General features: G+C 37.9%; 3 protein-coding genes, 4 long non-coding RNA genes and 1 pseudogene across 7 annotated transcripts; 6 read left to right on the top strand and 2 right to left on the bottom strand.

The window, feature by feature from the left end:
* The first annotated feature begins 14,604 nt into the window (after nt 1–14,604).
* LOC147571283 (EF-hand calcium-binding domain-containing protein 13-like) lies at nt 14,605–150,617 on the top strand. The gene is given in 28 exon segments (XM_086696454.1): nt 14,605–14,699; nt 15,493–15,575; nt 18,142–18,285; nt 26,777–26,826; nt 26,828–26,852; nt 32,083–32,226; nt 38,877–38,948; nt 45,936–46,430; nt 48,463–48,501; nt 48,740–48,838; nt 50,076–50,147; nt 55,789–55,932; nt 59,623–59,697; nt 78,443–78,586; nt 80,669–80,740; nt 88,636–88,779; nt 90,573–90,644; nt 94,130–94,273; nt 108,422–108,562; nt 114,719–114,744; nt 119,749–119,821; nt 126,195–126,338; nt 127,241–127,312; nt 129,921–130,064; nt 132,791–132,853; nt 134,923–134,976; nt 138,509–138,613; nt 150,374–150,617. Coding segments are annotated over 28 exon segments (3,078 nt in total). The 3' UTR covers nt 150,517–150,617.
* On the bottom strand, nt 61,871–61,997 carry LOC147571287 (U4 spliceosomal RNA; annotated as a pseudogene).
* Nucleotides 98,069–104,982, top strand: LOC147571286 (uncharacterized). The gene is made up of 3 exons (XR_015247532.1): nt 98,069–98,243; nt 104,436–104,579; nt 104,913–104,982. It is a non-coding gene; the product is annotated as an uncharacterized LOC147571286 (long non-coding RNA).
* Nucleotides 98,184–118,683, bottom strand: LOC147571284 (uncharacterized). The gene is made up of 2 exons (XR_015247534.1): nt 118,639–118,683; nt 98,184–98,491 (listed from the first exon to the last, which is right to left on the bottom strand). It is a non-coding gene; the product is annotated as an uncharacterized LOC147571284 (long non-coding RNA).
* Nucleotides 112,528–114,233, top strand: LOC147571285 (uncharacterized). Its single transcript, XR_015247531.1, has 3 exons — nt 112,528–112,618; nt 113,508–113,651; nt 114,100–114,233. It is a non-coding gene; the product is annotated as an uncharacterized LOC147571285 (long non-coding RNA).
* A 480-nt stretch (nt 150,618–151,097) lies between the features above and the next one.
* LOC147571282 (uncharacterized) lies at nt 151,098–185,235 on the top strand. The gene is made up of 16 exons (XM_086696453.1): nt 151,098–151,203; nt 151,787–151,897; nt 152,278–152,319; nt 162,923–163,027; nt 166,174–166,227; nt 167,479–167,583; nt 168,100–168,153; nt 169,290–169,391; nt 172,498–172,551; nt 175,177–175,281; nt 175,830–175,883; nt 179,952–180,056; nt 181,821–181,874; nt 182,480–182,584; nt 183,401–183,454; nt 184,978–185,235. The coding sequence occupies exons 1-16, from the start codon at nt 151,098–151,100 to the stop codon at nt 185,004–185,006; spliced, it is 1,239 nt and encodes a 412-aa protein (XP_086552579.1). The 3' UTR covers nt 185,007–185,235.
* Nucleotides 185,236–190,231: 4,996 nt separating this feature from the next.
* LOC147571281 (uncharacterized) lies at nt 190,232–194,757 on the top strand. Its single transcript, XR_015247533.1, has 2 exons — nt 190,232–190,555; nt 194,703–194,757. It is a non-coding gene; the product is annotated as an uncharacterized LOC147571281 (long non-coding RNA).
* Nucleotides 194,758–195,781: 1,024 nt separating this feature from the next.
* On the top strand, nt 195,782–237,133 carry LOC147571280 (uncharacterized). The gene is made up of 25 exons (XM_086696452.1): nt 195,782–195,842; nt 196,896–197,000; nt 206,101–206,154; nt 215,746–215,850; nt 216,544–216,597; nt 217,361–217,465; nt 218,066–218,119; nt 218,783–218,887; nt 219,460–219,513; nt 219,859–219,963; nt 221,401–221,454; nt 222,035–222,139; nt 222,953–223,006; nt 224,124–224,225; nt 224,905–224,958; nt 226,104–226,208; nt 229,334–229,387; nt 230,041–230,145; nt 230,322–230,375; nt 230,645–230,746; nt 231,264–231,317; nt 232,006–232,110; nt 232,886–232,939; nt 233,965–234,389; nt 237,083–237,133. The coding sequence occupies exons 1-25, from the start codon at nt 195,782–195,784 to the stop codon at nt 237,131–237,133; spliced, it is 2,280 nt and encodes a 759-aa protein (XP_086552578.1).
* Nucleotides 237,134–241,710: the final 4,577 nt, after the last annotated feature.

Raw genomic sequence — 241,710 nt, 5'->3', positions numbered from 1 at the left:
GTCTCTAGCCTTCTTCCCTGTGATTCAGGGGATGTTCTTATCCATTGGCCGGTATTGTGTCAAACAAAAAACAAACCCGGACTTAGTAAGGAGAGACTTTATTTGAAAGGATTATTCCAAGGGAGGAAAGGGACTATTTATTGAAATAGGAGAGGGAAGGCTGTGACCATAAGATCCTCAAGGAGCTCAAGGGCCAGGCAAAAATGGCTTTTCTTTCATGGAGAGGAGTCAACAAGGCTAGGAACTGGATTTGGGGAAGTGGGATGAAAGAGTGGCATGATGAGATAAACAGATCAGAGAATATTGTAGGGGCCTGGAGGAAGGAGGAAAGCTTAACCACAGTTTGGCTAATAATCCTTCTGTTCTAATTAATCAGTGGGGTTAAAACAGTTTAGCTAATCATTCGTAGAACAAAGAAAAGGAATTTTGAAGGTATTTGGCCTCGTCATAGGTAAACAAGGGGGGCATCTGTGAGTTTTATCTAAAGCTTATGGGGGGGGGGGAAGGGTGATTCCTTGCAGCAAGCCATTTTCCAGAACACAAAGGGGTAAAGGGATTCCTTTAATCTTCACTGTTTTCCAGGAGCACAAGGCTCAGGAAAAATTCAACATTGTCAACTCAGAGTCTTAACCTTTTAAATTTATGCTTTCAATGGATCTGGTGCTACCATATGACATGTACCTACACTGTAATCCGAAAGAAATTAAAAAAAAATTTTTTAACGTTTATTTATTTATTTTGAGAGAGAGCACATGTGCGCTAGAGAGAATATGAGTGGGAGAGGGGCAGAGAAAAGTAGAGAGAGGATCCCAAGCAGGCTCTGTGCTGTCAGCAGACAGTGTGGTGTGAGGCTGGATCTCACAAACTGTGAGATCATGACCTGAGCTGAAATCAAAAGTTAGGGGCACCTGGGCAGCTCAGTCGGTTAAGCATCCATCTTTGGTTCAGATCATGATCTCATGGTTCTTGGGTTCAAGCCCCACAACGGGCTATGTGCTGACAGCTCAGAGTCTGGAGCCTGCTTTGGATTCTGTGTCTTCCTCTCTCTCTGCCATTCTCCCACTCATCTGTGTCTCATTTTCTCTCAAAAATAAATAAACATTAAAAAAATTAAAAACAAAAGTCAGATGTTTAACCAACTGAGCCACTCAGGTGCCCCCCAATCCCCGAAAAAAAAAACAAAAAAAAAAAAAAAACAAAAAAAAAAACAATTTCAAGGCTTCTTGCTAAGTACCAAGATGTGTGATATGTCTACTAACCTGTTCCACTTTTTTATACCTAATACTTAGTTGATTGTATCCTCATGAGCTGATTTGGAAGAGCTGATTCTTAAAAGTTAAAAGAATTAACAGTATTAATATATCATACCAGTTTGTCTTAGGCTGTGTAGTTTATACTTCACAGACGGTTCACCTTTAACCACAGAATTTCAGAGATTATTTTCTTCCTTTTCTGTATCATCAAAGTTTCTGTTCACTCTTTGACTGCTTCTGTTCATCTGGTCTTTGATAACAGGTTTTTGTGCCTCTCTGTCTGTTTAGATCTTCCTCCTTTTATTTTCCTGGTTTCTGTTTTGAGTCATTTTTCTCAACATCTCTAGGAAACTTTTCATCATCCCTAATAAATATTAGGGCAGCAAATCAGATTGCCTTTTTGAAGCAGGTTGTTAAAGGTGTGCCTCTGTTGTAAGATGAATGTATGCAGACCCTAAAAGTCACTGAAATAGTTCCCTTAATTTACATTTTGTGTAGAAATAGAGATTCTCTAAACCCCCTTAGTGATCTGCTTTATACATTGCCTTTTGTAATTTGTTCAGGGGTTAAAAACTAATGTACCTTTGATCAGCTAGATGCAGTCCAGTTGTTTTAAGCAAGCAGCCATGTGTTTTTTTTTTTTTTAAGTTTATTTATTTTTGAGAGAGAGAGAGAGAAAGTGAGGATGAACAGTGGAGGGGCAGAGAGAGAGAAAGAGAGAGAGAATCCCAAGCAGGCTCTGCGCTGTCAGCAAGGAGCCCGATGCAGGGCTCGAATTCGTGAACTGTGAGATCATGTCCTAAGCTGAAACCAAGAGCTGGATGCTTAACCCACTGAGCTACCCAGATGACCTGCAAACAGCCACATTTCAAAAGAGTATATTTCTCACTTCGTTCCTCTTTTTCTAAACATGTTCGTTGCTCCTAGGCTCTAGTTCCTTTTTTGGAGGGGGAGGTGTCTGTTTAGAAGCAATATAGCTGCTTTATTTTTTTTCTCGATAGACTTTTATTTTTTAGAGCAGTTTTAGATTCACAGCAAAGTTGAGTGGGGAGTTCCCATATACTCCCTGCCTCTATACATGTGCAGCCTCCTCCACTATCAACATCCTACACCACCGTGGTACATTTGTTACAATCAATAAACCTACACGGACATATCTTTATCACCCAAAGTCCATACTTTACATTGGGGTTGATTCAGTATTGTGCATTCTGTGAGTTTGGACAAACGTATAGTGACATGTAGCCATTATTATAGTATATAGAATAGTTTCACTGCCCTACATATCTTCTGTGCTCTGCTTATTCGTTTTTCCCCTCCACCACTGACTACCGCTGGTCTCTGTAGTCTTCATAGGTTAACCTATTCAGAATGTCGTATAGTTGGAATCATATAGTATGTAGCCTTTGCAGATGGGCTTATTTTACTTAGCGATACGTATTTAAGTTTCCTCCGTGTCTTTTCATGGCTTGATAGTTCCTTTCTTTTTAGTGCCAGATAGTATTCCATTTTCTAGACGTACCACAGTTCCTGTACTGAATCTACTGCCATTCATCTGCTGAAGGGCACTGTTTTTTCCCCAAGTTTTGGCAATTCAGAAGAAAGCTGTTTTAAGCATCTGTGTGCAGGTTTTTGTGTGGATATATGTTTTCTACTCCTTTGGTAAATACCAATAAGGTGTAATTGCTGCCAAATATGGTATAAGTATGTTTAGTACTGTCTTTCAAAGTGGTTGTACCATTTTGCATTCCCACCAGCAATGAATAAGAGTTCCTCTTGCTCCACATCCTTGCCAGCATTTGGTTTTGTCAGTAGTTTGGATTTGGCCACTTGAACAGATGTGTAGTGGTATCTTGATGTTTTAATTTGCACTTTCCTATTGACATGATGTTGAGCAAATGATCTTTTCCTTTGCTTGTTTGCCATCTGCACGTCTTCTTTGGTAAGATGTCTGTTAAGATCTTTTGCCCACTTTTAAGTTGGGTTGTGCTTTTTCTTATTGTTAAGTGTTCTTTGTACATATATATATATTTTTTTAATTTTTTTTTTCAACGTTTATTTATTTTTGGGACAGAGAGAAACAGAGCATGAACGGGGGAGGGGCAGAGAGAGAGAGGGAGACACAGAATCGGAAACAGGCTCCAGGCTCTGAGCCATCAGCCCAGAGCCCGACGCGGGGCTTGAACTCACGGACCGCGAGATCGTGACCTGGCTGAAGTCGGACGCTTAACCGACTGCGCCACCCAGGCGCCCCAATGTCTTTTTTGACAAAATAATGTATTTAAGTCTATAATGTGAAGATTTGATATATGTTTACATTGTGAAATGATTACCACCTTTTACTCATTTCACATATTTACCTTATTTACTTAACTATGTTGGTGAGAACACTTAGGTTCTACTCTCTTAGCAAATTTCCATTGTGCAATGTAGTGTTATCAACTATAGCCATAATGTTATACACTAGGCCTACAGACCTTATTTATCTTTTAACTGAAAGTTTCTACCCTTTACCAGCCTCTCCCTTTTCTTATTTCCCCCACCTCCATCCCCGGAAACCACCCTTCTACTCTCTGTTTCTATGAATTTGGCTTTTTTAGAGTCCACATATATATAAGATCATCCAGTATTTGCCTTTCTATGTCTGACCTATTTTTACTTCACATGATGCCCTCAAGGTCCATCCATGTTGCATGGCTGGGTAGCATTCCTGTGTGTGTGTGTGTGTGTGTGTGTGTGTGTGTGTGTGTGTGTGATGACACATCTTTAGCCATTTATCTGTTGATTGACATTTATATTGTTTCCATACCTTGGCTGTTGTGAATAATGCTGTGATGAATCTAGGAGTGCAGATATCTCTTTGAGAGTGTTTTCATTGCCTTCAGATATATAGCCAGAAATGGAATTGCAGTATCATATTGTAGTTATATTTTTAATTTTTTGAGGAAGCTCCACATTATTTTCCATAGCGGCTGCACCAATTTACATGCCCACCAGCAGTGCACAAGTGTTTCCTTTCCTCCACATTCTTGCCAATACTTGTTTCTTGTCTCCTTGAAAACAGCTATTCTAACAGGTGTGAGATGATACGTCATTATGGTTTTGATTTGCATTTCCCTGATGATGAGCGATTGTGAGCCATTTCATGTACCTGTCGGCCATTTGTATGTCTTTTTTTGGAAAAATGTCTATTCAAGTCCTTTTAAAATTGGATTATTTATGTTATTGAGTTGTATGAATTCCTTGTATATTTGAATATTAACTCATCAGATATATGGTTTGCAAATATTTTCTCCCATTGTATAGATTCCCTTTTCATTTTGCTGATGGTTTCCTTTGCTGTCCAGAAACTTTTTAGTTTGATGTAGTCCCGCTTGTTAATTTTGCTTTTGTTGCCTTTGCTTTTTGTGTCAAATCCAAAACATTATTGTCCAGTGTCGAAGAGCTTACTATGTTCTACAAGTGTTACTATTTCCTTTTCAAAATTGCTTTAGCTCTTTGAGGTCTCTTGTGATTCTATACAAATTTTAGGATTATTTATTCTACTTCTGTGCGAAAAATGCCAGTGGAATTTGGACAGGAATTGCATTTAATATATAAATCACTTTGGGTAGTATAAGACATTTAAAAAATATTAATTCTTCCAGTCCACAAACACAAAACATCCTGCCATTTATTTGTGTCTTCTTCAGTGTTTTTCATTAACGTTTTATGGTTTTCGGTGTACTCATCTTTCACCTCCTTGGTTAAATCTGTTTCTAAGTATTTTGTTTTTTGATGCTATTGTAAATGGGATTGTTTTCTTAATTTATCTTTCTGATAGTTTCTTGTTAGTGTATAGAAATACAACTGATTTTTGTCTATTGATTTTGTAATCTGTTTGACTTGGGTACAGATCAGAGGTTCCCATGATCCCTACTCAGGTTTAATTAATTGCTAGAGCATCTCACAGAACTCAGGGAAACATTTATGTTCAGCAGTTTATTAAAGGACATGACTGAGTATACAGAAGAATAGTCCCATGAAGATATTCATTGGGTGAGGTTTGGGAGGGTCCCAAGCACAGGAGCTTCTGTCCCCATGGGGTTGGGGTGTGTCACCCTCCTAGTCTGTGGATGTGTTCACCAACCTAGAAGTTCTCCAGAGAGGGGAAGGGGACTGGAAATGGAATTAATAATTGATCCTACCTACATGAATAAGCCTCCATAAAAATCTCAATAGTATAGGCCTGTTCAGAGACCTTCCAGGTTGGTAAACACCTCCACATACCAGGAGGCTGATGTCCTCCCAAATCCCTGGGGACAGAAGCTCCTGTGCTAAGATCCTGCCAGACATTGCCCTATGTATCCCTTCATCTGGCTATTCACCTGTATCTTTTATCATATTTAAAAAAGTAAACTGGTAAACATATGTAACTATTTTTCTAAGTTCTGTGAGCTCTTGTAGCAAATTAATCAAATCCAAGGAGAGTCTTTTGGGAGCCTCTCATTTATAGGCGATGAGTCCGAAGCACAGGTCACAATCTGGAGTTGTGATTGGCATAAGTGGGGTGGGAGCAGCCTTGTGGGACAGATCCCTTAACCTGTGGAATCTGACAGTATATCCAAGTAGATAGTGTTAGAATTGAGGTAAATTGTAGGACCCAGTTGGTGCCACACCCAGTTGGTGTGGCAGAGAATTGCTTGGTGGTGGGGAAGAATACCTCACACACCTGGTGTCAGAAGTGTTGTGAGTGTGGTAGTCGTGGAGGAGTAAAGGAGAAACACAGAAGAAGAATGGGTTTTTCCCTATCACATTTGGGGTATCACATGTGGGGTGTCACATTTACTGTTTTGCCTATGTTGAACCATCCTTGAATTCCAGAAATAAATCCCACTAGATCATGGTCTATGATCCTCTTAATGTACAATTGAAATATTAGTATATTGTACTAATACTGTACAATATTAGTATTGTACTAATTAGTATTAGTATTGTATTGTACTAATATTGTACTAATATAATGTACTATTGAAATATTGTGTTGAGAATTTTTGCATCTATGTTTATCAGGGATATTGGACGGCAGATTTCTTTTCTTGTAGTGTCCTTGTCTGGTTTTGTTACCTGTAATGTTGGCCTCATAAAACAAGTTTGGAAGTGTTCCCTCCTGTTCAGTTTTTGGGAAGAGTTTGAGAAGGATTGGTGTTAATTCTTAAATGTTTAGTAGAAATCACCAGTGAAGCCATCTTGGACTTTGTGGGGAGGTCTTTGATTACTGATTCAATCTCCTTACTAATAATTGGTCTGTTCCCATTTTCTATGTCTTCATGATTCAGGCTTGTATGTTTCTAGAAATTTATAAATTTCTTTTAGGTTATCTAATTTGTTGGCATATAATTGTTCATAGTAATTTCTTATGAGCTTTAGTATTTCTGTTATCAGTTGAATGTCTCCTCTTTATTTCTGATTTTGAGACTTTTCTTTTTTTCTTAGTCTAGTAAGATTTGTCAGTTTTGGTTATTTTTTCAAAAGACAAACTTAGCTTCTTTTATCTTTTCTATTGTCTTTTTAGTCTATATTTCTGAGCTTGGTTATTTCCTTCTATTAACTTTGGGCTTAGTTCCTTTTTTCCTTCCAGTTCCTTGAGGTATAAAATTAAGTTGTTTATTCGAGATCTTTCTTTTTTCTTTTTTTTAAGTTTTATTTTTTAACGTTTATTCATTTTTGAGACACAGAGACAGAGTGTGAGTGGGGGAGGGGCAGAGAGAGAGGGTGACACAGAATCCAAAGCAGGCTCCAGGCTCTGTGCTATCAGCTGTCATGTGAGATCATGACCTGAGCCGATCGGACTCTCAACCAACTGAGCCACCCAGGTGCCCCTCTTTTTTCTTGATGTAGGTGTTTATCTCTATAAACATTTTTCTTAGAACAGCTTTTGCTGCATCCAGTCAGTTTTGGTATATTGTGTTTTCATTTACTTTGTCTCCAGGTATTTTTTATTTCCCTTTTGATTTTCTCTTTGACCAATTGGTTGTTCAGGAACATAGTGTTTAATCGCTACATATGTGATTTTTTTCAGGTTTTTTTCTTGTAATTGATTTCTTGTTTTATACCTTTGTGGTCACAGAAGATGTTTGATATGATTTCAGTCTTCTTAAGATTTTAAAGACGTGTTTTGTGGCCTAACAAATTATCTATCCTGGAGAATGTTGCCTGTGTGCTTGAGAGAATGTATATGCTGCTGCTGTTGGATAGAATGCTCTCTATATGTCTGTTAGGTCCATTTGGTTTCCAGTATAGTTGAAGTTCAGTGTTCTCCTTCATTTTTCTCTAGTTAGTCTATCTACTGTTGAAAGTGGGGTATTTAAGTGTCCCTTACTATTGCTGCATTGCTGTCTATTTCTCCCGTCAGATCTGTTAGTATTTGTTTTATATGTTTAGATGCTCTAATATTGGATACATAAACACTGCAGTTGCTATATCCTCTTGATTAATTCACCCCTTTATCATTATGTAATGATTCTTGTTTGTCTCTTGTTATAATTTTTGGCTTAAGAACATACATTGAGGGGCACATGAGTGGCTCAGTCGGTTGAGCGTCCGACTACAGCTCAGGTCATTATCTCACGGTTTGTGAATTGGAGCTCCTCATGGGGTTCTGTGCTGACAGCTCAGATTCAGATTCTGTGTCTCCCTCTCTCTCTCTGCCCCTCCCTCAATCATGCTCTCTCTCTCTCTCTCAAAAATAAACATTAAAAAAAAAACACGTATTGAGGGGTGCCTGGGTGGCTCAGTTGGTTAAGTGACTGACGTTCGCTCAGGCCGTGATCCCATGGTTCATGGGTTTGAGCCCCGTGTTGCTCTCTGTGCTGACAGCTCAGAGCCTGGAGCCTGCGTTGGATTCAGTGTCTCCCTCTGTCTCTGCCCCTCCCCCGCTCACTCTCTGTGTCTCTCTCTCTCTCTCAAAAATAAACAAACATTAAAAAAAACAAAAAACAAAAAAATATTTATTGAAATTTATTTTGTCTAATATGAATATAGCTAGATTTGCCCTCTTTTGGTTTCCATTTTCATGGAATATCTTTTTCCATCCCTTCACTTTCAGTCTATAAGTGTCCTTAAAGCTGCAGGGAGTCTCTAGGAGGCAGCAGATATTTGGGTCTTTTTTTTTTTTTTTTTTTTTTTCTTTTAATCTATTCAGCCACTCTGTCTTTTGATTGGAGAATTTAGTCCATTTACATTGAAGGTGATTATTGATAGGTATGGATTTACTATTGCCATTTTGTTGCTTGTTTTCTGGCTTGGTTGCTTGTTTTCTTTGTTCCTTTCTTCCTCTTACTCTCTCCCTTTGTGATTTGATGATTTTCCCTAGTGATATACTTAAAATTATATTTTTTAACTTTTAAGTAATCTTTACAACCAATGTGGGGCTCAAACTTACAACCTCGAGATCAAGAGTCACATGTTCCACTGACTGAGCCAGCCAGGTGCCCTTCTAGTGATATACTTTGATTCCTTTCTTTTTATCTTTTGTATATTTACTGTAGGTTTTTGCTTTGTGGTTACCATAAGGCTTATATAAAACATCTTATAAGCCTATTTTAAACTGGTAACAACTTAACTTCAAATGTATACAAAAGTTCAGCATTTTTACACCTCACTCTCATTTTGTTTTTGATGTCACCACTTACGTCTTTTTATATTTGTGTATCCATTAACAGATTATTGTTGTTATAGTTGTTTTAATACATTTATCTTTTAACCTATATGTGAGTTATATGTGATTTACCTTCCACCATTACAAGATGTCAGTATTCCGAATTTAACTATATGTTTACCTCTACCAGTGAGATTTACACTTTCATTTGTTTTCATGTTACTAATTAGCATCCTTTCATTTTAGCTTGAAGAACTCCCTTTAACATTTCTTTTTTCTTTTTTAATGTTTATTTATTATTTTTGAGAGAGAGAGAGAGAGAGAGAGAGAGAGAGAGAGAGACAGACAGTGTGAGCAAGGGAAGGGCAGAGAGAGAGGGAGACACAGAATCTAAAACAGGCTCCAGGCTCTGAGCTTTGAGCACAGAACCTGACGTGGGGCTCGAATTCACGAGCTATGCGATCGTGACCTGAGCTGAAGGTGGACGTTCAACCGACTGAGCCATCCCGGCACCCCCACTTTAACATTTCTTATAAGGTCAGTCTATCTAGTGTGATGAACTCCTTTAGCCTTTTTTTTTTTTTTTTTTTTTTTTTTTTTGTCTGGGAAACTATCTGTCTTTCAGTTCTGTAGGACAGCTTTGGGGGGTAGAGTACTCTTGGTTGGCAGGTTTTTGTTTTTGGTATTTTTTGCCCCCAGGATTTTAAATATACCATACCACTGCCTTCTGGCCTGCAAGGTTGCTGCTGACAAATCTGGTGATAATCTCATGGAGAATCCCACTATTCCTTTATGTTCAGTGACAAAAGGCAAAATAATTATTTCTAGAACATCGCAATAAAACTTGTCACCTAGGAAGGAATGGGAGATGGTGGAAGTGTTCCTTTACATTCTTTCATTAGCACTGTAAAACTAGGTTACCTGGGAGACACAATGCCCTAGAAGAATAGGGTACAGAACAAATGTTTTCACTTATTCATTATTTATAGTAAGTCATCCCAATTCTGTAAAATGTTTGAGGCAGCTCATAACATAAACACACTTATACTTTAGAAAAATAATAAAGGATTTGAAAAATCATGTAGTAATGTGGAAATCATAATTGTTCCAGAAATATGAAGATCTCAATGGAGATATATGGGTAGAGGATGGGTGATATAAAGTAGCAGTAGATTCTAGATTATGACTCACTTGTGTGTTATAAAATCAACTTAGGAGGTCACTAACTGGTATTTTGTTTAAAAAGAAATTCGAATAGTATTGAAGACACTAGAGTGTTTTTCACATAATAAGTATTACTTTGCGAACTTACTTCAGTTCTCTCTCTTTGTATACGTGTACTACATCTCAATAGAAATGTATTTTATACTCTGGGTCATAATCAAAAGAGTTAAAGTCATTCCCTGTGTGAGTGGAGGACTGCAGAGGAGACTAATAATAGGGCAGATTCAGGGGGGCTAAGAGCAAGGTAATGGCGCTCCGAGGGCAGGAATTCATGGGATTGGACTTAAAGGGATAGAGAGTCAAAAGGGCAAGGTACCTGCTAAGGAAGGGCAGTGAGGTAGGTGCATGATAAAAATTACCTCTATATCACAATTTTGCTTGGGGCCAAATTCATCTGAAGATGTTATAGATTCAATCCATTCATTGTCCTTCGTATTACTTAAGTAGCCCTTGTATAGCAGGTTACTCTAAAAAGAAGGAGCCACTTCTGCTAAAGAGCTTTTAGTTTTGCTTTTAGTTCCTTTATAAGGAAGAATAAGGTATTTCTTATAAAATACTGAGTTATAGACCAATTGATGGGAGTTCTGAATAGGAACAAGCCTGTGGTTGTTTGCATAGCGACTATCAAATTTATCTACACGTTAAAATCACCTGGCTATCTTTTTTAAGTTTTAATTTGAATTCCAGTTAACATATAGTATAATATTGGTTTTAGGTGTACAATTTAGTGGTTCAACCCTTAATCTGTTGAAGTTAATCTGATCAAGTCTTTAAAATTCTACAACCATGGTGATATAATTAGCAAAATCCAGACTGTGGAAAATCTATAGGACAAATTGCCTGGCAATAGTGATAATGAGGATGATAAAAGACATGGAAAAAGAGCCTATAGGTAAAAAAGAGATCTAAATAAGACACATCAATCAACAAACTGTAATGGTGACCTTCCTGAATCCTGATGCAGCGTGTTAATAAATTTTGACATTTACGAAACAATTGGAAATTTGAACACTGATCATGTTTGATGATACTAAGAAATTATTGTTAACTTTTAGGGTGTCATAATTGTGTTTTAAGTGTGTTTTTTTTTAAAAGAAAAAACACCTTGGGGCACCTGGGTGGCTTAGTCAGTTAAGCGTCTGACTTCTGCTCAGGTCATGATCTCGCAGTTTGTGAGTTCGAGCCCTGCGTTGGGAGCCTGGGGCCTGCTTCGGATTCTGTCTCTCTTTCTCTCTCTCTCTCTCTCTCTCTGCCCCTCCTCTGCTTGTGCTCTGCCTCTCTCAAAAATAAACATTAAAAATTTTTTTTCAAAAATAAAAGAAAAAACACCTTGTAGAAATTAATATTAAAATTTTCACTCATGAAATAATATGATGTTGGAATTTGCTTCAAAATAATAAGAAACGGGAGTAGGGATATAGCTGAAATAGGATTGGCTATTATTGAAGCTGGGTGATGGGTACATGGGAAGCTTGTCACATTATTCTTTTTAACGTCTATTTATTTTTGAGAGCCAGAGACAGAGCATGAGTGGGGGAGGGACAGAGAGAGAGGGAGACACAGAATCTGAAGCAGGCTCCAGACCCTGAGCTGTCAGCACAGAGTCCAATGCGGGGCTCCAGCCCATGAACCATGAGATCATGATCTGAACCAAAGTCAGACACTTAACCGACTGAGCCACCCAGTCGCCCCAATCATCGCATTAGTCTGTCTACTTTTGTATATGCTTGAGATTTTCTATAGATAAGAGATGAAAAAAAGAAAAAGTAAGAAAAAAAGCAACTCAGGAATTATTCCAATTTTCTGTGCAATTTAGGTATGAAACATCAATATTCCTCTGTGGAGAAGAGAAATCCTCCGATTTTTCAGGAGAGAAAAAGTTCAGAAGAAAGAAAAGTTTACAAGTACAGTTGCATACTGAAAGAACTGAGGTACTTATGATCTGAAAATATTTTACTTTTGAGCGTTGTTTTTAGCTTTCAAACATTCCATCACATTTTAGTCCAAGTATTGAAATGTCACATCAATCAAAATCATTTTTTTTTTTTTTTGAGAGAAGAGAGAGAGTGCGAGCAGGGGAAAGGGGCAGAGGGGCAGAGGAAAAGGGAGAGAGAGAATCCTAAGCAGGCTCCACACCCAGCATAGAGCCTGACATGGACTTGATCTCATGACCATGAGATCATGACCTTAACTGAAATTCGTGCAGACACTTAACCTACTGAGCCACCTAGGTACCCCTGAAATGTCACAATCTTAAATATTTCTTCTTTCTCTTCCTTCCCCTGTTCCTCCTCTTTTTCTTCTTTTTCTTCTTCCTCCTCCTCCTCCTCCTCCTTTTTTTTTTTTTTTTTTTTACAAAAAATGTAACAAGGAACCCATTCAGAAGAATATGACATTTTCCCCTTCCTTCTCCATTAGATCTTTATTTTTATTACTTTGCTCTCTGTTAACACTTCTGCTGTTGTAACAGTGACCCTGAGCATTCCTTGGCTGTGGCAGCATAACTTTAATCTTGGCCCCCATCTTGCTCTGTATATGGTCTTCTCCCCTGTGTTTATATCTCAAGTCTCCTTCCATTTTTATAAACACTTCATTGTATATCTCATCTTGAGATCCTTAACTTTGTTCCCTCTCCACAGACCTTTTATCCAAATAAAGTCACATATACAGGTTCCAAGGAGTAGGATATGGACATATCTTTTTGGGGCCACCATTCAGCCTGCCTCATTCACTATATGATGTACTTAGATATACTGTCTATCTCATCTGGGTAATTTCTCCCATCTGCTTTCTAGTTTATCTTTCTCCAGCTGAATCTAATCTCTAGTTTAAACTGTCTATTGAGAATTTAATTTCAGTGCCTATATTTTTTACCTCTAGAAACTTTATTTGGTTCTTCTTTTTTTTCAATTAAAAAAAATTTTTTTAACGTTTATTTATTTTTGAGACAGAGCAAGACAGAGCACGAACGGGGGAGGGTCAGAGAGAGAGGGAGGCACAGAATCTGAAACAGGATCCAGGCTCTGAGTTGTCAGCACAGGGCCCGATGCGGGGCTGGAACTCACGGACCGCGAGATCATGACCTGAGCCGAAGTCGGACGCTCAGCCGACCGAGCCACCCAGGCGCCCCTGGTTCTTCTTTCTAAAAAGAATTTTTTTTAACATTTATTTATTTTTGAGAGACAGAGAGAGACAGAGCATGAGCAGGGGAGAGGCAGAGAGAGAGGGAGACACAGAATCTGAAGCAGGCTCCAGGCTCTGAGCTTTGAGCACAGAGCCTGACGCGGGGCTTGAACTCACAAACCGCCAGATCATGACCCGAGCCGAAGTCAGACGCTCAACCGACTGAGCCACCCTGGCACCCCCATTTGGTTCTTCTTATAATCTGCCTTATGTCATGTTTTTTGGTCATGTTCTTTAGTTGTTTCAAGACTGATACCTGATAAAGATAATATAAAGTCCCTGGGGGATCTAAGTCTTCTGTTTATTGCTTTGTCTGCTTCTTACTCATTAACTTATGTCCTTGGGTACTTTGTACTTTTTGTTTATTTTCTCATATATTGTTGATCTAAATCTGTGGGAATCTCACGTGAGTCTGGATCTAGAGTATTCTCCTCCAAGAGAATTTGAATTCTCTTCTGCACTGCACTTCAGAGATGTGATGAACATGGGACAACTTTAAATGACTTTTTTGGTTTCTGTGCTCCTACCCCACATATTTAGTGTAGATCTGAGTTCTGTACTCATGTGTGGGTAGATCTATCACCATAACTAATCCAGAGGAGTACTCTTTCTTCTCTCTCTCTCTCTCTCTCTTTTTTTCCAGCCTGGAGCTGAGACAAAGACAGATTTTACTCTGCATACTTCTGTGCTTCAAAGGGGGCCTAGACTCCATGTAAACAAGGTTCTAGACTCCACGTAAAATTGAAGACACCCATTATTACAGTCCTCGTTTTCTAAAGTGATGCTTTTCTGTCTACCCAGCTACTTGCCACTTTTGAATCATGCTTATGCATACATGTTAAGTGGATAATTTTCTCAATCATGAGGATGATTTAAAGCATGAGTACCTGTGTTATTTGAAGAACTGTGTTGATTCTCCACATTATTTTGCTCATATAGTCAAAGCCCATATATGTAGCCTAGAATCTGGTGGTCTTCTCTTCACTATACCATAGATTTGTCCTGCTTTGTGAAATCCACTATTTTAAATTGACACGACATTAATTAGATGATTTAGTTGCATACTTAGAAAGACATGACTCTGCAAAAAAAATTCCATAGTTTATTTAAAATTTTAGTGTATGTAAACTCTAATTCCATTACAAAAAGCAATTTTACATCAGTGAGGAACCCAGATATGATTAGCTGTCTTTTTAAGAGGTTTATTTTCCAGTAATGCTGGCTTACCAGTGTGATCTCAGGCACCCACATTCCTGCATTTGGCTCTAGATTGCCTCTTCCTCAGTGAAGCTGTTGAAGGAGAAGATGACTAAGAAAGAAAGGTCTTCACTCAAGTTTCCGAATCAGTACAGTGTTCACAAGGCTTTATCACCCCTTTGTACATCTTCCTCAGTTATTCGGTATTTAAATCATTGTTTTTTTCCCTTAAATGTTGCATTAAGATTTGGGTTTTTCTTTCCAGAATCATCTATCATTTCCACATAAAGTATGCAAAATAGTTTGTGCAAACTAAGACTATGCTCTAGGGAGGGTGGCGTAGAGCTAACTAAGATCACTGTATGTGGAATTCACAAACTTAACGTTGAGTCCTTATCGACCTCCCTTGCTAGCTTAGGCTCTTGTACAATTCACTTTCTATCTCTGGGCCTCAGTCTCCACATCTGTACAAGAATCTTGTACTAGACGGACCCTTGAGATTCCTTCTAACACTAACATTCTATGATTTGAGTTATTTACGTGTTAGGGGATTAGATAAGTCATCTTTTCAAAAAATTTTTACTGACAGGTTGTGGCATCTGGGATTCTTTGCTATTTAAAGATACTCTTGTTTTTCCTTACTATAATAACTTTCTATAAAATTTGCTGTGACTTGAATTAAGAGTAGCAAAAATTGGACGACAGCCAAAGGATAGTGAATCATGGGCACTACTTACTGACCAGGGTAAATTCTGCTCCATAGAGAGATGTCTAAAAGAAGCAAGGTGGGAATTCTGGGATGAAGAGTATATAATTCACTGTCACTTGGATGGTCTTTCAATAAAGGTTTTTATGGAGTAAGAGACTGGAGAATCTCAAACTGTTGATAGGCTTGCTAGTATTTTAATGGAAAAATGGCATAAATACTTTGTGTGTGTGGTGTTTTGTTTTGTTTCGTTTTTGTGCTGCTTTCTAATGTGGCTGTTTCTTTGACAGGGAAAGGGAAATGCTTTCTAGCCTCTGCAAGACATCATGTAATGAAGTACCTCAAGGACACTGACACTCACAAGAATTAAGCGGTAATAATGGATTCTAGAACTTCGTGAATAAATTCCCTGATTGTGTACATTTTAGAAATTGTTTCCGTGATTAGTGTCGCTTTCTTTACTCCTAATGGCATATGGTATCAACTAATATTACATGATGTGACAAATGCTGTAGTCTGTGAGTAAGCATGAGCAAACTAGGTAAAATAAGTATTCATAAATATCTTTTTTTAGAAATATCTTCTGTCATATTGATAGGCAAAATGTAACATATGTGCTTATTTTAGTTAAAATATTTCGGGAAAAAAGTCTGACTATTACATCCAACGAATATATTAGTAAGCACTAGAGTCACTGATTTTACTAGGATTTAGTTCTTGGTACATAGTACCCTTCGCTTCTTTTTTTTCCCCCTTCGCTTCTTGACACTGAACTCTCCCGTATCTTGGGCCTCTTCTTTATATTTATGGAGTCATTTAGCACATTTTTCCTTTCTGATCATCATATTAGGCATCTTTTTATTTATTTTTTTTTTTTCATAAGTAATCTCTGTGCTCAACGTGGGCCTTAAACTCACAACCCTGAGATCAGAAGTTGCGTGTTCTACTAACTGAGCCAGCCAGGTGCCCCTATGTTAGGCATCTTTTCTTTTTCTTTAAATTTTTAATGTTTATTTATGTTTGAGAGAGAGAGAGAGAGACAGACAGAACGTGAGCAGGGGAGGGGCAGAGAGTGAGGGAGACACAGAATCGTAAGCAGGCCCCAGGCTCTGAGCTGTCAGCACACAGCCCAATGTGGGGCTTGAACTCACGAACCACGAGATTATCACCTGAGCTGCAGTCGGATGCTTAATCAACTGACTCACCCACGTGCCCCAGACATCTTTTATCCTCCAGTTTTATTGGGATATAATTAAGATGTAGCACTGTGTAAGTTTAAGGTGTATAGCATAATGACTTGACTTACATATATTGTCAGATGATTACCACAGTAAGTTTAATTAATATCCATCATCTCATATAGATACAGAAAAAAAGGAAAAAAAGTTTTCCTCATGAGGAGAACTGTTAGGATTGTAAACAACATCCATAGCCTTCCCTATTTTCTCATTGGAGAATATTCCCTTTCATGTCACTAATCCCTTCACTCTTAATTTTCTTCCATTGAATTTTCTTCTGCTTCCTCAGGGACTGTGTCAGTATTATACTGTATGTTTTTCAAAGAAGCTTCTTTTTTTTTTTTTTTAATTTTTTTTTTTTCAACGTTTATTTATTTTTGGGACAGAGAGAGACAGAGCATGAACGGGGGAGGGGCAGAGAGAGAGGGAGACACAGAATCGGAAACAGGCTCCAGGCTCTGAGCCATCAGCCCAGAGCCCGACGCCGGGCTCGAACTCACGGACCGCGAGATCGTGACCTGGCTGAAGTCGGACGCTTAACCGACTGCGCCACCCAGGCGCCCCCAAAGAAGCTTCTTGAAAGAGTTGGTTTCCTTAATTATTTATTTACTTCCCATTTCACTGAAACCTGGTTTCCACCCCTAATACTCTACTAAAACTCCTGTTATTAAAGCCATCGTGGGGCGCCTGGGTGGCTCAGTCGGCTAAGCGTCCAACTTCGGCCCAGGTCATGATTTTGCAGTTCATGGGTTCGAGCCTCACATAGGTTGTACTGACAGCTCAGAGCCTGGAGCCTGCTTCAGATTCTCTGTCTCCAGCTCTCTCTCTGCCCCTCCCCAGCTTGCACTCTGTTTTTCTCTCTCTCTCAAGAATAGATAAACATTAAAAACAAAAACAAAAACATTGTTACCAATATGTTAGTCTTTCTCTGGTATTTAGCACTGTCATCTAGCACCTCTTTTTCTGAAAACTAAGGGTAGTACCCACTGAACTAAATTCAGTTTAATTCAACAGACATTTTTTGAGGATCTGTTCTGAAGTAGACACTGGCACTTGAAGAATGAAAAACCTTGCCCCCTAGAGCCTGATAGTTGAGTGAGGGATATTGACATGCAAGCAATCACAATACCAATGGCTTTGTCTGAGATATGTACCGAGTGATAATGGGAGCATGGAAGAAGGATTTAAACATTCCCAGGGAAAATTGTGACTGCCTTTGCTATGTGAGCTTTGCATGACTTTTCTCAGTTTCTGAGAGTTGTTTAGGAAACCTGTAGACTTGGAGGTCATTTACTCTAGACATACCTAAATAAATCATGAGATTGATTTAAAAAATTTTTTTTCTCAACGTTTATTTATTTTTGGGACAGAGAGAGACAGAGCATGAATGGGGGAGGGGCAGAGAGAGAGGGAGACACAGAATCGGAAACAGGCTCCAGGCTCCGAGCCATCAGCCCAGAGCCTGACGCGGGGCTCGAACTCCCGGACCGCGAGATCGTGACCTGGCTGAAGTCGGACGCTTAACCGACTGCGCCACCCAGGCGCCCCTTGAGATTGATTTTAAAGCAAAGAATTAGAACACAAAGACTTGCTCCTCTTTCTTCCTTTACTGATCATTGTTTTTTCATTGGGAGAGAGTGTAGCGGGGATGACGATAATTATTCGTTTGAATTAATTAACCGTTTTGTCGTGTGTATTTAGCACTTCAGAAGGCCTGTAAAAGTTTTAGCAAAATTCAAAGTGGTAAAATTTATGTGAATGATCTGCCAACGATCCATCACACCTTGAAGATTTTTATAAGTGCTTCGGAAATGCAAAAGGCACTAAAGACTGTTGCTATTGATGGTAAGTTTTGTGTTTTCATTATTAGTTTAAGGTTTGCAAACATGGATGTAAGTTATATGTTGGTCAGATTAATTACAAATCATAGGAAAGCTAAGCTTTATAATATGTCCTAAAAACGTTTTTTGCACCTTTACGATAATATTAAAAAATTGGGCCTCCAGTATAATTGGATTGATTGATTACCAGATTTGATTATGACATACTTTCATCAACATCTGATATTTTTAGACTTTTAATTTTTGCTACTTGCATACGATAGGGAAGATTTCTTAAGGCAAAGTGTTTGAGTATAAAAGACCAGATTAATATATTTAACTATGTTAAAATTAAGAACTTTTATTTATCAAAAGACACTTTAAAGTAAAAAGACAAGTTATGAACTTGGAAATATTTGCAATTCACAGAAGTGACAAAGGATTAGTTTTCAGAATGTGTAAAGAACTCATAGAAATTAGTAACAAACAATGGAATGGAAAAGTGAGTAAGACTCACGGATAAGAATATCACATACAAGAAAATATATGTAGCCAATAATCATATAAAAATATTTTCCATCCTCAGTAGTCAAAAAAATGCAAATCAAAATCCTAATAATTTTATTTTAAAACATCTGGAAAAGTAATTGTTCTTTTGTTGTCAGTGTCCAATACTTTAATCAAAGAGGTAAATAATAGAGAACTGATTACATTTACAGATCATTCCAAGCTTATTAAGGAGGAGAGATAAGTTTAGAATAAAAATGGTATAGGTAAGTTGAAGGATTGGTCAGAAATAAAATAAACTTAATACACACAATGGCACAGTAATACTCTGAGGTTAAAAGCATCAAGCTACTCAAATAAAAGATGTGGATTGGTTATTATAAAAAATTTGTAGATGGAGAATACTAGGAGTCAAATGGACCACCAATAGAATGTTACTTAGCAACCTAACAGGAATTGACAAGTTGCAATGGTGTCATTCGTCTATCTATCCGAGTCACCCCAACATTTTTTGAGTGCCTACTGTACACAACTTTCAGAGGGTATAAAAATAAAATAATAAATATAAATCTAACTTTTAGAAAGACTAAAAAGCAACTCTATTTTTTCTGACATGTTTATTTACCCATATGTTAATTCTCTTGACATATAATTTTTTGGGGATTTATTATTAAAATAATTATTCAAAGTGGAAATAACTTTATTCTCTGAAAGCATAGGAGAATAGAAAGGAGAAAATAAAACTTATGTGTAATCCCACTACCCAGAGCTGAACTTTGGTATTTTTACATATATTTTTCTAGGATTTTTCTAAGCATGTGTGTGCGTGTGTGTGTGTAACTGTGGTATATACATACGCATAAACACATAATTGGAAAATATATATGTTGACTCACATGCATACAATTTTGTTACCTTTTTCTATTAACTTTATATGTTAGGCAACCTTCCATGTAAACAAATATAGATCCACACTGCCTTTTTAAATATTTAATTTTTTTTTTTAACATTTATTCATTTTTGAGAGAGAGAGAGAGAGACAGAGCATGAGTGGGGGAGGGGCAGAGAGAGTGGGAGACACAGAAGCAGAAGCAGGCTCCAGGCTCTGAGCTGTCAGCACAGAGCCCGGCGTGGGGCTCGAACTCACAAACCGGGAGATCATGACCTGAGCCGAGGTTGGACGCTTAACCGACTGAGCCACCCAGGCACCCCAACACTGCCTTTTTAAATGGCTGTGCGCCGGGGTCCAGCCCCAGCAGGTCCAGGGGTTCCCGAAGGATGCACGGCGTCGGCGAAAATAACAAATGGACACGGACAACAACAGTGTGTTAGACTGGCCGCTTTATTGCGGCAAACGTGGCATTATATTTGTTAGCAATTTCCTTGTAGCGTGCGTCATCTATGTTTCTTGGCTTTACCTATTTCTAAAAATGTTCCTTTGTGTAATCACCCATTAAGGGACAACATGGTTATTTTCTTGTAACGTTACAAGAAATTGATTAATTTCTTCATATTATTTTCATTATGTATCTACGTTTATTTATAGTCTATAAAGCGTTTGCTTTGCTATTTTCATGAAAGGTCATCTATCTCTCAACACCTCAAGTGGAACATTTACAGGGACATGACTTCTTAATTGTTTCTTTGAACCATTTGCGTATAAGGAACAAAAGTTATTCGCTTTGGTCTGGGGTGCCGGGAGGGAGCCAAGAGGGCCCTGGGAACCCACGCCTTCTGCGCTCCCAGGGAGACAATGTATACCTAGGAACTAATGAACCCTTCTGTACCGTAACCCACCAGGTCCAGTTATCATCTGGAATGCCTCCTGGGGGCCAAGTGGGCCTAGGGGTTGGAGTAATTTGTATCCATAGATACATTCCTTTGTTGCCAGGGTGGGGATTTCAAATCCATTTGTCCCCCTCCCTGGCTGGGAAATATATGGGGCTATCCTTCCTTTAGGTAGAGGAGTCTTTACAGGGGGTGGCAAGGGCTGGATGTAGGCCCGCATAATTTCCCTGCGGAATCTTCTTTCTTTCCCCCGTGGTCCTTTTCCCAGGGGGCCTGTCATGGGCAATTCCCCAACCGACAAATCCCCAGTATACTTTCATTGGTAGGGGGGCTGCCCTGACCAATGCTAAGGCCAAATTACATAAAAGCAGGGGTACAAGAAGCTTCACTGTCGGTGGGCCACCATGCAGTCCCGATCCATCCATCACCCGGGCCCTGCCATCAGGCTGGTTGGAGAGCTTGGCTTTTGGCAGCTGTGAATTATTCTGTGGAACAGGTCAAAGCACAAAAACCAATTGTTTTGAAAAATAAGCTATATAACAAATAATCTAAATAAATATGTTATTTCTAATATTTTTGCTGTTATAAGCAGGGTTTTTTCTCTTTATCTCATCAGACAAAAGATAGGTCACTAAAATTGAAATTGCTAGGTCAAAGGATGTGAACATTTTAAGGCTTTTAAGTAATACTGTTATTATAAATCTTTAGAACTTTAGATTTCAAGACTTCAGATGTAGTTTCTTCCAGTTACCTGGATTTACAGTTGGGGAAACTGAGGGACAGAAAGATAAAAGTCTACTCCAAAGCCATACAACCTATTTTATTTTATTTTATTTGTTTTTATTTTATTTTAATTCTAGTTAGTTAGCATACAGTGTTGTATTAGTTTCAGGTGTACAATATAGTGATTCAGCAATTCCCTATATTACGCAGTGCTCATCAAGATAAGTATCCTTTTCATCCCCTTCACCTATTTCATCCATCCCCTCATCCACTTTCCCTCTGGTAACCCCCAGTTTGTTCTCTATAGTTAAGAGTATGTTTGTTGGTTTGTCCTGTTCCCCACCCCCGCCCCCCACCACTTTGTTCATTTGTTTTGTTTCATAAATTCTACATGTGAGTAAAATCATATGGTATTTGTGTTTCTCTGACTGGCTTATTTCACTCAGCATTATACTCCCTAGCTCCATCCATGTTTTTGCAAATGGCAAGATCTAATTCTTTTTATGGCTGAATAATATTCCTCTGTGTGTGTGTGTGTGTGTGTGTGTGTGTATCACATCTTCATTCATCTGTCGATGGACATTTGGACTGCTCCCATAATTTGGCTATTTTAAATAATGCTGCAATAAACCTAGGGATGCCTATATACCTATGAATTAATGTTTATTCTTTGGGTAAATTCCCAGAGGTACAATTACTGGATCATATGGTAGTTTTAATTTTTTGAGGAATCTCCATACTGTATTCCACAGTGGCTACACCAGTTTGCATTCCCACCAACAATGCACAAGGGTTCCTTTTTTTTTTCTACATCATTGCCAACACTTGTTTTTCCTTGTGTTTTTAAATTTAGCCATTTTGATAGGTGTGAGGTGATATCTCATTGTGGTTTTGATTTGCATTTCCCTGATGATGAGTGATGTTGAACACCTTTTCATGTGTCTGTTGGCCATATGTAGGTCTTCTTTGAAGAAATGTCTGTTCCTGTCTTCTGCCCATTTAAAATGGATTATTTGTTTTTCTGGTGTTGAATTATATAAGTTCTTTATATATTTTGGATACTAACCCTTTATTGGGTATGTCATTTGCAAACATCTTACCCCATTCAGTAGGTTATTGTTTAGTTTTATTGCTTGTTTCCTTTGCTGTACCAAAGCTTTTTATTCTGTGGTAATCCCAGTAGTTTATTTTTACTTTTGTTTCCCTTGCCTCAGGAGATGTATCTAAAAAGATGTTGCTATAGCTGATGTCAGAGAAATTACTGCCTCTGCTCTCTGTTAGGATTTTTATGGTTTTAGGTCTAACATTTAAATTCTTAATCCATTTTGAACTTTTGTGTATAGTGTAAGAAAGTGGTCCAGTTTCATTCTGTTGCATGTTGCTGTCCAGTTTTCCCAACACCGTTTGTTGAAGGGACTCTCTTTTCCAAATGCATATTCTTGTCTCCTTTGTTGAAGATTAATTGGCCATTTAACTGTATGTTTACTTCTGTGTTTTCTATTCTGTTCCATTGACCTATGTGTCTATTTTTGTGCCAGTACCACACTGTTTTGATTACTACTGCTTTGTAATATAACTCGAAATCTGGAATTATGATACCTCCAGCTTTCTTTTTATTTTTGAAGGTTGTTTTGGCTATTTGGAGTCATTTCTGTTTCCATACAGATTTTAGGATTGTTAGTTCTAGTTCTGTGAAATGCTGTTGGTATTTTGATAGGGATTGCATTACATTTGTAGATTGCTTTGGGTAGTATGGATATTTTAACAATATTCTTCTAATTCGTGAGCCCGGAATGTCTTTCCATTTGTTTGTGTTATCTTCACATTCTTTCATCAATGCTTTATAGTTTTCTGAGTACAGATCTTTCACCTCCTTGCTTAAGTTTATTCTTGGTATTTTATTCTTTTTGGTGCCATTGTACATGGGATTGTTTTCTTAATTTCTCTTTCTGCTGCTTCATTATTAGTGTCCATACAAACAATTTTAGATAACATATGTTAGTTTAAATTTGTATTCCTTAATTTTTACATTGAAAAAAGTGTAGACCTATATTGAATATCTTGGTAAAAATTGCAAATACAAGAAAAAGTTTAATAACTGAATATAAAGGTTTTTTTTGTTTTAAGTTAGTATTTTTAGCTTAAAGAAGTTTACAAATTACAAAATGGAAATTATCTCTTCACCTCAGTCTTTCACTACAATTCTTCATAGTACACACTGTTAATAATTTGGTAGGTAGTCTTCCTGGATATTTGTTATATACCTTTTAATTGGTCTCATATTGATTAGTGGTGAAGTTACCTCTAAAATTTTTGCTATTACAAATAATGCTATAAAGAGCATCCTTGTTCATCAATTCTTGCACATTTGTGTAAATATTTTTATAGGATAGATTTCTAGAAATGAAGAAGCTGGGTCATAGGATATGCATATACCTATAGGAACATGGTTTATGTCAAGTCATGTTATCTTGTCCAGCTTTAATGAGATATAATTGACAAATACAAATTGCATATATTTAAAGTGTACAACGTAATGATTTGATATACATATACATTGTGAAATGATTACCAGCTATCAAGTAAATAACATCTCCATCACCTCACATAGTTACCTTTTTTGTGTGTGATGAGAACACTACTCTCTTAGGATATACTCTCTCAGCAAATTTCAAAGATACAATATAGTATTATTAACTATAGTCACCATGCTGTACATCAGATTCCCAGAACTTGTTCATCTTATACCTAAAGTTTGTATCCTTTGACAAACATCTGCCCATTCCCTCCACCCTCCAGAATATGTCATATACATAGAGGTTACATTTTCTTTATTCATCTGTTGGTGAGCATTTAGGCTGTTTCCATTTCTTGGCTATTGGGCATAATGCTGCAATGTTTGAAGTGCACATAGCTCTTTGAGATAGTGCTTTTATTTCCTTTGGGTATCTATCCAAAAGTGAGCTTGCTGGATGATATGATAGTTCTGTTTTTAATTTTTAGACAAAACCTCCGTACTGTTTTTGGAATTGGCTATTTCAATGGATTTTAAATTATCTGCGTATTTTATAGTTTTATTGAGGTATATACTTGACATATTTAAAGTCTACAATTTGAAAATTTCTACATATGTATATACTTGTGAAAACTCAATCCCATTATACCCCTTGGTAAGCCCCCATTCTCTTTCCACAACCCCCCCTCACTACTTCCCAAGCAAACACTAACCTGCTTCTGTCACTACAGATTGTTTGTATTTTCTAGAACTTTATATAAATGATATCATGCAGTAAGTACTCATTTTTTTTAGTTTGATTTCTTTCACTCAGCGTAATTATACTGAGATTCATCTATGCTTTGGTACATATCAGGTTTATTTCTTTTTATTGCTAAGCAGCGTTCTCTCTTATGGATGTACCATGATTTGTTCATCCATTCCTTAATTGATGATGTTTGGATTGTTTCTGGTTTTTGGCTATTACAAATAAAGCTGGTGTAAACATTCATTTATGTGTCTTTGTGTAGTCATATACTTTCATTTATCTTGGGTAAATACCTGATGGTAGGATAACTGGGTCATATGGTAGGTATATTTGAATTTTTTAGAAACTGCTAAACTGTGCTTGCAAAGCAGCTGAATTATTTTACATTGTTATGAACAATTTATGACAGTTTCAGATGCTCCTCATCCTTGTCAATCCTGGAATTGGTGAGCCTTTAAAAATTGTCATTCTAATAGATGTGTGGTGTTTTCTCATTGTGGTTTTAATTTGCATTTCCTGAATGATCAAATGATTTTGAATATATCTTCATGTGCTTTTTTGCTACCTGTATATCTTATGCCCATTGAAAATGTGTTTGTGTTCCTACTATTGCGTTTTGAATGTATATATTCTGAATACGAGTCCTTTACTGGATATGTGAGAGAGAGCACAGGCAAGGGAGGAACAGAGAGGAAAGAGAGAATCCCAAGCAGGCTCTGCCCTGTCAGCACAGAGCCCTATGCGGGGCTTGAACTCACCAACTGTGAGATCATGACCTGAGCCCAAATCAAGAGTCGGAATTTAACCAGCTGAGCCACCCAGGCACCCCAATTTTTGAAGAATATCTTTCAACTTAAGTTCATACTTCTGAAGAAGTCTAGTCTACAACTATTTCTTGTATGGATTGTGCTCTTGATGTTTTATCTATAAGGTTTTTGTTTAAACCTAAGTCACATAGAAGTCAGAAAACAAATCAAAATAATTGATTGAAATTTGCACAGATGTTTCATTGTTTCTTTGAAGGAAAGGAGAAACCACTCTCAAGTTATGACACTGAAAAAGAAATTTCGAGGTAGACAACTTGACAAATTTTCCAATCCAGAAAGTGTTTCTGTGGTTTAGCAATGAGAACAACTAAGCCTTGTCAATTTCTCTGACAGTAGAAACCTGCAGACCACCAGAAGCACTGAAATGTTCTTTTATAAGTTACTTTGTTCAGATTACATTAATTTAAAATGTAAATTTATAATAAGTTTCTTCCAAACACAGATAAACCCTTTCCAAATTGGCCTCATTTACTATATGAAGAGGAAAATGACGTTAGAGTTATTTAACTTGAAGAATCTTGAAAAATTCAGATGTTCCTTGACGCAGATCTATGCTTGTCTAGAAAATGAGACAGAAGAATCCTGATTCTGTGTTTTGTCACACTTTGTAAATCTGGATTTTCAGCTCTAGTTGCTCATCAGAGATGACCTGTGCATTATCATGCAGAAAAAAAAGCTCCATAATTTCAACTTCTCATTCAAACCAAGCAATAATTTCTTACTGAAATTTTCATTTGTACAATTTAGATTTCTTTCTTTCTTTTAATAAATAGGCATTACTTTTTGCATGATAAATGAGAGGATTTTTTGGGTGAAGACTTTAATATTGTGCAATATTTTGTGCATTTGTTCAATGCATTTTGTGTGTGTGTGTGTGTGTGTGTGTGTGTGTGTGTGTGTGTGTGTGTAATGAGAGAGAGAGAGAGAGAGGAAAGGAGGAGAGGAGAGAAGGAGATGGAATGATTTGAGGCAAAGCTTTCATTAGAGTCTCATCTGGATCTGTAATCTCCCCTAAAACCACTGGTATAGAGGGTCTTAGCTAGAACACAATGAAATCAGTCCTATTCTTTTCAGGTAAAACCATTATATATGTAAAATTGACAAGTTGCATGACTTTTTTGCATCTAATGACAAGTATAAAAATTAGAGCTTTGAGTAAAGAATATTGCAGTATCTTAAATTCTAGTCTATATCATTTTGATTATTGCTGGGCACTATTTACTACATAATTAAAATGTGTAATTATGTTTTATGATAGGTTTTCTTTTTACAGTCTATATTTAATGTTAGTGCTCCTCTAGACTATCAGTTAATTCTACTCACATTTTTAGTTTGCATTTTTATCTTATATTCTTAATGAGTTTGCTAATGCAGGTTTTTTCCTTCTGTTTCTGAACCATTATTATAGTTAATGGAATGCTGGATTTTTCAGATTTCCTTAAGACTGTGAATGATGTTTTGTTATTTGGTCTCCCAGGATCCAGGTAAAAAAACGATTCTTCAAAATTGCAGAAAAGAATGATTTTGATTGTCACTGATTTTAGGGTGGGATGGTTATATGGATTTATGTTTTTTTCAGATCTCTCACATAGTGTTTTCCCCTGTAGCCTAGGTTGAGAAAAATTCGACACGAGTTATTTCATAAAAGGCACTAAAAACCTGTCCACAGTATCCTAATTTTCTATCCATAATCTCCACTTTTTCCTGCATGCAACGGCTAGATTTTCTTAACACACGATTTTTGTCATATCATTCTCCTGCCCAAAAATGTAGATGCTTTTTCCTGTGATGAAATGAATGTGGTCCAAACCCTTATGCTTGACCTCCTCACCCCCTTATAATTTTTCTTGCCACTTTCCTCTTGGTAGAATCTTTTCCAGGCAAGAACCCCGTGCTCCAGTTAGAGACACAAATGTCTATACATGCCAATTTCATTCTTGTTTCCAGGCCTTTCTTTGTTCATGTGGTTTTTTTCTTTTTTCCCTTTGAAATCTCATATCTGCTTTCTTCTCCAATGTGAATAGTACTTTCTTTGCTCTCTTTGGAATCTGCTTGTATTTCTCCCTAAAAGTTTCAGACACTGATGGATCTCCTAACAACGTTTAGTTTACACTCCTGTAAATAGCAAAGAAAGTGATTGGAAGAAATATTCCTGTTACTGATAGAAACAGTGCTTCCAATATTCTGAAATCTCTAGGGTTTGTGACCTAATTTTAACAGTTCTTTGTGTTAGAACAAATCAAAACAGAAACCAGTTCCTTGGTTTTGCCATTAGGCAAGATCAAATTCCTATAATCTGTCCTTGGGGTTATATATTTCTGTCAACCAGCCTGTACTTTCTTGGAATCAAGGATATATGAATGTGATAATCTTCATATACCTGGATAAGAAGCAAGAGGCAAGAAAACTCTTTAATGTTTATTCATTAATGTAGTGAATGTTATTTAATACATTACCGTATGCATCAATTAGCAATATAGATGTGATGCTTGGCTTGCTTTCCCTCTTTGAATTTCTTCCTACTTGGCATTTTGATGAACTCCTATAGCACTGGGTTTCCTCTTTGTCTACTTGGTTTTCAGCTTATAGCTTTTTCTTGACTATAGATTTGTAAGTGTGTTTGGGTACCTAAGTACGGCCTGCTTGTCGAGCCCCAGTTGAGCTATCATGTATTCCTTTGTTTTTGAAGTTCTGGTTTTCTATTTTGACCTATTTTTTATTTATGGTCCAGTGTTCTGAGACCAACCAAGAAGTGCCAAATTTCTTTTCTTCCTCTTAAAACAGTATGCCTAATTCTCAAATACACTATTTTTAGTAAAATATCCAAGCAATATAATAGTATATAAATGTAAAATACCCTCTTTAATCCTTCCTATCTTAAAGTTAATGTTGACTTTAGCATCTTTTATTATATGCACTTATGAATGTATATAAATATTTACATATTACATATTTTGTAAGAGAAAATGAGTTATCAGTTACTAGGCAGAAGAGAACTAGAGTACCTGGGTCTTATAGAGGCAAGTGAAAAGATCAAGCATACAGGTAGAAATCAAGAGACCCTAAGAAAATAAAAGGGGAAAATATGATCATCTTATACTTTAAGAGAAAGGGATCATGCTATGTACTTTGTTGTCTAGCATGATTTTTTTTTTTTTAACTGAGTAATATGTCTTGGAAAATTTTCCCCGTGCCAGTAAGTGTAGGTCAGCCTTTTACTTAAAAAAAAATTGTTTTTAAGTTTATTTTTATTTATTTTGAGAGAGAGAGATACAGAGCAAGTGAGGGAAGGGCAGAAAGTAAGGGAGACAGAATCCCAAGCAGGCTCCATGCTGTCAGTGCAGAGCCTGATGTGGGGCTTGATCTTAGCATCCATGAGGTCATGACCTGAGCCAAAATAAGGGGTCGGGTGCTTAACCAACTGAGCCACCGAAGTGCTCGATCCTTTTATTTTTTAATAGCTGCATGGTGTCTGAAAAATGTAGATATACTATAATTTATTTAATCCTTTATTGATTCTAATTATCTTCCTAGTATAGACACTTTCACAATGAATATCTTTTCTTATATTTCATACATATTTATTTTCACATTATAGTTTATACATGTATGCTTGTGTCCTTAAGTGCCTTTTAAGGCAAAATTAGTTGCCAATTATTAGGTAGAGGAGAACCAGAGGGACCCTATGTGTGCATTGGGGCATGCCTTCAACACTCAAACAGATAGTTTTCAACTCTTCCTTAGCCTTCATTTTCTGCGTGTGTATATCCTCAACGTAAGCCAGACCTGAGAGTTCAGAACCTACTCTGGTTTTCCTGGGTACAGACCTGTTTATGTGTGCAGCCATCTAGATGCTCAGGAATATGTTGGAACTTTTCAAAGACATCTCATTTCCCAGATTTTCCTTTTAAGCTTGTTTGCTAGCCTATTATTTGCCCCAATTGTTTTTTTTTTTTTTTTAATGGCATGAATCTACATTTATTGACTTGTAAATAGGTCCATGGCATATTTTTAGTGAAAAGGCAGTATACTATATGTACTGTCTTAATTGAGTGAAATGTTCACAATCGTTGATGAACGTAAAGAGACATAGAAAGGTATCCAAGTAGGATATGAATCAAAATCCATCATTTTTTGCATGCCCTGGATGGGAAATTTGTGTTGCTTTTATCTTTCTTCTTTGTACAGTTGTGGGTTTATTTGATTTTTAAAAATCATTGTGTCGGGGCCCCTGGGTGGCTTAGTCAGTGGAGTATCTAACTCTTGATTTTGGCTCAGGTCACAATCCCAGGGTTGTGGGATCAAGCCCCAAGTCAAGCTCCACATTGAGCATGGAGCCTGCTTGGGATTCTCTCTCTCTCTCTCTCTCTCTCTCCCTCCCTCCCTCCCTCCGTCCCTCCCTCCCTCTGCCCCTCTCCCCTGTTCTTTCTCTCTCTCCAAAAAAAAAACTTTTTTTTTAATCTTAAAAAATATTAGTATGTCATTGGAAGAGCAGCAATAGCATTTAAGAGCCAGGCTCCTGAATCTGACTGGTTTTGGTTCATTTGTCTCAAGTTTTTACTTAAACTAATTAGTTAGTATATAGTATAATACTGGTTTCAGGAGTGGAATTTAGTGCTTCATCATTTACATGTAACATCCAGTGCTTGCTCCAACTATTACCCACCACTTCAGACAGTTATAATGTTAACTAATTGCCTCTGATTGTGTTTGAGGAGTACTTCCAGGGAAAAGGCTCTTTGCCTTGGGCAAGCTTTGAGTCCCGTCAAATAAGGCAGCTTGGCAAGTAGGGTCTTCCAGGGAGCCACAAGGCAGGTCTAATAATGAGAGTTCTTAGAGAATGGGGCTTTGAAGAAGTTCCAAACTCATTCTTCTCCATTGGCTGTCAGGCTGCTGTTTTTCATCATGAGGGTAGGCTCTTAGTTTTCAAGGCTCCTGGGAAGCTGGGATGGTAAGATGGGAATAATGGCAAGCTAAAATGCCACAAAGCTCACGATTACTGAGGTTCAGCCGTTTTTCTGAAAGAAAACACTCTTTGGATGACTCTAAGCCTTTGATTTATAGCCAGAGTTTTGAAAAAAGTTGATTCTGACAGTTTGCGTCCATGTTCTCACAGCTTTTATGGAGGAGAGGATTCTCAGAGGTCCTTCCTCTGCTACTTTTGCTCGCCTGGTCAATAACAACTGGTTGGTTGGATGAGTGAATAATGCCCAGTTCTTCCTCCATGACTGTGCAAATCTAAGAACTTGTGGATCAGTAGGCTCGTTATATCCTGAATTCCGAGAAAATGTAGTCTGACAAAAAGTGATTTGCTCTCTGAAGTGGATTATGGGAATTGTGTTTCCTTATCAAATTAAGGGGTGCGGTAGTCTGAGGATCACTTAAATTTAGCATTAGGACGCAGGTATCAATCTGTTTAGATTTTAAGGAGGACATCTGTTTAGGGAAAATTCTCTCATTAATATGAATATTTTCATTTAGCTGTGTTCTTTCCAATTCATTTTAAAAAAATCATTTATTTAGGGGCGCCTGGGTGGCGCAGTCGGTTAAGCGTCCGACTTCAGCCAGGTCACGATCTCGTGGTCCGTGAGTTGGAGCCCCGCGTCAGGCTCTGGGCTGATGGCTCAGAGCCTGGAGCCTGTTTCCGATTCTGTGTCTCCCTCTCTCTCTGCCCCTCCCCCGTTCATGCTCTGTCTCCCTCTGTCCCAAAAATAAATAAACGTTGAAAAAAAAAAAATAAAAAAATAAAAAATAAAAAAAAATTATTTATTTAAAGTCAAATTAGTTAACATACAGTGTAGTATTGGTTTCAGGAGTAGAACCCACTGATTCATCACTTACATAGAATACCCAGTGCTCATCCCAACAAGTGCCCTCCTTAATACCCCTCCCCCATTTAGCCCATCCCCCTACCCACCTCCCCTCCAGCAACCCTCAGTTTGTTCTCTGTATTTAAGAGTCTCTTATTGTTTTTATCTTATTTTTCCTTTCCTTCCCCTATGTTCATCTGTTGTGTTTTTTAAATTCCATATATGAGTGAAAACCTATTTGTCTTCTTCTAACTGACTTATTTCACTTACACAATACACTCTTGTTCTATCCATATTGTTGCAAATCTTTCCAATTCATTTTTGATGTTAAGGACTGTTAGCATAAGAAAATGAAGTTTCTATGGAGAAATAGAAGACCTTTAAATAGTGGTTAAACCATTGCTAAACTCTTTGTAATATAAAAAAATCTGAAGAGAAATTTTGCATCTGTTCTGTTCTTTCTTTTACACTATTTTTTCTAAATTACATTTTAAAACAATTAATGATGCCCTCAAATTTTAGATTAAGCTGCCTTGCTATTATAGATTATACCACTGATAGATATGAAATTATTTTAGTTACAAGGCTTAACTAAGCGGTGAATATAGTATAATGAGATAATCCAGAGCTTTTAGCACAATGTTTGGCATATAAATAGCATTCAATAAATAGCACCTATCTTTGCTAATATTATATCAGTAGTGATAATAGCAAAAATTACATTTTATATTAGGAATGTGGTCAGAATTGGGCAAATGCCTACTTGCAGGTACATTTTTAGAAAACCCTATGCCTATGGAAAGGTATTGTACCCTGGTAGGCTATTGACACAAAATCAGCCCCTCCAAGAAAAGCTGTTGATTCTCATGATAAAATAACTTCTTTGTTTATTATATTTTTGCAGCATTCCAGAATGCCTTGAAGATTTTCTGTAGGATAAAAAGTGGTCGAGTTGCGACTGATGAACTGGCTGCTGTTTTGGATAGCATGGATATTCCTGTAATTCCTGAAACTTTTCAGGAAGTGATAAAACATGCTAGTATAGACAGTGAGTTATTTGAATTACTATGTAAATATATCTTTCTTGGATATCAGTGTTCTGATTCATCCTTCATCTCTCCTTCTTGATTCTTACCTCTTGCCACCTATCAACATTGCTTACTGGTGTCTGTGGTAAGAGATAGTCTAGAAAAATTAAATGAGAAATTTCTAAAATTATTAGATTTTGGTATGTTTGATAAAAATGTAAGAAAAAAATGTATTTATTTTCTTTTCAAACGTTCCTCTCTTTTCCATTTCTTGTTTGTGGAGAGATGGTTTCTTTAATGTCAAGGGCATTGGCTTCACAAATTAGGAGACCTAAATTTCTTGAATTTTTAACTTTATTAGATAGCTTTGATTACACAATCTTCTCATGCTATTCAGTTACTCTTTGCAAAATGTAGATTTTTAAAAAAACATTATGGAGATATTTAGCAGATGTTTTGTATTATATGTTTATATGTCACCAGGGGGTGTCTGATAATAATGGATTGATAAACGATTGATTCATTGATTATCCATGTATTTAATGAGTCAGATAGTCATTTAATATCTACTGTGCTTGGAACTATGCAAGGTGATACAGAGATGAATAGAACACATTTCTTTTTCCAAAGGAGTTCCCATTCTAGTGTGGAAAGAGTCAAATAAAATGAAAATGATAATGTTGTATAGCAAATACTGTTATAGAATGTAGTTAGGCTGCAAATGTATACTGGAAACACCAGGGAAAGATCATCAGAGGATGTGATGTCTGAGCTAAATCTTGAAGGATCAATAGGGGTTAGTTGGTTGAAGGTGGTAATGAAGGTGGTAATGAAAGACATTTTAGACTGAGGGAACAGTTTGTGTAAATATGGCAGGAACATTATCAGACATGGCATCCTTTTCCATGGGCTTCCACAGGTTTTTGTCATTTGTCAGTGGTGGCTTTTAGGGGGTCTTTGGTGGCTGGGATGTACTGTGAAGATAGAACCAGGCTGCATGAATTTTAGTAGGTAGTCATTTATGGTGAGTTCTGGGTTGATAGACATAAGTGGAGGGATGTTCTGGAGCATAAAGATGCCCATAAAATAGGGATTTTAAAGCTTAATCTCAAGTCATATTATTAAATAGCCTTTAGGGCATGCTCTACCAGAAGCAACAGAAATTACATATGAAACCACTGTGGCTTTTTTTTTTTTTTTTTTTTTTTTGGCTTATGGAATTCTGGTCTGGATTTCCAGGCTTTGTACTTGGGGAGCTAAACTGAAAAATTATGCTGATATCATAGATTGTTGTAGGAATTAAATAGAACCTATTGGCACTAGAATAGTCTCAAGAAATAGGAAGCAGAAACCTGGGAATTATCCTTGGCAACTCTGTTTTCTCTGTTCTCCTCATGCAACCGTTGTGAATTACTATTATTTTAAACTTCTAGATATCTCTTAAATCTCTCTATTTTCCACCATTACCTTAGTCCGAGTTACCATAATTTTTCCTTAGGACCATCACTGTTCATCCTAACAAGTCCACCCACATCCAGTCTTTTTTTTTTTTTAATGTTTATTTATTTTTGAGAGGGACAGAGACAGAATGCGAGTGGGTTAGGGGCAGAGAGAGAGGGAGAATCCGAAGCAGGCTCCAGGCTCTGAGCTGTCAGCACAGAGCCCAACGGGGGGCTCGAACTCACGAGCTGTGAGATCATGACCTGAGCCGAAGTCAGACGCTCAACCGACTGAGCCACCCAGGTGCCCCCACCCACACCCAGTCTTATCCCCCTTAACACTATGGACAGAATGATCTTTTCAAAACACACATCTGTGGGGTGCCTGGGTGGCTCAGTCAGTTAAGTGTCCGACTTTGGCTCAAGTTATGATCTCAGGCTTGTGGTTTCAAGCCCCATGTTGGGCTCTGTGTTGACAGTTCGGAGCCTGGAGCCTGCTTCGGATTCTGTCTCCCTCTCTCTCTCTGCCCCTCCTCCCCTCTCAAAAATAAATAAACATAATAAAAAAAATAAAAAACCCCCACACATCTGATCATGTTACCTCCTTGCATAAACTCTAATAATACTTCTTGGGATGAAGAGCCCTTTAAGGTCACGTACAAGGACTTGCAATGTCTGGCCTTTACCTTAGATCTCCAGCTTCATCTCAGACCACATTCTGCTTTGCTTACTGTGCCTTCTTAGAGTTTCAGTGATATACCAGGCTTCCTCCTGCCATAGCCTTTACATATAGTCTTTTCTTTTCCTGGAGCATTCTTCCCCTCCTAGTGAATTACTACTTATACTTTGGATCTAAACTCAACTCTATTCTTTAAGGATGCTTCCATGACTTTTCTGACTAGGTCAAGTTCTCATACACTCTCACAGCACTAATCACAGTTGCAACTTTTATTTCTTATATTTTTTAAAAAGTTTTTCAATGTTTATTTTTGAGAGAGAGAAATAGAGTGTGAGTGAGGGAGGGGCAGGGAGAGAGAGGAAGACACAGAATCTGAAGCAGGGTCCAGGCTCTGAGCTGTCAGCACAGAGCCCAATGCGGGGCTCGAACTCACAAACCACGAGATCACGACCTGAGCCAAAATCAGATGCCCAACCGACTGAGCCACCCAGGTACCCCTATTTCTTATTGTTTTGTGAAGATCTGTATCTCAGATAAGACGAAATACCAAGAAAGCAGATATCATGTGTACTTTTGCTCAATATTGTATCCTCAGTACTCCATACAGTGCTTATGGCACATATTAACTGCTCAACAAATATATGTTGAATGAATTAATAAGTCTCACCCTTCACTCCATCTCCTCCAACCAGAGAGAATAAGATTTTTTCATTTTGTCATTTTTAATAACCTGGCTGTGACTTAAGGTAAAATTCCTCATTGGGGAGGTCCTTGTCTTTTGACTAGGAAAATCATTTTAACAGGTATGTTTGATTATGAGAGCTAAAGCCTATTGGGAGATACCTAGTTTGAGCAAAAAGGTAAGGTAAAGTACTCTATATAAGAAAACGACAGGAACTTAGAATACAACAGTGGCTAATCGGCAGCTGGAAGAGGAACACTGAGGGAACCTGAGAGTGGATGGGGTTCTAGCAATCAATAGAGAGTGGCTGTAGAACTCTAGGACAATACTATGTAGTGCTTGCTGTGCTATAAAGAAATCCCTGACTCTCATTAATTTCAAGTTATCTAGTAAGAGTTGGTTATATACAATAGCCTTGTGTTAGTCATATGGTGGGTCTATTTTCTTTTTCAAGGAAAAAGGTCTGTAGGTTCTGTGTTAGGTAGGCTTGGGGTGGAGAGAAGATAGCACCTATAGGATGTGATAATGTGAGAGAGATCAGGAGTCCACGGGAATAGAAAACAAAACGAAAATCAACTGCCAGCGTATAAAGCACTCAGGAATCTTCAAATTTTGGAGGGAGTATTGATTGCTGTTCATATAATGTATGGTGTGGGGTCGGGGCTATTTTACTTAAACATTAAAGGAAAGGACACCCTCAGAATGCCAAAAGTTTTGGGTTACCCCGGTAGTGGATATGGATTCTTCTGTGACAGAATTTTGAAGTAAGGAGTGATATAAGTCAGTTATCCCACTAGTGGAAGCCGTAGCACCCTGGTATAGGTACTGTTTTAACATCTTGTTTTTGTATTTGGTTTGGTTTTTTGGAGCAATACTGATACCATGGAGAATATCTTCATGAGTATGCATGATGAAGAGGAATGCCGCTGGAATTTGCAAGGAAGTCCAACAAGCATTTGCTTCATTAAGATCTGGCAAGAGGAATATGGAAAATCACTGTGTGACAGTTCTGGTAGTTTGGTTTCTGAGATAGGATATTGGTGCAGTAGTTTTTTCTCTCGTGGTATTTACCGATCTAGTAATTGAACTGGGTGAAAAGTAGTAACTAGCACGATTTTTGATGAGAAGGTCTTTGATATTGTGGAGCTATTGTGGAGATTATGGAAATGTGTTAATAGTCATTTTACACCTTCAAAGTAATGTTGCCCTGAATATGACTTTGATGATGAGGATAATTTTTTTTCACATTAGATAGTTACATTTTCCAGGTTGAATGGAAAGGAAAGTTCCAATATGAGCTTCCTCCAGAAGGACAAATGTAAGAGTGGGAAGCTGTTTTGAACTTCTCTTATGAAGTAAATGCTACCTGTAACTATACTGATTGTCTCAGTCTCAACCAGGAATTATTCATTGAGGTTTTGATAAGCTAGGTAGGGGTCAAAATAGTAATTTCAGATTCTGTAATGCTTATTTGGCCACCAGAGACTATATAGATGGATAGTATTTGTCTTAGAGGTGTGTGAGAAATGTTTGTCATTGCATAGAAGAAGGAATAAATTTGAGCGAGAGCTAGTAAATCTGTAAATGGTTGGCTACTGCATGCTCACTGCAATGTTGGACCTCTTTCCAGAAAGGGGAGTTCTTTAAGTAGAGACCAGATATAAACAATACAGCCTTCTCCATTGGATTAATTTATGGATGATCCAACAGAATACTTTTCACTGATCAAATTCAGGAGTTTGAGGGCTGAAGCCTTGAATGATTTTAGGACTTATGCTTTGATCTAAGAACTTGGGATATGGACTCTACAGAAGTTCCAGAAGTTCACTGGGGTGTTAGAACCACAACCAAGAACAGAATGAGAATAAGTACCAAGAAAATAAAAAAACAGAATGTAAGAGTGGCGCCTGGGTGGCTCAGTCAGTTAAGCGTCCAACTTCGGCTCAGGTCATGATCTCGTGGCTCATGAGTTCAAGCCCCATGTCAGGTTCTGTGCTGACAGCTCAGAGCCTGGAACCTGCTTCAGATTCTGTGTCTCCCTCTCTCTCTGCCCCAACCCACTTGCATTCTGTCTCTGTCTCTCTCAAAAATAAAGAAACATTAAAAATTAAAACAAAACAAAACAAAACAAAACAAAACAAAAACCCAGAATGTAAGAAGCAGTTCTAATCAGAAGACAACTTAACATCAATTGGGCTAGCACTTCTTTGGTTGGTCAAATACTTACTTGCTTTGCAGTGATTTAAAGTCCTGGACCTGACATAGCTTACCAATTTTTAAAGAAGCAGAATGAAGCAATCTTACCCAACACCGAAACCATAGTGTATATAATAATTCTTGGACTCAAAAGGCACTTTAAAAACTGGCATCTTCTTTTCAGGGTCTTTGCTTATGCTTATAACTGAATAGTTGATTTTTTAGGCATAGGCTGAAGAACGAACCTAGTATTTTTTTTTTTAATTTTTTTTTTCAACGTTTTATTTATTTTTGGGACAGAGAGAGACAGAGCATGAACGGGCGAGGGGCAGAGAGAGAGGGAGACACAGAATCGGAAACAGGCTCCAGGCTCTGAGCCATCAGCCCAGAGCCCGACGCGGGGCTCGAACTCACGGACCGCGAGATCGCGACCTGGTTGAAGTCGGACGCTTAACCGACTGCGCCACCCAGGCGCCCCCCTAGTATTTTTATAAGTAGGTAAGTCAACACCTGGTCTTTCTCACTCACCTTGGATGTCAAGCGAAGCCAGACATTTGGAGGCAAGAACTATTGGGTGTCCAATTGGAACAACATTATTTGAGGTCACTGTCTCTGACCCCATTCTCTGTCATACACTGTCCAAGAAGGAAAATGGTTTGAGACAGAGGCAAGGGCAGGAATGGTAGGAAGTTATAATTATGGGAGTGCTGTACATGTGTAAGACGCCAAGTAAATGGTTTACTGCTATCCACAATGTAGACATTGCATGATTCTTTACAGCCTTTAGTATATTTATTCATTCAAAAATATTTTTTTAATTTAATTTTTTATTTTTTTAAATTTACGTCCAAATTAGTTAGTATGTAGCGCAAGGATGACTTCCGGAGTAGATTCCTTAGTGCCCCTTACCCATTTAGCCCACCGTCTCTCCCACAACCCCTCCAGTAACCCTCAATTTGTTCTCCATGTTTACAAGTCTCTTATGTTTTGTCCCCCTCCCTGTTTTATCAAAAATAATTTTTAAAAAATAATTTTTTTAAAGTCTGTTTATTTATTTTGAGAGAGAGACAGTGCAAGTGGGAGAGGGGCAGAGAGAGAAGGAAAGAGAGAATCCCAAGCAGGCTCTGCACTGTCAGTGCAGAGCCCAACGTGGGGCTCGAACCCATGAACTCTGAGATCATGACCTGAGCCCCAATCAAGAGTCAAACACTCAACTGACTGAGCCACTCAGGTGCCCCTCAAAAAAATTAGTTTTTAAGTGCTAGGAAGTATATAATTTGCTAGGCATTGGGGAAACAAATGACATCCTGTACTCTTGAAGAGCTCACAATCCAGTGAGAAAGACAAAAGAGCTAAAACTTGAAATTCTACCTATAGTAAATTCTCAAAACACTATTTATTAAATGAATGAAATATTAACCTGATTACCTAGCTGTGGAGCTTAAAATGTGACTAATTTCTTTTGATGGGAAACTCTTTTATTAAGGGAAAAAGACAATAATGGTCTTTTATGTTTCAGTGTGTACTGAGCTATTAACAATTCTAGATATTATTCACAACCTCTGTTCCTACTTTCACACATCTCTGTGTTGTTTTTGTATTAGAATGGGATGGAAACTAGATTTGTGTTCAAAAAAGAAATAACAGTACTTGAACTTACTCTTTCTATTACAGGTAACCACATGGTGGATATTAGAGATATTCTATTTATTTTGGATGAACTACAGCACCAGTATGAAGATTTTTGTAAGTGAGCTCTCGTTGCTACAGCAAGTATTATTTATAAATAAGTTGCCTTTAAATTAAATCCTAATTTGTAGGTTTTATCATATGGACTCTGAAAGCCTTCTCTGACCCCATGACTCTAACTCTTTAAAATTTTTTTTTTAATGTTTTATTTATTTTTTGAGAGCAAGAGAGACAGAGCGTGAGCGGGGGAGGGGCAGAAAGAGAGGGGGAGACACAGAATCCAAAACAGGCTCCAGGCTCTGAGCTGCCAGCACAGAGCCCGACGCGGGGCTCGAACTCACACACTGCGAGATCACGACCTGAGCTGAAGTTGGACGCTTAACCGACTGACCCACCCGTGTGCACCCCCCCCCCATAGATAACTCTAAACTCTAACTCTTTAGATAAAAGTTTAAATCCTAAACATACCTAATCAGTATTGATTATGTAACTACCATAATTTTCTTTTATCTTTCCCTTAATATTTTGCAACATGAAGTCAACTTTAAAACAAAATAATAACACTAAGAAAAAAAAACGTAATTTGCAACTTGTGGGTCATTCTGACATCCTGACATTGACAGTTAAAAATTTTTAATATAGGGGTGCCTGAGTGGCTCAGTCAGTTAAATGTCCAAATTCGGCTCAGGTCATGATCTCATGGTCCGTGAGCTCAAGCCCCTCATCAGGCTCTGTGCTGACTGCTCAGAGCCTGGAGGCTGAGGCAGATTCTGTGTCTCCCTTTCTCTCTCTGACCCTCCCCTGCTTGTGCTTTGTCTGTCTCAAAAATAAATAAACATTAAAACATTTTTTAAAAATTGTTTTTAGTATATTATTCAGTATCATTCATGATTAGTTTTGTTTTTCTTCATTAAGTACGTTTTTAAAAATCTCTTCCTGTTGCACATGGTGTCACTCCCTTTTCTTTCTCTGTCCGGACATCGTTTGGTCAAGATTATCTATGTGTATAATTTTAAGCTCAATTTGGCTCAGTTGGTTGAGCGTCTGACTTCAGCTCAGGTCGTGATCTCACGGTTCGTGAGATCCTCAGCTGCTTCGGATTCTGTGTCTCCCTCTCTCTCTCTTCCTCCCCTGCTCACAGTCTGTCTCTGCCTCTCTCAAAAATAAATAAAGATTTCAAAAGATTAAAAAAAAAGAATTATATAGTTCTAATAAACTTGCTACAAATAGAGCAGCCTCTTGCCTGATCCTTTCCTCAGTTTCTCCAGAGGCAAACATTTTAGCTGATTACCTGATATTTGTTTTCATGACTGTAAATAACATGTTTGTATTGCTTCTTGTTGATTTTTTTAAATTTTGGGTAGACCTAGTAAACTCCCTAATATGAAAAATAAGGATTTAGCTCTGTTTCATTTTCCCTGTCCCCACCACATCCACTTCCCATACCTATCCATCCTCCTAATATAGTCATAGGGTAATTGAGTAAGTTTTAATTCTGTATTTATGTGAATATATTTATGTACACACTATTCACTGCTGAGCCACATGTAAGTATCTTGTGGCTACTTTCTCTTTCTGTACAATTTTTCCCTCTTTGAGTTGTCTTACTTACTTATTTGCTTGGTTTAAAAAAAAAGTATATATATTACTGATTGAAGCTTAAACTCTGCCAACTGTCTAAATATCCTCTTCGTAAGTTTGTCTGCACAAGGTATTCTAGTAGTTTTGTCTTCTTGAAGAAATCTTCTTTAGAGTATTTTGATGTTCTTCAGTATGAATTTGTTGCCCTCTACATTTTGTGTGCAACTGCCATCTTGAGATCTTTCTTCATTAACATGCTGGAGACTTTTCACTTCTCTCCTCCTATGACAGATTCTGTCTTCGTATTTTATGGATGGTTTGGGTACAGAATTCTAGATTGTAAATAATTTTCTATGTTTTCTAGTTTTCAGTATTGCCATTGAAGTGCAAAATTTTCTGACTCTTGACTTTGACACTGATTTTTTTTTTTTTCAAGCATATAGGATATTTTCTAGTCTTCTGAAAGTCTCCTGGAAAGAAGTTTCTTTGTAACGATTGTGCTGAATACAGCGTCCTTTGATTCTGGAAAATTAAAATAATTTGTTGATGATTTCCTTTCCTCTATTTTTTCTGTCTCTGTGGAAATCTTGATATTTGGATATGTGACATAATGGGATGATTCCTTTTTTTTTTTTTTTAACCTTTTTCTCTTATCTCTTTGTTATGCTTTATTTATTTATTATTTATTTATTTATATTTATTACACGAGTGGGAGTGGAAGAGGGGCAAAGGGAGAGGGAGAGGGAGTCTTAAGCAGGCTCCACACCCAGCGCAGAACCCAACATAGGGCTCAGTCTCACGACTGTGAGATCATGACCTGGGCTGAAATCAAGAGTCGGATGCTTAACTGACTGAGCCACCCAGGTGGCTTCTGAGAGAGTTCCTTAAATTTATCTTCCAATGCTTCTATTTCGTTTTTCATTTGTACTTTTAAATTTCCAATAATTTCTTTCCCCTCTGTTATTGTATTATAATAGCCTCCTCTTATTTCATGGGCATTTCTATTGTTCCACAAACAATATCTTCTGTTGCAACTACGAACTTCTGTTGCAGTGCTTTCGAGATTTCCTTTTTCATTCATATTCTGTCTCCTCCAAGGTATTTTTTTCTGTTTGTTTTTCATTGTAGAACTGTTCCTCAAATGTCTGGTGATCTTTGGTTGTCTACTCATATTTGAGAATGGTGAACTCAAAAGCTATTTGGAAGCTCTGAGACTGAGGGCAAAACTAGCTGATTATGAGCTGTAGGATAGTGATTCTTAACCAGAGATGATTTGGAGATTTCCCCCACCCCCCACCCTGAACTTCCCCTTCCCCCAGGAACATTTGGAAACATTTGGAGACATTTTTGGTCATCACAATCTGTGTTACTGGCATCAAGTGATGAGAGGCCAGGGATGCTTCTGAGTATCCTACAATACACAGGACAGCTCTCTCAATAAAGAAGTATCTGTCTCTGGGGCGCCTGGGTGGCGCAGTCGGTTAAGCGTCCGACTTCAGCCAGGTCACGATCTTGCCGTCCGTGAGTTCGAGCCCCGCGTCGGGCTCTGGGCTGATGGCTCAGAGCCTGGAGCCTGTTTCCGATTCTGTGTCTCCCTCTCTCTCTGCCCCTCGCCCGTTCATGCTCTGTCTCTCTCTGTCCCAAAAATAAATAAACGTTGAAAAAAAATTAAAAAAAAAAAAGAAAAAAAAAGAAGTATCTGTCTCAAAATGCCAGTACTGCTGAGATTGAGAAACCCTGCTATCATCGGCTGGTCTGGCTGGGCTATTTGCCTGGAAACCCCTTAATATGACTGTCTTTAGGGTATATTTCCTTTTGAGATGGTCAGAGTGTTCAAAGAAACTTTGAATATCCTTCCCGGAGGTATAGCCTTGCTTCATAGAATTCCAGGTGTTAAATAAGACGAAAGACTGAAGTTCCCATTATTCAGTGTAAGCCTCCCTCCGAGTTTTGCAGGTAACACTCCTACCCTCTATTGTGTTTAGTATTCCATAATCCAGAGACCTTGTGTTTAACCCTTTCTGATGAATTGTCACTTTCCTGCTGGAGTAGGAGAAGATCAATAACTGGCTGTGCCCAGTGGATAAAAGTGAATATCTGGCCGTGTGAAGAGACCCTAGGTATCAAATTACTACTTAAAGGGATTTTAACCAGTTCTTTCTTTTTAGCTTCACTCTTACCCTCACTTTTAGACGTACCTAAATGCTACTAATTTATGAACTTTTGGAGTTTTTGTGTTATGAATTGGGTTGCTTCTTGGCTTTCCCCATTCTGCCTTATGGTTCAGCCTTTTCAGGTCTACTAAGTTCATCCGCTTTCCAGATTCCAAAATTTAATTGTAGTAGTTTCTTTTCCTCTTCTTTTTGTTATTATGGATTTGTGATGGTTTAAAAATTCCTTTAGTTTATTTTTGAGAGAGAGAGAGAGAGAGAGAGAGAGAGAGCGAGCCGGGGAGGGCAGAGAGAGGGGAAGACACAGAATCCAAAGCAGGCTCCAGGCTTCAAGCTGTTAGTACAGAGCCTGATGTGGGGCTCCAACTCACAAACCGCGAGATCATGGCCTGAGCTGAAGTTGGACACCTAACTGACTGGACCACCGAGGCATCCCCAAAATTCCTTAGTTTAAATGGAGTGTTTTGGGGCGCCTGGGTGGCGCAGTCGGTTAAGCGTCCGACTTCAGCCAGGTCACGATCTCGCGGTCTGTGAGTTCGAGCCCCGCGTCAGGCTCTGGGCTGATGGCTCAGAGCCTGGAGCCTGTTTCCGATTCTGTGTCTCCCTCTCTCTCTGCCCCTCCCCCATTCATGCTCTGTCTCTCTCTGTCCCAAAAATAAATAAACGTTGAAAAAAAAAAAATTTAAATGGAGTGTTTGAAGGCTGTTCAATTTGCTATTTTTACCTGAACGTTTCAAAGTTTATTTTGAGGGGCACCTGGGTGGCTCAGTCGGCTAAGCGTCCGACTTCGGCTCAGGTCATCATCTCACGGTCTGTGAGTTCGAGCCCCGCATCGGGCTCTGTGCTGACCTCTCGGAGCCTGGAGCCTGTTTCGGATTCTGTGTCTCCCTCTCTCTCTGACCCTCCCCTGTTCATGCTCTGTCTCTCTCTGTCTCAAAAATAAATAAACGTTAAAAAAAATTAAAAAAAAAAAAAAAACAAAGTTTATTTTGAATTCTAATTTTGTCTTTGATGTAGAAGTTTTTTCATTAATTTTTCTTTTCTGACATAGATATTCCTAATAATCACATACCCACTCCCATGCATAATAATTCATGTTATTCATTCTTCTGTATCTTTGCTGATTTTTTTAAAATTTTTTTTTTTTTTAACGTTTATTTATTTTTTGGGACAGAGAGAGACAGAGCATGAACGGGGGAGGGGCAGAGAGTGAGGGAGACACAGAATCAGAAACAGGCTCCAGGCTCCGAGCCATCAGCCCAGAGCCCGACGCGGGGCTCGAACTCACGGACCGCGAGATCGTGACCTGGCTGAAGTCGGACGCTTAACCGACTGCGCCACCCAGGCGCCCCTCTTTGCTGATTTTTTTTACTAGTTCTGTTATAGAGAAAGGAACATTGTCTCCAAATATAATTGTAGATTTGTCTATTTCTCCGTTCAGTTTTGTCAGGTTTTGGTTCATGCATTTTGAAGCTCTGTTGCTAGGTGAATTCACATTTAGAATAGTTCTATCTTCTTGGTGAGCTGATTCTTTTATCATTATGCAATATGTATGTGATCACTGGTAATTTTCTTTTCTCTCAAGTTTACTTTTTCTGATTCTAATATAACTCCAGTTTTCTTTTGATTAGTGCTTAGATGGTAAGTATTTTCCATCCTTTTACTTTTAACCTTCTTATATCACCAGTCTTGAAGTGTTTTGTAAACCACACAGAGTTGGGTGATGTTTTTTGTATTTATTTGTATAATTCCTATATTTTAATTGGAGTGTTTAAATCATATGTAATGTAATTACTTATACATTCAGACCAGGTATACCATATTATTATTTGTTTTCTATTTTTTCCTCTGTTTTTCAACCATTTTATCCCTTCTTTTTTGGGGAGCATTTTTTTAGTATGTGAATTTATTCCATATGTATTTTCACTATATCTCTGTATTTTTCCAGTGGTTGTTTTAAGGATTATAGTATACATACTTAACCTTTTCTAGTATACTAAAATAAATATTTTACCACTTCAAGTGGAATATAGAAGTTTTACCATTATATAGACCTTTTTACCCTCCCTCCGTTAAGCTGTAATTTTATTATGTATTACCACTATACACACTGAAAGCTTCGGACAATGTTTTATAAGTTTTGCCTTCAATGATCAAACATATTTTAAACTTCTAAGAGGAGAATAATAGTCTATCATAAAATCAAGTATTATAACATTTGAAATACTTTAAAATGTGTTATTCAAATGTAAGGTACTATTCTGAGCCGTCAGATGAATTTTATAAAGGAAGCCCCAGTGGGACATTGTATTAATATCTTTCTGAAGAGGTTATTTTATATATAAACTATTTTTTCCCACAAGTACTGAGAATCTTTAGGAGAGTAAATATTTGTATTCTGATGTTAAATTAAAAACAATTTTTTTAATGTTTATTTTTGAGAGAGAGGGAGACAGAACGTGAGTGGGGGAGGGGCAGAGAGTGAGGGAGACAGATTCTGAAGCAGGCTCCAGGCTCTGAGATGTCAGCACAGAGCCCAATGTGGGGCTCAAACCCATGAGCAGTGAGATCATGACCCGAGCCGAAGTGGGATGCCCAACGAACTGAGCCACCCAGGTGCCCCTGTATTCTGATTTTATAAGTAAAAATTTCCCCACTCCAACTTCCTTATACTTCAGTATGCTCATAACTAAGGGATTTGTAGCTGTATTGGCATATTTAGCCTATAATCTTTCAAAATTGGCAGAGTGGGGAATGAGAACTACAAACTTCAGTAGGCTATCACTTTTGATTTGGTGTAACTTCAAATAGCTTTGGATAAAAGAATTTAAATATATTAAACCAGAAGATTATATTTAAAAATTTTTTTTCAACGTTTATTTATTTTGGGGGGGACAGAGAGAGACAGAGCATGAATGGGGGAGGGGCAGAGAGAGAGGGAGACACAGAATCGGAAACAGGCTCCAGGCTCCGAGCCATCAGCCCAGAGCCTGACGCGGAGCTCGAACTCCCGGACCGCGAGATCGTGACCTGGCTGAAGTCGGACGCTTAACCGACTGCGCCACCCAGGCGCCCCCAGAAGATTATATTTAACCTAGTTAATATTTCAGTCTTAGTTATCAGCTCTGTTAGTTTTTCAACATATTAACCTTATTTAACTTTTTAAACTGTGTTTATTTAAGCAATTGATAATTTCTTGAATAGTTTTCATGAGGACTTAGTTGTTACTTTTTAAAAACTATTACAAATGGTACAGGTAAATAGAATAATTAAATATGTTTCTCTTGCTTAGCAGTTATGGAATCATCAGCCTTGGATGAGTCTACTTCAAACAGAAAGTTATCAAATATATCAGAATGTTATCCACAGTATAGGATGAAAAGCAGTTTCTCTTCCAGACTACGTGAACCATCATTATTCCCAAAGTTAAATAGAAAACACCTCCAATATCATAAAGTTATGGAGGATAATGATTACCTTGAATTTAAAAGATCAAAAAATCCTTTGCAAAGAAAAAAAATCCTAAATGGGGTTGATAGCAGTGATATAGGATTCTGGGAACCATATTCAAAGGATGGCATAAACTTTAAGAAAAGTTCAGAGAAGATTGAAATTCATGACTCAAAGTCTACGTCACATAGCTTGAAGAGCATCACAAGCCTCAAAAAGTCTCTGGATAAAAGTGATCATTTTAGTACCCCCAAACTTCAGAAGCCAGCTGTGAGAAGGCATTCCAGCCTCCTAAAACAGGTTTCGTCGAAAGAAAAGATTGCAGTGAATGCTCTGGGTCAGTATCATATATGTAAGTCAAAATATAGGTCCTGGAGTTCTTGAGTCATCACAGAAACAAGCTGAATTAACCATTGATTAGACCGTTGTTTGCATTTCATTTGTCAATACTAATGAGTAATCACCACTTCTGGTATATAGACCAGTGTATGTAACACTGTGGTTTTAAGTTGTGCCTTTTCAGATGGTTGTGTTCCCTTTTTCAGATGCCTAACTTTGACCAAGAAGTTTATTCAGAGATTAATCCAACTCACTCAAGTTCCCTAGAAATAGAGGGCCTGTTTTCTTTTGGAAATGCTTGTTTTATAATTTTTAAGCTAAATATGTAAGGAGTCTATGTGAAATTTTTGTTCAGGTTCCATCATTTAAATATATGATATCCATATCCAATATGATATGATAATGCTTCAGATATCATCTCTTTTGGACATGGGAATATGAGGAAAGATAAAATAACTACTATTTTACAGTTTGGTTCCCCAGGGCGTTATGGTCTTTCTCCAAGATGAGCAAGGTTTTCCAACCAATGTATAGTTTCCTCCTTCCGTGGTACCTCTATCACAGAAGTCCTGTGTGTGGAACTTAATTAAATACTCCTTCCTATAGTCCTTGGCTGAAGTTACTTAAGTTGTTTATTTTCTTGAAAGAGACTTATCTTTTTATTGCATTTAATATTGAAGGCAATTGTTAAAATGAGTGCTTAGTGAAATACTAGTGGTTCTTACACAGTAATACATATTTTAAACAACTCAGTTGAACAGAAAATGTGCTCTTTTAAGGAGGCACAACAATGTTCTTTCTGATTCCTTTACCGATACGCTACTATTACTCTGTGCCTCATTCCTAATTCTGAGTTCTTTATATTCCAGTAAGATGAAAACCCTTGTTAAAGGAACAGTGGAGTAGTAGGCATTTAGCCCTTGGGTAGAAGAAGCCTGTGGAAGAAAGCGCTTATCTATCTTGCTGGTGTCGCCAACCTTTGCCATACTTAATATTCTTTGTAAAGAGAAGTGTGAAATCGTTTATCTGGTATAACTTCTCAAGATAAATTGATGGTAATTGAACATTTCTGAAATGTGACTGTCATTGGATATACATTTTAAAAACATTTTTAACTTTTCATTGTTATGATAATTTTTAAATCATAAGAATTACACAAAGGGAAAGACGTTTCTATATACTCTTCATCTCGTTTTCCCAGGTGTTAAGATCTTGTATAATCACAGTACAGTGAACTAAATCAGGAAATTGACACTGATACAATATTATTTATATTCTGAAGATCTTATTCAAGTTTTTTCAATTGGTCCATAAATGTATTTTTCCTGGTTCAAGGTCTCATCTAGGATCACACATTACATTCAGTTGTCACGTGTCCCTTAGTCTCCTCTGACCTAGGATAATTTCATGACCATGACACTTTCGAAGAGTATTGACTAGTTAATTTGTAAAATGTCCCTCATTTTGGGTTTTCCTTATATTTCTTCGTAAGTTCAGGCTATGCATTTTTGGTGGGAATTACAGAGAAGTGATACTATGCCTATCTCAGTGCATGATATGAGGGGACTCACGATGGCCATGTGTATCTCCTGCGAAGATTGTATGATTTTGAAGATTGTGAACTGAAAACATGGTAGCCTAAAATGATGGGAAGGGGAAGAACTCTCATTGTTTGCTTGGAATCCTGGAATTTAAACTAAACACTTTGTTGTTGTGATCTCTTGAACTCGTTCATTATATTTTAATCAGAACCAAGCAGCATTGGCTGGGTCACTGGAACAGGCTGTTCCTCCAAACAAGTAGTTTATAAACATTTATAGAACTTCAAGATTGTTTTCTGTTTGAGCTATATGGGAAATATTTAGGTATAATGTAAGACACAACAGAAATACGAAGAAAAAAGCAGTCATATGAGGTAATAATAATTAGATAAAACTTGTTTTCTAATTGCTAAAGACTTTGGGTGCTAATTATTGCTTAAGACACATAAATTCTGTGGCTGAATAGTTTTCTACATTTTGTATATTTAGAAAACATCTGTGAAGCTATCAATAAACTCCAAGAAAATTGCATTGCTACAGAAGAACTTCAGTCAGGGGCGCCTGGGTGGCGCAGTCGGTTGAGCGTCCGACTTCAGCCAGGTCACGATCTCGCGGTCCGTGAGTTCGAGCCCCGCGTCGGGCTCTGGGCTGATGGCTCAGAGCCTGGAGCCTGTTTCCGATTCTGTGTCTCCCTCTCTCTCTGCCCCTCCCCCGTTCATGCTCTGTCTCTCTCTGTCCCAAAAATAAATAAACGTTGAAAAAAAAAATTTAAAAAAAGAAGAACTTCAGTCCATTTTGCCTTCAATGGGAGTTACTTTATCAGACAAAGAGTTCAAGGAGATTGTGGCAAAGACTGCTCAAAATGGTGAGACTGATAATACCAAACTTTTTGAAAAAATTAGATACTTTTATGGGATAGTATTAAATGATGGAGTAAGTTCTCAACTAGGAATGGAACAGAATGGGCCATGCTAAAGAAGATTCTAAAAGAACAGATATAAAAATGGAAAGTGGAAAAAAAATTCCTGGAAAATCTGCCCTAATGGATTGGTTTGGAGGGACTAGTCCTTTTATAGCTCAGAATTGTTATGTAACACTCTATCACTATCCCTAGCTATGCCTTCCCGTATGGGACAGGTACTGGAAAGGCTGACCCAGTTGTGGGGAGGTTCAGGCAATAAGAGCACAAAATCCAAGGGGTACAAAAATCTCTGAGCAAATAGCCTAAGCATCCAAGAAGAAATAACTGGAGATTCCAAAATGGTAAGGAAGTGCTACAACTAGGAATTTAGGGCTAATGATACTTAACCAATCAAGGCAGATGATTAGCATCTAGATGTTAAATAGCATATCCCAGTCACCAGCCTAAGTTCAAGGCAGATTTTAAGTTTCCAGGAAGAGCTTTTGTATTGGAGAAGTTGTTTTATCATTAAGTAAGAACCATCCACAACAGAAGTTCAGCTGAGGAGAGGGCAGAGGCAACATTTTGGGGAAAGACTGACTTGGGAATATATTAGAAATGAATTCTTAGAACCTGAGCAAAATTTCTTAGCTAAGGCAAATGGGAAAGAAGATTAAAAAAAAAAAAAAAAATCTAAGGTGTAGGTAGGTGCTACTAAAATTATTGAGCCCTTTCATGTTGCTTATCAGGATTGGTAGGATCACTGTGGAGGGTGTATATCTAAAAATAGGTAGTTAATTGGATCAGCTGATAGTAATGGGGACACTTGGGTCTGTCAGGATTGGTCAGTATTGTCAAGGTGTCTTAATGGATAGCATTTTGACTGGGTTTTCATGATGGTATGAAATAGACTCCTTAAGTTTCTCATGGTCCATCTATATGGTCACCTTTCCTTTTTCCTATATCTATCAAAAATTGAGGACCTAGCTCAGTCCATTGCACTTTATAATAGGTGTTTAAAAATTATTGAGTAATTATCAAAATGAAACGAACTGACCTAATTCAGAGACAGGATATGAAAGGAGAAATAGAATTACGATGAAGTGAAGAAGTAGTTTTTTTTCATAGTTGTATGAAACTATGAATTTACCTTTTATGCAAAAATATAAAGAATGCATGATCTAAAGTCTTTATTTTACAGGAAATGGAATGGTGAAGTTAGATGACTTTATGAGCGCTCTCTCCAAGGAGCAAAGTCTCCCTGAATGTGATGGTAGGTAGGAAATTTATTTTAAAATGATTTGGAGGAAAGAAGTGGTTAGGTTGAAAAGAGGTTCAACTGAACCGAGTTTGCTTTTTGGGTAGGTACTTAATAGTTCTGAAATTCTCAGGCAAGCCATGAAAACTTGATGTATTAGGGTAGTGATAGCTAACTTGCTTCCCTCACAGAATTGTTAGATGGATTTTAAAAACTGTAAAGTACTACACAAATGTAGAGTAAGGTAATGAGGAATTCCAATAGGGGATTAGCCCCATTTTTAGCAATGGATGGGTGATTTGATTTTTAATTTTTTTATAAGGAACTTGTTTGAATGAAATACTGGTTGTGTTTCCCTTGTTTTAGAACATTTCTAAAAAAAATTGTATTAAGCTATAATTTACATACATAAAACTCACTCACGCACTAATTTTCATGAAATGTATAGAGTCATACAATCAACACCACAATCAGTTTGTTAAAAATTTTTGCTTGCAATGATTTTGGGTTTTTATGCAAATAATTAAATATTTTTCAGCAAGATTAACATGAGAAATGAAAGATACTAAGCCTTGGTGTTTTTATTTCCTTTTGTTTATTCATATGCTGAAAAGGAAAGATAAGCTTTTTGTGTCTTCCCAAAGGATTTCTCAGATAGAGAAAAATTAATCCAAAGGAAGAGATTTTTTCTCTCATACTTACATGAAGTCTCATGTTAAAAACTACATTATTGTGGCGCCTAGGTGGCTCAGTCAGTTAAGTGTCCGACTCTTGGTTTCGGCTCCGGTCATGATCTCACAGTTTGTGAGTTCAAGCCCTGTGTTGGACTTCTTGTGGACAACACAGGGCCTGCTTGGGATTCTCTCTTTCTCTCTCCGCCCCTACCCTGTGTGCTCTCTCTCTCTCAAAATAAATAAACTTAAAAAAAAAGCTACATTATAATTTGTCATGAATTGCTTAAGTGGTGTTCTTAAAGACACTATTAGCAAATTTCTTGAGTGCTTTACCTTGTAATCATTCATTCACGAACTCAGTCACCGTTTCATTGCTGTTTTGTGAAGTAGTGTCTTGGTTGTAGCCGACTCCTCCCTCCCATTTCCCCCATTATACTGTTTTTAAAATTTATTTTATTTTAACGTTTTATTTATTTAAATAATCTCTACACCCCACATGGGGCTCAGACTCACAACCCCAAGATCAATTGTCTCATGCTCTTTGGACTGAGCCAGCCAGGTGCCCCTAAAATTTATTTTTAATGGTGGTATCTGACACGTAACATAAAATTTGCCATCTTAACCATTTGTAACTGTACAGTTCAAGAACATTAGGGTTAAGTATATTCACACGGCTGTACAACGAATCTCTAGAACTTTTTCACCTTGCAACACTGAAACTCTATACCCAGTGAACAACAACTACCCATCTGTGCCTCTCCAGCTTCTGACGACCATCATTCTACTTCCTGTTTCTGTGAATTTGCCTACTCCAGATACTTGACTGGAATCATATAGTATTTGTCTTTATGAATGAATGGCTTATTTCACTTATCATAATGCCCTCAGGATTCATCCATGTTGTAGCACGTGTCAGATTTTTCTTTCCTTTTCGTGCTAATATCACATTGCATGTATATGCCACATTCTGTTTGTCCATTCACCCGTTAATAGACACCCTCTTGGCAATTGTGAGTAGTGCTGCTGTGAATGTGGGTATGCAAATACCTCTTTGAGCCCCTGCTTTCAATTCTTTGGGATATATAATCAGAAGTGGACACAATCCAGGTCTGTAACATTTCCTTCACTCCTAAAATTCTCTTGTGCCCATTTACCGTTAATCTCTACCTCCATTCCCAGGCGACCACTGATTTGCTTTCTGTTTCCATAAAGTTGCCTTTTTTTTTTTTTTTTTTAACATTTAATATAAATGAAATCATAAAACATGTGGTCTTTTGTGCCTGACTTCACTTTTTTGAGGCTAATTCATGTTGTCGTATGTATCAGTGGTTTGTTCCTTTGTATGGTTAAATAAGTCCATATTACATTTTATAGGTATGTTCCCTTTTGTTGATGGTTCACCAGCTTATGACATTTGCTTATTTGCAGTTTGGGACTGGTATGCATAATGTTGAAATTAACATTTGCATTGCAGTCTTTCTGTGGACATGTTTCCATGTCTTTTGGGTAGATTCCTAGGAGAATAATTGCTAGTGTGTATGGTAAATTTATGTTTTACTTTTAAAGAAATTACCAAACTGTTTTCCAAAGTGGCTCTACCATTTTCATTCTCACCAGCAATGTGTAAGGATTCTGGTTTCTTCCTATCCGCCACATGTAGGTATTATCTTTTTGTTTATAATCATTATAATAATTGTGTAGCGGAATTTCATTATGGTTCTAATTTTGCATTTCCCTAATGACTGATAATGTCAAATTTATTTGCACATGCTTCCCAGCTGTTCATATATCTTTGGTGAAATAGATATTCAAATCTTTGGCCCGCATTTAGAATTCCATTTTGATTCATCTATAGTGTTTCGGAGTATATCTCTCTGTATACCTTTTAAAGTTGTTGCTTCAGGTATATATACATAACTTATCACACTCTATTGGTGTCATCATTTTGCCAGTTCAAGTGAAATACAGAAGCCTTATCTCCATATACATCCCTCCCTCCTTCCTTTATGATATAATTATCTTAAATATTTCCTTACATATATTTAAAACCACATCAGGTGGTATTACTTTTACTTCAACCATCAGACTTGATTAAAAAATTCAAGAGAAGGAAAGCCTACTATATTTACCCATATTTTGACTTACCATTTTCTTTTTTCCTTCTTGATATTCCAGAGTTTTTTTTGTTTTATCCTTTGTTTTCTGTTTAAGAACTTCCTTTATCCATTCTTAGGTCTACTGACAACCAATTCTTTTAGTTTCCTCTCATCTGAGAACATCTTGATTTCCTCTTCCTTCCTCAAGAATAGTTTTTCTGAATATGGGATTTTACGTTGATAGTTCTTTACGTTCAGCACTTGAAAAATATTGTGTCACTTATTTCTGGCTTCCATGGTTTCTGCTGGAAATCCTGTCATTCAAATTGGTTTTCTTTCCCTAAAGTGTTTTTCTTAGGCTGCTTTCAAAATGTTCCCTTGTCTTTAGTTTTCAGAAGTTTAATTATGATGGATCTTGACATGGATTTCTTTGGATTTATCCTGTTTGAGGTCCACTTTTGTCTTGGATCTGTAGGTTAATGTCTCTTGATAAAAATTTGGGAAGTGTGCAGGCATTATTTCTTTGAGTGCCTTTTTAAGTCTCTTTCTCTTCTTCTGGGACTCTGATGGACACAAATGTTAGATCATTTTTATATTCCTACAGGTCTCTGGAACTGTTCGTTTTTTCTTCAGTTTATTTTCTCAGTGTTGTTCATCGGATGATTTCAGTTGCTGTCAATTCATTGATTCTTACCTTTCTCTCCTCCTTTCAGCTGTTGAGTCCATCCACTGAACTTTTAATTTCAGTCATCATATTTTTTAGTCATTAAATTTCCATTTGGACTTTCTGTGTTGGTGTTTGTGCAAGAGAAAAAGCAGGCAGCTGTCCCAGTCCTCACATACTGTCCCTATACAGGAGAAGACCCCCACCCATCGGCCCAGCCTGATAGGCCCTAGGCCTCTACCACCTTTTTCCTTCCCCAGGCTCTAGGACTGACGAGATAAGCTGATGGTTCTTTGGGACGCCCTGAAAAAGTTGACGTGCTGGATAAACTCTTTACCTCTCCAGGAGGAAACTAAGAGCTGGGAATTTTAATCTCATCCTGTGCTGAACAGAGGGGAGGATCACTGCCTTCTACCAGCCCAAGCCATCGCTTTATTCTACCCCAAATACTAGACTGTGCTAGACCCATCAGAGCTCCAAGGCTGGCAAAACAGAAGCCAATCTTCTGGGGAGGCATTTTGGAAAAGCTGAATTTCTGGATATGTGGACCAAACTCTTCTTCCCCTTGGGTGAAGCTGGGAGCTAGAGTCTTTTTTTTTTTTGGATCATATGGTGCTGCATTGGAGGCAGCACTTGTGGGAGGGTGTCCCAAATGTCTGTACCAGCTTCAGTACGTCTTGTTTTGCATTCTCCTGGGATACAAGAGCCTGTCAGTTAGTTTCTAATTTATCACAAAAGGAATTTATTTTTTAATTTCTGCTGAATCAGTGTGTTTGTGGGGAGAAGAAGGGTCCAGGGCGTCCTACTTAACCATCTTACTGACATCACTCACAAGCTGTTTACTTTAAAAAAAAAAAAAATTTAATGTTTATTTCTATTTGAGAGAGAGAGACAGAGAACGAGAGTGGGAGAGGGGCAGAGAGAGACGGAGACAGAATCTGAAGGTTTCAGGCTCTGCGCTGTCAGCACAGTGCTCAACACAGAGCTTAAACCCATGAGTCATGAGATCGTGACCTGAGCTGATGTCAGGTGCCCAACCAACTGAGCCACCCAGGTGCCCCATCAGCTATTTACTTTTAAGTGAGAATTTTTTTCTTCTAAAAAGTCCTTTCACAAGATAGTATCATATATCTTGTTCTACATATTTATACATAAAAATTACCTTTTTAAGAATCATTTTAAGAATCATCTAATTCAGACATCATTTTGATCATTTCTTTGTTTAGTAATCCATAATGACGTCCAGTGACTGCCTAAAGTCGATTAACTCCTGATAATGGCTTTAATGCCCTCCACTGCCCAGCTTCCTCGCTTTACCTATCCTGATCTTCTATTAGAGAAAATCTATTTGAGTTTAGTTTGTTCCAAAATTGACACAAAAACACACCCGCATGCATACCTGTCGACCCCCTTAATAATTCTATGTGTTTGTAAGTTATTTTAAGAAAATTTTATTGCGTAGGCACCTGGGTGGCTCAGTTGATTGAGGGTCCACTTTGGCTCAGGTCATGATCTCGCCGTTCCTGAGTTTGAGCCCCATGTCTGGCTCTGTGTTGACAGCCTGGAGCCTGCTTCAGATTCTGTGTCTCCCTCTCTCTCTGCCCCTCCCCGACTCATGCTGTGCCTTTCTCTCTCTCTCAAAAATAAACATTAAAGCTTTCATTGCAGTAAAAATTTGTTTAAATTTAATGGAGGGAATACTGCCCAAATTTGTGAAGCATATATTCCAAAGTATCATAAAAAGACATGTGGGATAGTTATTTCCAAGTGATAATATTTATGTATACAGAAGATAAAAGATTAACCAGGGACTGAGCCATGTATTGCTACAAAACCTTACCCCAATTCATTATTCAGGACTGAAAGTTTTCTACTTATTTCTGTATCTGCTACCGAGAAACAGACTACTAAGAAAGTTTAAATTGTTAGAAAATTAAATGGGGAAATTGTATAATATTTTTGTTCCTATGCACTTAAATTGCAATTAAATTGGCACTTCCTTCGATACAGAGATGATAGCAAAGTAGAATATATTTTTGGCTCTCATTTTGTACTTTGTTGGTTTTCAGTATTAAAGATCTGGTAATTCTTTTCACATATAACATTTCTGAAGTTATTTTCTATGCTTGTTTATTTAGTGTTAGAACTAAAATTCATCTTACTATTGGTGTTTTCTTTTTGACTTATATTTAATACTCATTAGCATACTGCTTTATTTTCAGTGTTGACTGATGTCATTAAAGCCATTGATAAAATTAAAGATGAAAATATTGATTATGAGGATATGAATACTTGTCTTCAGCATTTTGGAGGTTACCTTTCTAAGCCAGAATTTGAGAAGATCGCAGAGTTGACTGAAGCTGACAGTAAGTGAAAACTGGGTTGACACATGTGAAAAGATGGTCACTTTGCGATTTTTTTTCCCTCAGAATAATGACTTTATTTTTTTGATTAGAAAAAAGTCCATTAAAATGAAGTCAATACAGAAAAATGCTCAAAAGTACAACAAAACATACAAAATCCCATGATCCAGAAATATCCAGTATTAACAGTCTTTCCAGACACTTTTTTCCTACAGGCAAAAGTACAAACAAAAAGAAAGTAGAGTTTATGGTTTTGCTTTCTGACAAGGAAGAGGTCAGGACAAAAGTCGTTAAATGGGACAAACGACTCTTTATTATGCCAAAGCCTATAATTCATAAGGAAGGTACTAGTTTTGAGTATCTATACCCTTATAACTTAGCAGCATCTTTTCTAAAGAGAAAGGGTGGTTGTGAGATAGACAAGTGTGTGGGGCTATAGATGAAATAAGAATGGCCATGAAGAGTATGTGAAGAGTACAGGAAGAGTATGTGAACTTTTATTACAATATATTTCTTCTTTTGCGTGTATTAACATTTTTCCATAATGAAAAGCAAAAAAGGAATAGAACAAATGTAAGTTATGTGCCTTACGTGAGAAAATGATAAGACTTTGTTAAAAGACATTATAGAATACCTAAATAAATTGGAATATATCCCATATTAATGGACTCAGAGACCCCCAAGTCTGCCAATTCTCATAATTAGTTTACTTATCTAAAGCAATTCTAATAAAACCCTGACTTTTTGATGAATTAATTCTAATATTGGTATGCATAAACAAAGATCAAGAGTAGCTAAAACACTCTTGAGGAAGAAAAACGTGGATAGGGTGTGTGAGTGGTGTTGGAGGGATCTTGCTACCCTGGATATTAAGACTCATTATAAAGTTACAGTAAGTAAAACAGTGTGAAAATGGCACAGGGATAGAGAAATTGATAGGACAGGATAAGTAACTTCCAAATATATCTACACACATATAAGGAAACATATATAATGAGGTGGCAGATTACTGGGGGGGAGGGGAAGCACCAGTTAATAAATGGTGCTGGAATAATTAATTATTCAAATGTAAAAAATAGAATTGGATCCCTACCTATGTATCATATTCAGTAATGCTTTCCAGATACGAACACTAAAATTCTCGTTAGAGAAAGAAGAAAAATTTTCTGACTTGGAGTTACAAGGAATTATTTTTAAGATACAAAATCACTAACCAGAAAAGATTTATACATTTGACTACATTAAAAATAAGAACTTCTCTTTATTAAAAGGTAATACAAACAGAATGAAAATACAAGCCACAAATGGAGCAAAGATTATTATTAAAAAAAATTTTTTTAATGTTTATTTATTTTTGAGAGAGAGAGAGGTGCAGAGTATGAGTGGGGGAGGAGCAGAGAGAGAGGGAGACAGAATCTGAAGCAGGCTCCAGGCTCCCAGCTGTCAGCACAGAGTCCTAAGCGGGGCTTGAACTCATGAATTGCGAGATCATGACCTGAGCCAAAGTTGGATGCTTAGCCGACTGGGCCACCCAGGCATTCCAGAGTAAAGATTATCTGTAACACTCATAACAGCGAAAGATCATTGTGGAGAATAAATAGGAAACCCCTATAAATTAACAACCCAAGAGAAAAATGGCCAAATTACAAGAACAGCCATTGCCAGATGAAGCAACGTAAGTTGCTAATAATCATATGAAGTCTTTTTATACATCATAGTAATCAGGGAAATGCAGAATTTAGGTCACAATGAAATACCTTTTGATGCTGACCAAATTGGCAAAAATTAAGGTCTGTTAATTTAATTGTTGGTAAATAAGGCAAAAGTGGTAAAAGAACTTTGAAAAACATTATGTAGTATTCTGTAAGGTTTTCATACTTCATGGCTTAGAAAATCCATTTTTTAGTGATACATCCCAGAAAATCTCTGCACTGATGTGCAAGGAGACATGTTAAAAATGCTCATAGCAGCTCTGATCTTAATAGAAGAAGGAAGGAAGGAAGGAAGGAAGGAAGGAAGGAAGGAAGGAAGGAAGGAAGGAAGGAAGGAAGGAAGGAAAAGGAAGGAAGGAAGGAAGGAAGGAAGGAAGGAAAAGGAAGGAAGGAAGGAAAGAATGAACAAAAAGAAACAACATGATCGGTGATAGAATGTATAAATAAATTGTGGTATTTACCACTGATGCATGATGAAATACTGATAATGTGTACATTAGTGAAAATGAACTATAGCAATATACTATATGGATGGTTCTTGGAAATATAATATTGAATGAAAAAAGCAAGTCTAGATTGCTATAGTGTGATAATTTTTATAGAGCTGTAAAACAAAATTAAGGAATATTTTGTTTATCCTGTGTAAAATTATATGTAAAAAAACAAGACCTTGGTTAATTTTAAAAAATTCAGCAATGTTCTCTCTGTAAAGAAGCAGTAGAATAGAATGGGGGAAGCACAGAAGCAGATGCAGTGGTGTTAATAATGTTCTTCAACTGTGAGGGAGAGGAAGGGGGAAAAACGTTACGGAGAGGGAGTGAGGCAAACCATAAGGGACTCTTAAATACTGAGAACAAACTGAGGGTTGATGGGGGTGGGGGAGAGGGGAAAGTGGCTGATGGGCATTGAGGAGGGCACTTGTTGGGATGAGTACTGGGTGTTGTATGGAAACCAATTTGACAATAAACTATATTAAAAAAATAATAAAAATAAAAAGTAATTTTGTCCTTAAAACAATAATGTTCTTCAAATGGGAGGCGGGTTCAGTGGTTCAGCTAAAACATTTGTGTATCAAATAGACATTATCAAAAATAGGGAATCTATTGCTTTAGAAAGTTATATGTTCCTGTTAGTGGATGTAAATCTTCATTAACTCTAACATTCCCCTAGGATTTTTCAAAGTCTCATTTTTTTCAAGTCTTTAAATATTTGGTTAAGAATACAAAGTAATTTGGTGCTCCTTAAAGTAAACTTCTCAAAGATTCTTTATCTTGGAAATAGGCAATAGGCTGTGCCTTATCTTTTATAGATTAGAATTGGAATTTGATGTTTTTAGTGGGATAAACAAAGGAGTAGTGTTATCAAAAGCTCATCCTATTTATATAAAACCTGTATATGCGGCCTTAGAAAATTCTTAGACATCTTTATCCATTCTAATATTGGGATATTATATATAATCAAGGAAAGACATTTTCTAAGTATAGAATGACTATTAAAACGTTTAATAGTTTCAAAAGTATACTGGAATAAAGATAACAATGTGAATGGTAGCCTGAGGTGGGAGAAACCAGAGGTCAAGAAAACTCACTTCTAATCTCTGATCTCGTATTTCCTTTTGTGACCTGGGGAAAAAAAATCATGATATCATGTCTAAGTATTTTTTAAAATGTATAAAACAATACACTAATCCTTTACCGACATATCTTTGAGTTGTTGTCAGGCCAAGACAAGATAATGTAAGTTAAAATTACAAATGTTGTGCGCTTGTAACTAGAAGGATTTTGATTAACTTTCCTGGCATTTTTCAGTTTTACTTTCTCCTTGTGTGTTGAATTGCTTTTTCCTCTTAGAACCGTATATTTTGAGTGGTATTAGCTGATGGCTATAATCATGTTATCTCCCTATAATTTATTTTACATAATTCAATAGTTGTCATAATTAACATTTGAAGATATTGAAGAAAATATTCTTTTCTCCTTAGAAACGAAAAAAGTGAATTTTAAAGGTTTCATTGATACAATGATGACCAATACGGAACGCTTCTCTGAAAAATTATGTAAGAACATCACATTTTGTGCTTTCATTTACTTTTTCAAGTTTATTTATTTATTTTGAGAGACAGAGAAAGAGCAGGGGCAGGGCAGAGAGAGAGAAAGGGAGAGAGAGAGAATCCCAAGAAGACTCCACACTGTCAGTACAGAGCCCAGTGCACAGCTCGATCTCACAAACCATGAGATCGTGACCTGAGCGGAACTCAAGAGTTGGACACACTTACCCGACTGAGCCACCCACCCCAACATATGTTGTGCTTTTAGTGGACCAACTGGTGTGACAAACTTTAGAAGAGTGTAGTAGACTAAAAGAGGCAGTCATCCTGTAGGTCGTCAGCCAAACAGATGCCTGGCTTACTGCTGATGTTTGGTTTCAATCTTCTCTGTTCATGATTTCTAAATCTCGAGCACTTCCACGTGCAAATGAATTGAAAGTTTTTACGAGCTTACTGTTTATCCTCACACTTACTGTAAAGAGCTAGAACCGTGTATATAAAATTCCTTTTTGGAAGATGTAAAATGTCTTCCCAATTTGGGGAAGTGATGCCATCTAGTGACTAGCGCTGGGTACTCACATGCAAAATTTCCTCTTTCATTTGTTTATATATTTTTTTCCATCTTCCAATTTATTCAGTAATATTTACTGAGCCATTGTTATATATGCTTTCTGTTAAGCTGATGAGCTGTTAAGATGAGAAAGACAGTCTTGGCCACTCAGAAGCTCACTGTAAAGAAATATAAGGTCCTATATGTATATTTTAAATGGAGTGAAGTTAGTTTAGAAATTGAAGCTAAAAGTAGCATTTTGTTATTTTGTGCTTAGCTATTGGGTAATAGTGCATTTTAAGTAACAGTTATTTTACCTTACACTAGAAATCAATTTAATTTGCTTTCTATACAAGGTGGAACATAATAGATTAATTGGATGAAGAGATTATTTGCATGGTTAGTCACTTCATTTATCCTAGGAATTTTAGTTTCATGGAAATAAAAAGTTTTTGTTTTTGTTTTTAAACATTTTTATTATTTTTGAGAGACAGAGAGAGAGAGAGCACGAGCCGGGGAGGGGCAGAAAGAGACAGAAACACAGAATCTAAGCAGACTCTAGGCTCCGAGCTGTCAGCACAGAGCCCGACGTGGGGCTCGAACTCACAAACAGCGAGGTCATGACCCAAGCCGAAGTAGGATGCTTAACCAACTGATCCACCCAGGCACTCTGAGTTAAAAAGTTTTATTAGCACAGAGTTGTATAGTATATTATCTTACTCGTATCTAGAGTTAAATTTCCTTTCTTGTTGTTAAATATTGCACATTTATATTCACTGCTTTCCTTTTTTCTTCATCTGGCTGCTCATTTCTTCACCAGACAGCTTATTGGTTCTGTATACCTCATTGGGACCTTCCATCCATTTATCCCTCAACTTCGTCCTTACCCACCAGTCTCCCTGTTTTCACTTTTCTTCCTTATCCACTTGAAAATCTCTGGTCTGTGTACCTCGAATACCCTAAAGTCTTCAGTACCCTAAAGTGCCCTTTGGTTGCACCTGTCTGACAAAACTCCCAACCCTGGCTTCTCCTCGTGGCTGACATCATTTCTAGAGAAAATCATATAGCTCAGCAGATTGAACACTTTGAAATCTTGACCATCAGTGTCTGGTGGCCCTCAGCACTACCTAGGAATTATGTGATTCCCACCCTCTCCCAGTTAGTTTATTCTTTTACTCTCTGAAATAACTAATTAACAATCTCCATTCTCTCAAACTTCCATTCCTACTCCAACCTTAGCCCTTCTCACATTTAGCAGATAACTTAGCCTTTATAAGGAAAATAGAAGCCTGTCACTATTTTGAGGACGTTAAGGTATTTCCCAATATTTTCTCCTAAAAGTTCTTAAGTTTTTCTTTTTCATAGTTAAGTCTTTAATTCACCTGAAATTGATTTTTATGTTTAGAGTGAAATTGGGATCCAATTTAGTTTTTTTCCATAAAGATATTAGCTGGTGACCGTTTTATATTAATTCTTTGAGATTTACGTATTGTATAAATTGATTTGGAACCTGACACTCACACATGATGGCCTTGGGATTTAGGTTATCATTGGAGATTTTATTCCTTCTATCCATACCTCTGGCAGAGAACAGCCTTTCTTCTTGAATTCCTAAAAAGGTGACTAAAGTGTTTTTATTAATAATTTTCAGATGGAAAGATTTTCCGGGGCCCTGTCTTTTTTGGGAAAAGTTTTCAATTAGCAATAATCGCGCCTCGGATAAACCTCATTGGCTATGATACTGCCACTGTGCAAAGCTGGGCCCTGTCTTTTGTTTGTTTGTTTGTTTGTTTTGTATTAAGATTTTTTTTAATGTTTGTTTATTTTTGAGAGAGCAAGGGACAAAGTGCGAGCAGCGGATAGGCAGAGAGAGAGGGAGACACACAATCCGAAAGAGGCTCCAGGTTCTGAGCTGTCAGCACAGAGCCCAATGGGGGACTCGAACTCACAAACTGAGAGATCGTGACCTGAGTTGAAGTCGACGCTTAACTGACTGAGCCACCCAGGCCCTGGTTTTAAGTAGGCATCTCAATTATAATTCTAGACTTGTCTGTACCAAGTAATAACAATAATACTTATTATCTTACTCACATTTATTGAGGGTTTACTGTGTGCCAGTACTGTTTTAAATGTTTTATTTATTAACTCATTTAATTCTCACATCAACTCTATTATTTTTATTTTATGGATGGGAAAACCACGGCACAGAGGTTAAAGAAGTCACATAGCTAGTATGTGGTAGAATTAAGATTAGAACTCGGGTAGAGTGGTGCCTGGTTGGTTCAGTCAGTTGAGTGTCCGACTCTTGATTTTAGCTCAGGTCGTGACCGCAGCGTTGTGAGATGGAGCCCCACATCAGGCTCTGTGCTGGGCATGGATCCTGCTTAAGATTCTATCTTGAGAGGCCCTGTGTCAGCTTGGCAGAGTGGTGCCACCCCAGAACCGGGTGTGTGGAGTGGGATCCTTTAAGATGTTGGGGTTTGAATCCCAGCTGAGCGCCTGGGAGGTGCAGGAGACTGTGGAGCGGGACAAACTGACCAGCTCGTGCCTGTGCTGTGCTGTGAGGGCTGCCTGAACAGGGTGGTTTGGTCTAGGGAGGAGAAACTGCCATGATGCCATTTTCCTCCAATCACCAACATGGTGGGGCTTCAGGGAACAGGACAGCAGGCCCCCAGGGGAGGTTGGACTGCTTACACCAAACCCTGCCTCACCATGCCTGGCAGCTGCATATCTGCTGGAGGGAGAATTGCCACTTACCCAACCAGAGGGTCCCTCCTCCAGACCAGCACAACCGCTGGCTCCAGGGCACCTTCGGACAACGGTCCGGCAGTTTCTCATTTTCTGATTTGATTTTTGGTGATACCTATTTTCTTTTCTTGTCTTTTCTCCTCCTTCTTCTTCCTTCCCTTCTCTATTCTGGTTGTTAAGTTGTGTAAGCAGGCATTTTTAATCTATGCATTTTACACCTCTTCTGTATCTCTTCCTCTAGATTAAGCCGTATAGTTTCTCTGATTCTCTGTCCGCTCAATTTTTTTCCTCTTTCCCTGCCCCTGTCATTTCCCTCTTTCTATGGGATAAGGCTTCTTCCACCCCCTCCCCTTTTTAGTTTTTTCCAGGGTTACTTCAATGAACAAATCGAAGCACGCCTGGTGGAAGGTCCACACCACCAGTGCGAGTAGGGGTATAAAGCAACCAGAGTCACAACAACAGAGAGCATGCGACACACTCCAAAAACACCTCCTGAAGGGTCAGGCCCTGGATAGTATATGACCCCTTTTTAACACAGTAGTACTCACAGGGGCAGGACACATAACAAACTATTAAAACACGTAAAAGACAGAAAACTAGACAAAATGACTAGACAGAAGAATTCTCAAAAATTCTAGGAAGAAATGACAGCCAGAAAAATTGCTCAAAACAGATATAAACAATATATCTAAACAAGAATTTGGAATAATCGTCATAAGACTAGGAGCTGGGCTTGAAAAAAACTATAGAAGACAGCAGAGAATCTATTGCTGCAGAGATCAAGGACACAAGAGATAGTCATGATGAATTAAAAAATGCAGTAAATGAGATGCAAAATAAACTAGATGCAGAGACAGCAAGGATGAAGGAGCAGAGGGAAGAATAAGTGAAATAGAAGATAACATTATGGAAAATGATGAAGCTTAAAAAAGAGAGAGAGAGGAAAATATTAGACCATGAGGGGAGAATTAGAGACCTAAGTGATTCAATGAGATATAATAATATCTGTATCATAGGAGTTCCAGAAGGAGAAGAAAGAGAAAGGGGCAGAAGGTTTATTTCACCAAATTATAGTTGAGAGCTTCCCTAATCTGGGGAAGGAAGCAGACATCCAAGTCCAGGAGGCACAGAGAAATCCCTTCAGAATTAACAGAAACAGGTCAGCCCCAAGGCATATCATAGTGAAATTGGCAAAATACAAAGATAAAGAGAGAATTCTGAAAGCAGCTAGGGACAAATGGGCCTTAACCTACAAGGGCAGACACATAAGGGTAGTAGCAGACCTGTCCACTGAAACTTGGCAGGCCACAAGGGAGTAGCTGGAAATATTCAATGTGCTGAATAGGAAAAATATGCAGCCAGGAATCCTTTATCCATCAAGGCTGTCATTCAGAACGAAAGGAGAGATCAAGGCTTTTCCAGACAAACAAAAACTGAAGGAATTCATGACCACTAAACCAACCCTGCAGGCACTCTGTGAGTGGAATGCTGCAAAGACTACAAAGGCCCAGAGACATTGCCACAATCATGAAACCTACAGATAACACAATGACACTAAATCCATATCTTTCAGTCATAACTCTGAATGTAAATGGGCTAAATGCCTCACTCAAAAGGCATAGGGTATCAAAACGGATAAAAAACCAAGTTCCATCTATATGCTGTCTACAAGAGACTCATTTTAGACCTGAGGACACCTGAAAATTGGAAGTGAGGGGATGGAGAACCATATATCATGCTACTGGAAGTCAAAAGAGAGCTGGAATAGCCATACTTCTATCAGACAAACTAGATTTTAAAGTAAAGACGGTAGCAAATGATAAAGAAGGGCATTATTGTCATAATTAAGGGGTCTATCCATCAAGAAGAGATAACAATCGTAAATGTTTATGCCCCCAACTTGGTAGAACCCAAATTTATAAATTAATCACAAACATAAGCAATCTCACTGATAATAATACGGTAATTGTAGATGACTTTATTTTTTTTCAATATATGAAATTTATTGTCAACTTGGTTTCCATACAACACCCAGTGCTCATCCCAAAAGGTGCCCTCCTCAGTACCCATCACCCACCCTCCCCTCCCTCCCACCCCCCACCAACCCTCAGTTTGGTCTCAGTTTTTAAGAGTCTCTTAGGCTTTGGCTCTCTCCCACTCTAACCTCTTTTTTTTTTTTTTTTTTTTTTCTCCTTCCCCTCCCCCATGGGTTTCTGTTAAGTTTCTTAGGATCCACGTAAGAGTGAAACCATATGGTATCTGTCTTTCTCTGTATGGCTTATTTCACTCAGCATCACACTCTCCAGTTCCATCCACGTTGCTACAAAAGGCCATATTTCATTTTTTCTCATTGTCACGTAGTATTCCATTGTGTATATAAACCACAATTTCTTTATCCATTCATCAGTTGATGGACATTTAGGCTCTTTCCATCACTTGGCTATTGTTGAGAGTGCTGCTATAAACATTGGGGTACAAGTGCCCCTATGCATCAGTACTCCTGTATCCCTTGGGTAAATTCCTAGCAGGTGCTATTGCTGGGTCATAGGGTAGGTCTATTTTTAATTTTTTGAGGAACATCCACACTGTTTTCCAGAGTGGCTGCACCAGTTTGCATTCCCACCAGCAGTGCAAGAGGGTTCCCGTTTCCCCACATCCTCTCCAGCATCTATAGTTTCCTGATTTGTTCATTTTGGCCACTCTGACTGGCGTGAGGTGATATCTGAGTGTGGTTTTGATTTGTATTTCCCTGATGAGGAGTGACGTTGAGCATCTTTGCATGTGCCTGTTGGCCACCCGGATGTCTTCTTTAGAGAAGTGTCTATTCATGTTTTCTGCCCATTTCTTCACTGGGTTATTTGTTTTTCGGGTGTGGAGTTTGGTGACCTCTTTATAGATTTTGGATACTAGCCCTTTGTCCAAATGATATGTCATTTGCAAATATATTTTCCCATTCTGTTGGTTGCCTTTTAGTTTTGTTGGTTGTTTCCTATGCTGTGCAGAAGCTTTTTGTCTTCATAAGGTCCCAGTAGTTCATTTTTGCTTTTAATTCCCTTGCCTTTGGGGATGTGTCGAGTAAGAGATTGCTACGACTGAGGTCAGAGAGGTCTTTTCCTGCTTTCTCCTCTAGGGTTTTGATGGTTTCCTGTCTCCCATTCAGGTCCTTTATCCATTTTGAGTTTATTTTTGTGAATGGTGTGAGAAAGTGGTCTAGTTTCATTCTTCTGCATGTTGCTGTCCAGTTCTCCCAGCACCATTTGTTAAAGAGACTGTCTTTTTTCCATTGGATGTTCTTTCCTGCTTTGTCAAAGATGAGTTGGCCATACGTTTGTGGGTCTAGTTCTGGGGTTTCTATTCTATTCCATTGGTCTATGTGTCTGTTTTTGTGCCAATACCATGCTGTCTTGATGATTATAGCTTTGTAGTAGAGGTTAAAGTCTGGGATTGTGATGCCTCCTGCTTTGGTCTTCTTCTTCAAAATTACTTTGGCTATTCGGGGCCTTTTGTGGTTCCATATGAATTTTAGGATTGCTTGTTCTAGTTTTGAGAAGAATGCTGGTGCAATTTTGATTGGGATTGCATTGAATGTGTAGATAGCTTTGGGTAGTATTGACATTTTGACAATATTTATTCTTCCAATCCATGAGCACGGGATGTTTTTCCATTTCTTTATATCTTCTTCAATTTCCTTCATAAGCTTTCTATAATTTTCAGCTTACAGATCTTTTACATCTTTAGTTAGATTTAGCCCTAGGTATTTTATGCTTCTTGGTGCCATTGTGAATGGGATCAGTTTCTTTATTTGTCTTTCTGTTGCTTCATTATTAGTATATAAGAATGCAACTGATTTCTGTACATTGATTTTGTATCCTGCAACTTTGCTGAATTCATGTATCAGTTCTAGCAGACTTTTGGTGGAGTCTATCGGATTTTCCATGTATAATAACATGTCTTCTGCAAAAAGTAAAAGCTTAACTTCATCTTTGCCAATTTTGATGCCTTTGATTTCCTTTTGTTGTCTGATTGCTGATGCTAGAACTTCCAACACTGTGTTAAACAACAGCGGTGAGAGTGGGCATCCCTGTCGTGTTCCTGATCTCAGGGAAAAAGCTCTCAGTTTTTCCCCATTGAGGATGATGTTAGCTGTGGGCTTGTCATAAATAGCTTTGATGATGTTTAAGTATGTTCCTTCTATCCCAACTTTCTCGAGGGTTTTTATTAGGAAAGGATGCTGAATTTTGTCAAATGCCTTTTCTGCATCAATTGACAGGATCATATGGTTGTTATCTTTTCTTTTATTAATGTGATGTATCACATTGATTGATTTGCAAATGTTGAACCAGCCCTGCAGCCAGGAATGAATCCCACTTGATCATGGAGAATAATTCTTTGTAGAAGCTGTTGAATTCAATTTGCTAGTATCTTATTGAGAATTTTTGCATCCATATTCATCAGGGATATTGGCCTATAGTTCTCTTTTATTACTGGGTCTCTGTCTGGTTTAGGAATCAAAGTAATACTGGCTTCATAGAATGAGTCTGGAAGTTTTCCTTCCCTTTCTATTTTTTGGAATAGCTTGAGAAGGATAGGTATTATCTCTGCTTTAAACGTCTGGTAGAACTCCCCTGGGAAGCCATCTGGTCCTGGACTCTTATTTGTTGGGAGATTTTTGATAACTGATTCAATGTCGTCGCTGGTTATGGGTCTGTTCAAGCTTTCTATTTCCTCCTGATTGAGTTTTGGAAGTGTGTGGGTGTTTAGGAATTTGTCCATTTCTTCCAGGTTGTCCAGTTTGTTGGCATATAATTTTTCATAGTATTCCCTGATAATTGCTTGTATCTCTGAGGGATTGGTTGTAATAATTCCATTTTCATTCATGATTTTATCAGTTTGGGTCCTCTCCCTTTTCTTTTTGAGAAGCCTGGCTAGAAGTTTCTCAATTTTGTTTATTTTTTCAAAAAACCAACTCTTGGTTCATTGATCTGCTCTACAGTTTTTTAGATTCTGTATTGTTTATTTCTGCTCTGATCTTTATTATTTCTCTTCTTCTTCTGGGTTTAGGCTGTCATTGCTGTTCTGCTTCTATTTCCTTTAGGTGTGCTGTTAGATTTTGTATTTGGGATTTTTCTTAATTCTTGAGATAGGCCTGGATTCCAATGTATTTTCCTCTCAGGACTGCCTTCGCTGCATCCCAAAGCGTTTGGATTGTTGTATTTTCATTTTCGCTTGTTTCCATATATTTTTTAATTTCTTCTCTAATTGCCTGGTTGACCCACGCATTCTTTAGTAGGGTGTTCTTTAACCTCCATGCTTTTGGAGGTTTTCCAGACTTTTTCCTGTGGTTGATTTCAAGCTTCATAGCATTGTGGTCTGAAAGTATGCATGGTATGATCTCAATTCTTGTATACTTATGAAGGGCTGTTTTGTGACCCAGTATGTGATCTATCTTGGAGAATGTTCCATGTGCACTCGAGAAGAAAGTATATTCTGTTGCTTTGGGATGCAGAGCTCTAAATATATCGGTCAAGTCCATCTGATCCAATGTATCATTCAGGGCCCTTGTTTCTTTATTGACCGTGTGTCTAGATGATCTGTCCATTTCTGTAAGTGGGGTGTTAAAGTCCCCTGCAACTACCACATTCTTATCAATAAGGTTGCTTATGTTTGTGAGTAATTGTTGTATATATTTGGGGGTTCCCGTATTTGGCGCATAGACATTTATAATTATTAGCTCTTCCTGATGGATAGACCCTGTAATTATTATATCATGCCCTTCTTCATCTCTTGTTACAGCCTTTATTTTTTTATTTATTTTTTTTTTAATTTTTTTTTTTCAACGTTTATTTATTTTTGGGACAGAGAGAGACAGAGCATGAACGGGGGAGGAGCAGAGAGAGAGGGAGACACAGAATCGGAAACAGGCTCCAGGCTCTGAGCCGTCAGCCCAGAGCCCGACGCGGGGCTCGAACTCCCGGACCGCGAGATCGTGACCTGGCTGAAGTCGGACGCTTAACCGACTGCGCCACCCAGGCGCCCCTCTTGTTACAGCCTTTAATTTATTTTTTTTGTTTTTTTTTTTTTGTTTTTTTTTTTTAATTTTTTTTTTTCAACGTTTTTTTTATTTATTTTTGGGACAGAGAGAGACAGAGCATGAACGGGGGAGGGGCAGAGAGAGAGGGAGACACAGAATCGGAAACAGGCTCCAGGCTCTGAGCCATCAGCCCAGAGCCCGACGCGGGGCTCGAACCCACGGACCGCGAGATCGTGACCTGGCTGAAGTCGGACGCTTAACCGACTGCGCCACCCAGGCGCCCCCAGCCTTTAATTTAAAGTCTAGTTTGTCTGATATAAGTATGGCTATTCCAGCTTTCTTTTGACTTCCAGTGGCATGATAAATACTTCTCCATCCCCTCACTCTCAATCTGAAGGTGTCCTCAGGTCTCAAATGAGTCTCTTGTAGAAAGCAAATAGATGGGTCTTGCTTTTTTATCCATTCTGATACCCTATGTCTTTTGGCGCATTTAGTCCATTTACATTCAGTCTTATTATAGAAAGATATGGGTTTAGAGTCATTGTGATGTCTGTAGGTTTCATGCTTGTAGCGATGTCTCTGGTACTTTGTCTCACAGGATCCCCCTTAGGATCTCTTGTAGGGGTGGTTTAGTGGTGACGAATTCCTTCAGTTTTTGTTTGTTTGGGAAGACCTTTATCTCTCCTTCTATTCTAAATGACAGACTTGCTGGATAAAGGATTCTCGGCTGCATATTTTTTCTGTTCATCACATTGAAGATCTCCTGCCATTCCTTTCTGGCCTGCCAAGTTTCAGAAGAGAGATCGGTCACGAGTCTTATAGGTCTCCCTCTATATGTTAGAGCACGTTTATCCCTCGCTGCTTTCAGAATTTTCTCTTTATCCTTGTATTTTGCCAGTTTCACGATGATATGTCATGTAGAAGATCGATTCAAGTTACGTCTGAAGGGACTTCTCTGTGCCTCTTGGATTTCAATGCCCTTTTCCTTCCCCAGATCAGGGAAGTTCTCAGCTATGATTTCTTCAAGTACACCTTCAGCACCTTTCCCTCTCTCTTCCTCCTCTGGAATACCAATTATGCGTAGATTATTTCTCTTTAGTGCATCACTTAGTTCTCTAGTTTTCTCCTCATACTCCTGGATTTTTTTTATCTTTTTCTCAGCTCTCTCTTTTTCCATAATTTTATCTTCTAGTGCACCTATTCTCTCCTCTGCCTCTTCAATCCGAGCCGTGGTTGTTTCCCTTTTATTTTGCAGCTTATTTATAGCATTTTTTAGCTCCTCCTGGCTGTTCCTTAGTCCCTTGATCTCTGTAGCAATAGATTCTCTGCTGTCCTCTATACTGTTTTCAAGCCCAGCAATTAATTTTATGACTATTATTGTATATTCACTTTCTGTTATATTGTTTAAATCCTTTTTGATCAGTTCATTAGCTGTTGTTATTTCCTGGAGATTCTTTTGAGGGGAATTCTTCCGTTTGGTCATTTTGGACAGTCCCTGGAGTGGTGCGGGACTGCAGGGCACTTCCCCTGTGCTGTCTCGAATAACTTGCGTTGGTGGGTGGGGCCGCAGTCAGACCTGATGTCTGCCCCCAGCCCACTGCTGGGGCCACAGTCAGACTGGTGTGTACCTTCTCTTCCCCTCTCCTAGGGGCAGGATTCACTGTGGGGTGGCGTGGCCCGTCTGGGCTACTTGCACACTGCCAGGCTTATGGTGCTGGGGATCTGGCGTATTAGCTGCGGTGGATCGGCAAGGTGCACAGGGGCAGGAGGGGCAGGCTTCGCTCGCTTATCCTTCTGTGATCAGCTTTGGGAGGGGCCCTGCGGCACCGGGAGGGAGTCAGATCCGCCTCCGGTGGGATGGATCTGCAGTAGCACAACGTTGGATGTTTGCGCAGTGCAAGCAAGTTCCCTGGCAGGAACTGGTTCCCTTTGGGATTTTGGCTGGGGGATGGGCAAGGGAGATGGCACTGGCGAGCGCCTTTGTTCCCCACCAAGCTGAGCTTTGTTGTCCGGGGCTCAACAACTCTCGCTCCCATTGTCCTCCAGCCTTCCCGCTCTCTGAGCAGAGCTGTTAACTTAACTTATAACCTTCCAGATGTTAAGTCCTGCTTGCCGTCCGAACACACTCCGTCCGGCCCCTCTGCTTTTGCAAGCCAGACTCGGGGCCTCTGCTTGGCCGACAGGCTGCCCCTCTGCCCCGACTCCCTCCCGCCAGTCTGTAGCATGCACCGCCTCTCCACCCTTCCTACCCTCTTCTGTGGTTCTCTCGTCTACGCTTGGCTCTGGAGAATCCGTTCTGCTAGTCTTCTGGCAGTTTTCTGGGTTATTTAGGCAGGTGTAGGTGGAATCTAAGTGATCAGCAGGATGCGGTGAGCCCAGCGTCCTCCTACGCCACCATCTTCCCTGTAGAGGACTTTCATACTCCACTTACAGTAATGGAGAGATGACCTAGGCAGAAAATTAATAAAGAAACAACGGTCTTGAATGATACACTGGACCAGATGGACTTGACAAATATATTCAGAACTTTTTATCCAAAGCAGCAGAATACACATTCTTCTCGAGTGCACATGGAACATTCTCCAAAATAGATCACATACTGGGTCACAAAGCAACCCTAAATAAATATAAAAGGATTGAGATCATACCATGCATATTTTCAGATCACAATGCTATGAAACTTGAAATCAACCACAAGACAAAATTTGGAAAGCCTCCTAATGCATGGAGGTTAAAGAACATCCTACTAAAGAATCAGTGGGTCAATTAGGCAGTTAAAGAAGAAATTTAAAAATATACGGAAGCAAATGAAAATGAAAATATAACATTCCCAACCCTTTGGGATGCAGCAAAGGCAGTCCTAAGAGGAAAATACACTGCAATCCAGGCCTATCTCAAGAAACAAGAAAAATCCCAAATACAGAATCTACCCTCACACCTAAAGGAACTAGAAGCAGAGCAGCAAAGAAACCCCAAAGCCAGCAGAAGAAGAGAAATAACAAAGATTAGAGCAGAACTAAACAATAGGGAATCCAAAAAAAAAACCCCAAAAAACAAAAAACACAGTAGAACAGATCAATTAATCTAAGAGGTGGCTTTTGGAAACAATACACAAAATTGATAAAACCCTAGCCAGACTTCTCAAAAAGAAAAGAGAGAGAACCCAAATAGATAAAATCACCGATGAAAGAGGAGAGATCACAACCAACACCACAGAAATACAATTATTAGAGAATACTGTGAAAAATTATATGCCAACAAACTGGACAATCTGTAAGAAATTGGACAAATTCCTAGACACCCACACACTACCAAAACTCAAACTGGAAGAAATAGAAAATTTGAACAGACCCACAACCAGTGAAGAAATTGAATCAGTTATCAAAAATATCCCAACAAATGAGTCCCAACAAATGGGCCAGATGGCTACCCAAGGGACTTCTACCAGACATTTAAAGCAGAGTTAGTACCTATTCTTCTCAAGCTGTTCCAAACAATAGAAATGGAAGGAAGGCTTCTGGACTAATTCTATGTAGCCAGCATTACCTTGATTCCCAAACCAGACAGAGACCCCACTAAAAAGGAGAATTACAGGCCAATATCCCCGATGAACATGGATGCAAAAATTCTCAACAAGATACTAGCAAATTGAATTCAACAGTATATTAAAAGAATTATTAACCATGATCAAGTGGGATTCATTCCTGGGCTGCAGGACTGGTTCAGTATTCGCAAATCAATCAATGTGGTATATCACATCGATAGAAGAAAGGATGAGAACAATATGATCCTGTCAGTAGGTGCAGAAAAAGCATCTGACAAAATACAGCATCATTGTGTAAAAACCCTCCAGAAAGTTGGGATAGAAGGAACATATCCTAACATCATCAAATCTACATATGAAAAGCCCAAGCTAATATCATCCTCAATGGGGAAAAACTGAGAGTTTACCCCCTGAGATCAGGAATACAACAGGGATGTCTACTCTCACCACTGTTGTTTAATATAGTGTGGGAAGTCCTAGCCTCAGCAATCAGACAACAAAAGGAAATAAAAGGCATCCAAATTGGCAAAGAAGTCAAACTTTCATTTTTTGCAGATGACATGATACTCTACATGGAAAACTCAAAAGACTCCACCAAAAAACTTCTAGAACTGATACATGAATTCAGCAAAGTTGCAGGATATAAAACCTATGTACAGAAATTGGTTGCATTTCTATACAGCAAGAATGAAGCAATAGTAAGAGAAATCAAAGAATCGATCCCATTTACAATTGTATCAAGAACCATAAAATACCTAGGAATAAGTTTAACCAAAGAGGTAAAAGATCTGTATGCTGAAAACTGTAGAAAACTTATGAAAGAAATTGAAGAAGACACAAAGAATGGAAAGGCATTCCAGGCTCATGGATTGGAAGAAAAAATATTGTTAAAATGTGGATAGTACCCAAAGCAATCTACACATTCAGTGTAATCCCACTCAAAATTGCACCAGCATTCTTCTCAGAGCTAGAACAAACAATCTTTCAATTTGTAGGGAACCACACAAGACCCCGAATAGCCAAAGTAATGTTGAACAGGAAAACCAAAGTAGGAAGCATCACAATCCCAGACTTCAGCCTCTACTACAAAGCTGTAATCATCAAGACAGTATGGTATTGGCACAAAAATAGGCACATAGACCAGTGGAATAGAATACAGAACCCAGAACTGGACCCACAAATGTATGGCCAACTAATCTTTGATGAAGCAGGGAAGAGTATCCAAGGAAAAAAAGAAAGTCTCTTTAGCAAATGGTGCTGGAAGAACTGTACAGTAACATGCAGAAGAAGGAAACTGGACCACTCTCTCACACCATACACAAAAATAAACTCACAGTGGACGAAGGGCCTAAATGTGAGACAGGAAACCATCAAAACCCTAGAGGGGAAAACAGTCAACAACCTCTTTGACCTCAGCCACAGCAACTTCTTACTTGATACGTCTCTGAAGGCAAGGGAGATAAAAGCAAAAATGAACTATTGGGACCTCATCAAGATAAAAAGTTTCTGCACAGCAAAGGAAACAATCAACAAAACTAAAAGGTAACTGATCGAATGGAAGAAGATATTTACAAATGACATGTCAGATAAAGGGCTAGTATCCAAAGTCTATAAAGAACTTACCAAGCTCAACACCCAACAAACAAACCAGTGAAGAAACGGACAGATGACGTGAGCAGACGCTTTTCCAAAGAAGACATCCAGATGGCCAGCAGACACATGAAAAGATGCTCAACATCGCTCATCATTAGGGAAATACAAATCAAAACCACACTGAGATACCACCTCACACAGGTCAGAGTGGCTAAAATTAACAACTCAGGAAACAACAGATGTTGGTGAGGATGTGGAGAAATGGGAGCCCTCTTGCACTTTTGGTGGGAGTGCAAACTGGTGCAGCCTCTCTGGAAAACAGTGTAGAGGTTCCTCAAGAAATTAAAAATAGGATTACCCTACAACCCAGCAATAGCACTACTAGGAATTTATCCAAAGGATACAGGAGTGCTGATTCATAGGGGCACATGTACCCCAATGTTTATAATAGCACTATCAACAATAGCCACATTATGGAAAGAGCCAATGTCCATCCACTGATGAATGGATAAAAAAGATGTGATACACACACACACACACACACACACACACACACACACAGACACATACCAGAATACTACCGGCAATGAGAAAGAATGAAATCTTGCCATTTGCAACAACATGGATGGAACTGGAGGGTATTATGTTAAGTGAAATAAGTCAGAGCAAGAGAGATATCATGTTTTCACTCATATGTAGAATTTGAGAAACTTAACCGAAGACCATGAGGGAAGGGAAGAGGAAAAAATAGTTTCAAACAAAGAGGGAGGAAGGCAAACCATAAGAGACTTCTGAATACAGAGAACAGACTGAGGATTGATGGGGAGACTGTGGGGGAGGGGAAAATGGGTGATGGGCATTGAGGAGGGTACTTGTTGGGATGAGTACTGGGTGTTGTATGTAAGCGATGAATCATGGAAATCTACTCTTAAAGCCAAGAGCACACTGTATGTTAGCTAACTTGACAATAAGTTATATTTTTAAAAAAAAGCATTCTGTCTCTCTCTCTCTCTCTCTGCCCCTCTCCCATATGCACACACTCTATCTCTCAAAAAAAAAAAGGCAACTCATGGGGCGCCTCGGTGGCTCAGTCAGTTAAGCATCTGACTGTTGATCTCGGCTCAGGTCATGATTTCACAGTTTGTGAGCTCAAGCCCTGCATCAGGCTCCATGCAATGGTGAGAAGCCTGCTTGGGATTCCCTCTCTCTGCCCCTTCCACATGCTCTCTCTCTCTCTCTCTCACTCAAAATAAATGAATTAATTACAAAAAAAAAAAAAGCAACTCAGAGCTTATGTTCTCTACTTATGCGTTATACCATCTGACTGCCATGGCGTCAGCTCAGGCACACACACGATAATTCTTCCTCACTTCTGGCATCTGGTGATTTCCGTTTCTATTGAGCTTAGCATTCAGTTGTTTAGGCTGAAAAGTTAGGAGTCATTCTTGGTCTTTTTTTTTCCTTATGGCCCTAGCTCCACCACTTCCACTTCTCTGATTCAGTTCATCACCAAATATTATTTTTATTGATATTTTAACTCAGTATAGAGTGTGTTTTGCATTGGAAATTGAAGGGGAATCTGGCTATCGTCATTCTATATTGCCAGTTCTCTCCTTATAGGGGGCACCTGGGTGGCTCAGTCGGCTAAGCGTTCGACTTTGCCTCAGGTCATGATCATGCTGTTCATGAGCCCTGTGTCAGGCTCTGTGCTGTTTGAGCCGTTTGAGCCCTGTGTCAGGCTCTGTGCTGACAGCTCAGAGCCTGGAACCTGCTTCAGATTCTGTGTCTCCCTCTTTCTCTCTGTCCCTCACCAGCTCATGCTCTGTCTCTCTCTCTCTCTCTCTCAAAAATAAACATTCAAAAATAAAAAATAAAAACACTCATTCATGGGGTGCTTTGGTGGCTCTGTTGGTTGAGCATCCAACTCTCGATTTTGGCTCGGGTCATGGTCTCACAGTTTTGTGGGTTCAAGCCCTATGTTGGCCTCTGTGCTGACTGACAGCATGGAGCCTGCTTGGGATTCTCTCTCTCTCACTGTCTCTCTGTCCCTTCCCTGCTCTCATTCTCTCTGTCTCTCTCAAAATAGAAATAAAATAAACTTAAAAAACCCCACTCATTCAGGTTTTTGACCTTGACATTCCACCTTAGCTTTTTACAAAAGTTAAATCTCACTTTGTTAACTCCATTTGCCAATTTTCTGTTTTCATCTTGTTTACCTCTAGTAGTTTTTTTTAACTCAAGTATAATTAACATACAGTATTACATTAGTTTCAGGTGTGCAGCATAATGATTCAACCATTATTATTTTTTTTTTATTAAAAAAATTTTTTTTCAACGTTTATTTATTTTTGGGACAGAGAGAGACAGAGCATGAACGGGGGAGGGGCAGAGAGAGAGGGAGACACAGAATCGGAAACAGGCTCCAGGCTCTGAGCCATCAGCCCAGAGCCCGACGCGGGGCTCGAACTCACGGACCGCGAGATCGTGACCTGGCTGAAGTCGGGCGCTTAACCGACTGCGCCACCCAGGCGCCCCATACCATTATTATTTTTAATTTAATATGTTTATTCTTCAAAATTCTTCTCCTTATGTTTTCTGTGACATTGTCATCTCATTTTTTCCCCACCTTATTGGCTTTTCCTCTTTTTTCTTTAAAATTGAGATATAATTGGCATATAACATTGTGTGAATTTAAGGTGTACAAAGTGTTGATTTGATACACTTATATATTGCAATACGATGACCACCATAGTGTTAACTAACAGCATCATCACATCACATAATGATCATTTCTATTTTTGTGGTGAGAACACCAAGATTTATTCTCTTAGCAACATTCAAGTATATAATATAGTATTGCTAACTATAATCACAATGCTGTGCCTTAGAAGCCCAGAACTTATTCATCTTCTAATTGTAAATTAGTACCCTTGACCAGCCTCTTCCCAATTTCCTGGTAACCACCATTCTACTCTGTTTCTGAGTTCTGCTTTCTCAGCTGTGAGACCTTATAGTATTTGTCTTTCTCTGATTTATCTGACCAAGCATAGTGCTTGTCACTCTTTTGTCCCTAATGTCAGGATTTCCTTCTTTCTCATAACTGAATAATATTCCATTGTAGACCTAGCTCTTTTTTGGTCTTGTTTGCTGGCTCCTTCTTTTCTGACTGGCTTTCATATTAGCATGATCCCAGGATCCATTCTGAGTCCCATTCTCTAAGCCTCTTCCCGAATCATCTTATTGCTTTAAATAATATTGCTGTTCTTTTGACTCCCCATGTATCTCATACTTAATATGTATAAAAAAGAATTCTTGCTGTCCATCGATCTTATTCTTTCCCTAGGCTCTCTTACCTCAGTTTTCGACACCACTGTCCACTCAGCTTCTAAGTTCTAAACCTAGGAGTTCTTCATGGCCCCAGCTTCTCATTCAATTCATCACTACATACTCTCAGTCTTGGGGCACCTGGCTGGTGCAGTTGATAAAGCGAGTGACTTTTAATCTCTGGGTTGTAAGTTTGAGCCCCACAATCAGGTGTAGAGATTGCTTAAAAATAAAATCTTAAACAAACTTAAAAAAAAATTTTTTAAATACTTTCAGTTTTATTCTCCAAACACATCCTATGTTTGTCCACTTCCGTTCTCATCACTGTTACCCTTGCTGAAGCCACTGTCATCTTTTTCTCTGAACTAGCTTCCTAACTGCTTGATCTTCCAGAGAGTCTATTCTCTATACAGTAGTAGAGTGATCTTTTTACACATTGGTAATGAGATAATTTCACTCCCTGCCCCTTAAACCTTCCGAAGGTTTTCCATTGGAATTAAAAACAAAACAAAAACAAAACAAAAAACCCCACAAAATTTCTTTCCATGGGCTGCAGTAGTAGATTGAAGAGAAAGTAAGATCCAGGGAACAATGTTCGGGGGAGATGTAGAGCAAAAGCTATTTTGGTTTCATGGTTTAATTCATGGTTTAATCAGTTGGAGTTGTTTATGAACTCAGACTTCTGTAAATCTGTAAGTCAATGAAAACGACTCTTTATATTGGTTATTCAGCAGAGGGTCACTATAAGTTCTTGAAATATTTCAGAATCCTCAAAGAAACACTAATTTTGGTGTTAAATATTTTATTGTGTTTTAATGTTTGAAAATTGGCAATCATTTATAACATATTTGTTATTCTTCTTAGCCATAAAAACCTTAGTTCCTGACTGTTCCAGGTAATAGTTTAACTGTATTAACTTCTTGGACAAGGGTGTTGTAAAACTTGTGTGTGATCTACCTTTCAGTATTGCCTGATGCTATTGAAAACCTCCATAATCTCAGCAAAGGGAAGATGAATATTTCTCACCTGTGGACCACTCTGTCTAACTTGAATAGTAACTTGAAAAAAAATGAATTCCTAGCTGCACTGAAACTAACAACAGTGGATGGTAAGTATTCCAATATTACAATTAAAAGATATATAAGACTGTCGGTCTGCCTTTTGTCAATCTTTTTTTTCCCTTGTATCTTGTACTTGGTTGATATGCCAATATATACACTTAGAACATATAAAGAAACCTCAGATTGTTTGGTTGTCCAACAGAAAAAATGTTAATATCTAATTTATTGTTACTCTAAATTGATCACATATGCATTGACTACCTTCAAGTTGTGTAACATGCAACCGGAAAATGGCATGTCCCCGTGAACACAGAGGGGACTGTTAGGAAATGTGAAGAGATCTATTCCCGTTTTTTTTTGATTTTTTTTTTTTTCAACGTTTATTTATTTTTGGGACAGAGAGAGACAGAGCATGAACGGGGGAGGGGCAGAGAGAGAGGGAGACACAGAATCAGAAACAGGCTCCAGGCTCCGAGCCATCAGCCCAGAGCCTGACGCGGGGCTCGAACTCACGGACCGTGAGATCGTGACCTGGCTGAAGTCGGACGCTTAACCGACTGCGCCACCCAGGCGCCCCAGTTTCCCGTTTTTTTATTAACATGACTTCAGATATCCATACTGTAAAATAGACTTCGTGGTGGCCACCACCACTACTAAGTTAGCAAGTAAAAAAAGATTCAAACAAAACAAAAATGAGTTTACAAAGTAAAACAAAGACCGTGGACTATAATTTTTCTTAAAAAAATTTTTTTAGGGGCGCCTGGGTGGCGCAGTCGGTTAAGCGTCCGACTTCAGCCAGGTCACGATCTCGCGGTCCGGGAGTTCGAGCCCCGCGTCAGGCTCTGGGCTGATGGCTCGGAGCCTGGAGCCTGTTTCCGATTCTGTGTCTCCCTCTCTCTCTGCCCCTCCCCCGTTCATGCTCTGTCTCTCTCTGTCCCAAAAATAAATAAAAACGTTGAAAAAAAAATTAAAAAAAAAATTTTTTTTTAGCATTTATTTCTGAGAGAGAGAGAGACAGAGAGAGACAGAGCAGGAGCGGGGGGAGGGGCAGAGAGAGAGGGAAACACAGAATGAGAAGCAGGTTCCAGGGTCTGGGCTGTCAGCACAGAGCCCGTTGCGGGCCTCAAACTCATGAACCATGAGATCTTGGCCTGAGCCGAAGTCGGACGCTTAACCAACTGAGCCACCCAGGCGCCTCTACAGTTTTTCAAATAAGACTATCATTTGCTGCTGATGTTCTGCATGTAGGAGACAGGTAGTACACAACCACAGGTGAACATTTCCACTCCTTCGTATTTTTCATACCTTGAAGTTACAAATGTACTATTATACTCTTTTATGTGAAATGTTTATGCAAAACTAGCCTAGTAACAAGAGCATGCTGTCTATGGTCTTTGTCAAAGAACTGTCTTTCCCTGTGAGGATTACCTACCCCTTTTTCTTCATTAAGCTCCTGTTTAAGTGAGACTGGTAATTTTGGACTTTAAGTGTGTTGGTTGTTTTGTTTATTAACATATTTGAGATGAGGAGGGTTGATGAAAATATGATACTACCTGATAATAGCGATTTTTTTCCCTCTCTTTTACTGAGACCTTTTATTGGACCTTCAGTACAACGTGATTTAATTCTTATTTTAATGCAGTGGTTTGCAAAGTTTTGAACCTTGTTATTTTTGGTTTTGTATTTATATGTGGTGCTGGTAAAGCAGTAGAATCCTTTTCTTCTAAATGAAATCTTACAGAGTCCCTCAATATATAAATCATAAAAGTTGAGTTTCTCTGAATAAAGTGGGGGAAATGACCAAGTGAACTGCTTAAGTATTTCAACAGAGCTTTAGAAACGTGAGAAAGAACGTAAGCATTCCTGACCTAGGATCCTCTTTTTGACCATGGTGTATGTTAAAAAAGGAAAAAGATGGGGGGGCGGGTGTGCCTGAATGGCTCAATCAGTTAAGCGTCCAACTCTTGATTTCAGCTCAGGTCATGATCTCACAGTCGTGGACTCGAGCCCCTTGTCTGGCTCTGTGCTGACAGGATGGAGCCTGCTTGGGATTCTCTCTCTCCCTCTCTCTCTTCCCCTCCCCCCCCCCAAAATAAATAAATAAACTTAAAAAAATGTTTTTCTTGCAGAAGATGATGAAGTACAGATAGAAGAATTTGGACAAGTGGTAAAGGATATTCGTGATGCCTCCGTGTTAAAAGGTAACTAGTAAATTATTTGTGACTGTTCAATTTACATTTATTGAATGGATGTCTTTGTGTTTTGTTTTTTAGAATTTCTAGTTCTGTTAATTTCTGCTTACGATGTTGGCATTGATCTGTTTTAAGGCAGGCAAAACTTGATTTTGATTAAAAGTTGGCAGCATCCATGATGAAAGAAAAAAGCCTTTTTCTGGGATGGGGCCTGTGTAAACCTATTTTAAATCCCTTTTTTTGTTGTTATTTGTGTGTGTGTGTGTGTGTGTGTGTGTGTGTGTGTGTGTGTGTGTGTGTTTTGTTCTGGACTTTATGTAAAGTCAGATACTAGCTTTACAGTTTTTCAGATATGAAAATTTTCTGTACCATTTTTAGCCTCAGACTTAGGACTCTACGCTATGTAAAGGCTTATATATTATAGAATTTCTCAGAAATCTTCTACCTTTTCCTTTAGTAGACATTCCTCATGTTCCTTTCTTTGGATTTTGTTAACATACAACAGTGACCATGTGCATTTTGGTACCATGGGTATTTCCTACCACTTCCATTTTTGCTTAAAAGTTAAAATCATAGACCTAAAACCAATGGAGATCATACTCAGGGAGTTTGTGTACTTTTCTATTGGGAAAATAAGTTTAAAACTTAATTATCACTGGTAATTTATTTGAATGACATTCAAATGACTATTTGGTCAATGAGCGCTGTCAGGAGAAGAATAACAACATAGGTATATGTTTAGGAAAACGGAAGCGGAGTCATTTCTGGGTGTAAAGAAGTAGATAGATACTTTTCAGATTTTTAAATTTTTTTTTTCAACGTTTATTTATTTTTGGGACAGAGAGAGACAGAGCATGAACGGGGGAGGGGCAGAGAGAGAGGGAGACCCAGAATCGGAAACAGGCTCCAGGCTCTGAGCCATCAGCCCAGAGCCCGACGCGGGGCTCGAACTCACGGACCGCGAGATCGTGACCTGGCTGAAGTCGGACGCTCAACCGACTGCGCCACCCAGGCGCCCCTACATGTTTATTTAAAAACCACATTAGGGGTGCCTGGGTGGCTCAGTCGGTTGAGCGTCCAACTTTGGCTCAGGTCATGATCTCGCGGTCTGTGAGTTCGAGCCCTGCGTCCGGCTCTGTGCTGACAGCTCAGAGCCTGGAGCCTGCTTCAGATTCTGGGTCTCCCTCTCTCTCTGCCCCTCCCCCACTCATGCTCTGTCTCTCTCTGTCTCAGAAATAAACATTAAAAAAAAAATTTTTTAAAAACCACATTAGTGGGTTTCAGGGACAGGCTAATCGTAATGTACACTGATCCTACTGTTTGTCTTGGAAATCCTTATGACTTTTTGAAGCAGCCCATTCCGTAATTTTTGGACAGCTGTAGAACGAGTCAATTGTTTCACATATTTGATGGAAATCCTGCCTTATAATTCCATTCCCAAACTTAACATTTGGACTCTTCCCCCTGTCAGTAGCCCTCCAGGGATGGGAGGAGAGCTCTTATATTTTCTTTCTTTTACGTTGAATCGTCTTTTCTCTGGACTCAGATTTCCCTTCAACCATTCCTCACATGGCCTATTTTTGAAACTTCTTACCAATGACTAATGACTAACTCATGGAACAACATAATATATTAAATTATACTTTCACATAAATTAGCTAATTTTAAAGGAATTTATTATATATTTCTCTTAATGAATTCTGAAAGATTATTTTTTTAGACATGTACTTTAGAAATGTGAAGAGGTTTTTGTTTGTTTGTTTGTTTTAAGGGGGGGGGGTGGTCAGTCATGGATTTCCTAGTTCAGATGTTTGATATTATCATGCTAAACATAATAGGCTTTGCTGATTCTCTAAATTGGGTAAAGTGAGCTGACAGGAGCAAGGGGTGTAGGGAAAGAAAGTAGAAAGGGAAGGATTGGAGTTTGGGAGCAGTTGTGACGAATGGAGGGTATTTTTTATGAAATGGTGAGCTCGTTAATAGAATGACTAGAGAAACTTTGGCATACTTTTTTGTTCATAAAGGAATAGCCCACGCAGAACCCGGAGTTTTAACAAAATAATCTTAAGAATAAAGATAAGGGACTATAGAAAACTATAGTGGAGAATGGATTGCTCTACCTTTTTAAATGGCCACATGTGGGTAGTGGCTGCCATTTTGGACAGTGCAAAACTGGAAGAATCCATCAGTTTTACTGTTATGTTCCAAAAATTTAGATCCGTGGACTGAATTACATGTTGCATGTATATTCTCTGTGTTTGTAGCATTGAATGACATCATCGGTACATTGGAATGTATGGAGGAAAGTGATCAGTCTGGCAAGGACAACTATGCAGATGTACTTGGAAACACCAATAGAATTTATTTCACTGATAATAGTTTTCAAGAAATGCTGGATGATTCCTTGCTCGACGGTGAGTTGATTGAGCAGATAACCAGTAACTTGTAATAAAAATTTCTTCTAAAATTTTATCCAAGGTTTTAAAATATTTTACCAAATACTTAATTAATTAAATCTTAATACTTAGTTCCTAAATCCTACTGTAAATGTATTGAAATGCAATTTACTACAGATCAGATTTAGAGATCTATCTTATATTCTATATTCACGGAGGTTTAGTTATTACAATATCAAATTCCTGGATGATCTCTTGGACTGCATTGTAAACTTGGTCTGAAAGTATTTATATATATTGTCATATGGCTTTAAAATGTTTCTTTCGGGGCGCCTGGGTGGCGCAGTCGTTTAAGCGTCCGACTTCAGCCAGGTCACGATCTCGCGGTCCGGGAGTTCGAGCCCCGCGTCGGGCTCTGGGCTGATGGCTCAGAGCCTGGAGCCTGTTTCCGATTCTGTGTCTCCCTCTCTCTCTGCCCCTCCCCCGTTCATGCTCTGTCTCTCTCTGTCCCAAAAATAAATAAACGTTGAAAAAAAAAATTAAAAAAAAAATAAATAAAATGTTTCTTTCTAGAGTAATTTTATTTCAAAGTTAATCCCTTTCCTTTTATGAATTTTAGAGAGGTCCTAATAGTTGTCTAGCTTTCTTTTTCTTTTAGGTGAAAGGCTCTTTGAAAAATACAAGTTATTGTTGAACAATTAAACCGTTGGTCTATATAACATTCTGTGTAAGTGTTGATCTGGCTATTTGCTCTATTTACAAAGAATTTACCTGATCCATCCATATTCTTATCTGGGATATACCCAGATGGATTTTATCAATACTTGGAAAGCCATCTCCTGCCTTTAAATTTAACTTCAGCTAAAAAATGAGATCAGATCTGTGTCTCAGGGAAAAACTGGCAATATGCAAAGACAGTTTAGATTGTCAAAACTGATGGGGGAGGAGTGCTGGGATCTGGTGAGTAGAGGTGAGGGATGCTGCTAACCACCCTATAATGTAGAGGACAGCACTCCCCCACATAATTAGCTGGCCCCAAATGTAATTTTGCTCAGGTTGAGAAATTCTGTTTTAGAGTTATCTTGTAAAATTGCCAAACCTACTATTTTGAAAGTACTTTTTAATAGGTTAGTTATATTTTTTTTAATCCTGCTTAGATCACATTTTAAAAACTAATGTAAATATAATGTATCTTGATTCTAACCCCCTTTTGCTTCAAGGTAATACCTGTACTAGTTGTGAGTTATTCTAAACTGCTCTCTAACTGCAATGTGGTCCATCTATGCAAATGGACATATTTTGTTTCTATCACTTGTCCCTCAAATAGATCTCTGTATCAATTTGCATTTTTGTAGAAAATGTATAGGATGAAGGGTATCACTGCACCTTGTCCTTAGGAAAAGCTCCAGAATTACATAGATAGATAGATAGATAGATAGATAGATAGATAGATAGACAGACAGACAGACAGACAGACAGACAGACAGGCAGGACTAAAGAAGGACAATTCAGACTAATAATTAAACATGTTATTGAATATATGAGCCTGGGGATTAAGCTGTTCTCTTAGGGATAAAGGAAGCATTTGTAACATTAGAATCTCAGCCACATTTAAGAAGCTTGGTGGAGCTTGACGAATCCATGGAGTCTAAGAAGTAAGAGGAAGATGAGTAGAGAACGTTATTCTGGAAGCTAGTGGAGGATTTTGAGAAGAAGGGAATGGTCAATGCTAAATGTTATTGAGAAATGAAGTATGTAATTTATCCATTGGTTTTCTTCCAAACTGGGTAAAATCATTATGCTGTTCCTTATGGCCTAATCTCTCTATTTAAATTTGCAGACTTTAGGAAAGAGGCTTTGTCTTCAAATCTGAAACTACCAACAGCAGATGGTAAGGACTTTATATATGTATACAAGAAAGCATTCCCTATGAAAGAGTTATTTTTTAGGATCATTGCCAGGTGCCAATGGATTCCTAGTCCATTCGTCCCACTCCAGCCAGAGTAATTGTTTTTTTTCAAAAAAGTAATCTGATTGTGTGATGTCCCCCTATTTTCAACTCTTTAAACATTTTCCATTGTTGTTAAAGATCAAAATCCTGCATGTCCTAGCTCTCTGGTATAATTTTGTACCATTACCCTTGCTTTCTGCATTTTCTTTCATTTCCTTCGAAATCCAACTACAAAGCTTTTGCGTATTTTGTTCCCTGGAATAGGTTTCCCTGACACTCTTTGCCTAGTTAATGTTTACTCATCTTTCAAATGAGTGATGGGGTGCCTGGGTGACTCAGTTGGTTAAGTGTCTCACTTTGGCTCAGGTCATGATGTCGTAGTCTGTGAGTTTGAGCTCTGTGCTGAGCTTCGTGCTGACAGCTCAGAGCATGGAGCCTGCTTCAGATTCTGTGTCTCCTTCTCTGTCTCAAAAATAGACATTAAAAAAAAAAATTGAATGAATGTCAATTTCCTCTAGGGAGCCTGTCATTATCTGGTAGTCGAGGTCAGCTTCTTTTATTATAAGCTTTCATTAAACTATGTCTTTTTCATAGCATTTACTTCATACTATAAATACCCATTAATATTTTTTTAAATGACACTAGAAATGCTCAATATATTTTAGCTTATAAAGTGACAAAAGTAGGAGCATCTGACTGGTTCAGTTGGTAGAACATGCAACTCTTGACCTCAGGGTCATGAGTTCAAGCCCCATGTTGGGTGTAGAGCTTACTTAGGAAAAAAAGTAGCAAAAATATTAGAGAACTTTGAATTATCTTAATTCATTAAGACCAAAATAATATAATTTCTCATTAAATTTTTTTATTTGAGTACGGTGGACACACAATGTTATATTCGTTTCAGGTGTAGTGATTATACATTTTGCTATGCTCACCACAAACATAGCCATTTGTCACCATACAACAATATTACAGTATCACTGACTATATTCCCTTTCCTGTGCCTTTTATTCCCATGACATAGTCATTACATTCCTGGAAACCCGTATCTCCTACTCCCCTTTACCCATTTTACCCATTATCCCCCCTTCTCTCTGGCCACCATCAGTTTGTTCCTGTATTTTTAGGTCTGATTTTGCTTTTCTTTTTTTTTTATTTGTTTTTTAGATTCCACCTATGAGTGCAATCATATGGTGTTTGTCTTTCTCAGTCTGACATATTTCACTTAGTATAATACCCTCTAGGTCCATCCATGTTGTTGCAAATGGCAAAAAAACAATCTCATTCTTTTCCATGGTTGTGTCAAATTCCATAATATACCACCTCTTTATTCATTCACCTATTGATAGATAGTTGAGATACTTCCATATCATGGCTATTGTAAATAATGCTGCAATAAACATATAGGGGTGCATATACCTTTTTGAATTAGTGTTTTTGTTCTCTTTGGGTAAATACCCAGTAGTGGAATTGTTGGGTCAAATAGTATTTCTGTTTTTACTTTTTGAGGAACCTCCATACTGTTTCCACATCAGCCGTACCAATTTACATTCCACCAACATTGCACAAGGGCTGCTTTTTCTCCACGTCCTCGCCAGCACTTGTTACTTCTTATGTTTTTGATTTTAGTCATTCTGACATGTGTAAGGTGATATCTCATTGTTGTTGTGATTTGCATTTCCCTGAGATTGGTGATGAATATCTTTTCGTGTGTCTGTTGGCCATCTGTATGTCTTCTTCAGAAAAAGGTCTATTTAGGTCTTCTGCCCATGTTAAAATCTGGTTGTTTTCTAGTCATATTTTTGATTATTTGGTTAATGATTCTTTTTCTTACGTGCCTGGAAGCATCATTGGGCCAAGAACCATGTTTCCATTTTGCCAGAAGTCCTAGCATTGTTTCTCCAGATCCTAGCACAATTTTGGCTTTCAGAAGCCCCTTATTAATAGCTAATTTAATAGCTAATATTATATGATATTTACTGTGCTAGGCATTGTTTCAAATCTTTTATATTATTGACTTATATAATTGTGAATATTTATGGAATTAAAGAATGACAATAAATCTGTCTTCTTATCTCATTAGCCTCATCTCTCATCACTTCTGCATTTGTATTTATTCTGTAGCCATATTACTTATTATAATTTAAATTGGTTCCATATCTTCCATGTGCTTTTGGTTCCATATATTTGCATGTGCTGTTTCCTTTCTGTATATTTTCTGTCAAACAAATTCACATTTTCCCCCCAAACTCAGCTCAAACATCACTCCTCAACCCATAAGACTTTTCAGAGTTATAGGTTAGGTGAACTGTCTCAGTGCTTTATATCTGAGTGCTCAGTGCTCATATCTGGCACACATTTTTCTCATAGTACCAACTATATAATGTATTATAATTTTATTTATAGACAAGACAAATTCTAAAGTCCCTGTCTTCAAGGAATTTAAAGGAAACTCTTTAAGAGGGCTGAAATTTTCATTGTTGGTTTTAGTAGCTATAAAATAAATGTTAGTAAAAATGAATATAGGTCTAAAATGGTATTATGGTATTCTTTCCAACTGAAGGTTTAGATCTGTTAGTATAATGCAACGATTTTCGGACTATGGAAACATACACGACAACTTCATTTTGGGGTTGAGAGAGAAATGGGGTGAGAAATGGTATTGACAAAAAATTGAAACTCCCAGTAATGATCATGTTTTATATTTTAAATTGGTGTGGTATCAACAGGACTACATTTGGTTGCATGGGTTGTGCTTGCACAGAGATGCCTGGTTGAAAGGGTACAAGTAGAGACTGAAATGCATTCTACATTCCACTGTGCTCTCCAGGCTGGGACCACCAATGCTAGATTGCAGCTACCTAGAGGAAGGTATGCCTCTTTGTAATTGATACATAGAGAGGGGTGCCTTTTTTCAATTCACACAAAAGCACAATATAGACTGGTAGTGGCCCTGGAGATCAAGAGCTTTAATCTCAAATTTTAGCTTTTTTTTTTTTTTTTTTTTTGGTTTATTTCATCAGTTGATAGAAGTCTTTAGATCTACATGTACAGGACGTTACTATTATTTAAGAAAGGGTCACAGCTTATTCAGTATTTAATGGATGAATGGATTCAGATAACCCATCAAATTCTGCATATAATTTTTTGGTTTAATTTTTCTTTTCTTAAATGTTTAGTTTTAAGAGAGAGAGAGAGAGAGAACAAGTGGAAGAGGGGCAGAGAGAGAGACACAGAATCTGAAGCAGGCTCTAGGCTCTGAGTTTTTAGCCCAGAGCCCAATGCGGGGCTTAAACCCAGGAACCATGCGATCATGACCTGAGCTGAAGTTGGATGGCTAACCGACTGAGCCACCTAGGCGCCCTTAATTTTTTTAAATGCTGCTTGAAATAAATAGGTTGTCAGTTACAAGTAGAAAATACTTTGCTTTTTTTCTGCAGAGATTTTAGTTAAATATATATACTTAAATTGAGAGTTCACCTATAGTGGACTCTGGACAAACTATTTTGCATTTTTTAAAATAATAGTATCTTATATATATTTATTTATCTTTGTAGCATTTAAAGAAGCTGCTTGTATCTTGACAAGTGTTGATAATGGCAAGATTGGCATACGTAACTTGGAGCATGCCCTGAAAAGTTTGAATGTTAATTTAGCTGCGGAGGACGGCAGTGAAGCCCTTAAATATTGTGACATCAGTGGTGAGCATTTTTTTGGCTTGAGATTCTGCTCATTTTTCCCTGTTTATAGGAACCAGTTTTAGAGTGTTTTATATGGAGGTAAAATGCTAAAGGCAGTCGCGATGAGGCTTAGGTTGATATAAATTAGAGCCAAAATAGTCTGCTAATTTATTTACTGACCATATCTATCTGTTCATACTCTACATATGCTAATTTAGATAATTAGCATTCATTTCTTGTAAGCATGGGTGGGAAAATACCATTATGTAATAAAACAAAGACATGACATCAGCAGCTTCATTTTGATCTGCAGTCTTTCTTCAGAGGAGACCCACTTTCACCTTTTATTTTGCTTGTCCCATTCTGCTTTTTTAACCAAAGGAAATACCCAAAGTTTCATTACATCTCAGAAGAATAATTATTTAGTCTTGATCATTGTTTCCAAGTGGTCACATATTTATCTTTGTTTTCCATCTTTGACTTCATGTATTGTGTACTTGATCTCCTTTCCTATTTACATCCACTCTTAAGTGTCAAATCGTGTGGGAATACTTCTAGAAGCTGGTGAGTTTTACCAGTTTTAGGTGGCTTTTTATTTGGGGTTTATCTTAACCAGCTTGTTTTTTCTATGGGAATCCCATGAGCATGTCTTAGGTTTAAGAGTACCTCCCCAGCATTGTTTGGTTATTGCTTTTGCCATAGATTATTATTGACCTCAATCAATTTTTATGTTTTGACCTGGGGTTTTTCATATCATGGGAGTGGTATAAATTTAGGCCCTAAGCCCACATGAGATGCAGGAGATTTTTCACAGGTGATCTTTTTTACCCACTGCCTCTCAAAATTGGGAAGATTTAGGTCACCTTGGTGTTTACATGGGCCAGTGAATATAATATTTTAATCTCCCTTTCACTGGATTGAAATTCTTTAAGCATCCCAGTTTCATTTGGTATCTAAATTCAAACTCTCTGTGTAGCAGGACCCAAGTTTTCTTTTATGAATATGCATGAACATTTAAATCAAGCACCTTGCTGCTTTTGGATCTAATATGTATCCCCAAATAGCTGTAGGCTTAGTATTCACTTGGTTTTCCCCTCTGGATCTCTGTGCCCACTTAACGTTTTATTATTTCCTTTTCATACAACTTGATAATGCATTTATAGAATAAAATATTTCATACAGCATCTTTAGGAATTTGTAATCGTTCCTGTGCTACCCAGCTTGCCATTTTGTTATAAGTTAAAGTCTTTTCAATGTAGTTATAGCCCTATATTTTCTGCTGTGGTTACATTACTGCATTTTATTTCCTGTGTGTGTGTGTGTGTGTGTGTGTGTGTGTGTGTGTGTGTCCCAATAGTTAACATTGTCACCTCTGGCCTTAGACTGCCTTAGTTCAAATACAGCCTCGAGCACTTTCTGGCTCTTGTGACCTAGACAAGTTATTTAATTTCTCTTTGCTTTCATCTTTTAAGGATAGGCATATCAAGCATGTTATAGAATTCTTGTGCATATTTTAGTTAATAAATGTGAAGCATCATAAAAGGATACTTAGTATATATACATAAGGAACTCAAAGTTATTTTAAGTTCTTACTTTTGAGTAAGAAGTCAAAAAAAGTGAACTATTAATATCATTAACTGATCAATGGGTGTGGTTCCTGAAAGTATGAAAAATTACATTGAAATAGTTTCAGCCATTTGAGAGAGAAATGAGGTAGAATGAGATTTTAGGTATTGTTAGTCAGAGCCTTTATTTTGTGTACCGATTGAGTATCAGGGTTTTAATGACAATATGCTTGATTTTGATATTTCCAGATGATAATGAGGTGAATTTAAAAGATTTCTTTGAAAGAATTAAAGGAAGTCCACCTTTCAAAGAGTCCATAGGTAAGTGAATACTTCCAGTTTAAAGAAGTGACTGTAAAATAAAGATAATGAAATCACATTTAAAAAAAATCACTAAATGGATTTCAAGTGTTTAATTTGTAGTGTCTATAGTTTCAAAAAGGATTTCAAGCAGCTTATGTGATATAAAAAAAAAACAAGTGAAAATGGGGCAAAGTTAGTTATAAAGGAGGGAAAAGAAATAAAACAGCGTTGAAGAAGATACACAGTAAATACCTTTGCTGTTAATATAAAGTCCTTCCTCAAGAGGAGATAAATTTTTCTTCACTCAAGGGGTTCTGGATCTATGAATTAAATCAGGTGTGGAAATTGGGTGAGGGACCACTACTACCCTCTGTGCTGTCTCAAGTCAGGCCTTTGGAGTTTTCAGGTTTACCCAAATGGACTGGCCATTGATTTCACTTATAGAAATCTTAGCTTCATCTAGCTAGTTTCTTTAAATGCTTGGGCCATTAATCCCTGTATCATTCTTACTACCATGTCATTTCTGTGGCCTAACCACATCGTTTTGCCCCTGCTGCATAAAGACAAGTGCTTGGTCTTTGTCCCCAAAGTTCCTCTCGTGCTCCTTGGAATTAGGGAAACCATTTCAACACCAGCATCTTTCCCTAAACCCCCATGTCTACAGAGAACACCTACCGAAGAACCCTCCACAAATGCAGACACCCCTGCCAACAATGGATTTCTAAATGCCTTGGGGAAACAAATGTCTTTTTTTCTTCACGTTTGAATATCTCTAAAATTAGAACACCTTTATAATCAATGGCATTATTTATCAAATGTACATTTTTACTGAGATATAAATCACATACCATAAAATCTCATCCTTTTAAGGTGTTCAATTCAGTGGTTTTTGGTATATCCACAAAGTTGTGCAACCTTCACACTCTAATTCTGGGACATTTTCATCACGTCAAAAAAAACCCCTGTACCCTGTAGTGCTTATTTCCCCGCTCTCCCCAGCCACTGACAACCACTAGTCTGCTTTCTATCTGTGTTGATTTTTGAACATCATATAACTAGAATCGTTATTCTAGTTATTCATATAACTAGAATACGTGGCTTTTTGTGTCTGGCTTCTTTCATTTGGCATACTGGTTTTTTTTTTTTTGTTTTTTTTTTTTAATTTTTAATGTTTATTTTTGAGAGAGAGAGAGAGCGGGGGAGGGACAGAGAGAGAGGGAGACACAGAATCCGAAGCAGGCTCCACGCTCTGAGCTGTCAGCACAATGTGGGGCTCGAACCCACGAAACCATGAGATCATGACCTGAGCTGAAGTCGGCCGCTCAACCGACTGAGCCACCCAGGCGCCCCAGCATACTGTTTTTAAGGTTCACCTGTATCATAACATAAATGAGTACTTTATTCCTTTTCGTGGTAGAATAATATTCTGTGGTTATACCACATTTTCTTTGGCCAGTTATCAGTTCATAGACATTCGGGTTGTTTCCCTTTTTTGGCCACTAAGAATAATGCTGCTATGAACATGTGTACATTTTTTTGAGTACAGGTTTTTGTGTGGACGTACATTTACATGTCTCTCAGGTACCTACCTGGGAATGGAACTGCTGGGTCACGTGGTAACTTTACATTCAACTTGAGGAGCTGCTGGAACGTTTTCCAAAGCAGCTGCCCCATTTTACATTCCCAACAGCATTGTACATTTCTTTAAATCCTTGTCAGTACTTGTTACATTGTCCGTCTTTTTTATTCTAGCCTAGTCTCACAAGTATCTCACCGTGGTTTTGTTTTGCATTTCCCTGATGGCTAATAACTTTGAACATCTTTACATGTGTTTACTGGCCATTTAGAGATATGTATCCCTTGCTTATCTTAAAATCGGGTTATTTGTCAAGTTGCTAGGGTTCTTATATCCTGGATACTGTAGCTTTATCAGATAGATGATTTGCAAATCTTTTCTCCAATTTTATGGGTCTTTTCTCTTTCTTGGTGGTGTCCTTTGAAGCACAAACGTTTTTAAATTGGGTGAAATCCAGTTTATATTTTCTTTTGTCACTTCTTTTGATATCATGTCTAAACATAATCCAAGATCATTAAGATTTATACTAATGTTTTCTTCTAAGAATTTTATAGTTTTAGCCTTTTAATTTCAATCTTTGATTCATTTTGAGTTAATGTCTGTATGTGGTGTGAGATGGGAGTCCACTCTAATTCTTTTGCATGCAGATAGCCAGTTACCCCAGCATCGTTTGTTGACAAGATCATTCTTTTCCCCCTTAAATAAATGGTTTTGCCATCCTTGTAAAAAATCAATTGATCAGAAATGTATGGATTTATTTCTAGACTTCCAGTTCCATTCCACTGATTTTTATTTATTCTTATGCCACATGGTCTTAATCACTATAGCTTTGTAGTAAAGTAATAACCTAAACAGTAATTTTCAACCAGAGCAGGGCATCAAATTTACCGATAAAGCTTGAGTTACCTGGTTCTACTTCTGACTATGATGGAGTAGCTTATGTGAAACCAACCCTCCTGCTGAGAACAACTAGTAAAATGTGGACTAAATTAAACAGCATCAACAACCACAACTGTTTGAAGGCATTGGAAAGTGACCAAGGCTGTCAACATTTGTGGGGCTATAAGATAAATATAAAGAGCACGACTTACAGAAACAGCACCTTCTTCTTCTTATTTTGTCTCTGTAACATAACTTTAAGTGAAATAAGGCAATAAAGTTTTGATGTAAACTTCTTTGTAATGCTTCACAATTATTTCAGGGTCCACATATGAAGTATTATGTAGCTGTAGGCATAATGGTTGACCAGTTACATATGTCTACCTGAAAGGCACAGTAGTTAAGAGCATGGGCTTTGGAAATATCGTGCCTGGATTTGAATCCTGGCCCTGTCACTTAATACCAGTATATTCTTCAGTAAATCACTTAATCTCACAAACCTCGGGGCGCCTGGGTGTCTCAGTCGGTTAAGCGCCCAACTTCAGCTCAGGTCATGATTTCGCGGTTAGTGAGTTTGAGCCCCACGTTGGAGTCTCTGCTGACAGCTCAGAACCCGGAGCCTGCTTCAGATTCTGCATCTTTGTCTCTCTCTGACCCTTCCCTGCTCATGGTCTGTCTGTCTGTCTCTCTGTCTGTCTGTCTGTCTGTCTCTCTCTCTCTCTCAAAAATAAATAAACATTAAAAAAAATTTTTTAACTCTCACTAACCTCAATTCCTTCATCTGAAAAATGGGGATAATAATGCCTATCTTGGAATTATTACAGGTAATAATAGACTTAAATAGGTAAAGTAGAAGTACTCAGAAGAGTCTCCAGCACTTAGTGTTCAGTAACTGCTAGCTATTATAATACACAATGGTTTTTAAAACTACTAGTAATTTCATGTAAACTTCTTTTATGCAACTCAAGCCCATTAAGTGAAAGTGAACAGTGTACTCTTATTTCTGCTGTTGAAGCATGTTTTTGCTCTTTTTTTTTTTTTTTCTCAGTTACACGGCTACTCTTCGTTACTGTTCAAATTCTCCAGAATGATCTGATTGATGTCTCTGACCTCAAGGCATTATTGATGAACAATGACTTTCATGCAGCTAATGTTTTACTTGATGAAGTATTAAGACATGGACCTGAACACGGTTAGTAGTCTGAATGCATCTAGTTGTAAAGGCCATCATCTACCAGTGGGGATGGGAGATGTATGGATGGGGTATACAGCAATGGAGGGCACCCTGGGGCGGGGGGGCTGCAGTGAGATGACTGGTGAGCACCGGTGCCACCATAGTGTGCCAAGCCTGAGCTCTGTGAGACTGAACAGATGGGGGAGTCTGGGCCTACTTTATCCCTGTGGGTGGTGGTACTTGGGAGATGAGGTCACTTTGCGAACTGACTGGCGCGGGCAGTATTCAGTCAGAATGCCATGCACAGAGTACAACAGAGTCCGTGAGGCCCTTTGCCACGTGTTAACCCTTTGGAAGGGAAACTATGGAAACTATGCTGATATCCAGGAATACCTCAGGGGGTGTTGCCTGTGGCATTGGCTCAGGGAAGCAGATGTTTATAAATGTAGAAAATAACTGCGTTATTTTAATGACTGGTATTGTTGAATATCATTTTTGCTACGTTTTCAAAAGAGTTGGGGAATATTCTTTACTTTCCTATTCTCTGTAAGAGATTTTTTTCTTCCTCAAATGTTAAGCAGAACTCACAGGTGAAGCCTTATGGGCCTAGAGTTTTATTTATGGAAAAATTCTGGATTATTGATTTAATTTCTTAAATTGTATGGTATTACCAAGAAAATATTCTATTTTCCTGTCAGTTTTGGCAGGCTGTGTCTTTATAGGAATTTGTCCATTTCATCTGACTTTTCAAATGTATTGGATAAAGTTGTCCTTGACATCTGCTTCTTATCTTTTTTGATTTCTGCTTCATCTGTAATGATACCTTCATTTTCATCCTCGATATTAGTGACTTAGAGCTTTTTTTTTCCCCCACTCCACCTCCACAGAGTTTTTCTTTTCCTTTTTGTAAAATTGAGATATAATGGGCATATGATAACATTATGTAAGTTTAGGGTGTCCAATGTGCTGATTTGATACATTTATATATTGCAATATAATTATCACTGTAATGTTATCTAACACCTCTATCACATCACGTAATTATCACGATTTCTTTTTTTGTGGTGAGAACATTTAAGATCTAGTCTCTTAGCAACTTTCAATTATGTAATACAGTATTAGATCAGCACAGCATTAGATTTCCAGAATTTATTCATTTTAACTGCAAATTTGTACTTTTTAACAGTATCTCCCCAATCACCCCACCCCCTAAGTCCCTGGTAACCACCATTCTACTCTCTTTCTATGAGATCGGCTTTTTTGGATTCCACATATTAGTGACATATACAACATTTGTCTTTGGCTTATCTCCTCTAAGCATAAGGACTTCAAGATCCTACCATGTTGTTGCAAATGGCAGGATTTCTCTCTTTCTCATGGCTGAAAAATATTCTGTTGTATATTTTCACACTACCTCTGTTTATTCATCTGTTGATGAGCACTTAGATTGTTTCCATATTTTAGCTATTGTGAATAATGCTGCAGTAGACACAGGAGTATGTCTTCGAGATCCTGTTTTCGTTTCCTTTGAATATACACTTATAAGGGGAATTGATGGTTCATATTGTAGTTCTATTTTTAATTTTGAGGGGAATCTCTATACTGTTGTCCATAGTGGCTGCACCAATTTACATTGCCACCAACAGTGTATGAGGGTTCCCTTTCTCCACATCATCACAAATCCGTATCTCCTGTCTTCTTGGTGATAGCCATTCTAACAGGTTTGAGCAATATCTCATTGTGGTTATGATTTGCATTTCCCTGATGGTTAGTGATGTTGAACACCTTTTCATGCACCTGTTGGTCGTTTGGATGTCTTCTTTGGGAAAATGCCTATTCTATTACTCTGCCCATTTTTAAAATAGTTCATTTGTTTGTTTGTTATTGAGCTGTGTGAATTCTTTGTTATATATTTTGGATAATAATCCTTTATCAGATATATGGTTTGCAAATATTTTCTCTCATTCTGTAGGTTGCCTTTTCATTTTGCCGATTGTTTCTTTTGCTGTACAAAAGTTTTTAAGTTGAAGGTAGTTCTGGGGTGCCTGGGTGGCTCCGTTGGTTAAGCGTCCGACTACAGCCAGTTAAGCATTCGACTTCAGGTCTCGATCTCATGATTCTTGAGTTCAAGCACCACGTCGGGCTCTGTGCTGACAGCTTGGAGCTTGCTTCAGTTTCTGTGTCTCCCTCTCTCTCTGCCCCTCCCCTGCTCATGCTCTGTGTCTTTCTCTCTCACAAACAAATAAACATTAAGAAAAAGAAAAATCTTCAATTGGATCTAGTTCTACTTGTTGATTTCTGCTTTTTGTTGTTTGTGCTTTTGGTGTCATGTCCAAAAAATCATTGCCAAGACCAATGTCTGAAAGCTGTTTCCTTATGTTTTCTTTACAGTATCAGATCTTACAATTAAATCTTTAATTTATTTTGAGGTGATTTTGGGGAGTATCCCAAGTGGTTATTCAGTTTCCCAACACCATTTGTTGAAGAGACCATCCTTTCTCCATTGAATGTTCTTGGCTGCCTTGTCAAATATTAGTTGAGCGTATGTGGGGTTTATTTCTGGGCTCTGTCACTTCTGCTGTAAACTTTTCTACTTTTTTTTTTTTTTTTGCATTGGTTTGTTTTTTTTCTTCCTTTTCTCTCTCCCCCTCCTTTTTTTTTTTTTTTTTTTTTTTCCTTTTGGTTCTTTTCATGTCTATCCTTTATGTCCCTTACTATAGTTTGTCATATCCATTCCACCTTGTGTACCTTTACTTTACTTGAGTCTTTATTTTGGAGCTGACTTGGTCTTTCTACACAATCTATTTTCTGAGTTGTTGGCTCCCATCTCAAATCTTCCTTTGTCCATTTCTATCCTGATTTGTTGAAAGAGTTGAGGGTGTTGGGTGGCACATTCAGTTTGGAGCTCTGTCTTCAGTTTCTACTGAAGTAAATGAAGTCCGTTTACTTTAATGGCACCTTTGGGGCAGAGGGTGGGAAGTGGGGGTAGTGAGCCTTCTGACATTTTGATACTGTTTGGTAGGGACTTCATCTTTAACTGCTTCTTTCTTTTCCTTCACCACCAAATCCTATGCACTGAGTTCCACATCAAGATGCCATCTTTGGTCCTATGGATTTCTAAGCCTTTTTCTTAGATTTCTCCAGAGTAAATTTAGGTGGTTACCATTATCCTAAAAGTAGTGTTTCTTAACCTTTAAAAAAAAAAAATCACTCCCCTAAGGAGACTTTTTAGACGTTTTTGTCGTTTTCACCATCCCACACGCTATGAATGTTTAATGCCAAAAATAAATACTTGCTTATGTACTGTGGCCACAAACCATTGTAATGGCTAAGATTTTTTCCCCTCCAAGAACCTGTTTTCCTTCCTGAAAGCCTATCACCCTCAGTGACAATGCATGTCCTAAAGGTATCTAGAACTTTAGTTTCTGCTTATACTGCTAAACCCTATTTTCTAGAATTTCACTTAGATGTTAACACATTTGTAAGGAATATTGGCCTATAGCCTCTTTGCCTACCCACCATGTGTTTGTTTTGTTTTGCTTTTGTAGTTTTTGGACAAGTAGGAGCTACTGAAGGGTTTTATTCAGAGGAGTAACCAGATTTTTTTTTTTTAAAGAGAAAGACCTCTCTTGCTGCATTGTTTAAAATAAATGGAGAGCAATGAGACTGATGCGATAGATTTTTAGCAATGCTATTGTAATAGCATAGGCATTAACTAATATAGTGATATACTCAAGAAGTATTTGGAAATAATTGAATAGAAATTGATAATCATATGTATGCAGAAGTTAAGGAAGAAGGAACAGTACAGGCTGACCCCCGGGCTTTTCACCTTTGTTATAACTTGACTATTAACTGCTGACAGATTAATTCAGAAGCAGTAATTCCTTCATCTACATTTTACTTTGCATTACAGAAAATGGCAAGATTACCTTTCAAGAATTTTTTATTAAGTTCTGTGATACATTGAACATGCCTAAAGCCTCAGGTGAGTTCCACTTAATATGTATCTACTGGCTCCGTGTGGAAGGACAGGCAGTGGTTTTCATGTTAAAACAACACAGGATTGGGGCGTCTGCGTCACTCAGTCGGTTGAGCAACTGACTCTTGACTTCGGCTCAGGTCATGATTCCAGGGTCATGGGCTCAACCTGCATCCATTCGCGCTGAGTATGAAGCCTGCTTAAGATTTCCTCTCTCCCTTCATCCTTCTCCCCAGCTTGTGCTCTCTCTCTCCCTAAAATAGTAAACAAACAAACAAAATCTTTTAAAAACCACACAGGATTAGATAAAGCACAGGTAAGTAAGAAACAATATAAAGATAAAACAATATAGGGGCACCTTGGTGGCTCAGTTGTTTAAGCGTCAGACTTCGGCTCAGGTCATGATCTTGTGGTCTGTGAGTTGGAGCCCCCCCATCAGGGTCTGTGCTGACAGCTCAGAGCCTGGAGCCTGCTTCGGATTCTGTGTCTCCCTCCCTCACTGCTCCTCCCCCACTCGTACTCGGTTTCCCTGTCTCTCTCTCTGTCAAAAATAAACAAACATTAATTTTTTTTAAAGATGAAACAATACAGTATTAGTTTATATAACTTGTGTTTGAATTATATGGCAAAGACTGCTAAGTTTACCCCAAACTCAAAGTTATGGGTAGTTTTACTTTGATAGTGCTAGAAAAATATTAGATTATATACCGTTCTCTGAGATTATTCACTAGGTATATCTGACCTGAATTTATCAGAATATTATAAACGATGAGAAAATAATTTTTAGAATGCAAATTGGTGCAGCCACTGTGGAAGACAATATGGAGTTTCCTCAAAAAGTTAAAAATAGAACTACCCTATGACCCAGCAATTTCACTACTAGGTATTTACACAAAAGGTACACAAATACTAATTTGAAGGGCCACGTGCACCCTGATGTTTATAGCAGCATTGTCAACAATTGCCAAATTATGGAAAAAACCCAAATGTCCATGGACTGATGAATGAATAAAGAAGTTACGGTGTATGTATATGTATATGTATATGTATATGTAATGGAATATTACTCAGCCATCAAAAGAATGAAATCTTGCCATTTGCAACAATGTGGATGGAACCAGGCTGGATTATGCTAAGCGAGATAAGTCAGGCAGAGAAAGACAAATACCATATGATTTCACACATGTGGAATTTAAGAAACAAAACGGATGAACGTAGGGGAAGGTGGGGGAAAGAGAGAGAAGCAAACCATATAAAGAGTCTTAACTATAGTGAACAAACTGAGGGTTGATGGAGGGAGGTGGCGGGGGATGGGCTAAAAGGATGATGGGTATTAAGGAGGGCATTTGTTACGTTGAACACTGGGTGTCACATGTAAGTGATGAATCACTAAATTCTACTGAAACCAAGAGTACACTATATGTTAACTAACTAGAATTTAAATAAAAATTTGAAAAATAAAAAGAAGACAACTTTAAAACTTTTGACCAACCTAGCAAAGTGGATTTTATACCTATCTTTTCTGTTTTTATGTATTCTCAACTACTCTCTTGACTATATTTTTGAGGAGCAAATTTATATTTATTGCAGTATAACTTGCATGTAGTAAAATTCACCTTTTTTTAGGTATATCGTTTTTTGAATCCTTAAAAATAATGTCATGTAACCATTACTAAACAGCACATAGACTGTATCACCACAGAAGTTTCTTTGTGTCCTTTTGTAGTCCATCCATTTCGCTAACCCTCATTCCTGGTGACCCCCGATCTATTCTTTGACTCTAAAGTTTTGCCTTTTCTAGGATGTCATGTAAATGGAATCAGAACATATGAAGCTCATTTGAGTCTGGCTTCTTTCACATAGCATATTATACTTTACATTCATCAACTTTTTGCATGCAGTGTGTTTATTTTTATTGATGAGTATTATTGCATTACATGAATGTAATGTTTGTGTATTTGCCAATTGATAAACTATTGAAATTTCCTGGGTTTTGGTGATTATGAGTGAAGCTTCTATAAATATTTATGTACAGGTATTTGTGTGGACATATATTTTCATTTCTCCTAGTTGAATACCTAGAAATGGGATTGCTGGGATATATATAATTAAATTGATAGAAACTGCCAAACATCAATTTATGATAGATAACATCCATTTATGATTAAAAACAAACCTCTCAACAAAGTGTGTACAGAAGGAACATACCTCAGCTTAATGAAGACCGTATACGAAAGGCCACATATATGCTCAATGGGGAAAAACTGAAAGCTTTTCTTCTAAGATCAGGAACAAGACAAGGATGCCTATTCTTGCCAGTTTTTTTGTTTTGTTTTGTTTACTAAAATATAGTTTACATAAAATGTTATATTAGTTTCAGGCATACAACATAGTGATTCAATAATTCTATGTATTGCTCACTTCTCACCATGATAAGTGTAGTTATCATCTGTCACAATAAAAGTGTCACAATACAGTGTTATTGACTATGTTCCCTATGCCGTAATTTTTCTCACTATTTTTACTCAACTTGTATTCACAGTATTGGAAGTCCTACTGAGAACAATTAGGCAAGAAAAGGGAACAAAAGTCATCCAAATTGGAAAGAAAGAAGTAAAACTGTTACTATTTGCAGATAACACAATCTTATATGTAGAAAACCCTAAAGGCCCTATTAAAAAAAACTGTTAGAACTAATAAACAAATTCAGTAAAGTTGCACCATATGAAATCCAATAGAAAAACCAGTTGCATTTCTATTTGCTAATAAACTATCAGAAAGAAATTAAGAAAACTATCCCATTACAATTGCATTGAAAAGAACAAAATCCCTAAGAATAAATTTAACCAAGGAGGTGAAAGACCTGTACACTGAAAACTATAAGACATTGAAGAAAGAAATTGAAGATGATGCAAATGAATGGAAAGATATTCCATGCTTGTGGAGTCAAAGAATTAATAACGTTAAAATGTCCATACTACCCAAAGCGATATACGGGCTCACTGCAATCCCTATCAACATTCCAATGGCATTTTTCACACCTAGAACAAACAATCCTAAAATTTGTGTGGAGCCATAGAAAACCCTGATAGCCAAAGCAATCTTGAGAAAGAGCAAAGCTGGAGCCATCATACTTTCTGATTCCAAACTTTATTACAAAAGTATAGTAATCAAAACTCTATGGTATTGGCATAAAAACAGACATCAGTGGAACAGAACGGAGAGCTCAGAAATAAACCCTTGCGTATACGGTCAATTCATTTATGACAAACGAGGCAAGAATATATGGTGGGGAAAGGACAGACTCTTCAATAAGCGGTGTTGGGAAAACTAGACAACCACATGCAAAAGAATGAAACTGGATTCCTATCTTAGACTATGATTAAATACTTGCACTTGTAAGACCTGAAACCATAAAACTCCTGGAAGAGGGGCGCCTGGATGACTCAGGTAATTGTCTGGCTTGGCTCAGGTCATGATCTCGCGGTCTGTGGGCGTCGGGCTCTGTGCTGACAGCTCGGAGCCTGGAGCCTGCTTCGGATTCTGTGTCTCCCTCTCTCTCCTCCCCTCCCCGGCTCATGCTCGCTCGCTCTCTCTCTCTCTCTCTATCTCTCTCTCTGTGTCACAAAAACAAATGAGAAATGTTGAAAAAAAATTTTTTTAACGTTTAAAAAAAATCTAGGAAAAAACATAGGCAGTAAGCTCTCTGACATCCATCTTGGAAAAAATTAAAAAAAAAACAATTTTGTCTATTAATACGATATCATAGGTAAAGTCAAAGAACAAATAACAATATGGTAGAAACTACAATGTATATCACAGAAGAAAAATAGAAAAATGGGCAAAAATCATGGATATATAAATCATAAAAAAGATCTTAAATGGCTTATGAACATATTAAGAGATGTTTGATTTTACTCATAATACGAAATATGCAAATTAAAATGGAGATACAATTTCTCACCCATTAGATTGGCAAAAATTGAAAACCTTCACAGCATACTCTGTTAGGTTGTAGAGAAAAAGACGTTTACCTATAGCTGGTGGGCATTTAACATGCTACCATTCTAATGGAGGGAATTTGGCAATGTCTAACAGAACCACATATGCCTTTACCTTTGGACCCAGCAATCCTGCTTCTAGGAATTTTCCCTGAAGATACCCTCCAACAATGTGAAAATATAGATACATAAGATTATTCATTACAGAATTATTTGAGATGGCAAAATATAATGAAAATACTTAATGTGTAAACATTGGAGGTTAGTTGAATAAACTTTAGTTTCTATGTACAGTAGAGTATTATACAACTATAAAAAAGAATTTTTTAAAAAGGAGTTTCAGGGGTGCCTGCATGACTTAGTCGGTTAGGCGTCCGACTTTGGCTCCGGTCATGATCTCACGGCTCGTGAGTTCAAGCCCCGTGCCAGCCTGGAGTCTGCCTTGGATTCTGTGTCTCCATCTCTCTCTGCCCCTCCCCTACTCATGCTCATGCTTTCTCTCTCTCTCTTTCCAAAATAAACATTAAGAAAAAAGAATTTCATACCTCTGCTTTTTGTACTACTGATTTTATACCTTTCCAGCATTTAAAACTACAAATTTCCCTCTGAGCACTTTCACAGCATCTCACAAAATTTTATATGTTGTGATTTGATAATCACTTATTTAAAATATTTTCTAATTTACCTTGTGATATCTCATTTGAAACATGAGTTATTTAGAAATGTACTATTTAGGGGCACCTGGGTGGCTCAGTTGGTTAAGTGTCCGACTTCGGCTCAGGTCATGATCTCATGGTTCCTGGGTTGGAGCCTCGTGTCGGGCTCTGTGCTGACGGCTCAGAGCCTGGAGCCTGCTTCGGATTCTGTGTCTCCCTCTCTGTCTGCCCCTCTCCCACCCACGCTCTGCCTCTCTCTGTCTCTCAAAAATAAATAAACATTACAAAAATTAAAGAACTATATTATTTAATTTCCAAATATTTGGACATGTGCTAGGGATCTTGTTACTGATTTCTAATTTAATACACCTTGGACAGAGAATTTATTTCGTACAATTTAAATTCTTTTAAATACATTAAGATTTGGTTTAAAGACTAGCATGTGGTCTACCTAGGTGAATATTCCATGTGCACTTGAAAGAATGTATATTCTGTAGTTGTTGGGTAGTGTTCTATAAATATCATTAGGTTAGATTGTTTGCTAGTTTTGTTGGATATTCTAATTTCTGATTTTTTTTAAACATTAAAATTTTTTTTTGTTTTAATATTTATTTTTGAGAGAGAGAGGGAGAGAGAGAGAGAGAGAGAGAGAGAGAGAGAGAGAGAGAGAAAGAGAAAGAGAGTACGAGCAGGGGAAGGGCAGAGAGAGAGGGAAATACAGACTCCAAAGCAGGCTCCAGGCTCTGAGCTGTCAGCACAGAGCCCAACACAGGGCTCTAACTCATGAACTGTGAGATCGTGACCTAAGCCAAAGTCAGACACTTAACTGACTGAGCCACCCAGGCGCCCTTAATTCTTACTGATGTTTATTCTAGTTGTTCAATTAATTACTAAGTGCAAGATTTTCAAATCTGCAGTTCTGATTATGGGTTCATGCATTCCTCCCTTTAATTCTGCAAGCTTTTGCTATATTTGGAAGGCTCTTGTTAGATGCATACACATTTGATATTGTTGCAAAATTTAATGTATATGACCTTATGAAATGTACTTTGTCTGTTGCTCTCTTTTGTCTTATTTTTGCTGCTCTTCTGTTTCTTTCCCCCAGTTTCCTTACTTATATTTATACATTTATGTGTACCTATTGTCACCTATTTTAAATTATTTTAGGTACATAAATAAATACAAATACTGCCTTTTCTCTTAAGTATAATTTTATATCTTGGGAGATTTTTTCCCCCACTCTTTTTTAAATATAAAGGAGACGGGTGCCTGGGTGGCTCAGTCGGTTGAGCGTCTGACTTCAACTCAGGTCATGATCTCGCGGTCTGTGAGTTCGAGCCCCGTGTCAGGCTCTGTGCTGACAGCTCAGAGCCTGGAGCCTGCTTCAGATTCTGTGTCTCCCTCTGTCTCTGCCCCTCCCCAGCTCATGCTCTGTCTTTCTCTCTCTCTCTGTCAAAAATAAATAAACATTAAAAAAAATTAAAGTATAAAGGAGAAACATGAAAATTCCTTTCTAAGTGAAGGTGATTATCTCTTCCCAGGAAATAAAAATCAATTTTACAACATCAACATTTACAAAAATGAACTTAAAGACATTCCTGTACTTCAGCAAAATTTAAATGCCATTGGAATCTATCTAACAGATGATAAAATAAAGGAGACTTTGGATAACACTCATCCTAACGGTGAGTAATTATTTCAATTTAAAATAACAAATTTTGCGTATTTCAGAAGTTTCACTCTAAATGCCAAAGGAAATATACTGCCATATATCTTTTAAAAGAGAAATTAAAAATTGTTTCTTGTCTATCAATTTATGGGTTTTTATCAGAGGAATTGATGGTCAAAGTGCATCTCTGACAGCTTTATTTTAGGTCGATTCTGCATATCACACGTGTCACAATAGGATTACCAGTCCTCTCCATTATTTTTGTGTTTATAGCTCTGGTGTTATAACATCAAGTGGTCCTTTTTACAATAATATCTAAATTCTTTCTTTTTTTCTTTTTTAAAAAAAGATGAAGTGGTGAGTTTTAAGGATTTCATCAGAGAATTGGACAACAGTGATGAATTTATCGAGTGCCACAGTAAGTATGAAATTCAAAATGCATATGAACAGGAACTTCATTTTTGGGGGTCGGTGTATGTATAGGTATGTGCGTATATAGACTTTATATATACTCTACCAAACCCCCCTTTTATGCATTTTCTCATTTAAACTCAGTTGATGTTGTAAACTCTAGGTTTTCACACATAGATACATATTTTTCATACTGTAATATTCTTGAATTATTTAAAAAAATTTCTGTTGTCTCTCTTTCTTCCTTGTCATGTGTTTTATTGCTATATTCTTTCTTTTGTCCTTCCTAATGCTGATGGGGTTATCCATCTTATAATCAAAGTAATCAAGTTTGGTTTTTTAAATCACATCTAATGACTTTTCCCCTCTGTATTCTTATCTTTCTTGTTTATTTCTTCATATATATATATTTTTACATTTGCTCTCTATCTCCTTGTGAAAAACATTGGCTAAATGCTTAACTTTTTTCGGTTTGTTTTGACATTTCAGCACAGTTCTATCATGAGGACACTAAAACAGCCTTGGACCACAGACATTGAGATTGAGAATTGTAGTCCTAAAACGGGGGTTTTAAAAGAAGTATTGAAATAAGTGGATTCTCTCTAAAGAATCTGTACTTGGGATGCAGTTCCACTCACTATCTCAGGATAAGTTTGGTGGGAACCTTGACAAATTAATTCTATATTCATTATAGAAGATTATAGATCTATGAATAGCTAAGACCCTTTTGGGAAAAAAAAAGATAAAGATCTTGCTTTGTCACATGTTAGTACATAGCATAATGCTGTTGTAATATAGACCTGTGAAAATAGACCAGTGCATCACAATACAGAACCCGGTAGAGACTTCTATTAATGGGAACTCGGAATGTGATAGAAATGACATCATCAGTTAGTGGGGAAAAGATGTATTATTTAGCTTCTGATTTGAGAAAATTGTCTTACAATGCAGAGAAAATGAAGTAGAATCCCTATGTCATACCATATACAAAAATAACCTTCAAAGAATCAAATGAATGTTAAAATGGATCTCAAAGATTAAACTATAAAGCTGATGGAAGAAAATGTAAGAAAAACTATTGTGCCTTGTGGTTATGGATACCTTCGTAAAGATGTTACTCCCCAAAAGCACAACCATGGGGTAAAAAAGGATTTGATTACATCAAAATTAAGGATTTCTGGTAAATCAAGGACTCTAAAACATGTAACAGACTGGAGAAGAAGATAATTACAAGATAACCAACAAAAAATTAATATCTCAAATATAAGGAAATTCTGCAAATCAACAGTAGAAAGAAAGAAATCAACTGGAAAAATAAGTAAGGATATAAGACTTAGTATACAGGAGGAGAAACCCACATAGCTAAATATGTGTATGAAGAGAGTTGGCAATACTCACAAATTGCTAGTGAGTAGGTAAAGTGGTACAGCATTCCAGATTGCAATCTAGCAGTACTTGTCAAATTCAGTATGCATATTTCTTATGATCCAATAATTCTATTCTCAGATAAATAGCCCAGAGAAGTTTCTTGTAGAGACATGTACAGGGATGCTCCCTGCAACATTATGGGAGGAAAGAAATGAAAACAATCTATGAGTCCACGATTGGGGAAATGGTTGAATAAAATACGGTCCATACATACACGTCATAACAGTAAACTAGATTTACATTTGCACCAGAGAGAGACCTCAGTAACAATACGGTTCCATGAAGAAAGGAAAAAATGGAATAAGTGTATAACAAAGAATGCTTTATATAGGTTGGGTTTCTACTAATGCCCATAAAACACAACCATATTTATATCTATTTCCAGGTAAACACTGAATTCTAAATAGAAAGATGAGATTGAAATAGACGGATTGAAAGAAATTGAGAAAGAGATTGAGATTGAAGTGACAGTATTAACAAAGTTGACTTCAGAAACAGATTAGAGTACTCTGTATCCTAAACACATACACATTCTTTTCAAATACTTATGGAATAGCCACAAAAATAGATGATGTATTTAAGCCACAAATAAAAATTTCAGTGAATTCTAAAAATCAGAAGTCATTCACACCACATAGTCTGACCATGATGTTGTGACATTAAAATTATTTGTGAAAGAAAGGAAAAGTGTTGCTTTTAAGATGAAAAACAAATTGCCTTGTAAGTAATTCCTTGGTTGAAGAATAAAAGAAACCTGAAAGATTTTAGAAATGATGACAGTGAAAGCACTATGTATCAAATCGTGTAGAGTGTGACCAAAACAATCTTACAGGATATTTTATAGCATTAAATGCTTTTATTAGAAAACAAGAAATATCAAAAATAATTTATCTTTTTTTGAGTTTATTTATTTTCGGAGAGAGAGTGCGTATGGGGGGGCGGGGGGGGGGGGAGAGCAGAGAGAGAGAAGGAGAGACAGAATCCCAAGCAGGCTCCTTGCTGTCAGCGCAGCTGACATGATCGTGACCTGGGCCAAAATGAAGAGTGGGACGCTTAACCGACTGAGGCACCCAGGCGCCTCCAGAACAATGTATCTTAAACGTTCAGCTTACAGAGCTAACCAGCAGGATAAACAACAAAAGAGCAGTACAATCCCCCTGAAAAGTGCTAGTCAGGAGCTAACAAAGTGGAAAGTTGAAGTTAGTGAAATAGAACACACACACACGCACGCACGCACGCACGCACACACACACGCACGCACACGCACTTATCCATATAACCAAAAGTTGGTTCTTTCAAAAGACTAATAAAGAACTCTTTAGGAAGTATGATGAAGGGGAAAAAATAGGGAGGACATAATAAAGAAGACAGTTGTAACTTGGATACAAGGGAGATTAAAAGATATAAATGAATAACACTTAAGTTAGTAAAGCAACAAATTATTGGCATGTCATCAACAACACTGTCATTCTTTCCAAATGTTTAGATAAAGACAGAAAGGGCTGCCTTTTTTTAATGTTTGTTTATTTATTTTTGAGAGAGAGAGAGTGAGCGAGCATGAGTAGGGAAGGGGCAGAGAGAGAGAGTGCCAGATCTGAAGCTGGCTCTGCGCTGACAGCACAGCGCCTGATGTGGGGCTCGAGCTCACAAACCGTGAGATCAAGACCTGAGCCAAAGTCAGACACTTAACTGACTGAGCCACCCAAGTGCCCCCTTTTGTTTCCCCATCATGGCACTATTTTCTTAGAGATAATTTTGGTATTTTGTTGTTTTGTTTAGCTTCCTGCATTGAACTAGTAAGGTAAACTATTTCAGTGTGTCTTGTTTTCTGATATAAGCATTGTAAACCTATAAATGTTGTAGAGCTTTCAGTTTGGAGAATATTTCAGAGAGACAAAAATCTCTCAAGACTGGGTATTCTAGAAAATGAATACATTTCACCCAAATCAAGTTGTTATGTGCGTCTCTGGATAGACTGACCTACTAGATACCTTTGTATTTTGTCATGTCTCTGTTTAGGAATAGAAGATGCATGTAACATTGTTAATAGTGTCTTTGATAGGAAAGTTGAAGTTAAAGACCTTTTATCTGCATTGGAGGGCCTGGAGAAACCTTTAAATGAAGAAAAACCTGGGGTGTTACTGAACTCTGAAACAGATGGTGAGTTCTTGAGTTACCTCTCAGTTTTCCTGTTTAGACTATATGTGTTCATGCTGGCTCATTTTTTTTTTTTTTTTTTTTTTTTTTTAAGAATACTAATACCATAGGTTTAGGAAGATTGTTATGGGACTGCTATGTTTATAAATTGGTTACTGAGAATTGTTGTAACCCTTTTGGAAAGTGTGTGGATACTCTTCTTTATTTGGAGAAGACTAGTAGAAACAAGTACTGTTTTTATCCAGGTTTTAAAATCGGATACGTCTTGGGGCGCCTGGGTGGCTCAGTCAGTTAAGCGTCCAACTCTTCATTTTGGCTCAGGTCATGATCTCACGGTTTGAGATCACGATCTCACAGTGCTCTGCACTGACAGACGGAGCCTGCCTGGGATTCTCTCTCTCTCTTTGCTCTCTGCCCTTCCCCTGTTCTCTCCCTCTCTCTCTCCCTCTCAAACATAAATAAATAACCATTTAAAAAATGTTTAAAAAGATGTTTTCAAACATTTTAAAAAATAAATAAAATCAGATACTTCTTTTTTAAAGATTTTTAAAAATGTTTTTATTTATTTTTGAGGGAGAGAGAGTGGAGGAGGGTCAGAGAGAGGGAACACAGAGTCTGAAGCAGGCTCCAGGCTCTAAGGTGTCAGCACAGAGCCTGACGCGGGGCTCAAACTCATGGACCATGAGATTATGACCTGAGCCGAAGTCAGACGCTTGACGACTGAGCCACCCAGGCGCCCCATCTTTTTTCTTTTTAGGTCATTTATGCTAGTGGTTTGTCAATTTTAATAACTCTTAACTAATTCCTGGCTTTCTGATCCTCTCTATCGTGTGTGTTTATTGTTTCCTCGATTTATGTTTTCATCTGTATCATTTTCTTCTCTACCATTGATTTTGTGACATTTTGTATATATATTTCACATATAGAATGAAATGATCACAACGATAGATCTAGTTAACACGTCACCATGCATAGTTAAAAGAAGGGGTTTTTTTCTTATGTTGAGAAATTTTAAGATTTACTCTCTGAGCAACCTGCAAATATGCAATACAGTATATTTTTGGATATATATGTATTTTCTATTCTTTTAATTTCACTCTTTCTGTACTCTTCTAAAAAAAGATAAATTTGAAAACATGTAAGGGAAACTAAAATTTGAAAAGAAAGAAACAGGACATAAAGAAATTAAAACTATAATAAAATTAATTAGCAGACAACAATATTAGCAGATTAAACATGGGTGAAGAGAGAAATATGAAGTGCAAAGGAGTTTGAAGAAATTATACAGAATGCAGCATAGAAAGACAGAGTTGGAATATAGGAAAGAGGTTAGGGGCGCTGGGGTGGCTCAGTTGATTGAGCATCAGATTTCTGCTCAGGTCATGATCTTGTGGTTTGTGAGTTAGAGCCCTGCATTGGGCTCACTGCTGGAAGCATGGAGCCCTCTTCAGATCCTCTGTCTCCCTCTCTGCACATCTCCTACTCTCTCTCTCCCCCACATAAATAAACATTAAAAAAAAGAAGAAGAAGAAGAAGCTAAAAGGAAGGCAGAATGAAGAGGTCTACTTATTATGGCAATCAGTTTGAAATATATATGTGTATCTCTGATTACGTTATATATTAGTTACAACTAATATAATGTTCCATCTCAGTAAAGCTAGAAAAAGAAAGAATGAAAAGATGTGATATATATCCACACAGGAGAGAAGAGACAGAGTGGTTGCAGAGAAAATATTTGGAGAACTATAGCTGAGAATTTTCCAGAATGAGAAAGACCTAAACCTACCAATACAAGAATTCCAGTGAATCCCACATAGGATGAAAGGAAATCCATACGTAGGGTTATCATGATGAAACTGTGACATACCAAAGAGAAAGAAAAATCTTAAAGGTAGCTAGAGAGAAAAGTCAGATTATCTATAAAGGAGGAACTGTTTCTTATTCTTGATATTTTTTTCTGGGTCTTGAAATCTAGAGAAACATTTTTGTAAATTGAGGATAACCACCCCACGTTCCCCTCCACTTTGGGAGGAACTTAGGCTTTGTCTGAGCCTTTGAAAGTACAAACTAAAATTCATCCAATTTTGTTTTGTTTTAGTTTTGTGTTTGGCAAACACTCTTTGGGTAAAAACAGTCGCCGTGTTTCTGGATTACAGCCTTTCATCAGTTGTTTGGTCTGGGAATTTCTTACTTTCTTGGCAGCACATTGATGAATTCAAGATTTAAAAAAAATTTTTTTTTTTTAACATTTATTTTTGAGACAGAGAGAGACAGAGCATGAGTCGGGGAGGGTCAGAAAGAGAGAGGGAGACACAGAATCTGAAACAGGCTCCAGACTCCAAGCTATCGGCACAGAGCCCGACGCGGGGCTCGAACTCACGGACTGTGAGATCGTGACCTGTGCCGGAGTCGGACGCTTAACCGACTGAGCCACCCAGGCGCCCCAAGATTTTTTTTTATAGCAATAATTTTATTTAGAATTTTTAGTTGTTTTTAGTAGGAGGGCTGATCCAGATATCTAGCTACTAAATACCAGAAATTGAAATCATTTTTTTCTTTCAATTAAATTAAATCAGACCCTGGGGGCAGGGTGGTTGATTACTGGCACCCTCTCCCATTCCAAAGTCACACCATAATGTGGGAGACAGAGGTAAAACTTCCTTGCATTGTGTTTCTACTGACGCTTTGTTGTTGGAGCCTGTGGTAATCCTGCATCTGTGTGAAGGGAAGCTCCCACAGGGTAATTCTCACTCTTTCCCATCAAACCTCTAGTCTCTCAACCCCTCCCTGTCCCTCTCTTTCCTTCTGTCTCTGTCTCCAGACAAACTCTGCCTCTCTATTTAGGCATTTGGCATATTTTCTTCAATGACTCTAGGTTTTTGCAAACACAGTCCCTACAAAAACTCTCAGTCTACAAAAATCTCAGGAGTGAGGAAATATTTAAGGCCAAGCTAACTGCTTCGAATAGGAAAGATGGGTCAAATTATCCTGCCACTTCAAGAGGTATAGTGCCATAGCTCCAATATTTGCTATTTAGATAAATTACAATAGACTTCAATAGAGAAGGGTAACTTTTGAATCAGGCTCTGCAGAGTCCGCTAACTCAAATGCCTGCAGTAGCCAGGCACGTAATGCAAAATTAATAAAATGAGTTGGTTATAAGACAAAAGGAAGGGGTGTGGACTGTAAGGTAACTTGAGAGCATGTGTCCTAGATGAAGATAGTTAAATTCAAATGGAAAGAAAACCCCACCACTCCCTAGGACAATGAACATGACTGAATCTCAGCTATATTCAGTCTGTGGGCTACCAGCCTATGATCCCTGAAGCAGGCTTCTGTAGGAGTGGGAACACAATCTTTTCCTTCTACCCTTCTAGGTTCCCAGCTGGAGCCCTGTAACAAAAGACAGATCAACAAGAGAAAAGCATTCAAATTTAATATAAATTTTACATGAAAGGGGAATATTCATAAGGAGTTGTTAAACCTTGGTGTTTAATGTTTTGGTGTTAGCTTTGATGAAGCGTGGAAAGTGGTAGAAAACTGTGATGGGACAAAATGATATGAGCTGAGGGTGGTCAACCAGGGGAAACTTAGTAAGGTCTGTTCGTTCAGATTCCTCTTGGTGTCCCTCCAACCCTCAGTCTTCAGAGATAAGGATGCACCCTCCCTCTGGGTATAGCAAGGGCATCTCTCACATGAGTGTCTTATGACCTGCCTCGGGGCAGGGGATGGGGAGGTCTGAATCCTAACTGTACCTTGCAATTCCCAGATTGTGTTTCCTTGCATTCCCTGTTTGTGTGTGTGTGTGTGTGTGTGTGTGTGTGTGTGTGTGTGTGTACACGCACATGCTCATAATCTAAGTGTATTTCTTACCATGCATTATGGTCACAGAAGTTTGAAAGCTGAATGAAATTGAAACAATACCAGATCCCTGCTTTCATGAGCTTAAAATCTATTTAAATTCCATTTTGTTTCTTAACTTTGCAGAAAGTAAAAAGATCTTAAAAGATGTAACTGATGTTTTCACTAATTCACCTAAACCATCAACACCATTCAATAGTAAGTATAGTAAAAGAATGAAAATTAAAAGTAAATTTCTAAGATAATTCAATGGTATTCTTTTTCTAAAATATGGTTTGTTTTCCCCTGTATTTTTAATTCCTTAAGTTTTCTTTTTAATGTATCAAGATGTTATAATCTGCTTTCTTATTCCTTATCATATTTAATCTGTGCTTTGACTGTAATGAATTATTTAGAATTACATTCCTAGAATATGCTTTCTTAAAGCGAAATAGTTTGTCTCAGTATATGCTCCAGTATAAGGTACACATTTTCTCCCCTGGTGAATCTAATACAATTTTCTCTCACCTCCAATAATTTCCATATGCTTCTTTTTCTCACCTATAGTGAAATGTTAAAAAAAAGTACAAAAAAAAAAAAAAAAAGGATTTACTGCATGTAATACTAGTAGGTAGGCTAGCAAGAAAGAGAGGCTTTCTGATGCCTAGGATAGGGTGTGGCTGTTTTTCAGTGCATAACAGATTTATATTTTTCAGTTTTCCTTTTGCCAACTAGCTGGGTTCTATTTTTGATATTTGACTTCATTCCAAGAGCTATTTATTATCAAGCTGTTCTTGAAATGCTTTACAGTCTCTGAAAGACTGGAGCATGTAGTAGAAAAACCTTTGAGGAGAAATAGTTAATAAATAAAAGCAAACTTGTACAAAAATGTTGCAGAAACTCAACTTTTAGCTGGCTAGGGGTATGTTAAATTTTGCTTATTGTTTAAGTGACTTCTGAAAACAAAGCCCACTGACATGTTTTGAAAGCCCTCTAACTCAGAATTCCTTTTGTAATGCATCTACTCTGTGCAGGTTAGGGTGTTAAGTCTAAAAAAGGGCTTTGCCTCAACTTCCTCATCAGTTCTCTATTCTTGACATGTCTACAGATTTATTTAAAGAGATTACAACTCTTGATAAGATCAGAAATGATAAGATGCCTATAAATGAGCTGAGGTCCCAACTCCGGAAGGCTAGAATTCCATTAAGCAACAAGACGTTCCAGGAAATTCTGGGTCAAGCATCTATTGATGGTGAGTCCTTTTTAAAAGAACAATCTCTGTTGAAGTCCTAGTTTTACTGTGTGCTTGGGATATGTTTTATATATGTATGTTTTAGATAAACTAGGTCTTAGAAACATAATGAGAATGTAGGCATACTGAGAACAAATTAAAATTAATATTTTTTTACTCTTGGAAGTATTTTTAAGAGTCACCCTCTGTCTGACATCACATTTGTAAAATGTATACATCAATATTTAATTAAGACAAATAATACGGTTAGAATTTTTTCTTGTTTTAAGGGAATAGATTCGTGGTAAAATTATTTTAAATTGATTAGTTTTTATCTGGCTAATTTTCAGACATTAACAAAATTTGTCCCCCCCCCCCCCCCACACCATTCCCTGTCATGGTTATTTTAATGATGATTATTCACATTGACACCTTTGCCATTTTATAATCCTTATACTTTACTTTTTAGAAAATAGTGAAGTAAGTCTCAAACAAATGTTGGAGGCTTTGAACACAAATAAGCCAGCTCCTGAATTTGAAGGTGGGTCATATTTCCCATTGCCTTTTGTTATTATTAAACAGTATTGTGAGCTATAAATGATATTCAAAAGCTGTATATTTTTATAATTAAAAGTACACAGTTTGACATATGCACACACCTATAAACCTGTCATCACAATCAAGGTAATGAACACATCCCTGACCTGCAAAACTGCCTCATGCTCCTTTGTAATCTCTCCTGCCTTTTTCCCATCCTGTTCCTCATCCGTAGGCAACCACTGATCTGCTTTTTGCCAGTATAGATCCATTGGCATTTACCAGACTTTTATAAAATGGGTATATTCTTTTTTGCAAGATGCTTTCATTCAGCATAATTATTTTGAGATTCATCCACGTAGCATGTATCAGCAGTTCATTCTTATTTATTACTGGCATAGCACTCCATTTTACTGATACACTGGTTTATCTACTTACCTGGTGAGGCTCGTTAGGCTATTTCCAGTTTGGGGCTCTTATAAATAAAGCTGTTATGAACAGTTGTGTACAATTTATTGTATGAATGTATGCTTTTCCTTTCTCTTGAGTAGTTACCAAAGATTGGCTGGTTCACATGGTAGGTGTATGTTTAACGTTTTAAGAAACTGCAAACGGTTTCCAGAGTGGCCACACCATTTTACATTTCCACCAGCAGTGTATGAAGAGGTCCAATTCCTCCATATCCTCGGGAGTGCTTGGTGTAGTCAGTCTTTTTAATTTTAATCATTCTAATAAGTGTGTAGTAGTATCTCATTGTGGTTTTAATTTGTGTTTCCTCACTGATTAATGATGTTGAGCATCTTCTCCTGTGCTTATTTGTCATCTGTGTATCTTCTTTATAAAGTGTCTATGCAGAGCTTTTGCCCGCTTTTAAAGTTGGATGGGTTTTGGGGCACCTGGGTGGCTCAGTCGGTTAAGCCGCCGACTTCGGCTCAGGTCATGATCTCGCGGTTCGTGAGTTCAAGCCCCGAGTCGGGCTCTGTGCTGACAGCTCAGAACCTGGAGCGTGTTTCGGATTCTGTGTCTCCCCTTCTCTCTCTGACCCTCCCCCGTTCATGCTCTGTCTCTCTCTGTCTCAAAAATAAATAAACGTTAAAAAAAATAATACAAAAAAATAAAGTTGGATGGGTTTTTTTTGTATTTCTGTTTGTATTCTGGATACATGTCCTTTATGAGATATATACTTAGCAAATATTTTCTCCGAGTCTTCTACTGAGCACATTTTTCTCTGAGTGTCTTCATTTTCTTAAGTGTCTTTAGAAGAGCATTAGTTTTAATTTTGATGAAGTCCAGTTAGTTTTTTTTTTCTTTTACATATTGTGCTTTTGGTGTCACATGTATGAAAACTTTGCCTCACCCAAGGTTACAAATGTTTTATTATATGTTTTCTTCTAAAAGTTTTATGGGTTTTGGTTTTGCATTAAAAAATATTTTTTTAATATTTTTATTTATTTTTGAGAGAGAGAGAGAGAGAGAGAGAGAGAGAGAGAGAGAGAGAAAGCACAAGTGGGGGAGGGGCAGAGAGAGAGGGCGACAGAATCCAAAGCAAGACTCCAGGCTCTGAGCTATCAGCACAGAGCCTGAGGCGGGGCTCAAACTCACCGGGAGATCATGACCTGAGCTGAAGTTGGCTGCTTAACTGACTGAGCCACCCTGGCACCTCTGGTTTTGTATTTTAGCTCTGTGATCTATTTTGAGTTAATCTTTGTATGTGGAATAAAGTATGGATCAGAGTTCCTTTTTGTTTTGTTTTGTTTTTGCATATGGACCTTCATTTGTTCCAGCACCACTGTTGAAAAGATTGTATTTTCTCTATACTTTCTATACTGAAATTCCTTTGTAGTTTTGTAACAAATCATATAAATATACATATATATTTATTTCCTGGATTCTCTCTTCTGTTTTCAATATAAAGTAATACACCAGTAAAGAAAGTGGTGAAAATGAATAAGAGAATATGATAAAAATAATTTGTAATAACATTAGTCAATACTTTTATATATCTAGCACATCCAATTATCCTAGTTCTTTTTTCTCTGCATCCATTGTGCAAATTGACACTAGACACTTCAAACTAGATCCATACTTAGAGTCTGTGAAAACTTCGTACAGTGTTCATTAAAGAAGGATGTAAATACGACTGTCAAAACCACAGAAAGTTCAGAGCCATGTCGAGAAAGAAGTTGCTGCAGCTGAGGTTAAACAGGTTGTTTGTTGCCTGTTTTCTCCTCTATGGTTTTGATGGTTTCCTGGCTCACATTTAGGTCTTTCACCCGCTTTGAGTTTATTTTTGTGTATGGTGTGAGAGAGTGGTCCAGTTTCCTTCTTCTGCATGTTACTGTCCAGTTCTCCCAGCACCATTTGCTAAAGAGACTGTCTTTTTTCCATTGGATACTCTTTCCTGCTTCGTCAAAGATTAGTTGGCCATACATTTGGGGGCCCGATTCTAGGTTCTGTATTCTATTCCATTGGTCTATGTGTCTGTTTTTGTGCCAATACCATACTGTCTTGATGATTACAGCTTTGTAGTAGAGCCTGAAGTCTGGGATTGTGATGCCTCCTGCTTTGGTTTTCCTGTTCAACATTACTTTGGCTATTTGGGGTCTTGTGTGGTTCCCTACAAATCGAAACATTGTTTCCTCTAGCTCTGAGAAGAATGCTGGTGCAATTTTGATTGGGATTGCCTTGAATGTGTAGATTGCTTTGGGTAATATCGACATTTTAACAGTATTTGTTTTTCCAATCCATGAGCGTGGAATGTTTTTCCACTTCTTTGTGTCTTCTTCAAGTTCTTTCACAAGTTTTCTATAGTTTTCAGCATATAGATCTTTTACATCTTTGGTTAGGTTTATTACTAGGTATTTTATGGTTCTTGGTGCAATTGTAAATGGGATTGATTTCTTGTTTTCTCTTTCTGTTGTTTCATTGTTGGTGTATAGAAATGCAACCAATTTCTGTACATTGATTTTATATCCTGTGACTTTACTGAATTCATGTATCCGTTCTAGCAGCTTTTTGGTGGAGTTTTTTGTGTTTTCCATGTAGTGTATCATGTCATCTGCAAAAAGCCAAAGATTGACTTCTTCTTAGCCAATGTGGGTGCCTTTTATTTCATTTGCTGTCTGATTGCTTAAGCTAGGACTTCCAACACTCTGTTAAATAACAGTGATGAGAGTTCCAAAAGCAAGGGAAATAAAAGCAAAAATGAACTATTGGGACCTCATCAAAATAAAAAGCTTCTGTACAGCAAAGGAAACAATCAACAAAACTGAAAGGCAACTGATGGAATGGGAGGAAGATATTTGCAAATGACATATCGGATAAGGAGCTAGTATCCAAAATCTATAAAGAAGTTACCAAACTCAACACATGAAAAACAAATAATCCTGTGAAGAAACAGGCAGAAGACACAAACAGACACTTTTCCAAAGAAGACATCCAGATGGCCAACAGACACATGAAAAGATGCTTAACATCACTCATCATCAGGGAAATATAAATCAAAACCACACTGAGATACCACCTCACACAGGTCAGAGTGGCTAAAATTAACAACTCAGGAAACAACAGATGTGGGTGAGGATGTGGAGAAATGGGAACTCTCTTGCACTTGTTGGTGGGAATGAAAAGTGGTGCAGCCTCTCTGGAAAACAGTGTGGAGGTTCCTCAAAAAATTAAAAGCAGAATACCCTATGACCCAGCAATAGCACTACTAGGAATTTATCCAAAGGATACAGGAGTGCTGATTCATAGGGGCAAATGTACCCCAATGTTTATAGCAGCACTATCAACAATAACTAAATTATGCTGATTCATAGGGGTAAATGTACCCCAATGTTTATAGCAGCACTATCAACAATAACTAAATTATGGAAATAGCCCAAATGTCCATCAACGGATGAATGGATAAAGAAGATGTGGTTTATATATACAGTGGACTACTACTCGGTAACGAAAACGAATGAAATCTGGCCATTTGCAACAACGTGGATGGAACTGGAGGGTATTATGCTAAGTGGAATAAGTCAGTCAAGGAAAGAGAGATATATGTGTACACTCATGTGTGGAATTTGAGAAACTTAACAAGAGATCATAGGGGAAGGGAAAGGGAAAAAATAGTTTCAAACAGAGAGGGAGGCAAGCCATAAGAGACTCTTAAATACACAGAACAAACTAAGGATTTATGGGGGGGTGGGGATCAGGGGAAAGTGGGTGATGGGCATTGAGGAGGGTACTTATTGGGATGAGCACTGTATGTTGTTGTATGTAAGCGATGAATCATGGATTCTACTCCTGAAGCCAAGAGTACACTGTATACATTGAATGTTAGCTAACTTGACAATAAATTATATTAAAAGAAAAACACACACAGAGAAAGTTGTCCTCTCTCTTTTCTTACAGCTTCTTAAGTTATGAAGGTAAAACAAAATGCAATTAGAATAATCCACTAGGATCTTTATTTGCCACCTACCATTCTCTGAATGCCTGCTGATCAAAGTTTTTAACTGCAGATTTTTCTTGATAGACTGGAATGAGGAAAGTTTCTGTCTGCTGTCAATGCTCCAGCTGCCACAGGGGGATAAATGTAGAACCGGTCAAATTAAAATTTGGCAATATGGAAGTAAAAAAATGTATCTGATCTGTCCCAAAGAGTTGTTATTTGCATGGAAATAAAATCATCAGTTCATTTGAATTCACTGAATTCATTGAATCACATTCAATATATCGCACATTGAATTCATTGAACCACATTCAATATATCACACAAAAAGGAAATACTGTGTTTGAGGGCATGGAGTGGACACGGAGTTGAAGATGTGCAGTAGACAATGGTCTAGCCTAGAAATAGAAACTTGAGAGTCAGCAACATACAGTTTGTAGTGACAAGAGAATTCAGGAATGGTTTATAGAGTGCAACAAGAAGAGGGCCAAGGACACTGAAATGCTAACATTTAAGTAATGGTGGAGAAAGAATAGTTTATAGAGGACGTAACAGGAAGTAACTAGAACGAACGGTAGGAGAGAAACCAAAAGAAAGCTATAGCAACAAAACAAAGAGAAAAAAGAGTTTGAAGGAGGAAAGTATTAGATAAGACCAACAAATTAAGAAGTATTCATTAATTTGGGAATGAAAGAGGAAAGTATTAAATAAGACCCCAAAAAAGTATTCATTGATTTGGCAATAAATAGTTAATGGGTGAACTTGGTAAAAGCAGTTTTGAGAGGGTGGAAGCTAGATAAGACCAGTTTGATGTGTGAATGACAATATGATTGTGATGAATAAGAACATTTCTTTCCAGAAAATAGTTTGGGAAGGAAAGGAAAAGGAAAGAGTAGTGGTTAGAGGGCATCATCTAGGTTCAACAGAAGGCTTTTTAGAAATCTAGACTTAGGAGCTGGTTTTGACATGAATAGGATTTAAATAGGCAGACTGTAGATTGCATTCAGGACAAAAGTTTACGTAGCTAGAAAACCATAAGATGCCTTAAGGGCCAGCAAGAGAACCGATTTAGCTCGCTGTGGAAGTACTTTATGTTTCTTGAATCTACTAATTTTTCTTTGTTCTGTTTTTGTCTTCACAGAAAAGGGAGATACTTCTCTAAAGACTGCCCTTTTAGCACTGAAGAGCATTAAGCGTTTTCGAGATTTTAGAGGTGAGAATAATTAGGAAGTTTTGAACACAGAATATAGGAAATTTTTAGCTAGTTGTTGAAAAGTGATGGGCTACTTACATCAACATATAACTAATATGCTACAAGATTAAATGAATGGTATACATTCAGTATTTTGGGTATTCAGATGAAGGTGAGCTTCCTGTGTTCATGTAAGTCTAGTTTGAAACATTATAAGTTTGTAATTGAAGCAAATAATATGTCTTCTAACAAGGTTGCCAAAAATACGTGACCCTAAAAATGTTTTAATAAATTTAAGGTTTTTGATTAGGTAATACATTCACACAGATCATAAATAAAAAAGTATTGGAGCACTGGGTGGCTCAGTTGGTTAAGCGTTCGACTTCGGCTCAGGTCATGATCTCACAGTTCATGGGTTCAAGCCCAGCATCAGGCTCTGTGCTGCCAGCTCAGAGCCTGGAGCCTGCTTTGGATTCTCTGTCTCCCCCTCTCTCTGCCCCTCCCCTGCTCATGCTCTGTCTGTCTCTGTCTCAAAAATAAAAATAAAACATTAAAAAAAATTTTTTTAAGTAAAAATAAATAAAAAAGTATTTAAAGATACACAATGAAAATCTCCTTCTTGCCTGGTCTGTTCAGTTCCTATTCCTTTTCCCCAGTAACTAACTAATAAGTAACTAGTTTCTTTTTTTTTTTTTTAATTTTTTGTTAATGTTTTATTTATTTTTGAGACAGGAAGTACTTAGATCGTTCGAGAAAATATGAATATATGTATGTATATATATGTATGAATGTATATATATATATATATATATACACATACCTATCCCTCCCTCACTTTTTACGTGAGAGCATGACATGTACATTGTTCTGTATCCTTGATTTTTTAATACAGTAATATATTTTGGATATTTGTTCATATCAGAATATAAAGGCCTTTCTCATTCCTTTTTATAGTTGCATAGAGAACATGTGAATTCTCATTCTGATGGAAATTTATTTTTATTTAAAAAAATTTTTTTTGTTTATTTATTTTGGAAAGAGAGAGAGAGGCAGAGTGTGAGCAGGGGAGGGGCAGAGAGAGAGAGGGAGACACAGAATCCGAAGCAGGCTCCAGGCTCTGAGCTGGCAGCACAGAGCCCGAGATCGTGACCTGAACCAAAGTCAGACGCTCAACTGACTGTGCCACCCAGGCACCCCTGATGGAAATTCATATATTTAACTTATTGGGATCAGTGATCCTTCCAACTTGAATCTTTGTCTTTTCGATTGTGGTACCAAGAAACATTTTGCAGCGTCCCATGATGGATGCTCTAACTTTTGAGTATAATTTTGAAAATATCTAACTCACTTTAAAAATGAGTTAATTGCCTAATGTTTTAGGAACTTACCAAAACTCTTCTTTAACTCTTATTTTCAGTATTAAAAGTATCTTAGGGTCAAAAGTACATAGTTTTATCTCATAGTCTCTAAAGGTATACTTTATTTTCTTTGGTTTCAAATAATATCATTAATGGTTGGCAAATAATATTTTTGCATAGTGTTTGATGTTTTACCAAGCACTTTCACATAATTTATTTTTTTATAATTATTCTTTTTTTAAAAATATTTATTTATTTTGAGAGGGACAGAGACTATGAGCAGAGGAGGGACAGAGAGAGGGACACAGAATCCAAAGCAGTCTCCAGGCTCTGAGCTATCAGCACAGAGCCTGATGCAGAGCTCGAAATCACAAATTCACAAATCGTCATGAGATCATAACCTGAGCCGAAGTTGGACGCTTAACCGACTGAGCCACCCAGACGCCCCTCACATAATTTATTTTTTAACTATTCTTTATGACTATCCTGTTAAGTAGAAATCTTACAATAAAGAAAGAGAAAAGTGAAGTTCGAGGAAATTGTACCTTACCTAAGACCCCACAGCAAGTGTTGGACTCCATGTGCAGATATTTCTTTTACTGTATTGTAGTTTAATGGTTCAGTTTCAAAATTCATTCAATGCTGTAACTTACCGATTAATATTATCGTGATCAGCACACATGTATTGAACACAAAAATATGCATAAAGTAGGCCGTGAGAAATCTTAAAATCTAGATGAAAAGATAGGTCATTGACATGAAAATATAACTAGTATTCTGTAAGGGCAAATTAGTGATGCATATTATTTTAAGAGTTTGGGTGAAGATTAGATTCCTACGAAAAAAATGGAGGAACTGTGAAGGAAGGGTAGCATCTTGCTTGATAGGTAGAGGGAAAGCCAGAAAACATTGACACCTAGAGATTTAAAAGGGAAGAAAAGATCAGAGATGTAAGTAGGATTTGAAAGATAAGGAATGAGAGATAGTTGGTAGGTCTACATTGGAGGAGCTGTTAAATGTTTTGCTCAAAACAGGTCTCAATACACTCTTTGGGCAAGAGAGTGTCAGGTACTAAGCTGTCTCTAAAGATTGATTTAACAGTGGATTGGACTAAGGAGCCACTAGAAGCAGGAAGATCGTTTATTTAATCCATTCAGTCAGCAAATGAGTGACACTATGCTGGTAACCAAGACAGGTAAATACTGGTCTCTGACCCCAGAGAATTCACTGAAGAAAGACAGCTGAGCAAATAAATAACTACAAATTGTGCTAAATGTTAAGGAGGAAATGTACAAGGAGGCGGTAGAGCGTTAAGGTGCAGTGACTTAATTTAAATAGGATGGCCAGGGAAGCGTGTGTTCTGACATGTGACATTTAGGCTGAAACCTACAGGATTAGAAGGAATCAGCTGCTGGAAGAGTTGGCAGAAGCGTCTTTCAGACAAGAGGAAGAAGCTGTGAATGGTTCTAGGGTAGGAAATAACACATATGTTTAAGAAACTGAAAGGCCTTTCTGGCTGAAGTCTAGTGAAAAAAGGAGAGACTGGCAAAAGATGATGTTCGAGTGATGGTCATGGACCAGATCATTCAGATTCTTTAATGAAAATAAAGGTAAGGAATTTGAATCGAGTTCAAAATATAATGGAAACCAATGAAGTGTTTTTATTTATTTATTTATTTTTTTAATGTTTATTTTTGAGAGAGAGAGAGAGTGAGCAGGGGAGGGGCAGAGAGAGAGGAAGGCACAATCTGAACAGGCTCCAGGCTCTGAGCTGTCAGTACAGAGACCAATGTGGGGCTCGAACTTGCGGACTACGAGATTATAACCTGAACCGAAGTCAGAGGCTTAACTGACTGAGCCACCCAGATGCCCCCAATGAAATGATTTTAAACAACAGAGTGATATGATCAATCTAGTCACTCCCGTTGCAGTGTGGAGATTGGATTGAGAGGGGGAAAGAGTGGTATTTAATAGTATTTAGAAACATTTGGAAATAATACAGGCCTGGGGAGGTGAGGACCTGAAAAGGGTCCTCAGTATGGACTAGTAGGGAAAAATGAATGAAAGAGATATGCTAAAAGGGGAAAAAACTGTGGTGTCTGGGTTTAGAGAGAAACAAATGAAAACAGAACCATGGGTTCCAACTTAGGTTAATGAAGGAATGAATCTAGTTGAAAGTATATTTATTTCAAGTTAGTAGCAATGATGGTACCTCAGAGACTATCCAGAGAAATAGGCACATGAGAAAAGCTGGAGCTGTAATTTGGCCATGTAATTGCCTCATGGAGGTAACAGCTGGATAACAATCAGGAGAAATAAATCTCAGAGATAATATAGAGAAGAAAAAGCAATGACCAAGACCTTCTAGGCTAGATTCTTAATCTGTTTAGTCAATTTCTTTACTTTGATTGTTTTATCAATCTTTGAGTTAATGCTAATCCCCTTAAGGTAAAATGAGAAAGATTTTACCATCTTATGGATAGATGTCGCATATCATGCATAAGTCACTTCTCTTTAATTGATAAATGTAATATAATTCCTGAAGAGATGTTTTTGTGGGAAGGTGTTGGAGGAAATGATTGACAGCATGATCTTACAGTTCTTCCAGAAGAATAAGAAGAGAATAAGGAGAAAATAGGAGTTGGAAAGGATGTGGTGAAATGAATGGCTTTTTTTTTTTTTTCACTTCCTACGTATTCGTGTAAATTGGGCCAATTCTTCTGAAAGAAAATTCTAAGAGGGTTCATTATTAGGATTCCACTGAATTTTGGTTTAGAAAGATAGGATGCAGTGGAATACTATGTGGTCATTTAAAAATAATACTCCTAGAATAATATGCTGACAAGGGAAAATGTTGAAAATACATTGCTAAATGAAATGAAACTTGATATTAAAGAGTATTAAGACCAAACACCGTTAAAATGTAAATCATTAAGCACGTGGCATGGCGTGTACTCATTCTGTAATTGGAAGGAAGGAGGCTAATTAAGACGTGAGGGCAGGTAGTCAGCTACCCAAATTGTACAGAGGACGGTGAAGGCTAAGATTATTAGATCTGACAAAGAAGGGGGTTGAGAGGTTATTTGCTGTTCTTTGTAATAGCAGAAGCATTGTGCTCTGCATCAGAATGTTTGACCTGTAGTCTCATGTTTTCTTCCTCATGATCTTGGACAAATCACTTCATCTAAATATAAAATACAGGTATATGTGCTGAACTATAGATAATAGTACATGTCCTATATATTTCGTAAGATTTTTTTGTGGCTGTCAAAAGAAGTAATATAGAAGTACCCCATAAGTTATAAAAAGTGGTCAAATGTAAAGTAGTATCATTCCAAGAGGGCTATGGGGGCTTAAAATAGAGATTGGATGATGAAATAGGGGCAAGAAATACTAAATTACTCATTTGAGAAGCTCAGTAATACAGAATGGAGGGAAGTAGAATAGTAGGTAGGCATGACAATAGGCTAGAGGAATGGAAACATTAAGGGAGCAGAGGAGAAAATACATTAGTCAATAATCAAGTAACAATTAGTGAGTCTATTTGGTATGCATGGTAGAGATCGTAGAAGTATTATAGCACACGGGTCTTGTGCTCATAAGGGAGGTTATGGTGAGATGAAAGAAAAAAGACATTTAGAAGATTGTATACTAGATCATGTGGCACCAGCCACAAGAGCTACAAGAATTTAAGTATAATGAGAAGAATACATCTTATATATACTGATATTATGCCATTATTATATATCATGGTATATCAGAATGAACTATGATAATCTGGGGAAGCCTAAAGGAGCAGATGGACCTTGAACCGGTTGCTGGACTGGGGAGAGAATTTAGATGTATATTCTAGATGAGGAGACTAGCCTGCCCAAAGAAAACATGTGAGAATGACTTAGATGTCTGTGAGGAATAAAGTAGAAAGATGTGGGATAGATTTGGGAATGCACAAAATCTGAATGATAAAATACCTACTTTATAACAGTGCAAATTATAATATGGCTGAGTTTGTCTTTCCCCAAATACATAATGGAATTACTAACTACCTTATAGCTATCATATTTTTAGGTGTCTATTTCTAGGCAGAAAAGTTTTACCTGAATACAAAGGCAGTGTCAGCACATTTTGTACCTAGGAAGTACAGTCATCACAGTCAGAAGTTATAAATCCATATTCCAAAGTGCTAAATTCAGATTGATTATATACTATTAGAGAATAAATACGGGTTTTTCCTAGACAGAATACGTAAGTACTTAAAGTGCTAGGAAGGATAGTTAACCTCTAAAAAAAAAGCTCTCTAGGATCTTTCACAGCATCAGAAATTACGATCATTAAGACATTCTTTTGTATTACCTATCTTAGGCCACTATTAAAGTATTGTTATTAAATAAGAAGGAAACTGACACGGAGGGGGAAGCAAAGCTCTCTCTTCTGTTAACATTGGTTTCCAATTATTAAAAAAATAACAATTCTAGGTTGATGGGGGGTGGGAGGGAGGGGAGGGGAGGGTGGGTGATGGGTATTGAAGAGATGGCATCTTTTGGGATGAGCACTGGGTGTTGTATGGAAACCAATTTGACAATAAATTTCATATATTAAAAACAATAACAATTCTATCAGCAGATTAATTAGCGGTTACTTGTGTATACCAAGGTTCTCAGCTCTAAGTACAAGAGAATCAGTATAAGACAAATTAAGTTTAATAAAGGGACGGGAAAGAGGCAGATTTGAGGTGGCAGTGACTAGGGGCAGCAGAGAGATCCCTGGACACATACTGAAAGGATGTAAGAAACTTGAGAGGCAAAGATAGATGGACAGAAGGAGACAGATATCAAGGCTTAATTTCTACTATGAGTTTGCCCTATAAGTGATCTATTTTGTAGGTATACAATGAGAGTTAGATGTGTATGTACCTCAAGAGAGTGTTTAAGGTGAATGCTTAAAAAATGCTAGGTATCTATATTAGTTTTTTGAATCATAGTTTAAGCTAATTGTTTAGAATTTGCATCTAAACTGAAAGTATTTTCTCCGGATAGAGGTTAATGAACTTGCAAAGGCGTTAAACAAAGTCACCAATGAAAAAGTTGTTGTTGATGATATAAAACCTATACTGAAAGGCTTGGGGATTTATTTGCCAGAGGAAGAATTGCAGGAGATGCTTACATCCATTTCTCTGGATAGTAAGTATTTCTTTTCTGAGTCATTTATTCCATATCACACTCGTGTTTACTTTCACTCATAAACCCACAGAGCTGATTGATTAGGAATCAGATGCAGTGAGTTCAACAACATTAGATTTTCCCTATTAGGCTTGGCTGAGAATTTGCTTTGGATTAGTCTCATATTGAATTATCCTAGGGATGTATAATCTTCCTGTCTTCATCCCATCGCTTTGCCTCCTGAGGTTTGAATCATACGTTTTTATTGGACAGGAGCTGTGCAGCTCTCTCAAGCCCCTGAAATGCAGGGCCAAGCCTTAGTGTGGTGACACACACTTACCAGTTTGGTTTCCCCACGGTCCTCAGAGGGCTACAGTGGTGTTTTTGGAATCCTGCCAGTGGGAGGTTTAACTTACATGCAGAGCAAAGGGGTACTTTTCTTCTTCTTCAGTTCCAAATACATGGCTAATAAAAAACAAAAGATGCACACTTCCTTTACTAATATATCTTTGCTTATAAGTATATATATAGTCTCCATTAGGTATTTCGGTTGGGGTTTGGTTTATGGTACTTGTAGGGAATATCTTCTTCCCTCGTAACATAGATAGTGGTAGTAGGACTTGTAATGCTGAAAAATTCAGAGAATGTCATACCAGAGAGGAAACTTACCAAAAAACAATGGTCCCAAGTGGTTAAAATGTGTGTAAAATTCATGAAACACTCATTGGCTCTACAAGAAAAAAGACTGCAAGAGTTATCATAATCATGTTCCTTTTTATAGTCTGAGGTGTGTTTAGCAGAATCAGAGTTAGAAAACAGGACTAACTTGGTTCTGAAGATTTGGTAAGCATGCATATCTTTTGACCTCATCCCTTTGTATCTTTGGGTGAAAGACCATTCATTTCTTGATGTTTCATTTTCAGACGAGGGGAAAGTGAACTTAAAAGATTTCCTGACTCAGTTAATGAAAATGCCATATCTTACAAAAGTTCAAAGTAAGTGAGAATTTTTTAACAATAAAAATTTTGAGTGGAATCCTTTAGCTTTGATTATATGCATTTGTGCAGTTTTCTAATGCTGAAGCACATCATGTATGTAACAAATGTACTTTGGATGATGAATCAGGAAGGGATCCTAGTCCTGACCTTTTCTTGACTTAAATTTTATGAACTTATAGTATTTTTCCATCACTCAAAAGGGATTAACTAAGTGTTAATAGCTGAATGAATAAGGAAACCATAAAAAGGATGAGATCATGCCATTGCAGACAACATAGATGGACCTAGAGGGTATTACGCTAAGTGGAATAAATCAGACAGAGAAAGATGAATGCCATATGATTCAAATTATAAGTGGAATCTAAAAAAAGCCAAACAGGGTCACCTAGCTGGCTTAGTTGGTAGAGCATGTGACTCTTGATCTCAAGCTTTTAAGTTCAAGACCGAAATTGGGGGGGGGGCGCCTGGGTGGCTCAGTGGGTTAAGCGTCCGACTTCGGCTCAGGTCACGATCTCACAGTCCGTGGGTTCGAGCCCCGCGTTGGGCTCTGTGCTGACCGCTCAGAGCCTGGAGCCTGTTTCAGATTCTGTGTCTCCCTCTTTCTCTGACCCTCCCCTGTTCATGCTCTCTCTCTGTCTCAAAAATAAATAAATGTTAAAAAAAAAAAAAAAAAAAGACCCAAATTGGGTGTAGAGTTCACTTAAAAATACAAAGAAGAATTATAAATAAATAAATAAATAAATAAAGCCAAACAAAACAACAAATAAATAAATAAGCAAATAGCAGAATCAGACCTATAAATACAGAGAACAACTTCATGGTTGCCAGAAGGGAGGGTCTTGAGGGTTGGACAAAAAGGGTGAAGGTGAGAGGGAGATACAGGCCTCCAGTTATGAAATGAATAAGTCACAGGAATAAAAGGCACAGCATAAAGAATACAGTCAGTGATATTGTAATAGTGATGTAATGGGACAGATGGTTCACACTTGTGGTGAACAGAGCATAACGTATAAACTTGTCAAATTACTAAGTTGTATACCTGGAACTAATGTAACATTGTGTGTCAGCTATACTAAAAAAAAAAAAAAAAATCAATGTTACCTTTTCTTTTTTTATCCTATTATATGTTCATAAAAATGGGATTTTATCATGAGAAGATTAACTATTGAAACATGTAGGAATATGTTGAAACATACAAGCTTCCTCCATATTTTGTAAGAGGTATTCATCTCATTATTCCACTGCCTTAGCCATGAGGCATTGAATGTAATCTGGTTTTAATGTGTTCATTTAATTGACATCTCCAACTGTGAGATATCTGTGATATCTGTGGAACTTCTGGGTCTCCTTGGAGCCTTTGTTCTTGAGATTAATTGAAATGGCTTAATTTCCTCTAAATTTTAATTCCCAAGATTGAAACTGAACAAAATTCAGAAGGCCTAATTTAGGTAGCTACAAAAATGAAATTATTCCCTAGAGTGTAGGTGTTTAGGATGTGACCCAAATGGTATGTTTTTTCAACTGACAAAATATTTTGTCCTTAATCTCTGGTTTTCTGAATGGGATCTATAAAACTCTCCTAGGTATGTGGTTTATAAGCAAAATCTCTTACAGGATTAATGTTTATGATGTGATAGTGTTTATCATAATACGTTTAAAATGTGTTTTCTTACTTGAACAATTGAACCATGATACTTTCAGAAATGAATGTTACCTTTTTTTGGTATTGATAGCAGTGCTAACTAATCCTTCCATTATTTGGGGGACTTTTTGTATGTATGTGTTGGATATATCCGAGTATCCACTGAATGAAAAAAATTAAGAATAGTCACATCAAACTATGGCTGGTTATCTAATTTTTGGCAAGAGAATTGCTAGAATTACTTTTATGCTTAGTTATCCTAGCTTTAATGGAATTCCCAGCCTCTGATATGCCAGAGATGAGTATAAGCGGATGTCCTGAGATTCCTTTATATGTAATCATTCCTCAATCTCAAATTAAATATTTACAATGCCCTGTTTAGCCTAGCGCCTAAACATTCTATGAAATCAGATAGCCTGCACTTCACACTTGGCTTTACATTTAATAACTGTGTATGCTTAGACAGACTAGCCTCTCTAAGGCTAGGTTTCCTTATCTGTTAAATAAGGGAAATATTGGTAACAACCTCACAGAATCTTTGTATTAAAATGGGATGGTGGAGGGGTGCCTGGGTGGCTCAGTCAGTTAAGCATCCGACTTCAGCTCAGGTCATGATCTCGCGGTCTGTGGGTTCAAGCCCCGCCTAGGGCTCTGTGCTGACAGCTCAGGGCCTGGAGCCTGCTTTAGATTCTGCGTCTCCTTCTCTCTCAGCCCCTCCCCCACTCCCACCCTGTCTCTGTCTCTCTCAAAAGTAAATAAACATTCTAAAAATTTTTTTAAACGATAAAATGGGATGGTGTGTATAAAGCACTCAGCATAGTGCTTAGCAAGCACTAAGCTGAATACTTAATAAGTGGTAGAAGTAGCAGTAGTAGTACTACTAGTAGTAATTATTGTCACTCAGGACCCACTGAATATTGCATATTTTTTAACTTCATGTATTGCATATTTTTTTGAATATAGAAAAAGAAGGCCCCTTGAAAACTTTGGCCGCCATTAGGAAAAATGAGGTCACTCCTGATGATCTAGACTCCATGATGAAAAATATAGGAGTTCCATTACCCCAAGATGCGATTCAAAGATCCCGGAAGAATGTGGCTATCACGGGTGAGTATTTAACATTTCTAGGTATCCTTTATCTTAGCTGACATGCATGTGTTTGAACTTTTCAAGAATCCTTAAAGCGTTTATCCACTTCATGGATTATCCGAGCTCTTTTCTACCAACTACCCACTTGGGTTCTACTTATTTTAAGTAGCATCATACAGAGGAGGATCTATACGGTAGGAGGGTATGTGTCTGAATGATACGCATGAGTCTGTCTTTTTGATGGAATCTACAAAATATCAAACGTTTTTCAGTATAGCAATTACAGTTGCCAATCTCTGTTCATATTCCTTGTTCTCTGACATGCATTTTTTCTTTCAGAAGATGGGAAAGTGAATTTAGAAGGGTTCATTGGCAATTTAGTCAGTTCAGGATTTTCATTTCTACCTGAAAGTAAGAATTTTCAGTTGAATGGAGATAGCTAATGATATGTAGGTTATAGATCTCTTGGGAAAACCCTAGCTAGATTTTGAGATGGTCTTAAACTGATTTACCACTGGCATAATTTTCTAGTATCTTTACTCCACACATGTCAAATGTGTATGTAGCACATGAGAACATGCCCTTTAGAGAGTTCTAGTTACCTCTTCTGCCTAGTCTGAGACCAGAGTCTTGACTGCAGTTATCTTTCCACTAAGGACCTTGTGAAGAAAAAAAATCACATTAATTAAAATGACTAAACCAGCACTTAGAATTACACTGTTTGCAAGTTACTCTACTTTAACTCAAGTGTAATTGTGTGAGACATATGAGTATGATAAATAGTGGGTTCCTGATATTGATTTACAATAATTCTTCTTTAAGAAATGAGTGAAAATCTTTGTTACTGTTAGGAGAATTTTTCTTCAGGTTTGTTTTTTTTCTTTTGTTATTTCAACGTTGTTTTCTTCGGTTATTTCTTTGTATGAGCTCCATGTTTTTGCCCCTAGTTTCTCTTTATACACTAATTCAAAGTTTAATTTTAGCACAATGTTTGTCAATTACAATGTTAAGGACCCTTTTCTTCTTTTGGTTTGCATAGTATTTCTGTAACCTTAAGCCTCTGAATTCTCTGATAAGCTGCCCTTTCTTGCCAGATGGTGCTGAAAAGGAAGGAATGATTTACATTTTGCACATTTAAGTGAGAAGAATATCTCTGACACCAAGCCAAAATTATACACACATTCAAACCACTTCATATTGTCCATTTTTAAGTGCCCTCTATGGTTGCAGAAATTCAAGGTTTACTTCTTTGACCATTTCCACCTACTTTTGGATAAGCACATATATGTAGCTTTGATAAGCAAAAAAATATTTATGGAGAGATGTTTTGTAGAAATGCCTGGGATCCATACCTGAGCTGAGATCAAGAGTCGGATGCTTAATTGATTGAGCCACCCAGGCGTCCCTAGAAATGCCTTTTTTGAGACAACTTCCTGATAGTATATATCAACTGCTTTTGGGAACTGGTGTTAAAAATAGCCATATCAAGAGTGTCACTATATCGTCAGAAGATGTTGCCCATTAGATTATTTAGTGATGAAAAGTGTCTTGAACTTTAGATGATTGATTGATTGATTGATTGATTGATTTTTTAGAGAGAGACAGGGCACGTGTGCTCACCAGCAGGGGAGGGGCTGAGGGAGAGGGAGAAAGAATCTTAAGTAGGCTCCATCGTGAAGCCTGATGTGGCTCTCCATCCCACAATTGACCATGAGATCCTGATCTGAGCTGAAATCAAGAGCTGGATGCTTAACTGACTGAGACACCCAGGCACTCCTTGAAATTTAATATCAGAAAAAAAAATTCTCTCTTCCAAAGACCAGTGTGCTTCTTTGTGTAGGTAATAACCTGAGTTCCCTTTTATGCCTTAGCTTCCAAAAAGTTTCAGATCTAAACTTAATATTTAAGCACTATTAACCATGTTGGCCTTGTTTGTTATTTACTACCTTTTTCTCATGTGTTTTTGATGCTCACATTTCTCATTATGATTGTTGTATTTTCTATTTCTCCATGAAATGTTGTCAGTTCTGTTATATACTTTCTAGACTCTCTAATTTGGCTCATCTGCATTTATGATTGTTATATCTTCCTGATGAATTGGCTGGCAGAGAATACCGAATGTATCATATTGGAAGAGAAATCACTTTTTCCTCTGAGTACAAGCTGAAAATTGATTCCTCATTCTATGGCTACATGACTCTTTATTTACCACATTTTTTTAATGTTTATTTATTTTTTTGAGACAGAGAGAGACAGAGCATGAACGGGGGAGGGTCAGAGAGACAGGGAGACACAGAATCCGAAGCGGGCTCCAGGCTCTGAGCTGTGAGCACAGAGCCCGACACAGGGCTCGAACTAACAGACCGTGAGATCATGGCCTGAGCCGAAGTCGGACGCTCAGCCGACTGAGCCACCCAGGTGCCCCTACCACATTTTACATACTGGCTCCTAACTGTTCCCTCAACATCAGCCAGTAACACTTCTTGTCTAATATCATATGGGCTGTACTGGGTTAAATGTTCCTGTGCTTATAGCCATATTCTCTTTAAAATGATCAAAAGAACATGTTTCTATTTCTGATAGAATAACTGAAAGTGTGCATCTGAATACATGTCAAAAGACTCTTCTTTTCACACTGAAATGGAATATAGCGATGTGAAGATAATAGGAAGTATTTTTCTGAAATTGAAAATTATTAGCATTTCCCATTCTCATAGCTTTTACCGCTTCTATTTTTCTCCTAGGAAGTAAGGTTGATGACAGCAACTTAGACACTTTTCTAGGAAACATGAAGATGGAGATGTCAGGTAAAGAGTTTTGTAAGATTCTGAAGCACCTGTCAGTGGAAGGGGACATAGACATAGACATGGTTCACATGGTTCTATGTTGTGAGAAGTCTTTTTATTAATGTAAACTTCTTAGATATAAAATTCTTATAGAAAGAACCATAGAAAATGATAAAAATAAAAAAAAAGTTACCTTAAGTGTTATGCTTTAGGCTCTCCTCCTTGAGAATAAATGTTATGGTTTCCAAAAGTTCCATTTGGGAGGTGTGGAAGAAAGATGGAAATGTATTTGCTATGTTATGTTAGTACTTTAGATCCAAACTTACGTTTCTAGGAATACTTTGGCAACCTTTCCTCTGTATCACTGATTCAAAAAGCATCATTAAGATCCCACAATATTCTTTTTATTATTTAAAAAAAATTTTTAATGTTTTCTATTTTTGAGAGAGAGAGAGAGAGACAGAGCATGAGCGGGGAAGGAACAGAAAGAGAGGGAGACACAGAATCCAAAGCAGGCTCCAGGCTCTGAGCCGTCAGCACCGAGCCCGACGAAGGGCTCGGACTTTAGGAGCGGGGTAGCATCCTAAACTGCCACCGTTACCATGTATACCCAGTCCAATCCACCACGAAAGGCCTAGCACACAACATTCTGCTCTTTAAACTTTTTTTTTTCAATTTTTCCTCCTTTCTCCTTTTAAAATGCTATTCTGCACTTTGAAAACAGAATCAAGACATGATAAAGAATCAGCTTCCGAAGAAAAGGATTTCTATAGAATAAATACAGCTGTATTACACTGCTATTAAATAGCTCAATGCAGGAAAAAATTTACAAGATACAAGTTTGTTTGTTTTTTACAATATTAAAAGGCAGGAGTTTCAACTTTATAAATCTAAGAACATTTTATGCATAGGGTAACGTGCATTACTGTCATTTAAAGAAACACTGACAAATCCTTTAACTTGCAAATCTGATGAAAAAATATCAAAATGTTGAAAGTTGTGGAACAACCTAACCATTAAGCAATTTATCTACTATTTTTATATGATTACAAAATGTGAGGAGCACCTGCGTGGCTCAGCCGGTTTAGTGTCCGACTTCAGCTCAGTTCCTGACCTGGCGGTCGGTGAGTTTGAGCCCCGCTTCGGGCTCTGTGCTGACAGCTCAGAGCCTGGAGCCTACTTTGGATTCTGTGTCTCCCTCTCTCTCTGCCCCTCCCCCTCTCACGCGCTGTCTCTCTGTCTCTCAAAAATGAATAAATGTTAAAAAAAAATCAAAATGTGATAAAAAGCCCTTATCTTGCCTCCCCCCTTTTGGTGATATGATCATACCTGAGACGGTCACAAGGTTGACCAAGGAGGGCGATGAGCAAGCAATGGGAACCACAGCTAGGACCAGACAGGGTTCCACAGGCAAGGGGAGCATGAAAGTGGAAGGGCCTAACTGACATCGACAGGGAACTGGATGTGAAGGAAACAGGACTAAATGAATCAGTCTGTAAAAATGGAATTATTTTTACATGAGATGACTGCTCATGTCCCAGACCCCCTAGTTTGCAGAGAAGTGGGAATAGAGGTGAGGTAGTCCTAACGTGGACTTTATAGACCAGGGCAGGTAATAAAAGCATTTTGAATGGCAATACTGGTGTGTAGGGTTATGTACCTGGTGGGGTGGAGCACAGAAAAGAATATGAAGGCACGGGCGGAGCGGGGGAAGAGAAGTACAGTTGTAGTAAAAATCATGGGAAATTGTTGATTTCTTATGCTCTGTTTCACAGTTAAGAATTTCATGTGTTTGAGGGGCGCTTGGGTGGCGCAGTCGGTTAAGCGTCCGACTTCAGCCAGGTCACGATCTCGCGGTCCGGGAGTTCGAGCCCCGCGTCGGGCTCTGGGCTGATGGCTCAGAGCCTGGAGCCTGTTTCCGATTCTGTGTCTCCCTCTCTCTCTGCCCCTCCCCCGTTCATGCTCTGTCTCTCTCTGTCCCCAAAATAAATAAACGTTGGAAAAAAAAAAAAAAATTAAAAAAAAAAAAAAAAGAATTTCATGTGTTTGAATCTCATTATGATCTCTGTAATTTGTACCTCATTTTACAGCTGATGGAACAGTTGAACCTAATAAACTAATGAATAAAGCTGAAACCGTTACAGGTAAGAAGTTGATATAAAACTGAGAGAGCAATGCTTTAAACTTCTTTAAATGTTTTATTGATTTGCGAGGGGGGGAGGGGCAGAGAGATGGGGAGACACAGAATCAGAAGCAGGCTCCAAGCTCTGAGCTGTTAGCACAGAGCCCGATGCAGGGCTTGAACCCATGAACCATGAGATCATGACCTTAGCTGAAGTCAGACACTTAACCAACTGAGCCACCCAGGCACACCTGAGATAGTAATGCTTTTAAAACATATTTTTGCAACAGTATTCTTAGCAATATTTTTTAAATTATTGAAGTGTAGTTGACATACAACGTTATACTAGTTTCAGGTGTGCAATGTAGCCGTTCAATAATTATCTATTTAACTGCTCACCATGGTAAATGTCGTTACCATCTGTCATCATACAACGTTATTATATTACTGACTATATTCCCTATGCTGTACTTTTCATCTTTGTGACTCTGTTTACCTATTTCATGCATCCCCCCCCCCCCAACTCCCCTTTCCTCTGGCAACCAACAGTTTGTTCTCTGTATTTATGAATCTATGGTTTAAGAAAGTGCAACTGGGGGGAGAAATAGAGATAAAGATCTCTCTCTCTCTCTCTCTCTCAAAAAAAGGTTTAAGTGTTCTTGCTGCCTGCTGCACATCCCCGTCATCTCTACCCTCAACCCCTCTTTCTAATCAAACCTTGATAGGAGGTAAGATAGAAGAAAAACTCTAGATGTGTTGATGGGATGGGAGTGAGGGTATAGAAAAAACCAAGGAGACCTTTTGTCGTGCTTCCTATTTGGAACTCTGGGATGTCACCACCTCATTGGGTGTCCAGACAAGATGCCATTTTCACCAGAATAGATATTGTGGTATGGTGTTCTTAGGCAGAGGGAGGGCTGGAAACAGGCCGCCGCTTTGCCCCCTTTGGCTTTGTGTGGTATGAAGGATATCCAGTTTTCCCACGTACTCCCAGTAAGCAATGTAGAAGGTTTCTCAGAGATGGAGGTCAGTGGGTCTGCCATGGGACACCAAGTCAAAGGGAGAGGTGATCCCTCCAGAGGCTATGGAGTAGGCAGTATGGTCTCGGGACTAATAGAATACTTGACTGAGACACAGAGGACCTCATCACCAGTGAATGCTAGGGCTTAGCCAACCAAGTTAGTGAAGGAAGGACCAAAGAACCTTGACTTTGCTAAAAAACAAAACAACAACGACACAGACCACAACGACACAGACCACAAGTTTCTCAGGCCATCAACTTCAGCAGGAGATGTCAGGACTCATGAAATGGGCTGTCAGGGCTCATGAAATGTGGATTTTGTTGAAGAAGCTATCGAGAATCCAGAGGGCAACCCAAGGTCTGGCCGCCCTCCTTTACGGGCAGCAGGACCCCCAAGCTTTCCCTGATACTACGAGGAGGCCTCTCAGAGCGGACGTGCGGAAAGATTTGAAAAACTGAGAATTTCCCAAAATAAACTAGGTCAACCAAAAAGGAACTTTTTATATTAAACCGGAAGAAGCTAGGTTAACTCTATTTTTTAAGTTTTTGTTTAAATTCCAGTTAGTTAACATACAGTGTGATACCACTTTCAGATGTGAAACTGTTTCTCCGCCATCACCTGTTTCTCCTCCCCTCACCCACTCCCTTCAGGTAGTTAACAGACTTTTCCCCTCCTCTTCTTACCAAATAGGATACGGGAAGAAGGGGGAAAGGGAGCTTCCTTGTGTCATTTTTTTTTTTCCCTTTCAACCCTCTGGTTCACAGTAAAACGAAATGTTAGATTTTCAGGTTTGCTTTATAAAAAGTAGCTTTTGAAAATTAAAAAAAAACCCTCTTTCCTCTGAGTTATATAAATTCTATGGCTGAATAGGAAAAATTTTATGGAAGAAAAGGAATATGAAGAAGAAAAATACATGAGTACAATTTACAATGTCATACCTGTTCCACATGTTTCAACATGGCAGGATGTCACTCACAGCTGCTTCAAGGGGAAAAGATTTTGACCTAACTTTTATATTATTATGGAGATAGGTATTCCAGATGTATAAGCCAAATGAGAAAAGTGCTTCTTTATGAAACTTAAGCAGTTCTATGAATTCCACTTCTCTTTCTCTGTGATTTGAATTTTGCCTTGTCTTTAGCTAACAGGAAGCTGTATCATTGTGAAATCTTACCTTTCCAAGGTGAGATTGATGATGAATCAACAAACCACTCGCAATGGATCACTTATTGTCTTACTTCCTAATCGTGTGATAAAGAATCCTGATACTCTCCAACATATGGATTCAATATAATTGAAATTATTTTATCTTGGCAGGTTGTTTTCTTTGGGGCTTTTATATTGATCTTATTGATATGAATTTTAACAAATTTTCCAAGACAAGAGACAGAATTTATTACTGCAGGTTAATTGTGAAATGCAGAATAAGAATGTAATTATTCTGTGATTTTGGTTAGCACAGGCAATGAATCTAGTTAGAGCTAAAAAAAAAAAAAAAAAAAAGGAAGCCAATGCTACTTTGGCTTAGATGTAGTTATTAAAATGTATCACGCGGGGCGCCTGGGTGGCTCAGTTGGTTAGGTGACCGACTTCAGCTCAGGTCATGATCTCCCTGTTCGTGGGTTCGAGCCCCACGTTGGGCTCTGTGCTGAATGCTTGCCTGCTTCAGATTCTGTGTCTCCTTCGCTCTCTGCCCCTCCCCCGCTTTGCTCTGTCTCGCTCTGTCTCGCTCTGTCTCTAAAAAATAAATAAATGTAAAAAAAAATTTAAAACAAAACGTATCAAACGTCTGCTACATACCTGACAGAATTCTAGATCTTTTCATAAGTGTTATTTTATCTTCACAGAAGCTCTGCAAGATAGTCTCATCTTTGTTTCATACAACAGAAAACTAGGACTCAAAGTTAGGTTATTTACCTAAGTTCCAGTAGATAATAAATAGTAGAGAACAATATTCAACCCTTGTGTTCTTACTCCAACCATGGTGATGTTCTCGTTTCACTGGAACTGCCCATTTATTTTTCTTAAAAATGTTTAACATTTATTTTCTTTTGAGAGACAGAGACAGAGCATGAGTGGGGGAGAGGCAGAGAGAGAGAGAGAGAGAGAGAGAGAGAGAGAGAGAGAGACATACAGACAGACAGACAGAATCTGAAGCAGGCTCCAGGCTCTGAGCCGTCAGCACAGAACTAGATGTGGGTCTTGAACCCAGGAACTGTGAGATCATGACCTGAGCTGAAGTCGGACACTTAACTGACGGAGCCACCCAGGCGCCCCCTGCCTGTTTCTATCATAAAAATTATACACTGGAAACTAATTCTGTTCCTTTAGAAGTTTATGGTGTATATGGTTATTTTTCCAAAAAGGTTTAAGAGAAGTGAGCTTAATTCTAACCGTATTGAAGCCCTGCCGTAAACTGAAACATGTTCCATGGATCTTGCATATTTCTGCCAAGTCTATAATGAATGGGTAAAATATATGGAACATTTCAGCATTAGTAGGAATTTTCATATTTTTTTCTCTTTCCCTGAGGAGAGACAGTAGCTGTCAGAGACCTGGACGAGATACTAGGGAACATGGGCTTTGAACTCGCCAAAGAAGATTCTGGAGAGATGAAAAGAAAACTTCCACTTTATGGTGACTCATTTTAGATATAAAAAGTCTTTCAGGAAAATTTGGTCTCGAGGGTCTATGTAAGCGTTATTCTGAAACCAGATTAATTTTGTGATGTAAAATGTAGGGAAAAATGTAGTTCTAGAACAAGAACTAATCCTGTCTTCCATTTTCTGAATGTATATAGAACACAAAGCACTTGACTAGACTGATTCCAAGACCATCTTTCACATCTGGGAATGTTGAGGAAGCACAGTTAAACGATGGGAAAGGAAATAAATGCAAGCCCACTGTGTACCCTTCCCACATTCCCCATCATCCCTCTCTTCGGACACAGCCCCATAATACCACTGAAAGTTCTCTCCGGGCACCAGTAACCTGCCATTTGCTAGTTGCATTAGACATTATTCACTTTTCATTGGAGCTTTCTACGGTCTTTTGTATTGGTGATAATCCTCACCTTCTTGAAATTATTCTCCTTTGGCTTCTGTGTTTTTTTCCTCCTAACCTGGATCTTCTCATTTTTTGATTTTCATTTTGCATACTCTACCTGGGTAATCTCATCACTGTCTTTTGTTCAACCTATCATCTACATGCTTATGACTGTAAATCTGTGTTTCTATACAGCTTCAGACTGGTGTATCCAAATGCCTGCTAGACATTTCTACTTGGATATTCCATGGGATGCTTCTTTTTCCCAACTGAACTGAATTTAGAATTTAGAACTGAATTCAGTATTTTCCTGTCCAGTCTCCTAGTCCTGTATTCTCAATCTCATTTGTGCTCTCCCTATCCATCTATTCACCTAAGCTAGATATATGGAATTCATTTTTGATTCCCCCAATTCCTGTCAACCACTATCTGGATTATCTGTCACCTAATTTTGTAAGTTTTACCTTTATATAAACCTAAATTTAAAAATTACTGCACGCAGATGGGTAGATGGATGGATATGTGACAAGCCAAGTATAGTAAAATGTTAAATAGTAGAATCAGATGGTGGGCATATGGGTGTTTATTGCACAGTTCCTTCAACTTTGCTATATGTTTACAAATTTTCATAATAAACCATTGGAAAAAATCCCATAGGTAAATGCATCAGCTTCTCTCACTCCCTGCTACCACTGCCCTATTTTAGGTCCTTTCATTCCTGACTTCAGCTACTACAACGGCTTCCACAAAATATTAGACGTTAGAGTGATCCATATAAGATGCAAATCTGATGACATTCTGCACCAATTTAAAATCCTTTAATGGCTTTCAGTTAGGTACTTGGGATTGTCTCAAGTCCTTTTTATGGCAAACAAGCTCTTTCATTATCTGGGTTGGCCTTATCTGTTCAATCTAGTATTTTACCCTCACTAACATTGAACTTTTATTCCAAGCATACATATATCATGCTTTTTGTCGCATCTTTGTTTTGTTTATACTTTCCCCGCTATTCAGAGGGTTTCCCCTTCCCCTTTGTTTGACCTACTCCTCACCATTGCTTATTAGAGTTGAGGGCACTTTTTCTAGTAAGTTCTTTAAATACCCAGGCTCCATTAGATGTCTCTTCTCTGTGTTTCCACAATAACTGCATACATTTTTCATTATAATTGCCACATTGTGTAAATGTATGTTTATTTGCCTGTCTTGTCACTTTAATGTGACCTTAGAATAGAAAAGGTTATTCTGTATCTAGTACGTAGCAGAGTGTCTGGCCTATAAGTAAGCACCCTATAAATGTTGAGTGAGAGATGATAGAGTAAATGAGCGAAAAAGTGAATGATTCCTAAGGAAAACAAAAACTGCCTTTGGTCAGGCCACTAATACTTACTTCTAGTACATTGTAATCATTTGCAGCAATTCTGAGCAACAGGGAGAATCAGAGTATATTAGCAATGAACCAGAGATGAAAATAGACTTTTCTTCACTAGAGACTCATACTTAAGAGTCATAGCATTACCAGAATTGAGGGCCTTTAGAGAATTAACTTGCATGGATGGTATTTTCTATCCTGTTTATAAGGACTAAAAGAGCTGAGTAAAAGCATATTTTTCCATGGGCCAGACTTTATGGTTCAAGGGTCAAAGGCCAGCTTACTAAAATAGAATCAATGTCTTGGGGCACCTGGGTGGCTCAGTCGGTTAAGCGTCCGACTTCAGCTCAGGTCGTGATCTCACAGTCTGTGAGTTCGAGCCCTGCGTCAGGCTCTGTGCTGACAGCTCAGAACCTGGAGCCTGCTTTGGATTCTGTGTCTCCCTCTCTCTTTGCCCCTCCCCTGCTCCTACTCTGTCTCTCTCTGTCTCAAAGAAAAATAAATTAAAACATTAAAAAAATTTAAAAAAGTAAAATAGAATCAATGTCATAAAACTAAGAATTAAGCAATTCAAGTGAGCCCAAATGGTGATGTGGAATAATGAAATGTAGCTTATTTCTGGTTTCTTATTTTATAATTTTTTAAAGAACCTGCTTTGTATCTCCATTATGTCTTATTTTTTAGCTAAAGGGAAGACTGATCTAAAAACATTGATAGATTCAGTACAAGTTATTACAGGTCAGTGAGAAATTACTATAAATATGAGATCCCAAGTCTACACTAAATTATATTTTTTCCTGTGATAAAGATTTTACTGAAGTATGAAACACGTAATTACTACATTGTGTAATGTGTCCAGCTTAAGAATTATTACCAAGTGAACATACATCTTTATCTATCACCTGGATGAAGGAATACATTATCAATAATACAGAAGAGCCACTATACCACTTCACAGTCATGTCCTCTGGACTCTCTGGAGGTAACTGCAGCCTGTATTCTAGGACCACAGATTAGTTTCACCCGCTTTTGAAATTTGTATAAATGCAGTCATCTGATCTGTGTTCCATGATGTCTGACTTCTTTCATGTAACATTGTATTACATCTTATTCTCTGAGATTTGTCCACATTGTTGCATGTAGCGGCAGTTTGTTAGTTTTCATTGCTGCATATTGTACAGTCAAATTATAGTCAAGGAGATCTTTAGAGAATGTGCGGTAGTAGGTAAAATGATTTCTGACTAGCTCGTTGTACCTGAATTGCCGTGCGATATTCCACTGGGTCAGTATACCACAAGATATGTATCCAGTCTACCATCACAGGACATTTCTAGTGTGGAGCAGTTATGAAGAACATATTGCTATGAATATTCTTGTATATGCCTTTTGGTGAACATATGTGCACAATTCTAGGCCATCCACCTAGAAATGAAATTTCTTTGTTGTAAGATGGGATTGTGTGTACTTGAGTAGATATTGTCAATCCATTTTCTAAAGCAGTTGTACCATTTGACACATCAACAATTGCTTTACATCCTTGCTAATACTTGGTATTATCTCTCTTCTCCATTGTAGCCATTCTGGTGAGCATGCTGTGGTATCCCACTGTTATTTTTGGATTTCCCTAATGATTAATGATGTTGAGCATTCATGTTTACTGGTTATTTGGATACCTCTGCTATAAAGCTCCTTTCTTTTTTTTTTTTTTTTTTTTTAATATTTTTTTCGACGTTTATTTATTCTGGGGACAGAGAGAGACAGAGCATGAACGGGGGAGGGGCAGAGAGAGAGGGAGACACAGAATTGGAAACAGGCTCCAGGCTCTGAGCCATCAGCCCAGAGCCCGACGCGGGGCTCAAACTCACGGAGCGCGAGATCGTGACCTGGCTGAAGTCGGACGCTTAACCGACTGCGCCACCCAGGCGCCCCTATAAAGCTCCTTTCATGTCTGTTGCCTATTTGCTTGGATGTCTGTGTTCTACATACTGAATTTTTAAAAAAATTTTTGTTTTTTAAATTCAAGTATATGTATCATAAGGTGTTATATTAGTTTCAGGTATACATTCTAGTGACAGCTATACATTATTCAACAGCTCTATACATTACTCAGTGCTCATCAGCTAAGTGTACTCTTCAGTCCCCATTACCTACTTCACTCATCCCCCAACCCACCCACCCATCTGCCTCCTGGTAACCATCGGTGTGTTCTCTGTACTTCAGAGTCTGTTCCTTAGTTTCTCTCACTCTTTTTTTTTCTCTTTGTTTGTTTATTTCTTAAATTCCACATATGAGTGAAATCCTTTGATATTTGTCTTTCTCTGATTGACTTATTTCACTTAGCATTATAGTCTCTAGCTCCATCCATGTTGTTGCAAATGGCAAGATTTCATTCTTTTTATGGCCGAATAATATTCCATTACATATATATTCCATTATATATATATTCCATTATATATATAATTTCCATTATATATATATTCCATTATATATATAATTTCCATTATATATATATTCCATTATATATATATTCCATTATATATATATATATTCCATTATATATATGTATGTGTATGTGTGTGTGTGTGTGTGTGTGTGTGTATATATATATATATGTGCGTGTATATATACACACACACACACACACACACACACACACACACTACATCTTCTTTATCCATTCATCAGCTGATGGACACTTGGGCTGCTTCTATAGTATGGTTATTGTAAATAATGCTGCAATAAACATAGAGGTGCACATATCCTTCTGAATTAGTGTTTTTGTATTCTTTGGATAAATACCCAGTAATGTGATTACTGGATCATAGGGTAGTCTATTTTTAATTTTTTTGAGGACTCTCCATAATGTCTTCCACAGTGGCTGCACCAGTTTGCATTCCCACCAACAGTGCACGAGAGTTCCTTTTTTTCCACATCCTCACCAACCCTTGTTGTTTCTTGTGTTTTTGATTTTAGCTATCCTGACCGGTGTGAGGTGATATCTCATTGTAGTTTTGATTTGTGTATCCCTGATGATAGGTGATATTGAGCTTGTTTTCACATGTCTGTTGGTCATCTGTATGTCTTCTTTGGAGAAATGTCTGCTTGTGTCTTCTGCCCATTTTTTAATTGGTTTATTTGGGGCTTTTTGATGTTGACTTGGTGTAAGTTCTTTATACATTTTGATACTAACTCTTTATCAGATACATCATTTGCAAATATCTTCTCCCATCCAATAGGTTGTCTTTTAATTTTGTTGATTATTTCCTTTGCTATGCAGAAGTTTTTATTTTGATGGCATCCCAATAGTTTATTTTTGCTTTTATTCCCCTTGCCTCAGGAGACATATCTAGAAAAAAATGTTGCTACGGCCAATGTCAGAGAAATTACTGCCTGTGCTCTTTTCTAGATTTTTATAGCAGTAAGTCTCCTATTTAGGTCTTTAATCCATTTTAGTATCCCTTGGTGTGGGGTGTAAAGTGGTCCAGTTTCATTCTGTTATATGTAGCTGTCCAGTTTTCCCAGCACCATTTGTTGAAGAGATTGTCTTTTTTCCCATTGTATAATCTTTTGTCAAAGATTAATTGACCATATAATTGTGGATTATATGCCTAAATATGCTTTATATGCTTTCTACCCTTTTCTATTGGTCTATATGTCTCTTTTTATACCAGTACTATATTGTTTCGATTGCTACCGCTTTGTAGTATGACTTGAAATCTGGAATTGTGATACCACCCGCTTTGTTCTTCTTTGTCAAGATTGTTTTGGCTGTTCGGGGTTTCTGAGGTTCCGTATAAATTTTAGGACTATTTGTTATATTTGTTACTGGTATTTTGATAGAGAATTCATTAAATCTGTAGATTGCTTTGCATACTATGGACATTTTAACAGTATTTGTTCTTCTACTTCATGAGCATGGAATATCTTTCCATTTGTTTATGTCATCTTCCAATGTTTTCATCAATATTTTATAGTTTTCAATGTATGGGTCTTTCACCTCTGTGGCTGAATTTACTCCTAAATATTTTATTATTTTTGGTGCAATTGAAAATGGGATTGTTTTCTTAATTTCTCTTTCTCTACTTCATTATTAATGTGTAGAAATGCAACAGATTTCTGTATATTGATTTTGTACCCTGTAACTTGGCTGATTTCATTTATCGGTTCTAGTAGCTTTTGGTGGCTTTTGTAGTTCTTCTTTGTTCCTTTCTTCTCTTGCTTTCTTCCGTTGTGGTTTGATGGCCTTTAGTGATATGCGTCAATATCTTTTTCTTTTGTTTTTTGCATATCTATTACACGTTTTTTTATTTGTGGTTGCCATCAGGTTTATATATAATATCCTATGCATATAAGCAGCCTATATTAGGTGCTGGTTGCTTAAGTTTGAACCCATTCTAAAAGCACTAAATTTCTCCCCTCCCCCCCCCCCACACACACATTTTATATGTATGATTTCATATTTTACTTCCTTTTATTTTGTGAATTCCTTGACTGATTTCTATAGCTATAATTGATTTTACTGCTTTTGTGCTTTAACTTCCATACTGGTTTTATAAGTGATTGATCTACCACTTTGGTTATGTTTGTATGCCCCCGTGAATTTTTTTCCTTTCCTAATTTGCTTGCTCCTGATTATGGCCTTTCCTTTCCAAAGAATTCCTCTTAACATTTCTTGTAAGACCGGTTTAATGGTGAGGAATGCCTTTTACTTTTGTTTGTCTGGGAAACTCTGTCTCTCCTTCTATTCTGAATGATAGCCTTGCTGGATAGAGTATTCTTGGTTGCAGGTTGTTTTCTTTCAGCACTTTGAATATATCATACCACTCCCTTCTGGACTGCAAAGTTTCTTCTGAAAAATCAGCGGATAGACTTAAGGAGTTTCCCTTGCATATAACTTTTTTCTCTTGCTGCTTTTAAAGTTCTCTCTTTACCACTATTTTTTGCCATTTTAATTATTATGTGTCTTGGTGTAGACTTCCTTGGGTTTATTTTGTTGGGGACTCAGAGTCTTCTGAATCTTGATTTGTCTCCTTCTCCACATTAGGGAATTTTTCAGCTATTATTTCTTCTAACAAACTTTTCTGGCCGCTTTTCTCTCTCTTCTCCTTCTGGGATCCCTATAATGCTAATGTTATTACATGTGATGGTGTCACTGAGTTCTCTATTCTCATTTTATATTGTTCTTTTACTCTTTCCTTTTCAGCTTAGTTGCTTTCCATTACTGTTCTTTCAGTAATGATCTGTTCTTTTGCTTCCTCTAGTCTACTATTTATTCACTCTAGTGTGTTTTTAATTTTAGTTAATGAGTTCTTCATCTCTGGTTCTTTTTTTGTATTTTCTCATATCTTTGTTGAATTTCTCACTATGATCCTCTACTCTTTCCTCACATCCAGTAAGTACCTTCATGACCATTACTTTAAATTCTCTATCGGGTATATTGCTTATCTCTGTTTCATTTAGCTCTTTTGCTGTGATTTTGACCTGTTCTTTCATTTGGGACATAGGCCGCAGCTTCATTTTGTCTAACTCCCTGTGTCTGTTTCTATGTATTGGGAAAGTCAGCTATGTCCCTGATCTTGAAAAAAGCGGTCTTATGAAGAAGAGGCCCTGTAGTGTCCTGTTGTGTAATGTCCCCTGTTCACCAAAAACTAGCATTTCAGCTGTCTTCTCTGGGTGTTGCATGCCCTAGGGCTGTGATTGTTGAGTCATGTTTGCCATCAGTTGTCATCTGCAATGGCCTTCTTTGCCTGTTGTGGACAAGGTTTGGTCCCTGTGATGCTAAAGGGCCAGTCTGGGGCCACCTTGGGCTTGAGTTGGGTCAGACCAGATGCCTGCCCTCACCCCATTTGCCAGAGCTGTGGTTGCACCAAACATCAGGGTGCTCACTTTCTGCTGCCCGCTGTGAGATCTTCATTGGTGGGTAGAGCTGGCAGTCAGAGGTCTGTACCCATCCCAGAGCTGGGAATATAGTCAAACTGATGTGTGTGATTATGTTCCCTCTCCCAGGGCAAGAGTCACTTGGGAGTGGTCCTGGACAGTGTTGGAGCTGCCTGCTGCTTACAAAATGAGAGGCATCTAGTGCTGCTTTGGATGGACTCCTGCCCAGTGGGGATGGTTGGAGGGGGCAGTCTGCAGGAGAATGCAGGGGTGGGTCAAGCGGTGTTAGCAAGCTACATGGCAAGTGTTCCAGCTGGTTCCTGCAGCTGTCTGGGTATCTGGATTAGGGTGGGGGTAGGGGAGAGAAATGGTGCCTGCCAGGTCTTTTATTCTTGGAGAAGTCTCCTAAAGATCCCTGCCCTTCCAGGAGAAGTTCTGAGATTAGTAAATAAATCTCCTTTCTCTATATCCCAGCCACTTTTCAAACTGCCACTTCTATGCTGGATCCCTGCAGGGCTGTTTGTTATGCTGTCTCTTTAAGGATGGAGACTGTTTCCTCTTGCCCTCCAGCTCTCCCAGAGCCAAGCCAACTGATTTTTAAAATTCTAGGTGTTAAGCTCCAGTGATTGTAAAAGTTAAAAAAAAAAAAAGTTAAGCCCCTCTGTCTTTCAAAGCCAAATATTATGGGGGTTTGTCTTTACAGTGCAGGTCACCCATGTCTGGGGTGCCTGGTAGGAGATCTCTTCCTCTCCCTTTTCCGTGCTTGTGGCGTCCCTCACATTTGTGGTTGGTTTTCCTGGGGGTCTGGTTCTAACCACATCTCCATTATTCCTCCCATTCTTTTCATTGTGGCCTCTTCTCTTCAATTAACTGGGGGGGGTCTGTTCTGACAGTCTTCAGGTTATTTTCTGGGTTGGTTACACTGATATGGGTGTATCGAGGGGTATCCATGAGACAAATGAGCTTAGGATCCTCCTACCTTGCCATCTTTCCCAGAAATTCATATTGCATTTTTCGTTTATCTTTTACCTGTTTGTTTGTTTTTTTTTTTAATGTACTCTAGATACAAGTCCCTTGCAGGTTATATAAACTATAAATATCTTGCTGTATAGTTTGACTTTTCACTTATATTTTATCGTCTTTTTTTTTGATAGGGAAAAATGTTTTTTAATTACACACTCAATCCATTGGATGTATTTCAAAATACCCCCCAAAACACTTTTCTTCATTTATCAGTGAAAGAAGTTAGAAAGTAACGTCAAAAAAATAGCATATGGCAATCAAATTTCCCTGAAAGTCACAGTCACATATAGAGTACATCCTAGAAAAGAGGAGGGGCCAGACAGGTTCTCCCTACTTTCAGGAATTTCATCCAGTACTGGGCCTACTCATGGGTGGAGAGAAAAGGCAACTTTTAACTATGAGTATGTTATTAAATGAGGCATTTACTATACTCCTTCCTAAGAGCACCAGGTGGGGGACAAGTGTTCTAAACTTGATCTAGGAAATGGAATGTGGAGTCAGTCCATCCTCTTCCCCCTAAGAGCTGTCCAGTGGCTAATGAATTTAAAAAGCATGACTAAATAAAAACAAATGCCCACATACTCTCTCCTCCCCGCCAATAAAGGTAAAAGAAAAAAACTGGATTTCCCAGATTGTTCTCCAGAATAATAGTTGCTTTATATATTTGGTATAAGTGGGATGTTAAAGTCCTTTACTGTTAGTTCATTGCTATCAATTTCTTCCTTTACATATCTATTAATAGTTGCTTTATGGATTTGGCTGCTTTCATGTTGGGCACATAAATATTTGCAACTCGAGAGTGGATGGAGCCTGGGAGTAGCTTTAACAACCCAAATTCGTCGATTACAGAGTCATCACAAGCATGCCTTGCTTTTAAACAACAAAAAAAATATTTTTGAAACAACAAGATAAAAACCTAGTACTAATCCCTTTCTGACAATACACAATTACTGAATTAACTAATATTGAGAAAGGGAAGGGAATCATACCTATGGGCCTTGTCTCACACAAGTGCATGTTTGTAGGTGCAAGGCACTTGTCATTATTGCAGAAATGAATTTGAATTTTTCATCTTTAGTTTAACATTGCTTTTAGTACAATGCTGACACCAGCAGTGCAGAAAGGGCTCTGGAGAGTTGTTCATAGCAGCAGCTCTCCTTTGGTTCTGGAGGCCCCAGGCCAGCCAATATTGCCTCGTCACATACATTCTTTAGGCCTTTCTGTGAGTGCAGAACCCGCCACATATTTGACCACCTTCAGGTCATGGGCCAGCTTTTCACATCATTTCGGCAGTCTCCGGAGGGATAGACTTCTCTTTGTTCTTGGTTTCTCAGTCGTAGAGGAGTCATCTTTAAGATCAATTTGGGTCCCGACAAGCAAGAAAGGAGTCTTGGGACAGTGGTAAGTTATCTCAGGCACCCACATTTCCTTCACATTTTCGAATGAGGAGGCAGAGATCACTGAATAACAGACTGGAATACATTTGTAGAAATGTATTCGTAGATACATTGAAATACGTTTGTAGAATAACTTGGCAGTTGTAATCTGTCATAGTCCTCTTGCCCCGCAGTATCAGAAAGTCCAAGAGTGTATGGCCCCCTATCGATCATAATGGTGACTGCATAGTTGTCACCAAGAGTCGGTACATCCTCGGAAATGTGTTTGTTGTGTAGGATATCAGGAGTCATGTTTTACCAACAGCAACGTCACCCACAACAACGCACTTAATTGTCTGCATTACTGAAACAATTTTGAATCCACTTTAAATATTTCAAATTCGGTGGTGATCTCAGCTTCTCCGCGGGGGCATTGGCAGTGCTGTGTGGTGTCTCCTCTTGTATTTTATCTTCTGATGAACAAAAGTTTCTCTTTGACACGTAGTTGAATTAGTCAACCTTTTTTCTTTTATAGTTAGAATGTTTGGGAGCCTGTTGAAGAAATCCTTCCATACACCACGGTCATGAAAACGTCTCCTATTTTATCTTGTGGGAGCTTTATTATTTTCCTTTCACATTTAGATCTATAATCCACTCAATTGATTTTTCTACATGATGTGGGATAAGGGTCCCTTTTTCTTCTAAATGGATATTCACCATTTATTGACAAGATGATCCTTTCCCTACTTTAATGTAAGGCTAGCTTTTTCATAAATCAAAGATAATAAACGTGTGGACTTTTTATTCTTTTTGTTCTTTGGTCTATCTGCTGGTCCTTGCACCAGTATACCTACTCTTTTAATGTAGATTTAATCTGTCTTGATATCTGAAGCATAAATCCTCCCAATTTTATTTACTTCTCTAAACTCTTCTTGGCTATTCTTAGTAATGTCCTTTTTGTCATTAGAAATATTTATTCTTTGTGCTTTCTCTCTTTTTTTCCTTTGTCAGTCTTAGTGCAGGTATGTATCACTTTTGTTGGTCTTTCCAAAACCCAACATTTGGCTGTATTGATTTTATTTAAAGTTTGCTTTTCATTTCAGTAGTTTCTGCTTTTGTCCTTAGAACTTTTCTTCTCCTTTTGAGGGGTTTAATTTGCTGTTCTTTCCTAACTTTTTAAGATAGAACCTTGGGTTATTGATCTTTTCATCTTTTCTATTACATGCATTTAAGGCTGTGAATTTCCCTCAGCACAACCTTACCATATCCTTTAAGTTTTAATATGTAATATTATTATTTTTACTCAATTCAAAATATTCTAACTTCCAGTTTGGTTTATTTTTTTGACACATGATTTATTTAGAGAGGCATTCTTTAGTTTCCAAAGTTAGGGGAGTTTCCTAGTAGCTTTTGCTATTGATTTCTAGCTTAATTTCCATACCCTATATTAAGTTATTTGTACCGATCATCTTTATTATTCTAATAATTTTTAAATTATATGAACCTTATTCAATTGTGAAATATTACTTTATAACCATTATTATGGGAGCATCTCTTTTGCCAGTGTTAAAGAAACACTGTTCATTTTGTGTCTGTAGCTGACTGCTTATTTTTTAGCAGGTATCATTATGCTTTATTTCTCTTTAATAACTGGAAATTATGCTATTTTTTAAAGTGTCATCTTTCTCTACTTCTTTTGTTCTGCAGGAGGAGAAGTTGACCTCAGTGACCTGGAAAATGTCTTGCAAAATATGGGGATAGAGTCCTCACCAGAGCATTCGGAGCTAAAGAAATTACTTCCAATTAATGGTGGGCATTTCAAATATCAGAATAGTCTTCAAGAGAGTTAATATAGTCATCCAGGGAGTTGTTCAGCCATTGCAAGTATCAGGTAGAATCTTGAGGGAATTAGAATTATAGCCTACAAATTTTGTATAATCCAAATCTCCATGTTTATTCTAGATCACTTAGAAGTTAGAGTTAAAAATATCCATAATTCTAAAGATAATTATTTTTCATATTTAGGAATACATAAATTGCCATTTAAAAATATGTCAAAATCAAGAGGCTCATCAATCATCAGTCTTGCCATCTGGACTAAGGAATATTGATAGTTATTTTTCCTTCCATTGAGATGCCTTGGGTTAAGACCTCTAGGACAAAGGAGGAGGACGAGGAGAGATGTAGAACTATCCTTACTAGTAGAGGGGGAAAAATGTGGACTCAGAAAAAACACAACATAAGGAAGTGTTTTTGCTTTGGCCTGGCAAATATTAATAATTGTCTCAGGTGCTAAAGAATTGATTTACCATATTAAGAATTTCGTTTACATTTTTTGTTTTATTATTTCTAGAAGATACTAGGTAAATTTTAGGAGCAAATTATTTTATGCTGTATATTTCTGAACTTGGATATTTGATATTGTTTTAGCATGTCTAGATATTTTCTCTATGACCTAAATTATGTGTTTCTTGCAGCTACAGCTAGTAGAAAAATATATAAGACTAGTTTGCTGAATCGTGCAGAAGATGTAAAAGGTGAGTGAGATTCAAATAAAGATGTCAGATTGAGACTCTTGTGTTTTGCTTTTTTTCTTATTAAATATTGCCCCCTGCCATTCTCATATATATTTCCATGATTAGTTTTAATACACACATATGTTCCTACTGATTAAATAATTTTCTGTCTTGTTTTTAAAAGGTGTTCTAAATATTTAGGTTTACCTAGATTTTTGATGTGGAAATAATAAAATTTAGGCCCAGCTATAAAAATTTAAGATAGTATATCTTGAAATACAGTGACCAAACTGAATCTCCTTGTATAAATGTTTATATAAAAAATAACTATTATATTTGCAGTTTTTGCTGCTAAAATTAACCTGAGTGGTGTCTCAGCCTTATTCTGATGTATTGTGTTATGTAAGCTTATCTTCAGTGTGGGATATTTTGGGTATAAATGAATAGATAATTTTAGTCCATTAGTATTTCTCTTTAAAAATTTAAATGTCCTTAGCCTCTTTTTTTTATGATGAAATTGATACCACCATACATTAGGAATTTATATTATATTTTGATTTTTATTTTAATATCCTCGTATCTTTCTCTTTTGTTGGGTTGCAAGATGATGACCATGACCTTGACTCTATTCTTGAAAACATGGCAATCAGACTTACAGCTGAGGAACTTAATGATGTACGAGTTGCTTCAGATGCTTCAGATGTACCAGTTGATGGTGAGTGATTTAGATATCATTATGCCTTCATGAAAATTTGGGTTTTGCAGCTGACATTTTTTATAGGACTTATGTAGCTGAAATAAGAATTATTTTTTCTCTCAATATATTAATCTAAAGTTGATACTTATTCGTTTATTTAACAAATATTTACTGAGCACTATATAGCATGTATTCTGCTCAGTGCCAGAAATACAATGACCACGAAATACAGACATAGTCCTTGACCCAAGGAACTTAATGTCTAGTGTATCACAATTCTTAGTATTCTAGTAGAGGCTGAGAATGTTGCTGGGGCCTCAGTCAGGTTAGTAGTTTTCACAGGAACAAGGGCTTTGGTTTCAGCCAATATGAATGACATTTTTGCCACTTCTATATAGGCATGGATCATCATATCCTTGGACCAGACTTCACGATTCAAGGTCAGTATTGTATGTATTAAATAAAATATTAGGATTGAAGTGTGATGCATCACAAAGTAATCCCCACTTTAAATAAACCAAAAAAGAATATATTTAGCTGAGCACAATCCACTGAGGTCAAGCAATATCACCTAGAAACATTTTACTGAATACTGCCTCTTACCTGAAAAAATATTTTTTTTCACATGATTCATATACTATTTAGTTATGTCTTTGCCATGGGTTTTATACCCTTCTGATAGGGTGAGTTTTTTTTTTCCCCAAAAGATATTTTTATTGAATCATTCCTTAATTTTCAAGTACTACTGTGTACCAATGAAAAACATGTAGTTAGTTTTTTATTTGCTTATTTTCTTTATGCTTTTAAGTTTCCCTGGGACATCTGGAAAAAAATAACTAAGTGGGACTATCAACAATTGCCAGAGGTTATTTTTAGCTTCAGAAACTCACTTGGGGATGTCAGATAAAAGGCAGAATAGGAACCACCGAAAAACTCTCTCCTCCATAAGAGCAATGAGCAAACTGGCAAAAATGGTCAAAATTAACATTTTCAGAACTGGAAATTAACCAAAGGTTTGCTGCAATCTGGGAGGATTTAAGAGAAAAAAGACTGAATCTCAGTAAGAATAGTGAGCTTTGTGATATTTTAATTTGCCCTATTCCCATCCTCTGTCTTACAGCTCCGTAATAGCCTTGAAAAATAACATTTTCTATTTGCAGTGAAAACTAGTAGCCTGGAAACCACTGGAGGGAGCAGAGGGGAACTGGAGCTCTTTCAAAGCCTTATTGCCTAAGAACTGTCATTATTTGGTCTGTTTGGTGGTTCCTTGGAGTGAGGCTTTATATCTGTCTCCCTTTATGTATGAATTAATAAATGAATAATTCATGAGTATGGAAAGATGAATCAAGAGATAAACTGAAAAGAGCAGAAAAGAATAAGAAAAAATAATAATTATTTGGAGTCATAAAGAACTAATAGCAATTACTGCAGTGGTAGAGTAATAATTAGTCAGCAGCCATACTGAAATGCACGCAGTGATTAAGAAAGAAGAGGAGAAAGTATGTTAGTAAAAGACAAGAGATGAGAATTATGGCCTTTACTTCTTTTACTCTTGGTACCTGCATGAGTCTTGTCCCTGCCAGAACAAAGATGAACACAGAGAGCATGAACTGTCCTGTAGAGTTTATGAACTAGTGTGGCATCATAAAATGTTTTTCCTAGACTCCGAGTCCATTTTGCAAATACAAATTGAACCCCAGAAAGCCTGAAATTAAAAATTAAAAATGGACTCAAATAAAATAGTGGAAATACTGGACTCTGCCTTAAGCTTTTTTACAGTATGGGTACTTTATGTTTTCATTCTAAAGCTCTATCATTTTCTGGATCCCAACTAAGTCTTTTTTTTTTTTTTTTTTTTTAACAGCTAATGGGAACTTTGATGTTGGTATCTTAATGGATGGAATGGATGGAATAAAAGCCAAAACAGGTAATAGAATAACAACTAAGAGTAAGATGCTACTAGAAATCTAAGAACCAAATTCTTTCCACTAAATTACAATATAATGCTCTTTCCACATCATGATTGCATGGACTTTTAAAATCTGTCTTACACATCTTATAAAAATGTTTATGTATAAATGCCTACAGTTAGATAATAGATTATCAGAACTTTTAGCAATAAAACTTCAGCGCTCTTTGTTGTTTCCCAAGTCATTATCTGAAATCTCTGCCAATAATTAGCATACCTTCTTTTATGGCGGAAAGCTAAATTCCAGTTTAACACAGTAAAAAGTGAAGGAAAGTTTTGGTAAAGTTAGAGGCGATCTCAAAGCAATAAAAGTGCTGAGAAAACTATTTAGATCAGCAATCTGTATCATTCTAATGCACTGCGAAGTTTATACTCATAATCGCATGCTCTGTTGCCCTGCCTATCATTCAGAGATTATACTAGAAATAACAAGAAACCTCTGTAGGCCCAAAGGCCTATTTTTTAGGCTGGGTCTCTTTTCATTCAGCAGTTAGCTGTAATGCTACAAAGGCAATTTTTTTTTTTTAATTGTGTGGAATCACGACATCATTCACAGTAATACCAGAAGTCTCCCTTCTTTTGCTTTGAAGGAGAGGTTGAGGTCAATGACATGAAAAAAGTTCCAGGAAACATGGGGATAGAACTCAAAGATAAGAAACAGGGAGAGTTGGTGAACAATCTGCCAGTCGATGGTGAGAATTTCTCTAACAATTCTATTTCATATCTAAGTGAAAAAGATTGTCCAAAAAAATCTTTTACAAGGTAATGACTGTTTTCTCTTACGAAGACATACCTACGGGGTCCTCTCATTCTTAGTTGGGAATGAGGTGGCTTTAGTCAGAAATCCTGCGACCATGGTTGAGAAATCCTGGCTATTATTCTTGAATACACTGTGATTCTGAAATTTTAAAATGAGAAGAGGAAAAGGAAGGCATTGAAAAGTATGAAATGGAGATAAATGAGAAATTACAAAGAATAAATGGATGGGAGGGGTTCTGCCTGTTAGAGGGCCAGCAATAAGTGCCTTAGGTGCCAGTGAATGAAGAGTGGCCTTATTTTCTCCGTTTCATATATTTTTTAAAATCATTGAGAGTATATTTGTACTGTATGGAAAGGTAAAGTCTGACTTTGTGAAATGATGGCTTCTCTGTTGCTTAATAACGAATTTTGGTGAGATTTTGATTTGTATGCTTCTTAAAGCTGATACATCTATCAGGATAGGCTGATGGTTGGCACAGAGGCCTTTTTCATTAATTTATTCTAAATCAAAGGATAACTGACATATAACATTAGTTTCGTGTGGACAACATAGCGATTCAACAATTACACACATTATGAAACACCATGGTAAGTGTAGTTGCCTTCTGTTGTCATAGTTATTACATTATCGACTCTGTTCCCTATGCTATACTTTTCATCCCTCTGACTTATTTTCTTTATAACTAGAAGTTTGCACCTCTTAATCTTCTATTTCACCTAATCCCCCACCCACCTCTACTTTGGCAACCACCTGTTCTCTCTATTTATGAGTCTGTTGTTTGTTTGTTATACTTTTTAGATTCCACAAGTAAGCAAAATCATATGATATTTGTATTTCTCTGTCTCACTTACGTCATTTATCATAATAGCCTCCAGGTCCATCCATGTTGTCATTAATGGCAAGATTTCATTCTTTTTTACGGCCGAGTAGTATTCCGTTATGTGTATGTGTACCACCTCTTCTTTATCCATTCATCGGTTAATGGACACCTAGGTTGCTTCCCCGTCTTGGCTATTGTAAGTAATGCTGCAGCAAACAAAACGGCATAGTATCTTGCCAAATTAGCGTTTCCATTTTTTTCTTGTAAATACCCAGAAGTGGAATTACTAGACCATATGGTACTTCTATTTTTAGTTTTTGGAGGAACCTCCTTCCTATTTTCCAGAGTGGCTGCACCAATTTACATTCCCACCAATAGTGCACAAGGGCTCCCTTTTCTCCTCACCTTCACCAGGACTTATTATTTATCTTTTTGATACTACCCATTCTGATTGGTGTGAAGTGATATCTCATTGGGTTTTGATTTGCATTTTCCTGATGATTAGTGATGCTGAGCATCTTTTCATGTGTCTGTGGGCCATCTACATGTCTTCTTTGGAAAAGTCTATTCATGTGCTCTGCCCGTTTTTAAATTGGATTATTTGTCATTTTTCGGTGTTCAGTCGTATGAGTTCTTTGCATATTTTGGATTTTAACCCCTTACTGGATATATCATTTGCAAACACCTTCTCCCATTCAGTAGTTGCCTTTTTGTTTTGTTGATGGTTTCCTTTGCTGTGCAATGAAGGCCTTTAAAGATGAAAATATACATAAGATGTTAAATTTTGATACTTGCCACTTTTCAGATATTTTGATAGCATATTTATGCTTCTTTTAATCCGCCCATACTTTTGCAGACAATGTATGTTCTATCCTGGGGGATAGAGTTCCATAACTTATTGAAAAGTTTATAATTTGTGGCAAAGAAGAAAATAAGTCTAGTCTGAAAAGTGATTAATAAACAAAAAAATTAGTAATGGTTAAAGAAATTTACTCAGAAAAAGATATTTTTCTCTGGGTATCATCCACAAAAAAATCATGCTTATTGGATGGAAGGATGAAATTTGTTATCCCCACTAGTGTATTTCACTGAGTAGCTCACCGATTACCTTTAAAGCTTTCTGCTCTATGGACTGACCAAAGGAAGATATTTTATTCTAACTCTATTATTGAACATATTTTAAATATTTGAACAATGTAGTTAGCTATGTTTTTTGTGCTAGAACTTGTAACTATATATTATCCACGAATTAATAGTTTTGGTCACATTTAAGAGTGACTACATTTTGGTGTTATTTCTTTCAGTTTCCTAGGGGTGAGGATGATTGATATCAACAATCATGTTGATATAACAACAATCACTGTTCTGGAAAACATGAGGTTGAATCTTACAGAAAAGGAACCTAAAAATATGAGACAGAATCTACAAATTAATGCTGCGCATTTAATATAGCATTGAACCACTTGGGAAATCTTGGGCTTAGGAAGTGATGGAAAGACTCTCGAAAGCCACTAATTTGGCACTAAGAAGACATTTTAAAAACTCACAGAACACATCTCTAAATAGAAATGAATGCTATCCTAAAAACTTATATTAAGTTTATTATATCAACAACTTCTTTCACTGTGAATCATAAGTAATGCTGAGGTTTCCACAGGCCACAAAAGGCCAGAGAAGAGTCAGAGGGATAGGGAGCATGGAAGTAAGATGAAAAAGCATCTTAAATTGGAAAATCAAATCTAGGTCTATACCGCAGACATTGAAGTGAAGTACTGGCAATGGTTCAGTGGAAGTGACCTGGGAGTTCAGGAAAATGAGAATGGCTCCTGTTCTTGTCTGTAGCAATGAGATCTGTGGTCTAATAGCCCTAAGGTGCTAAAATATACCTTAGGCACCTTTTGCTGTCTCAAGTTGTCCCAAGATAAGGTGAAAGGCGACAGGTTCTAGTTTTACCCATCCTATTAAATTTTTCCAGATAATTAGAAAAGTCAAATGAGTCTTGGTACTCCTATTTAAAATGTTAAATGATACTATGAAGACATAAATTACACTTTCTCTCTTTTTTCATATCCTTAGCACGGGCTAATTAAGTTAATAATACACAGAAACGAATGCATTTTTAATATTGTAGAAACATTCCATTTTTCTTATTTCCCATCCCTATTGCGTTCCTAAGGTGGGAAGGGTAATGTGGGTAATTTGGACAGCATTCTGGGGGAAATGAGGATTAAGCTCCCAGAAAAGGAACAGAAAAAGCTGACCGAAAACCTGCTACTTAATGGTGAGGATTTTAGAAATAACTGTGTCTTTGAAGGGAGTTAGCGCTTGTGAACACGCATACCAGAATTTCTAAAGCACTCAGAAGATATTTGCAGATCTTAAGGAGGGATTAATTCCTAATGTAAAAGTCCTATTTCTTCATTTTTATAAACTCCAGGGAGCAGAATGAAGTTCTGTTTGTAGTTCATTATTTCATTTAACACTCTCTGAAAAAACTTCCTTTCCCCCATCATCCCTATATCCTCAAAATACTCAGATTTATGTCTTCAGATCAATTTTCCCACTCAAATATTGTGTGTTGTAAGTTTTATAGGACTTTTCTTTCTTTTTAAAGTTTATTTTTGAGAGACAGAGAGAGTGGGGGAGGGTCAGAGAGCGAGGAGAGAGAGAGAGAATCCCAAGCAGGCTCTGCATTGTCAGCACAGAGCCCAACGCAGGACTGAATTCCACGAACCATGAGATCATGACCTGAGCTGAGATCAAGAGTCAGACACTTAACCAACTGAGCCACCCAGGTGCTCCGCTCAAGGAACCTTGTAATCTGTTGCAGTCTGTTCAAGTCTCAGTGACATGGTAGAAAGATGGTTTCATAGACAATGCAGAGATCGAGACCGAAACTTCCCTTATTTTCTTCCAATTTCTTCTTTGTCGTCTCCCCATTCTACCCCCATGTCCTTCTAGTCTGAGGCACCGAATGTCCCTTTTTGGGTTATCATTTACTTTATTGGGACTAATTACAATTTCATTATAGTTAGTAGCTTTATCAAAGGACTCTGTGAATACCCAGAACACCCCAAAACGAAACCCTATATCCTTTAGCTATCACCCTTTTATTCTCTCCCCACCGCCCTACGAGCCCTAGGCAACTTACTAATCTATTTTCTGTCCCTATAGATTTACCTATTCTGGACATTTCATATAAGCGGGATAGTATGTAGTCTTTATGATTAGCTTCTTTCACTTAGTATGACGGTTTCAGGTTCATCTATATTGTAGCACGTATCAATATTCCATTCTTCCTTTTTTCCAATTTATTTATGGTGGTAAGATGCACATAACATAAAGTTTACTACCTTAACCATTTTTAAGTGTCCAGTTCAGTGTTATTAAGCACCTTCACATTTTTTGTGCAATGACTACCACCATCCGTCTCCAGAATTCTTTTCATTTTGTAAAATTAAAACTCTGTATCCATTAGGGGCGCCTGGGTGGCTTGGTCAGTTAGGCGTCCGACTTCGGCTCAGGTCACGATCTCACGGTCCGTGAGTTCGAGCCCCGCGTCGGGCGCTGTGCTGACGGCTCAGAGCCTGGAGCCTGTTTCCGATTCTGTGTCTCCCTCTCTCTCTGCCCCTCCCCCGTTCATGCCTTGTCTCTCTCTGTCTCAAAAGTAAATAACCGTTAAAAACAAAAACAAAAACAAAAACACTTCCCATTCTCCCCTGCCACGAGCCCCTGACAGCCACCCTTCTACTTTCTGTCTGTATGGTTTTGACTAATCTAAATACCTTATATAAGTGGAATCATGCAGTGTCTATTTCCGTGACTCGTTTATGTTACTTACCCTACTGTCCTCATGTTTCATCCAGGTTGTAACATATGTCAAAATTTCCTTCCTTCTTAAGACTGAATAATATTCTACTATAGGTATATATATTCATTCATCCATCAGTGGATACTCGAGTTGCTTCCACATTTTAGTGATGGTGAATATGTTCTGTGAACATGCGTATACAATTTCATTCCTTTTTGTTGCCTAATAACACATTCTGTTGTATGTGTATATGTTGTGTTTATTCACTCATCCTTTGATGGGCATCTGGGTTCTTTCTGCCTTTTGGCTCTAATGAGCATTTCCAAATATATACAAAGTAGGAAGAATAATATAATGAATGATAAGGAATAAAGAATAATAGAATGAACCTAGATTCAACAGTTATGAAGATTCATCTCACTTGCTTCTTATTTATTTATTTAATTCATTTTTGAGAGACAGACAGAGACAGAGCATGAACGGGGAAGAAGCAGAGAGAAGGAGACACAGAATCCAAAGTAGGCTCCAGGCTCTGAGCTGTCAGCACAGAGCCTGACGCGGGGCTCGAATTCACAAACCGCGAGATCCCGACCTGAGCCGAAGTCCAATGCTCAACCGACTGAGCCACCCAGGCGCCCCTCTTATTTATTTCAAAGCAAATTTTCATTTAGTCCTTATATACTTCAGTACACATCTTCTTAAAAGTATGGATTTTTTTGGGCGCCTGGGTGGCGCAGTCGGTTAAGCGTCCGACTTCAGCTCAGGTCACGATCTCGCGGTCCGTGAGTTCGAGCCCCGCGTCGGGCTCTGGGCTGATGGCTCAGAGCCTGGAGCCTGTTTCCGATTCTGTGTCTCCCTCTCTCTCTGCCCCTCCCCCGTTCATGCTCTGTCTCTCTCTGTCCCAAAAATAAATAAAACGTTAAAAAAAAAAATTTTTTTTTAAAAAGTATGGATTTTTTTACATGACTGCAATACCATTATACAGTTTATTTTTAAATTTCCCTTCTTTAAAATATTTTTTACAGTGAGCTTATTCAAATAAAGAACCCAACAAGCTTTACACACTGCATCTATTATGACACTTAAATCTCACGTACTCTACAGCTATTCCTCTACCTTCTTTGTCTTTTCTTTTTAGGCACTGATTTTTTTTTTAGAAACTGGGTTGCCGATCGTCTGGTAGCATTTCTATATACTAAAAAAAGAAAAATTTCCCATCTACTAAATTTACCCGTTTTTGTCTGTTTTCTCATCTCTCGTTTCTCTGTTGTCCGTATTCCTCATAAACCAGGAGTCAGCTCTGATGGCTTAATTATTTTCATCTTCAACATTTTTTGACAAGAATACTTCATAAGTAATACTGTTTATTTCACATTGCATTCCATCGGGAAATACAAATCTAGTTTATCTTTTTGAAAACGGCTCTACAGGTGTCCCAAATCATTTATTTAAAAGTCTGTCACCACATCCTTGAATTTGAGATGCCATCCTAACTATATACTTGATTTCTATGTGCACTTGTCTATTTTGAGAATTTCCATTCTGTTCTATTGGTCTGCTTATTCATGCTCTAAATTGTGTTGAGTATAACAGCTTTATAGTCTTTTGATATGAGTAGACCTAACCCCTCACTCCTCAGCCCTTGTACGCACACACACACACGCACACACACACGCTCCCTTGTCCACCCCGCCCAGTTCTGGCTGTTCTTTATAGAAACATCTTTTTTGTGTGACTTTTAGTAGGAGTGTATTTGTCTTGTTTTTTTTTTTTCTTTCATTTTCCATTTGCTGTGTAACATATTTCCTGGTGAGAAGATTGATTTGTTAGGGTTTGAAAACCACTTGTATTATGAGAGGACTTATCACATGTACGTGTTTACTGTTGTGCCAAGTTTAAATCCCAACATAATGAAGAAATATGAAAGCATATCATGCACCCTTATTTCTTGTTTTCTGTGGTATAGAAATACTGACTACCCTTTCAACTTTAACATCGAAATCTTCCACATTCAATACAGATCCGCGTTATTGTGAGTCAAGATTTAACCACGTGGTGATGTACCCACTTGGCTGTAGCTCCGGCCTCCGTGGGTGCAGACAATGCCATATGCACGGTGTGCACCAGTAAGAGTGCCCCATAGACACCGTGAGCTGCCCACTAGGAAGCTCGGGAAAGACACACCACCGCTACTTGGCACTAAACCAAGGATTGTCCCAAAGGACTTTCCCGCAGCCCTAGATTCACTAGTGGGTAGAGGATGAGTTCCATGTGGTTCAAGGTCCCCTTCATGTTCCCATACAGCTGTCTTGTTTCCTTCCTCCCTCCTTCCTCCTCTTTCCCCCTTCTTTTCATTTCTAAGCATTTTTTTCTCTTTTTCGGCTATCCTGGGTCATTTTGTATTGTTTCCTATCTCCTGCAGATGCAGATACTTTTAGCTTGTTTTCCATTGCTTTACACATAGGAAGCACAATAGTTTTGTAACTTGTGACTGATAACTTCTTTATTTATTTATTTATTTATTTATTTTTTATTTATATATGAAATTTATTGTCAAATTGGCTTCCATACAACACCCAGTGCTCATCCCAAAAGGTGCCCTCCTCAATACCCATCACCCACCCTCTCCTCCCTCCCACCCGCCATCAACCCTTAGTTTGTTCTCAGTTCTCAACAGTCTCTTATGCTTTGGCTCTCTCCCACTCTAACCTCTTTTTTTTTTTTTTTTTTTCCTTCCCCTCCCCCATGGGTTCCTGTTAAGTTTCTCAGGATCCACATAAGAGTGAAACCATATGGTATCTGTCTTTCTCTGTATGGCTTATTTCACTTAGCATCACACTCTCCAGTTCCATCCACGTTGCTACAAAAGGCCAGATTTCATTTTTTCTCATTGTGCCTGATAACTTCTAAATCTAAAGTTTTTATGAGCATGTTGCTGCTGCCTGTTATTTCTGCTTATTCTCTCTCAAGTAGCTTGTTTCGCTCTGTGTTTGATTCTTTTGAGTGTGAGCTATTTTCCTTGGAAAATTATAGAAAGAAACCTTTGAGGGTGAGGATGGAAGCATGTTCCCAAGGAATACTTGCCTTTGCTTCTGCTGGGCACTTGGACAGAATCACCCACACTCCATGAGGTCATCAACATGACAGTTCAAATCCAGATGGAGCAAGTATATTTAGAACAGAAGCAGTACCAGGGCTCTGCTTACCTCCCTAGGTTCCTACTTTTGATGAGGCTTTGCACTAGTAACGTACTCTCTTATCAGCTCTTTAGCACTTTTGAGGAGATGCTTTTTACATTTTATCCAAGATTTCAGTTTCCAGAGGAAGGTTGGTCTGAATAACATCGTCCTCCACATAAATGGAAACAGAACTTGATGATCGATTTTTGTCAGGAGTTGAGGCATCTAATCTGGGAGTTCAGGAAAAAAAAAAACAAAAACCCTCATTGTCAGCCACAGTTTGATTTTACCACTTGCTGTGAAAGATTTGAAAATTGCTCATTCACCTGGAAGATTTCTATTCGAATTCTAACATCCTTATTGACCCCCTTGATATATGTGAATAGACTATATTAAATCTTGTTTTCCCCATGAGACTGATAATCATTAATGCACTATGAGTAATGCGAGTGGTCACATTTTGGAATCAGTGAGTTTTCCCCGTATTCTTTACTTTTTCACAAGGAGAGATTATTGATGTCGATAAAATGGATTCTCCTTTGCAAACTATGGGGATGAACCTTTCAGAAGAGGAAATTAATGATCTGACACGTGACCTACCAGCCGACGGTGAGTATTGAAGATACGTTTGAATCGGTTAATCTGAGCTTCTATAAAAGAATCTCTGAAAACTCTACTTTGGCATTAAGAAGACGGAAAACATGAAAGATGACTCAGACTGGAAGTAAACATGTTTTGCCCCTTGACATTTTCAGTAACTTCATTTCCACTTGGAGTATGGCCAAGGCCAAGGCCGCTATTAGAACTGAACAAAATTAGAGAGAGACACTGCTGTGGAGGGAAGGGAGTGGGGTGCATTAAATAGAAGAAACTTTAACACAGAAAAAATTTTTAAAAATTATAGAGAAAAGAGAGCAGAGCCCGAAGTGGGAAATTATTTTTAATTTCTTTTAAGTAAGCTCTAGGCCCAGTGTCGAGCTCAGTTCACAACCTGAGATCAAGAGTTGCATGCTTTACCACCTGAGCCAGCCAGGTACCCCTAAGTGGGAGGTTATTAAAATAGCATTTCTGTCTTTGCCTCACCATTTTCAAGGACACGTAGAAAGGCAGAATAGGGGCGTTTGGGTGATTCAGTCTGTTGAGCGTCCAACTCTTGATTTCGGCCCAGGTCATGGTCCCAGGGATGTGGGATCGAGCCCTGCATCCAACTCTGTGCAGAGTGTGGCCTGCTTTGGACTGTCTCTCTCTCTCTGTCTCTCTTTCTCTCTCTCTCTCTCTCTCTGTCTCTCTCGTGCACACGCGCGCTCACTCTCTCTCTCTTAAAAGAAAAAAAAAGCATGATAAAGGAGGAATATGAAGTGTAGGACCTATTTCCTGCACCAAAAGAATAGGACCAAGTTTTCCAGATACCCTTGAGGGGAAAAGGAACAGTAACCACTCAGGCCTGAATGTGTGGAATGTCTGAATGCTCAGCGGCCCCACCTATGCCTCTGCTTACATCCCATCATTCTGAGCTGGATTCCATGGTCCAAGGACTGACTGTTCCCAAAGCTCTAATCTCCCTTGATGGGCTAGAGACAAAGTCTCAAGTTTAGTACATTCTGAATTGGGGCTAAAAGAATTCTCAAGCTAAATAAGCAAATGTTAAATATCAGCCTGAGAACGTTATAGTAGGGCTAAGAAGTATCTGTCTGGAACATGCCTTAACTATCATATAACCTTAGATGAATCAATACTTGCTCATCTTATTAAGGTGCATTTATTCACGTCATTGTGTAAGATAAGCAGTGTACCCTTAAAAATATTTTTGTTAATTCATTTGATTTATTCTCTAATTTTTACCTCTGGTAGTGTACTAGAAGGACCATGCAAGTGGTCTTCACTGTCTTGTTTTCTTTGCTTGCAATGGTGTATCCGTGAATGAGACTAGATATGGAACAATCAGCTTTCATAATAGAAAACTATTTTTTGTCTATTTGAGATTATGGTGGAATTTTTTTTCATATTGCTAAAAAAAGCAGAATTATGGGTGGAAATATAGCAATTATTTGAAACTATCCTCTGGTATTGCCAATGATTTCTGTTCCTTATTTTAAAATAATAATTTCAGATCAACCAACATAATGAAAATCATTGTGAGATTAAAAAGTACACATGAAATAAAATGGACATGTGGAATGATTAATCCTTTTTTCTTTAAATCAGAGTTAGAATTTTTTTTAAGTTAATTTATTTATTTTGAAAGACACAAAGAGAGCGTAAGCGGGGGCTGGGACAAAGAGGGGGGTGGACAGAGGATCCAAAATGGGCTCTGTGCTGACAGCAGCAAGCTTGATGCAGGCTTGAACTCATGAACCGTGAGATTACGACCTGAACTGAAGTCGGATGCTTAACCGACCGAGCCACCCAGGCACCCCCAGAGTTAAAATTTTTAAGTTATTGCTTATTGGTGATCTGCTCATCTGAAGAGTTACCATCAGTATTGAGCTTAAAAAGAAGTTTTGTGAAAGATTAAGGCTCAAGCATAGAGCCCCAATTATATCATTTGGGACAGAAAGACCCCATTTAGGGCAAAGCTTTTCTCATACTGTGTCTGTCAGGACGGAGATATGAATTTACTGGAGAGGGCAAGATTCAGTTGAAATGGGACCCAAGTTAAATAGCGAATTTTACACCAAATAGGTGTTATCATCTTTGTTTCTGAGAATTTCCGGTGGCCCCGTAAAACTGACACATATCTTCATGCTTTCCTGACCTCACTAATTGGTTTTACTACAGAAATAACTTTTGGAATGTTCTGCCTCAAAAGATCCAGAAGAAAAACAAGGAAGATTCTCGTTTAGCCTAGATTTAGCAACCAATGAATAAATGTATATTTATCCTGCTCACTGTTCTAATACTTGTTATTGTGTACATGTAAGTGTCACACAGCTTCTGCTAAGAGTCACTGCGTACTTCTAATACTTCAGTAAATCTTTTTGAGTTATCCAGGACCTTCATTTGTAAATTTTCCATGGTATAGGGGTTTTTAGATACTGTATACTGTAATTTATTACTTACAATCTAAAATCAGGAATTTTTCAAGTAACTTACCAACAGTGACAGTTTTTTAGGTCGTTTTTCTTTCTTGGCAAAATATAGATCTCAAAAATCATCTATTCGTGAGATATTTCTGTTCTTTACCATATTAATGTCTTTTTAAATATTAATTTGTATGAAATTCAATTTGTCTACTATGTCTACTACGAAAACTATGCAAATCATTAGAGTTGGGAAGTTAAGCTCAAAATGAATATTGCCCTCAAGCAAATCGTACGTCATGCAAATCAAGAGTAAACTGGTCTGCCTGGGTCAGTGAACATGAAAGGAAATAGTAATTAGAATCTCAGTAAAGAAAGAGATCATTTCAAAAGTCCCGTTAAAACAGTGGTGAATAAGATCCCAGTTTTAAATTTTGTTTTCCCTGGCGTGGCCCAAATCATCTTTGGTTTTCCAAAGTGTAAAGCTAAAAACAAAGTCTGATGAAAAGAGGTGACTTTTGAATCTCACACCTTTAGCGTTTTGCCATATGACAATGGATGAAAGCAGTTGTTAAAACGGGCACCTTTATAACAAGCAGAGTGATTATTTTCCATGTCCTTTTGTGCTCCTTGGGGTAGGTGGGGGATAAAAAGTAGCCAATGAATGCCATTGTGCTTCCTGTTTTGCATTTCTCAGTGAATGCCACTATGTATTTGATTTACATTTTCTTACAGTTCATGGGAAGGTTGAAATGAGAACGCACATGGATGGAATGAAACCTTTTACAGGTAAATAAGAGACTGTCACTTTTGTCCTGGAAAATATTTTGCTCACAGGGATGGATGATCAAAAACAGTTTGGGGAAGGGGGTCAAAATGCCACAAAGCTCTCTTACTATAAGTCACCTTTTTCTCAATTCTGCTTTCACTTGGTTGAGGTACCAAACTTTGACTATTTTCCAGAGTTCTAAGGAAGTTGATTCTGATAGTTCTTTCTCACTCATTGTGTTCCGGTGGAAGGATAGTTTCATGAAGCAACCCACTCACTGCTCAGCTGTTTTTGCCAATGTCGCTCAATCTTTCAATAAGAAATTACTTTTAAGTAGATCTAGAGGATACAATGTTAAGTGAAATAAATCAGCCAGAAAAAGACAAATACCGTTTGATTTCACTCATGTGGAATTTAAGAAACAAAGGAATGGGGTGCCCGGGTGGCTCAGTCAATTAAGCATCCGACTTCGACTCAGGTCACGATCTCATGGTTCATGAATTTGAGCCCCTCATTGGGCTCTGTGCTGACAGCTCTGAGCCTGGAGCTGCTTCAGCTTCTGTGTCTCCCTCTCTTTCTCTGCCCCTCCCCCACTCACGCTCTGTATTTCTCTCTCTCTCTCTCTCTCTCTCTCTCTCTCTCTCTCTCACAAATGAATAAACATTAAAAAAAATTTAAAAAACAAACAAACAAAAAAAAAAAAAAACAGAAACACAAACCAAAAAAAAACTAGACTCTGAACTATAGAGACCACATTGTTGCCAGAAGGGAGGTGGGGGAGGGGATGAGTGAAATAAATTGATGGGATTAAGAGTTCATTTGTTCATGAGCACCGATTAAGGTCTAGAGTTGTGGAATCATTATATTGTGCATTGTACACTTATTCCAGTTACATTGTAAAGCCCTGACAGGATCAAATTATTGTCATTATGAAGAAAAAAGTCACATTATTCAGAGACAAGAATAAATACAATAAATGATAGCTGAATTTATACTATTTTCATCTAGTATCTTAATTTGCTGGCCAATTATAAAACAAATTTGTTCTCAGCAGGGCAGACTTGTTCCCAGAAATAAAAGACCTTCCTTTTGTAAACACTAAGGGGTTATGTTCTATTATGTGACTTCCCCATAATTCTGTGTAGACGTGTCTCATTGTCCCCTTCCATTTCCTCAAATGGGGGGGGGGGGATGCATTATAATGAGAATGAATTTTTCACCATTTCATGGAATGATTATTCTCAGACATTAATGTTCTTGTATTTTCAAAGGAAAAAAGGTTCATGTCAGTGATCTGGAGAAAGTTCTGGGAAGCATGGGGATCGAGCTCACAGCTGAGGAGCTTAAAAAGCTGCAGGAAACTCTGCCAATTGATGGTGAGCTATACAGAAGCCACAAAGACTTTCTAGGGAACTTGGTTTTGTGGCCCGTGTGAACAATTTAAAATTTTTACCTGTCGAGGGCTTTCTGAAAAATCCTGAAATTGATTAGGAAAAGGCATTGTCATTTGGATTTAGTCTGCAGTTTACCAAACCCTTCAGCCATAGCTTTGCCATCTGAGTGTCAGGTAGTTGATCAGCCTATATCCTCAGGAAGAAAAGGAAGGAAACTGGAGGGGACGAGGAAAAGAAATAAAAGGGGAAGTGAACAGAAAAAGGAAAGGTGTGATTGTTTCAACAGAATAGTGTTTCCCTCAGCTGTCAGTCTCCTACTTGCCAGAAAATATATATATTTGTCACACTGAGACAGTTTTCTTTTCCATAACTTCTTTTTAAATTTAATACTGAGACAGAACACATGTCCCACTCAGTTACAGTTGTTTTACTGAAGTTATAAGTAAGTGGATGTTCATACCATTTCCCTTCTGACATGAATTGTTCCTTTTCCTATAGCTGCTGGAAACGTATTTCAGAATGCAATGCTGGATGGGGTGAAATCCACTCAGGGTAGGTTAAAAGCCTGATAAGAAAGGCAGAGACATCTGAAATCTTCAAGGTTCACATTTATCATTTAGACAGCGTCCTGTCTAGCTTCCTATGTATAGATCACTTAGTTACTTTCTTTCATTTTAAGTTTGTTTATTTACTTTGAGAGAGAAAGATGGTAAGTGGGGGAGTGCAGAGAGAGAGAGAGAGAGAAGGGGAATCCCAAGCAGGCCCTGCACTGACAGTGCAGAGCCGGACGCAGGGCTTGAACTCCCCGTCGCTGAGATCACGACCCGAGCTGAAATCAAGAGTCGGATGCTTAACCGACCGAGCCACCTAGGCACCCCAGTTACTTAGTTACTTTCGTCATCGTAATATTTTACGCTATCATGTCTCAATCCATCTTGCTAGGAATCCATACTCACAACCCCAAAAACCTAATCATACACAGCAAATTATGAAGAAAAGAATTACCGAATTTTTAGGGAGTTGTGTAAGGAAAGCTTGTTATGAAGGAAGATTGAAGGCACATCCATAGAAACAAAAAGTAGGTTAGGGTTGCGGGGGGCTGGGTGGAGAGGGGAGTGGGGAGTGACTACTTAATATGTATGGGCTCTCCTTTGGGGATGATGAAAATGTTTTGGAACTGGAAGTGATATTTGTACAACATTGTGAATATGTACCAAATTCCACTGAGGTGTTCACTTTAAAATGATTGATTTTATCTAAAAAAGTGCTAAGATTCTGCTTGTTTTTAAGGTTACCTTATGATCGTCACTCTGTTTTAATATTAGTTAGTTAATAAATTAGTGAGGTCCTATCATCAAAGCTCATTCCTATTCTCTCTAATATTGGTTATAATCAAATCACGTAGCCTATCCCTTCATGAGCTGTTTATAATACAGGCTTCCATTCAAGGTTTAAAGGACGAATTACTAATTCTGATTTTTCTGTTGATTATTTAATGCTCTTAGACATGTTAAATGGGAGTTCATACAGAAAAGTAATAATCACAGAAGTACATTTTCTCTTTTGTTTTTTATTGTAATAATGACAAAGTATATATATTCAGATAACAATTCGCATTCACAAATATATTTCTAATATTTTAAACTCATTTTTTTTTCATGTTTCGTTCCTGTATGTTTCCTAAGCAGGCAGAGTTAAGGTGAATACCCTGGACACTGTCCTGGAAAACTTGGGAATCAAGCTCACACAAAGGGAACACGAAGATGTGACAGAAAATCTACCACTTACCGGTGCGTGTTTCACATACTACTGTATCTTACAGGAGACTTTCTGCACTTGTACATGAGTGTGTCCATAATTAGTTTTACCTAGTATCAAAATGACATTTTTGCAAAGCTTAGAGAAGAAACTAGGCTTCTCTTCATTTCTATAAGCCCCATATCTTTAACCTCTTCTCTTTTGGATTCCAGGCATCACACACAGAACTATTATAACTACTTTCTGATCCAGTAATGAATTTACAAGGAGCAAAATGAATCTCATAGGCTGGCGAATAGAAAGGAAGGAAGAAAAATATGACTAATTTCCGTATTATTAGTATCCCTCAAATAGTTGTGTCCTAAGCCCATTAATCACTTTAACTTTTACAATTCCGTGTTACAATTCTCAGTGGACAGTGTTATCCACACTCCTATTTCCAAGTGTCATTATATGCTGAAAACTTCTAGATGTTTTTCTGCAGCCCAAATTCCTCCCCAAATATGGGTTGGGTAAAACCACATCCAGATTCCTGTTGGGTTGTATCTGCCAAATTCATTCTTGCTCAGCAAAGCCTCAGATCTTAAATTCACTATATTTAAAAATACCTACCCCAAACTATCTCCTAATTATACATTCCCTTTCTCAGCTGGTGGCACCATCATGTTCTTAGTAAAACAAATTTAAAAATTGACATTTTTCAGGGCACCTGGGTGGCTCAGTCGGTTAAGCCTCCAACTTTGGTTTAGGTCATGATCTCGCTGTCCACGAGTTCGAGTCCCGTGCTGGGCTCTGTGCTGACAGCTCAGAGCCTACAGCCTGCTTCAGATTCTGTGTGTGTCTCTCTCTCTGCCCCTCCCCCAATTGTTCGTTTTCTCTTTCTCTCTCTCTCAAAAAATAAATAAATATTAAAAAAAAACCGAATTGGTATTTTTCACTGCAACTTTTCCTTAGTGCCACATCTCATTGAATACCAAGTCCTACCAATTAGGAGTGCTGACTATTTCATACATCTGTGATCTGACCCTTGCTTTCCTTTTAGCTTTATCTTACATTATTTCCTGCTTCCACATTGCCCTATAACACTGAGGTGTCTGAACCATAGTATTGGATATAGGCAAGATTCTTATATAGTCGGCTCTCCACCCTGTTGCAAAGCAGTAGCTATAAATGGATGAATTTTAGCGGGAGCATCTCCTGATTTTATCATTTGCTGTATGTCAACCCAACTACTCTATTACAGTATGTTTACTTGTCCGTCTCACCCCAGAAACTGACTTGTTCAGAAATTATATTAAATTTATTATTAAATATATTTTAATCTTTGGTGCCTCATATGGTGCCTGAAATTTAGTAGATAATTCATAAAATTTTCTTCAATTAATATACAGATCTTCTTTGTTATTTAATGCTTATACCATGGCATCTGATTTGATTATCCAATTGTCCTTTTCCACATACTCTCCAACTCCTAGAACAAAAATACTTAGGCATATTTCACCAGCCAATTCTTGCCCATAAAATTAATCTCAAAGTTTACCTTTCCCAGAGCTCCCTGATCCATGGAATTCACTTTATTTACTCTTCCTCTTAGTTTAAAATTCATCCTATTCACACATATATTATTATACACTTAGCATATTGTATAAAAAGGGAGTGTCTTTATATCACTCTTCTTTGTTTATGAACTGTGATTTTCTTGTAAGTAGAAACCATACGTACATCATCTTATATTTAGAGGCAATAAATATTGAAGAATGAATGGAATGATGGAATAATTAGACTAAACAAATGAAAAACAGTGAAAAATACAAATAATTCAAAGTGACAGAAAGTCTTCAAGAGGAACGTCAAATATAGGCTGGCCTTCTAACACTTCATTTGAGCAGTACATAACCAAAGGGCTCCAAATCATTGGTATAAATGTTATCAAAGCAAAAAGACAATTGCCTAATCATCACTCATGCAGTTTTCTGCTTTCCAAAGAAGGTTTGGCAGAAATTATACTCATTTTGAAACAACCAGCAACATCCTGGCCAATTTCAGTGGCATACAAGGGAATACTTGTTCATACTCAGCACACGGGTGCAAACTTGGCCTTCTCTTGAACCCCCCCCTCAGAACCATCCTCATTCCAAGTTATTCCCAATAAGGCATAATATTCTTCTAAAGTTTATTGCTTTTTTTTTTATGACTCGTTACCCTTTAAAAAAAAAAATAATTCCTAGTGTTACACAAGGACTTCATGAAGCCTTAGGACATAGGAGAGCAAGTCTACACATTCAACTCATCATGTAGAATTTTTTTTTTTCAACGTTTATTTATTTTTGGGACAGAGAGAGACAGAGCATGAACGGGGGAGAGGCAGAGAGAGAGGGAGACACAGAATCGGAAACAGGCTCCAGGCTCTGAGCCATCAGCCCAGAGCCTGACGCGGGGCTCGAACTCACGGACCGTGAGATCGTGACCTGGCTGAAGTCGGACACTTAACCGACTGCGCCACCCAGGCGCCCCATAGAATTTTTATTAACCCATTAGCTTTCAGTGAACTGTTGAATCCCCTTTGTGACTAGTTATGATGTTACCACAAGTCCTTTCAGTTTGGAGACTCTCTGAAATATCTACCCGTCTTTTAGGGTTAAAGAGAAATACATACCTATCTTTACACACAAGTATATGTAGTGTTAATAGAAGAAACAGGTCACCAATTTGTGTGATCAAAAATCCCAAGATAGTTGTGATAGACACAGAAACTAGAGAAAGACAAATTGGGAAAAGGTAAGAAGACAAGAAAGGTGGTCCCCAAAGACTCCTCTGACAAATGTGGCTGAACCAAAGCTGATAAATGGCTACACAGCCAAATAAGTCACTGGGACCTTTCACCCTGCCAGTAAGATGGAGAGCAGCCTTCAAATTCAAGAGGTACATTCAAGACTCCATTTCGTCCAAGAGATAAAGACTCTCCCTCAACTAATGTGGAGTTAATTCTTTAAATCCAGGGTTTATATCCTTATAGTTGAGTCAGATAAAGCAGTGGAGCTAATGAACTTCGATCTCTTATTTCCCAATTTACCCTATTTTTTGTCTGTTTATATATGGCTCTCTGGCCTTATTACCTTATTTTGGCTTTCCTTGTAGCTAACGGGAAGGTTGAGCTCAGCACATTGATGGATGCAGTGGCCACTGTTACAGGTTAGTGAACAATTACTGTGACTCTAAGCTCCTAATTCGTACATTAAGTTATATTTTAATGCTCTATTCCAACTCTCCCATCACTACCTTTTTACTCTGCCATTTTACCATTTTATTGGGGAAGTGTTTCTACTTTAATTGTCTAAACTACGGGTTGGCAAACTCTGACCCTTGGGCCAAATCTGCTTCCGTTTGTGTAAACGATTTCATTGGAACACATCCAGCCCATTAGTTTGTGCGTTATTTATGGCTGCTTTTACCATACAAAGGTGGAGCTGAGTAGTTGTGACAGAGATCATAAGTCCTACAAAACCTAGAATATTTTCTATTGTTTATAAACTTTTATAGAAAAGTTGGCTGACTCCTAGCCTAGAGTTTAACTTCAGAGTGATCTTACATCCTAGATTGTTATGGTTTACCACTGAGGGAGATTAATTTTAACGAATTATTATTTTTTTTTTTTTTTAATTTTTTTTTTTTTCAACGTTTATTTATTTTTGGGACAGAGAGAGACAGAGCATGAACGGGGGAGGGGCAGAGAGAGAGGGAGACACAGAATCGGAAACAGGCTCCAGGCTCCGAGCCATCAGCCCAGAGCCCGACGCGGGGCTCGAACTCACGGACCGCGAGATCGTGACCTGGCTGAAGTCGGACGCTTAACCGACTGCGCCACCCAGGCGCCCCTAACGAATTATTTTTAATACCCTCTTTTACTCCAAGTAGTCCTTGTATACGTGATAAATTGTATGGAATTTTAACTTTTGATATTTACACTATATACTGAAGTGCAATGCTTGATAAAAAATTCTTGATCCTCTGAGGTTTCTTCCAAACAGTACTTTGATATGCATAATCTGAGTGTCAAGGGAAACAGACTTTCTGCAATTGTAGCCTCAAAGTACTAGCCCAGAGTACGCAGGACAGAAAGGCTGATGGACCCAGTTAAAATGTTTGAGTCACACAGTATTAAATCATTTAAAAACACACAGCAAAAAAAAAATAATAATAAAATAAAATAAAATAAAATAAAATAAAAACACACAGCAAAAATGGGGCAGAAATATGGAATACATTAACAAATTCAGGGTAGAGTGAATGGAAGGACTACACTACTTGAATCTAAGGTGTGTGATGTGCATAATAAGTTTTGTGTCTCTCTCTGTTCAGCAGCATTAGTTTTTCCTGCTGCTGATGTGGTTATAAGGACCAGAATTGAGATTCAAGCAGATGGACCACAGATGGAAAGTGCTCTAGCCTGTGACACAAACTCTTTCAGAAAGACTCAGGGTTAGGGGCACCTGGGTGGCTCAGTCAGTTGAGCATCTGACTCTTGACTTTGTATCAGGTCATGATCTCACAGTTCGTGAGATCGAGCCCCATGTCAGGCTCTGCACTGACAGCACAGAGCCTGCATGGGATTCTCTCTCTCTCTCTCTCTCTCTCTCAGTCTCTCTGCCCCCTCCCCCACTCTATCTCAAAGTAAATAAACTTAAAAAAACAAAAACAAAAACAAAAAAAGAAAGACACAAGGACAAGTACCTGTTGTTAATAGTTGTAGTTTGCCATTAAGGCCATCAAAGAGCCATAGGTTTTGTGTTCCTTGAGCAGAGGACACAGAAGACCTAAAAATGGTGTCACCAATGGATTGCCAAATTAGAGTCATTTGAACAAGTGTCATAAATCTTTACCACATCTTGAATATTTGGTGCCTCAAGCAATGTTAGAGTATCACAAATATTTAGCGCTTCTTATACATTTAGTCTAACATGTATTTAGTGAACATGTTCTCCATGTGCATGTAATGCCTCATGAGTATTAAATATTGCTCAGTTCTTTCATTCCCTTCTATCTAACTTACATACCCTTTACTTAAAAACTACTTGTCTGTACTGCAAAACATCTTTTTTTTTTTTTAATTTTTTTTTTTTCAACGTTTATTTATTTTTGGGACAGAGAGAGACAGAGCATGAACGGGGGAGGGGCAGAGAGAGAGGGAGACACAGAATCGGAAACAGGCTCCAGGCTCTGAGCCATCAGCCCAGAGCCTGACGCGGGGCTCGAACTCACGGACCGTGAGATCGTGACCTGGCTGAAGTCGGACGCTTAACCGACTGCGCCACCCAGGCGCCCCATGTACTGCAAAACATCTTAAAAGATGTAGCCCATGTTTTGTAAACTACAAACTTGAACTAATGTACTTACTTCACTTGTGTAATAGAATTAAATGTTCTCAAAGGCAAATGCACATTATGCTGAATTAACATATTAAGCAGTGAAGTAAAACCAGACACAACACTCATAATTAAGGTAATAACAGAGACACTGAATTTTAAATGTCTGTGATATTTTAAATAACTTGGAATCCCCCAAGCCACTTACATCTTGCTTAGATTGCTTTACTCAAAAAAAAAAAATTGCTTTACTCCATAATTATAGATATTGAATTTTTTGAGTAAAGGTAACAATTCTGTTTCCATGATGTCTGATGGCGCAAAGGTCTCATGCTACTTTGTTTATAGCTGTTGCATGATCTGCTGAATAGATAAATGACTTCTTTTTCTTCATATTTTGGAGATTTTAGGTCATAGTCAAACTTTTCATCGACTTACATTTCTTTCTTTGAAGGAGGAGAAGTTAATGTCAGTGATATTCAAAGTATTCTGGAGAAAATGGGGGTAGAGCTCACAGATAAGGAGTGCTCAAAACTAAAGAAATGTCTGCCAGTCAATGGTGAGTATTTAAAAAAACAATGTAGCCTTTAAGGAACTCAGACTTGTGTTTATTTTTTGAGAAGTTCTAGAATTATTTCCATTTGATAAAAACAGGATTTAGAAGGAATTATGCAGTTCCAGTTTAAGAAGTAACCCCAGCGGTGCCACTTTGTTTATAGAATCATTGGCCCCTTCAGTCACTAACCTGGTATTAAGTCAAGGAAGTGCCTATTCTAACTTTTGATTCTAGTCAGAAGGCATCCTCAAGAATAAACAGGGACATACAGGAAAGTAAAAAGAGTGAGAAAATACCAGAAAGGGAAAATGGGGACATTAAAGGGAGGCATAGGGAATTAAGATGTGTGTGTTTCAGCATAGTAGAGTGCCCATAATAACTCCCTCAGAAGCCAGGGGGCCATATTGAAAATTTTCTCTACTTGTTAACTGTTTTCTTGGTTATTTACAATTAAATTAGGCCTTTTCTGGGGGTAAATTATGATGTCTGTCTTTTCTAAATGCCTAACTTAATCTTTCATTGGTGTGGTCTGATTTCTTTCTTTCTTACAGCTGTTGGAAAGGTGTACCAAAATAGGTTGATGGATGGTGTAAAAACCCTTAAAGGTGAGTGACAGTTATAGCAAAAAAGCAGATGAATCTGAATCTGAAAAGCAGACGAGAAGCCTTTGCCACTGTGTGTGTATGTGTGTGTAAAACTACATTCATGTTTTTTCCAAAGATCTTTTCTGTATTTATTTTACGAAATGGCCTCCTGTACCATTCTTTTACCTTAAGATGGAAGCAAAAGTCCACATAAAAGTAGAACTCTTGAATAACTTCACCCTTAAGGAAATGGTAAACTAGAAAAATGTCTAATCAGCACAAGTAGGTAAAAGGAAGTTTATGTGGATAGTCATGGATTCTAAGATCATGAAGAAATGTCTTCTTTGAAAATTCATGACTATGGACCTATGTTCATGTTGGTTCCAATTCATATTTGCACTCCCTGCATGGGCCAGGAACTCACAAAAATTTAACAAAAAGTGAGGCACCTGGGTGGCTCTGTCAGTTGAGTGTGTGACTTTGGCTCAGGTCATGATCTCATGGTTTGTGGGTTTGAGCCCCATGTCACACTCTGTGCTGAGAGTGCAGAGCCTGCTTTGGATTCTCTGTCTCAGTCTCTCTCCGCACCTCCCCCACTCACACGCATGTGCGTTCTCTCTCTCTCTCAAAAGAAATAAATATTAAAAGAAAAATTTTTTAAAGTTTGCGCCAGCATTGTAGTAACTCTAGTATTCAAGAAATTCATCCTCATATCATGGTCCGAAGAATTTTCCCTGTAAAACTTTTCTTAAAATGACCTTGAAACAGAAAATTACAAAAGATGAAAAAATTTTGCCAAAAGGGAATTAAAAGCAAAAATGAACTATTGGGACCTCATCAAGATAAAAGGCTTCTGCGCTACAAAGGAAACAATCAACAAAACTAAAAGGCAACCGTCGGAATGGGAGAAGATATTTGCAAATGACATATTGGATAAAGGGCTAGTATCCGAAATCTATAAAGAACTCGCAAACTCCACATCTGAAAAACAAATAACCCAGTGAAGGAATGGGCAGAAGACATGAATAGACACTTTTCCAAAGAAGACATCCAGATAGCCAACAGACACATGAAACGATGCTCAACATCACTCATCATCAGGGAAATACAAATCAAAGCCACGCTGAGATACCACCTCACGCTGAGTGGTCAGAGTGGCTAAAATGAACAAATCAGGTGATTATAGATGCTGGCCAGGATGTGAAGAAATGGGAACCCTCTTGCACTGTTGGTGGGAATGCAAACTGGTAGAGCCGCTCTGGAAAACAGTGTGGAGGTTCCTCAAAAAATTAAAAATAGATCTACCCTATGACCCAGCAATAGCACTGTTAGGAATTTCCCCAAGGGATACAGGAGTGCTGATGCATGGGGGCACATGTACCCCAATGTTGATAGCAGTGCTTTCAACAATAGCCAAATCATGGAAAGAGCCTAACTGTCCATCAACTGATGAATGGATAAAGAAGATGTGGTTTATATATGCAATGGAATACTACTTGGCAATGAGAAAGAATGAAATCTGGCCTTTTGTAGCAACGTGGATGGAACTGGAGAGTGTTATGCGAAGTGAAATAAGTCAGGCAGAGAAAGACAGATACCATATGCTTTCACTCATATGTGGATCCTGAGAAACTTAACAGAAGGCCATGGGGGAGAGGAAGGGGGAAAAAAAAGTTAGAGAGGGAAGGAGGCAAAGCAGAAGAGACTTAAAAACTGAGACCAAACTGAGGGTTGATGGGCGTTGGGGGAGAGGGGAAAGTGGCTGATGGGCATTGAGGAGGGCACTTGTTGGGATGAGCACTGGGTGTTGCATGGAAACCAATTTGACAATAAAGTATATTTAAAAAAAATTTGCCAATATATACGATAAAAAGTGGAACGCCCAAAGACTTCCTATGACACAAATATTTTAGATAGACCATAAAATAAGTATGCTTTAAATGACTGAATTCACAAAAGGAAAATGGAAATACTCTTAAAAACTAGCACAGGAAAACATGGATTTGAAAGGAGTCAAAATTTCTAGAAATGAACTGTCTAGCCTGGAAAATTTAAAACCATAATGGTTTTATTGGCAGATGGAAATGAAGAATTAATTGGATTACTGGAATAGAACTCTGAAAAAATTGCCAAGATTCCAGCATGAAGACAAAAAAGTAACAAACAGGAAGGAGGAGTAAGAGGCCTGAGGGTCAGAGTGAAAAATCGGCCCGTTTATCCAACAGTATACAAAAGAGCTAGCAGAGACAAAGAAAGAAAATGCTAATTTGAAGACCTAACAGTTGGTAATTTTTTGTGATTGTTCAAAGACATGGATCCTAAAACACAGGGCACGTAATGAGTCCTAAAAGGTTGCTTCAGAGGTCTCTGGTTAATCAAATCGTAAGCAAGTCACAGAACACCAAAACAGAACAAAACAAAAAACCCTACGGGCAACCACAGTGCATTCTGACTACCTACAAATGAGCAATTAGACTTATAGTGGACTACAATGAGATGCCACCTTACACCCCATAGGATGGCGATTTTATAAAAAGGAACAGAAGCGCCTGCATGGCTCAGTCAGTCAGTTAAGCATCCAACTTCAGCTCAGGTCATGATCTCACAGTTCGTGAGTGTGAGACCCACATCAGGCTGTGCTTTGGATCCTCTATCCTTTCTCTGCCCCCCCCCCCCCACCACCACACCCCGCTCATGCTTTCTCCACTCCCCCCCACTCAAAAATAAACATTTAAAAAATTAAAATTTTTAAAAAGGAACAGAAAATAACAAGTGTTGGTGAAAATGTGGAGAAGTTGGAACACTTGTGCGCTGGTGGTGGAAGCGTGAAATGGTGCAGCCACTATGAAAACCAGTATGGCAGTTCCTCAAAAACTTAAAATTACTACGTGATTCGGCAATTCCATTTCTGGGCTTGTGTCTTAGTTCATTCAGGCTGCTATAATAAATTTCCAGGGACTGGATGGCTTATAAACAACAGAAGTTCATTTCTCACAGTTCTGGGGACTAGAGTCCCAAGATCAGGATGCCAGCATGGCGGGTAAGGGCCCTCCTCTGGGTTGTATTTGTACAGTGACTTCGCATTGTATCATTCCAAGGTGGAAGGGGCAAGGGATCTCTGCAGGTTATCCTTTATAAAGACACTAATCTCATTCATAAGGGCTCTGCCCTCATGACCTAATAACCTCCCAAAGGACCCATCTCTTAATACCATCAATTTGAGAATTAGGTTTTCGATATATGAATGGCAGGGGGTAGGGGGGCACACAGACATTCAGGCTTTTGTAGTGCGTATCCAAATGTGTATATCCAGCACTATTCAAAGAGCCAAGAGATGGGCTCAGTCTGTGTGTTCATCAACCTTAACATGGAAAGAAATTGTGACACAGGCTACAACATGGTGAACATTGAAGACATTTTGCTAAGTGAAATAAGCCAATCACAAAAAGACAGATACTGTACGGTTCTATTAATGTAAGATAACCTGGAGCAGTCAGATTCATAGAGACAGAGGCTGGGTGTAGGGAGGAATGAGGAGTGTTGTTTGAGGAGTACGGACTTTTAATCTGGGAAGATAGAAGGTTCTGGGATGGATAGTGGGTGATGGTTCTAAAACAAGGTGAGTATGTTCCATGCCACTGAACTCTATCCTGAAAAATGGTTAAAATGGTAAATGTATGTCATGCATATTCTACTCTATATATATTTCAATCTCACAAGATGAGAGAAATTATTAGACATTTTTGGGAAAATTTATTCAGAGGAAAGAACCATGTAAACTGTGCAGCAAACAAAAATAATACTTTCCTACTGGCAGAAGCATATGAATTTTGTTTTCTGTATTTCTGTAAATCGTCTTGAAGTTCTGCCACAGTCTTTAAAAGCTAATTATATAAATGGATTCCCACAATTACTCATTGGAGGAAATTCTAATTCCGCCTTTATTACTGACACTCTTAGATACAACTGAATATACATTCGACCTTTTTCTTTAAGGTGAAACCAATATCTATAACACACAGGAATTCATAGCTATTGTCACATTCTAAGGTTATTCAATGTTGCTTACATTCTTCTCTTTCTTCCAAGGAGGGATTGTTGATGTTGCTAACCTAGACACTGCTTTGCAAAACATGGGAATGAATCTCACAGGAATGGAAAATAGCGATTTGATAAAGAACCTACCTGTTGATGGTGAGTAAGCATATAAATTTTTGCATCACTGAATATAACTTGAGTTGTGAGCTTCTCTAAAATCATCTCTGAAGAAGTTTGTTTGCCAATAAGAAGATATTTGTAAAAACTTAGAAATGAGCTCGGAAAGAAAATAAAGTAATATTCTTTCTTGTCATTTTATTAACATATTTCATCAATCTTTTTAATTCTGGATCCAAAGGAATGCTAAAAACATAGTTCTTTGATTAGGACTACAAAAAGTGAGGGAATAGATAAATAATTAGGGGTGAAAATAGCATGAAAAACGGTCTAGAGGAGATGAATACAGAAAAAATAGGAAAATAAAAGAGAAAATGTGGGAGTCTAAACATGAGAGGCACATTCCAAAGCCGTATGATAGCACTCATTCATTTTCTCAGAGCGGTCTGCAAACACTCAGGCTATCACATACAGAATTTTGCCTTTTTCTGAAGCTACATAATATCCCACTCCTATTTCAAATTCCATGATCTAAATAAAGGCCACATTCTCAGGCAGTTCCCTTGAAGAACTAGAAACACTGAAATACAATTGAAGCTGAATGAGGGCTGAAATGCAGTGGTTCAATGAAAATATTATGCTAAGTGAAAGAAGCCAGTCACAAAAGAGCACGTATTGTATGATTCCATTTATAGGAAATGTCCAGAATAAGCAGATCTGTATGTACTACATATTAATGTTTCCATTTGGATTTTTAGAAATCTTGTCCTCATATAATATACTGACACTTAGTCCTGACACTTTCCCTGACACAGATAGATTAGTGATTGCCTAGGACTGCGGTTGGGGCTGTAGATGGGAACTGCAAATTAATGGCATGAGGCTTCTTTTTTTTTATGATGAGGTTTCTTTTGCGGAATATGAAAACGTTCCAAAATTAGATTGCAGTGGTAGTTGCAGAATTCAGTCTATATCCTAAAACTGTTCACTTGTACACTTGAAATGGATGAATTTGTTTGGTATGCAAATTATATCTCAATAAATTGTTTAAAAATGAATATTGGCCTGCTCTGTACTTTTAGAGCCAGAAGATAATAAAGAACAAAAGTGACATGAAGCTTCTATTTACATATTTGTCATCTACAAATTAGACAAAACATAATAATGTGTGCAAATGCAGTGTCTTAGTTGTTTTTGGTCTAGTAAGGAAAAATGAATCTGAGATCCTATAGAATCCCAAATTTCTATCTTTGTAATATGCTTTCATGTTAATGTCTTTAAATATTGATTTAAAAATATACAGAATCTCTACTTTTAAAATTATCTCAAGCCAATCACTGAAGTGATCATTAATTTACTCATAGGGAATAAAGGAGTAAGAAACTCTGTGTCAAAAAAAAAAAAAAAAAAAAAAAAGTCAGGAACTACTAAGTATCAGCTTATTACATAAGGAGATCAATTGTAAGAGCCAGATACAAACATTAGTATGTAGCACACAAAAATTGTAAATTCTGTTCCTTGTGCCTGATGTAAACAGTGGAGAGTTTCCCAACGTATAGGAGTCATGAAGCCGACTCTGTGGGAAATGGTGACTTAATTTTATATCTCATCCTTAACTACCAGAGGTTTAATTTTCTGTAGTTCAATGAATCAAAGCTCTAGTAATATTTTAGAACTTCTGGCTCAAGATGAATATAGGATAAAATATTGGAGTATACATATATTGCTTTCTTTTTTAAATTCCATATTGCTAATGAGTGCCGGTGTTAGATTTGTATTTGATTTACGTGGCTCTCTTAACAGATAATGGGAAGGTTGAAGTGAAAAAGTTAATGGATGCATTGAAAATGTTTTCTGGTGAGTGGCAAGTTACTATAAAATTGTACTATTTTAAAAATATCTCCTCAACTGCCCCAAACTGTTTATATGTCTTTATATTATGTCTCATTGAATACTTGTTTTCAGAGTCTTAGGCTGTATTTATTTGTACAACTTAAATTTTAAAAATACAATGACGATTCTGTGTCTTGGTAAGAAATCTGGCCCAAATGTTTTTAATAAAGCAATAATATCACTTACCTCACTAATATTCAAATAATCCCATACCTTGATAGGCATATATGAAGAGAAAAATCACATAATTTAGGATCTCCCCAGAATTCTAAGTTCCCCTGCCAAAGTTATAAATTTCCATGATTTCCATCATTCTAACTTGCTGGCCAATCTTAAAAGCAAATCTACCCTCTGCTGCATTAGATGCACACAGATCCATCACTAAGAGAGTATGCCTTTTAGGAGATTAAGGACCTGTGTTCTATTTGTGGCCTCCCTGTGATTCTGTGTAGTTGTATGTGTTTCCTTTTACTCGCTCGCTACTTCCGAGCCGAAGGTGATCATTTTTTCATTATCTGGAATCATTAGATTCCAAATTGTCACGCACTGATGTTCCTGTCTTTTGAAAGGAAAAAAGATTGATGCCAACGATCTGCTAAAGGTCCTGGGAGCCATGGGGATCGAGCTCCCTGAAAAGGAACTAGTGAGGCTGAGACAGACGGTACCTATCGACGGTGAGCCATTTAAGTCTCAGAACAGCCTTTCCGGGGACATTGGTTTTGTGGGGTCATTGTCAGCAGTTCTTTTTTTTTTTTTTTTTTTTTTTTTTAATTTTTTTTTTTTCAACGTTTATTTATTTTTGGGACAGAGAGAGACAGAGCATGAACGGGGGAGGGGCAGAGAGAGAGGGAGACACAGAATCGGAAACAGGCTCCAGGCTCCGAGCCATCAGCCCAGAGCCTGACGCGGGGCTCGAACTCCCGGACCGTGAGATCGTGACCTGGCTGAAGTCAGACGCTTAACCGACTGCGCCACCCAGGCGCCCCATTGTCAGCAGTTCTAAATTGTTGTCTCTTTGTTTCTCCTAAAAAGTACTGAAAATAATTTTTAAAACAAATTAAGTTTGCTGACGTACAGATTCAATCTGTCAACCCAGCTCTTTAACCATAACCATATTGCCATCAGAGTTGATGCAGGTTGTAATAACACTACCCAGTCACGGCCCTGAGAGGCCTGCATGATAGGAAGGAAACTGAGGGAAGTGAGACACAGGTTAAAAAAAAAAGGGGGAGGGGACACAAAGAAGTAGTGATTTTTTTTTTTTTTCCTGCACAGTATAGTCTTCCCAGCAGTCTTCTTGGTTGCTGAACACTGGGTACATTTTTGTCACAATTTTTTTCCTAAAATAATTTTTATTTGATGAGGAGATAGAACAGATTTCCTAGGGAAAGAGTAAAAAAGATTGCTCCTAGAATTACCCAGTTGCCCAAAAACTGTGTGTCCATGTTCTTTTCCTTTGGATATAAATTATGGTTTTTCTTTTCTAATAGCTGCTGGAAAGGTGTATAAGAACAGATTGTTGGATGGTGTGAAGTCTGTAAAAGGTATTTAAGAACCATGATTAGCAGAAAAGTCTGCTAAATGTCAACACAAATATCAACACAAACATCTTACCACCAGGTTTTGAGTCATGTCTACATTCCTGTATTTAGATTTTTTTATTTCATTATGTTAAGCACGTTTGCATAATCACCCATGGTATAGTATTGCAAGGGATCCATTCACTCTTGGAGAATATTTCTAAATAGCACCCCCAAAGAATCATTTGAAATCTAATTTATACAACACATAATATACAGAATATCATAGGCAGTTTTTCTGAGCGTTTGCCCAACAACAATACAAAGGATTTTGGAGTGACCTTTAATAATTTTATGGCACAAATCAAGTTATTTTCTTTTTTATTTTTATTTATTTATTTATTTATTTATTTTATTTTATTTTATTTTATTTTTAAGGCAGAGAGAGACAGAGCATGAGTGGGGATGGGGCAGAGAGAGAGAGGGAGACACAGAACTGGAAGCAGGCTCCAGGCTCTGAGCTGTGAGCACAGACCCCGACGCGGGGCTCGAACTCACAAACTGTGAGATCATGACCTGAGCCGAAGTCGGACGCCCAGCCAACTGAGCCACCCAGGCGCCCCTCAAGTTATTTTCTCTAAAACATTCTTTCCTAAAGACCAGTTAACAACAATAGCAGCAACAGCAAATGTGGAAAAGAAGCATGGTATTGTGGCCAAAATGCTTTTTTACTTCCTCTTCCTGTAGGTCCTTAGAAAAAGAGACCAGAAGGGGAAGTAGGAAGGGAAAGAGGAAAAGGGTAGAAGGTTTGCTGCTATTTAATGAGAGAAGCCTCTTGCAGGTGGCACTTGGCCTCCTGACATCCCAGATACTTGGAATAATTCCAGTCAGCAACATTCTTGGAGAATTTTGTGGTGAATGTGTTGTTCATGACAGTTTTCTCTTCGAGAGCATTGAATCCATTTTTATAGTCTTTTCATCTTTCATACACTTTTTGTATATTGCAATAGCAGAACATTGATGATCTGAATCTTGAACTATCCCTCTCAGCTGATACCTTGGCTTTGTTTTGGGGACAGACCTGCACAGTACTCTCTCTGTTTTCCCGATGGGGACAGTCCTATCATTGGTATTCTTTCGGCCCCTCTTTTAACAGATGAGTATTACTTAATACTACAAATAGTAACTTTAAACACATAATCACAGCCTGTCACCCAGTAATGCTTCAACCTCAGAATATTTTTTAAGTAGGCTAAATGCCCAATGTGGGGCCTGAACTCACGACGCCAAGATCAAGAGTCACACATTCTACTGACTAAGTCAGCCAGGCACCCCCAACCTCAGAACATTTTATCTAAGTTGTTCTTGACATCATTTTAGGTGATTTACTGAGTCAACCTTATATGCCTGTTCACTAATACAAATAAATTGTACTTTTTCTTTGTTTTTTTTATCATACTAAAATGCATGTGAGAAAAAAAATTATATATAATCTTTGGAAATCACGTAATTTTTTTTTCATGATTACTTCCTGTTTGTTTCTTAAGGAGGAATGGTTAAAGCCAATATAACCTAGACAATGTTCTGGAAAATCTGGGAATTGAACACACAGAAAAGGAACGTGAAGCTCTGGCAGAAAATCTGCCACTTAGTGGTAAGCATTGTAGATAATAATGAGCCTTAGGAGTTTACATTTATGAGCTTGTGTAAGAGAATGTATATTAACTAGTGATATTTGGTATACCAAAAGAAATTAGAAGCATTTGCAAAGATAGGGATGAACAGTCTTCATTTAAGAACAGATCACGTATTGTTTAGGGTAAACTACATTTTTATTTAAAAACAAACCTAAAATTATGTCCCGGGTAAATGCAGCAGAAGTTAAATTCTTTCCCCCGTGAAAGTCCAAGGCGAGAGTATCTTTGGGTAATGGACAGTGGCTCTTCTCCATTCAGCGATCCAGGGACCCAGGTTCCTTGCCTCTCGGATTCCTTTTTAAGGCCTTGTCATCGTTTCTGTCTAATAATGGAATGGAAAGGAGAGCATGAAGGAGAGAGAGTGCACGCGTTATTTCCGTAGCCATTCCTCTGTGGAGAACCGGTCACGTGGCTGCACCTAAATAAATGTGAGGCGGAGGTGGGGCGGTAGAGATGTAGTATCTGTCTGGGCATCCACTTCCATTTATGATTCTATGCTCTGAGAGGAAATCAGAGTATTGGTAGGTAGTTAGCTGCTTTTTGTGTTTTGTTTTGTATTCATTGACAGTTGCCTCAAATATACATGCACCATGTGATTTGAAGCCCAGGAGACCTTCCCTAAAAAGTCTCCGTGAGACTAGAACTGAAGAAGATAAAATAAAACGAAATCAAATCAAAATAAATCCATAAAGGAAAACTGTTTCCTAGTCATCTTCATTGAGGTTAACAGTATATATTTCCAGGTAACAAGCCCAACACCAGATTGCAGCAGATAGTTTTGCTTTGTCCCCAGCTGAGGACTGTTAATGCCTAAAGGAGCCTGTAACCAACCACAACTTAGACAAGCCTTGAGTTCCGCAATGGGGAAACTGGCTCGTTAACAGAAAAAAGGTGTAGTCTTGGGCTTCTTTGCTTCTCTTGCACATGCTTGGCTTCTCTGTCACCTGCCCATTCCAGCTTCACGTTCTTCAAGTCGAATCACTTACCTTCTCATTATGTTTTAAAACATCACTCAGAAATGTTAGAAAGACCTAAGGAACAGGGGTTATGGTTTATGCAGTCAGCTATCCTCTTGAGGCTTTTGGTTTATAGATTTGTGGCATTGTAGGCCTTCCTTTATTTTGCTTTGGGGAATGGTGGTGTGCAACCAGTGAGGTTAGTTGGACACAGCCGTGATCTCAAGAGTGCCATGCTTGGGGTTTAGTGCTCTGATTTGGCCATCAAGAGGGTCTTCATAATTTGCTTTTAAATTTTTTAATGTTTATTTATTTTGGAGACTGAGAGAGACAGAGCGTGAGCAGGGGAGGGGCAGAGAGAGAGGGAGACCCAGAATCTGAAGTAGGCTCCAGGCTCCGAGCTGTCAGCACAGAGCCCGATGCGGGGCTCGAACCCACGGATCGTGAGATCGTGACCTGAGCTGAAGTTGGACGCTTAACCGACTGAGCTGCCCAAGTGCCACAAGAGAGTCTTCACAATTCTATCTTTGAATTTGTGTTTCCTAATTGAAGTCTGATGGGAAACTAGAGCATGGCTGGGGCTTGGCACCCTGGCTCAGGCATGTGACTGCCGCTGCCATTTAGTCCCCAGGATGTATTCTGGGTCAACCACTCCACAGCCTCTGGTATGGCCAACCTCCCTTTCACCACCATGCCTGGCAACATCTGCATCCCCTGACCCCAGCAGGGACCTGGGCATGGATGCAGGGAGGGCTGGCATTGGCAACCTGTACCTGAAGGCATCTTGTGACAAGACGTGGCAGCAGCAGTCCCCACTTTGGGCTGGCAGGGTCAAGCCTGTTCCTCATCCCCTTCCAGGTATCTAGTGTGTCCCCACGTCAAGGCTGCATTACTCTTGGGAGTCGCCTGTCCATAGTGAGTTGAGGCAACCAGTGCATTGGAAAGTGAGACACGTGACTCACTTTTCAGATGTGTGGTTCTGGCGGCAGGAGGAAGGAAGGAAGTCTGCTGCTAGTGAGCCTCGTGCATGCTGAGTAATGGGACCACCCAGGGTGCCTGTGAGGTTCTGCACTCAACCCTAGAAGATGCCATGCCTGTGACAGTGCAACATTTACCAGCTGACTTATAAACAAAAACTAAAACAAAAACACCACCATGACAGTTTGGGAACAAGACTGTGGAAGAAAAAAAAAAGCAAAGTTTTTCTTCCTGATTTTTGAACAAGGGGTCCCACGTTTTCATTTTGTACTTGGCCCAGTAAATAAAGTAGCTGGTCTTAGGGGGTTGATCAATCCTTCCTGATATTGGCACAATGCCATATTGCTATAACTCTCTAGCTTTAGCTAATGATTTCTTTTTTCCCAAACATAGAAAGGTAGAAACATTTACCCAAACTTTATGCATGTGCTGGTAACAAAAGATTGAGAACACATAACCAGCCATTCCAAGTTAATAGTTGAAATAACTAAAGAAAAGTATTAGTAAAAGATAGAACATGAAAAATGTTTTCAACATCAATCATGGGAAGAACCTTGCATTTGCATCAGAAGGGCTATCAGAGACCAAACAACAACATACTTAGCCTACCGTAACATTCCTGCAAGTGTAAGACAGAGAAAGCTTTCTTGGGTAAACCCTCTATCTACCATAGAATGAATTCTTTGCAATCCATTGCATAAAAGTTTTTGGCTGGTGAGATTAAATTGTGGGGAGAATCTCTATTTCTTAATTTAGCTCCTTTATCTTTTTATAATATTGCCAAATTATGGTATTTCTTACAGCTAATGGGAAGACTGAGCTCAAAAAATTGATGGAAGCAGTGGAAACTATTACAGGTTAATTAGAAGCTTCTATAAATCTAATGTCTTTATTCTTTAGCTAATTTATATTTTTATGTAGAACCATCATTTTTACATTCCCTTTTTTATTCTATTCTACCCATTTTTCTTCTATATTGATGAATATCTGCATACAGTTGCCCAGAATTACACATTAGAACATTTGCATTTTAGCACTAATTTTTCTGTGTGAATTTATAGTAGCAAATTTCTTAGTTTCTGGAATATTTGCCAAGAATAGTCACTATTCTTGATTTTGAAAGCCTAAATTTGAATTAGCATAGCTGATGATACAGCAAACTTTCACAGAGATAAAATTCTGTTATCATTAAGAGATTAGGGGAGAGAGAATATCCTTACAAAATAAATGGATCTTATGCCTACAGTGTCCTAATTTGTATTATATAAACTGCATCAGTATGTCTATTACTTTACTAAGCGTAAGAGAGAAATTCTATTTCTACCCCCAATTAATGACAGTGGCGAACAGTTAACATATTGTGTGTGTTTGCTCATTCAGCTATTGTAGCTGAAGCTGTAAAGGGTCAACAGGTTTGGGGGGGGCTGTGGTTAGGCCCTTCTCTCTACTAATCTGTGACCATTTTGTTATGTTGAAGGGGGAGAGGTTGATGTCAGTGATGTAGGAGGTGTTCTGGAAAACATGGGAGTAACTGTCACAGATAAGGAATGTGTAGAGCTCGTAAAAAAGCTGCCAGTTAATGGTGAGCATTTAAAATATTAATATGGTCTTGAAGGAAGCACACATTTCTTATTTTGTTTATGAGAACTTCTATATACTTTCTGATAGCATAGAAAAAATGCTTTCAAAAACTACTTAGTATGAATGATTTCACTCATGTAATTATGTATCTTCACATACTGATAGATAATATGTAGGTATATTCTAGGTTGTTAACATGAATCATCTAGGGACTTGTGGCTGCACCATAGACTGAGAAGGAAGAAGCAGAAAAAGGCACTTAAACAAAAACAAAGACCGAAAAAGTACAGCCATTGTGATATGGTTCAATTTATACACTTATGTATGCAAATAATTTTTTTAAAAAAATGAATGGTACGTTTTCACCTTAAAAGGATGCTATCTAATGGTAGAACATCAGTAACTGTAAGCTGAGTGTTTATGGGGATTCATTGTTTCCATTCTACTTTTGTATATATTTAAAATTCTTTACAATAAAAACATTTCAAGAGAAGATTTTTAAGAAGGAATTCCATTAATTTTTAGTTGGAAATCAGTTGCTGCTTTATTCACAACCTGCCATCAGGGCTAAGAAGTACCTTTTGTAGTTGTGGTTCTATAGATGGGGAATTGTAAAAGTTATACTGGGTGCTAACCAGGTGAGAGAACAGAAAAGGACATTAGAGAGCTGAAAAGGAATTAAAAAAAAGCACCAAGATTACAAGATTCACATGCTTAAGTGTCAATAACTGAATAGAGTGGATACATTGGTGGCTATTTCATTTTTAAAAATTTGAAAGTAAATTGGAAATTTTCTAGAGAAAATTACAAATCCTCCTTACATTAAATAATGACTTGCTGCCTTGGTGAATCTCCACATCACTTACTTGTGTATGACCTGATTTATGTTTCCACGTAGCTAAAGGAAAAGTCTACAAGCATAGGTTACTGGATGGTTTGAAGTCTCTTAGTGGTAAGTGAGAAGCATAATACCAAGCCAGATGATTCTAAGAGACACATTATACTGTCTCCTAGATATCCAATTGTGAACTTCACTAACCTCCTTAAATACTGATATCATTCCTAGCTTCTGATATAGACCTGTGAGCAAATTATCTCCATATAGAAATTTAAATAAATTTTACATAAGAGAAAATAAAGTCTGTGTCAGAACAGTAAAATTAAAGGGAAAATATTTGGGGAATTTGGTTAGGCGTTGAGACAATAAAATAAACAAAAATGAGCCCACTTATTAGTGAGAAGATAAAATAATGTTTTTCATTACTATGAATTATTAAATACTAATGCAGGCCCTTTTAAAGCTTATGCTTTGTAAACCTGTCCCCATGATCCCACTAAAGAAAGAGGTTCTTTTTAAAGAGCTATTATCTATTATTATCTATTATTGACCCGCTTTGTACTATAGACACTTGATGTTCCTGCTGAAAATGACGTTAGTATATGTCAACAATTTGATGTATTTGCTAAAACAAGTCAACTGTCATGCTATATATGAGCCTATTTAAGTTATTTAAATCCAAAAACTATACAGCATGCTAATTGACTATAATAATGCATCTTGGACAATTAGTTCAAGATTTCAGTTTTTGGTTTTTTTTTTCTGCAGACGGAACTTTCTAAGAACTAAAATCCCCCAAACAAAAATTTTAGAAAAAGATCCCTTGCCTGCAAAAGAAAAATATTTCTGACAGGGGACACCCTTTATATTTCCACCTACACTACAGCCATGTGGGCCCATAGGTTATTTAAATATATAAACTGTATTTTTCTTTCCTTTGGCTATTTCTTGACCATTTTGCTTTTCTAAGGAGGGATTGTTAATGCCAATAAACTTGATTCAGTTTTGAAAACCATGGGATGGAAACTCACAGAAGACGAAATTAAGGATCTCAAATGCAACCTGCCCACTGATGGTAAGCATTGAAAATATTTTTAAGTTCTTTGGGAAAAATCTTACCATGATGATTAGATTCCCAGCTCATTGTTCTTTATGGATCTTGGTTATGGGATTGAAGAAGTTCTACCTTTTTCCATTCTTCTTCTTCTCACATCTGAAGAAGGCATTGAAGAATAACCCCTTCTTGGGGGCTGGGGCAACTTTCTTAGCGTACTTCCTATTTGTAGAGGGCAGGAACCCCACTTTAAGTCATGAACAGAGTACCTTTTAGTTTAAGTTTTATACTAAAATAGGGTTGACTTTTTATCTGATTGATTACAACTTGCTTAATGTGCCAATAGTTACATCTACAATTCTTTTTGAGATGTGCTTCTCATTAGATTTAATTGTAGACCCCTTGAGTTTTATCAGACTTCCCTGGGGAGAAGCACAACCTAAGATGCTTGTTCCTGAATTATTTTTTTCAAATTTGGAGGATTTACTAGGCACCATGTTAATCAAATCAGAGGTTTCAACAAAAGGAATGATGATCACACTCTTCATATTGCCTTTGCCAGAAGACTTAGTTTTGAATGCCCTTGGTCACTAAAAGAAATTCCAGGTGTTATCTTCTATTTGTAGAAGATGAGAACTAGTTCATTTTTTGTGCCATGTCGCACCCTGAATCTCTGGATTCTCTCTGTTCTCCTTTATCCTTGCTTGCTAGCCAGCCAGTTGTTTTCTGGGTTCATTTCTTTTTGTAGTAACTTGTCCGTTGCTGCCAATATCAACCAGATACTCTAGTAACACTGTATTTCCTAGCTTCTTCTTTTTTTTTAAGTTTATTTATTTATTTTTGAGAGAAAGAGAGAGAGGGAGTGGAGGAGGGATGCAGAGAGGGGGAGAGAAAGAGAGAATCCCAAGCAGGCTTCAGCATGGAGCCCGATGTGGGGCTCGAACCCACAAACTGTGAGATCATGACCTGAGCCAAAACCAAGAATTGGAGGCTTACATGACTGAGTTACTCAGGCGCCCCACACAGCTTCTTCTTTTAAAGTACAAGCATATTCAGTACATTTTCTGCCTTCTAAGTTGTTGAAATTGCTAAACTCACCAACACCATTGCAAGGCATGGGTTCATTCCAGCCTCCAGTAACAATTTCTTCACCAAACACTTCCAGCACCAGAGCCAATGCCACATAGTTTTGGTGTTTTTGCTACTACTTTTGTTGTTGCTAAGACAGCAACACACTTGTGGTTCCAGTTCCTTTTTTTTTAAGTTTCTTTATTTTGAGAGAGACAGAGATGGCCTAAGCAGGGGAGGGGCAGAGTAAGAGGGAGAGAGAGAGAGAGAGACAGAGAAACCCAAGGAGGCTCCTCAGTGTCAGTGCAGAGCCCAACACTGTGCTTGAACTCATGAACGGTGAGATCATGACCTGAGCTGAAACCAAGAGTCAGACGCTCAACCGACTGAGCCACCCAGGCGCCCTGTGGTTCCAGTTCCTATTATCAGCTAGCTATGCTGCAGTAGCAACAAACAACCCCCAAATCTCAGTGGCAACAGAGTTTTTTTGCATGACACTCAATATTAGACACTGCCCATAGGTTGGCTGTCCATCTGTTCTCTACTATAGGACATAGGATGCAAGAACAGTCCCTGTCTGGACAGTGTCACTTTTGTAACAGGAAAAAGAGAGATGATGGAGCCATGTGATAGTTCTTAAAGTTTCTACTCAGAAGACACTCAAATATTTCATTTGACAAAGCAAATTGCACGATATCATTGGGAACAGAAGTACAATCCTCCCATAAGACAGACTTGATACAGAGGGGAAGAGAATATTTGAACAAACAAGATATATTCTCTTAAAACAATATATCTGAAAATGCAAGGAAAAGCAATTTATACCCATTTTGATGCATTTTAAAATTGATTCCATAATTACAGAACATCTAGTCAATTTAATATATGGAGCCATCAAAAGAACCAGTCAGCTCTATTCTTATATACAAATATATGCATAGAGTATCTCTAAAAAAGATAAACAAAAAATGTCAATGTTTGTTCCTTAGAAGGAAGAGAATTCTGACAATGGAGATGTTTATAAAGGAGACATATTTTTCACTGTATTCTTATTGGTAACATTTGAGTTATGTAATTTATGCTTATGCTGCCTAGTAAGAATAAATTGATTTAGAAACATATTATGCGAAAAGCATGATTCACAAAAGGAAAAAATTGATAAATTGTACTTCATTAAAATTAAAAGCTTTTATTCTGGAAAGCTGTGTGGAGATGGTGGAAGACAACCTACCGTCTGGGAGAAAATATTTGCAAATGATACATCTGACAAAGCAGCAGCATCTATGGCATTTAAAGAACACGCAAAACTCAGCAATATAGGGGCATCTGGTGGTTCAGTCAGTTGAGCGTCTGACTTTGGCTGAGCCTCGTCTTGGGCTCTATGCTGACCACTCAGAGCCCGGAGCCTGCTTCAGATTCTGTGTCTTCCTCTCTGCCCCTCCCCCTCTCGTGCTCTGTCTTTCTCTCTCTCTCTCTCTCTCAAAAATAAACATTAAAAGGGGTTTTTTTTTTTTTGATTTGAGAAAACCTCAGCAATATAAAATACAAACAAACCAATAAGAAGATGGGGAAAATATATGAAACTATATGAATGAAAATACATTGCACCAAAGAGGATATACAGGTATCAGATAAACACATGAAGAGATGCTTGACGTCATTAGGTATTAAGGAAGTGCCATTTGAAACTGCAGTGAGATATCATTGCATACCTATCAGAATAGCTAAAATAAAAAATAATGACAACACCAAATGTTGATGAGGATGCTTGAGAAACCGGACCACTCATACTTGGTAGTGGGAATGTAATGATACAATCACTATAGACAAAGTACCAGTTTCTTACAAAACTAAGCATAGAGCTACCGTAGCAATTACACCTTTGAAACTTAGGTTCGCACAAAATCTGTACATGAACGTAAGAGCCAAAAACTGGCATCAGCCCAAGTCTCCTTCAACAGGTAAATGGCTAAACAAACTTGTGGTACATACATATTATGGAATACTATTATTCATCAGTAAAAGTACACTATCTGATTCATGCAACATCTTGGACAAATTTCCAGATAGTTATCCAGAGCTAAAAAAGCCAACCTCAGAGCTTACATACTGTAAGATCTTTACATATCATTTTTGAAATAACAAAATTTTAGAAATGGAGGACAGATTAGAGCTTGCCTGGATTTAGAGATAGGGGATTGGTGGAGGCAGAAGGAGGTGGATGTGGTTATAATAGGGTCCTTGTGGGACTGGAACTGTTCAGTATCTTGACTGTGGCAGTGCATACGTGAACCTACACAGGTAGTAAAATTGTCTGGAATTTAATAATACAAAGACATACACATGAGTACAAGTAACACTAAGGAAATCTAAATAACATCGGTGGATTGTATCAATGCCAGTATTCTGTTTTTGGTATTATTCTATGGCTTTGTAAGTCTTATCATTAAGGGAAGCTGGACAAAAATGTACAAGGCATCTCTCTCTATTTTTTCCTACTAACTTCATATGCATCTACAATTACCCAAATAAAATTTTCAAAAAAAATATTAAATTGGAAATAAAATCTGTTAGTCTATCAGTGTGATAACTGCCCCCCCCCCAATTGCTAATATAAAGGATTTGTCTTCAAAGTGCTTAATAATTTATCTTGTAATCCAAATGGAGGAAATAAATCTTTCTGGGTCTGTTAAAACACCAGGGAATATTGAATGAGAACACATTACCTGAGAAAATCACTGCTGAAACCCAAGTTTAAACATTTTTGAATAGCATGTACCAAACATAAACCCATTGTCATGGCCTGATAGAAATAAGAAAGTTCTTCAAAGTCTGAGAGCTAAAAAGTAGACCCTGGACAGTAAGTGGCTTTTGACTCTTATCCCTTGACTATTGTAGGTTTGATTTTTTTATAGAAGAATTAAGTCATAGTTGTATTGTTGATGTTATATTTTTCATATTTAACCTCTTTACACTCATTCTCAAGAAGTGGGTAAAAGTAGAGAATATTATTAGTACGGAAGTGTTGCTGGAATATTTTCCTCTCCTATTATTTGTGTGTTTCACTGTCTCTTTTTATTATTTGCATTTCTTCTTACAGTATATGGGAGAACTACAATGAAAAAGTTGTGTAGTGGATTAAAAGCTTTTACAGGTCAGTGGGAAGTTATATAAAACCAAGATCTGCAGACTTTATGTAGTAGTATAGTTTTAAATAATATTTTTTACCATTCTATTGCTGATTTGTAAATTGTAGCTTTCAACCTTTTCTAATGGAACATTTGCTCCTAATGTCCCACGGTTTACCTTTATATATAGTAATTAAAAGCCTATAACTTACTAATAACTTCTGAACTTTCTGGAGTTTTTATACTAATAATACTTACTTCAACATTATTAATAGATTCCCAAATCAGAGTATATCAAGCAACAGCAAAATAAAGCTTTTTTTTTTTTCCATTCTTGGAACTGGAAAGAATTATGCTGAGTGAAATAAGTCAGAGGAGGACAGGTATCATATGTTTTCACTCATGTGTGGATCTTGAGAAACTGAACAGAAGATGATGGGGGGAGGGAAGGGAAGAATATAGTTACAAACAGAGAGAGAGGGAGGCAAACCACAAGAGACTCTTAAATACAGAGAGCAAACTAAGGGTGGATGAAGGGGTGGGGGAGAGGGGAAAGTGGGTGATGGGCATTGAGGAGGGCACTTGCTGGGATGAGCACTGGGTGTTGTACGTAAGCCAATTTGACAATAGATTATATTCATTTAAAAAAGTTTATTTATTGTCAGTATCAAGAGCAAATAACATATTTCAGAAAAAAATTAAAATATATAGTATTCTCTGGTAAGATGGATAAATGAATTGATGTTGATATTTCATTAATCAGACAGTTATTTAGGTAAAATCTATTCTCTTCTACTTTGACTTCTTGTCAGATTAAGAAAACATACTTTTCAGTATTTTTAAGCAAATTTGATATATGACCCTTCTCAATTCTGTATGGATGTATATATCTTATTATATCTTTGAACTTGCTCAAGTTAGGAAGAAACATGCTTAACACTATTAAATTATTACTTGAAATAATTATTCTATAAAATTCTTGAATGATCACGTTTCATATTTTCAAAGGAAAAATATTAATGTGCAACATCTATCAGATTTTGTGAGGAACATGGGTATTGAGCTAACAGATAAAGAACAAAAGAGGCTGCTAAAGAAGCTTCCAGTTGATGGTAAGCCATAAAGATACTTTAGTAGCCTTCTAGAATACTTAGCTTTATGGTACCATGGGAGAAGTTTTAAAAGTTCTCTTTAGGGGCGCCTGGGTGGCTCAGTCAGTTGAACGTCCAACTCTTGATTTTGGCTCAGGTCATGATCTCACAGTTCGTGAGACTGAGCCCTGCGCAGGGCTCTGTGCTGGCAGCATGGAGCCTGCTTGAGATTCTTTCTCTCTTTCTCCCTAGCTCTCTCTGCCCATCTCCCACTCACTCTCTCTCTCTCTAAATATATAAACTTAATTTTTTTTAAATTTCTCTTCTAGCATTTAAAATATATATATATTTAAAGTAATTAGAAAAGGCAGATTTTAAGTTATATCTATCAATCTATATATCTCTCTCTCTATATATAACCCAGGCCACCAGGGGCAAAATAAATGCTGTCATGTCATGCCCTCTGGCCAATGACAAAACTATTAGAAAAAAAAATGAAGGAATGTGATTAGGGGAGAGAATTTTAGAAGAATTGGACAAGAGAAATCAAAGGATAAAGAAACCAGCATAGAGAGACTGTCAACTGTTCTGTCAGGGGTTTAGAATGGCATAATTGTCACTATTGTATCCCGTCTCATTTTTTTGTTGTTATTCGAGGATGAATAAGAACATATTTACTCAGTAAATGAAAACTCTCCCTGAAATTCTGAAGTATATGTATTATGTTTCTGAGCATCTATATAATGCTTTGTCTGACATAGACACAAACAAATTCAATTAGTTGTCTTTAGCTTAAGTTGCAAAATCCCTTCATAAATTATTTCTTGTCCATAGTTTCATCAAGGCAAAGCTTAAGGCTCTTTAACACGATGTTAAAATAGAGTTTGGTACTCATGTTTCAAAGCAATATTAATAGTACTGAAAAGGATTCTATTTTTCCTTATTCCTAGTTTTTTCATATTAATAGTAAAAACATTTTCAATATAATAGTAACAGAGCACTGATAGATTTCTAGTATTTAATGTTCTTTCATATTTTAGTATTTTTTGTCATTCCTTATGTCTCTTTCCTGAGGAGGGAAGGTTGAAAGAAGTAAAGTCAATACTGTTCTAGAAAACATGGGAATCGTGCTCACAGGAGAGGAGCTTCAAAGTCTAACAGATAACCTACCAGTTAACGGTAAGCACTGTGGTTATTTCTCTGCGTTTCTGCAGAGCTTTGCCTGTGAATGTGCATATGAGAATTTTTGAAATTAGGATTATTTGATGCTGAAAGGAAATGTATCTTAGAGTAGAACCCATTCTAAAGTAAAAAGAAATCCTGCCTCATTTTTAAAATTTAAAGTTATCAACATGTTTTCATACAGAAAGCAGAGAAGCCAGAATGCTTATCTGAGGAATAGTCAGAATGTAGAATAAAACTTCTACGGATTAAATTTAAAAGTGATCATACGCTGGCTAACGCTTCATTTCTTAGTTCTTCCAATCTGAACCATTTGCTTTTTTGTCTTATGTGTTCTCCCTGAGTGATTTTATGAACCCCTACTTTTAACCATCTGTTTGAACCATCAGTTATGTTCTTTCCAGTCTTCTCCCCAGTCTTCAAACTATTTTATTCTAAATCTTCTGAGACATTTCTATTCAGTCCACCCCAAATAGCTGTTCAAGGATAAAATTTGTAATCTAATATATTCCATATCTTTTTAAACTGATCATCCTTTTTTCTGCTTCACTGACCCTGCCAGAAATCTCTACCCACTTAATTACTTGCTGCTGCCTATTTAAACTCCTAAATATTTTTAAAATCCATTCCTACTCTTTAGCTCTGTATCACTACCCTTCTTTCTATTTCTTTTTATCTCTTCTTAGACTGCTAGATAACTCTCTCTCTGCCTATAATTTTGTTACTTTTAAATCCACTCTACACACAGTGGGCAGAATGATCCATTTCTATGTAAACCTGATCATAAAACTAGTTGGGGTTTTTTTCTCCCCATCTTATCTTCCCCTCTTCTACTTTTCTGTACCTTCTTTCAAAACGTTGAAATAACTCAAGGCTCTGATGGGTTCTCTAAGTGATCTTACCTACTTTTTGAGCTCTGAATTCTATCTGTATGGTAATGAATCACTGATAGCTATTCCTAACCTAAAACACTCCTTGGATCTCTATTTGGTTTATTCACTACCTATTTGCAATCTCCACTTGGATAGCTCAAATAACTTGTAACTTAACTTGTCTTAGTCTGAGCTCTTGATTTTTCTACTAAAACTCATCCCTTCCCAGTATCATTACAAGGCATCACCACTGGAGTTTGTCTTGTGATGTCTTTGTCTAGCTTTCGTATTAAGGTAGCACTAGCCTCATAGAATGAATTGGTGTTTTTTCCCACTTCTGTTTTCTGAAATAATTTATGTAGGACTGATATTATTTCTTTAATTATTTGTAATAATTTACCAAAGAAGCCATCTGGACATAGTCCCTTCTCTCTGAGAAAATTTCCAATGCTAAATTTTCTTGTGTGTTGCAACACTATTCAGATTTTCTGTTTCTTTTTTATTCCATTTTGGCAGCTTGTGTCCATTTTGGAATCTATTTCATGTAAGTTGTTTAATTTCTGGCATAAAGTTGTTCACAGTATTCCCTCTTTAGCCTTTAAATTACTGTTAAGTTCAATGGGTTAATCCTTTCTTTCATTACTAATTGTAGTCATCTGTGTCCTCTCTCTTTTTTTCTTGGCTAGTCAATTTTGATGATGTTTTCGAAGACTAAATGTTTGGTTGCATTGAGTTTCTCTGTCATTGTTCTCATATCCTCTCTAATCTTCATTATTTTCTTCCTTCTGCTTGTCTTTGGTTTGGCTTGCTCTTACTTTCCTAGATGAAGATAAAGACTTAATTATGGATTTGAGATCTCTCTTCTTCTCTAACATAGTTATTTAAGGCTATAAATTTTACTTTAAGCGCCACCTTCACTGTGTCTCATGTATTTAATTTTTATTCAGATAAAAATACATTCTAATTTCTCTTGTAATTTCTTCTTTGACTCATGGATTACTTTGAAATGTGTTGTTTGATTTCAAAATATTTGAATGTCTCGGATTTCCTTTGGTTGTTCATTTCTAATTTAACTCTGTTGTGGTCAGCGAGCATACTTTGCATGATTTCAGTCCTTTGAATTTTATTAACACTTGTTTTACGATTTAGCATACAAGATAATCAGATGCTCTTTGGAGTCTCCAAAAACTTCTAACAGTGTAAAGGGATTCTGTGACCAAAATATTTGTTTTAGAGCCTTTTTTTTTTTTTTTTTTTCCTGATAATTCTAACACTTGAGTCATCCAAGGATTGGCATGTGTTGATTGCCTTTTCACTTGATAATTGATCTCATTTTCCTAACTTTTTGTATGTTAAATAATTCTGAATTGTATCCTCAACCTTGTCAACTATTTTGTTGTGTAGACTCTGGGTCCTTTTAAAATTCATTGGAGAATGCTGGTGGGTTTTGTTTTAGCAGGTAATCAACTCTGAGATTCAGAACACAAATTCCATCTCCCATTTCTCTGGATGGTTCCAGTCTCAGTTCATTCTACAAAGCTCTGTTTTACTGCTATGGGTCTGTCTGCATGTGCCACTTGGGTTAGTCTGAGACTTGGGCCCTGGTTTAAATATTAATTCAGTTCTCAAAGCCATTGCAAGAATGCTTTCTTTGTATCTGTCTCATGCATGCACAACTCAAAAGTGAGCCCAAGACTTTTACAGATTCATACACAGAATTAGGGGATCCCTTTCTCCATTGTTCTCTCCTCTCTGGAATTACCCCATATTTTCCAGCCTGAAGGGGCCTCTTTTCCAGGTTTCCCTGGTCAAAGAGATGGAGTTTTTAATCAGTCTTAGCTTCCTGCTCTGCCTTGCAGTTCTGTGATTGGGGCCCCACCCTCAGGACAAAGCCATTAGGGAAAAGAGAAAACCAAAACAGAAGGCTCACCCCCGTTGCCAGTCACTTCTGCAAGTTTTGGTTCTCTTCTATAGTCTAGTGTTGTTGCTTTTTGTGTTTTCTTTAGACTTTTAGTCTAATCATCAGGAAAAATAGATTGTAGAGAGCTGATACGGCCATGGCAGAATCAGAATCAGCCTCATATTTCATTATTTAAAAAATATATATTCTTTAAAATTAAAAAAATTAAAAAATATATATATGTAAATAATACTTTCACATTTTAGCATGTGAATCAGGATGCATCTTATAATTGTTACCAATCACATAGTAGAGTTATTACATTCTTGTCATTGAGTCTGCATTTGTGAATTTGGTTTTAGCCTGTCACTGTGGCACATTACCACTTTCAGTTGTGTATTGTTGGTACCCCATGCGTTGAGTTTAATTGCTGTTTAAAAACTTCTCCAAAAAAATTGCGCTGTCATTAAGAATTGAAGGGAAAGTTGTGTATACAGGAAAAGCATGGGAACAGTGGCAAAGTATAAATTTATGATTAGTGAAGAAAACATCTCACCATTGGAGGAAAGACCACAATTCTGTTTTTCAAAATTTTATTGCAAAGCTACAACAAAATGCTTTTTGGACCTAAGAAAGAAAGAAACCCACAAGTAGAAAATCTATACTACCTGTTGTTAATGATGCATACACAAAAGAATTGCCTATGATACACCATACAGTGTAAGTGAAGGCAAAAGAAACTGCCAAATCCCTCACAAAGGTAAAATAAAGTTCCAAGCAATGAGGATGGACATCAGACATCAACTTGTCAAAATTTCTTGTTAACTTTAATTGCACCAAAAAGAATGAAATAGGAATAAATTTAACCAAAGAGGGAAAAAAAATCTGTGCTCTGAAAACTATAACACATTGGTGAAAGAATTTGAAGATGACACAACAAACAAATAGAAAGATATTCCATGCGTAGGGATTGGAAGAACAAATATTGTTAAAATGTCCATACTATCCAAAGCAACCTACAATTCAGTGCAATTTACCAAAAGCGCGTTCTACAAAACTAGAAAAAATAATCCTAAAATTTGTTTGGAACTGCAAAAGACCCCCAATAGCCAAAGTAATCTTGAGAAAGAAAAACAAAGTTGGAGATGTCACAATTCCATATTTCAAGATCTACTTCAAAGCCATACTAATCAAAACAGTATGGTGCTGGCATAAAAACAGACACAGGGATCAAAGGAACAGAATAGAGAGCCCGGAAATAACCCCGTGATGATATGGTCAATTAGTCTATGACAAAAGAGGCAAGAATATACAATAGAGAATAGACAGTTTCTTCAACAAATGGTATTGTTGGACCATTTGTCCGGAAAACTAGACAGCTACATATAAAATAATGAAACTGGACCACTCTTTAATACCATACACAAAAATAAATTCAAAATGTATTAAAAACCTAACTGTGAGACGTGAAACCATAAAAGTCCTAGAAGAGAACACAAGCAGTAATCTCTTTGATATCAGCTGTAGCAACATTTTTCTAGATATGTCTTCTAACACAAGGGAAACAAAAGCAAAAGTAAACTATTGGGACTACCTCAAAATAAAAGCCTTTTTTGCACGGTGGTGGAAACTATCAACAAAACAAAAAGGCAACCTACTGAATGGGAGAAGATATTTGCAAATGATATATCCAATAAGGGGTTAATATCCAAAAAATATGAAGAACTTATACAACTCAACACCAAAAAAAAAAAAAAAAAAAAAAATCTGATTTTTAAAATGAGCATAGGATCTGAATAGATACTTTTCCAAAGAAGTCATACAGATGGCCAAAAGACACATGAAAAGATGCTCAGTATCACTCATTATCAGAGAAGTGCAAATAAAAACCACAATGAGATATCAACTCAGACCTGTCAGACTGGCTAAAATCAAAACAATGAGAATAATAAGTGTTGGTGAGGATAACAATTGTTGGTGAGGATGTAGAGGAAAAGAACTCTTGTGCACTACTGATGGGAATGTAAATTGGTACAGCCACTATGGAAAACAGTATGGAGGTTCCTCAAGAAATTAAAACTAGAAATACCATATAATCCAATAATTCCACTACTGAGTATTTACCCAAAGAAAACAAAAATACTAATTCAAAAAGATAGATGCACTCTATGTTTATTGCAGCATTATTTATAATAGCCACAATATGGAAGCATCCTAAGTGCCTATCAATAGATGAATGGACAAAGAAGACACACACACACTGGAATATTACTCAGCCATATTCGTCAAGAAAGATGAAATCTTGCCATTTGGGACAACACAGATGGACCTAGAGGGTATTATGCTAAGTGAAGTAAGTCAGAGAAAGACAAATATATCAATTCACTCACACGTAGAATCTAAAAAAAAGTCAATAAACGAACAAAAAACCAATCAGACCTGTAAATACAGAGAACAAACTGATTGCCGGAGGGGTGGGGATGTGAGTATTAGCAAAATGGATGCAGAGGAGTAGGAGATACAGGCTTCCAGTAATGGAATGAATAAGTCATGGGAATAAAAGACACCGTATAAGGAATATAATCAATGATATTGTAATAGCGTTGTATGGTGACAGACGGTAGCTAGACCTGTGGTGCTGTGGCATCACGTATAAAAACCTATCAGATGACTGCGTTGTACACCTAAAACCAATGTAGCCTTATGTGTCAACTACTCTCAAGAAACATTTTTAATTTCTTGTTTGCTTTCAATAAAAAACTCTAATGGAGCCCTCATCTAAGAAATGCTGTGTCACCAGTGCTGTTGATAGCACACTGGACAATATTTTGGAGACAAAAGCAGACACCAGTGATTCTGAGTTGAAGAGCTGAACAGCAATTTAAAAGAATTAGATTCTAAATATGAAATTATAGTAATTGCAAGTGTATCTCACATATTTTTATGTTTGCATAAGCATGACATTTTAATTTTTTTTAATTTTTAAATTTTTTTTAATGTTTCTTATTTATTTTTGAGAGAGAGAGAGAGAGAGAGAGAGAGAGAGAGACTACAAGCAGGGAAGGGGCAGAGAGAGAGGGAGACACAGAATCTGAAGCAGGCTCCAGGCTCTGAGCTGTCAGCATAGAGCCCGAGGTGGGGGGCTTGACCTCACAGACTGCGAGATCTTGACCTGAGCCGAAGTCGGACGCTCAACCAACTGAGCCACCCAGGCGCCCCTGCATAAGAGTGATATTTTAAAAATCGGCTTAACTCTAAACATCATTCAATGATATAAAATAAATTTTCTAAATTATAGGGAAAAAAAAGGAAGTTAGCCTATTTCCAGGCCTAGATGATTTTCATGTTCTTCTTACAGTTTGTAATCTATCTTTTACAATAGGACATATGTATATTTAAAATACTTTGCTTAAAGGCAACAATCTCTTTGACCTCAGCCACAGCAATTTTTGCTCGACACCTCTCCAAAGGCAAGGAAATTAAAAGCAAAAATGAACTATTGGGACCTCATCAAGATAAAAAGCTCCTGCACTACAAAGGAAACAATCAACAAAACTAAAAGGCAACCGATGGAACGGAACGGGAGAAGATATTTGCAAATGACATACCGGATAAAGGGCTAGTATCCAAAATCTATAAAGAACTCGCAAACTCCACACCTGAAAAACAAATAATCCAGTGAAGAAATGGGCAGAAGACATGAATAGACACTTTTCCAAAGAAGACATCCAGATGGCCAATGGACACATGAAACGATGCTCGATATCACTCATCATCAGGGAAATACAAATCAAAGCCACACTCACGCTGGGATACCACGTCACACCAAGTGATCAGAGTGGTCAGAGTGGCTAAAATGAACAAATCAGGTGATTATAGATGCTGGCCAGGCTGTGAAGAAATGGGAACCCTCTTGCAGTGTTGGTGGGAATGCAAACTGGTAGAGCCGCTCTGGAAAACAGTGTGGAGGTTCCTCAGAAAACTAAAAATAGAACTATCCTATGACCCCCTGCTAGGAATTTCCCCAAGGGATACAGGAGTGCTGATGCATAGGGGCTCATGTACCCCAATATTTACAGCAGCACTTTCAACAATAGCCAAATTATGGAAAGAGCCAAAATGTCCATCAACTGATGAATGGATAGAGCAAATATGGTTTATATATACAATGGAATACTACTTGGCAATGAGAAAGAATAAAATCATGCCATTTGCAGCAACGTGGATGGAACCGGAAGGTATTATGCTAAGTGAAATAAGTAAGAGAAAGACAGATATCATATGTTTTTACTCATGTGGATCTTGAGAAACTTCACAGAAGACCATGGGAGATGGGAAGGGGAAAAAAAAGAAATAGTTACAGAGAGGGAGGGAGGCAAACCACAAGAGATACTTAAATACAGAGAACAAACTGAGGGTTGATGGAGGGTGGGGGAGAGGGGAAAGAGGGTGATGGGCATTGAGGAGGGCACTTGTTGGGATGAGTATTGAGTGTTGTATGTAAGCCAATTTGACAGTAAATTATATTAAAAAATATATATCAATAAATAAAATACTTGGCTCGACAATAATAGATACTAATCTCCTAATTTAACTTGTTATTTATGGAAAAGGAAAATTCCTATGTGGTGTATATGGGAAAATTTCAGGCAATTTGATCAGAGTCTTCCATAAAAGTACACTATCTCTGAATTTTGTTTACTCAGCATAACCAGTTTTTCCGAACTCTGAAGTCCTTGAAAGTAGAAAGTGTACTTTAATTATCTTTGTGCCCTTAAGACCTAGCACATTTCAAATATTAGATACGTAATTTGAGGGAAATGGTTCTTCTCTCACAACTTTGCACATCTCCACCTAGGCCACATAAATACATCTTGACCACAATCTTACCATAGTCTTTCTTGAAAGCGTCACAGTTCCTCCTGGAACAAGGGGAAGTAGACAGCCTTGTGAAGAGCTGCCACCAAGCAGTGTCTCCATCTGTTTCCCTATCTACAGGAGACGGTCACAAGGTCATTTCTCATTCATCTCCTTAGTTTCAGTTGAACACAACTTTCCGCCTCTCTCCCTTAGGATAGAGCTGCAGATTTCTGTATAAGTCTATAAAACTTGTTGGGTACCATTTGAGTGAGCTTCCCAGCAGCAGAACGACTCATCGCATGTCCCACCCGTCCACTGTCCAGCTGGTTCCGTGTTGTATTCTGGGACTAAAGTGGCAGAGATCCAACACCATGCTGATCTTACTTCTTGGGTATAAGTAATAAACTATCTTAATCCATTTGGGCTCATTGTCTCATTACCATCAAAATCTGTGGAGATGTGACGAGCCAACCTAGCAGTTTCAGTGGCAATCTTTTGTGATCCTGTTAAATACCATACCTCTTCTTAGGAACTCTTCTTAGGAACTTCTTGACCACTTGTCAGTAACTAATGTATGATGACTAAGTAAAGAGTGGAAAATAAGAAAAAAAAGGGAAATTTGCCTATGATGAGATGAATGAAGTTTTTTAACAATTGCTTCAAAAATACACCAGTCATATGTCACTGGCCATTCCATGATTATCATAGTAATTGAAAAGACTTTTCAAAAAAAATTATATTGGGAATATATGAAAGATTACTTCATTTTTCCTTTTATCATACAATGATAGGTAGGCTTTATGGATATACCATAATTGAGCAGGGTCATAGAACATGGCCAACATCAATAATAGTTTCTTCCAGGTTTATAAAGTAGGGTGAATCTAAACAATTCAGGAGTATAAATTGCCTCTGAGTGGACTCTATCTTCTAGGGCAGGGTCAGCAATGTTTCTATAAAGGTCAAATAATAAATACTTCAGGCTTTGTGGTTGATGTGATCTCTGTCCTACTTCTCAGTAATGTTGTTGTAGTACAAAAGCAGCTGTAAACAATGTGTAAACAAATTAGTGTGGCTGTGTTCCAATAAAATGTTATTTATGGACACTAAAATTTTAAATTTGTGTAAGTTTTATGTGTCACAAATAATATCCTTTTGGGTTTTACAATCATTTGAAAATGTAAAAATGATTCTTAGCTCATGGGCCATATAAAGCTAGGTGGTGAACAAATAAAAAGATACGTGGCAGTGGGCTGGATTTGGCCAATGGACGATAGTTGGCTCACCTCTGATAGGGAATAGGGCACGTCTTCTATCCTAGAATTTCTGAAGAACTGGATTTATAAGTTGAGGATTGACATAGAGCACAATGAAAAGAAGTGGACTTTCACAATATAAGGTTTTCATACTCTGTTTTTCTGAGTCTGCATCATTTTATTATTTTTATCTTTACCTTTTTTTATAGATAATGGGAAGGTTGATCTTGATAAATTGATGGATGGAGTGAAAACTCTTACAGGTGAGAAGTTAATATAAATCTAAGAATATAAGTTTTACTCAAAATTATATTTCAAAGACTTTTATTTCTTTGCTTTTTCTACCATTTTATCCTTCATTTGATAGATCGTTTTTTATCTAATTTCTTAGAGTTACACTTTTAAATCTCTGCATGTTAGTAATAAAATTTAAATTCTGGGGTGCCTGGGTGGCTCAGTTGGTTAAGCAGCTGACTTTTGATTTTGACTCGGGTCATGGTCTGAGGTTCATGATATCAAGCGCCACATGGGGCTCTGCCCTGAAAACATGGAGCCTGCTTGGGATTTCTGTCCCTCTCTTTATCTCTGCCCCTCACTCACTCATTCTCTCTCTCTCTCTGTCTCTCTTTCTCTTTCAAAATAATAAATAAAAATAAATAATTTCAATTGTGTGTCTTGGTAGCAAATTCTTTTTTTTTTTTAATTTGACATTAATATATGACACCTCTTCTATGTGGGGGAAAAATATTCTGTATTAAATCAGTGAATAGTAGAGTTAGGACGGAGAGGAAGATGGCGGCGTAGGAGGACGCTGGGCTCACCGCATCCTGCTGATCACTTAGATTCCACCTACACCTGCCTAAATAACCCAGAAAACCCCCAGAAGACTAGCAGAACGGAGTCTCCAGAGCCAAGCGCAGACGAGAGGCCCACGGAAGAGGGTAGGAAGGGCGGAGAGGCCGTGCGTGCTACAGACTGGCGGGAGGGAGTCGGGGCGGAGGGGCAGCCCGCCAGCCAAGCAGAGCCCCCGAGTCTGGCTTGCAGAAGCGGAGGGGCCGGACGGAGTGTGTTCCGACAGCAAGCGGGACTTGACATCTGGAAGGTTATAAGCTAACAGCTCTGCTCCGAGAACAGGAGGGCTGGAGGACAATGGGAGGGAGAGTTGCTGAGCCCCGGGACAACACAGCTCAGTTTGGCGGGGAAGAAAGGCGCTCGCCAGCGCCATCTCCCTCGCCCACCCCCCAGCCAAAATCCCAAAGGGAACCAGTTCCTGCCAGGGAACTCGCTTGCGCCACGCAAACACCCAACGCTGTGCTTCTGCGGACCCACACCTCCGGCGGCGCGCCTGACTCCCTCCAGCTGCTGCAGGGCCCCTCCCAAAGCGGATCACAGAAGGAGAAGTGAGCTGAGCCTGCCCCTCCCGCCCCCCATGCACCTTGCCTATCTACCCCAGCTAATACGCCAGATCCCCAGCACCACAAGCCAGGCAGTGTGCAAGTAGCCCAGAGAGGCCACACCACCCCACAGTGAATCCCGCCCCTAGGAGAGGGGAAGAGAAGGCACACACCAGTCTGACTGTGGCCCCAGCGGTGGGCTGGGGGCAGACATCAGGTCTGACTGCGGCCCCACCCACCAACGCGAGTTATTCAAGACAGCACAGGGGAAGTGCCCTGCAGTTCCGCACCACTCCAGAAAGTATCCAAAATGACCAAACGGAAGAATTCCCCTCAAAAGAATCTCCAGGAAATAACGACAGCTAACGAAATGATCAAAAAGGATTTAAACAATGTAACAGAAAGTGAATTAACAGTAATAGTCATAAAATTAATCACTGGGCTTGAAAACAGTATAGAGGACAGCAGAGAATCTATTGCTACAGAGATCAAGGGACTAAGGAATAGTCAGGAGGAGCTAAAAAATGCGATAAACGAGCTGCAAAATGAAATGACCACGCTTCAGATTGAAGAGGCAGAGGGGAGAATAGGTGAACTAGAAGATAAAATTATGGAAAAAGAAGAAGCTGAGAAAAAGAGAGATAAAAAAATCCAGGAGTATGAGGGGAAAATTAGAGAACTAAGTGATGCACTAAAAAGAAATAATCTACGCATAATTGGTATTCCAGAGGAGGAAGAGAGAGGGAAAGGTGCTGAAGGGGTACTTGAAGAAATCATAGCTGAGAACTTCCCTGATCTGGGGAAGGAAAAAGGCATAGAAATCCAAGAGGCACAGAGAACTCCCTTCAGACGTAGCTTGAATCGATCTTCTGCACGACATATCATCGTGAAACTGGCAAAATACAAGGATAAAGAGAAAATTCTGAAAGCAGCGAGGGATAAACGTGCTCTAACATATAGAGGGAGACCTATAAGACTCATGACCGATCTCTCTTCTGAAACGTGGCAGGCCAGAAAGGAATGGCAGGAGATCTTCAATGTGATGAACAGGAAAAATATGCAGCTGAGAATCCTTTATCCAGCAAGTCTGTCATTTAGAATAGAAGGAGAGATAAAGGTTTTCCCAAACAAACAAAACCTGAAGGAATTCGTCACCACTAAACCAGCCCTACAAGAGATCCTAAGGGGGACCCTGTGAGACAAAGTACCAGAGACATCGCTACAAGCATGAAACCTACAGACATCACAATGACTCTAAACCCGTATCTTTCTATAATAACACTGAATGTAAATGGACTAAATGCGCCAACCAAAAGACATAGGGTATCAGAATGGATAAAAAAAACACAAGACCCATCTATTTGCTGTCTACAAGAGACTCATTTTAGACCTGAGGACACCTTTAGATTGAGAGTGAGGGGATGGAGAACTATTTATCATGCTACTGGAAGTCAAAAGAAAGCTGGAGTAGCCATACTTATATCAGACAAACTAGACTTTAAATTAAAGGCTGTAACAAGAGATGAAGAAGGGCATTATATAATAATTACAGGGTCTATCCATCAGGAAGAGCTAACAATTATAAATGTCTATGCGCCGAATACAGGAGCCCCCAAATATATAAAACAATTACTCATAAACATAAGCAACCTTATTGATAAGAATGTGGTAATTGCAGGGGACTTTAACACTCCATTTACAGAAATGGATAGATCATCTAGACACACGGTCAATAAAGAAACAAGGGTCCTGAATGATACATTGGATCAGATGGACTTGACAGATATATTTGGAACTCTGCATCCCAAAGCAACAGAATATACTTTCTTCTCGAGTGCACATGGAACATTCTCCAAGGTAGATCACATACTGGGTCACAAAACAGCCCTTCATAAGTATACAAGAATTGAGATCATACCATGCATACTTTCAGACCACAATGCTATGAAGCTTGAAATCAACCGCAGGAAAAAGTCTGGAAAACCTCCGAAAGTATGGAGGTTAAAGAACACCCTACTAAAGAATGAATGGGTCAACCAGGCAATTAGAGAAGAAATTAAAAAATATATGGAAACAAGTGAAAATGAAAATACAACAATCCAAATGCTTTGGGATGCAGCGAAGGCAGTCCTGAGAGGAAAATACATTGCAATCCAGGCCTATCTCAAGAAACAAGAAAAATCCTAAATACAAAATCTAACGGCACACCTAAAGGAAATAGAAGCAGAACAGCAAAGGCAGCCTAAACCCAGCAGAAGAAGAGAAATAATAAAGATCAGAGCAGAAATAAACAGTATAGAATCTAAAAAAACTGTAGAGCAGATCAACGAAACCAAGAGTTGGTTTTTTGAAAAAATAAACAAAATCGATAAACCTCTAGCCAGGCTTCTCAAAAAGAAAAGGGAGATGACCCAAATAGATAAAATCATGAATGAAAATGGAATTATTACAACCAATCCCTCAGAGATACAAGCAATTATCAGGGAATACTATGAAAAATTATATGCCAACAAACTGGACAACCTAGAAGAAATGGACAAATTCCTAAACACCCACACGCTTCCAAAACTCATATATACCCTCATATCCCATTGTATATATACCCCACATTTTCTTTATGTATCCCTCCATCAATGGATGCTTAGGTTTCTTCCATGTCTTTGCTATTATAAATTATGCTATAATGGATGTGAAGATGTAGTTATCTCTTCAAGACAGTGATTTTGTTTACTTTGGATATATACCCAAATCATAATTTCTGGATCATATGTAGTTCCATTTTTAATTTTTTGAGGAACCTTCATACTCTTCACGTTGGCTGCACCAATTTACACTTTCACCAGCAGTGCACGAGGCTTCCCTTTCTCCCACATCCTTACCAGTACTTTCTATCTCTTGTCTTTTTGATGATAGCCATTCTAACAGGTGTGAGGTGATACGTCATTGTGGTTTTGATTTACATTTCCCTGATGATTAGCGAGGATGAGCCACCTTTTAATGGACCCGTTGGCCCTTTGAATATCTTCCTTGGAAAAATGTCTTTTCAGATATTTCACCCATTTTTAAATTGTGTTATTTGGTTTCTTTGTTATTGAGGTATATGAGTTCCTTATATAGTTTGGATATTAACCTCTTATAAGATACATGGTTTGTAAATATTTTCTTCCATTACATAGGCTGTCTTTTCATTTTGTTGATTCTTTTTTTATTATTATTATTCTCAAGTTAGTGAACATACAGTGTAGTCTTAGCTTCAAGAGTAGAACCCAGAGATTCATCTCTTACATATGACACCCAGTGCTCATCCTGAAAAGTGCCCTCCTTAGTGCCTGTCACCCATTTACCTCCCCTCCAAACCTCATCAACCTCAGTTTGTTCTCTGTATTTAAGGGTCTCTTATGGTTATTTTGCCATGCAGAGAAGCTTTTCAGTTTGATGTAGCCCTACTTATTTATTTTTTATATTGTTGCTTGTGCTTTGTAGGAGTCACATCCAAAAAATCATTGCCAAGAGCAACATCAAAGAGGTTTTTTCTCCGTTTCCCTTGGGAGTTTTATGTACGCTTTCAGGCCTTACATTTAATTCTTTAATTCATTTTGAGTTGATTTTTGTGAACAGTATAAGACAGGGGTCTAATCTCACTCTTTGTCATGTAAATATCCAATTTTCCTAACAACATTTAATGAAGACACTCTTTTCTCCATTGAGTATTCTAGGCTTGCTTGAATATTGTTGGCTTCTGTGTCAAATAGAAGTTGGCCATATATGTATGAGTTTGTATCTAAGCCCTTGATTCTCTTTCATTGGTCCAAGTGTGTGTTTTTATGCCAGTGCCATACTGTTTTGATTACTATAGCTTTATAATACAGTTTGAAGTAAAAAATTGTGATCCTCCAGCTTTACCCTTCTTTTGAGGATTGGTTTAGCTTTTGTGGTTCCAAATGAATTTTAGGATTATGTTTTATGTATGTGTAAAAAATGCCATTGGAATCTTAAGAATTACACTGAATCTATAGATGGCATTCCCTTAGTGTGGACATTTTAAGGTTAATAATTCTTCTAATCTATGAACACAGGATATCTTTCTATTTGTGTCTCTTCCAAATTTACTCCTAAGTACTTTATAGTTTGTGATGCTGTTGTAAGTGAGATTATTTTCTTCATTTCTTTTTCTGATAATTCATTGTTAGTATATAGAAACACCATTGATTTTTGTATGTTGATTTTGTATCCTGCATCTTTACTGAATTCATTCATTAAATTTAACAAGTTATTATTTTTTTTTGGTTGAGTCTTTAGGATTTTCTATACTTAAAATAATGTCATCTGCAAATAGACACACTTTTACTTCTTTCTTTCTTTCTTTCTTTCTTTCTTTCTTTCTTTCTTTCTTTCTTTCTTTCTTTCTGATTCTGGTGACTTTTATTTCTTTTCTTGCCTAATTGTTCTAGCTAACACTTCTAGTACTATACTGAATAGGAGTGGTAAGAGTGAGCACTTGTCTTATTTCTGATTATAGAGGAAAAGCTTTCAACCTTTCACTGTTAGAATATGATGTTAAGTATTGAGTATTGTCATACATGGCCTTTATTATGTTGAGATTCTTTCCTTCTATACCTAATTTAGTGACAGCTTTTATCATGAATGGATGTTGAATTTTGTCGTATGCTTTTTCTGCATCAATTGAGATGATCATGTGATTTTTATCTTTCATTCTATTAATGCAGTATGTCACATTTATGGATTTGCACATGGTGAAATATCTTTGCATCCTAGGGATGAATCCCACTTAATCATGCTATATGATCCTTTTAATGTGCTATTGAATTGGTTTGCTAGAATTTTGTTGAGAATTTTTGCATTTATATTCGTCAGGGACATTGGCCTATAGTTTTAATTTTTTTGTAGTATCTTTGTCTGGCTTTGGTATCAGGGTAAATGCTACCTTGTAAATGAGTTTGGCAGTGTTCCCTCCTCTTAAATTTTTTGGGAAGAATTTGAGAAGGATTGGTGTTAACTCTTCATTAAATGGTAAAAATTCAGCAATAAAACCATTTGTCCTGGACTTTTGGGGAAGAAGATTTTGATTATTGACTCAATATCCTTACTTGTTTTTGGTCTCTTCAGATTTTCTGTTTCTTCATGATTCAATCTCAGTAGGTTGTATGTTTCTAGGAATAATTTATCCGTTTCTTCTAGGTTGTCAATTTTGGGGTCTCTGCTCAGGCACCATTATAACCAGATCTGTAGGATGGACTATGCAACTTCCCAGGTGTTCTGGTTAGGCTTCTTGGTCAGATAAGGCTGGAAGCTATATTCATCCCTGGTCAGGGCTTTGAATTTCCTTCCCAGCCCAGTCTCTATATCATAGGCTCCTTTGCTGATAAGGCTTATTGGCTGGGTACCTGAGTCGGGCAGGAGTATCCATCAGTATCCCTGGCCAGATAGTGCCACTAGCTCAGTTCTGCAGAGAGACAGAGCCAATGAGTGGGCTCTTCACTCAGGCGCTGCTGTAAGAGGGGCTGTAGGGTAATCTACACAGTCTCTGGGATGGTCTCAATAGGTTTTCTGGTCAGGCAGGACAGAGGACTATCTATACTCAGCAATAGGCAGGAGCCATGAATTTGCTTCCTCATCTGGATGGGGTGATCGAAGAGGTTCCCAGGCCAGAAAGGCTTATTGGCTGGGGACCCAAATCAAGCAGAATGGTTCCCTGGCCAGAGGGACCACCATTTTGGCTCTGCAGATGGGCAAAACCACTGTGTCAGATATCTACTCAGGCACTGCTGCTAGGAGAAACAATCTGCCAAGATCCAAGTGCTGGTTAACGTAAGCCATGTTTCCCTTCTCCATCTCATTCTGATCTCAAATGGTTAAGACCCACGGATACCTCCCCCCCAATACCTATGGGACAGGACCCAGGTGGGCCTTCCAGGAAGCAACCCACAACTCTGGAGGAGCTGGATGTCTACCTTGGGCTCTCTTTTTCCCACCAGAGAAACCATAGCTCTGGGAAGCCCTCTCAGTGCAGCACTATACTAGCCTGGGAGAGGGCAGTGCAGTCAGAGCATAGCTGATTGTCTTACCCTTCTAATGTGGTCCTTCTCAGTCTCTGTGGTTTCAGGGAGATTCACAGCCTCACAACCATACCCTGGGATTTTCACAATGGTGTCTTGTCTGTGGATACTTGCAAGATGGTCTTTTTGTGAGGGGGACTGAAGTCAGGAAAAACTTATGTCACCATCTTGATGACATCACTCTCTATATATTTCAATATAAATGTAATTTTGTAATAATAAAATTAATTATAATTTAAAGTTAAAGAAAATTAAAATAAAATGCAAATTGGTCCATATCATTCTTGAACTTATAACCAACCACTCAATGATTCTATATAACCTAGTAGATAAAGGCTAAGCTTCTTAAAATTACTTACAAATCCCTTAATAATCTGAGTCCAACCTTCCTCTCTTGTATGAACTTTCCTTTCCCAAATCCATACTTTATTCTTCTGCAGTGCTGAACCGACTATAGTTCTCCATGCACTGCATATGTATATGTTGTATATGTTGTACCCAGGTGTGGTTTTACTTTATATTTCTCAGCCTCTCTTCCATGTAGAAGACTCTTTCTATGCATTCCCCTTTCCTTTAGTTAAAATCTGATATTTTAACTTGCCAGGCACTACATACTCTATGATGTATTCATTTAACACTCTAGTTTGAATTAGTGGTTCCTATATGAGCTATGGCACTCATGGCTCACAGCAGTACCTGAAGTGCTACCAGAGAGCTGATAAATACCAATGATCCAGAAACACTGGAAAAATAGATCAGCTTAAATCCTTGAAATTCAGAGATTTAATATAAGTGTGTATAAAATTATGATATTAATGGAATTTATCTGGAATTTTCCATCAACGTATGTCCTTTGTATATGTTTTTTGGAGCTCATGACATTGATTACATGTCTCAATTGTCCCTTCTCTTCATAGCTAATGGAAAAGTTGATCTGAATAAAGTGACGGATGGCGTGAAAGCTGTCACGGGTGATTGAGAAGTTAATGTAAACATAGGATCCTAATTTTTACAGAACTGTTTTTCTTCATGCCTTAATTGCTAGGCTAATTCTATCATTTTTACCTCCTATTTGTTTAAGGTTTTCATAACCAGTAGCCCAGAAATTGGAGAATTTTCTGATGTATTCTTCACGAATACACTTCATTTTCCTTATTTTAAGACAGCCAAAATGTACAATAAAAGGTGAAATGGATCTTTGGAAAAGTCCCTGGTAATTACTTAAAGGAGAGGTGATACATTCTTCATGTCAATAGAATTATGAAGATAAGCCATCTGCAGCTTGAAAATTGACAAAAGAGATCTATAATACCCACTTTGTGTCATTGTCATTTTGAGTATGTTAGTCCAAGCCTCCCAAGAAGCAAAAGCCGGGGCAGGGTTAAACATGCCAGGACATTATTAGGGGAAATGCCTGCGTAAGAGAAAATAAGGAGGATGCCTGAAAGGCTGGGAGGCTGTCAGACTGCAGGGCAAATCTGTCACCAGGTGAAGGAAAGAGGAAGAAATGTTTGGGCGGAAGCATCCTAGATTGTCATGCAGTCTGAGGAGGGCCTGGCAAAAGTGCTTTCAAGAATCCTCTGGTTAGAATCACCATCCTGTATCTTCCAGGAACAGGGCTCCCCTAGTATCTTGGCTGCACTTGTGATTGGCCAGTGCCAATGATACATATGGCATTAGTGCAAAAAAACACAGGTTACTTTCAAAGCAGAAGGTGGGGCCCTTGGTTAATTATGTTCTCCATAGTTGGAACTCCTGTGGATACATTCTCATGACCACCGTTGAGAGTGCCATCTCTCTCTCTCTTGTTTTTTTATTAAGTATAATTTATTGTCAAATTGGTTTCCATACAACACCCAGTGCTCATCCCAACAGGTGCCCTCCTCGATGCCCATCACCCACTTTCCCCTCTCCCCTACCCCCGATCACCCCTCAGTATTGTTCTCAGTATTTAAGAGTGACAGTGCCATCTCTTATTAGCCTTTAGAAAGCTGGGGCACCTGGGTGGCTCAATCGGTTAAGCGTCTGACTTCAGCTCAGGTCACGATCTCACGGTCCGTGAGTTGGAGCCCTGCGTCGGGCTCTGGGCTGATGGCTCAGAGCCTGGAGCCTGCTTCTGATTCTGTGTCTCCCTCTCTCTCTGCCCCTCCCCCATTCATGCTCTGTCTCTCTCTGTCTCAAAAATAAATAAACTTATTTTAAAAAAGGCAATTATGTTTCCATAAATGACATTATCTCCATGTATTTGGGCAGAGCTCAGTGATCATTACTTTCCCCAGCTCATAATCCTATTGTTTTAGCATCCTAATTTAGTTTAATTATTTGCAATAATTTGATTGTACTTAAATTCCATGTATGTCATTGTTTTAATCTTTTTATTAAGGAGAAAATGTTGATGTCAATAGCGTTAAAGCTGTTCTGGGAAACATGGGGATCGAGCTCAAAGGTAAAGAATGCTTGGAGCTGGTGAAAACTCTTCCTTTTAAGGGTAAGCATTTTAAATATTGATGTATTCAAAGAGAGGTTTTTTTTTAAGTTTATTTATTCATATTGAGAGGGTGAGAACATGTGTGAGTTAGGGAGGAGCAGAGAGAGAGGGAGAGCGAAAGATTCCCGAGCAGGCTCCGCACTGTCAGCACAGAGCCGGACTCAGAGCTCGATCTCACAACCCGTGAGATATGACCTGAGCCAAAACCAAGAGTTGGATGCTTAATTAACTGCACCACCCAGCTGTCCCCAAAAAGAAGTTTTAGATTTCTGTGTCTGCGAGAAGCTCTAAAATTATCTCCATTTCCTAAGTTCTAGAAAATAGAAAATCCATTTCAAAAAAAATTTTTTTTAGAATGTCCACTTATACCTGAAATGAATCCCTAAGTGGTTTTACTTTTAGATTAGGAAGCAGCATTTCCATTACGATGGGTCTTTTTATCAATAGTGAAAAACAAACAAGGAAAAAACAAAGGTTAAACTGGGATTTGTGAAAGAAGAAAGGATTAATAATTGGAAGTGAATAAAGGCAGGATTGGGAAGAAGAACAGAGGTGTGCATGATGTGCTAAATTTCACCCGATTTTCTCTCAAATTTTATTAAAATAAGAGAAAACTCTTGAAAAGTCATTTTTCCTAATTTCTCTGTGATTTTCCACATTTCTCTGTGACTTAAATTCTGCCTTTTCTTATAGATGATGACAAGATCTTTCAAAACAGGTTGCTAGAAGTTGTGATGTCTCTAAAAGGTACGTGAGCAGCATAATGAGAGTGCAGACCAATATGGGATCCTTGCTTTTATACTGTTTCCAAGGTATTAGTGGTTGCTGCTATACTGATCATATATACTGACTGCAAATTTATGCTCCCACTGAAGATCAAGCTTCACGTTAGCTGCTGATCTTTTACTTTATATCTAGGAAGAAAGCCTTCTACTTTCTCAAGATTCTTCCAAACTTTTCAAGAGAAAAAATACCAGATTTCAAGTTTGCATAGCAAAATGTGACAGACAAGATTAGCACTGATTCAGGGAATTTAATCAGCTGCAGATAAATACTAAACTGGGAATTCAGTCATCAAAACTTACTGTTTAGAAGTAAAAAATGTTTGCCTCCAGAACTAGAATTCACTTAGCATTTATTCAATGGTATTTAAAACTTTGTATTTTATAGTCTGATCCCCAAGACAAATCTCACGAGAAGTGACCTTCGTTCTAATGTCATAGTTGACTTTCTCTATAGGCATAATAAGGTCCTTAGTCTCTTGTTCTAAAATTGGTGTGTTTTTTTTTTTCACATTTTAGAACAAGGATTATTAACCTTACTACTAAGGGGGGTCTGTGAATAGGCTTTAGAGAATATATGACCCCCCCCCCCTCCCGAAATGATATGTAATCTTTGTGAACACTAGCATATAGCTCATGCAATTCACAACAGGGCATGTGTCTCTAAAAGCTTTATGAACCTCTTTTTTGAAGTTACATAATTTTCTTCATGGACTCTCTTTCCTTAGATGGGAAAGTCAATGTCAACGACTTGAACGCAATACTGGATAATATGGGAATCAAGCTCTCAGATAAGGAACTTGAGGCTCTGACTCAAAATCTCCCTGGTGATGGTGAGCAAGTTTCCAGATACCATAGTTCCATGTTGGGAGAGCTTGGACAATAAAGGTTGCGAGGGAAAGGGCCCTTAGGAATGGTAATCTACACTGATAGTAGGAAGCTATAAGTACGGGCAAAGCATGTAAACAGCATATAAGCAGCCAGCTACCAAGTCACCGTGAAAACATTGCCCTTTGTATGAATGTCTTTTATGTTCTTTACCCATATTATGGTCACTAGAGGACAGTCTTCCACATTTTAAAAAGAAACATGCAGGCCACTTAGATGACGGTACTTCTGAATTTCTTCCCATTACTAATGCGTATAGCTTTGAAATGGTAGAGAACTATAAGTAAAATTAATATTTTTGAAATGGCATGTTTTTATGTTTAGGCTTTTCTTTCTAGTATTAATGAAGACAATGAAAACTGAATAAATTAATAGCCTAGAAAGATATTCTTCAGTAAATAGTTCTTAAGTAAGCATATATAAAGTACTTAAGATAATGCCTGGCACATAGTAAGTTAGGATTTATTATATTTATTCCCACATTGTTTTTCACGATATTTCATGAGTCTTTTATATCTCATTATGACTTTAATTTTCTTTTGCAGTTGATAGGAGGACTTCTCCTAAAACACCGATGAAGGAACTGCAAACTTTTACAGGTAAATGAGAAGTTGATGTAAATCTAGGGTTTCGGTCCTTTATAATAGTTTTTTTTCAGTGGTATTTCTGGTATCTTATAAATTCTGATGTTTTATTTTTAAATATATGAATCCTGGATTGACATTAGGAAAGTTTCTACACTAGGATACAAGACTATATGTCAATTTTAAATCCTAAGTTTTCTGTTACTTGTGCAAGTAACATGCTTTGGGTCACAAATGTTTAAATGAAAAATATCTAGAAATGTATAGAAAATGGCATGGTGAAGCTTAGAAATGATCAAGATAATGTATTCCTGATATCATCAATAATTCTTACCAAAGCAAATGTTTTTGAAGAATAATTTATATACGAATCTGCGTTATCTTAATTCACTCATCAGATTTTATTCTGAAAGTTGTTTTTTTCCAGCTTTAGGAAAAAAGGTCTTTAATTTATAATAAATGTGGTATTTTATTACCATAAGATACCATAAGATATGCTCCTAAAGATATGCTTTATTACCATAAGATATGCTCAACGGTTCTGCAATTGAGAACATCTTCGCCTAACACCTCATCTTGATATTAGGATATCATTAAACTTCATAGAACATATTTTACAACTTGATAGAATACCAGAGTTCCAAAAGCTTATATGTCTATTGTTCCCTCTCTTAAAAGATGAGAAGGTCGATTCTAATGACCTGAAAATTTTCCTGGGAAGCCTGGGGATTGAGCTCACAGATCAGGAAAAAGAGAAGCTACTGAAAACACTGCCAATTGACGGTGAGATTGATAGAGGTGTCATGGAGGTCTTTTGTTGGTCTTTAGGTCTGTGTAAATATTTCCAACTTTGTTTCTATTTATTTTTCTCCAAAAGTATAAAAGAAAAAATATTAAATTGAGTTTTAAGTATATAGAAACCTGTTACTGTCGCTTAGAATTTATATTGGAAGTTAAATAACCCTTTAGACAAGAGTTGACATTAACAGCTAAACATATTGTTACCTATCAAGCTACTAATTTGTTCATATCATGAGAAGAGAAAAAAAAAGAAAGATTGGAGATCCATGACAAAAAAATAAAGATGGGAAGCAGAAATTTAAAAGCACAGGGAAGCTATACTCATGTTTGAGCAAGGAGACTTCCTCAGGTACTGGAATAAAGAAGTTTGTCACAAGGAGAGAGGTTTTTGTTTCCAAACTTCATTATATTAGATGAAATAAACTAAAAATTAGAGACAACTCTTCTTAAAATGTTATTTTTGAAATTATTTATTTAAATTATTATTTATTTCACACCATTTTTGTGATTTCATGTTAATTTCCCCATTGCATGAATTATGGCTTTTCTTACAGCTGCTGGAAAGGTATATCACAACAGGTTGCTAAAGGGTGTGAAATCTCTCAATGGTGAGTAAGACCCAATTAAAAGTCATACTGTCTGACATTCCCCAACTTGACACTTTTATTCCAATTATGAATTCTGGCTCCTCACTTTGGTATCATTCCTTATTTATGATTCTTGCAGTCTACCCACATTTTAACTGATAACAGCGTATATTTTATCTTGTAGGAAGTTCCATATGGAACTTGCATTTTTTTTCAACTCTGTACACCCCTTCTCCATGCACGAAAAAATCACTTCACCTTAAACAAACAAACATAATAAGTAAATAAATAGAAAGTTGATATGCATGCAGAATTTTGGCATAATACACTTTTTTTTTCATGTTCCTACCTTCTGTCTTTCCTAAGGGGGAAAGGTTCATGTAAATAACCTGGACAACACCCTTAAAAAATTGGGACTTGAGCTCACGGAAGAGGAACTTGCAAAGCTGTCCAAAAATCTACAAGTTGATGGTGAACACTACAGATGTCCTCAGGCCATTTTTTAATTTTTCCTTTATATCTGATAGGTTTGAAAATAGATTTAATTGACAGATACATGTTAGAAAGTTTGGAGGAGAGCCCAATTTTATTTTTTTTACTTAAGTCTTTAATTTTAATTCCAATATAGTTAACATAGAAAATTATATTATTTCAGGTATACAATATATCAACAATTCTATATATATGTGATAAGTATACTCTTTAGTCCCCATCACCTGTTTCACCCATTCCCCCACCCACCTCCCCTCTGGTAACTACCAGTTTGTTCTCTATAGTTAAGAGTCTACTTCTTGGTTTGTCTCTCTCTTCTTTTTTTTTTTTCTTTGTTTACTCATTTTGTTTCTTAAATTTCACATATGAGTGAAATAGTATAGTATTTGTCTTTAACATTTCTCTTAGCATTATACTCTTTAGCTCCATCCATGTTGTTGCAAATGGCAAGATTCCATTCTTTTTTAAGGCTGAATAATACTCCATCACACACACGCACACGCACGCGCGCGCGCACATGCACACATGCACACACACACACACATATGTGCTACGTCTTTATCCATTCATCTATTGATGGACACTTGGAGGAGAGCCCAATTTTAAAGTCAGAATAAATCTTGGATCTTCATTACAATTAACCTAAAACAGCATCATCTTTCCGTAAATATACCAAAAACTGCAGAGGGTGCTGTCAGGACTCTAATAGCCTAAATAATAAGAAAGCAAAATAATAGGGATATGAAAATCTATTTATAGAGAAGTCAAGCCATTCTTCTATCTATCCTTCTGTCTAATGAAATCTTCACTCGAAAATGTGTTCAAAGATTTTTATCATAGTGCATGAGACCTTCAAGCTCCATCTGCCTGTGTGGACATATCTTCTCTCATTTTTCTAACTGTTCAAGCCATGTTGAGCTGCTTGTAGTTTCACATGCATAGCATGATGTCCCTGGACATTTTTCTCAACTTCTCCTCCATGTGAAGTCTCTTCCATCCTTCCATATTTCATATCAACTGCTCTGATACATTAATGTAGTTCACACACATCTCCTGCAGGAAGCAATCTTAGAACATACCAAGCTGGATTAGTGGTCCCTTCCTCAGCTGTTTGTTGGTACATGAAGTAAAGTTACCAGAATACCTGGCCAACTCCAATAGTATCTTCAGCTATGGCTTATAATGGCATCCAAAATACTAGGAAGAGCACACTTTTCCTGACCCAGTTTCTAGTATACAAGAGACCTTTGTATTAATGGAGATCATCTTAACTCCCTGAGATCCAGGCATTTTCTAAATGGTCTCAGGTAAAATGAAGATGTAAGGAATTTTTAATGGAATTGTTTCCTTAAAATATATGCCTTAAATTTGTCTTCTGGGCTTCTGACATTATTTTCATTGTGCCTTTTCTTGTAGCTAATGGAATGGTTGGTCTGAAAGAGGTGATGGATGGAGTAAAAGCTACTACAGGTAAGAGAGAAATTATGAATCTAAAACATTTAGTATTTATAGTAATTATATTGCATCATTATTGCTCAATTGCCATATTAGTTATGGCATTTATTTGTTCATTAAATTACTAGCAACTCATTTGTTTTCTGGTATATTTTTTATTTGTATATTTTGCTCTTCTCTTTTTTAGAATGGCCAAACTCTGTACTAGTGAAATAATATATGAAGTAAAATTTTGATAAAGACTACAGATAACTGACAAAAAATGAGACTAACAGATCTTACCTTATTTTATACATTTATTTGAATAAGTAATTTATAATATTCCAATTGAATAGCAGATACATAATGTAAATCTCACAGGGTTCAGAGTTGCCTTGCCATTGTCATTGTGACTGTGACTTCTTTTATTAGCACTTAGAGATCAAATTCTTTTTCTGTGAAAGTCATCGTCAGTATATCTGGAGAGGTCTCATTGGCCTATGCTCTTTATTCTGTACCGATTTAATCTACATAGCCATAGATTAATTTTCCCTGTTTGGAGTCATTAGATGATCCTTTAAATTCGTATATATGTAATGATGTCTATTTTTTTAAGGAAGGGAGGTTGATGTCAAAGATGTGAAAGCTATTCTGAAAAACATGGGAATAGAGTTCACAGATAAGGAACGTTTGAAGCTGCTGAAAAATCTGCCTTTCAACGGTAGGCATTTATATACTGATGTGACCTTAAAGTCTTCTTTGAAGCTTTTAAAGATTTTTTAATTTAAATTCCAGTTAGTTAACATACAGTGTAATACTAGTTTCGGGTGTACAATTTGGTGATTCAACACATCCACACATCACCCTGTGCTCATCACAAGTGCCCTCCTTCATCCCCATCACCTGTGTCACCCTTCCCTCGCCATCTTCCCCTCTGGTGACCATCAGTTTGTTCCCTATAGTTAGGAGTCTGTTTCTTGTTTTGCCTGGCTTTTTTACCCCGTGTTTGTTTTGTCTCCTCTTAAGCTTTTTTTTTTTTAGAAACTCAAACTATCCCCATTTGCTAAGATGCAACAGTAAATAAACAAACAAATACCAAACAAAATAATTTAAATGTTCACTCATTCTAGAGGGAAATTTCCATCTATGCAGTTTAACTCTCTGTTTTGGAATAATCATCCCCATGATGCTGACTCATGCCATCAAGGGGACTACATTTCTGAGGCTACCCTTACCTTTTTAGATACGTATAGGCAATTGTGGGAAGCAACCAAGGGAAAGAAGTGGTGTTAGACTAGAAGGGGATAAAAGGTCAGAGGTGATATTTTCCAAAAAAGCTGTGTATGTTATAGAGTGCCTTCTATGCTAAATTTTAGATAGACTTGCCATATTATAAACTTTCCCTAATTTTCTCTCAAACTTTATTTTAATGAGGGAAGTTTCTAGGGCAAATCATGAAAATCTCAGTTTTACTAAAGTTTTAGTGAATAGCCACATCATTTCTCTATGACCTTAATTGTGTTCTTTTTTATAGATGAAAACAAGGTCTTTAAGAACAGGTTGCCAGATGGTGTAAAGTCCCTTAAAGGTGAGTGAGAAACATAATAAGAATACAAATGAATATGAGATCTTCATTTTATACTGTTTCCAAGATGTGAATTTGAATGCTGCCATCTGTCATATGTACTGATTGCAAATGTATGCTTTTTTGGACCTCAATCTTTATTTTAGCAGTTGAATCTGATGTTCTATCTTGGAAGTAAAGCACCACACTTTCTTGTCATTTTCGAAATTTTCAGGAAGAGAAATATCAAATTTCATGTTTACATGGGAAAAAATATAAATGATTAGCAGTGATCCAGAGAACGTAATAAATAGAAAAAACTAAATTGGCAGTTCATTCATCAAAAGTCAACCTACTATTGTTTAGAACTAAATAATGTTTGCCTCCAGTACCAGAATTCCCTAAGCATTCACTGAACACCATTTTCTCAACCAGATTTTTTTTTTTTAATTCATTAAGAAAATCGAGGCTGGCAAGAGTGATAGCCCTCAGCTTTACATCTTCAATCCCTCCCTATTCAGGTATCTTTAAGCACACCCATGTTAGTATAAAGGATGAGTGAGAAGTCCCTCTTCCTCCTCAAAGCTTACCAGGATGCCCTTGACTCCACTGTCTCCCGTATCTTTTAAGACCTTGCCCCACTGGCCATTTTCAACCTCTTCAGCCCATTCACATGTTCCACATACACCATCCTATAAAATAAGCAAACTAGAACTCTCCACACCCCTTTTTGGCCACAACTCAATCTCTTTCTTCCCTTTTTCATCCATTTCTTGAGAGACTTTTCTGTACTCTGAGCCCATATTTCTGTACCTTATTCTCAAACTAATTTCAGTATTAAATGCCATTTAAAACCTTGTGTTTCTGTAGGCTGGTCCCCAAGACAAGTCTCAAGGGAAGTAGCCATAGTTCTAAATTTGTAATTGACTGCTTAGAATATTTTGTCTCTGTGCTAAAATTGTTGAACATTAATTTATTTTTTTCACTTTAGAGCAAACATTTTCTGTTTGGTCCGAAGCAAATTTTGTGAATAATGATCTACTGCTTAAGAAATTCACAATGGGATATGTGTATCAAAAAAGTGTAAGAAATTCTCTTTTGAAGTCATTTAATATTCCTTATGGACCGTCACTTTTCTTAGGTGGGAAGGTCAATATGAACAACCTGGGCACTGTTCTGAACAACCTGGGGATAAAGCTTGCAGATACGGAACTTAAAGATCTGGCTGAAAACATACATGTTGGTGATAAGCATATTATCATATATACTAGTTAACCCCGGAGAGAGGTTAGTTACAAGAAACTTGGGGGGGGGGGGGGGCGGGGAAATGCCCTTTTTCATAGGGAGAAGGGAAGGCCCAAGAGCAGTGTGAGACACCATATCAATGACTAAAACACAGAGAATGTCATTTGAGTTTATGAGTATCCAGTTAACAAAGTCAAAATTAAACCAGTTTTCTATATGTGTGATATGTATGACTTTTATGTTCTCTGTAAGTATCATGTTTAGTAGTTGAGTCTTTCCAGTTTTGAATACAAGAATGCAGATTCTTTAGACACATTCACTTCTAAGTAACCTCCCCTTACTAACACAAATAAATTTGAGATATTATAGGCCAAACTGCACCATTGCGATTGCGTGGTTTTCATGTTTAGAATTTTCTTGTTATTCATGCTTGTCTTAGAATAAAAGTGGACTAGAATAATAATCTAAAAAGTGTGTTCAAAAATATTTGTTTAAGTAAATATTAGCAATTATGATGGGGCCTGACACATAGTTAAGTGCAACTGTTATAGTTCTTCCCATGTTTTCCCACAAACTTTTGTATTATATCTAGAATGTAATATTTGAAGTCTATATGATATATGAGATCCATAATATATGGGATCTATAATATACTGCGATTTTATCTTCTCTTATAGTTGATGAGAAAATTCCTCTAGAAACACTGATGGAAAACATCACAGATTTTACAGGTGACTGAAAAGTTACTATAAAATTAGGATTCCAATTATCTACATTAAATTTTGGTTTTTGCTAATATTTCCTGGTACTTCATCACTGACTTGTAAATTCTGACATTTCTCTATATTTATTAATGAAATATTTGCTTCTAGTGTTACATGTATTGATATAAAATTATCTGATTTTGCAATGAAATTACCATACTATTTCTTGCTTTCAAATTCTACAATCTCTGTTGTTTATGCCAATAATGTAATTCACTTCACCAGTGTTTAATAACCACAGTATAGAATGGCACAGCAAATTAGAGAGTGAAGCCTAAAATTGATGGAAGTAATGAATTTATTGTATTTATCATATAATTCTTATTTTTTAAATTAAAATACTTTTTCAAAGAAAAATTCATATAAGCATCTATTTTTCTTTTTTTAAATTTTTTTTTTTTCCACGTTTTTATTTATTTTTGGGACAGAGAGAGACAGAGCATGAACGGGGGAGGGGCAGAGAGAGAGGGAGACACAGAATCGGAAACAGGCTCCAGGCTCCGAGCCATCAGCCCAGAGCCTGACGCGGGGCTCGAACTCACGGACCGCGAGATCGTGACCTGGCTGAAGTCGGACGCTCAACCGACTGCGCCACCCAGGCGCCCCAAGCATCTATTTTTCTAACTAATAGATCAAATTTCATTCTGAAAGTAGTCTGTCCTGATTTTAGAAGACTCTCTTGTTCACATTAAGAAAATAAATTTGACCTATCATCTACATTGATTCTGTAGTTGAAAATGTTTGTTTGTTTTTATTACTGTAGTTTTCAGTCTGAAAACAAGGAGATGGTATTAATTATCCTAAAATAACTTTTTTCATTAGAAATAATTACTATTATCTGGAGGTGCCTGGGTGGCTCAGTCGGTTAATCGTCCGACTTCGGCTCAGGTCATGATCTCGCAGCTTGTGAGTTCAAGCCCTGCATCAGGCTCTGTGCTGACAGCTCAGGGCCTGGAGCCTGCTTCAGATTCTGTGTCTCCCTCTCTCTGCCCCTCGCCCACTCGCTCTCTCTCTCAAAAATAAGTGATAAAACATTTAAAAACTTAAAAAAAAAAAGAAATTATTACTGCTATCTGAAATGAAGATGTATACCAAATTTCTTATTTTCAAAGGTGAGAAGACTGAATCTAGTGAGCTAAAAAATGTTCTGGGAAATCTCGGAATTGAGCTCACAGATGAGGAACTAGAGAAGCTGCTGAAAATACTGCCAATTGATGGTGAGTCATACAAGTGTCTGTGGGAGCTTCCAAGGAAATTAGATTTTTGCAGATCTGCATGAAAATTTTCACTTCTTCTCAAACATGATGGAACATTTTAAAAAAACTAAAATGTAAGCTACATCTTAAAACAGTAAGTGTCGTTTAGAGTTTATTTTAGAAGCCAAGCAACTCCTCAGATGTAAGTTGCCATCAGAGCCAACAAATGTCTACTGTCTCCCTTCAGGGCTTATACCATAAGAAGGAAAAAGAGAGAGATAAGCGAGCAATGGAAGAAATTAAAAATAAAAGTCAGAATTAAAAAGAAAGCAAAGAGATATTTGTACAGTACAGTAGGCCCACTCAAGGGGACCAGCTTATCATATTGAAAAAGCCTTCTCTTCCTTAATTTCACTGTTATATAAAGATGAAAATTTTAGGTGAAACATTTTTTAAAAATTTTTTAATGTTTATTTATTTTTGAGAGACAGAGAGTGATAGAGCACGAGCAGGGGAGGGGCAGAGAGAGAGAGGGAGACACAGAATCCGAAGCAGGCTCCAGACTCTGAGTTGTCAGCACAGAGCCTGACGCGAGGCTCAAACTCACAAACTGCGAGATCACCACCTGAGCCGAAGTCAGACGCTTAGCCACCTGAGTCATCCAGGCACCCCATAAGTGAAATATTTATAATGGTACTACCGAATTATCATCCACATATTGTACAAGTAACCCAATATAGCATACAATTAAGTGAATTCTAATGTATTCACCACATTCATCACAACAATCAATTTTAGAACATTTTTATTATCCCAGAAAGATATTCCATACCTATTAACAGTCACCTCCCAATTTCTCCATCTCCCTCAGCCCTGGGCAACCACTAATCTATTTTCTGTCTCCATCAGTTTCCCTATTCTGGATATTCCACATAAATAGAATCATATAATACGTGGTCCGTAGTGACTAGTTTCACTTAACATAATGTTTTCCAGGTTTATCTCTGTCCTGTTATGTATTAATACAGTTGACGCTTGAACAACACGGGTTAAGAGCACTGACTCCCTGTGTAGTCGAAAATCTGTGTATAACTTTTGACTCTCCAAAAACTTAACTACTAATTGCTTACTGATGACCAGAAGCCTAACTGGTAACGTAAAGTCAATTAACGTACATTTTGTTGTTATATGTATTATATACCCTATTCTTACAATAGGTAAGCCAGAGAAAATAAGATGCTAATAAGAAAATCATAAGGTGGGGCACCTGGGTGGCTCAGTCAGTTAAGCGTCTGACTTGAGCTCAGGTCATGATCTCACGGTTTGTGGGTTCGAGCCCTGCATCAGGATCTGTGCTGACAGCTCTCTCTCAAAACTAAATCAACATTAAAAAAATAATTTAAGAAAATCATAAGGAAGAGAAAATACATTTACAGTGCTATACTATAAAAAAAAAAAACAAAACCCACGTATAAATGGACCTGCACAGTTCAAACCTCTGTTTTTCTAAAGTCAACTGTACTTTGTTTCTTTTCGCTGCTGAATAATAGGCTATTCTATGGATATAACACATTTTATTTATCCATTCGTTGGTTGATGCGCATTTGGATTGTTTCCACATTTTAGCTATTATGAATAATTCTCCTATGAACGTTCATGTACAAGTTTTTACATGGATATATATTTTCATTTGTCTTGGGTATATACCTAAGAGAGAAATTGTTGGGTCATATGGTAATTCTGTGTTTCACCTTTTGAGGAAGTGCAGGCTGTTTTCCAAAGAGGCTGCATTACTTTCCATTTCCACCAGCGGTGTATCAGAGTCCCAGTTCCTCCGCATCCTGGTCAACACTTGTTACTTCTGTCCTTTGATAATATCCTAGTGGGTATGAGGTGGTATCTTATTCTGGTTTCGACTTGCATTACCCTGATTGCTAATGATGTTAAGCATCTTTTCATGTGAATATTGGCTAAACGTATACCTCCTTTGGAGAAAAATCCACTCATAACCCTCATCCGTTTTTAAATTTGGTTATCTTCTTCTTATTGAATCGTAGAAGTTCTTTATACATTCTAGATACAAGTCCCTTATATTTTCTAGATAGAAGTTCCTTATCAGATACATGATTGCAAAAGTTTTCTCCTGTCCTGTGAATTATCTTTTTACTTTCTTGACAGTGTTCCTTGATGCACAAAAGATTTTTAACTTTGATGATGTCCAGGGTATAACTTTTTCTTTTGTTGCTTGTGTTTGGGTGTCATATATTAAAAAAATGTCTAATCTAAGGTTAAGAAAATTTACAGTCATGTTTTCTTTCAACATTTTTATAGTTTTAACACTTACAATTAGGTCTTTGATCCATTTTGAGTTACTTTTTGTATAAAATGTGAGCTAGGGATCCAAAAGAATATTCTCTTTGCATGTGACTGTCCAGTTGTCCCAGCACCATTTATTAAAAAGACTGTTCTTTCTTCATTGAATGTGCAAGTACCTTTGTCAAAAATCAGCTGACCAAACATTGGAAGGTTTATTTCTGGATTGTAAATTCTATTCCATTAATGTATATATCTAGTTTTATGCCAGTACCTCCCTGTCTTGATTACTGTCACTTTGTAGTTTTTAAACTCAAAAGTGTGAGTCCCCTACTTCTTTTTCCTTTTTAAGATTACTTTTGCTTTTTGGAGCCTGAGCTTTATCATATGAATATTAGGACCAGCTCATCAGTTTCTGCAAACAAACCAGCTGGAATTTTTTATAAGAATGTATTGACTCCGTGGATCAGTTTAGGGAATATTGTTACATTCACAGTATTAAGTCTTCCAATCCATAAACATAGGATGTCTTTTCATTTATTTAGGTCTTCTTTAATTTCTTTCTATAGTGGTTTAGAGTCTCCAGAGTATAAGTTTTGTACTTCTTTTGTTAAAATTATTCTTAGGCATTTTATGCTTTTCATGCTCTTGTAAATGAAATTGCTTTCTTAAGTTTTCTTTTCATTTGCTTGTTGCAACTCTATAGCAATACAGTTGATTTTTGTATGTTGATACAAGACTGCATTTTCTGCTTCTGAAATTATTCAGTTCATGCTATTTTTGTGAAACTCGTATTCATTCTACCATTACATGAATTATGACTTTTCTTACAGCCAATGGAAAGTTATATCGTAATAGACTACTGAAGGCTATGAAGTCTCTCAAAAGTAAGTAAAAAACGAAATTATAAGGCATGTTATCTAGGTCTCCAGGTACACCATCCAAGCATGAATCTTGGCCCTATATAAGCTTTTATTTATAATTCTCCCAGCGTAACTACATCTTACCTGCTGTTAATATACACTTTCTCTTGGCAGGAAGTCCACTGTCTTCTTAGATTTTTTTCAACTTTTTCTCAAGAAGAAAAACCAACCCTGGCAAAAACAAACAAAAAACCCTGGTTGTTATTGAAAAGCAATGGTCAGCTACAATAATCACTAATAAGTCAAGCCAGTAAACAAAAAAGAACCCTACTTTTTATGCAGAGTAATTAAGTTAGTGGTCTGCAGTTCTGTTTGTTCCAGCACCTTAACCTTGTCTTACTTTGTAGGCTTGTCCACAAGAATAGACTAAAGGAAATGCGGTTCTGACTCCATTGACTTTCTATTTGAGTCTTTAAGTGGAAAAGCCTATTTGGGATTTCAGCCTTGTCAAAGTGTAATAATAACAGAGGCATGAAATATATTTTATCTTTTGTTTCTTTTGTTTTAATAATATGTGGTCATTGAAGTTAATAATAGTTTTCCTAAAAAACATTTTTAAATTTTACTATTATACAACTTTTTTTTTTCAAGTGTTGCTTTACTGTCTCTTTCCTAAGATGGGAAGATTAAAAAGAATTACCTCCATACTAGTTTGGGAAATATGGGAATGGGGCTCACAGACGAGGAATTTGCTGGATTGTCAGGAGACCTACAAGTTGATGGTGAGTACCAAAGGTAGCATTCAGGATCTATTTATCTTGATCTTCGATTTAAAGGGGTATCAATTAAAATTATGTTGTGAGACAAATTTAGCTGGACTTTATTATACTCTAAAAACAAAGTGTATCTTTTTCTGAGCTCATGTCATTGATTACATGTCTCTTTTGGACTTCTGTAGCAAACGGGAATGTTGATCTGCATGACGTGATGGAAGGAATGAAAGCTATTACAGGTGAGCACAAAGTCACTATAAACCTAAATTCCCATTGGAACACTGACTATATTTTACCATTAACCTTAAATGCCATGTTGATTCTGTTACTGTACTCCGTATTATAAATATTTGCCCAGAGTTGGGCTTTGTGGTATTCGTGTTTTGGTAATAAAATTTTAGCTTCAAGTCTTGGTAAGAAGACCCTTACTCTCTTAAAAAAATAATCTAAAAATAACTTTTTTAGAGTCACTAAATTTCCCTCACGAGCCTTTCTCTTTCTGATTAAGGGAAAGTTGACATCAAAAACCTGGAAACCGTTCTAGGTGACATGGGAATCAAGCTCACAGACCAGGAACTTGAAGATCTGAAAGAAAACCTGCCAGTCAGTGGTGAGCACGTGAGATACCATTGGATTTTGAGCTTTAGGTGTTATGTACCGTTAGCAATGAAAGGAATGGAACGAGGGAACTTTTTACGCAGAAGAGGTCCAGATTGTAGATGGGACAAGAACACTGACAAAGAAGTTGAGAATGTAGTATTTGGACACAGGTGGCATGGCCACTAGAAGAGTCTGCGAAGTTCTGAGGACAACAAAGTTTGCCTTTCCAAAATGGCCGCTTTTGAATCTCATCTTTTTGTTATCAAATTCAAGAGTTGATATTTTATGAAATAGAAAGTCAAATTTACATTTTTTAAATAAGTATATTTTTAATATTTTAAATCTTTTCTTCTGTTCTATATTCAAGCATATTCTTTGAATCAGCTTGAATTGCTGAATGGCTATTTAAAGTGCATAACAAAATGCCCAGTAACAAAATGCTGTTATAATCTGAAGGGGAGGAGAGCGTTCTTATGCTATTTTATATCATTTTATGAGCTTCAAGTTATGTGTTTTTTCTGTTACAGTTGATAATACAGTTGCTCTGAAAACTTTGAAGGATGAAGTGAAAGCTTTTACAGGCAAGAATTTGTTATAAATGATTTGCAACAAATTGTGGTTTACACTAAAAATTTTAATAGCATTTTCTCAAAATTCTACTACTGCTTTACAGATTCACATACTTTCAGTATTCATTTTGATAAATATGTGCATCTACTGATCAACATCTTAATCTAACATTATCTGGGTTTATAAGTAAAACAAAAGGACTATTTCTTCATTGTAAGTCATATATTCTTTGATGCTTTTTTTCAGTAAAAGTGCCTGGCTCTTATTTATACACCCAAACCTAGATGATCACAGCAAAAGCAGGGTGGAGCTGTAGAAATAAAAGTCCATTACCAACAGCTAATTACATAGTTTTAACAAAGTAAAGTAAAATATGTCACACTTTGTTAATTGTGTCTTGTATCATACTAACCGTCTCTTGACCTTATTTCTGGATAATTATATGACCAGATTTGCTTCTGTACTATGTGATATCATTCCCAGTGTTAGGGATACATCCCATTTGCTAATATCGAGGGACAAATTCTATTTTTTATTTAGCATTTGACTCTTTTTATTAGAAAATCTTTCACTCCATCTTTCCTTTTCATTCTGGTATCAGAGTAAGGACTAGAGCAGCAAAAGTAAATGTTTAGATCATGTTAAATAATCAGATTGTCCGTTAATAGTTTAACCTGTAACTATTCTGTCTTTTCAAAGGAGAAAAGGTTGATTCCAGGGACCTACAAAATACTCTAAAAGACATGGGGATTGAGCTTACAGACAAGGAGGCCAAGCAACTGAGGAAAACACTGCTCCTTGATGGTAAGTGAATGCCACATAAATGCCACCATGCCTTCCAGGGAACCTGACTTTATGGGTCAGTGCGAGCCATTCTTAATCTTTTAGTAGTACAGTTTTGTCTTAAAATGCCATAAATTAATAGAGAAAGGCACTTCTGACTTGAAAAGAAATTCTTTCATTACCTCGTGGAACACAATCTGAAATTCATCACTACATTGCCATATAGTAATCTGAGTGACTAATACTATCCTCTCAGATTGGTATTAGTTTTGCAATAAGAGCAAGGAAACATAATGAAGGAGAAAGAGGACATCAGTAGAATAAAAAGGAAGAAATATTTTAATGTATTTTTTAGAATGGCACCATGGGAGAGTTTAATAAATGTCTGTAATTCCAAAGAATGGGTAAGTTTGTCACTGTGGAAAACATCTATCTATCTCTATCTATCTATCTATCTATCTATCTATCTATCTATCTATCTAGAGCACATGAGCAGGGCAGGGGTAGAGAGAGAGAGAGAGCGAGAGAATCTCAAGCAGGCTCCACACTCAGCACAGAGCCTGACATGGGGTTCAGTCTCATGACAGAGATCATGACCTGAGCCCAAATCAAGAGTCAGATCCTTACCGACTGAGCCAGTCAGGCACCACAAACATTTATATTTTTAAATGTCCACGTCGTATAACTATAAAATAAATGCATTTTTAAAGCAAATCATTGAAATGTATCTTTCTACAATCATATAATTTGTAATGTTTTGGTTTTCTGGAGATCTGAATTGTACTTTTTCTTACAGCCCACGGAAAGGTGTTTCAAAGCAGGTTGCTGAAGGATGTGAAGTATAATAAAAGTGAGTAAGAAGCACAAAGATGAGGCATATGAAATATCCTTAAGCATTAAATTTATATCACTAGGATATAACACCTTATTTTGCTTCTTGTACCACATCTATGTTTTTGCTGGTAGTAATCCTTACTTTATCTTAGATGAAAAGTTCTCTACTGCATTGTGGGTTTTTTTTTTTTTTAACATTTATTTTTGGGACAGAGAGAGACAGAGCATGAACGGGGGAGGGGCAGAGAGAGAGGGAGACACAGAATCGGAAAGAGGCTCCAGGCTCCGAGCCATCAGCCCAGAGCCTGACGCGGGGCTCGAACTCACGGACCGCGAGATCGTGACCTGGCTGAAGTCGGACGCTTAACCGACTGCGCCACCCAGGCGCCCCGCGGAATTCTTAATTTTTAAATAAAAGTCCCAAAATTTTAGAAATAAATTTTTAGAATGAACAGGGAAGAATGAGATCTCTTTGTTATTTTAGTAACTTAGCCATTTAAAACTACCAGTGTCTGAAGTATCATTTAAAGTTTTTGGAAGCAGGAGTGTTATCTGAATAATTCAACTTAATGGAACTCTTGTCTCTGTACATGGAAGGCACTAGGAGAGATGCTGGGTGAATGCAAAGATTAGTAAGAAAAGGTCCTTGCCCCAAAGAGCTTTTAATCCTGTAACGTAAATTTTTACGATGCAAGGGGAGGGAACAAAAAGGATCAACGATGGGTTCAGTGAATCGGCCGGGAAACATTTTTGTGCAACGACTTTTCATCCTTTGCGTTACTGTATTATTCACGAGCACCATTAAACGTCTCGGAATACTTGCGTCTCTATTCCTATTACCATTTTATAAACCATAAATAGCACACATTTGATTACTCATAAATACAAGCATCACAGTGCAAAAGAAAACCCCAAATCTCCAAGAACAATGCCTAACACATAAGAAATACACAGTGAAATTCTTCCAAATGTATTTATAAATGCTTTCTATACAGTTAACCTATGAACGTAATTCTTATTGGCTCAGAATATTCTTTTAAGATGTTACGTGTGTGGTTTTAACGTCACAACAAAAATCAAATGCCAGTAAGCTGAACATCTTGAACTGCTTATGCACGCTGCATTTGACCATGGGCTGTGCTCTGAGTAAGCTGCAACAGAAACAGAGGCTCCAGCCTGTGGCACGCAACACTAAGACAGGCACACCACGGAAGTGTGAGCTCTGGCCACCGTGGCTCAGGGGTCTCCACGGAGTAACGCCGTCCCCACACTGTTTCAGTGGCCTTCAGGAAGTCCAAAGAACTCACCTAAAAAATGCTCCACTTTTGTCCTTGCTTTATTCTACTGCAGGCAGTGTGCTGAAAAGGGCATACGCCGTCCCTGACACCCCAGCCCACAGTGCCGAAGCATCTTCTGTACAGAACGGTCTAGAGGTGCCATTCATAAGACAGACCAAAACCAAAACAGTAAGTAAACTGTGAGATTTCATGCCCAAACGTTGCCACGCTGGTGAGATTTTCACCTGGCAACAACCGTAGACAGAAACGAAATACAAAATGAGTTTGAAGTACTTAATTGCCATGTGTCTGTGGTTTGTAGCCCAGCTGACCTTTTTTAAAGAGCTTATGACACGTTCTTATCTAGAGCACCAGAATCTAAATTCAGATACTTACGTTATTGCACTCTCCAAGGAAATACAGTGCAAATCCATCAGCTTTTGTGGCTGCCAAAGTAATAAAAAAGGAAGAAACTAATCTCAATGGAAGAACAGACCACGTATGAATTCTTTAAGGTGAGACCTCAGAGAGGAATCTTGTGAAAGGGCTTGTTAACATAATTAACGGTCATGCAGCGAATCGAGCCAACCAATTTATGGCTTTATTCAATGACATAGAACATTTTCATTCATTATTTATCAGCTATTGCAAACTTTAAGACGTGACATCCTCACATGCACACAGCAGCCAGTGCACTACGCAATAATATGTTTGTGAAACTTTAAATGTTACAACTATTGTTAAATATGTTTCGTTTAAGAACGGGATTTAATTGTTAAAGTACTAAAAAATACCAGACACAATATTCATAATAATGAGTAATCAAGGCAAGCATCACCCAAAGAGGATGATGCACGTATCCATGCAGCCTCACGAAGAGAACACGGCTTAACTCTCCTAACACTGCTTCAGGGCCATGTGAAGGCAGTTCCCACGGCAGATAACCGATATTACTCCCGCAGGATCGCTTGCCTATAGACTCACGGTTCACTCCTTTTCACTCGTGCGGCCTTGGGTCAAATATTTGGCCTGCCTTTGCCACAGCTTCCCCATCAGAAAAGAGGTGATCAAAGTACGTAGATCTGCCATCTGCCCCAATAAATTTAAAATGCTTTGTGTTGCTTAAAAATTAAGGATTTCCTTCGTAAAGATGTGATTTAATTCAACAAAACTACACGTTCCAAAGAAACTAGGCTTTATTTAGAAAGCATAGTATATTCCATTTGCACATCTAGCAGATACTTTTTTGAGACTGGGTAAGTTAGGAAGTTTTAGGTTTGACTCATTCTGGTCGTTTCAGAATAGAGTATTTTCACTTCAAACTTAGCCCGAGAACAGAAGCAAATAAATAACTTGCATTTGCCTTGTAATAAGTATATTACTCTTTCCATTTTCTGCAACAGAATAAAAGACACTTTGGTTCAAAAGTTCTACCAGAAGGAATATAAAACATTTCTTACCTATTTTAATGATGCTGCTCAATTCATAAAGGAGTAACTGATTGTCTCCTCCTGTATCTAATCGCTGTTCGATGTAGCTGTTTAATTCATACACAACTCCCTGCATATTCGTATCTTGGTACTTTTAATAAAAAAAAAAAGAAAAAAGAAAGAAAGAAAAAGAAAGGGCATAATTAAATATAATAAGATAAAAATTCCTTAATTTATAAAACATTTTATTAATTATATAACTTTATGTGTGTGTGTGTATATATAATTTTATGCTTTTACACATTATGCTTTTAAAGAACATTTATTTAAATATAATCTACTAAAAAATTGATTGCAAATTAAATTGCTGTGACATAGAATTATTTACAGGGGTGCCTGGGTGGCTCAGTCAGTTAAGCCTCCGACTTCGGCTCAGGTCATGATCTCACAGCGTGTGAGTTCAAGCCTTGCATCGGTCTCTGTGCTGACAGCTCAGAGCCTGGAGCCTGTTTCAGATTCTGTCTCCCTCTCTCTCTGCCCCTCCCCTGCTCATGCTCTGTCTCTCTCTGTCTCTCAAAAATAAATAATAAATAAAAACTTAAAAAATTATCGGAGCGCCTGGGTGGCTCAGTCGGTTGAGTGTCGGACTTCAGCTCAGGTCACAACCTCACGGTTTGTTGAGTTCGAGCCCCACGTTGGGCTCTGTGCTGACAGTTCAGAGCCCGGAGCCTGCGTTGGATTCTGTGTCTCCTTCTCTCTCTGCCCCTCCCCCACTTGTGCTCTGTCTCTGTCTCTCAAAAATAAATGAAGGTAAAAAAAAAAGAATTATTTATAGGCGCCATGTATATTTCTATTAAAATATCAAGTGTTACAAATTACAACTTTATTTCTGAAGTTGTATATAGCTATTTGGTAAAAGTAGCATAAAAGTTTGCCAAAAGTGTGCTGCACTGGGTAAAACGAAGGTTATTATTCTCCAGCCACCTGCCACGATGGGGCCACTACCCTGGTCCGATCCAAACTCTACCCCCGGCTCAGGAGGGAGCAGCTCTCATGGCCACCCCATGGCAGGACCAGTTAGCTGCCCCCAGAAGCCCAAAGCTCTGGGCTGCAGGGACACCAGCAGTAGAGGGGTTTGGGGAAAAGGCGGACGCTAGATCTTAGCTACTCCAGCACAAGCTACCGCTGTGACTTCTCTCCAAGGACCCAAAGGCTGTCTTCTAACAAGCTTCCTCACCACTAAGCTTGCCGCCCTAAGCCTGTTCTCCAAACAACAACCATGGTAAGTTCTATAAGCAAAATAAAATTCTGTCACATCCTGGCTTAAAGTCCTTCCCACTGCACTTAGAATAGCAGACTCCCCACGGGGTGGCCTCTCACATTCTACAAAATGCGGTCACTGTCTGCCTATGACACCGTCTCAAGCCCCCTTTCTCTTTCTTAACCACACAGATACCTTTCGCTCCTAAAGGTCGATTACTCGCCATTCCTCTTCTTCCTTAAATGCCAGTGTAAGTGTCATTATCAGTGTCAGGTGTCCGATATCATGATTTGGCAACTCCATGCATCACCCAGGGCTCATCACAAGTGCACCCTTTAATCCCCATCACCTATTTCCCCCATGGTCCACCTCCCTCCGCTCTGGTAGCCATCAGTGTGTTCTCTATAGCGAAGAGTCCGTTTCTTGGTTTGTCCTTCTTCCTCTTTTTTAAGCCCCCCCTTTGTTTTCCATTTGTTTCGTTTCTTAAATTCCACATGAGTGAAATCATATGCTCCTTGTCTTTTGCTGACTGAGCTCAGCATGACGTTCTCTAGCTCCACCCACATCGTTGCAAAGCACTGTTCTCAGCGAATGGCTGGGGAATGAAGGGATGTGAATGAACAGACGAAAGAATGGATGAATCAGTCCCTCAGTCATTCTGCCCACAGGTACCGGTGATCCTGGCAATCTATCACACACCCTCCCCTGCACAGAAGAGATCCCAGGGCATTCACACAACAACGTGCACTCAACAGAGATGCTGGGTTCCACGGGCTAGTGCTGGCTTGGGAGTACGTTCCAAAAGTGGCCAATGCTTTTTCAAATACAACTGAAACACCAGACCTTCCTGGTATCTCTTCCAGTCTGAGCAACACTGGACTGCTAGAGTGGATTTCTTCTAGAAGAATCCCCGAGCTGCATTATCACAGACGATCCCTGCACCAAGGTTGTGCGAAATACGTCCCGGAGGGTGCACTGGCACGTGTGCACAAGTGTGTGGTGTGGGCCAGGAAGGCCCATCCAAGGGGGTTTCTCAACGCACGGCGGGGGGTGGGGGTGGGGCCTGGCGCGGCAGGGCCATGTGGCTACGACAACACTCAGAGACGAAGCCGGGGTGGCTCGCATCCTGGACGGACCTGAAGCCGCCGTCGGAATGACCCGGCCTGGTGGCTGCCTGATCCCAGTGTCCCCGGAGCTGGAAGAGACAGGGTGGCCTGCTATCTTCTCATCCGTGTCCACGGGAAAAGTTCCAGGTTTCAGCGGACACAAGTTTGACTTGATTCTCCGCGGCAAGTCACGGTGCCTGGACGAATTCCAGGCTGGAGCCAATTCACAGGCCCAGGATCCTCTGAGTGAAGGAGGGGCAGGGGACGTCAGGGCAGCCAGGGGGCCGTAGTTCAGGTGTGTCTCAAACGCGAGCCCCAGCTGGCGTGCAAACCCCTGTGGTGACTGCAGTCCGGAACACACGTGTGCCACAGGCGTTCCCAGAGGCTGACAGAATCCCACCCTGACGATCGTCGCTGCAAAGGGGTGAAGACGCAAGACCCGCAGAAGTCTGGAGCGACAGCTTCCCCAGGAGCGAGAATGACAGAAAGGAACTAACGCGCGGGACCCCAAGGCATCAGAACGGAAGCCCGCCGGCACGCCTTCCTTCTTGCGCTTGAACACCAGCCGCAAGACTGCCGGCCGCTCCTCCGAGACCCTCACCTAGTGCTGCCACTCCCGTGTCTGCCCCCGGATCGGGCTCTGCGGGAGGTGCGTTCTCCGCTCTGGCCTCTGCCGGGCCTCCTACCTGGGGTCCGCCTCCCCCCCTTTAACCCGGGCACCCTGTTGGCTTGGCTGCACCCAGCCACACGCAGACCACAGGCCTCCCGACCAGGTGCTGTGGCTCCGTACTGCGCACGCCGTATCAGTCGTAACTTCCCAGTTGCGGTCCGGCTGCAGATACTGCCCAGGTCCTCTGCTCGGGTAGACAGCCCGGTGTCAGGGCAAGGCCGGCAGAAAAAATCAAGAGCACTCTGAAAGCCCGATGCCCCCAAAGCGTGGCAGGGCCGTATGGGGTTGCAAAAGCCTATGCTGTTCCCTCACCATCTGTAAACAGCATCCTAACTTGACTGCTGCCAGTTTTGAGGAACTCCAGAGAAAAGATTCCGTCCTAACATACTCTCTCTCTCTCTCTTCCTCACCAGTAATTAGAAACATTTGTTGTACATTTTTTTAGCTTATCGGAGACTGAGGCTAACCCAAAGGAGAGCGAGGCTAAGAGACACAGATTAAGTCATGAGGACAGCGTCTGAATCCCTCGATCCGGACACACAGAGACCCTCCTGCCTAAAAACCTCACGCTAGACACACGGTGTTCGCGAACCAATTCGTTCTTTGAACACTTTCTCTCTCTTCTGGGGAGGGGAACTGTAGCTGGTCTCAAGCTGGGTTCTCAGTCACCCGACAGGAGTCCCTATAAACACGATACACGGGCAGACCCCTTGCTCTGACCACGCACCTCGGAGAGCACAGCCGTTCCCGAGGCCTGGGTGTGGGGCGGAGAGGAACGAACAGCTGTTCCCCACCTCTTCTGGGCTGGACGGGGTGTCACCCGTGGGAACAAGGAGGCGATGCACAACACGGGCAGCTTATCGCGGGTTTTCCTCCCCCCGTGCCTCCGAGCTTTCGTCTTCCCATTTGCGAAACAAGGAGGTTAAAGCGCACTGCCTTTAAAATACTTTTCAACACGCGCTGTCTGTGATAATCTGTGCCCTAGGGTTTGAATTTCGTCGTCAGACTTCAAATTCTAATCGTTAAGCTGGCGGATGGGTGAGTACACCCCCCTTCCTTTGATTCCTAGTGACACGATTGCATCATAAGAGCAAAATGTCCTCTTATGGCTACTCTTGCATATTAATGTCCTATCAGCTCTCCAATATTAAAGCCCTATCGACACAGCAAAGATGATTCACAAGAGCCAAGTGGTCTGTCAGTAGATGAATGAATCAAGAAAATGCCACACACACACCATGTATGTATACAAACTAGAGGAGATATAATATCAGAATATTATTCAGTCCGTGGGGCGCCTGGGTGGCTCAGTCACAGTTACATGTCCGACTTCGGCTCAGGTCATGATCTCACGGCTCGTGACTTTGAGCCCCGTGTCGGGCTCTGTGCTGACAGCTCGGAGCCTGGAGCTGCTTCAGAATCTGTGTTTCCCTCTCTCTCTGCCCCTCCCCCTGCTTATGCTCTGTGTCTCTCTCTCTCAAAAATAAACATGAAACAGAAGTCCAGTCCTAAAAAAGGAGGAAATCCTGCTAATTTGTGGTAACACAGATGAAACTAGAGGGCATTCTGCTAATTAAAATAAACTAGACACAGAAAGACAAACGCTATATTATCTCACTTACATGTGGAATCTAAAAGGCCAACGTCACAGGAGTATAGATCAGATTGGCAGGTGTCCGGGGCTGGGGTGTGGGGGAAATGGGGGAGAAGACGGTCAAAGGTTACAAACTTTCTGGTGGGAATGCACACTGGTGCAGCCACTGTGGAAAACAGTCCAGAGGCTCCACAAGAAACTAAAAATAGAATTACCATATGACCCAGTCATTCTACTTCTGAGTTTTTACCCAAAGATTATGAAAACACTAATTTGAAAAGCTGTACGCACCCTTATGTTTATAGCAGCATTACTGACGACAGGCAAAGCACGGAAGCAGCCCGAGTGCCCATGAAAAGATGAACGGACAAAGAAGGTGTGGTGTATACACAATGGGAGATTATGCAGCCATAAAAAAGGATGAGATCCTGCCATCTGCAACAATATGGATGGATCTAGACGGTATGATGCCAAGGGTCGGAGAAAGACAAATACCAGATGATTTCACTTATACGTGGGATTTAGGAAACAAAACAAAGAATGAGAAAAAGGAACAAAAACCAGACTCTTACGTACAGAGAGCAAATCAATGGTTATCAGGAGAGAGGTGGGTGGGGGTGGGGAAAAGAGGTGAGCGGGACTAAAGAGTGCACGTATTGTGATGAGCACCGGGTAACAGGTAGAACTGTTGAGTCACCATATCCTACACCTGAAACTAACGTAGCACTGTATGTCAATTACACCGGAATTAAAATGAAAAAGATGATCATTTAAAAAAAGAGACAGAGGAACTTAAAAGAGTAAAACAGACACAGACACATACCAATCCAGTGCCACATGTAACCACTTAAGGACCCTGATTTGAACAAAACGACTTAAAAAGAATCTTTTCAGACAGTTGAGGGAAACTGAACATGGCCCGAGGATGAAGGTATTATTGCTACGTGGGCCTGTCAGGCATGAACATGGCATGTAATTGAGGTTTTTGTGTAAAAAAAAATGTCATTTCCCAGTAGAAACCTATACAGAAGCCTTTATGGCTGAAATTACACGATGACAGAGATTTGCTTTAAACTACACCAGCAATCAAAAAGGGGAGGGGATGTGCAGACGAAAGGCACAGCGACACGGTCATCACTGAAGCTGGGTGGCAGGTATGCGGTGGTCAATACGCAATTCTCTCTTCTTTTACGTAGAGCAAGTGTCTATACACAAAAGGAAGTTAAAACGCAAAGAAAAGAAGAGACCAGTAACAGCCCAGGGAAGCACCGATCCCCCTGCTGCTCGTTTACTCAGCAGCCTTCCTGCGTGTCCACAGAAGACGGACACAACCCGCACCCTGTGTGAGTTTCAGAAAGCAAAGGACTTGGACACAGCGTGGCCTTCAGCAGGTAGGGGACAAGCCAGCCAACTCTAGGACGTCTCTGCCCATTTGTGATAACTTCTACA

The sequence above is a fragment of the Puma concolor genome, unplaced genomic scaffold, assembly GCF_028749965.1.
Source record: "Puma concolor isolate L17-30 unplaced genomic scaffold, mPumCon1.1.hap2 unalloc_scaffold_31, whole genome shotgun sequence".
In the NCBI taxonomy this organism is placed as follows: Eukaryota; Metazoa; Chordata; class Mammalia; order Carnivora; family Felidae; genus Puma; species Puma concolor.
The sequence above is the reverse complement of the archived record's forward strand: the minus strand, read 5'-3'. Positions and strand labels throughout refer to the sequence as shown.

What these genes read in the sequence shown, in the direction of transcription:
- LOC147571282 (XM_086696453.1), top strand. Translation starts at nt 151,098, where the DNA reads ATGTCTAGATATTTTCTCTATGACCTAAATTATGTGTTTCTTGCAGCT. An exon ending in AGAAAATCTACCACTTACCG is followed by an intron (nt 169,392 to 172,497) that starts GTGCGTGTTTCA and finishes CTTTCCTTGTAG; the next exon opens with CTAACGGGAAGGTTGAGCTC. An exon ending in TGGTGTAAAAACCCTTAAAG is followed by an intron (nt 175,884 to 179,951) that starts GTGAGTGACAGT and finishes CTTTCTTCCAAG; the next exon opens with GAGGGATTGTTGATGTTGCT.
- LOC147571280 (XM_086696452.1), top strand. Translation starts at nt 195,782, where the DNA reads ATGGGTATTGAGCTAACAGATAAAGAACAAAAGAGGCTGCTAAAGAAG. An exon ending in GAAAACTCTTCCTTTTAAGG is followed by an intron (nt 215,851 to 216,543) that starts GTAAGCATTTTA and finishes CTTTTCTTATAG; the next exon opens with ATGATGACAAGATCTTTCAA. An exon ending in TGAAGTGAAAGCTTTTACAG is followed by an intron (nt 231,318 to 232,005) that starts GCAAGAATTTGT and finishes GTCTTTTCAAAG; the next exon opens with GAGAAAAGGTTGATTCCAGG.